The 252,811-nt window shown below is 29.6% G+C and overlaps 50 protein-coding genes, 4 long non-coding RNA genes and 1 other non-coding gene across 87 annotated transcripts; 31 read left to right on the forward strand and 24 right to left on the reverse strand.

The window, feature by feature from the left end:
• Window positions 1-5,370: 5,370 nt before the first annotated feature.
• LOC124497100 (uncharacterized) lies at window positions 5,371-6,646 on the reverse strand. The gene is made up of 3 exons (XM_047060708.2): window positions 6,301-6,646; window positions 6,098-6,175; window positions 5,371-6,046 (listed from the first exon to the last, which is right to left on the reverse strand). The coding sequence occupies exons 1-3, from the start codon at window positions 6,429-6,431 to the stop codon at window positions 5,686-5,688; spliced, it is 570 nt and encodes a 189-aa protein (XP_046916664.1). The 5' UTR covers window positions 6,432-6,646; the 3' UTR covers window positions 5,371-5,685.
• A 564-nt stretch (window positions 6,647-7,210) lies between these two features.
• On the reverse strand, window positions 7,211-8,807 carry LOC124497076 (collagenase-like). The gene has a single exon (XM_047060680.2). It carries the CDS (start codon window positions 8,590-8,592, stop codon window positions 7,486-7,488), a length of 1,107 nt encoding a protein of 368 aa, XP_046916636.2. The 5' UTR covers window positions 8,593-8,807; the 3' UTR covers window positions 7,211-7,485.
• A 259-nt stretch (window positions 8,808-9,066) lies between these two features.
• LOC124497075 (uncharacterized) lies at window positions 9,067-11,019 on the reverse strand. Of its 2 annotated transcripts, XM_047060679.2 has the most exons (4): window positions 10,793-11,019; window positions 9,676-10,729; window positions 9,293-9,577; window positions 9,067-9,204 (listed from the first exon to the last, which is right to left on the reverse strand). In XM_047060679.2, exons 1-2 carry the CDS (start codon window positions 10,984-10,986, stop codon window positions 9,814-9,816), a joined length of 1,110 nt encoding a protein of 369 aa, XP_046916635.2. In that variant the 5' UTR covers window positions 10,987-11,019; the 3' UTR covers window positions 9,067-9,204; window positions 9,293-9,577; window positions 9,676-9,813. The 2 variants fall into 2 exon arrangements, with proteins under 2 accessions (XP_046916635.2, XP_075589012.1); XM_075732897.1 differs by having other exon boundaries at window positions 9,293-10,729.
• Window positions 11,020-11,433: 414 nt separating this feature from the next.
• Window positions 11,434-12,497, reverse strand: LOC124497098 (uncharacterized). Of its 2 annotated transcripts, XM_047060706.2 has the most exons (3): window positions 12,287-12,497; window positions 11,940-12,209; window positions 11,587-11,879 (listed from the first exon to the last, which is right to left on the reverse strand). In XM_047060706.2, exons 1-3 carry the CDS (start codon window positions 12,384-12,386, stop codon window positions 11,587-11,589), a joined length of 663 nt encoding a protein of 220 aa, XP_046916662.1. In that variant the 5' UTR covers window positions 12,387-12,497. The 2 variants fall into 2 exon arrangements, with proteins under 2 accessions (XP_075589013.1, XP_046916662.1); XM_075732898.1 differs by having other exon boundaries at window positions 11,434-12,209.
• An 880-nt stretch (window positions 12,498-13,377) lies between these two features.
• On the forward strand, window positions 13,378-16,318 carry LOC124497039 (uncharacterized). The gene is made up of 3 exons (XM_047060626.2): window positions 13,378-14,684; window positions 14,766-16,092; window positions 16,183-16,318. Exons 1-3 carry the CDS (start codon window positions 13,495-13,497, stop codon window positions 16,294-16,296), a joined length of 2,631 nt encoding a protein of 876 aa, XP_046916582.1. The 5' UTR covers window positions 13,378-13,494; the 3' UTR covers window positions 16,297-16,318.
• Window positions 16,319-16,454: 136 nt separating this feature from the next.
• LOC124497053 (acetylcholinesterase-like) lies at window positions 16,455-18,401 on the forward strand. Its single transcript, XM_047060646.2, has 2 exons — window positions 16,455-17,755; window positions 17,828-18,401. The coding sequence occupies exons 1-2, from the start codon at window positions 16,527-16,529 to the stop codon at window positions 18,279-18,281; spliced, it is 1,683 nt and encodes a 560-aa protein (XP_046916602.2). The 5' UTR covers window positions 16,455-16,526; the 3' UTR covers window positions 18,282-18,401.
• Window positions 18,402-18,649: 248 nt separating this feature from the next.
• Window positions 18,650-20,719, forward strand: LOC142597701 (cytochrome P450 3A24-like). The gene is made up of 2 exons (XM_075732889.1): window positions 18,650-19,136; window positions 19,203-20,719. Exons 1-2 carry the CDS (start codon window positions 18,828-18,830, stop codon window positions 20,490-20,492), a joined length of 1,599 nt encoding a protein of 532 aa, XP_075589004.1. The 5' UTR covers window positions 18,650-18,827; the 3' UTR covers window positions 20,493-20,719.
• A 277-nt stretch (window positions 20,720-20,996) lies between these two features.
• Window positions 20,997-22,924, forward strand: LOC124497057 (cytochrome P450 3A24). Its single transcript, XM_047060651.2, has 2 exons — window positions 20,997-21,467; window positions 21,522-22,924. The coding sequence occupies exons 1-2, from the start codon at window positions 21,159-21,161 to the stop codon at window positions 22,809-22,811; spliced, it is 1,599 nt and encodes a 532-aa protein (XP_046916607.1). The 5' UTR covers window positions 20,997-21,158; the 3' UTR covers window positions 22,812-22,924.
• LOC124497109 (putative oxidoreductase MexAM1_META1p0182) lies at window positions 22,919-25,336 on the forward strand. Its single transcript, XM_047060717.2, has 6 exons — window positions 22,919-23,523; window positions 23,581-23,681; window positions 23,748-23,937; window positions 24,519-24,713; window positions 24,781-24,881; window positions 24,945-25,336. Exons 1-6 carry the CDS (start codon window positions 23,053-23,055, stop codon window positions 25,162-25,164), a joined length of 1,278 nt encoding a protein of 425 aa, XP_046916673.2. The 5' UTR covers window positions 22,919-23,052; the 3' UTR covers window positions 25,165-25,336.
• On the forward strand, window positions 25,136-27,166 carry LOC124497055 (cholinesterase). The gene is made up of 2 exons (XM_047060648.2): window positions 25,136-26,579; window positions 26,647-27,166. The coding sequence occupies exons 1-2, from the start codon at window positions 25,360-25,362 to the stop codon at window positions 27,101-27,103; spliced, it is 1,677 nt and encodes a 558-aa protein (XP_046916604.1). The 5' UTR covers window positions 25,136-25,359; the 3' UTR covers window positions 27,104-27,166.
• Window positions 27,167-27,271: 105 nt separating this feature from the next.
• On the forward strand, window positions 27,272-29,299 carry LOC124497056 (acetylcholinesterase). Its single transcript, XM_047060650.2, has 2 exons — window positions 27,272-28,707; window positions 28,778-29,299. Exons 1-2 carry the CDS (start codon window positions 27,503-27,505, stop codon window positions 29,235-29,237), a joined length of 1,665 nt encoding a protein of 554 aa, XP_046916606.2. The 5' UTR covers window positions 27,272-27,502; the 3' UTR covers window positions 29,238-29,299.
• A 62-nt stretch (window positions 29,300-29,361) lies between these two features.
• LOC124497059 (sedoheptulokinase) lies at window positions 29,362-31,768 on the forward strand. The gene is made up of 4 exons (XM_047060654.2): window positions 29,362-30,098; window positions 30,162-30,343; window positions 30,416-31,456; window positions 31,532-31,768. The coding sequence occupies exons 1-3, from the start codon at window positions 29,473-29,475 to the stop codon at window positions 31,183-31,185; spliced, it is 1,578 nt and encodes a 525-aa protein (XP_046916610.2). The 5' UTR covers window positions 29,362-29,472; the 3' UTR covers window positions 31,186-31,456; window positions 31,532-31,768.
• Window positions 31,769-31,931: 163 nt separating this feature from the next.
• Nurf-38 (Inorganic pyrophosphatase Nurf-38) lies at window positions 31,932-34,020 on the forward strand. 7 transcript variants are annotated; one of them, XM_075732900.1, is made up of 4 exons: window positions 32,032-32,138; window positions 32,289-32,472; window positions 32,612-33,020; window positions 33,111-34,020. In XM_075732900.1, the coding sequence occupies exons 3-4, from the start codon at window positions 32,633-32,635 to the stop codon at window positions 33,929-33,931; spliced, it is 1,209 nt and encodes a 402-aa protein (XP_075589015.1). In that variant the 5' UTR covers window positions 32,032-32,138; window positions 32,289-32,472; window positions 32,612-32,632; the 3' UTR covers window positions 33,932-34,020. The 7 variants fall into 7 exon arrangements, with proteins under 7 accessions (XP_075589014.1, XP_075589017.1, XP_046916627.2 ...); XM_075732899.1 differs by lacking the exon at window positions 32,289-32,472 and having other exon boundaries at window positions 31,932-32,142; window positions 32,653-33,020; XM_075732902.1 differs by lacking the exon at window positions 32,289-32,472 and having other exon boundaries at window positions 31,965-32,142; window positions 32,653-33,020; window positions 33,114-34,020.
• Window positions 34,021-34,314: 294 nt separating this feature from the next.
• Window positions 34,315-38,964, reverse strand: LOC124497091 (trans-aconitate 2-methyltransferase). Of its 2 annotated transcripts, XM_075732903.1 has the most exons (4): window positions 38,070-38,964; window positions 37,594-37,986; window positions 36,990-37,492; window positions 34,315-35,392 (listed from the first exon to the last, which is right to left on the reverse strand). In XM_075732903.1, the coding sequence occupies exons 1-2, from the start codon at window positions 38,722-38,724 to the stop codon at window positions 37,778-37,780; spliced, it is 864 nt and encodes a 287-aa protein (XP_075589018.1). In that variant the 5' UTR covers window positions 38,725-38,964; the 3' UTR covers window positions 34,315-35,392; window positions 36,990-37,492; window positions 37,594-37,777. The 2 variants fall into 2 exon arrangements, with proteins under 2 accessions (XP_075589018.1, XP_046916655.2); XM_047060699.2 differs by lacking the exons at window positions 36,990-37,492; window positions 37,594-37,986; window positions 38,070-38,964 and adding an exon at window positions 35,492-36,416.
• A 48-nt stretch (window positions 38,965-39,012) lies between these two features.
• On the forward strand, window positions 39,013-40,486 carry LOC124497092 (uncharacterized). Of its 2 annotated transcripts, XM_075732904.1 has the most exons (4): window positions 39,013-39,075; window positions 39,327-39,351; window positions 39,434-39,901; window positions 39,980-40,486. In XM_075732904.1, the coding sequence occupies exons 3-4, from the start codon at window positions 39,560-39,562 to the stop codon at window positions 40,367-40,369; spliced, it is 732 nt and encodes a 243-aa protein (XP_075589019.1). In that variant the 5' UTR covers window positions 39,013-39,075; window positions 39,327-39,351; window positions 39,434-39,559; the 3' UTR covers window positions 40,370-40,486. The 2 variants fall into 2 exon arrangements, with proteins under 2 accessions (XP_075589019.1, XP_046916657.1); XM_047060701.2 differs by lacking the exon at window positions 39,013-39,075 and having other exon boundaries at window positions 39,192-39,351.
• Window positions 40,487-40,889: 403 nt separating this feature from the next.
• TRNAG-UCC (transfer RNA glycine (anticodon UCC)) lies at window positions 40,890-41,025 on the reverse strand. The gene is made up of 2 exons: window positions 40,989-41,025; window positions 40,890-40,924 (listed from the first exon to the last, which is right to left on the reverse strand). It is a non-coding gene; the product is annotated as a tRNA-Gly (tRNA).
• Window positions 41,026-44,156: 3,131 nt separating this feature from the next.
• Window positions 44,157-45,476, forward strand: LOC124497095 (uncharacterized). Its single transcript, XM_047060704.2, has 2 exons — window positions 44,157-44,753; window positions 44,820-45,476. Exons 1-2 carry the CDS (start codon window positions 44,430-44,432, stop codon window positions 45,207-45,209), a joined length of 714 nt encoding a protein of 237 aa, XP_046916660.2. The 5' UTR covers window positions 44,157-44,429; the 3' UTR covers window positions 45,210-45,476.
• Window positions 45,477-45,924: 448 nt separating this feature from the next.
• LOC124497033 (chitin synthase chs-2) lies at window positions 45,925-52,637 on the reverse strand. 3 transcript variants are annotated; one of them, XM_075732906.1, is made up of 7 exons: window positions 52,440-52,637; window positions 52,237-52,362; window positions 50,956-52,152; window positions 50,457-50,898; window positions 46,888-50,382; window positions 46,509-46,832; window positions 45,925-46,427 (listed from the first exon to the last, which is right to left on the reverse strand). In XM_075732906.1, the coding sequence occupies exons 3-7, from the start codon at window positions 52,000-52,002 to the stop codon at window positions 46,042-46,044; spliced, it is 5,694 nt and encodes a 1,897-aa protein (XP_075589021.1). In that variant the 5' UTR covers window positions 52,003-52,152; window positions 52,237-52,362; window positions 52,440-52,637; the 3' UTR covers window positions 45,925-46,041. The 3 variants fall into 3 exon arrangements, with proteins under 3 accessions (XP_075589021.1, XP_046916576.2, XP_075589020.1); XM_047060620.2 differs by lacking the exon at window positions 52,440-52,637 and having other exon boundaries at window positions 50,956-52,156; XM_075732905.1 differs by lacking the exon at window positions 52,440-52,637 and having other exon boundaries at window positions 50,457-52,156; window positions 52,237-52,304.
• A 55-nt stretch (window positions 52,638-52,692) lies between these two features.
• Window positions 52,693-56,180, reverse strand: LOC124497037 (uncharacterized). Its single transcript, XM_047060625.2, has 2 exons — window positions 53,088-56,180; window positions 52,693-53,023 (listed from the first exon to the last, which is right to left on the reverse strand). Exons 1-2 carry the CDS (start codon window positions 55,846-55,848, stop codon window positions 52,800-52,802), a joined length of 2,985 nt encoding a protein of 994 aa, XP_046916581.2. The 5' UTR covers window positions 55,849-56,180; the 3' UTR covers window positions 52,693-52,799.
• Window positions 54,169-57,699, reverse strand: LOC124497073 (L-serine dehydratase/L-threonine deaminase-like). Its single transcript, XM_047060676.2, has 3 exons — window positions 57,137-57,699; window positions 56,805-57,076; window positions 54,169-56,743 (listed from the first exon to the last, which is right to left on the reverse strand). Exons 1-3 carry the CDS (start codon window positions 57,407-57,409, stop codon window positions 56,125-56,127), a joined length of 1,164 nt encoding a protein of 387 aa, XP_046916632.1. The 5' UTR covers window positions 57,410-57,699; the 3' UTR covers window positions 54,169-56,124.
• A 665-nt stretch (window positions 57,700-58,364) lies between these two features.
• On the reverse strand, window positions 58,365-59,642 carry LOC124497108 (uncharacterized). Its single transcript, XM_075732775.1, has 3 exons — window positions 59,253-59,642; window positions 58,768-59,168; window positions 58,365-58,700 (listed from the first exon to the last, which is right to left on the reverse strand). The coding sequence occupies exons 1-3, from the start codon at window positions 59,473-59,475 to the stop codon at window positions 58,635-58,637; spliced, it is 690 nt and encodes a 229-aa protein (XP_075588890.1). The 5' UTR covers window positions 59,476-59,642; the 3' UTR covers window positions 58,365-58,634.
• Window positions 59,643-60,078: 436 nt separating this feature from the next.
• Window positions 60,079-61,623, forward strand: LOC124497079 (di-N-acetylchitobiase). Its single transcript, XM_047060683.2, has 3 exons — window positions 60,079-60,421; window positions 60,495-60,743; window positions 60,813-61,623. The coding sequence occupies exons 1-3, from the start codon at window positions 60,151-60,153 to the stop codon at window positions 61,382-61,384; spliced, it is 1,092 nt and encodes a 363-aa protein (XP_046916639.2). The 5' UTR covers window positions 60,079-60,150; the 3' UTR covers window positions 61,385-61,623.
• LOC124497106 (uncharacterized) lies at window positions 61,382-62,031 on the reverse strand. Its single transcript, XM_047060715.2, has 2 exons — window positions 61,712-62,031; window positions 61,382-61,622 (listed from the first exon to the last, which is right to left on the reverse strand). The coding sequence occupies exons 1-2, from the start codon at window positions 61,935-61,937 to the stop codon at window positions 61,507-61,509; spliced, it is 342 nt and encodes a 113-aa protein (XP_046916671.1). The 5' UTR covers window positions 61,938-62,031; the 3' UTR covers window positions 61,382-61,506.
• Window positions 62,032-62,596: 565 nt separating this feature from the next.
• LOC124497049 (uncharacterized) lies at window positions 62,597-66,810 on the reverse strand. Of its 2 annotated transcripts, XM_075732980.1 has the most exons (4): window positions 66,700-66,810; window positions 65,916-66,410; window positions 63,666-65,820; window positions 62,597-63,604 (listed from the first exon to the last, which is right to left on the reverse strand). In XM_075732980.1, the coding sequence occupies exons 3-4, from the start codon at window positions 64,950-64,952 to the stop codon at window positions 62,864-62,866; spliced, it is 2,028 nt and encodes a 675-aa protein (XP_075589095.1). In that variant the 5' UTR covers window positions 64,953-65,820; window positions 65,916-66,410; window positions 66,700-66,810; the 3' UTR covers window positions 62,597-62,863. The 2 variants fall into 2 exon arrangements, with proteins under 2 accessions (XP_075589095.1, XP_046916597.2); XM_047060641.2 differs by having other exon boundaries at window positions 63,666-66,414; window positions 66,700-66,805.
• Window positions 66,811-68,386: 1,576 nt separating this feature from the next.
• Window positions 68,387-70,511, forward strand: LOC142597708 (uncharacterized). The gene is made up of 3 exons (XR_012832344.1): window positions 68,387-68,476; window positions 68,554-69,389; window positions 69,483-70,511. It is a non-coding gene; the product is annotated as an uncharacterized LOC142597708 (long non-coding RNA).
• Window positions 70,512-70,834: 323 nt separating this feature from the next.
• LOC142597702 (uncharacterized) lies at window positions 70,835-72,806 on the reverse strand. Its single transcript, XR_012832341.1, has 2 exons — window positions 72,524-72,806; window positions 70,835-71,999 (listed from the first exon to the last, which is right to left on the reverse strand). It is a non-coding gene; the product is annotated as an uncharacterized LOC142597702 (long non-coding RNA).
• A 5,194-nt stretch (window positions 72,807-78,000) lies between these two features.
• Window positions 78,001-82,925, reverse strand: Mtp (microsomal triacylglycerol transfer protein). Of its 2 annotated transcripts, none has more exons than XM_047060623.2 (6): window positions 82,765-82,925; window positions 82,174-82,706; window positions 81,071-81,501; window positions 79,869-81,011; window positions 78,552-79,795; window positions 78,001-78,454 (listed from the first exon to the last, which is right to left on the reverse strand). In XM_047060623.2, the coding sequence occupies exons 2-6, from the start codon at window positions 82,373-82,375 to the stop codon at window positions 78,250-78,252; spliced, it is 3,225 nt and encodes a 1,074-aa protein (XP_046916579.2). In that variant the 5' UTR covers window positions 82,376-82,706; window positions 82,765-82,925; the 3' UTR covers window positions 78,001-78,249. The 2 variants fall into 2 exon arrangements, with proteins under 2 accessions (XP_046916579.2, XP_046916580.2); XM_047060624.2 differs by having other exon boundaries at window positions 82,174-82,624; window positions 82,765-82,849.
• Window positions 82,926-82,961: 36 nt separating this feature from the next.
• LOC124497085 (putative enoyl-CoA hydratase echA8) lies at window positions 82,962-84,255 on the forward strand. The gene is made up of 2 exons (XM_047060692.2): window positions 82,962-83,394; window positions 83,457-84,255. The coding sequence occupies exons 1-2, from the start codon at window positions 83,032-83,034 to the stop codon at window positions 84,009-84,011; spliced, it is 918 nt and encodes a 305-aa protein (XP_046916648.1). The 5' UTR covers window positions 82,962-83,031; the 3' UTR covers window positions 84,012-84,255.
• On the forward strand, window positions 84,106-92,819 carry l(3)80Fj (lethal (3) 80Fj). The gene is made up of 5 exons (XM_047060618.2): window positions 84,106-84,397; window positions 84,451-90,575; window positions 90,647-90,790; window positions 90,877-92,244; window positions 92,304-92,819. The coding sequence occupies exons 1-5, from the start codon at window positions 84,280-84,282 to the stop codon at window positions 92,679-92,681; spliced, it is 8,133 nt and encodes a 2,710-aa protein (XP_046916574.2). The 5' UTR covers window positions 84,106-84,279; the 3' UTR covers window positions 92,682-92,819.
• Window positions 92,820-93,001: 182 nt separating this feature from the next.
• LOC124497081 (DNA mismatch repair protein Mlh1) lies at window positions 93,002-100,832 on the forward strand. Its single transcript, XM_047060685.2, has 6 exons — window positions 93,002-93,639; window positions 93,720-93,983; window positions 94,051-94,595; window positions 99,141-99,975; window positions 100,047-100,240; window positions 100,310-100,832. The coding sequence occupies exons 1-6, from the start codon at window positions 93,446-93,448 to the stop codon at window positions 100,765-100,767; spliced, it is 2,490 nt and encodes an 829-aa protein (XP_046916641.2). The 5' UTR covers window positions 93,002-93,445; the 3' UTR covers window positions 100,768-100,832.
• LOC124497060 (protein spinster homolog 1) lies at window positions 94,771-98,363 on the reverse strand. Of its 2 annotated transcripts, XM_047060656.2 has the most exons (4): window positions 96,419-98,363; window positions 95,979-96,339; window positions 95,705-95,906; window positions 94,771-95,239 (listed from the first exon to the last, which is right to left on the reverse strand). In XM_047060656.2, the coding sequence occupies exons 1-4, from the start codon at window positions 97,219-97,221 to the stop codon at window positions 95,124-95,126; spliced, it is 1,482 nt and encodes a 493-aa protein (XP_046916612.1). In that variant the 5' UTR covers window positions 97,222-98,363; the 3' UTR covers window positions 94,771-95,123. The 2 variants fall into 2 exon arrangements, with proteins under 2 accessions (XP_046916612.1, XP_046916611.1); XM_047060655.2 differs by lacking the exon at window positions 94,771-95,239 and having other exon boundaries at window positions 95,331-95,906.
• LOC124497096 (uncharacterized) lies at window positions 100,764-101,616 on the reverse strand. The gene has a single exon (XM_047060705.2). The coding sequence runs from the start codon at window positions 101,517-101,519 to the stop codon at window positions 100,806-100,808; it is 714 nt and encodes a 237-aa protein (XP_046916661.2). The 5' UTR covers window positions 101,520-101,616; the 3' UTR covers window positions 100,764-100,805.
• Window positions 101,617-101,665: 49 nt separating this feature from the next.
• Window positions 101,666-104,405, reverse strand: LOC124497051 (activin receptor type-1C). Its single transcript, XM_047060644.2, has 6 exons — window positions 104,012-104,405; window positions 103,727-103,911; window positions 103,417-103,655; window positions 102,319-103,314; window positions 102,055-102,253; window positions 101,666-101,980 (listed from the first exon to the last, which is right to left on the reverse strand). Exons 1-6 carry the CDS (start codon window positions 104,013-104,015, stop codon window positions 101,867-101,869), a joined length of 1,737 nt encoding a protein of 578 aa, XP_046916600.2. The 5' UTR covers window positions 104,016-104,405; the 3' UTR covers window positions 101,666-101,866.
• A 227-nt stretch (window positions 104,406-104,632) lies between these two features.
• On the forward strand, window positions 104,633-105,416 carry LOC124497110 (uncharacterized). Its single transcript, XR_006959385.2, has 4 exons — window positions 104,633-104,773; window positions 104,857-104,996; window positions 105,051-105,174; window positions 105,238-105,416. It is a non-coding gene; the product is annotated as an uncharacterized LOC124497110 (long non-coding RNA).
• A 593-nt stretch (window positions 105,417-106,009) lies between these two features.
• Window positions 106,010-108,506, forward strand: LOC124497112 (uncharacterized). The gene is made up of 4 exons (XR_006959389.2): window positions 106,010-107,454; window positions 107,510-107,547; window positions 107,609-108,252; window positions 108,308-108,506. It is a non-coding gene; the product is annotated as an uncharacterized LOC124497112 (long non-coding RNA).
• Etf-QO (electron transfer flavoprotein-ubiquinone oxidoreductase) lies at window positions 108,411-110,955 on the reverse strand. 2 transcript variants are annotated; one of them, XM_075732919.1, is made up of 3 exons: window positions 110,902-110,955; window positions 110,445-110,781; window positions 108,411-110,368 (listed from the first exon to the last, which is right to left on the reverse strand). In XM_075732919.1, the coding sequence occupies exons 2-3, from the start codon at window positions 110,610-110,612 to the stop codon at window positions 108,740-108,742; spliced, it is 1,797 nt and encodes a 598-aa protein (XP_075589034.1). In that variant the 5' UTR covers window positions 110,613-110,781; window positions 110,902-110,955; the 3' UTR covers window positions 108,411-108,739. The 2 variants fall into 2 exon arrangements, with proteins under 2 accessions (XP_075589034.1, XP_046916599.2); XM_047060643.2 differs by lacking the exon at window positions 110,902-110,955 and having other exon boundaries at window positions 110,421-110,551.
• Window positions 110,956-111,130: 175 nt separating this feature from the next.
• On the forward strand, window positions 111,131-115,336 carry LOC124497044 (epidermal growth factor receptor substrate 15-like 1). Of its 6 annotated transcripts, none has more exons than XM_075732913.1 (14): window positions 111,131-111,425; window positions 111,560-111,787; window positions 111,892-111,936; window positions 111,999-112,088; window positions 112,155-112,298; window positions 112,363-112,587; window positions 112,667-112,831; window positions 112,890-113,213; window positions 113,283-113,431; window positions 113,503-113,674; window positions 113,807-113,848; window positions 113,972-114,404; window positions 114,469-114,569; window positions 114,635-115,336. In XM_075732913.1, the coding sequence occupies exons 2-14, from the start codon at window positions 111,764-111,766 to the stop codon at window positions 114,986-114,988; spliced, it is 2,268 nt and encodes a 755-aa protein (XP_075589028.1). In that variant the 5' UTR covers window positions 111,131-111,425; window positions 111,560-111,763; the 3' UTR covers window positions 114,989-115,336. The 6 variants fall into 6 exon arrangements, with proteins under 6 accessions (XP_075589028.1, XP_075589027.1, XP_075589029.1 ...); XM_075732912.1 differs by having other exon boundaries at window positions 111,131-111,421; XM_075732914.1 differs by having other exon boundaries at window positions 111,131-111,421; window positions 111,707-111,787.
• Window positions 115,337-115,465: 129 nt separating this feature from the next.
• On the forward strand, window positions 115,466-116,901 carry LOC124496494 (UPF0462 protein C4orf33 homolog). Its single transcript, XM_047060012.2, has one exon. It carries the CDS (start codon window positions 115,949-115,951, stop codon window positions 116,717-116,719), a length of 771 nt encoding a protein of 256 aa, XP_046915968.2. The 5' UTR covers window positions 115,466-115,948; the 3' UTR covers window positions 116,720-116,901.
• Zasp52 (Z band alternatively spliced PDZ-motif protein 52) lies at window positions 116,755-122,683 on the reverse strand. 6 transcript variants are annotated; one of them, XM_047060741.2, is made up of 13 exons: window positions 121,807-122,683; window positions 120,127-120,278; window positions 119,773-119,899; window positions 119,539-119,702; window positions 119,374-119,465; window positions 119,163-119,316; window positions 118,771-119,089; window positions 118,599-118,700; window positions 118,436-118,529; window positions 118,246-118,320; window positions 117,626-118,109; window positions 117,372-117,558; window positions 116,755-117,300 (listed from the first exon to the last, which is right to left on the reverse strand). In XM_047060741.2, exons 1-13 carry the CDS (start codon window positions 121,918-121,920, stop codon window positions 116,986-116,988), a joined length of 2,379 nt encoding a protein of 792 aa, XP_046916697.2. In that variant the 5' UTR covers window positions 121,921-122,683; the 3' UTR covers window positions 116,755-116,985. The 6 variants fall into 6 exon arrangements, with proteins under 6 accessions (XP_046916697.2, XP_046916698.2, XP_046916699.2 ...); XM_047060742.2 differs by having other exon boundaries at window positions 117,626-117,938; window positions 121,807-122,645; XM_047060743.2 differs by lacking the exon at window positions 118,246-118,320 and having other exon boundaries at window positions 117,626-117,938; window positions 121,807-122,639.
• A 1,106-nt stretch (window positions 122,684-123,789) lies between these two features.
• On the reverse strand, window positions 123,790-126,487 carry LOC124497239 (uncharacterized). Its single transcript, XM_075732920.1, is given in 6 exon segments — window positions 123,790-124,399; window positions 124,460-125,248; window positions 125,367-125,501; window positions 125,504-125,598; window positions 125,665-125,816; window positions 125,893-126,487. Coding segments are annotated over 6 exon segments (1,620 nt in total). The 5' UTR covers window positions 126,010-126,487; the 3' UTR covers window positions 123,790-124,067.
• Window positions 126,488-127,428: 941 nt separating this feature from the next.
• LOC124497240 (lupus La protein homolog) lies at window positions 127,429-129,267 on the forward strand. The gene is made up of 3 exons (XM_047060871.2): window positions 127,429-127,630; window positions 127,710-128,853; window positions 128,917-129,267. Exons 1-3 carry the CDS (start codon window positions 127,562-127,564, stop codon window positions 129,000-129,002), a joined length of 1,299 nt encoding a protein of 432 aa, XP_046916827.1. The 5' UTR covers window positions 127,429-127,561; the 3' UTR covers window positions 129,003-129,267.
• LOC124497241 (beta-1,4-galactosyltransferase 1) lies at window positions 129,232-130,462 on the reverse strand. Its single transcript, XM_047060872.2, has 2 exons — window positions 130,129-130,462; window positions 129,232-130,058 (listed from the first exon to the last, which is right to left on the reverse strand). The coding sequence occupies exons 1-2, from the start codon at window positions 130,328-130,330 to the stop codon at window positions 129,298-129,300; spliced, it is 963 nt and encodes a 320-aa protein (XP_046916828.1). The 5' UTR covers window positions 130,331-130,462; the 3' UTR covers window positions 129,232-129,297.
• Window positions 130,463-130,636: 174 nt separating this feature from the next.
• On the forward strand, window positions 130,637-135,824 carry LOC124497237 (uncharacterized). Of its 3 annotated transcripts, none has more exons than XM_047060867.2 (9): window positions 130,637-132,416; window positions 132,477-132,599; window positions 132,685-132,807; window positions 132,870-133,080; window positions 133,185-133,261; window positions 133,329-133,584; window positions 133,653-133,804; window positions 133,877-133,972; window positions 134,030-135,824. In XM_047060867.2, the coding sequence occupies exons 1-9, from the start codon at window positions 132,399-132,401 to the stop codon at window positions 135,359-135,361; spliced, it is 2,388 nt and encodes a 795-aa protein (XP_046916823.2). In that variant the 5' UTR covers window positions 130,637-132,398; the 3' UTR covers window positions 135,362-135,824. The 3 variants fall into 3 exon arrangements, with proteins under 3 accessions (XP_046916823.2, XP_046916824.2, XP_046916825.2); XM_047060868.2 differs by having other exon boundaries at window positions 132,870-133,068; XM_047060869.2 differs by having other exon boundaries at window positions 132,870-132,999.
• Window positions 135,825-138,136: 2,312 nt separating this feature from the next.
• LOC124496804 (uncharacterized) lies at window positions 138,137-142,051 on the forward strand. Its single transcript, XM_047060366.2, has 5 exons — window positions 138,137-138,690; window positions 138,798-138,827; window positions 138,919-140,413; window positions 140,499-140,603; window positions 140,725-142,051. Exons 1-5 carry the CDS (start codon window positions 138,309-138,311, stop codon window positions 141,881-141,883), a joined length of 3,171 nt encoding a protein of 1,056 aa, XP_046916322.2. The 5' UTR covers window positions 138,137-138,308; the 3' UTR covers window positions 141,884-142,051.
• Window positions 142,052-150,569: 8,518 nt separating this feature from the next.
• On the forward strand, window positions 150,570-165,152 carry smog (G-protein coupled receptor 158 smog). 3 transcript variants are annotated; one of them, XM_075732923.1, is made up of 10 exons: window positions 150,570-153,339; window positions 153,430-155,344; window positions 159,303-159,411; window positions 160,322-160,610; window positions 161,679-161,923; window positions 162,108-162,176; window positions 162,549-162,936; window positions 163,252-163,505; window positions 163,649-163,816; window positions 163,892-165,152. In XM_075732923.1, exons 2-10 carry the CDS (start codon window positions 153,786-153,788, stop codon window positions 164,441-164,443), a joined length of 3,633 nt encoding a protein of 1,210 aa, XP_075589038.1. In that variant the 5' UTR covers window positions 150,570-153,339; window positions 153,430-153,785; the 3' UTR covers window positions 164,444-165,152. The 3 variants fall into 3 exon arrangements, with proteins under 3 accessions (XP_075589038.1, XP_075589039.1, XP_046916321.2); XM_075732924.1 differs by having other exon boundaries at window positions 150,570-152,613; window positions 152,758-155,344; XM_047060365.2 differs by having other exon boundaries at window positions 150,570-155,344.
• Window positions 165,153-166,770: 1,618 nt separating this feature from the next.
• Window positions 166,771-176,568, reverse strand: LOC124496945 (uncharacterized). Of its 2 annotated transcripts, XM_075732926.1 has the most exons (4): window positions 175,987-176,568; window positions 167,898-168,577; window positions 167,745-167,829; window positions 166,771-167,678 (listed from the first exon to the last, which is right to left on the reverse strand). In XM_075732926.1, the coding sequence occupies exons 2-4, from the start codon at window positions 168,519-168,521 to the stop codon at window positions 167,401-167,403; spliced, it is 987 nt and encodes a 328-aa protein (XP_075589041.1). In that variant the 5' UTR covers window positions 168,522-168,577; window positions 175,987-176,568; the 3' UTR covers window positions 166,771-167,400. The 2 variants fall into 2 exon arrangements, with proteins under 2 accessions (XP_075589041.1, XP_046916477.2); XM_047060521.2 differs by having other exon boundaries at window positions 166,771-167,829; window positions 175,987-176,562.
• LOC124496942 (DNA topoisomerase 2-alpha) lies at window positions 169,957-175,971 on the forward strand. Its single transcript, XM_047060518.2, has 5 exons — window positions 169,957-170,619; window positions 170,689-170,846; window positions 170,940-172,450; window positions 172,517-175,560; window positions 175,638-175,971. Exons 1-5 carry the CDS (start codon window positions 170,362-170,364, stop codon window positions 175,773-175,775), a joined length of 5,109 nt encoding a protein of 1,702 aa, XP_046916474.2. The 5' UTR covers window positions 169,957-170,361; the 3' UTR covers window positions 175,776-175,971.
• Window positions 176,569-176,619: 51 nt separating the features above from the next.
• On the forward strand, window positions 176,620-178,888 carry Atg12 (Autophagy-related 12). Its single transcript, XM_047060523.2, has 2 exons — window positions 176,620-176,826; window positions 176,895-178,888. Exons 1-2 carry the CDS (start codon window positions 176,733-176,735, stop codon window positions 177,152-177,154), a joined length of 354 nt encoding a protein of 117 aa, XP_046916479.1. The 5' UTR covers window positions 176,620-176,732; the 3' UTR covers window positions 177,155-178,888.
• On the forward strand, window positions 177,160-178,888 carry LOC124496943 (FERRY endosomal RAB5 effector complex subunit 3). The gene has a single exon (XM_047060519.2). The coding sequence runs from the start codon at window positions 177,160-177,162 to the stop codon at window positions 178,783-178,785; it is 1,626 nt and encodes a 541-aa protein (XP_046916475.1). The 3' UTR covers window positions 178,786-178,888.
• Window positions 178,776-179,742, reverse strand: Sod2 (superoxide dismutase 2). The gene is made up of 2 exons (XM_047060522.2): window positions 179,677-179,742; window positions 178,776-179,588 (listed from the first exon to the last, which is right to left on the reverse strand). The coding sequence occupies exon 2, from the start codon at window positions 179,558-179,560 to the stop codon at window positions 178,865-178,867; it is 696 nt and encodes a 231-aa protein (XP_046916478.1). The 5' UTR covers window positions 179,561-179,588; window positions 179,677-179,742; the 3' UTR covers window positions 178,776-178,864.
• Window positions 179,743-179,949: 207 nt separating this feature from the next.
• On the forward strand, window positions 179,950-183,311 carry Hel25E (ATP-dependent RNA helicase 25E). Its single transcript, XM_047060520.2, has 6 exons — window positions 179,950-180,392; window positions 180,454-180,863; window positions 180,935-181,053; window positions 182,199-182,327; window positions 182,531-182,933; window positions 183,002-183,311. The coding sequence occupies exons 1-6, from the start codon at window positions 180,175-180,177 to the stop codon at window positions 183,013-183,015; spliced, it is 1,293 nt and encodes a 430-aa protein (XP_046916476.1). The 5' UTR covers window positions 179,950-180,174; the 3' UTR covers window positions 183,016-183,311.
• Window positions 183,312-183,983: 672 nt separating this feature from the next.
• Window positions 183,984-185,399, forward strand: Hpd (4-hydroxyphenylpyruvate dioxygenase). The gene is made up of 2 exons (XM_047060071.2): window positions 183,984-184,878; window positions 184,950-185,399. The coding sequence occupies exons 1-2, from the start codon at window positions 184,047-184,049 to the stop codon at window positions 185,264-185,266; spliced, it is 1,149 nt and encodes a 382-aa protein (XP_046916027.1). The 5' UTR covers window positions 183,984-184,046; the 3' UTR covers window positions 185,267-185,399.
• Window positions 185,400-185,463: 64 nt separating this feature from the next.
• On the forward strand, window positions 185,464-188,140 carry Top3alpha (topoisomerase 3-alpha). Of its 2 annotated transcripts, XM_075733084.1 has the most exons (4): window positions 185,497-185,967; window positions 186,049-186,195; window positions 186,260-186,871; window positions 187,092-188,140. In XM_075733084.1, the coding sequence occupies exons 1-4, from the start codon at window positions 185,574-185,576 to the stop codon at window positions 187,781-187,783; spliced, it is 1,845 nt and encodes a 614-aa protein (XP_075589199.1). In that variant the 5' UTR covers window positions 185,497-185,573; the 3' UTR covers window positions 187,784-188,140. The 2 variants fall into 2 exon arrangements, with proteins under 2 accessions (XP_046916026.2, XP_075589199.1); XM_047060070.2 differs by having other exon boundaries at window positions 185,464-186,195.
• Window positions 188,141-193,142: 5,002 nt separating this feature from the next.
• stumps (DBB domain-containing protein stumps) lies at window positions 193,143-195,641 on the forward strand. The gene is made up of 2 exons (XM_047060364.2): window positions 193,143-193,762; window positions 193,817-195,641. Exons 1-2 carry the CDS (start codon window positions 193,660-193,662, stop codon window positions 195,511-195,513), a joined length of 1,800 nt encoding a protein of 599 aa, XP_046916320.2. The 5' UTR covers window positions 193,143-193,659; the 3' UTR covers window positions 195,514-195,641.
• A 9,303-nt stretch (window positions 195,642-204,944) lies between these two features.
• Window positions 204,945-223,080, reverse strand: LOC124497119 (uncharacterized). Its single transcript, XM_047060718.2, has 8 exons — window positions 221,083-223,080; window positions 220,039-220,238; window positions 211,480-211,637; window positions 210,872-210,929; window positions 207,060-207,210; window positions 206,751-206,789; window positions 206,387-206,544; window positions 204,945-206,241 (listed from the first exon to the last, which is right to left on the reverse strand). The coding sequence occupies exons 1-8, from the start codon at window positions 221,944-221,946 to the stop codon at window positions 205,683-205,685; spliced, it is 2,187 nt and encodes a 728-aa protein (XP_046916674.2). The 5' UTR covers window positions 221,947-223,080; the 3' UTR covers window positions 204,945-205,682.
• Window positions 223,081-252,811: the final 29,731 nt, after the last annotated feature.

The following is a 252,811-nucleotide window of genomic DNA, read 5'->3' on the forward strand; positions in this document are numbered from 1 at the left end:
TATCTTTCTATTATGGATGGGTAAGTATGTGTGTCCGGTTCTGTATATATATATATTCTGTATTAAAACAGTAACATCATCATCATCATCATCATTATCATTATTAGTTTCAAGTTTATGAATTGTGTGTCTGTATGTGACAGTGGCGCATGTGGCAACTTTTTTTTTTATTGTTTTTGTTTTGTTAATTTGACTATTATATCGTCTATATATATATATAGATATATATACAACATTGAAGAACCAGAATATTCAGGCGCAAAATCCTGGTTAGTTTCTCGAAATTGTTTGTGTGTTGTCGTATGATGATGGGAACAGAAAATGAAAAAAAAAACTTTTTTCTCTTTTTTTCTGTTCAGTTTTATCAACATTATCAAGACCGGAAAAAAATTACTCCTGTTCATGTGGATAGGATCTGATGATTCTGGTTCCATAATGGAAACCACCACCACCACCACCACCATCACCATTAATTTCAACTACAGAATTCTGTATATGTGGCAATGGCTATGACTTTGCTTTTGCTTTTTTTTTGTTACACCGTTCATATGGAACCTGTAGTTTTTTTTTGTCAACATTCGCACTATTGGTTTCTGGCTTTATATTTCTTTGGAATTAGAAATCCATTAATACAATCTGTATGTCTGCATGTTTTCTGTGAAGAAATGAAATGGAAAAAAATCTCAAATCAATTGTAGTGACAGTTTTTTCTTTTATCAGAATTTCCAAGTTTTTTTTCTGTTCAATGGATGATTCAGTACATGAATAAGAACGAAAAAAAAAGAAAATCGAGGCAAAAAAAAAAGTACAAAACTACAAAAAAAAAGAATCACATTCTGTTTATGGAATAGGAAAAAAAACAATTAATTTCATTGAATATTTGCTGAAATCTATTGGCTTCAGGCATTTGTTCAACCATATAACAAGAACCAGATTTTTTTCCTCTCTCTCTCTCACTCGTTATATTGCATTTAATTTTCGTACCATCATAATACACACACATGTGTATGATTTCACACCAATGAACGAATGATATACAAACACGAAATATTTGATTTGACAACAAAAACAACAACAACAACACCTGAATAAAGAATATCAGATGGTTTTTTTTGTTTGAATTTTTAATTTTCAGGATGCACCGAATTTTTTTTTTTTTTTTGTTCATTCAAGATTCACCAATAACATTGTCATTGATATGATATGTGAAACAAAAGTTTAATATCAACTTGTTGTAGGCGGATCGTATTTGGATTGGTTTTTTTTATTATATTCTATCGATGGCAAATGACAATAATGATGATGATGATGATGATGATGATGGTCGTTTATATAAACAATGTACGCCTATTTTTTTTGTTGATGCTTCAATAACTGACATTGAATGATAACTAGAAAAAAAGGCGTTTTATCCATCACAGCCATGATTTAAGTGTTGCTGTTGTTGTTTCTAAGAGAACTAAGGACAACTCGAAATTGAATAATTTATCATCATTCAAAACGGGAAAATAAAACAACGGCATTGATGAATTTTTGGAATTGTAAAAAAAAAATTCTGGGAAAACGCAACCACACACAGATGATCCATAAAGTTTATATATATCGCTATGGTTACATGACATATCATATATATAGAAAACTATGTGTCATTTGATGATGATGTAAAAAAAAATAAAAATTTAGTTCTTTCGAAAAACAAAACGAAATAGAAAAACAAACGGATCCTTCGTTCATCATCATCATCATCATAAAATATTGATACCCAAAAAATCCAAGGACGAAATACAAAAAAAAAAATTGGATATCATTATGATGATGAACTGGATAGCTGAATTTTTCTGCCTTTTTTTCTACTTTCAGCCAATACCAGATGCCAATATGAATTCAGGTTTTTATTATATGATGATGATGATCATACATTCATATTCTGTTCAACAAACAAACACAACAATTATCACTGGACAGGATCTATTCAGGAATCTTGTTTTGTTCATGGACAAACAGAATAAATATAATCTGGATTCCTAGCCATCATCATCATCTCTCAGGATTGATATTCCATTTTTTTTGTTGTGATTCTTATGAATTATTGTTGTATTTTTAATGATTGATGATTGACAAAATAAATATGTCCAAAGAGTGTGTGTGTGTGTGTGTGTGATTATGTGGAGGAAGATAGAGAATATCAAGCTGACCAGATATATCAAGCTGATTTATTCATTATTTACATGCATGATTGTATTGCAAATATTCAAATGTAACAATTTTGGATTTTTATCTCTTTTTTTGCGTGTGTGTGTGTGTGTGTGTTTAACAACCAAACCAAACCAATTTATTCAGTGTTGTCTGTGAATAGAATTTTAAATATTATCATCAATTCTATCGAGAAAAAAAATAATAATTGAATTTCGCTCCCACATACTTGTTAACCCTGAAGGAAATTTTTCTGAAATTTTTTTTTTTCGCTTACTATACATACATTCATCATCATTTTTATTTCTTATTTCTTGGCCCAATGTTTCATCATCATCATCATCATTGAAATGATTGAACAGCTACGCAAATACCCCCCCAATAAAAAAAAATAATAATGTTCTTCTCAAGGCCAAGACCTAGATTAATCCATTTTCGAATAAAATAGGTATGAAACGAAATAGAAACAACAAAAAAAAAATCCACGAAAAAAAAACCGGCCGCAATGACGTATTTGTGAGAAAAACAAAACAAAAAAAAAATTTCTTCTTGCTTCGACTCATTCTGAATTGGTGTGTTTCAGCAGCAACAAATACAAAATGAAAAAAAAATAGAATGCACACATTCGTATCTTATGTGGATGTCATGGATGACGTGTACTATAACCAAACACACACACACAAAAATCGAATTATGAACCAGAAAAAAAAATTACTTTATTCAAAATGCACACACACACACAAATTCACAAACAAACACGCACACGGCTGTGTTTATATGATGGAAAAATAAAGAAAAGAAAATTAAAAAATTGCCTTGGAACTTTTTTTTCTCTGTGTGTTTCAAATGAAAAAAGCTTCTGGTTTACGTTTGTTGTCGTTGTCGTTGCTGTCTTCAATGTCTATGTTCATCCGTTTACTGGATGGAATTAAATTTTTTTTTTTTTGTATTCTTGTCTCAATGTGAATGTGTGTTCCGGTTTTTTTTTCTTATTCTTCAAAACAGATTTTAATTGTAATATACAACTAAAATAAAATTTATATATAAATAAAATGTAAGCCGATTTTCTGTGAATTCTTCTTTTATGATGATATATAGAATATAGAATAATAATAATAATATCGTTCCATTTGGAATGTTTTTGTCATTTTCAATGATGAATCTTGAATCTGATGCTTGTACATTAAATATGAATAGAATACTAGATAGATGGGTGAATGGATGGATAGATGAATGGAACTTTTTTTTTATTCTTTTTTTCTCCATTTTAATTCTTTTTATTTTTTGTTGAATTCAATTATTAAGATTGTATATTGCTCCAGAGAGAGAGAGAGAGCAAGAAAATGATGTATTTGAATGAATGAATATATGAAAAAAAAGAATGAAAAGAATCATGAATCGGTGAACCTGGCTGGTGAATCATCATCATCATCATTATTATTATAGTGGCCATGTAAGTTCAGTTCTTAATTTATTTATCAGGTGAACAAGAAAAGAAAAATATGAAGATGAAAACGAGAGAGAATAAAAAAAAAAATTTTCTACCACGTTGTTTCCTATGATGTTGTGGTTTGAAACAAATATACCAAAAGACCCAAGAAATTAGTCAACCATATATTATTTTATTACATTATTTAAGATTATTATAGGGTTACCATATGTACGGATTTAGTGTGGACATGCCCGAAATTTCGGTAATCATTTTGTATTGATTGTCTGGACTTTTGTTGGCAAAAAAAAATATGGTAGCATGTAAGTATTCCAAAAAAAAACTTTTTTTTTCGTTTTTTTTTTGGTCCAATTATTCCAATGATGATGATGGTAACCTTGTGTAATTTTTTTTTTATTCCTGAATTTGTTAGAATTTATTCATTCATTCATTCATTTTTGATTATCACAAGAAATGAAAATAAATGGAAAAAATGAATTTTGAATATAATCTGATGGAATCCAGAATGTTCATCGACCATATGACTACAGTCAGTATTATTTTCAAACAAACAAACAAACAAACAGATACGATATTTGAATAAAACACAGTGGTAGTCCATATATGGGGACAACAACAACCGACAACCGACAACGAAGACAACGACAATACTGAATAAATAAACGTTTGCAAGATTTTTTTGTTGTTGTTGTTGTTGTCAGATTTAGCCGTTATTTAGACACTATTTATTTAAATATTAAATCCATTCAGTACAGAAAGAATTCTGTGATTTGTGTGTGTGTTTGTTGTTGGAAATTTGTTTGTAGAAAGAAAAAAAAACATTCTGTTCATTTTTATTATTATTATTATTTCCACTGGACATTCATTTTCATTAATGTTTCATGATGTGATGTTTCAATTCGGTCAAGTGTATTCGGTAAACGTCAAACCAGAATTTAATGCCGGTAAAATATGATGTTTTTGTATGTAAAAAGTTTTCATTTTTTCTTATGCCAATTTACATTATATTTTTGTTGTTGTTGTTGTTGTTGTTGTCCACGATGTCAAATGAAATGCTGATTTGAAAATGAAATTACGAATTTTTTTTTTACTAAACATAAAATTTCTTGTTGTTGTTGTTGTTGTTGGTTTGTGGTAACAATTCACGAAACTTGTGATAATGATGATGATGATGATGATGACGATGATCGTAATGGCAATGATGGTCAGCAACATTCTCCAGCAAAGAAATTCATTCAATGACAATGTTATAATTTAGTAGAAAAGTTGTTATTTCTATGTCATTGAATTCTTGTTTTTTTGTTGTTGTTGACACACACACATGTGGAGACTTGTGAAGAATAAACCAATTTACATTAAATGTTTGGACTATGAACGAAAAAAAAAACGGTGAAAGAAGAAAAAGAACAAGAATAAATGGATGAGAATGAAAAAGACCTTATGAGCCATTGTGTGTGTGTGTCTATTGCCATTCAGAGTGTGTAGCCAACCGACCAAATTGTTATAATAGATAGAATTCTTACTTTATTTGACCATCTGGTCGGTATATGTGTGTGTGTGGATGCCGAGATAAATATTAATGAGAATCAAACCATCAAAAAAAAAAAAAAAAAAAACATTGGAATGTGAATGTATTGTAGCCAGAATCAATCCCAACAGGCACATAGATACAATTTTTTTTTGTTGCAACAGAAGCAGATAACAACAAGAATATTCATTGAAATTCTTTTCTTATTTTATTATTATTATTATATGTGGACAAAAATAATAACGATGATGATGATAATGATAATAATGATGATTATAATGATAGTCATGTGTATAGAAAGAATTAAACGTGAAAAAAAAATAAAATTGAACTTTAGAAAACTAGAGACCCATTTTTTTTTGTAAATGAAATTAGAGATTTAACCGTAAAAATAATGATTATCGTTGATTTTTATCTGAAATATCGTTGAATAATAAATAATTTTCAAATACCATGGATTTTTATCGCCATCAAAGTGAATCAATCAATCAATCAATCCAAATCATTTTAATATTTAATAATAACCATATGGATGATGATAACCATTATATTGATTATAAACTGGATAATGATATGATCCATATGCTTGATATGGATCAACATCTGAATAGCTCATAGAATGGCTTCCACCGCCACCACCACTGTAAGAATCATGTCCACCACCACCACCACCACTGCCATAGGAGTTATGGCTTCCACCATAAGATTGATATCCACCACCACCACCACCACCATATGATGATCCATGACTATAACCACTATGAACAGGCATTACTGATACATGTTCTTCATGATGATATTTTTCTTCTTGATGTACTGGATAAAAATATGGTTTATATTCTTCTTTACATTTTTCATCATGTCCTAATATGAATCTTTAAGAAAAAAAAATTTAATTTTAAACCAAAAAATTCATTATAACTTACAGATTTTTTCCCTTTCTTTTTCCACTTGTTTTCAATATGGTTGGCATACCACATTTACTATGATTCGGAAACATGATTCTATGGATAAATAAGAAAAATAAAGCAAAAACCAAAAAATAAAAAAAAATTAACACCGAAAAAAGTGGTACCATCTTTGGATCATAATCTGAAATAAAGACAACAAAGAAAACAAAAAAACTTACGTTGAATCACCTTTTTTACCACCAGATTTAAAAATTAAACTTGGATTCGATTCTATTGGTTGAAACATTGAAAAAATTAAACAAACGGCTAAAATTGTCGTCCAAATCGATAGAATCGATTGTTTTGACATTTTGTTGATCAAGTCAAGTGTATATTTTTTTTCTAAATTCAAATTTCATTCAACAACAAACAACAAAACTCATTAAATGTGAAGAATGTAATTTGGAGACGACAACGCGAAAAAAAAATATCCCGTTGCTTTTATATATACTTTGGTGTGTTTTCATTTTTCTCATTTTCAGTTTCAGTTTTTTTTTTGTTCATTTGATGGTTCATCATTTTTAATGGTAATTATCATCATAGCTTAGTTAATATTTTTTTTATCATTAATGACAATAATTATTTTAATATATCAAATAGGCAAATGAAAAGAAACGGAAAAAAAACGGAAACGATTTTAGTTCCTTGAATGAAATGAAAATGGAATGTGGATATATAAATATTATATTGTCATTGCCAAGCCCACAAAATTCGAACAAAACAATACAACTTGAACTTTTTAACTACTATAACTTCATCTTGAAATTAAAAAGATTTTCATAAACGAATGGCAAAAAGAAAAAAAAAATTTTTTTTGTTAAATGTTCCATTTCTATTTTCCTTTTTCATTATGTCTCAAATATCGAAATGTTTTTCTCCATCATTAATTTATCATATATATAAATTGAACTTGTCAACACATATACACACACACACAAGGAAAACACACGAGCCCAGTTTCATCCATCCGTTGATACCATTTAGAATGGAATAAATGAATTATTCAATCTAATAGTATATTACAATGATTATGATCATTAATAGTAAACAAACAAAAAAAAAACGTGAAAACATCCATTCATCATAAAATTGTTAATTACATGATGATTATTATACTAATCATCAATTTTTATTATTATCAAAAAACAACACAATACAATGTACTGAATATAAATGCACTAATAATAATAATGATGATGATAATGATAATGTTTTCATTTATAATAATATTGCTCGGTGGTTTGATTTAAATTCAAATTGAAAAGAGAAAAAAAAATTGTCACATGTCACGTTGATCAAATTATTGTTGTTGTTGTTGTTGTTGTCATTGAGTCATTTTGGTTGATTATTATTATTATTATTATTTAAGAAAATAATAGATTTTGTTGTTCATCATGATTATCATGATGAACAACAAATCGTAACCATGAATTACATAACATTATCTTGTATTTGATCCATGGAATGAATATATTTGGCCAACAATCTTGTGATCTATCCATTGGTAGTGATGGTGGTGGTGGTGGTGATGGTGATGGTGGTCGAATAAAATTCTTTACATCATCATGATTATCATAATTTTCATTATCATTCGGAATATCATTAAAAATATCATCGTTTTGACGTTGTTGTTGTTGTTGCTGCTGCTGCTGTCGTTGTCCAGGATCATTACCAATCTTTTTGATAATCCAATTATAATAAAATGAAACATCTGTAAATAATGCAACATGATTTGGTTCACAACTGGCTGCTAATATTGAACTGGTTATGCCCACTAAATACGGTATAACATTATGTTCAATTATTAATCCACTTCCAGAATCACCATAACATGGTGAATGTGATTGTGATCTTGCACCAATAATATCACGAGATGAAAACATAAATACTGGTTGTAGATCAAAATATCCGGCTAGTAGACGTTGATTTCGTTGAATATTACGGCCAAATCCAGCCATTCTTGCTTCATATCCCATTATTGTTGTCCGCCGGTCTCGATTCATTCGTATCGGATGTGAACGTGATGTTATCTCCACAGGAAATGATAATTTTAATAATGCTAAATCGGCTGTTGTAAATAAATTTCGAGCTGGTTTATAGATTTCAATGACATTTCGTTTATTTAATATTGTTGCCATTGAAAGATGATCAAGACCAAAATATACAACTGGATTTATATCGACAATACAATGACCGGCTGTCAATACCCATTGTGTATCGATTAAAACTCCACCACAGCGACCTTTGTTGATAACAATAACTGTCCATGGAAATGATTCGATCGGTGTTGGTTCACCACCAACCACACGACGTACACGATGAATTTTTGTATCATTAGATTCAGAATCATTTTTCATTGGTTCATTTACTATGTGTTGTTGTTGTTGTTGTCTACCAATGACGATCAATAATGTTCCAATCAACATAAACAAAATAAATGTAACGAACGAAATCTTCATCATGTTCGACATGGTCACTTGATGATCAATAGAATATAATGACCATTTCTAGGTTCCAAATACACACTATTTATATCTACATTTTTTAAGATTGATCCACTACCATAATAACATTATCAAAATACTTTAGGCATGTGTGCGTGAGTACCTATTTGTAATTATTGCCTGTGCCACTTGCGATAACAACCCTTCTAATTTCAATAATTATCGGCCATGATAAGAACTCAATACGTTTCACTTATATCTGAACTTTGATCGAGCAGAACTTGAGCCATATTATCATCATATAATAGTTGCATTCGATTTTTAACAAACATAAATGCTTTACGTATAAATTCTGGATGTTCAATATTTAATTTCTGACTAAATTCTCTCAATACCGTTTCGAATGGTTCACAAATATCATCGAACCATGATTTTTGTATACCACGCATTAAATGTAAACGTATTAATTTACAAATCAATTCATCAATCATATCCATATCGTTTAGATTATCGAATAACATATTCAACATGTACATTACATTTATACCATGTGCACGAAGACGAGCTGTTTCATGATAATCAAATTCATCCCATGTGAATCCAAATAAACATAGATATTCTGGATGTAAATCTAATAACCTGTTGTAGATAGAAAAAAAAACATAAGTTAGTCAACAAGACAAATGGCCAACAACAATAAACAAAGATAAGATAAGATAAAAAAAACCTTAGAAATAATTTCAATCCAAAACATTCATGTCGATAATGGACAATCTTATCCCATTGTATTCGAAGTGATTGTAATTCTTCTTCATTGAATTCTTCAAAAGTATTATTCATCATCTGCATTTTTTTTTGTTGTTGTTGCTTGTTTGTTCTTACTTTTAGCAACGATTCAATATCGATTGTTGAATATGAACACATGAAAATGAAATGTATTATGTATACGAGATTTGATGATGATGATGATAATGAACAAAAACAATTCGTTGTGTATGTGACATTCGTCAATCTGAAAAAAAGAAATAAATTCGAGCCAAACAAATGTGACAACATGATTAAGCAATGACAAAAATTAATGTATAGAATATCACACACACACACACATACATGATTTGTTGCCAAAAATAGATCACATTTTTGTTGTCGAGTTAAAGTTCCATAACAATAAAATAATGAGGACAAACGTCAGACATTGAAGGAAATAACAATCAAAATAGAAAAATTCTTTGTAAAATCTTTGTAATGTTAGAATTTTTTTCTCAAATTTGCCAAAGTTTTCCATAGAAAATTTTTTGATTTATCATGTTTTTTCTTTGCTATAAAAGTATTTCGATTAATAGTATTCGTTGATGATGGTGGCAGAATTAATGCTGACTGTTTAACAGGTAAAAGAACTGATGGATGATTTGGTGATGCTGGAAAGGATTTTAATTGAATTTGGCTTGATGGCTGTTGTTGTTGTTGTTGTGAAGATGAGGATGGCGACGGTGGAGGTTGATAAAATACTGGTTGAATTATAGGTGAAGATTGTTGTTGATTAATAATAATTTTCGATTGATTATTAGTATTAGTATCATGCATGTTGATCGATGATTCATTAGACATTGGAGAATTCATCAATCGACTTGTTCGTAATGTTGAATTATATTGTTCATTACGTTTACGTAAACGTAATTGATAATCTAATAGACAATTACGACGATAATCTTGCATTAATTCATGTTTAGCATTATGATGTAATGAATTCAAACGATAATAACTTCCTGAACGTTCAAGATCGGATTCTAATAGTTTGAAATTTTTATCAATTTCTTTCAATAGATAACCAAATGCTTTACGCCAGGCAATCATTGTTTTTTTATTGAATAATTGCGGTCCAAGTGTAACAAGTAAATGTTCAAGTAATGTATCACGAAGCTGTTCGAATGCTTTCAAACTAACATGACGATGATAATGATTACGTGCTAAACGTTTCAACATTTGTCCCATCATATCTGGATTTTCTAGATTATCAACTAACATACCAATCGTATACATTACATATGTACCATGTGCCATTAATTTCTTATCAATACGTATCATACGATTTTGTTGAAAATTTATTGGAACATCTTTGAATGATTTGAATTTTTGTTGATAATCTGGATATTTGGTAAAATATCTGATTGTGGTGAAAAAAAAAAAATCTAACATCATCATTCAGTTATCTAAAAAACAGACTTACCGTATAAAAAGTTCTGCACCTAAAAATTTGAATCCAGCCAAATCATTACGTAACAATGTCCATGTTTCACGTACTAATTGAATTTCTTTTTCAGATAAATCTGGTTGATCATCGAATAATGAATCATTCGATCCTTGCAATATATTCGGTACAGTTAGATTTGTTGAGAATCGTCGTTTAAATTTTTGAAACATTTTTCACAATTTAAAAAAAAATATCACAGTTATGTGGCCATAAAGATTTTGAAAATTAAACATGTAAAAAATACAACAACAAACAACAGATGATGATGATGATGATAAAAAGTGTGTAAAACCTGCAGCAGAGAAATAAATGATTTCACTATATCGTACACAGAACCGAAAATATTATTTTTTTTCAATTCATTCGAAAAAATTTCTATTCTCCCGATTTTGTGATGATGATGATGATGATTCGTCGACATTGTTTTTGTCGTTGTTGTGGTTAATTATGGCTATATATGCTGCTTAAAGCATTCGTTTGTTTGTATGCTCCCAATTATACGTTGTGATGATTGTGATCTGGATATGTAGCTGTGTGTATGAAAATTCTTAACCGAATTGTATGATGACAACCACCAAACCAGAATGAATGACGCAATCAAATTGAAAAAGTGAATATTTTTTTTTCTTTTAATTTAATTATAATGTCGGGCAACAATTAATTATCCAAATTGATTATGGTTTTTTTTTCTCTATGTCAAAATTTATAATGAAAACAAAAACAAAAAAAATGAAAACGATCAAAATATGGTGGATGAAATATCACAATCATCATCGATATATAGAATTAATATTTGAATGTTTTTCAGCATCAAGTATTAGATTCTCAAAATCAATCATCGATATAAGTAAATGACGAACATGATCAGAAAATTCTTTTCCATCTAATTGATCCATTTTTTCTTTAATATTGATTAACATTTTTTCTATTCGTAAACTTTGATCAGAAATTTTATCCACATATTCACGATATCCATGTGAATTTAGATAGCCAACATCATTATTACTTCGATCAATTAATTGTTGTATGAATAATGTTAATGTAGGCATTGATTGATCATCACCTTGATCATATAACATCAATATCATTTCAAAATGATTAATCATTATCTCTAAATCATTACTTGTGTATTCAATTAATTTGGCCATAAATGGATTCTTGATACATGGCAGAAAAGATTCAGCACGTTTAATCATTAATTCTAAATAATCTAAATCCTGTACAACTATATGTTGATATTTATTCATTTTTACATCATCTTTATGTTTAAATAATTTATTATGAGCTGTTGTTGATAAATTCTGGCCACGTTCGATTAATTCTTTTAAATTTTGACTTTTTACATCACCATTATTTGTTGGTTTTGTATCAATTCTGGATGGTGGTTGGCCAACTATATAATAACGAAATAAAAGGATAAAATGATTCGGATTCAGATTTGAATTTCAAAAAAAATAAAATAAAATTTACCGAAATCATGAACAGCGTATAAAAATAATGAATATCCCATTGGGATAATGGTGATCAAATATATGATTAAGAAAATCTGTATCACTTTGAATACAAACATTATTGGATCCAAAAATAATTTTGATCTGTTGTTGTCCGGTGTGTGTTTGTTTGTTTGTTTTTTTTTTTGATAAATGAAAAAATGAGCATCTATTTTTCATTGGAAAAAAAATTGAACTTGAAAAATTAGCGAAACAAATGAAAAACTTTATTGAAATTTCATTATAGAGAAATATTCACAGAATACGTAAGAAGTAAGTGATGATTTTAGGAAATGTTTCGTAAACTTAATCTTTGGCTCAACAAACCACAACAAAAAAAATGTTGAATTGTGCAAAAATGTTGACATTTAACTTCCTTTTGGCAAAGAAATTGGCCAGGAAAAACCAGCAAACTGGCAAGATCCAACAGGGAAAAAAAACGTGGCCATGAGTCATGAACTTATTTTAATGGCTTATTTCTTCGAAATCACAACAATTCCCTGACATAGATAACTGAAAACCAAATTGATTCACATTTGCAAGATGCTAATCAGTTATCAGAATTGAAAATGAATCGCTTATTTGGATCGATAGCAACCATTTTTTTTTCGCTTGAGAAGCTGAGACCATTTGGCCATCAACAGGTATAAAAGAGCTGGACATTTGGACAATAAAACACACACTGGTTTTTCAACACAGATCACGACGGTCTCTATAGAAGTTTCTCAGATGACTACTGTTTCATCATCATTTTCCGTTCATTTGTGTTTCCATATATACTTTTTTATATTTTTATCTACTGTAAATCGCTTACTACTGTTTTGTTGGTTATATTAAATAAAATCTCTTCATTTTATTAACGTAAAGAATCTGTGTGTGTGTGTGTGTTTTATTGTTGCCGAAACAATATACAGAATATTTTCTGTGCGCATGCGTTTGCAACGCGATATATTCCATATATGAATGGTACAAAGTTTAAATTTTTTCTTTTCAGCCAATCAGAACGACGAGAAAAAAATTTCAACGGTTTTTTGAGCTCTACATACCACAAATTCGTATAGTAGTTATATTAATTCACATGTGCTTCTCTTTCAGCTCAAACGAAAATAGTCGTTATTTATTTTCTGGTGTTTTATCATCATCATCATCACTTAATTTTCAATAAAAAAATTTTCATTGTTCAAAAAAATGGCTTGTACATTTAATACAACATCGATGATGGAATCACAACAAGATTCTACTTATGATTCTTCATCTGAAAATATTATCCAAAAAAATCTTACATTTAATAAATGTGATTCATCGAATTCAATTGTTCATGATGAAACGTTTGATGAAAGTATTTGTAATGAACAAATAATTAAAACATTTCTTCGAATTCGATCCGATGTCGAAATTGATTCAAGATATAAAATAATTGACAATAATCTATCGATCGATAAGAATTTGAAAACAACCGATGAATATCGTTTTGATAAAATTTTCTATCAAGAATATAGCCAATATGATGTATTCAAAGTTTGTACCCTTCCATTGCTTAAGGAATTCATTGTTGGAAAAAATTCCTTAATATTCACTTTTGGTGTTACTTCATCCGGCAAAACATTCACAATGAAAGGCAATGTTAAAAATCCTGGCATCATTCCTTATTCATTAGTCATATTGTTTCAAATGTTTGCTGAAGCAATGGAAATAAAATTACCAACATATAAGCCAATTTGTTTTTCCGATCGTAAACGTTTAACGAAAAATGATCAAAATTATGAAGATGAAATACGTAAATATATTGTTCATGATTCGATGGGTAAAAATGATGGAAAAAACTTCCAAATAACTGAAAATTTAATCTACAACAATCATTTGGATTTGATAGAACAATTACAAAAAATGTTCAAATCGATGAGCAAAGAAAAGCAAGAAGTATGTATTTGGATTTCATATTTTGAAATCTATAATGATACAATCATCGATTTATTGAATGTACGTTACAAGGATGAAATGGAACCAAAAATAATGTTCATTAAAGATAATAAAGAACAATATTATGTTAACGGTATTCGACAAGTATTTGTCGAATCAGCCACCGATGCATACATGGTTTATTTGTTTGGTCAAAATAATTTGAAAAAACATATGGCACAAACAGCATTGAATCCAAGTTCAAGCCGATCACATTCAATATTTAAGATTACATTGATACGTATTGATCATTCGACTGCTGAAACATTTACATCTAATATCAATTTTTGTGATCTTGCCGGTGCCGAACGTATTGCAAAAACTGGCAATGTTGGCAATCGTGCTAAAGAAACTAATAAAATTAATCAATCATTGTGTCTGTTGAATCAATGTATTTCATCATTGACAGGAAAAAAAGAGTAAGTATTTGTTTTTGTTTTAATTTTAAATTTCGATTCTTTTTTTTAAAATTGTTTTTGCAAATTTTTTTTTATTCATAGTCATCAAAATATAATTTCATTTCGATCATCAAAATTGACACATGTATTACAACCATATCTATTTTCGAATGGTGGTTCATTCAGTACTATTATAAATTTGAATCCATCGACAAAATTATTTGATGAATCAATTTATTCATTAAATTTTTGTGATAATATTAAAGCTGTCCCCATCTCTCAAATGCCATCATATAAACGACGAATGACCATGGCATTTAGCCATAATCTTGAAGATGTTGATGAAGATTCTGAAAGTGAAGAGATGGAAGATGACGATGAAGAAAATGAAAGTGAAATCATCAACAACATAAAAAATCCATGTAATTGTGATAAATTAAAGAAAGAAAAACTATTATTGGCTAAAGAAATTGAAGAATGTCGCCAAGAATATAATGAACTAATTGATGAACTTCGAGATCAAATGAATGAACAAAATGAAAATCATGAAGATGATTTAAAACGTAATGATAAACTATGGTTGATGCGTATCGATTGTATTCAAGATAAATATCATACAGAGTTGGATACAAAAATAGCTAAAATCGAATTGCTTGAAAACCAATTATTTGATGTTCAATCTGAATTAGTTGAATCACAACAAATTCAGAGTGAATTAATCAAAGCAATCAAAAATTGTGAAGACCAATTTGATCGGAAAATGAAAAAAATTGATATTGAATTGAAACAATATGAACTGATTTATGGCCAAAAATTGGAAAAAATCAATGGCTATTTCAAATTATCAGTCAAAGAATCAGCCAAAACTCGACAAATAATTCAAGAATTACGTACAACCAATGAAGCAAATGAAAGTGAAAATAAAAGTCTACAAAAAGAAAATGAACTTTTAAAGAATAAATTACGTACAACCAATGAAGCAAATGAAAGTGAAAATAAAAGTCTACAAAAAGAAAATGAACTTTTAAAGAACAAATTACGTACAACCATTGAAGCAAATGAAAGTGAAAATAAAAGTCTACAAAAAGAAAATGAACTTTTAAAGAACAAATTAAGTAAAATTGTTAAAGCAAATGAAAGTGAAAATAAAAGTTTAATTACAATTTTTGATAAAAATGCAAGTTTAGAGTATAAATCAAGTACAATTGTTAAAGAACAGGAAAGTGAAAAAAAAATTCTACGGCAAGTAAATGAAAATTTAAATAATGAATCAGAATTGCTTAAAAAATCGTATGATGCTGGCACATTTTCTGACAAAAAGAAAAAAAGAGCAGCAATTCAGCAACAAATGTCATCTACAACTAAAAAATTAAAACTAACCAAACAGGATATTTCAAGTCCATCGGATTTAATTTCACCCGATACAATGGTAAATGTCTGCGATAATGTGTTTATTTATATTTATATTTCTAATTAAATTCTTTTTTTTTCTTTTGTTTCCATTCATCATTTTATATAGTTTTCCGAATTTAAATCCGAACAAAAATGCACACAATCGAATAATGCATATAATACTAGAAGCAAGAATAATGCATATAATACTAGAAACAAGAATCGACGAAAATTATTCTAATGCAAAACAATGATTTTGCATATGAAAATATCTTTTGTTAATCTATATCTAACATTTACTATCGAGGATCTATACGATAATGCAGTGTTTTTTTAAAATTATGATCCACTTGAAAAATTTTTATTGACAAATTTCGATGTATATATAAAGATTATGTCTTTATTAATTTGTGGAGATTATTTTAAAATCTTGAGTGAATAAAAAAAAAATTTATCTTTTATTCTTTGAAAATGCTGAATCATTTAATTTCCATTATTTTTTACATTACATTCATATTGTTATCTTTTTTCAATAACAACAACAACAACAAAATCGAATGCACATTGCAACAGCCACGTTATGCACCAATTATTAATCTCGAACATTATGGTCGTGTACGTGGCATCATTGAAAATGTACCGATAATCGATTCGAATGATCATAATAATGAAGATATTTATTTCTATCAAGCAATACGTTATGGTAAAGCTAAACGTTTTGAACGGCCAGAACGTGCTGATAGTTGGTCAAATGATGTTTATGATGCAATCAAACCACGTTATGCATGTCCACAAGTAGGTTATAATTCGAGTTCAATGAGTGAAGATTGTCTTTATGCCAATGTATGGACTTCAGTACGTGCATTAGCATCGATTGAAAAACCATTACCGGTTATGGTTTGGATTCATGGTGGTGCCTTTAAAGTTGGTAGCATTTTTCAAGATTTATATAATGGTGGAATTTTTGTCGCTAACGGTGATGTAGTTGTTGTTAGTATCGCTTATCGTCTTGGAGCTTTCGGATTTTTATATACTGGAGATGATCCCGAATTAGCACGTGGAAATCAAGGTCTTTACGATCAAATTCTTGGTTTACAATGGGTTCGTGATAATATTCACAATTTTGGTGGCGATCCAAATCAGGTGACAGTGTTTGGTGAATCAGCAGGATCGATGAGTGTAGGAAGTTTGATCATTTCTCCATTAGCTAATGGTCTATTTCAACGAGCTATTATGCAATCGGGTGCACCAAATCCAAATGTTTGTTCCAATTCGAAAGCTGATGAATTATCGAATGGATTGGCGTTGGCAAAAAAATTAAATTGTTATAATGATGAAAGCATGGAGAAAACTATGGAATGTTTACGAAATAAAACCATTGAAGAAATTTTAGCCACAGATTCACCTGATATGACAACTCCTTTTGTACCTATCTATGGTGATGATTTCATGCCATTGAATCCGGTGGAAGCATTGAAAAGTGGTCAAGGTTTAAATCAAGTAGATTTAATGTTTGGTGTTACACGAGATGAAGGTGAACTTTTTCTTCAAAAATTTTTACCTGATAATAAAAAAGCAACCATTCATCAGGTTCAGGACTATATGCGAATTATTTTCATTGGTAAACCTTTTGTTGAAGAAGTTATTGAATTCTATACAAAAAATTTGAATGAAAAAAATGTAACACTTGCTCAATTAAGGTTTGTATATCATTATGTCATTACAATTGAATGATCTATTTAGAATAATTTTCTAATTATCATCAATTTTAGGCATGCACTTTCGGATGTTTTTGGTGATTATAGTTTAATTTGTCCAACCATATTGTTTGGTGAAGAATATTTTCAACGATTTCATAATGTTGAATTTTATTCATATCGTTTGATGGCACCGATTAAATCGATACATTTTCTCAACGATACTTGGGGTGGTGTAGGTCATGCTGCCGATCTTTTCTACATGTTTGGCCAGCCATTTCAAATGAAAAATTTGAAATTTACACAACAAGAAAAAGATCTAAGCCGTGATATGATTAAAGCATGGATTCGATTCGCACAAAATGGGCATCCAGGACCGATTGGAAATGCAAACATCAAATGGAATGAAGCTTTCGCCGAATCATCATCAACAGAATTCATGGCATTGGATTCAGAAAATTATCATATGGTAAAAGATTATTTCAAACCAATTTGTGATGAATTTTGGAAACCGAAAATTTTTGTCTAATTTTAAGTAATAATAATTTAATCATGCGAAAAAAAAATTCAATTTATCCATTGACAATATGTTTTCATTTAACCATAAACCAAATTATTAATAATAAAAATCAATGAATTTGCAGATCAATCATTTGCTCAAAAAAATGATAACTGTTGATGGTATCAGTAGTTTTTTTTTACAAAAAAACACTTCTAATTATCGAACAAAAAAACATATTTCAATTAAAGTAATTGTAGTCATCATTCAATTGGTCATAAGTGATTGGTTGTTGTCCTTGAAAACTTATCACCACTTATATTGGTGCACAATCATCATTCGTCATATAACCAACATCAATTGAATTAACCAAACTTGGAAACCACAGCGATGCTCACTATGATTGCATTTAATGGGATAAGAAATAAACATTTGAAGAACGTATAAAGAAGATTTTGATTGTCATATAATAATCATCATCAGTAACCATAGAATGAATGTCAATTTTATTTTTGTTGATAAAAATTTTTTTTTCTTTGCAAATTCTGAATTTATTTTAGAAAATTGCAAATTAAAATGATTTTCACCGTAATCATAGCGACCATTGTATTGGTCATTTCATTGGGTTATCTTGTTTTTCAACGAAAAAAGAACCAATGCATTGCATCGTTAACAAGCCGAGGCATTCGTTATCAGCCACAATCATCATTTTTTAGAATCTTAATTTTTAAAGAACGTATTGAACTAGAATCATTAAAAAATGTAAAAAGTGTGGGAAAAATCTATGGCTTTATTATGTTTGGTGGCATCAATTTGGTTGTAGCCGAACCTGAATTAATTCAACTTGTATTGAGTAAAGAGTTTACCAATTTCCCAAATCGCAGGGTAATATTGATCATTTTTATATGAACATCCATTTCATTATATAAATCATTATATATCTGTAATTAGAAATTCAACACCGAAGATGATATTTTCGCCAATGTTTTATCAGCAGTCGATTTGGATCAATGGAAACGTTTACGAGCCATTGTAGCACCAACATTTGCTACAGGTAAACTTCGTCGTATGAAATTTCGAATGGATTCAATATGTCGAACCTTAATCCGTAATATCAATGCTAAATTGACAAAATCAAACGATCATGAATGTATATTGAATATTAAACGATTCGCCGGTGCTTTCACAATGGATACAATTCTACAAGTTGCATTCGGATGCCAAATTGATTCATTGATCGAACCAGATAATCCTATCATTAAAAACGCTAAAAAATCATTTGGCACTGATATGTCTATTAAAAACATTCTAATGTTCATCATAATGTTTACTATGCCTAGTTACATCACTAAAATATTTAAACTACGTCCTAATAATGAAGTCTTGAACTTTTTCCATGATTTTTCTCTAGATATTATTGAACGTAAAAGAAAAGAATTTGATGAAAAAGATTTTTCCAAAGCATCAACATTTATTGAATTTCTAATTGAAGCCGAACATGAATGGATTATTTCACAACAACAACAAAAAACTGATGATGGATCGGTAGAGAAAAAGCCAGTAAAATATATGACTAATACTGAGATGATTGCACAATGTGTATTATTCTTTTTGGCCGGTTATGATACGACGGCAACAACCATTACAATGGCTTTATATAATTTATCTTTAAATCCAGATAAACAAGAATTGGCCTATCAAGAAATCGAAAGAATTACACGAGAACAACAAGCGAATGATTGTGAAGATCCATTAGAATCATTGGCTTTGGAATCATATGGATCGAAATTCGAATACATAAATGGAATAGTTAATGAAACATTACGCATGACACCGCCTGGAACAGTTATTGAAAGACGTTGTGAGAATGATTTTGTTTTGAAAACCGAAGATGATCGTATTAAACTTCAAGTGAAAAAAGATGAAATCATCCAGATACCAGTTTGGGCATTACATTATAATGAAGAATTTTTTCCCGAACCAGAAAAATTTCGACCAGAACGATTTTGTAAAGAAACGGCCGAAAACTTTCCAAATTATGCCTATCTACCGTTTGGTTCTGGTCCAAGAGCTTGTGTTGCTAAAAGTTTGGCATTATTAGAAGCTAAAATGGCTTTAGTTTGGTTGATTAAGAATTTTCGATTCTCTAAATGTGGCAAAACTAAAATTCCCGTTGAATTTTATAATCAAGGTGGTTTTCTTTCACCAAAAGATATTTATCTTAGTGTTGAACGAAGATAAATAATGGCATTGTATTGGATTCGAAAAATTATCATATGGTAAAAGATTATTTCAAACCAATTTGTGATGAATTTTGGAAACCGAAAATTTTTGTCTAATTTTAAGTAATAATAATTTAATCATGTGAAAAAAAATTCAATTTATCCATTGACATTATGTTTATAATATTGTTAATAATAAAAATCAATGAATTTGCCGATCAATTATTTGCTCAAAAAAAATAAAAATAACTGTTGATGGTATCACAAACTTTTTTTACAAAAAAACACTTTTTATTATCGAACAAAAAAAATATGCAATTAAAGTAATTGTAGTCATCATTCAATTGGTCGTTGTCCTTGAAAACTTATCACCTCTTATTGGTGTACAATCATCATTTGTCATGTAACCAACATCAATTGAATTAGCCAAACTTGGAAACCACAGCGGTGCTTAATATGATTGCATTTATTGGGATAAGAAATAAACATTTGAAGAACGTATAAAGGAGATTTTGATTGTCATATAATAATCATCATCAGTAACCATAGAATGAATGTCAATTTTATTTTTGTTGATAAAAATTTTAGTTTTTTTCTTTAAAAATTTACCGTCTTTTGACGTGCGACGCATTTCGTTTTTTTTCTTTGCAAATTCTGAATTTATTTTAGAAAATTGCAAATTAGAATGATTTTCACCGTAATCATAGCGACCATTGTATTGGTCATTTCATTGGGATATCTATTTTTTCAGCGAAAAAATAAACAATATATTGCATCGTTAACAAGCCGAGGTATTCGTTATCAGCCACAATCATCATTGTTGGAAATCTTAATTTTTAAAAAACGTGTTGAACTAGAATCATTAAAAAATGTAAAAAGTGTAGGAAAAATCTATGGCTTTATTATGTTTGGTGGCATCAATTTGGTTGTAGCCGAACCTGAATTAATTCAACTTGTGTTGAGTAAAGAGTTTACCAATTTCCCAAATCGCCGGGTAAGATTGATCATTTTTATATGAACATCCATTTCATTATATATCTGTAATTAGAAATTCAACATCGAAGATGATATTTTCGCCAATGTTTTATCAGCAGTCGATTTGGATCAATGGAAACGTTTACGAGCCATTGTAGCACCAACATTTGCTACAGGTAAACTTCGTCGTATGAAATTTCGAATGGATTCAATCTGTCGAACCTTAATCCGTAATATCAATGCTGAATTAACAAAATCAAACGATAATGAATGTATATTGAATATTAAACGATTCGCCGGTGCTTTCACAATGGATACAATTCTACAAGTTGCATTCGGATGTCAAATTGATTCATTGATCGAACCGGATAATCCTATCATTAAAAACGCTAAAAAATCATTCAACACTGATATGTCTATCAAAAACATTCTAATGTTCATCATGATGTTTACTATGCCTAGTTACATCGCTAAAATATTTAAACTACGTCCTAATAATGAAGTCTTGAACTTTTTCCATGATTTTTCTCTGGATATTATTGAACGTAAAAGAAAAGAATTTGCTGAAAAAGATTTTTCCAAAGCATCAACATTTATTGAATTTCTAATTGAAGCCGAACATGAATGGATTATTTCACAACAACAACAAAAAACTGATGATGGATCGGTAGAGAAAAAGCCAGTAAAATATATGACTAATACTGAGATGATTGCACAATGTGTATTATTCTTTTTGGCCGGTTATGATACGACGGCAACAACCATTACAATGGCTTTATATAATTTATCTTTAAATCCAGATAAACAAGAATTGGCCTATCAAGAAATCGAAAGAATTACACGAGAACAACAAGCGAATGATTGTGAAGATCCATTAGAATCATTGGCTTTGGAATCATATGGATCGAAATTCGAATACATAAATGGAGTAGTTAATGAAACATTGCGTATGACACCGCCAGCAACGTTTATTGAAAGACGTTGTGAGAATGATTTTGTTTTGAAAACCGAAGATGATCGTATTAAACTTCAAGTAAAAAAAGATGAAATCATCCAGATACCAGTTTGGGCATTACATTATAATGAAGATTTTTTTTCCGAACCAGAAAAATTTCGACCAGAACGATTTTGTAAAGAAACGGCCGAAAACTTTCCAAATTATGCTTATATACCGTTTGGTTCTGGTCCAAGAGCTTGTGTTGCTAAAAGTTTGGCATTATTAGAAGCTAAAATGGCTTTAGTTTGGTTGATTAAGAATTTTCGATTCTCTAAATGTTCCAAAACCAAAATTCCCGTTGAATTTTATAATCAAGGCGGTTTTCTTTCACCAAAAGATATTTATCTTAGTGTTGAACGAAGATAAACAAAAAGCAAACTTTATTTGTTGTTTTTTTATTTCGTTGACACAAAATCAAAATATAAATGTTTGATTGCACTCTTTTTGCACTCACTAATAAACAAGTTTTTAAAAAGAAATTATTGTTTTCTTTCACTTTGATAATTGCTGATTTGATATCTCTTTCATGCATTGATTATCAATCAAATCAATGATGTATCTATAAAAAGTAGAGCATTTTTCATGCAACAACCAAACAAAAACGACGATGACATCGACAATTGGAAAAAAATACGATTTCACTGGTAAAGTTGCTTTGATTACCGGTTCAAGTTCGGGAATTGGTGCAGCAATAGCATTACAATTCGCTCAATATGGTGCTCAGGTAACAATTACTGGTCGTGATGCTGAAACATTGGCAAATGTTGGCAAAGAAATTGAAGAAAAATGTGGCCATTGTCCACTACAAATTATTGGCGATCTTATTGATCAATATTTACCTGAAAAATTAATCAATGAAACGATGACCAAATTCGGACGATTGGATTTTCTTGTAAATAATGCTGGTATTGGAACTACGGCCAAAAGTCTTGAAAACGAAAATTTTATGACCGAATTTGACAAAGTTTTTGCTATCAATGTTCGAGCTCCTGTTCAATTGATACAATTGGCCGTACCACATCTGGAAAAAACTAAAGGAAATATAATTAATATTTCCAGTATTGCATCGCTTACAGCTGTATGTGAAAAAAATTTCAATGACTTTTTTTTTAATTTTTTTTTTTTGACCTACTAGTTTTCTTTATTATATGGATCATCAAAAGCAGCATTAGATATGATAACGAAAACCTCAGCTCAAGAATTAGGACCAAAAGGAATAAGAGTCAATTCCATTAAGTATGTCAATTATCTAATTATTAAAATCTTATTTTTAGCTTTAACAATTCAATTTTATTTGCATAGTCCTGGACCAGTAGTGACCTCAATCTATCGTTCAATGGGTATAACTACCAAACCTATGAATATGAAAGAGGAAATGAAAAAACGTACATTATTGAATATGGCTGCCGAACCAATTGAGATTGCTAATTTAGCATCATTTCTAGCATCGAATGATGCGCGTAATATTACCGGTTCAATAGTTGTAAGCGATTCCGGTGCATTATTGATGCGAAAAAATTGATTGATTGCAAAATACTAATGAAAAATCTGTTTCCATTGATATTTTATTGAAATTCCTGTTGAATTCTATAATCAAGACGGTTTTCTTTCACCAAAAGATATTGATCTTTGTAACCAATAAATAAGTTTTTAAAAAGAAATTATAGTTGTTTTTTTTCACTTTGACAATTGCTGATAAGATATCTCTTTCATGCATTGATTATCAATCAAATCAAATCAATGATGTATCTATGAATAGTATAGCATTTCGCATGCACCCACCAAACAAAAACGACGATGACATCGACAAGTGGAAAAAAATACGATTTCAGTGGGAAAGTTGCTTTGATTACCGGTTCAAGTTCGGGAATTGGTGCAGCAATAGCATTTCAATTTGTTCAATATGGTGCTCAGGTAACAATTACTGGTCGAGATGCTGAAAAATTGACAAATGTTGGCAAAGAAATTGAAGAAAAATGCGGCCATCGTCCACTACAAATTATTGGCGATCTTATTGATCAATATTTACCCGAAAAATTAATCAATGAAACGATGACCAAATTCGGACGATTGGATTTTCTTGTAAATAATGCTGCTATTGGAACCACGGCCAAAAGTTTTGAAAATGAAAATCTTATGGCCGAATTTGATAAAATTTTTGCTGTCAATGTTCGAGCACCTGTTCAATTGATACAATTGGCCGTACCACATCTGGAGAAAACTAAAGGAAATATAATTAATATTTCCAGCATTGCATCACTTGAAGCGGTATGTGAATGAATTCTAACAAAAATTGAATGAATTGATGTTGATAAATGTTTTCTTGATCTAATAGTTTTCCTTAATATATGGACCATCAAAAGCAGCATTAGATATGATAACGAAAACCTCAGCTCAAGAACTAGGACCAAAAGGCATAAGAGTCAATTCCATTGTGTATGTCAATTATTTAAAATTTTATTTTTTAGCTTTAATAATAATTCAATTTAATTGTCATAGTCCTGGACCAGTAGTGACCTCAATCTATCGTTCATTTGGTATAGCTACCAAACGCATGTATATAGAAGAGGAAGTAAAAAAACGTTCATTATTGAATATGATTCCCGAACCAATTGAGATTGCTAATTTAGCATCATTTCTAGTGTCTGATGATGCTCGTAATATTACCGGATCAATAGTTTTAAGCGATACCGGTGCATTATTGATGCAAAAAAATTGATTAATTGTGAAATACAAAAAAAACCAATGAAAAATCTGTTTCCATTGATATTTTATTTGATTATAAACCACTCAAAATGATAAAATAATAATTGAAGTAGCGCTGCTTATTAACAATTTATCAACCAGCATTAAATGTATCGAATATATTTTTATTAAAGCTGTTCAAAGTATCAATAATCTGTAATACAAAACAATGATGATGATTCGTACATTCATAATAAATGCAGTGCTCATCTGGTTGACCGGCTATTCCGAATGTGCCGATAAAAAATATGCACCGATTATTCAACTTGGAAATTATGGAAAAATACGTGGAATTGTTCAAAATGAAGCGATGGTAAATTTTTCAACAATCGGAATGAACATTTATCTTTATCAAGGTATTCGTTATGGTAAAGCCAGAAGATTTGATCGACCCAAACGTGTTGATTCTTGGTCCGATATTTATGATGCTATCGAATATCGTGAAGCTTGTCCACAATCTGGACTTGAGTCTGATAGTATTTATCGAGATATTTTAGACCAAACAAAAAAGATGGGTGAAGATTGTCTATTTTTGAATGTTTGGACAACTGAAAGAGCAATGGAACTGGTTGACAAACCAGGCCAACGACGACCAGTAATGGTTTTCATACATGGCGGTGCTTATAAATCGGGAACCATTTTCAGTAAAATCTATGATGGTGGAATATTTGCCGCTAATGGTAATATGGTCGTTGTTAGCATTGCATATAGACTTGGACCTTTCGGCTTTCTTTATACGGGAGATGAATCAGAACAGGCAAATGGTAATCAAGGTTTATACGATCAAATTCTTGCCTTACAATGGATTCAGGAGAATATTCATTATTTTGGTGGCGATCCTAATCAAGTAACCGTTTTCGGACAATCTGCCGGTTCGTTTAGTGTTTCTCATCTGATATTATCACCATTAGCAAATGGTTTTTTCCATCGAGCGATTCTACAATCAGGTTCATCCATTTCGGATACAGCATGCGCAAGTAAATCCCATGAACAATCGAAAGCCAAGACAATTGCTAAAAAATTGAATTGTAATGATAATATGACTACAATAACCGAATGTTTACGTGAAAAATCCATCGAAGAATTATTATCCATTCGTCTTGATCAACAATTAATGGCAATTTATGGAGACGAATTTCTTCCACTTCGGCCGGTTGAAGCATTGAAAAATGATCATTATAACATCAATAAAGTAGATCTCATGTTTGGGGTTACTCGTGATGAAGGTGATTTCTATGTACAAAATTCATTCAATGGTCACCATGAAGTGAGCTTAAATTTGGTACAGGAAAAGATTCGAAAACGTTTTACTGATCATCCATATGTTGAAGATGTTGTACATTTTTATACGAAAAATTTGAATGATTCGTCAACACTTGACGAAAAAAGGTGAGTTAATTAAAAAAAATTTCAAGTTAAATTAAATTAATGAATCGATACCATTATTTTATTGTAGGACTGCCTTATCACATGCATATGGTGATTACCACATAATTTGTCCAACAATTTTATTTGGTAAAGAATATCATCGTCGATTTTCACAAGTAAAACAATATTCATATCGTTTGATGGCACCGGTTAAATCGATATTTTTTGGTGACAAATGGAATGGCGTCGGTCATGCACAAGATATTTTCTATATGTTTGGCATTCCATATCGTTTCACGCAGAATAAATCATATACACAACAAGAACGTGATCTAAGTCGTGATATGATCAAAGCATGGATTAAATTTGCACAGGACGGTATTCAAACAACAATTGGAAATACAAACATTGAATGGACTAAAGCTCTCGATGGATCATCATCATCGGTTCATTTCATGGCTTTAAATTCGGAAAATTACCGAATGATTAGCGATTATTTCGAACCAATATGTGATGACTTTTGGCGTTCGAAAGTTTTTGTTTAAACTATGGAAATTATTTGTAATTAAATTAAATTTTCTCATTTATTCAATAAAAAAGAAATCGAACTATAAATAATGTAACGATATTTATGTTTTGTTTGGCACATCTGTGAGACCATTTTCCAAAATAATCATGAAATTTCATTCGATGAAACATTTTTTATTTACATTAAACATTTTATATAATTGTGTACGTGGTGATGGTGATCATCGATTTTGTTTTGAATAACAAAATGTTGTCACAGTGTTTTTGATATTTGTTTTGATTATTTTACAATGACCTAATCATGATAAATTTATTATGATGATGATTAGATATCAAAATATGAAAAAATTTTTCATATAAAATATCCACTATTTTCATTATTAGAACTCTCTCAAAATACCATTAACATAACAAAGATGTTTTGTCATTCAATAATAAATGCATTGCTCATCTGGTTGACCGGTCATTCTGTATGTTTCGAAAAATATGCACCGATTATTCAGTTGGGTACATATGGAAAAATACGTGGAATTGTTCAAAATGAACCGCTGGTAAATGGTCAAACAAATGGAATGAATGTTTACTTCTATCAAGGAATTCGTTATGGTAAAGCCAGAAGATTTGATCGACCAGAACGTGCTGATTCTTGGTCAGATATTTATGATGCTATTGAATATCGTGATGCTTGCCCACAATCTGGACTTGAATCTGGTGGTGTTTTTCGAGATATTTTAAATCAGACAAAAAAAATGAGCGAAGATTGTTTATTTTTAAACGTTTGGACAACTAAAAAAGTAATGAAACTTGTACCTGGAAAACGAAGTCCTGTAATGGTTTTTATACATGGTGGATTCTTTAAAATTGGTACCATTTTCAATAACATTTATGATGGTGGAGTTTTGGCCGCTAATGGTCAAATGGTTGTTGTCAGCATTGCATATAGGCTTGGACCATTTGGTTTTCTTTATACCGGCGATGAACCAGGACAATCTCATGGCAATCAAGGACTTTATGATCAAATTCTTGCCTTACAATGGATTCAGGAGAATATTCATTATTTTGGTGGCGATCCTACTCAAGTGACTGTTTTCGGACAATCTTCCGGTTCGTTTAGTGTTTCTCATCTGATATTATCGCCATTAGCCAATGGTCTTTTTTATCGAGCGATTCTACAATCTGGTTCATGTATTTCGTATGCAGCATATTCAAGTAAATCTCGTGAACAATCAAAAGCCAAAAAGATTGCTAAAAAATTGAATTGTATGGGCAATATGACAGAAATAACTGAATGTTTACGTGAAAAATCCTTCCAAGAATTATTATCAGTATCTTTTGAAGAAGATTTAACTTCTATTTATGAAAGCGAATTCTCTCCTTTACGGCCTGTTGATGCATTGAAAAATGACCATTATAACATTAATCAAGTTGATATAATGTTTGGGGTAACTCGTGATGAAGGTGATACCTATATACAAAATTCATTCACTGACCATGAAGAAGTGACTGTAGATTTAGTACGAGAAAAGATTCGACAACGTGTTACAAATCAATCAATTGTTGAAGATGTTGTAAGTTTCTACACAAAAAATTTGTCAGATTCTTCAACACTTGATGAAAAGATGTGAGTAATTTTTCATACAATTTTTAAATTTGTTGATTAATGAATCGATGTCATCATTTTTATTATATAGAAATTCTTTATCACGTGCATATGGTGATTATCGTATAGTTTGTCCGACAATTTTGTTTGGTAAAGAATATCACCGTCGATTCTCGCATACAAAACAATATTCATATCGTTTGATGGTACCGGTTAAATCGATATACTTTGGTAACAAATGGAATGGTGTCGGACATATGCAAGATCTTTTCTATATGTTTGGTATTCCTTATCGTTTCTCATCGAATATATCATTCACACAACAAGAACGTGATCTAAGTCGTGATATGATCGATGCATGGATTCGATTTGCACAAGACGGTATTCAAACAACAATTGGAACTACAAACATTGAATGGACTAAAGCTTTTGATGGATCATCATCATCATCGGTTCATTTCATGGCTTTAAATTCTGAAAATTACCGAATGATTAGCGATTATTTCGAACCAATATGTGATGGCTTTTGGCGTTCGAAAATTTTTGTTTAAATTATGGAAATTATTTGAAAATGAATTTTTCAATAAAGTTTCTGCCACTTGTCGAAGATTAATATAGTCTTTGAAGTTTGTTTTTAACAACTTATTTATTATTGAATTGAATATCAAACCTTGAAGATGCATTGCCACTACTTGTTGAATCTAGCTCATCGAATCAAAATAGAAAAATGGTGATAAATTGAGCTTGTTTATCATTTTAAGGATTTTCATTCACTGACAATACAAAATGGAAAAAAATATTTTGAGTATAGATATTGGAACTTCGAGTGTTAAAATTTCCATAGTTGCCATTCATAATGACCGATCAAATTCTTTTGAAATTAAATCACAATCAAAATGTTATTATGATACTAAACGCATACGTGCCAATAATCTACCATCGAATCATTCACAACAAAATGTTCAAGTAATCTTTGAAACAATTGATGATGCATTAAAATGCATGGAATTTAATGTCCGAATCGATTCGATTACCGTTTGTGGCCAAATGCATAGTTGCGTTCTATGGAATCATCGTTTATTTGTCGATCCATTTGATCCGAATAATCTAAGATTCGATATGATTAGCGACAATTATGATTGGACAGACGGCAGATGTGATGAAAATTTTTTGAAAACATTACCAACACCGATTAGTTTTGCCGATAAAGTTAGCTCTGGATTTGGCTGTGCTTCATTGTTTTGGTTGAAACGTTTTCAACCACATTATATTGATCAATTTGATCGATGTGGTACGATTATGGATTGGTTTGTATGTCTTTTATGTCGTTTGGATATTGTTCCAATTAGCATTCAGAATGCTCATGCATGGGCATATTTTGATCCAATCAAACCTGGCTGGAATTTAGACATGTAAGTCTTATGAAAAATTACCAATTCAATTAGAATAATTTTTTCATTTTGTTTTTAAAAAAGTTTGAAACAAGCTGAATTTCCAATTCATCTATTACCGAAACCATTTGAATCGAATGTCATTGTTGGACAAACACAATTTCAATGGCATTCAATTATTGAACCAGGTATTCCAGTTTATATTGCAATCGGTGATTTACAAGCAATGATGCATTTGGCACTTAAAGATAATCCAAATGCAATTGGTATGTTGAACATAATGTGGAGAAAATTATTTATTTTTGATTTCTTTTTTTGCAAATAACTTATGCCGAAAGTGCTGAACATGGGAACATCAGCACAGATATGTCGATTACTTGTCGATAAAGATGGTACTTTGCGAATACCTCGAAAATCACAACTACCCGTTCAATCATATGATTATTATCCATTTAAAAACAATGAATATCTATTGGTTGCACCAAGTCTTAATGGTGGAAATGTATTACAATCATTTATGGGTTTTCTTCAATCGACTGTTAAATGTTTAACAAATAATGAATTGACCAGAGAAGAAATCTGGGATAAGATTTTTCATAAATCTCCTGAAGAATTTTCTAATCATGATGATAATGATGATAATGATCAATCAGATGAACGTTTCATATCGATTAAACCAACATTGTTTGGTGAAAGACATGATTTAAGTAGTGTTTTCTCTGTAAATATAACCGGAGCAAAACAGCCATCATTATTCAACGTAATCAATTGTTTATGTATTGAATTAATTCAAAATGTATTCAATATGATGCCAAATGTTTGTGAAACGATTCGTAATAATTTCAATCAAAAAATATCGACAAAAATAATTTGTACTGGTAGTGTAATGGCTAACAATCCAATTCTTCAACGATCACTGTTGATAGTGATGAAACGAATTTTATTGAATGAAAATAAAAGTGAAAACAAAAACAATGATGAAATAACAAACCTGTTGACATCATCACCATTAATCGATATCGAATATGTTGACAAGTGTGATGCTGATGTTGGTTGTGCATTGTTTTTAATATCACAATCAACAAATGATACCGGTATAAATAAATAAAATAAAAATAAAAACAACCACATTGTCGTTGGAATTATAACACCATGTTCATATTGTTTTCACAGCTGTCTAAAAATATTTTTGTTTGTGATAAATGTCTGTTTAAATAATGAAATTCAAATGAATGGCTCAATATAAATTCAATGTTCCATGTGAAGAATTTGTCCAAAATCAGAAATTTTTTTTTTTTGATGATCGTTAACAACATTGTGTATGATGAATTTGATGTTATTTCTTAAAATTTTATTTCTCACTTTTATACTGACCAAAGGTATGTATTTATGTATGTTTCTTTTAAACTAAATTTTGTAACTTTTTTTACGGTTGCCCATCTTTAATTGTTAAGGTGCCATGATACGACGAATGGATGTGGATAGAAATCTTATGCTCTTCATAAATGGTCGTCCTTTACCTGCATCAAGTTCAATCACTTTATCCACCATTCAAATTCGTAATCGAATGAATGGCCAACAAATACCATTACGAATTATGGCTAGACGTGTTGGTTGATTCATGAATTTTTTTTTTAATATAAAATACACTAAAAAAATAGAATAAAATTTAAATAAAATTTTGAAAAAAATCTATCCTACTGCCATCTATTATTCAATCATTGATTTAAAAAATCAAAATTCAAATGATGCCATCATGTGGCCATGGACAGAAAATTTTCAACCGGCATGGATAGAAAATCCACAATTGTGTTGTGTATGCGTGGTGGTAGTGGATGATGATAACGTGAAACACAATATTAATTGGACGGCATACATTTGTAGCCAAATCATCATTTTACGTCTGATTATCGAATGTATTTAAGCTCACAATTTGATTTTCGACTATTGATTGGTTAATTCCATTTTTTTCATTTTTATTTGATCAAATCATCATAATACATGTTTACATAGTTTAGCAACAGTTCATCTTTATTAAATCGATTGATTGATTGATTATCTGTAGGTAAGCCATTTTCGATATCTTATCATTGTCATTGTCCCAGAAAACTGTTTTTTTCTCACTTTTTTTTTCTCAATCTCTTGACACTTTTTTCTTTTGATTTAATTTTCTGTTTATTTACAATGATACTAATTGCATTGATCAATTAGAATCAGCTGTTGTTAAAAAATATATAAAATCTAATCTTGAAAATCTGTTTCATTTTATGATCAATAATGATATACTATACTAGATCAACGTCAATGACAAATTAAATCTATAGAACAGGATGATCAATTAATTAATTATTGCATCAGACATTTTTATCCGGTTCTTTTGCAAATTTGTCAATTCGTTAGTTGAGATTAAAATTACTAATAAAAAAATTAATTTTTGTTTTTCTCTGTCAAAATTTCCTAAAAAATCTTTTTTCTTATATTGAATATACAATAAATATTTCCTTTTGCACAAACAAAAATAATCCTCTTTAAAGAAATATATTCCTTTTAATAATATGGAAAAAATGTCTATTAGATCGATACAATTATTGCTACCATCATTATTGACCAGAAAGCTGACAACAGGATCAGTAGTACCGATAATTGGTTTTAATATTCATAACAACAACTACATTTACGCATCCTTCAAACATCAATATCATCACTTGTCGTCATCATCATCAGCATCATCATCGTTCTCATTATCGATAAATCAATTTTCAATCACAAAAAGCATTTATTATAAACGGCAACCGTATTTTATTGGAAACAAAGTTCATTTTGTTCAAAATCATCGATTAAGGACGTTGGTAACAAATAAATCCAATTATAAAATGTCTACTACAAATTATTCTGTTGATCATCGTGGTTCCTTTAATTCTCTTGATTATCGTATTTATTTCAGTAAGTATTTCAATCAATTATTCTGGTTAATAGCTCATTTTTTATTTGTTTGTTTTTGTTTTTATTTTGATGAATCGATCCAATCTCCAGAAGATAATAGCAATGGAAAGATAATTAGTCCTTGGCACGATATCCCATTGTTTGTCGATAAATCGGCCAAACATTACAATATGGTTGTTGAAATTCCACGCTGGACTAATGAAAAAATGGAAATTGCTACTGCCGAACCAATGTCACCAATTAAACAAGACATAAAAAAAGGTGCATTACGTTATGTGAAAAATGTTTTCCCTCATAAAGGTTACATATGGAATTATGGTGCATTTCCACAAACATGGGAAAATCCGAATCATATTGATCAAGACACTAAAACAAAAGGCGATAATGATCCAATTGATGTGATTGAAATTGGATCACGTGTTGCTAAACGTGGTGATGTCGTACCGGTAAAAATACTCGGAACAATTGCATTGATCGATGAAGGTGAAACTGATTGGAAAATCATCGCTATTGATACACGTGATGAATTGGCCTCCCAAATGAATAATGTTGATGATGTTGAAAAATTATTACCCGGCTTACTTCGAGCTACAGTTGAATGGTTTAAAATTTATAAAATACCTGATGGTAAACCGGCAAATAAATTTGCCTTTAATGGTGAAGCTAAAGATCGTGAATTTGCTGAAAAAATCGTTGAAGAAACACATCAATATTGGCAAGAAATGATGGAAAACAAATCCGGTGAACATAAATTGGATTTGAAAAATGTAACTTTGGGTAATTCATTTTCGATCAATGATGAACAAGCAAAACAATTTTTGGAAACACGACCATCTAGTGATGCTGTTGAACCAACACCAATTGCTGATCAAGTGGCCATCGATAAATGGCATCATGTTAAATTGATCTAATAAGCCAATTTTTTTTGTCTTCATTAGAGAATATTAGAAATTGATGAAACAAATTTTTCTGATAATAAAAAATGGAAAAAGAATTACGATAATTGTTTGGTTGTATGGAAAAAAAAAATTTTATTTTACAAAATTAAGTTATGGAAAAAAAATGTCAAGTCGAGAAAAAATGATGTATTCATTATAAATGGGGCTTGTGTGTATTGATCGATTATTTTGTGCAGTATTTTCCGATGTGAAAGCTCACTGTTTATGATGGCTGTGATTGATTGATAGTATGATCATGATGATGATGAAAATTGTTATGTAATCAAAATGTAAAAAAAAATATTTAAAAAAAAGATGATGAGATTCCATTTATGTGTTGCTATATTGTTGAATGATTTTTTTTTTTTTGGAAATTTTATTTTATTTATTGATATTGTATGTGTTATTATTGTTCATGATTGTTTTGATTCAAATAATTCAGTATATGATGGTGGTGGTGTATGATTCAATTGTGGATAACCGACATGATCATACAATGGAGGCTGTAAATTATTAGAACTATCATAACCAGTTGTTGTCGTTGTTATAGTTGGATCCGGTGGTTGTGATTCATTGAATGATGGAGCCGATGGCATAACATTGATTACACGACCAGCTGGATCATCTAATAGATCAACAGTTATTGATGATGAACGAGTATTAGGGATAGTTGTTGTTCCAGTAGTTGTTGAACTACTTCGACTTTGACGGCTAACATTACGACCTGAACCGGAACCACCGGTTATAATCGATGTTGGAATTTGATGTCGTAATTGTCGACGTTTTTTCTTATGACGTACATATTTTAATGCTAGTACGAACCACATTGCATAGATGGCTGTTATGGCATGTATGGCGAATATAATATCAATTTGACGTGAAATCAATAATATTAACACCAAAAATAAGCTATAAGTACAGGTTAAGGCAATCTTTTCCTTACAAGCCGACAATAGTCCACTGATACGGAATAAAAAGCCCAAAAAGATGCCCATAAAATGGGCAAATTGATTATGATTAAAAAATGATTCCATATCACGTACATTCGCCAAATAAAACCATATGTAGTGAATATGGATGGCTAGTACAATAAATGTCAATATGACATAGATGAATTTGAATAGGCCAAACAGGCAACCAGAACAGGTCATTTTTGTTACAAAATGTTGAGTTTATCGATAGGAAAAATTATCTTGATTAATATGTAGAAATTATGCTTTTCTCAAAGTTTTTCAAGCCAAATTATTGAGATAAATTATTATATTATTGTTGAGATCAATTGTATTTTTTTTTTTTTCATCAAATATATGAACCAGAATGAATGAATGGCAATGACAAAAGAAAAATCACATCATTTATATAGCTATGTAAATTTTAAGTACGAGAAATTTCCATATTACAGCATCATTAATGAAGGCGGTCATTCGACGTTATCTATTTTGTTTGAGATAAAAATAAAATACAAATGAATAAAATTAGTAAATGTTATCAAAATGAATCAATTTGGCATATGATTATTGTTTTTGAAATTACCAATCAAATTGTACATTATTATTATTATCATTTAATCATCATAGGGTTGTCATTGATGATTACAAATGATCTAACAGGAAATAGTTTAACAAATTCTAGGCCAAACAATTTTATATTCCACACATTTAATTAAAAAACAAATACAAACACACACACAAAGACAATGACAGGAAGAAACACAAACAGAAAAAAAACACTGAAATGCAATGATCAAATTCAAGGCTTTTGTTGCATTTTCAGTGACAGCGATCGAGGTTTCGTGGCAAACACAAATCGATCATTTTTTCATGTAATGAATGGATGGATTAACCAGATATTATTTGTTCATTATGCTGTGAGAAATTGTTCATATCTCAATGGGTTTGAAAAATTGATTTTCATAATGAAAATTTATTGATAGTAGTGATTTCTTTGGTATTTTCTCACCATCATCATCATAATCATAATCATAGTTAGTAAGAAAAATTTGCAAACAACTTCTTTATGAAGATAAAATTTGTTGTTTTTGGAATAAAATAATGATATGTAGTTAATATGATGATGAAATCATTTAATGATAATGAAAAAGAACGCAAAATTCATCATTAATTTCGAAAACCATTGATGATGAATGTGAATGAAAGAATCATTTATTAAATGTACATTTATGAGGTAATGAAATTATAATGATCCTCGTGATAATGAAAAATGGTAGCCAATAATTGATAAAAAAAAAGAAAAACAGAAAATAACAACTAAAAATTAACTGGAAAATAAAAAGATTCAATTCAAAGGGCAGTGTTGATGATTGATATTTAAACAACAGCAACAACAACAACAAAAATGATTATGTATACATCAACTGAGGTTTATATGGTTATTGAAACTATGCTCACACACACATATGACAATTCTGGCACAAACATCGATTTTAGTAGTTGATGAATGAATAATGAGAAATTCTTTGACTAAATAAAATAACACAAAGGAGACATCATCATCATCATCATCATAAGAATGATTATGTTGACGAAGACAACACAAACAAACAAGCATACGATAGATATGAGTAAATAATAAAAAGAGAAACAAAAACAAAATGAGGAAAAACATGAGAAGCCAAATAAAAGAGTTCATTATCCTCATCAGGCGTCAAGAGGATACACAGACACACACACACACACGCACACACTTCAAGTGTATAAGACTACTATATTATGTCATCATAAAAACGATTAAATCATTTTGATCTAGATTTTTTTTTCTCCAATTCCGGAGACAAAATATTTAAATGCACTAGAGGAAATGGACATTGGATTTAAATCAATGATGACAATATATTGTGTTTGATGTTATCAAATATTGTTCCGGGAAAAAAAAGGAATACAATCAATGGACATGATGATTATGAATATATATAAAAAAAAAATTTATGTCCACCGACAATATATAATAAATAACAAGATGAAAATAGGGGATGAATGATTAGGGGGGAAAAAAAGTAGAAAGAATCACGAACCTTTTTGTTTGTTTTTTTATCTTTTTCGTTCAATTTATTTTAATAAATAATGATGAAAATATTCAATTTTTGATTAAAAAAAATTGATGACATTTTAATTATTTTACAATTTCCTGGTTTTTTTTCTGACAAAAAAAAATGATGATGATATTTGTTCTTCAGTTTTTCTATTATTATAACTATAAACACGAACAAAGTAATATTCTCGATTAGATCAGCAAATGTGTTGAAAGAATATCATACTATATTGCCATGGATAAATTTGAGAATAATAATAATGAAAAAAAAACGACGACAAAAAAAATGTTTTTTCTGTTATTGTCGTCGTTGTCGTGTCGTATAATTTTATATTTCACAATCGAAATTGGTTTATCATTGTCTGTATGTGTATGTGTGCAATATCTTCATGCATCGATAATAAAAAACAGGCTGCATATATTAGAAAAATCGCGATTCAGTCAAGAAAGCAGCTGTTTTAGGGCGAGATCCAAAAAAAAAAAAATCTGTTTTCGATTAGTTAGAGTTAGACAAAAGAATGTAACATACGCATGTACATGTTAACGACAACAAATCAACATCAACTGACAGGTGTACTACTACTTACCAGTGGCGATAAACCGTATATATCATTCCATGCATCCATTCAAATGTGTTTGTTCAAGATACAATACCGCTACAATTTTTTTTTTATTTACATCAAATTTATTAACACTAACGACATCTATTGTTTGAAAATTGTAATGGATTTTATTCTTTTTTTTCAAATTTTTAATTATCAATCAACTTTATCAATTTTTAATTGCCTTAAAAATATAAAGCTGTTGTCGAAGATCAATCTGTTCAACTGATGATATTGTATCAGTGGCTGGAATCACTTTACAGATTCGTTGTTTCAATATTAAACGTTTTAATGTTTCATTAAGATGGCCAATTTCTTCATCATTCATTGATCGTTTTAGAAATTTTCTATACCATTTCAATGGAATTTCGATGAATGCTATTTTTTTTTATTTACCCACAAAAAATCAATTCAAATGAATTAATGGATCAATATTCAATATCAAACTATTGAATACTTACATTCGGTATAGAATTTTCTTCCAAAACGTGATACAGGTTCCTGATATTCCATATTGATTGAATGAAAATTTCCACAAGATCGTAAAGACCAGAAAAATTTTGATACAAATTCCATTTCCGTTGGATAAGCAAGTGATTCATCGAGCAATGTTTTATCTAGATGATCATCGCTATCATCTACAGATTGAAGCCAACCACAATATAAAAGATTTCCGGTAAACATTCCTGTTGGTCGTAATAATTGTCGAATTGTATTGGCAAACGAATCAGTATCATCTATCCAATGTAATGCATAATTAGCGAAAATAATGTCCACTTTATTTTCGTATGTTGAACGAAAATTTTCTGGCCATTGTGACCACGGTTTTTCAATATTTTGTACAAAAAATTTATGTTCCGGATGTTTGGTTTGAGCAAATCGAATCATTTCAGGATCAATATCAATACCAACAATTTTTGCACCAATAAAATGATTTGCTAACAATTCAGCTGTATTACCTGGTCCACAACCAAGATCAACAATTGTCAATGAATCATATGTAGATTTATCGCCATATTTTTCACGAACATAATATTGAATCAATCGAATTAATTGTCGTGCTGGTTGTTGTGCATCAGCAGCACCTGTATCATATTTTTCAGCATCATAATCCATTTGTTTTGAAATTAATAATAATTCTGATGACTGACTGATGATTAATCAGAAGATAACATGTAAAGGTAAGAAAAACAAAAAAAAAAACAAAACTAAAAAAAAGAAAAAAAAACAGCAAAAACAAAACTTGGGTACAAAATATTTTATTCAAAATGATAAGTACAACAAAAAAAATTTTTTACGTTGCAATATGATTTACATAATCATCATTCTGATGTATATGTGTGTGTGTGTGTTGTTATGGCCAGTTTATCATCATATATTTTATATATATGATGATAAACGATCAAACTACAGGATGTATGAGCAGCAAGCAACAACAACAACAACAATATATATTGTTTGTAAATGGTTAATATTTTTTTTTTTATTTTTATTGATTCAATCTATTGATATGTTGTTGTTATATACACTTGTTTTGAGTGTGTGTGTGTGTTTGTACATAACATACCTGAACAAACACACACAAACACAAAACAGCAGGTAATCAATGATTGTTGATGATTTAATTTTGATAATAATGAAAAAAAACTACAGTATTTTATTAAAGGAAATTGATCATTAATTTTTTTTTGTTGTGTATTAATTTGTGATCAATAAAGTTGTTGATTAGTTCGAAATGAAAAGGTAAAAAAAATTGGATAAGATTGGAATAAAATTGAGAATTTCATTTTTTTTCCGTTTTCCTATTATCATGTCAATCTACTAGATATGTATCATTTATTCGAGGTTTTTTTTCCCATATAAAAACCATAACATTCTGGTTGGTTGGCAAGTCATTTTTCTTCGATTAAACATTTTTTTTTTTGTTACAATTCATTTCAAACAAACAAAAATGGTCAAGTTTCAAATTTTCATATTATTCGTCCTGATGATGATGATGATGATGTTGGTAACAACGAATGGTCAATATACAAAATCAAAAAATTGTTCCATCAATAATTTTGATCAAAGTTTTGCCCGTGCATATGGCCATTTTGGTATCGATAAACTTCGATTACCAACTACGGCTACAGAATTGAAAAAATATTGTAAAGATATTTCGGCAAACAAAATTTATTCAAAAGATTTTGGTGAACGTTGTCTGATTGGTACATCACAAACATTATTAAATCTACAGGTTTATAATGTTGATCGTGTTAATAAACCATATTGTGCTAAAAATGGAAAGAAAAAGGTAATTTTATCCGGTTTTTTTTATGATTTGTTTTTTTTGTTTGTTTAATTATTCACACATTTTATTCATTTATAACAGGATGCATTCATTCGTTGGTCAAAATGTGGTAATGCAGCGAAAAAAGAGACAAAAAAATGTTGGAATATAATGAATGAAGGTATGCATCAAGCACGTAAAGTGGAGAATACTAAATCACGTATACCGATTGTTTGCTGTAAATATTATGCATGGATCAAATGTAATGCAGCATCATGGCGTAAAATAAAAGAATGTGATAAAGAATCCATACAAGGCTATGAAGATCTTATTCATCGATCAACTGTTGATTCAATGAATCTTATCTGTAATCGTTTTGAAGATGATGAATCAAAATGTGCTCATTATTATGAAGAAATGCCCAAAACAAAAGCTAAAAATGTTCGTGATGTAGCCATTACTTATATTTTCGATATATTTGAATCATTATAAATAACGTATAATCATATTTGTAATGGCCAAACAGAATATATTTGTCAATCGAACAATAACAACTTTGAAAAATAAATAAATAAATAACAAATGTAATTCCTTTATTTAGTTTAAAAATTTCATTCGAATTAATAATAATAAAAAAAATTCAAAATTTAAACTTGAAAAAAAAATTTGCACCATGAAATGAATAGGAAAAAAACCCTCATCATTTGTCCTTGAATGGTGTGTGTGTGTGTGTGTGTGTGTGTGTGTGTGTGTGTGTGTGTGTTGTACTGCTTTGCTATAAAAAGGTGCAAGAATTTGCACTTTGAAGTTCATTCAAGCTCATTTGAAGAATATCAAAACAGTCATCATTTATTTATCAGTGATCACTGTAATTCAAATGATCATCTTCAAAAAAAAAAAATTTATTTATTCTCAAGGAAATTGATGCATTTTTTTACACAATTTGATCCTTGAGATGAAAATTTAATTCAAAATTTCACAGTAATGATATTAAAAAAAATGAAAAAATAAATGCGCTGGCCGGGAATCGAACCCGGATCAATTGCTCACTTCAATTAGTTTGTTTTTCGAATATATTTTTTTTTTTAATATCCGAAATTTACACTAAATATGGAAGGCAACTATAATAACCATTATACCACCAGCGCCACTATCAAATTTTGTGATTGCGTTTTTTGACCACCACGCAAACAAGATACATAAGAACCTTCTACCAAGGCCTTTATAGAAACTAGGTCCAGTAATTCCAGTATCAAAAATGAATGAAAAAATAGTCCAATGAAAGTCAAAAGGGGAAATTCATTGAATAGATCAACAGATGGCGTTACAAAATAAGTTGAATGTATTCAAAGAATTTTTTTCAACATAAAAAATGATCCTTGAAATTCGCCAATTTTTTTTTCTTGTTTTTGTTGTTGTTGTTGTTGTTGTTGTAAATAACAAAGTAAAGGTAAAATTCTTTCATCATATTTGTTCACTTAACTGATGAATTCTAATTTAGGATGTTTATATTTATAAAATATTCATGCATGACAACAACTTTTCTTTGACGGCCGACAAACCATTTGCCAAGAATAAATTTCGAATGCCGGTAACATATGCATGAAATGGGTGACAAACAAATCTTTATCATTCGTCGCTTGTCTGATGATTGTGATTGAAAATACGATTCTGTGATATATATGAACATAATATATTACAATTGTTGAAAAAAATGAATTCAAATCCATCGCCATCGGAATCATCTACGACCTATTATTTCATATTGAAACCATTTATATGGACATTGACCTTATTACAGTTCACCTATTTCTTTATATCATCATTAATCCTATGGATCATACGACCATTAGCTAGCCGTTGTCAAACATTTCGGCTAGCTCGTGAACTTGATAAGATCAATGAAAAAATGCGAAAACTACGTAGTGATTATGAAAAGGCCACCAGACAATATCATGAACAATGTCAACACATCGATCAGAAACGTCGTGAATTAAATGAACATAAAGATCGTTTGGTACTACAATTGGCCGCAATTGATCAATGGTCAAAACAAGTAAAGCCAAAAGAACCGATGACAACGATAAAAACTTCAACAAGTGATATGAAAACAATTTCAACCTATATTAAAGATTATGAATCGATTGCAAAAAATGTTGATACAAAATCCATGGCTAAATGGTTTGATCGTCAATTTAGTTGTGGTGCACAATCAAACACGGTGATCAAAACATCGCCATTGTCTTCACCATTGTTGAGGTCACCTTCACGAACAAGTAATGCTAAAAAATCAGAAAAAATTTTGACAAAAAGTTTATCATTAGATCCAAAATCTTCTGCATCATCATCGGAGATAAAATTGATGAAATTGAAAAATCAATCAAAATTTGTAGATAGTAATGGCAATGGCAATCAAAGTGAGCAATCACATCCAGACAAAATGCAAAAATCTGATGATGATAAAGTACTAGATCAAATGGTAATAACGACATTGAATGAATTTCGTTCGAATGAAACCAATTCTGAATTGAATCAAACAATACGAGAACTGTATAATGATCCTGAATGGAAACCAATGATTGATCAGCTTCGAAATCAATATCAATTATTCTCTTTTATATAAAAAAAAGAGAATAAAAAAACGAATAATTCTTCTCAACCTAAATATGATTCTCGTAATTTTTCCTGTGATAATAAATTTTAATGTTAAAACGCTCAATGTCAATTTGAACACACACACACACACACACCGTAATTCAGTGAAGATGATGATGGTCATACATATTCAGTAACCATTTGGATTTCACGGAAAAAAAACGAAACCTACTTCAAAATAATTTCATTTTACCTGTAAATGTTCATTTCACCTGACAAATACTATTTATCTTTCAATGTCAAATGATAAATTGATTGATTGATGGATAAAATAAAATAAATTTAAATTTCTAAACAAAATTCGAATAAAGATGTGAATTGATCGGTGAGCAAAAAAAAAAAAAAATCGCAACAATAAATATTCCATGGACAAATAAAAACGAATTTGAATTTGTTTTTCTTCAATCGAAAAATCATTTACAAATTGTGAACGTTTTTTTTTATCAAGTTGTCGATAACGATCGAATGTAAACAAAACAAAAAAAAAATCCATCTATCTATCCTTCGACTACAATTTCGAATAATGTACCTCTATGACCATCCATCCTATTTAAGTTAAGTTTCATTGCATTGAACGATTCCATTCATTTCAAATGATTTTTTCTTCACTCATTTTAATCGTTTTTTTTATGGATTTTGTTTATTGTTTTTCAAACAATCAATCTTTTTTTTTTTGCCCGATGATATCGAATTTCGAAATTTCCCATATCTACAAATTCAATTGATTAGGCATTGTGTTCATATCTGCTCAAACCCGGTTTACATTATGCTATTACAAAGGTCAACCTAAATTTTAACCAAAAAATAAACAGCTATATGGCTAATTGCTATATGAATAATTATGAGATATTCGATTGGATCGACAAACAAGAAATAAACCAAACAAATGGATTGTAGAATAATTCAATCGAATCGATGATTGTTCAGATAAAACTAGGCCAGAATTTTTAGTAGCTTGCCATCGTCATCATTAGTATCTAGTCTAGTATATAGGTGATCATCATCATCATGAAATCAAAGTACAGTGCCAGAAATATCTCCTCTTATTTTTCATTTCTTATGTGATTTTCATTGAATACTTTTCAAAAAAAAACATTTGACAAATGTTCAGATACAATCACAAAAAAAACGCTTATGTTGTATTTGATACCAATAAGAAAATAAGAAAACTTGTTGCAGCAAACTTGTTGTTTGTCTAGATTTTATGTGTGATTCCATACAGCTACAACGATTGAAATGATGATATGATCACAACGATCCTGATTTTTTTTTTATTTATTATCCAAAGATCATCATCATCATCAAATTCAACAGGTTTTTTTTGCAATGTTGTTTTTTTCAGAAATAAGAAAAAATCGAAATCAAGTATTTTCAAAAAAAAAAAAAAAAAAAAATGTGAATAGTGAGAGTTTCAAATGAAATGGAAATGGTTGTTGTTGTTGTTATTGATGATGGTGAGGTGATAAAATCATACCACATACACATATACACATTTTAAACTAACCGCATATACAAATGATACAATATTTGCCACGCCGATATCCACCAGGTGACAAGGTTCGACAAAGAACAAATTATGTACAATTTAGAGACACACACACACACATATTTATATATACAATTTATCCAGTACGAAACTTGTAAAGACAACAACTACATTTTCATTTGTGCAGATTTGACGATTTGATTTTTCTGTTTATCGTGTGTCCGTAGCTGCAATTTTTTTTTTCTTATATAAAAACCAATCGAACCATTCGACATCATTCGCTTATCAACATTATCATAGTCGTCAAATTTTTTTGTTGTTGTTGTTGTTGTATTGGAATTTATTTCGTTTCATCGTCTTTTTTTTTAGTCGGATCAATTAAAGAAAATATTCAACCAAACAAAAAAAAAAATGATTCGATTTGCTATTGTGGCATTAATATGTGCAGCCACTGTTGTTAATGGTCAATATACTAAAGCTAAAAATTGTTCCGTCGATGTTTTCGATGAAAGTTTTGCTAAAGCATATGGTCATTTTGGTCTTGAATATTTGGAATTGCCTAAAACACAGGCTAAATTGAAAGAATATTGTCGAGATATTGCCAATAATAAAGTTTTCTCCAAAGATTTCGGTGAACGTTGTTTGACCGGTACATCACAAACATTATTAAATCTCCAAGTTTACAATGTTGATCGTGTGAATAAACCATATTGTGCTAAAAATGGAAAGAAACGAGTAAGTTTTTTTTAAAATTTAAATTTTTAAATTTTAAGTTTAAAAAATTTTCATTTGATAATATAGGAAGCATTCGTTCGATGGTCAAAATGTGGTAATGCTGCAAAACCGGAAACGAAAAAATGTTGGGATGTAATGAATGAAGGCATGAATTTGGCTCGTAAAGTTGCCAATAATAAATCACGTATACCAATTGTTTGCTGTAAATATTATGCCTGGATCAAATGTAATAGTAATGCATGGAAAAAAACTGCCGATTGTGATCAAGAATCAATCGATGGTTATGAACAATTGATCCATAAAGCAACTGTTGATTCAATGAATTTAATCTGTAATCGTTATGAAGATGATGATGTTAAATGTTCGAAATTATTTGAAGAAATACCTAAAAAGAAAGCTAAAAATCTTCGACCATCACCAATTACTTATATTTTCGATATTTTTGAATCATTGTAAATTGTGAACATCATTTTTGTGACCATAATGATCAAATATTTGAAACATAATTGATAAAAATATTGAAAACAATCAAACCAAAATGAATTTGCATAATCTCATAATTGTAAACCAAATAACTAACAAATAATTTTTTTTTTGGCAAAAAAAATGTCTTTTAGACATTCATGGTGATGATGATGATGATGATGATGATGATGATGATGATGATGATTAATAATAATAAAAATTGATTTAAAATTGTAAAACAAAACAAAAAACAATAAATGATTCAATTCATAACGTTTCAATTGTTTGTCGCTGAAGGATTTACGAACGACCAAAAAAACATTCATTTTTAAATGATCTCCAAGGATTAAGGAAATTGTCGATTAGGCTGGAAAAAAAAATTATACAACAACTTTTGCTTACAATGAATGTCATTCGTTGATTATAATTATATCAGGTATATGTGTGAAAATGAATTTCGAAATATCATAATTTTGAATATAAGTGAATTATGAATTATCACCAATAAAGAAAAACAAAAATTTATCATCCAAAAAAAAAAATATGTCCCAATGTATTCATGGTCAATGTGTTTGTGTGTTATGTGATGCTGCAAATTGATGTAAAATCCTTGTTTGCACTTAGTCAACTAAAAATCTTACATATATACGTTGTTTAAATCCATTTCCGAAAACATTCAGAAAAAGGTCGATCTCATTTTGTTGATACTTTTTTTTGGAAAATATTTATTCATTTTTCTATAGAAATTCAAACTAATATAGGGAAAATAATGATTAAACAAAACAAAAAACAAAAAATTTCGGAAAATTTTCTTTCTTTTTTTTTATAGTTGACTGATTTCTTCATCACTAGTTAATGTATCCGTTCGATTACGTATATTAGTAGGAGAATTCATTGTCATTGTTCCATTCGTTTGATTGGTAGAAAATGTGGTCATAGGTCGATTATTTGTCCATTGTGATGGCTGTTCAATGACTGTCTGTTGTGACATAGCCGATTGATTTGAATTCGTATGAAACAAACGTCGATGATGGGCATAAGAGCTAGCATTGCTTGAATCTCGTTCTAATCCAAAAGCCGATATTGCCGAATGTATTGAATCACGATGAATTTTATTTTGCATTTGTTGTAAATGTTGTTCATGTTTTCTGATTGCATGTTTAGTATTTTTACGTATCATTTTTGGAATTTTTTCAATTCGTGATTGATCTAATCAGTCAATGTAAAATCAATTATCAAATTAGACTTTAAAATCCTATATATATGATTGATTAAACAATATATACTTACCAGATTTAAGATTTTGCATCACTTCACCAAAAACATTACCATATTCACTGGGTTTGACATCATCAGTATCACTTGATTTCATTGAACCTTTACCATCATCATCGGTTTTATATTTCTCATCATCGGTGGTCAAATTAGAATCGGATATTCTATCCTTTACTTTGTTTAAATAATGTCTTCGACGTCTTCTTCGTCCATTTCTTCGGCTTTTTTCTCTGATTAATTGTGCAACCAATGAAGAATAATCAATTTGTTTTTTCTTTTCTCGAATTTCCGTATATGCCAATAGATGTGCCAAAGTTCCAAAACGGTGTATAAACATACCTGATGAATATAATTGACATATGAAAAAAAAATTAAACATTATCGATTGACTTACCAATACATTGAATGATCAGAATAGCACCGAAAAAGATAACCAAAGTCAAATTGATTGGATCCATTCGAGTGTAAACAATATTATTAACATGTTCAATACGATCTTCATCTTCGTTACGAATTTCCGTAGTTCCATTCGTTCCAACTGGTACATCGATACCGAATACATCTTTATGGATTTGTAACATGAATACAAACAAAATGAAAATTATATTGACAAATGAGAAAGCAAAAACAAATTTATTACGAAGATCGGCCAATTCTGAACTGATACGATCTTTTTCCTTTAGATCTTCATCCAATGGATAAAGATATTTAGCGATCATTTTCTTCCAAAATTCTTCCTCACGTCCAGGTATATTTCGAATAGGCCATGAATTTAGTCGAGAATTACTTCGTACCCATCGAGGTTTTTGAAAACTTCCAATTCGAGTTGTTGGCGGCGATCGTCTACATATATGTTCACCAGATGAATTTTTATTCGCATCGCCTTGTCGTTTATCATTGTTATCCGATTTTTGTTGCTGTTGTTGGTTATGTTGTTCGCCTTCACTATTTTTATTTTCATTTTCCGCATTAGTATTTTGATCATTACCATCCCTTTCTGAATTATGATCTGATTTGGATTCTTTACTGATCAATTTAGCCATTTCTTTCATATGTAATTTTATATCTTTTATATCGACACCCATTGTTTCATCGACGGATGATTCATTCGTACCGGAACAACACATACATGTGAATAGGCCATTCTTGCTGGATCCAAATGTATCTAAATTCAAAAAATTGCCTTTCTTTTTAGCTGCAGCAGCAGCTTTTGCTCGGGCTTCTTCTTCTTCTTTTTGTTTAGCCAATTCTTTTGCTGATAATTTTGATTTCACTTCACGTGTACCCCACGAAACGACATTCATATTGGTTATAGAATAGATGGTCAACAACATGTACATGCTCGGTATGAATAGCATATAAATAGGTAAAGGAATGACGCAAGCAAATTCTTGTGGATGTAATACAGCAGCCACAATAAAACTTCCCATCATAGCTGAGAAGAAAAGTGAATTTGGCGAGAAAAAACCTTTCGTGTACATATCGATTCCAGTGCCAACCAAAACAGCTAACATTAACAATGCATAGATCACCGATAATACCGTTGCAAATGAAATCTTGATATTATTGTCTTCGAATTGAAGACAAACAAACAAAAATAATAACAATGGTATCATATTGTAAATGAGTGACATTTCGGTTGTTAATCCCATTACAGTATTCATAGCTGAAACAACCATTAAGAAAATTGTACCAGGTGATATTATCGTACCGAGCATCAAAAATGCCTGATATATAATATACAAATATGAAATGTTATCATTTGCTTTGACCGTTTGTTTATAATCGCCTAGTAGATCGAGAATATTGGCCATAGTTGATGGACCCCATCGACGACGTTGTGTATAGAATTCAGCAAAACCTTCCGGTGCATGAGTATATGAATCGGAAGCAGCACAATATTCAATACGCCAACCACGTTGTAACAATAGAGTACAAAGCCATCGATCTTCACCTTGATCATATTGGACATAATGTTGAGCTTGTGTTGGTTTAGTTGTATATTTATTCATGATAGATTTATCCATCAATGCACGAGCACGAAATAATGAAAAACAACCAGGAGAACATAGAACACAACCGATTACATGTTCGGTAGCTTTTTGCAACCAATGGCCCATAGCATATTCGAATTTTTGATACCAAACAATTGGACCTGATCCGATCGGATGAATTCTTCCACAAGCTGCACCAAGATTATCATTCTTTTTCATTAGATCAACAACCAGATCAACAGCTGCTGGTCGAAAATTAATATCACCATCCAAAGCCAAAACAAAAGTATTGTTCATTATGGTTTTTCTTCGTTTTATATCCAAATCTTTTCGAGCAGCCAAACGATAACCCAATAGATAATACATGTACATGCACTGGCTCCAACGTTTTCGGTGACGAATTAAATCCTTATCTTTTATATGTGCTATCAATCGATTGGTTCCCATTGGCATTTTCCAAATCAACTTTCCACCATACGGTGTCGGCACAATAGTAGGTGGTTCAAGATCCAAATTCTTACCAAAAACTTGATTGGCAGATCCACCGATCGTATCGATTAATTGTTCAACAAAACGATTGATGACTCGATCATCTACATCATCACCTTTACCTTGTTCGAATGCATCATCGAAGAAAATGTTCACCTCCATCTCGTAGATTGTTTTCTTAACGGCATCACCAAATTCTTTTTTGGCTATTCGTCGCAATCCTTGTTCATAATCCAAACGCATAACAGCTTTCAACATTTGAAACATTTCATTTTCATCTTCATGCCACATAGTTGCACAGATATAAATTCTAATCGTTTCATCGTCAGCTGGATCTGTTTTGGCATCAATCGAATCTTCTTCAACGCCCATAATCTCACAAACACGGCGCCAATCCTTAGTCCAATCATCTTCGATATTGTTTTCTGATGATTTTGATTGATTCATCATACCATCTACATGATTATTCCAATCATACATCGGATTATATGATGTACGAGGTAATTCTCCATCCAATTTATTTTCTAGATTTACTTGCGGTTTCAATGGATCTTTTGTATCGATCTTAGATTGTTGTTGTTCAACATCTTTGTTTGTTGTTGATTCTTCACCACGATCTTCATCTTCTGGTGCATATATTAATTTTAAACATCGACGATTCATTAAAAGTGATTGATCAATCATTACAGTATTGTACATTGGACTAACAAACAATTGTTCTGTTGATGCTAATCGTTCACTTGTTTCTTTCCAGATATGTAAAGTATTCAACACTTGATTAATAAAACTTATCATCCATATAAATGCAACGATAGCATTGTACCAATTAAATTTGAATACATGTGTTTCTTCTTCATTAAAGAAAATATATTGAAATGGTTTAAATATCGATACTAATTGACATTTATCTTGAAGTGCAATACTATTCAATGCCCATAATACGGATACGGTACATGGTACAGTAAGACAAAGCGGAACAGCAAAACTGATTGATTGGAAACAAACTTTGCATGTAAATTTGGCAAATGCATATGCTAAATATGTTATGAAAACATGTGCCACAAGAATCCAAACGGGCCATAATGCTGTATCAACATGTAGTTCATGTTGATCGGTATCCAATATAACATGTCCACCAAAATTTGTTTTATCACGAATAATCGAAACAATATCCGATTGAAAAGAATCGGTAAAATTTTTAAATATCATACGTGTTGTATCCGAACCATTACCATAATGTTCATTCATTATCATCAATGCAAATATAAATAAAATTTTCCATGGTGAAATTACGGCGAAAACAAAATATCGACTTTTGGTTAAATCATTTTTAGCATTGCTTAAAAACATTGAAAATTTTTTCATTGCATCCGGTACAACATAATTTTCCCACCATTCAAACGAAACTAAATATTATGGATATGGATATATTTGTATTAGTTGTGAATTTGGAATATAAAACGTTTTGTATACACATTACCCAGAATCATAGCAATCGGAATGAGATAAAAATGTTCACATTCATTATATTTATAATTATCATAAGCACTGATTGCTGTCCAGCAGATTATAAGCAATGTTTGTAAAGAAAAATTGATCCATGCTAACCATCGATTATAGGCTAATTTTAAATGTTCAAATTTTGATTTAGCTCGGCCAGTTGAATCTTCAAATTCATCGCTAAATGAATCCTCAAAAATACTTGATCCATCTGTCGATTGAAATGATTGCCGTATATCAAGACTAAAAGGTAAATCCAGTTGTTTTGGTGGCGGTGGTGGATCCACCAACAAACGTATAACACTCGGAAGGAAACAAACACTATTCATGATCATTGCACCACGTATAACATCCATTTCAGGTAGCAATATAAACAAAAATATTGACAATCCAATACAATGAAGAGTTTCGGCGACAAATACCTGGTGTAAAGAAAAAAAATCATAACCTCTCCTCATTGAGCCATCCATTAAACTTACCGTTAACATGGTCTGAATTTTTGGAAATTTAAACTTTTTAAAATAAGTAATACGAACACTTCGACCAAATGCAAAAAAATATGGTGAAATTGCAGCAAAATATAATGACCATACCCAAGCAATTCTTGTGATTGAATCCCTATGATAAACTACATTATATGGTTTATCATGATCCAATGGTGGGTCAATTTCAAAATGATCATCATTATTACAAATAGTGACTGTATGATTGACGTTTATCATCGATGTCATCAAAAGTATCAATGTTTTCGAACAGACAGACAATAATAATACCATGATGAATGTAAAGAAATATGCAAATAATTTTAACCATCGAATAGCCACTTCAACCCATTCACTTTTTTGTGTTTCATCTTCATCCGGTGGTGGTTCCGTTATGAAACGATCCCATTCAGGCGGTTTTTCTTTTGTTTCTTGTTTATTGTTCGATTGATTATTGTTTCCATCTTTATCTGAACCCGATTTTATTGAATCATTTGAATTTGTTTTTTTGACTTTCGTTCGATCTGAAAATGGTTGGCTAATTTTCGATTGATTTTTATGATTTGGTGTTTCCGGATCGAACGATACTTGTCGTGCCATACGTTTTGCATTATTGTTAGCATACATGGGTTGATGACGTTGTTGTTGTTGTTGTTGTAGTTCATTGATAGTTGTTTCATCGTAACTGTCACTTTCATCTGTATCACCGTAATTATCATATGCTGGATTCGTAAAACCTTTTCCATTCTGATCAAGATTATTGGTTGAATTTGGAACAACAATTGAACGGCCATTACCGATCATTTTCGAAGTACCGCTTTTGATTGATTGTTGAAGATTTAAATATTGTCCAGATGGTATTGTTGGTGATGATTTATTTGAACCATTTTCTTCATTGATTGGTTGAAGTTGAGTTGAATAACGACGATGATTGGAATCACTACCAAAAGAATTGATAGAACCATCATCATTGTGAATAATTGTTGGATTTTGATCAACTATAATTGGTGTTGGTGAAAATGAACCGAATTTTTTTCGATTCATCGTTTTTTGATTTATAAAAAAAAACAAAGTAACAAAGTTTATTCGTTATCTTGATTATTGGCACACAAAAATTTTTTTTTGTTCGCTCAAAATACTGGTATTGATGATTAATTGAAAATGTCCGATCAGAAACACAAGAATCAATCACATCTATCTATATGATGTTTAATGACAATAAATAAAACCAGTGTAATACCAGTAGTTTGTGGCTGCTGTCATCAACAATAATCATACCTAAATCCTGGTGACATTAACATTGATCAACATTAATCGAATCAGATGTCGATTGATTGACAAAATCGATAATCCAAAGTTTGCAAGATTTAGATTCTCTGGTTACCAGGTACGGAAAAAAAAGACCTATAGTGTTGTTGTTGTGACGAGAACAAAATAATCAAATTCCCAGAGAAATAAATTTCGTTCAGGATTTCACATACATTTTTTTTTGTTCTATTTATCATCTGCATATCTTAATCCAATTATAATGTTTATGTTATATTACTGATTTAAATTGATCAATATAGAAAATAATTTCAAAAAATGAACATCATCACATTATTGACAATTTGTTGATTTTCCTTCTTTTGACAATTATTATTATTATTATCTTTATTGAATCCTGGTGGAATTATCATTTCATTTGAAATCACATTTGTATATTGTTGTAGGGTAATAATGAATGATCGATGATTTTTTTTTTTTTTTGCAAAAAGATAAGCAATATTTTTTTTATTTATTTGTTTTTGTTTTCTCGAAATCAATTATATCAAAATCGATATATCTTATATCGATAGATTTTACATATTAGTTTTGTTTTTATAATTACTACTACTACTACTGCTACTATTATCATTGTTGATAATTTGGCCAACACCACCAACACCAACACCACCACCACCGTGTGCAATCGCCACTGCCGTTTTAATAGCTGTCGTATTCACAGGTGATGAAATGATTATCATAGTTTTTGATGGAATGTTTTTAAGTTCCGGCAATGCAGATTTCATTGTTGTTGATGGACCTAAAAATAAATTTATGATCATTATTTTAACAATGAATTATGGACCACACACACACACACTTACTTTGTTTGATGATTGCAATCGGTTTTGATCGAATCAATATTCCACCACTGTTGACATTAGCTACATTTTCATTCTTCGTTGATGTTGATGATGATGATGATGATGATGATGTCGTCAAATCGATCAATGCTTGTTGAATGGTAGTATCTTTTAACCAAAAATCATCAGCTATTGGTTGATAGAATTTAATTGGCTGTAATAAAATCATCGAATCTAATTGTCTATTAATTACAACCGTATCCAAATTGATATCATATTTTTTCATAAAATTTTCATGATTATTCAAAACAAAATGTATACACATTTGTTGAAAACGTTCATCCAGTGTTGTCGAAAATCGATCAAATTGATTATCATCCATAATCCATGGATAAATAGTTTGATTTTCAACAAGTTGTTTACGAAAATATCTCAATAATGCTAAAGATTTTTGTAAAGCGGCTACTGTACGTTCACCAGATTTAGGAAACATTTCGCTTAAATAGAAATATCCCAATGATTTATATAGATAGGATTTCATCTGACAATAATGTCGCCAATAAATCTTTTCCGTACATTCTGGACGATTAGTATTGATCATTATAGTTGAATCATTTAAATCTTCACTGATTGCCCAATATAATTGTAATATTCGTATAGTAATTTTCAATTGTATCCAACTTATATTTGATAAACGAAATAATAGTTCTTGTGCTTCAGCTAAACAATGATTTCGATATGATCGTAGAACCGGTTCAAGAAAATCACAATCATTTTCACCAAAATATTTATTGGATTTTGTTCTGTCCAATATATATTGAAACATACCGGCCGATTCACGTAATGTTTGTATTAAAAATTCATAATCACTATTTTTCCATACATCTTCTTTCTTGTTTGAATCTTTACTGTTTTCAGTTGACATCAATAATTCACATACAGATTTCATTTGCCAAATGGCTAAAATGTAAATAGTTGAACAGATTTCAAATTCAATATCATATACTATACAACGAACATTTGTATCAATGGAACTTGTCCAACAAAATCCAAACAATTGTCTTGATTGATTGTTGGCCATTAGACCGGCCGTCCATGATAAATAACTATTGAATTGATCAATTAATTTTGATTTGAAATCGATAAAATTTTCAATCTTTGTCACATCAATTTGTTCATGGAATAATTTCTGTAAATCATTTCGTAAGTTTCTTAATTTTAGACAACAATTTCGAAATTCAGGACATTGTCCATCTAATGATTGATCGAAATTTTCCAAATCTTTGTTCGTCTTTTTTAATGCTGTAAAACGTCGTGACCATATTGGCACTAGATTGTTGACATTTGCAATTTTTAAATTTGTTGCAGCAAATGGATCGTAATTTGGAATGAATATTTCGACACCAAATTCAAGGCATACATTTACTGTCCAATAGTCATGTAATTTGGGTAAATGAAATACAATTGGTCTAATAAATTTATCCAATAAATTAGTCGAACTAATCGTTTTGTTCATTGTTGGATTATTTGATACTAAAGCTAAAGTTCGAATCCTTATATCTTCACGGACAATATCCATATGACTTTGAAGATTTTTAATAAATTTTTTCGCATCAATCACACGATTTGTCCATGATTTTGGATCATTTTTGGCAAATTCTTGTCCATATTTATTGTATTTGATGCTTAAAACATTGATACTTCGTAAACATTCATCAATTTTATGCCAGAAAATTTTCTCATCATCCATGGTCATTGGTGTGAAATCAAAATCGATTATCGGTTGTGGTTGTTTACGTTCCTGTAGTAACAGCAGATATTCCCAGGCTTCGAATAGAATTTTTTTCATAAGTAAATAGCAATGCCATTTTTTCAATCTACGTTCCAATGATGTTGCAATCGATTCAGATGATTGCCGAAATTGATCACGTGTTGTACGAGCTAAACGTATCATATCCATCATTGATCGTTGTCGTTTATTGCCGTTTGTTTTCCATGATGCTGATGATGAAGATTTTTTTTGATTACTTCCATTTTTAGTACTAGTTATTTTTGATGATTTTGATGCTTCCTTCTTCACTTGTTTTTGTTTACTTCCCATCATTGAAAGAAAAAGAAATTCTCTTGCTTCACCATTACATTGTAATTCATAAGCACGAATAACATCTGGATCTAAATCGGTACCGAAAATGGTATCTTGTTCACTTTGTATTAAATATCGACCTAAATTCTCACGTATAAAACGAAACAATCCAGCTGCTTGTAAAAGTGATGAAATTGGTGTTTGTTGTCTACGATTTGCACTTGGATTCAAACTAATCATTGAAGATGATTTCGAAGATGAATTGAATGATGTACACCATTTCATTAGCCATAGAGCATAATTGAAAAGTATTGAAGCCAATTCTACAAACGAATCGCCAATGATCATTAATTGTTTTTCACCAATCGAATCTGTCCATTCGAATCCATACATTCGACGTAAAGGTGATGGATGAAATTGTGAGAAAAATTTTTCTGAAACACCACCCAAATCATGTAATGGTGAGATTGCGAATCCACGAAACAGTGCAACATAATTAATGATTGATTGATGTAATTCTTCCAATATACGCTGTATTCGATTTCGATTTGATTCCTGTAATAATTTCAATACTTTTTCACGTTCCAGATGAAGTTGAAGAAGAAGATCTTTAGATGATTTAGATAGATCAGATTTGAATAACATAAAAGCTTGTTTTTGTGTTGATTTCATTGCGTTTCGATGAAAATAGCACATCATATTGACTGAATGTTCAATGGAACCACCGTTTCGACCGTTTTCAATCACAATAACATTATGATGCTAGTTAGACGTATTTTAACTATTTCGGCAAAAATATGATTCGAATTATTGGAAAATAAAATTTTCCAATTATTCTTGTTTGTTGTAAATGGAAGAATTTTTTTTCTTTGTTTATTTGATGATGATTTCATTTCGATATGTATAATGGTTAAAATTAATTAATAATAAAAAAAAGAACTATGAGGTCAATTTGTTGTTGGCGATTTTTGTCATTCAAACATCAATGTTCCATAATTTGCGATAGAAATCCATTTGACTCATGGAAATCTCTGCACCACCACAAACAATGACCACTATTGGACCACCATTGTCATATTCATCGATTCGATTACCATTTAAATCTAATTTAACTTTATCCAATTCTTTATCTTTTGGATCTTCAGTATCGGTAATCATACGTTCAACCAGTCCTTTATATAATGCAGCTAAACATGTACCACATGCTAATCCAACTAATACACGATGATCATCTGCAAATTTTAAACAAGCTTCAGCAGCATCACAATCTTCAACTAAACGTGATAAAATTGGTGGTTCAGCTTTATGATATTCATCAAGAATTTCTTGGCAAACTTCATCAACCGATAAACATACTACTCTTGATGTCATTTTTTCCAATCGTAAACGTTTACCATTATTTTTGAGAGATACATTGAATGAATGGCAACCAATCGATTCCATGGATAGAATTTTGGCCGTTTTCCAGCCATAACGTCTACAGCCACGTACTAAACCGTTGATTAATCCACCACCACCACAACATGTGACAATAATTGATGGTTCTTCACCAAGTTCTTCAGCTATTTCATCAATCATACTTGAATGTCCATCCCTTAATGAAAATGAATCGATTAGATATAAAATATTCGATTCATAGTACAATTAGCACTTACCAAATAGCTTTATGATCGAATGGATGAACTAGGAACAATTTTGGATCTTCTTCAGCTAATTGTTTTGCTCGTACAACCGATTCATTAACTGAATTACCATATATTTCAACTGATGCACCAAATGCTGCAATTGTTTCTCTTGTACTTTCTGGTGTCTGTTTGTTGACTACAATATGACATGGCATACCAAGTTTACGAGCTGAATATGCTGTTGCCATACCAGCATTACCACCGGATGGACAAACGAATCGTTCATATCCATTTGCTTTTGCCTATAAAATTGGATTTACCATTATTGAAATTAATTCATTCCAAAGACAAACATCACTTACATATTGGCATAAATTTGAAAGACCACGTAATTTGAAACTACCGGATGGTTGACAATTTTCCATTTTCAAATAAACAGGTCTATTGGCGGCATATTTTTTCAGAATAACGCTTTCAATCAATGGTGTTTTGATGAAAATTTCTGGTCCAGATTCAAGATTGGCTTTTTGACTGGAAAAGGTGGATGTTAAATTTTTTGACTTGTGACCATTAACATTATTATGGTGATGGTCACAAGTATCGGCTGGTTGTAATTCAGCTTTAATGAATGTCATGATGATCGCGATGTCTATTCGATACCAATAAAATGATATACCAATGATGATGAATTTCCGGAATTTAACGATAAAATTTCCTGAGATCGTATTCGTATTTCAAAATCAAATTTGAAATGTGAACTGGATTGGTTAATAATCGTCCAGTCCATTAGTTTTTATATATAAATTTTTTAGATGTTATGTACGGATTTTTTTTTATTCATCAATATCCACACAAGAACAAGAAGAAGGAGGTGATGGTTGGCGCCCATGATCAATAAAAGTTCACATGACCAACACGATGACGACCATATTAGTAAAAATTCGAATCTGGATCTAACCGCCGATTGAATAAATAAAAAAAAATGATTGTAATTCGATACGTCTACAATTCAATGATTTAGTGAGTTAGTGTTTGATTAATTAATCAATTATCATCGATCATTGATTTCGATATTTTTTTTTTATATGAATGGGGAAAATTTGAAAATTATTAATTACAAACATAAATCAATTTTATTTTATGATTGATTAATCAGATTTTTTTTTTATATATTCAAACCAAATTAGGTATTAATCAGTTCGTTTGTTGATAGTACATTGATTTAAAATGTGAATCCGGATCATTGTCACCGATGATGATGATGATGATGATGATGATCAATATCGAGTACCAAATAGGGAGAGAGAGAGTTGGCTGCTGAATCTGTGAAAATAAGAACAAACCCACAAGACATATAATACTTATAATCAAAAAATGTACGCAAATACATCCAGCACGAATAAAACCCAGATTGGGTTGATTATGGTGGTGGCTGCAACAATCTAATCGTTGAATGAAGAAGAAAAAAGAAGAAGAAAAAAAATTCAAAAAGGCCAACTTTTTTTAAGCTAATTTTTTTCCAATAATTGATCACAAGGTCATCATGTGTACATATTGAAACCAAGAACAACAACAAAAAAAAAAAATAAATAGAAATTATAAGTAGAAAATTTTTTTGTTACATTCAAAAACATTACATCTTAAATATCCAAAGTCAATGATACAACTTTGGATACTACAAAATACGGTAATTAAGAAAGATTTTTTTTATTCTTTTGAAAAAATAGTACATGTGTCATAAGAAAAGATTCACATTATTTCTCACAAAATTGTTTGTATATTAAAGCAAAAAAAAGTAAAAAATGAAACATAAAAATATTTTCCAAAAAAAAAAAACAAAAAATAATACTACGGTGTATTCTATTTTGCTTGTTGAATCGAATCGATATATTCAACAAGTAATCTCATAGCAATAGAAACGTTTACCTAGATTTGTTAAAAAATTGGATTTATAAAAATTTTAAAAATAAAATACAATAATATATTCATTTACCTGTTCACCGATAATATAGAATTCACAAGGAACACAATATGGCTTAGGTGATACAATGCGTACATCTGATGCCCATTGAATTTGAAGTATTTTGATTGCATTTTTTCGAAGTATCAATGGCACCAATTTAGATGGTACAGGCAATTGGCATGAAATTTCACCATTTTTCGGTGTGATCAAATCTCGAAATCGTTGCAGAAAATACATGCCAGTTGCAATGATCAACATGCTAGAATATCTGATACGAAATGAATTTCGTGAAATGATCAAAAATGATTCCCGCGAACATTGTGGCGGTCGACGAGTATTATTAGTCATCCATTGATTTAGATGATATTGTGGCGAAATGATTTCAGTTCCGGTAATTTGTCGAATCAAACGGATAACTTGACCATTTCGGCCTAATTTAATATAATAATAATCATTTTAATTAGATTAAAATATATACTTCCTGTTTTTAAGATCAATATCAAATGATGACATACCGACAACACGTGCAGCCAGATATGGATTATTGAATTTAATCCCAAAATAGATCAATTGATCATCATTGTACAGACAATCATTGGAATGAGAATACAATTCGAAAAAGTCTATCAATTCGTAATAATCATTGACATATCGAAAAATCCAATTTTGCAATCGACGAATAGATTCATCGAGACCATAAAATTTGGCTTCATCAAAAATTTCTTGTAAAAATTCCATTTTTTGAGATCGCCAAGTATGAATTATTGAAGCAAAAACAAAAGCAAATAAATTTTCAATTGGATTGGTTTCAATGTTTTAATATTAAAAAAAATGGATTGACCGATGAAACGTTAAGGACAAAAAAAAAAAATTTCTTTTCTTCAGAAACATAAAACACGAAATACTGTTAATACACTGTGTGAACGAGACTTTTCATCCAATAGTCCCGACAGTCTGGCGCCAGCCAATTTCTATTGAATTTTTCATCTACAGATTTTGTTGCGCATGATAATTTTTCTGTATACCGCGTAATATAATTTTTTGACAAAATTAAAATATGACAAGCAGTGTCACCTGTCGCAAAAAACATTTCTAATTTATTATGGTATTTTTTTTGATAATGTTGTTATGGTTATATAAATTATTTTTAAAATTTATAATTCAATTCAATTCAATTCAATTTGATCCAATCGAATTGATTATAATCATTGTTTTTGATTGATTTTTGATTTGTTTTTTCATTCATTTTTTTTTTATTTGTATGATCATCATTTACAAAGCACGTGATAACATTGTTAATTAGAAGCTTAATTAATAAGTCTGTAATGAAAATTTTATTTATAGAAAAAAATCTATATCCAATAAATTAACACCAGTTTGATTTTCAATTCATGTGTAAATGTGGAAATTAAAATGCAAAAATTATTATTGTTAATCGCTTTAATCGTATGTATTGTTGATGCCGATCAACAACCAAAATGTCCATGCGATGATCAAAATGATTGTAACCGAATAATGACCAATTGGAAGACCAATCAAACGATTGGTTATGTTTTGGAATCTGATTCAAATATTTGGTCCACATTCAAATGGAACAAATTGACAATGATTGCTCTAATTGATTTTCATCAACCAAAATTAATGTGTTTGGCTCATCATAACAAGATTCGAATTATGGCATTCGGTTTGTATTATATTATCATTATATTTTTTTTAACCACTATAAAGTAAATACTGGCTCATTCTAAAATATATAGGCAATTTTACACTGAATGATTTATCCAGTTCTGATAAGATGCATGAATGGATCGAAAATCGAATAAAAGAAGCACAAAATAATTTCTACGATGGTATCAATCTGTTTATTGATGATCCTGTTGAGCCTAATTCAACATTTAGTCAACGAATTACTGATTTTGTTAGTTTGACCACTAAACATTTTCATGAAAAATTACCTGGATCAATCGTTTTATTTAATGCACCGTTTAGTCCGAAAAATGAAAAAGGTTAGTGATAAAGATATATGAATATTTAATAATAATTATAAATCTCTCTTTTAATTGTAATGACAATAGGCAAAGCTGTTGATGGAAAAAACTATGATTATGTTGCAATTTCTAAATCAGTTGATTTGATGATTGCAATGGATTTTGATCAACGTAGTCAATCATTTGATGAACCTAAATGTTTAGCTGGTGCTCCTGAATCGCTTTACATTACTATTGGTAGTCTGATGGCATATAAAAATATTGGAGTTGATCTTAATCGAATGATACTAACATTAGGTTTCTATGTTGATGAATATCTATGTATTGAATATCATCAAAATTATCGTTGTATTATTCAACCATATAATTATCGTGGTGCAAATTGTAGTTCTAAAATTGCCAATCGTATACCGTGGAATGTTTATAAAACAATGATTGGACAATGTTGGATTCAAGTTTGGGATGAACATTCTAATCATGATATCTATACATATCTGGATAATTCAATTTATGGTCAAATTAAACAATATTGGAGCGATTATCCTGCCATTTTTAAAAAAATGATTTTAATAGATGAAAATCAAATGTCCGGTATTGGTGTTTGGATGTTGAATTATTTGGATGACAAAATCTGGTCACAATTACCCGAAAGACAATAACATGTTTGATGATTTTTATTTTAATTCAAACAGTTTGATGATAAAAATTTTCATCGTCATCATTATTTTATAAATTAAAATAATTTTTTTTTCATTTTAACAAAAAATTGAATTTTTTTTTCTTATACACATTTAAGTGTTGTTCCATCACAACGTGTGCCTTGTTCACATTCACTACGTAAAGAAGTACCAGCCATTCGTGGTTGAATCAATGTTTGGCTACAATCTTCTCCTTTAGCTTTTATTAGTAAATGATAAATAAATTTGTAATAATGATAATCAATCAATGCTTTAGAAAGTAAAATATAATAATTGAATTTTACATACCAAAAACTCGTACACAAAATGGACAGCAGCCACAAGTACCACCATTTTGTACAAAACGATAACGGCCATCCGATTTATTCTGACAATCTTGTGGTGTTAATGATGGACATTCTACACCTTTACAGAAATCTTCTGTACAAAAAATGGCTTCAGTAATTGGTGTCATTTCGTTCACCACCAAAATGATCATCACCATTGTGGTCAATGAAAATAGAAATTTATTCATTTTGAATATATATATAATTATTAATTGTTGTTAAGGCGCTCGCTATTGTTGTTCAATCTATTTGTATCGTGTAAATGAAGACCATAACCATTATTAATCAACATTTTATATTCATCCACAATCCATTGCAATAATATATATATGGTTGTCGATTCCAACATCAGAAAAAAAGTGAAATATCGTTATTTTGTTAAAATCAACCATCACGGTGATAATATTCGGCAATAAAGATTACATTCATTTTACACATGAAAAATTGTTTGGCTTCTCTTAACAACAACGAAAATAACAATATTGAATTCACGACATAAACGAATGATGATTGGTGAAATGCATCGAAAATTTTCGTTAGATTCGATAAAATAGGAAAAAAAACTCCGTCAGTTGAATTTTTATCACTACCCAAAAAAGGGAATATCATTATTTATCATTCGATGGTATTTCAATAATAATAATAATACTAGATTTACGATTATTGGACAAAAAAAAAACATCCAGTCGTTTTCATCTGTGATTTTATGATTTTATTTTGTTTGTTTTTTTTTCACGTCATTCTTGTATGTATTTGTCAAAACAAAACAATAAATGTTGACATTGAAATTGCAATGAGGAAAACCAAAATCCTTTTTTTCTGATCATAATAATCATGTTCAAGTGTCCGTGTGTAATTTATTGATTTTTATTATCATTTATTGTCTAACAATGGTTAGACGATTTAAAGAATTTCAATGAAAATTATTCCCTGTTATACGATTGACATACAATTGTTCGATGAAAATGGAATGTAATCTCAAAATAAGGAAACAAAACAAAACAAAACAAAAAAATCAAGATCAAGAAAATTCTGAATGAATAAGTTTTTCAATAATCGATTAACAAAATTTCAATTTTAATTTTTTTTTTTTTTAGTTTTTTGTTTGTTGTTTTCAAATATTTTCACCAGCTGATAGACCATCGGCAATATTATTTAATTCATCCAAAACTTTTTGTGTCAATTCCCATTTGATTAATACCAATTTTCTATAAAAATGATAAGCAAAAAATATTAATGCCAATAATACTGGTATTAATATCAATGATGCAACAATGGCAACAAATTTTCCATCAGTAAGCCATCTATCGTTATTATAATTATTATTATTATCACCGGCAATTAATTCATGTTCATCACTATCATCTAAATCAGAACCACGATTATGATCCCAGAATTTTACCCATACAATTGCAACTAATTCAAGCATGAATAAAAATATACCAATAACAGTGGAAAAAAACCATGCAATTGAAATATAACGACTCATTTTTTGATGCGGTGTTGAACCATAATAAATTGATGCATCTTGCATTAATTGTTCTGCTACGGTTGTTTCTTTGACAGGCGCTACAAAAGTTGCCGTTGTTGTTGATGGATGATTATCATTCATTAATGGTGTTGTTACCATCATTGGATCATTATGATCATTCATTATTTGATCATCATTCGTGCCTAATGTTAATACTAAATCTTGCATTGCATTCATTGATTCGATATGCGGTAATATACAGGTAGAAATCATCAATGCAATCATATGAACCGATACAAGCATTGTTGTAACTGTGATAAAAAACATTAACACCGGTAATGGTATCGTTGATGGTGTTGTAATGTCCATTTCAACCATAGCAACCTATTATGAATTACATGAGAATGTAATAATAATCAATATAAAAAATTTAAAATAAACATACCAAAGCGAAACCAGAAAGTAATGCTGATACCTGTGATGATTGTTTCAATTTTGCTCGGCTTAATGCACGTGTACGTGTAATTTCAATCAATGGATGTTTTCGGAAAGCTGATTTTTTTGGTGCTAAAAATGGTTTATTAGCAGCATTCAGAATACCATTAGAATGTTCTATTGTTTCCTGATATGATCTTGACATTGGACTCGATCGATAATGTGGCATTGTTGATGATGCCGCCGATGGTAATGCTAATAATGATGGTGTACTAAATAATGTTGACATTCCAATTGCAACGGTTGTTGAATTCATACGTTCATTCATTCTATCATTACTATTATTGACATTTTTTCCATTATTAATTTTTGGATGATTCTGATGATAAGCTAAAAATGTTTGTGACTGTGTCATATAAGAATGATTTTGATTATTATTATTGCTACTAGTATTACTGAATGTTGTTTCTTGTTCAGGATACCAACGATTATTTGTAAAATTTGCTAATCTATTAACCGATATTGGTAATGTATTGGCTGGATTATAATAACCTTTACTGCTTTTTGGATCCAAATCAATACCATTTTTTACTAATGATACATTTGATGTTGATGAAGATGATGATGATGACGATGATGATGATGATGATGATGATGATGATGATCGTGATGATCGTGGTGTTGGTGGTGGTGATGATGATGATGTTTGTGACATTTTTATGTTAGGAAAATAATCACAATTTTTTTGTCCAGTATGACCATCAACTGTTGACACTAAATTATTATCAATAATAATAATATTATCGTTTGTCTGTGAACTAGATTCTCGACGATGTCTTAATCGATGATCATTATCATTTTTTCGTTGTTGTTGTTGTTGTTGTTGATGATGATGACGTTTTTCCTCTTCCTGTTTTCCTAACGTTGATTTCGAACACGACACTGCTGTTTGTGTTACTTGTGAATGCTGTATGGATTGTGGCCATGTCGTTGATGGTTTTTCCAAATTTTGTTGTTGTTGTTGCTGTTGCTGTTGGTGAATTTTTGGCATCAATAATTGAGCTGGCCGTTGATTATTATGATGTCGAGACAGTGATGACATCGAACCAAGTAATGTTGAACGTAATAATAATTTTGATGTTAAATTTTTAGCATTTTGTGCCGTTGTTGAATGCGTTGATGAAGTCGACGACGACGGTGGTTGTGGTGGTGGCAGTGCCAATGTTTTATTATCATTAGAACCACCATCATTACCATTATTTTTAACATTATTATCAGCCATATTTGTATTTAACATAATAATTTTTTATTTTTTTTTGTTTCTTTTCTTTTACAGAAAAAAAAGTTATAAACCAAAAAAATATTTGTAGATAATAACAATTTGAATCATAAAAATCAAATCCAGATTGGAAAAAATGCTGATAATTACGTGGTGAAAAAGGTAATTGAAAAATGAAAATAAATACACCCACCACAAAAACAAATCGCTAATTAACTTGATGAATTTTCTTTAAATAAAAAAAAACACAAAAATCAATATAGAATTGTCATTTCAAAACAATTCATTGAGAATGGTTTGGATTCTTATTTTTGTCTCTTACCATTCATTTCGATTCATTCATAACAATATTATTTGGGTGGTTATAAAGAAAATTAACATTAAATAACGTGTGTGTGTGTGTGTGTGTGTGGAAATATTAATCAAATAATAAACATAATTATAAATGAAAGACAACTAAAAGATTAAAGATGACAATGGCATTGATGATGATGATGATGGTCAGATTACAATTTATAACTGCATATATTATCAAGGACGATTAATACCGAAATTACAATTACAATTTGGTTTTGGTTTATGATTACCAAGAAAAAAAACCATCAACAACCACAAAGAAAAAAAACAAACATACATCAATGATGGTGATACATGATTGTGAATTATTAGGTTACCATTTACGATTGTAATTGTAATACAATATTATATTTTCTACTACTAGATTCATAGGTTGATGCTGTGTTAATTAGATTGTAAAATTGAAATTTGAGCAAGAAAAAAAAGTCAACGATAATAGAAAAACGTTAAAAAAAAGAAAATCGAATGGATATATAGAAAACTTTAAGAACAAAAAAAAAAAAAAATGCCAACATTGATTGAGTATTACCTCGAGCATTTGTACAAAAAAAAAGAAAAAAATTTTTTTGATCGATTATCAACCCGTCAACGTAGACATCAGAATTACAATGCTAACATACGCACATGCATGTAATATTGGCGAATTGACGTTATAGCCACGATCCTGTAAATCATCATATACAAATAAACAAAAGCCAAAATATCCTCTCCTCACCACCACCACCACCAACAACAACAACAATACCAATTATATCCTGTTGTCGTAGTAATCATTTCATCATCATCATCATCATCATCATCACCATCATTACCACTTTTGTTGTTTGTATGATTGATAATTTGAAAAAAAAAAATTATTAAATTCAACCATCATTATCAATATTGATTCAGAGATGGAGCCAAATTCGATGCATCGAAATTGTTGTTTATTTTTTTTTCTTCAATATTTCGAATTGTTTTGATCTGATATTCAATGATGATCCAACCAATCATGCATATCGATTTTTTTTTGCCCAAAAACTTGAATCCAAAATTTCGATAAAAGAATAGAAAACAATTTTCGATGATGATTATGGTAAGGTCAATCATATTTTGTTGAAATTGTTTGTTTGTTCATGTCTTTCTTATACAATAATCATATTGATGATGATAATGATGATGATCATCATTGATTGAATGATCGTGTCCAGGGTGATGATTGTAAATAAATGTGATCAATAATAATAATAATATATAAATGAATCCAAAAAATGCATTCAATCATCAATTGAAAATTTCATGACAACAACGATAATCAATCGAATGTGATGTAATGATTTTTTCGTTTTCATTGTAAAATACGAAAACAAAGAAAAGAACGGAATTTACTTCATCTTCCTATATATATGATATAATCGTATATACTTACTTGTTATTGGCAAATCTAAGATGTACTCAACATCGACTATCAATTTAGAACGATTCATGCATGTCATGACATGGCAATTGCAATAACCATCATCATCATCATCGTCATCATAAACTCATCAAAACAAACAAGAAGAAAAAAAGAAAATTATACCAAAGCATTATTAGAATGAATGTCATCGTCATCATCAATAATGGACATGAGTCATAACAAAATACCATGGCCCTAATCGACAATCATGGCAACAAAACATTGAAAATGAAGAAACAAAACAAAACAAAAAAATGAATCAATGATCGGATGTTTTGGGCCCATATTCGAACATAATGTTTTTATATGTTGTTCAATAGAATGTGATTTGATTATAAATTTAATTTTTTTTTCTTAAAATCTCTAATTTCATTTCAAATCAATGATGATTATGATAATCATAATTATGCTCGAAGGCAATAGCAAAATATTTGTTCTACAGAAAAATTTAAAACACACACACACACATATCAAAGCCAAAACGTTTATGAATCCATCCAAAAGGATTATTATCATGATCATTATAATCATTCGAATAGATAAGATAGTACCAGTTAAAAAATTTGGCAATAATACCGGCTTTAATTTTGCCTGTAATCTAAAATCTTATTTATAGGTAATATAATTGATGAAACAAATTAACCAGTCTTTTCTAATAAATTCATTTCAATCTATTTTCAGATACATAATGTTAATACAAATCAATGAAGTAAAAAAAACAAAAATCAATCAAACAGGATAAATGATGACAGTGTGATTATAGTAATAATCATTAACGGTTTTCTTCGCATGACATAAAAAGTCAAATTTAAAAAAAAAAAGAAAAAAATGAATGAATTTATTAATCCTACAAGAAATAAAAACACATCGAATGTTCATAATCCATTGGAAGAAAATCCCCATTACCTGTCATAAAATGTTGTTGGTCATCATCATTTATATACGATATTTGTATATGTTTGAATAGAAAATCAAACAACAACAACAGCGAAAAAAAAATCATTTGCCACATACACACTCATATATATTGGGGACAATTAACGGTATAATTTACTCATAAATATCAACAATTTGAATGAATAATGAAAATGAAAAATTCAATGGTTGAATATTTCTACTTGTTTTCATTGAATTTCATATGGTATGTATGTTTTTCTTTTCTTCCTCTCAACCATGATTATGATTATGATCATGATGATGATAATATGATAATAATAATAATAAATGGTAAGCCATTATCACCACATTAGAATCGCATGCACACACACACACACATACATACACATTTCATATATTTTGAATCCTTTTTAATGAAACAAATGTAAATTAGCTTTAAGCAAGATTTTCTTTTTTCTATTCATAAAAATAGTGAAAAGTAAAAAAAAACAACAACAACAATGGGCAATCAATCTCTTTTACCTGCTTTGTATGTGTAAGTTATTTCATAATTCAATTTAAATAACGGTCCTGACCATACTTTTTATATTGATGAAAAAAAAAGAAATTATTTTCAACCGAAACGAAAATTTTCTTTTTACAGCAATAAAAAAAATGAGAAACTACCGGAATCATAAACTAAAATTTTCACATAAGATTAACAACAACAACAACAACAACAACAAGTAGGATGTCAAATAGATTTTTTTATTATTATTCAATTTGTGATTACGACTCAATCATCATCATCGTTGTTGTTGTTGTCCATCATCATCGTCATCATCATTATCATCATGATGGAATTGCTAATGTAAGTTTCTTATTTATATGTATATATGGAATGATTGAATACAAATTTTTCTTTTTATTTTATTTTTTTTTGTTTAGTTTTTTTATCTGAAACTGACTGATTAATACACTCATACATATCACACCTTTGTTATTGTGTATTCATTTTATCGTAGTCTTGTTGTTGTTTTGGCTACTTGAATTTTTTTTCCTATCATTTTATACTTAATCCATTCAACAACAACAACAACAGTAGTAGTAGTGGACACAATTGAAACGAATGATCCAATGATTAATGCGGTTGTTATTCAATGATTTTTGTTATCATCCACACACACACACACACACACGAATGTGATTTGAGAAGAAAAAGTTTTTGAATACCAAACGCGAATGACGCGATATGACCGTATATGTTTTTATTTTTATTTTTTTCTTATTTTTCAATCATCAATGGGCAATAATCACATTACACATCAATACATTGTAACCTTGATGGTATAAGGGATTATCTTCTATCAAAACAACAACAACAACAACAATAACAACAACAAAAACAAACGAAATGAATTAATGAATGAATCGAATCTATCTTTGTGTACATTTCAACAATTCATTTCATTTTTTTTATATCTTTAAAAAAAATGATGATGATTGTTGTAAATTTAATGCCCACTTCACCATTTTTTTTACGACTATAAAAAACATATATATACATACACACACAGAACCATGATCACACGACCATCAAACAAGTATCCATTTGATGATGATGATGATGATAATGAGTGGATAGAATTCGAATTGAAATGATTCGAATATTATCTTATTATTTACCACCACATTTCAATTACAAATACTATCAGTAACGAGTTTTCAATGCGACAAGAACTTGAATGTGAATCCAATTTGCTATTATTAGAAACAAAAAAAAAGTATTTTTCTTGCAAAAAAAAAACATTTAAAAATTTTTTTTTCCAATAACTGCCATTTTATTTTTCTTTTTTAATTGGAAAAAATTTTTTTAGATTTTGCCTTTACTTTCAAATTCAAAATTTCAAATCGAATCGAATCCAATCATCATAATCAAAAATGATGGCTCATATTTCGTTTGATCAGATAACATCAACCGTGATGATGATGATGATGATGATATAAACTTGTTCACATAGCTCCATAATAATGTTTGATGATGGTTTTCATTGGAAGAAGAAGAAGAAGAAAAAAAATCTGATAAGGATATTACTACTACAGTGTGCAGTTTTGGAATGATGATGATTATTGCAATTAAGATCAGAAAAAAAAACCAAAAAATGTGGCAAAAAAAATGAATTCCAAACTATAAACTAATCCAGGACAAGTCATTTAAAATATAATGAATGAATGAATTGATGAAAAAGTTGAATTCATTCATTCATTCATTTTCATTTTTTATTCACTCTAATTGAAAAATCCATCCAACAATCGGTTGTCATTTATTCTTGATTTTCATCATCTTTAGCCTTTTTTTTCCTGTCTACATATATCTTGATATAATAGATGATGATATACCATACCATATACTCTAATTATCATTCTAAAATGATAACGGCAAATAATATGCCCGAAGAAATAAAACTTGAAAAAAAATGATCATCATCAGACAAGTTTAAATTTAGAACATTTATTGTCGAAAAAAACTTGTCTAAAAGAATTTCTAGATGATTTTAAATACGGGAAGAAAAAATGAAGCAAAGAAAAAAAAAATTCAAATGAAATGAATCGAAACCAAGTTTTACGTGAAAAGTATACATAGGAAAAATTCAGCCTTGAAGAATCAATTTGTCAATTTCTTTAATTTTTTTTTTTTTTTGACAATCGCAAGTCTGCCAAACAACTCTAACTAGAATTTTGTATTCTATTTCCTTGAGTAAAAAAAAAAAATTCTTGAAATCAAAAAAAAAAATAAATGAAAACTATCTGTCTTCACTCTATATACTAATTGACTATTGAGAGAGGTAAACTAGAAATGTAATCCACTCGAAATGCAGAGCCGCCACCGCCACCGTCACCACCACCACCACCACCACCAACACTGCTTAGCAGATAATGATGTGTCATTTTATTGATTTTAGTCAGTTAAATGAATGTTGTTGTTTTCTTGAGATTTTGAAATGCTAAAATTTTTCTTATGATCATCATCATCATCATCATCATCAAAGAGACAAGACATCATCTTCGTCAAGGAAAACTGATATCTCACACGCACCACCTATGCACACACGGATAGCAAAAAAAAACTGCTTCTTAGAGATGATAAATGAACAAATTTTGATTTCAATGAATTCCATTACCATGATGAATATATATGTCATCATACTTGAAGATCGGGAAAAAGAGATGGAAAAAAAATTATTTATTGAATTAATGGATGCAAAATGATAAAAAAAATTTAAAAATTCAAGAAATGAGATTTAATAAATAAATAAAATTAAAACGAAAAAAAAAAATCACTTATCATTATTTACAATCATCATCATCATCATCATCATCATCATCATCATCAGAATTTTTATTTTCTTCGCTTCAATTGAATTTTATTTTCTGGTCTCTTATCTATATATGGTTGTCGAGATGATGATGATGATGATGATGTTTGTTTTCATCGTCATCATGTTGTTGTTGTTGTTGTTGTTGTTGTTGCTTGTTCACATATCCACCCTACCATTTATTTCATGAATTTGTTCATTTTTAATTCATTATAAACGAATATATTAATTAATTCACAGCAATCTGATGAAAGAAAATCTTGAAATGGCCATCACATTCATTCATGATGATGATGATGATGATAATGTGTTGTTGTTGTTGACGTTGATCATTTTTATTCATCATAATTCGAAAATGTCATCATCATCATCAAACGATGACAAACATTTGAGAATTTGCTTCAATGTCTATTGGAAATTTTTCGTTCTTCTTTCCACATCCACAGGTATCAGTCAGATATATATATATTTTTTTTTGGATATTTACAAGTTTGAAAAGTAAATTGGATTTCACTTCTTTTTTCTTCTTCATAATCAACATCACCATCATCGTTGACCATAGCAATAAGTAGAGAAAAAAAGCCAAAAGGTCAATATTGACGATGAAGACAGGTAATGAAGAAAAAAAAATAAATAAATAAAAATAAAATAAAAAAAAACAAGTAACATTTTGCAAAAAAAAAAGTTGAAATGCAAAAAATTCACTTGTTGCTGCTATACACACATTACGGGCGGCCACGTATGTGTCTAGCTGTTGAGAAAAAAAATTAAAATCAATCAAGATAGAAGTAGAAGTGAATATATGAGATATAGGAAATGGAGAATTAGAGATAAAAATAGGAAAAGAAATCTCTTTTTTTTCAACCATAGAATTACCCTGAAAGTGATCATCAATTGAGGGCCATAAATCTTGTCAACCACCACACCATCAATGCTGTTTTTTTTTCCTTTTCGAAAGGAATTTATTTATGTAGAAAAAAAAACTTTTTTCGGCTAATTTTTTTTAGAAAAAAAAAGCTAGAAACGAATGAAATAAATAAAGAGATCGTCGGTATTGATAGAGGAAAAAAAATTTTTTTCCAAAGTAAAAAAAAAAATTCGATGAATATTTCCACATTTTGAATCGATTCAGTCGGACTTTGATATAAAATTGGTTATCAATTTTTTTTTGACATTTAAATGATTTAACCATTGAAAAATGTGTATACGTGTATGAGCGTGCATGTATGAACGGATTGAGATGATATGTTTTCTGGTCACAAAAAAAAACAAAATGGAACCAGGTAAACAAAAATCACAACAAAAACGTTTGGCATACACACACACACACACACAAAAACATACACATCATTTTTCCGGTAAAAAAAATTTATATTCAAAGCACAACTGAATGAGTCATAATGGGTGATTGAATTTGAAAATTGAGATGCAAAGTTGATATCGATGATCATGATGGATGGATATTTTTTTTACTGTAGTTTTTTGAAAATTTTCAAAAGAAACAAATTCATAAAAAAAATTGCAAAATTAACCAAACTTACCCGAGCTTACAATTGGGTGGATATAGATTCGAATCGTCGAATATTATTCATCGATGATGATGATGATGATGATGAACATTTACACAATGTTATTGGCAATGGTTTTCTACTACACTGTTTTTTAATCATCATCGATCATCATTAATTTTTTTTTTTGTTAAACGCCAACACCATCATCATCATCAGCAGCAGCATTAACTAACCAACCAATCAACCACAAACCGACACCAACACCAAATATAAAATGATTATATTATAATCGTCACCATCCATTGGATCTTCAAATATACAATCTATAACCAAATAGAGAAAAAAAAGAAACAACAAAATATATCATCATCATCATATAATATAATATAAAAACAGAAGCAAAGTAAAAGGAAACAACAACAACAACAAAAAAATCATCGAAAAGTAACAGGCAAAGTAAAAAAAAAATTGTATATGATTGAGTCTGATTAATTATATATATAGCTAAATTTGTATATATAATGCCGGCGTCAACGTCGGCAGCAATAGTGATGATGATGGTGAATGTTTTAATAATTTTTTTTTGTTCTATCCACAAAGCACACACACCATAACTCTGTAAAAAAAAAGTTTCGAGGATAAATAAATACTGAATATAATATTGAGAATTATAAAAAGAGACCAAAAAAAAAAAGAGATCTGGATGTTGTGATTCGATTGGATACAAAAATAAAAATAAAAAAAGGGGAAAAAAAACATTGAACATAGAGAAAAGCAACAAATTCAACCTAGAAAAAAAAGAGGATATGAAAACGGGAAAAAAAAGCCAGTGAATAAAGGAAATTTTGATCATTCTCTTTCTTCGATATTAAATTTTTTGTTGAGATTTTATCATCATCAAGAAAAAAAAATATCATCATTGATTTGATGACGAGAAATAAAAAAACAAAACAAATGTGACGTTACCACGTCACCACAAATGTATTTTTTTTAGCAACAAAAAAAAATTTCATGATGATCGATAAAGGTAAATTTTATACATACTAATTTTTCAGGTCGACATTTTACATGATTCGGAAATTTTGGATCGAAAGAAAAACTCCAGGATCACCTCTCTCTCTCTCTCTTTGTCTCTCACTATCATCGATGAATTCTAGTAAAATAAAAAAAAGAGAATAGAAAATCTGCTATGAAAACATTCTGTTGTTGTTGTTGTTGTTGTATTCATTAGTTGTGTTTGAAAAAGTTGATTTTTTTGTTTGTATATATGATCAACACAGGATGATGATGATGATGATGATGAAAAATATGGAAACGTGTTCGATTCGATTCGAAATCACATCATCGAATGTTTGTCGATGTGTTTATGTGTGTGTATGGATATCTTTTGAAAGATGAAACAGAAAAAAAATGGTTACTTCGACTGTGTGTTGGCTGTTGTTGTTTACCACCACATCATCATCATCATCATCAACAAAATGTAGAAACATACTGAATTTCTATCTCTCTCTCTCTCTCTCTCTCTCTCTTCAAAAAAAAAATTTCGAAAAAAAACCTTCCATTGATGTGAATCTGTGTATATAATAAATGTACTTGATGATGGTATATAGTGAATGTTCAACAATTTCAATGTTGAATATATTAATCTTCTGTATGTACAACAGCAACAACAACAACAACAACACATGCAAACATATACACAACACATATAGTGAAAAAAAATAAAAAAGCAGACATACCAATATCAACAGAGGACTACCAAGTCAGCAAATATCATCATCATCATCATCATTGCCGACAACAACGATGAAGACCACGACCACGATGACGACGACGACAACAACAACAACGTCGAAATCTCTCGTGAAAAAAAAATAAAATTTCGAACCGAAACGCGAAATTTTTTCTTCTTTTTTTCTATTGAAACAACAACAACACACAGAGAGAGAACAAAATTTAACAAATGAATAAATTAAATGAATAATATATTTGGCAAATGAGGAGGAAGGAAAAAAAAGATTCCGTTTTTTTTAAAGAAAAAAAAACATATTTCCAACATATTAACAATATATATATATAAATATGTTTGGTAATGGCTACAATTAATGTAATTTTGTTTACATTTTATGATAGTAGCAATTTTTTTTCTTTTTTTTTGAACAATAAACCTAAACTAGAAAAAATGATAGCAGCATTAGTAACAGTGAATAATAATGTGAATGCAACAAGTATACAAACAAAAAAAAAAATGTGTATGAATTTTACATTCAGACTACAACCAAATCGAATCGATCGGTATAGTCATGCTTTTAACATATATTATAACAAATATATATATATACAGGAAACGAATGATTCGAATTTGACCAAAAAAAAAAAAAAAAAAAGAAAAAAAAACACCAAAATGAACGTGTTGGTGTTTTCTTCTATCAACAAAAAAAAAATTAACCATAAAAGCATTTATTATATTGTATAGAATCAACATTCATGATGATGATGATGACAAAATGTCATTGTCAATGGTAAATTCTATCGTCAAATGAACCTACATGTTGATTTGATAAACGGAAATCGAATCAAACAAACAAACAAAAACATAACATACAGACACATGGACACAAAAAAACAAATGGAAAAAAGATGGCTAAATTTAATAATTGCAAGCAGAATGAGTTCTGTTGATTCGCGAATCAATTTATTTGCCAAAATGTTCGATTTGATGGAAATGATTTTTTTTTCATTTAAAATGTTGATGTATAAATGATTATTCGAATTCAAATTTGATGATGATGATGAGGAAGAAGAAAAATGAAAATAATTTTTTTTCACCTTGATTATCAAGTGCAAGGTATTTTCAAACGATTTGATCTGGTATCATCGTCATTTGGATTTGTATTTTTTTTCTTATTAATAATTCGAATTAGCCTATGGCTACAAGAAGAAGAAGAAATTCACCATGACCAATATCATTGATGATGATCGTTGATGATGATAACACAGACACAAACACACACATAAACATGTATAATAATTCAAATAGTACGTATATCGTATTCGAAGATAAATAAATTTTAAATGAATTTTCAAGTATTTGAAGCATCATCATCATCAGAAAAAATAAATTCAAGACAAGTTTGTTGTAGATGATTGGCAATGATCATCAGTGTCATCATTGCCAATAAATATACTCAATATATTGTATCATCAATATGATGATGATGATGATATTTGGCTGACTGATTCTTTTTTTTCAAAATTCTTGAGAAATGATTCGAATTTTATCATCAGAGTAAGACGTATGTAGAAATTTCAAGTGTGTGTGTGTGTGTGTGTGTATGCGGTGTGTTCATAATCATCATAGGGTACTTATGGAAAAAAAACTCACCTGGAGATTTTTTTTTTGTTTTCATAATCTCGTCAGCAACAACACAAGTCGAATGATAGTATACTGAGTGGTAAAGTGGAGAGAGAGAGAAAGAAAAAAATAGAGGACATTATTTTAAATCAGCAAAATCACTTTTTTTTTCGAAAAAAAAAATTGACGAAAAAAAAAACCAACCATCAACAAACTCACTTGATCGGCGTAAAAATTCATTTTCAAGTCGTAAAACATGTTTATTTTGCTCCCCACCACCACCACCACCATTATCATCCCTCTTTGCATTTAAAAAAAAATTACAAATTGACATTTTCAAAAAAAACACGCACGCTGGACATTTTTTTTTTGTTTCGTCGTTTCAGGTCATCAACATTGGATATTCGAAGCACAAAAAAAAAGATTTCGTCGGTTCGAAATCGAAATTAATCAATCAATTTTAATTTGATTTTGGAACACGATCCACAAAATTAAAACAAAAATTTACAATTTACATTCAAATCGATTATTTCTTGATTGTCTGTTAAATGGAAATAACCCAATATGATATGATGAATGTTGGAGAATAGAAAAGATATAATGATTATAAAAAAAAATAAAATCAATCAATCAATCGATATCGATGAACTTTGATTTTAATACACTCGATTTTTTTTATCACCGATAATGTCATATGAGTGATGGCATCATTTTTTTCGATTATAATATGATGATGATGATGATGATATGATATGATAATAATGCAAACATTGAAAAGATATAAACGACGTCGGCTATAATAATTTCAAGTACATCTTCAATTTGTTTTTTTTTGTTGTTGATTTTATTAATTTGATTGAATTGGACCAGAAAAAAAGGAGAAGAAGAAATTGTTTGTAATTGAATATTAGTTGGGATTAGCGAATTATCAAACGTTTTTTTTTATTGATTTGACAGGTTTGAACCGAAAAAAAACGATTTCATATATATTTAATGATGACAATTATTAGTGATGATCATGGCCATCATTATCATCATCATCATCATTATTATGAAATTATCATCCATAAATCAGATTTTCATAGCCATTTTTTTGAAATGTTTTAGAAAATTCTTGCTGCCAAATACCACTACTAATAAATATGAGTTGATTGAACAATCAATAAAACAACAAGTGAAAAAATTGATTCAAGCAACACAACAGGTTGGTTAATTTCCATTACATAAACACATTTGTTGTTGTTGCTGTTGCAAAACACATTTATTCTCATCATCTTTATGTGTCTTTTAGCGAAAGAAAGAAAAAAAATCTTAAATAACCACTTGTTGTTTAAGAATAGCTGAATGGATAAGCAACAACATCAGCAGGAGGGGATGGATTGGTCGAATAATAATAATATTTAATTAATCACTATAAGCCAAGTCAATCGTTTTTTTTTCTTCTTTCAGTTGAATTTTCAGATTTCCAGGAAAAAAATTAGTTTTTTTTTCTATTTTGCTGATGTAGCTCATGATGTATAATCAGGCTATTATTGCTATGATTTACCATTACCATTGCATATGGATGGCAAAAAAAAAATCGATGATGAGCCCACAAGAAAGAGAGAGATTAATCTTTGAGATATTATGATGATGATGATGATGCGGCAAGAAAATAAATAGCCGAAATCAGAAAATATTCAAAGAAAAAAGAAATCTAAAAGAAGAATTCGAATGAAACAAATCCTGCCAATTATGATCGGATTTAATGGTGAATCATCAAGAACCATATAAATGAAAAAAAACGGGAAAAATAATTCTCATCGATCAAGTTTTTTTCACATTCTAATTTCTTTGAAAAAAAATTCGTCATCATTATCGATGAACATATTCTGGTACATTGTCCATACACACATGGTAAATTATTATCCACATCAGCATCATCATCATCATAGAGGTGAGAAAATCCTCACATCAAATTGATGTTCTACGTTGCTATTAGAACAAAAAAAAACGAATTTTTTTTTTATTATTTGCTTGTGACACCTATCTGTGACAATCGATGATGATGATGAAATATAAAAGAAAGGACATATATAGAAGCACATAAATTCGTCGATATGACCCGTATGACATTTTCAGTGATCATATGATGATTACTGAATTTCATAAATTGAAAACACAACATTTTTTTATTATTATTATTATTTTAGATTAGAAATTCATACACACAAACACAAACATAGACACAATTTTCACCCGTAGGCGAGAACACATATTATAATATTAATATTATGTAAAAAAAATATAATTTATAATAAAAAAATAAAAATAAAATCAATCAGGATCAAGGTCGAGAATGTTGATGTTTAGTTTAGAGTTCAATTCAGTTCATTTCAGCACAATTTGACAAAACGGTGAATTAATCAAAACTGAAAAAATTATCTTCTTGTCCACCATTACCACCATTAATACCACCATTATTATCGTTTCCGTTCATTATAGCACACATTTCACTATTATCACGATTTAACATATATGATTTGGCCGGAATCTTGTATGAACGTCGATGTATACGACGATGTAAATGATCAGAATGAACTTGTTCATATTTTCTTGTATTATGTCTGTAATTTGAGAAATAAAAATTATAATAATAATATATTTGTTAACAACAACAACAACAACAACAACAAAAATGGAAAATCTATTTTTTTTACAAACCTGAAAATAAATTCCGGCTGCGTAATCTGTATGCATATTCGATATGGTGATGAATAGAAATCAAAATCTGTAATAAAATTCAGCTGTGCTTCAGCACCGAATGAAAACATTTTTTTCGCTGATGTTTTTGTTCGATCGGTTGCTGCATAAATTTCCTGAGATCCTTGAAACAATATGGCACCTTTTGTCTGAACATTTGAATGAGAATTTCGATTCCATATAGAGATCTGTATTTCGCCATTAAGATCAATGGAAAATACACCTTTCAATGTTTGTTCAACAAGAAATCCATTGATCAATGGTTTAACATCCAAATAATCGGCTAGCAATAGATTGGCACGAAAAACGCTTGTCGGTTCTGATCCAGTACCTGACCAAACATGTCCCATTAATTCAGAAGTCGAACGAAAAAATATTAATGGCCGTAATTGTTGACCCAATACATGTAACGTCATTCCGGCCATTGTTGATTCTTCGTCATCAGATGATGATTTAGCAGAAAGTTCATCATCTTCATCGCCATCATCCGATTCACCAGCAAATGATTGTAAACCTCGTGCAAACAAACCGACATTAATGATGTCTTGATACATTTGATTATCACGGCTAATGTCCACGTTGAATGATGTTTCTTTCGGTAGTTTTCCTTTCAATAGTTCAAGAAAAACTCCATAAGAAGCATTAGCATAACCAGTACCACCCATTACATATCTAAATGATGCAGAAGATCCAGATAAAATTTTTGAATGTAGATGCCAATTTTCGGATTTAACACCGGGTAAACGATTTTGGCGGCGTTTCAACAATACATTTTGTACGGCTCGTTTCCAGATCATTGTTGCCAATTCTGATGGAAATTTATCCAAATGTTTTATCAATTCAATGGTTATATCACCGTCTCGATCGACAACGTTGGCTAACAATTCCGATGCAATTAATCGTGTGGTTGTTTCCAAATTTGAATCATACAGAATACGGACCAATAATTGCCGTAGACGTATTGATAATTTTTCATTCATATCGAAGGCATTTGATTCAAATTCTGTTTCTACACAATCACGCATTGCACGCATTGCGGCTACCGATTCTCGTTTTCCACCATTGATCACATATCGTTTCAATGTATTCAGCATTCCAAATTTCGAAATAATACGAGTATTGCCTAATGCATGTAAATAAACAATTCGACATTCGACATCTTTACAGCTATCTAAATCACGTTGTAATTGTTTGATGATTTTTTCCTTGATGACCATTTTTAAAAAAAACATCATTATTATTGATTGATTTAGTGAGTAAATATTAAATTTTTCTTACCGATATTTGCAACAATTTTTGTTGATGATGTCGACGATCATGGTTTTGAGATTTTAAATCAGGTTTATCATCTTTTGCGTTTGATTCAGGTGAAACATCGACAAATTGTGTTGGACTAGAATGATGACGTAATGTCATACGACTAGATTCATATGGTATATGATCGGCAATGATTGATTGATTGTTAAAATTATCGTGTGATAAAGTTTTCACATATGTTCGATATGAATGCAATAATGTGGCAACGGTCATCGCAAATGAATTTCGAACACGGTGATCTGCCCATGATCCATTACTCAATAATGGAACAAATAAATCCAATAATTGTTCGACACTTAAGCTATGTTCAGCCACATAAGATGAGCCCATATTTGCAACGGTTGATCCGGAAATAGCTGTTACGACTAGAAATCGTTCACAATCACCAACACGATCATCACCTTGGCATTTAGGCAGATTAAGATGATCCAAAGCTGCAAGCATAGCATCACCATGACGGCTAGCGGCAATCGTATCCATCAATGTACTCCAAATATTGTCATCATTACGACGTGATTTTTCCAATTGTTGTAATAATTTAGCTACATCTTTACGGCTGATTTTGTGGGAATTTATACGAATATAATTCAAAAGACGAAGAAAAGCTACTGACATAGAGTTTGTAGCCAATGAATGATCTTCAGCTAATGAACGTTTATATTCCTGGATAAATTCAGACAATGATTGACAAAAATGTGGTTGACATGGTTTACGTTCGGCTTGAAAATGACTCGGGCCAAGTGAAGCCATCGATTTCGAACGTACATGATGTCCAAACAGATATACGGCTTGTGAAATGCTTTGAGCTTTTGATAATGTCGAAACGATTGCCGAAGAATGCTGGCTGATTAATTTCAATTCAAAATTGACAAACAATTTCGAATGTGCATTTGGATATATTTTCGATTCTAGGGTAACATTTTGCCATCCCTTTACATGTTCAGAGATGTCATGATCGATGGCCAACTCAGATTCAATTTCCCAATTATCCGTAATCAATGGTGCCAATAATGAATATTTACCAAAATCTTCCATTAATTCAGATTGGACCGATTTACGTCGAATTAAATGTCGTCCTTGTAGTTCCCATTCATATGGCAGTATCTGTATTCATGATAAATAAAATTTAAATTTATATTCTGCTGGTACAAAAAAAAACAAACCTGATTATCCGATTTTTGATCACGACGATTACGAAGTGCATTCATAATTGAAACAATCAAATTTAATTGTGTTGGTTCAATCAGATGATGGTGATTATCATGAGATTTTTCAACGAATAAATTCTGTAGATGACCATCATGGCCATTGATATGTACTAAAACTGGTGGCCAATTATGATCGACATTTTCAGCATTGGTATCAAAAAATCTTGTCGACGATGATGATTCACGAGGTTCAAATTTAAATTGACGCAATTCAATCAGAGCCAAATAGCTTCGTTTATCTTGCCAAACATTTTCCAATATGACTTGTCCTTTGACACGAAATCCGGCCGGTTCCAAATTATCATTATTATTCAGAATAATATTCGAATGATATTCATATTGATATTGGATACCAGGCAATGATCCATGACATAGACTCGATGGAGCTGGATGTAAATTAACATTAGTAATTAATAATGTAAATGGATAAATCAAAATCAATAATAATGTCCACATAATGGAACTTTGTCGAAACATCGTATGATTCAACTTGATTTTGTCTTTGTTTTTCTTAAAATCAAATCAACAAATTAATATATAGTCTGATAATAATGAAAAAAAAAAATTGAATTCACAGCAACAGTCTTGACGGTTTAAATAACAATCGTATTTTTGAACTGGAAAAAAATGACATTTCTCAAGTTGTGTTTTGTCATTGAAAAGACAAAAATTTTTTTTTGTCTTTTTGAAAATGACTAATCAACCTAGTATCAAAGACCACCATCAGATGATCGATATGGCTATGATGATGAACACCCTTTTTTCCTTTTTTTTTGAAGGTATTTTTTGAAGATCATTATCATGAATATAAATGAACGAGCCGATGGTCAAGTCAGGTCATGTCACATTAAACTATATAAATTCACATGAGACAACTTTTTCACAGACACACCTTCTATTCTGAATACCAATAAAATACCAAACCTGTCCCATTATTGCAAACTGATTGATTGGTTTTTGTTTTATTTTGACTTTGTCCTTGATCTTTGATTCACTTTCTTTCTCAATTTTGTTTTTTTGAATGAGGAATTTTTTTTTTATAAACAACAACAACTTACCTTTCAGTATCAAAGCAATAACAATGGTGATGAGAATGAAAAATTTTGACAAAAACAGTGTTGATCGACGACAATGATAAATATTAGATTTGAATGACGATGAAGAATCAAAGACAAATAAATGTTTTTGTTTATGATGATGATGATGATCATCATCACAATGATTATTAATTGGTGAATGGTTTTTTATTGGTATTTTCATGACTACGATAATTGTTGCATATATATAGAGTTATTATTAATTATTCTACAAGTAACAATAACAATAAACTGGCTGAGTAGATATGTACTTTTCAAATGATTCTTTTTTTTCGACTGGTTTTTATTTTTTATTTTTTGGCGAATCAATATATTCAGGTATGTTACTGTTGTGGGGATATTAATGAACGGCATGAATGATGATGATCATGAACACGGTGGTGGTTAGAATTGTTGCATGACAACCTTGTGACTTTTTGGTTACAAAATAATAGAAAAAAAATCATTCATTCGGTCATCAACATTCAGAAAGTGAGTGTGAGTTTAAAATGTTTCTTTGAATAAAAAATCAATTTATTTACTTTTTTGTATTATTACAAATAATTTACATACCCAAAATTATTCAATGACGTGGAATTTGTCAAGCATTTTTTTTCATCATCAATAATAATCATCATCATGATGATGATGATTAAGTTTTCAATGATAACAATGCTTGGTGCATGCATGAAAAAAAATTGATATCGAATCAATATCATCAAAAGATTCATTTTATAAATATGAGGAAACTAATTCCTTGGCCAATAGATGACAGTGTTGATGTATTGTTCATAAAATTGTCTTTGACCAGCTGATGCGTCATTTGAATTTGTTTCCATAATGCTGATTCCATTGGGAAGAATAGTTACAACAAATCTTGTAAAGAATAAAAATAGAATAAAAAATTTTTCAATCCGATTTCTATCATCAACGACATCAAAAACTGAAGATACAATAATAGTGGAAAATCGAACATCATATGTTCGATTAATAGGCATTAATAGACCGCAAAAACGAAATGCAATCAATCGTGAAACTGCTGCAAAACTACGACAAGCATTCGAAGATTTTGATAATGATCCAGAATATCGTGTAGCTGTATTGCATGGTTTTGGTGGAACATTCTGTGCTGGATATGATCTTGAAGAATTGTCAAGTGTTGATGAAATTTCAATTGAAAATATAGTCACTCCTGCTCCGATGGTCTGTATGTTGTAAAAAGATGTTTTAAGTTTTTTTTAAAACTATTTTTTTCGGTTGATTAGGGTCCAACATGGATGTTGACATCGAAACCAGTTATTGCCGCAATCGATGGCTATGCAGTGGCAGGAGGATTTGAGCTAGCCATGTGGTGTGATCTTCGTGTAGTAGAAACGACTGCCATAATGGGCGTATATTGTCGCCGATTTGGTGTTCCGTTGCTGGATGGTGGAACGGTTCGATTAAGTAGAATGATCGGGCATTCCAGGGCGATGGATTTGATTTTGACTGGTCGAGGAATCAACGGTAAAGAAGCATTTGATTTTGGCATTGCTAATCGTCTAGTACCGGTCGGAACGGCTTTAGGACAGGCATTTAATCTGGCACAATCTTTGGTAAAATTTCCAAATGAATGTCTACGTGCAGATCGTCGTTCAGCATATTATGCTACATTTGATTCTACTTCATTAGACGATGCTCTTCAGAAAGAATTTGAGATATCCAAATCCATTGTGGCCAAAGAAGCCATTCATGGAGCTAAACGTTTTAAAGAAGGTATAGGCAAACATGGTAAATTTGTACTTGATAAAATTGGTTACGATGTAGATGTTACTGTTTGAAAAAAAAATCGCTGTTAATTTTTTTTACATAAAAATTTTGAATTCTGTTAAAAAAAACCTCATTTATGAATGAACATTCTTATTGCTCTTTCACACACATGTGTCTGTTGGCCGGAATTTGAAGCCGAAATCTGCTCTGTTTTATAGACAACTCATAGCTTTTAAAATTTAAATTTTTCATCTTGGATCTTGGTTTTTTCCTTCTCATAACATCATTCTAAAAGAATAAAACTATTGCCTAACATCAGTAAAGTGTCAACTTCATAAAATGGACGGTGATATTGTTGAAAAACTCGATGATATTCTAGATGGAATCTATTTAGCACCGAATTTGCAATCAAATCATATAGTTTCATTAATCAACTATCTGAATAAACACGAATTAGGTTAGATTTGTCATTTTTGATTGATTATTCTATCTAAAATATTTTTTTTGCAGATGAAAATTTTTATCGACAAACGATAAATTTTTTATTGTCCATGTTTGATTCAAGAACTGATTCTAAATTTCGTAAAAATCTTTCCGAAGCTCTATTTCTTATCGCCAACGAAAATGGAAACCAATTCATTCAGGCATTATTTGCTGTGTTAATTCAACATATTAATAGAGTAAAAAATTTGGTTCCAACCAAAACCGTATCGGCAAAAGTCAATTTTTTCGCCAAACTTTTGATCTTGTTTGAATGGGAAAAATTGAATGAAAATCAACGAAAATTGTTGATTGAAAGTCACTCAATCATTTGTGGTTATTATGGAAGATTTAAAAACAGAATTTTTAATGATTTAAATTACAAGTGCCTTAAAAAATATATTTCATTAATGAAAGAAACTTCGTTGAACATGTACTTGACCATCATGAAAGAAATCAGTTCTTCATCATCTAATGTAAATTATTCGATTCTTTGGGACAATCTGTTTCGATTCTTGATCAATACGAATCAAATGTATTTGATCAATTCATATAAACAAACGACGTTAGATTTGTTGGTCAAAAACATAATTTTTTCCAAAACCAAATTAACCGATCAATATGATTCATCATGTATTCAGTATACATTGTCACAAATTAGTCGAGATGAATTTCAATCAATTCTTCTACCATCATTACAGAAAGCCATTTTAAGGAATCCAGAAATTTCTCTTATTCTCATGGTTCATATTATTGAATATCTAAATATGGATTTGTCTGATTTCACACTAGATATCTGTAAAATATTGGGTGCTCATCTTCATTCGAAAAATGAACTTCTTCAAGAAGAATCTCTAGAAGCAGTGAAAATTATGTCCCAAAAATGCACAGAATACAATGCAATCGAATTTGCCATAATTTATTTCGTCAAAATCTACAATGGCAGTGAAGGCAAATTGACCGTTCTTGGTCATCGACATACAATGATCAAATCGATTGGTCATTTATCATTCGCAAACGTAAATGACCCAAGTGGCAAGAAAAAATTATTGCATATTTCGATTGAAGAATTGATAAAAATGTTGAAACAAGAAACCTTAGAATCATCTTTTGTTTTATTATTTCAACAAATCAAGCTTTGGATTCGACAATTATCATCGAATCCATTACCGGATTCATTTTGGAAATTTATCAAAGAATTTGCCAAATCAAAATCTGCTTCACCACCAACATTAGCTGCATTGTATGAATGTTTGATTGTTGCATTTGAATCTAACCTAAATGATCATATTGCCAAAATTGATGATTCCATTTTGACATTCATTTTGAATTCAGCAAAAAATGTTTCAACAGCATTGACCAAATTACCAATGGTGATTGAAAGTTTAAATGCTTCGATTGTATTGCTCAAGATTTATCATCATAAAAATGATTTCGCTGAAAAGATGAAAAATTTCCTTACATCAATGCATAATCTGGTATCCATTACATTTTTGACCGATAAATTTATTGCACAAGTTTCTATTGAAAATCTTGTCAATTTAATTGATTTCATTTTCAATCTTATGCGTGATGTAAAAACTTTGGATACAGATAATCGAAAATATCTTTACAAAGCTATTGTTTTATTAATGTGTCATTATTCACGAGAAATACGTGACAATGCTATCGGAAAATTCAATGATTATTGTCAAGAAAATGAATCATTTCAAATGGAAATTATTGAAAAATTCAATGATCTTTATCAAGAAAATCGACAAACGGAATTAGAACGACAACCTAATAATTACAGTGTTTTACGATGTGCACAAGCATTGTTAAATAGTTGTAATCAATATGATGAAGATAAAATGTTGAATTCAATCATTCATCTTTGTCATCATTCAATTGTATTTCAACAGAATTCTAATCTTTTCATCAAAGAATATCTTCGTAAACATTTTTCTGAAACAATCAAAATTAATGAATTTATTGATAGAAATTTTAAACAATTAACACAAGCCATATTCGAAATACGTTTTGGTCGTTCAACAACATTGAATTTATCACGAACATTGATGAAATGGAATCCACATCGTTTTGCCGAACATTTTGTTCTGACCATTCACGATGATATCATTAAACATCTAACTGAATTCAAATCAATCACTAAAGATGATTTTGAAATTTTTAAAACACCAGAAGACCATCTTTATAATCGTGCAGCAGTTATTGAAGCCGGTGGTGTTCACGAAGACAAGAATCTTAAACGTGAAAGTAAACTATATTCACATAAGGAACAGTTGGCCGAAATTCAACTTCGTAAAGAATTGGAAGCGAAACGAAAAAATCAAGAACCAGAATTTGATCCATCAAAATTTTCAAAGAAACAGAAAGAAATTTACATACAAGAAATGGCAAAAGAGAAAAAAATTCGTGATCACTTACAAAATCTTTATGAAAATTTTTTATTCAAAACTGATCTTTTATCAGCCATAATGGATACGAATCCGATCGTTGCATCTATCCATTTCAAAGATGTTCTGTTTACCTATGTAAATCTATTCGCTTCACGTTTAACCTTTGAAAAAGCTGTTGAATTTTTCAAATCAATCAGCTCAAAAATGATGATTTCACCAATAATCAAAGTTGATGGTGATTATTCTTCATACATTCAAATTATCACCAACACCATAATCAATCTGTATAGTTTAAAAGAAAATTCTAAAGATGATATTGATTTAGTGGAGAAAATTATCGATTATATCTACAAAAGAACCTGTCCAAATATGGAAAATTATGATGAAAAATTGGTTAAAAAAACTGAACAAAATCGGTTGACAACACCTGCTTTTACATTCATATTTCCAATTTTTCGTTTTGTTTTACTCGATATGATTGAATTGGAATCAGAACATTATGAGAAAATTGTCGAAAAATGTTTAATAATCATTAATGAACATGCAAAAATGCGTTGCTACACTGAAAAAGAAGATGACAATCTGAAAAATCCTGGAAATTTACCAATAAAATTAATACTAGAGACATTATTTTCATTCATGGAAAATGAAGATGCCGATACTGGTTGTGATGAATTGGTAGCAAATACATTGATCGAAGTGGTCACCAGTGTTAATAATGAAATTGGTTGTGGCACAGCAAATCCTCGTGATATACTTGTATTGCTTAGCTATACATCACATCAAGATGATCTTATTCGTCTTACATGTTTCGAATCATTATTCATACTTACCGAACAAGTATTGATTTTTATGGACAATGAATATTGTCGTCAAAAATTAGCTCATCGTTGTTTTATTGGACAATTTGATATCTTGCCCGATTGTCAAGCATATTCGAATCAAATTTTCAAACTATGTCATTTCATAACTAATCGATTGTTTTTGAATGTTATACTGGATGAAGATTTGGATTCAATTAACTTGAAAATGACGCAGCCAGTTTCTGAAGCATTTAAAAATTTAGTGGAAGAATTTTCTGATGATCTACCCGAATATTATGGAAAATTGATAAAATTTTATCAAATAAAAGCCGCAGCTGCTAAACCAGTGCTTGATAATTTTGGTCGTCCAATGACCAAAAATCATATTGATCAATATGAACCACGATTGACTATTGCATATATTTTGGAAAAAATTGTTCATCTTTTTGATGATAATCTTTTTGAATCATTCATTAATTTTCTTATACCCGAAGCATTGGGCGATCAAAATGAATTGGTACGACGAGCAATGCTAGATGCTGGTAGACGTTGTATTAATGTTCATGGTGAACAAAATATCTCCTATCTTCTTAGATCATTCGAAACATTCTTAGATTCAGCACCGGATGATCATGAGACCGATATTGTTCGTGAAAGTCTTATCATTTTAATGGGCACATTAGCTCGACACATTGAAAGTGATAATCCGAAATTGAAACCAATTTTAAGCAAACTTGTTGAAGCTTTATCAACACCATCGAAAATCGTACAAGAAGCTGTAGCTAATTGTTTACAATATTTAATTCCAAAATTCAAAGATGATGCTCCAGCTTTACTTCAAAAATTATTAGCATTCCTATTTCATTCAGATTCGTATGGTGAACGTAAAGGAGCAGCTTATGGGATTGCAGGCATTGTCAAAGGACTGGGAATATTGTCACTCAATAAAATGGGAATCATGGATGCATTGACTCAGGCCATACAAGCTAAAGATAAATCAAATAATCGTGAAGGTGCTTTGTTTGCCTTTGAAATGTTATCACGAATGTTGGGCAGATTGTTTGAACCATACATTGTACATATTTTACCTCACCTGTTGGATTGTTTCGGTGATAGTAGTACACGTGTCCGTAAAGCTGCTGATGATACGGCCAAAGTAATTATGTCGAATTTGACTGCCTATGGAGTAACATTAATTTATCCAGCTATTCTGATTGCTCTTGAAGATGATTCATGGCGTAAAAAAACAAGTTCGATTGAATTACTTGGATCGATGGCTTTCTGCGCCCCTAAACAATTGTCACAATGTTTACCGAAAATCGTACCAAAATTGATGGATGTATTGAATGATTCACATCCAAAAGTTCAACGATCAGCAGGCGAAGCATTGAAACAAATTGGTTCAGTTATTAAAAATCCAGAAATTCAAGAGATTGTTCCTGTTCTTCTGAATGCTTTACAGGATCCGGCCAATAAAACTAACGAATGTTTGAATGTTATGATGAAAATGAAATTTGTTCATATTATTGATCCACCATCGTTGGCTTTGATTATGCCAGTGATCGAAAGAGCTTTTCAGAATCGATCAACTGAAACTAGAAAAATGGCCTCACAAATCGTTGGAAATATGTATGCTTTGGCTAAGAGCAAAGATCTTTCGCCATATTTATCGTCAATCATTCCGGGCTTAAAGAATTCATTGTTAGATCCAGTGCCTGAAGTTCGAACGGCTACTGCACGAGCATTGGGCGCTATGGTTCGTAGTCTTGGAAATGAAATACTTGATGATTTACGACCATGGTTAGAACGAATGCTTATCTCCGAACAAAGTTCTGTCGATCGTTCTGGTGCAGCTCAAGGTTTGGCCGAAGTTCTTGGTGGTTTAGGCAAAGAACATCTAGACAAATATATGCCCAAAATATTGGAAGTTACAGAAAATCCAGATGTACCAGCTTATGTCAAAGATGGTTTCATCATGCTTTACATTTATTTGCCATCAGTCTTTACTCAACATTTTGCCTCTTACATTAGTCGAGTTATCACACCCATATTGAAAGCATTGGCTGATGAAAATGAATTTGTTCGTGAAACTTCATTGCGCGCCGGTCAACGAATTGTCAACATGTATGCCGAAACAGCCATTCAATTATTGTTACCTGAATTGGAACGAGGATTGTTTAATGAAAATTGGCGAATCCGTTATAGTTCGGTTCAACTTCTTGGTGATCTTTTATTCAAAATTACTGGTCTATCGGGCAAGATGACCACCGAATCACAAAGTGAAGATGACAATTTTGGTACCGATCAATCACATCAAGCCTTGTTCGATGCATTGGGAGAAGAAAGACGAAATCGTGTTCTTTCTGGTTTATATATGGGTCGTTCAGATGTCTCACTACAAGTTCGACAAGCATCCCTTCATGTTTGGAAAGTTATTGTTCCAAATACTCCAAGAACATTACGTGAAATATTGCCAGTTTTATTCACATTATTATTGGAATGTTTGGCCAGTAATTCTCATGATCGACAACAAATTGGAGCTCGAACATTGGGCGATTTGGTACGAAAACTTGGTGAACGTATTCTACCAGAAATTATACCTATTCTTGAAGATGGTCTAAAATCAGATCGACCAGATCAACGACAAGGTGTTTGCATTGGTCTAAGTGAAATAATCGTTTCTACCAGTCGAGAAATGGTTCAAGTTTTTGCCGATAATTTTATTGCCACAGTACGAAAAGCATTGTTTGATTCATTACCCGAAGTACGACTAGCAGCTGCACAAAGTTTTGATCATTTACATACAGCAATTGGTGAAAAATGTTTAGGCGATATACTCAATCATTTGTTGAATCATATTGATGATCCTAAATATGGTGAACGTGTTCTCGATAGTTTGAAAGCAATAATTTCATATAAAAGTCGAGTAGTTCTACCTAATCTCATTCCAAAGGTAATTATCTATATATCTGTTTTATTCATCCAATTTTTTTACTTACTTTTTACTTCTGAAAAACAAAACAGTTGACGACTAAACCGGTGAATACTCGAGCTTTGTCCATCATTGCCTCTGTGGCTGGTGAATCTTTTTCGAAACATTTACATCTTGTCATACCACCTTTGTTATCATCATTGAGCGAATCGTTTGATAATCCGAATTTTGATGAGGTATTGTTTTTTAATTTTTATACAAAAAAAAGTTTAATTGAAAAACTATTATTATCTATTTATTTTTTTCCAATCAAAAATCATAGCAATTGGAATATTGTCAAAATGTAATTGTTTCAATCGCAGATGAAGATGGTGCACGCGCTGTTATTCTAACATTGTTGGATGCAAGTAAATCTAATAATTTAAATAAAAAACGAGCAGCAATTATGTTATTATCATATTATTGTACACAATCTAAGCCCGGAACTACGGCACAATTTAATTCAACAATATTGACAAATTTGATCGATTTTTTTGCTTCCAATGATGAATGTATTTTGTCTAAAGCAAGTGAAGCAATGGCTGCAATCATAAAAAATCTTGATAAATGGCAACAGGTTGACGTAATACCTGAAGTTTATCGAAAACTGTACAGTACATTGAATGAAAGATTACCGGATAATTATCGTCGAATGGGTGTTTTCACCTATTCATATTCACCATTAACAAGCAATTATCAATATGTTGATCATCCTGATTTTTATTTTCCTGGATTTTTTTTCAACAAAACCATCCAATCATTATTGAATCTTTTTAACAAAGCTATTACTGGAAATAATTTCGAGATTCGTGTTATTGGTTGTAATGCTTATCGTATGATTGTCATACATTCTAGTCCTGAAGCACTAAAACCATCATCTATGATTCTTTGTGGTTCTATGTTACGATTACTTTGTGATCATCCAAAAGAAGATGTAAAAATCATTGTCATAGATGTTCTTTCATTATTGTTGATGAAGATGAGTGTTTTTCTCAAGCCATTCTATCCTCAAATTCAAATGATATTTTTAAGATCATTATTTGAACCGGTAAAATCGCTTCGATTACAAGCGGCTACTTGTATTAGTCGATTTGCTCCATTTCATCCGAAACCAGATGCTTTTCTTAGCGAATTATTGACTTTAAACAAAAATTGTCCAATTGAACCACCTTATTTGAAAGAAACAGGATTTTTTGCAATCAGATTGGCTATTGTCACTGCTGGTGAGCGATTTTCTTCTGCTGTACATCGTCAAGTTTATGAATATGCCACTAACTATAAAGAGGACATGACGAATGAAATTCAACAAACAGCCGCATCGGTCATTGGATCATTATGTCGAGTTGTTGATGATGAATTATTTGATGAAATTGGCCATCAATTTTTATTGCAGGATGAAGTTAATTTCGTTCAACATGCAAGAAAATTTCGATCTATTGTTTTAGGAATTGCATTGAAAGATGCTGCACACAGAACTATTGGGCGAAACAATGATTGGTCAGCGATGATACATCAAAATGTTTTAAGCTTGATTAGTTCATCCATCACTTATCTTGCCGTTCATGGTATCAAATGTGCAGCTTATATTATTCATTATTCATTAAAAAATGATTTGGTTATCGATAAAAATCTTCTTCATGCTTTTGCCAAGGTTTGTTTTATTTATTTCTTTCTAGTTAATGTTTTAATTTCCTATTTGACCATTTATAGGCAATGAACCATCAACGGAATGAAGTTAAACAAGCCATGAATCAAGGTACAATATTCTGGGCAAATCGATTTCCTAGCAACAAAAACATACCGGATCAGATTTTACTTTTAATGGTACCACAATTGGTTAACGGTACAAAAGAAAAGAATTCTTCAGTACGAGCATTTGCTGAACAAGCATTAATATCATTATTGAAATTACGTGAAGAAAACTCATCTATTCTGGAAAAATGTTTAAAAATAATGGGTTCTGGAGCCGTTGAATCATTACAAGAATGTGTAGCAAAAATCAAGAAAAGTGTACTTAAAAATGAATTCAAGGAAGAAGAATTTGATGAAACATTAATTTTCCAAATAATAGCTTCAGAAGAGATTTGAATAATAATTTCTTTTTATTTGTAAATTCTTCTTTCATTTTTTCACTGTTTATCGTTCTAAGATTTGTTTTTTTTTTCAAAAAAAATATGATGTTAATTTGCATAAAAATAAAAGACAAATTTACAATTTTTTATTTATTCATTTTATATCGATTTATTATTTGATTGATTGACTGATTGATTGATTGATTAATATACATCATGATGGCGCGACCTAATAGGAAATTTTCGTGATAATTTTTTTATAGTTTCCGATTTTGCCTAAAAAAAAATTCCCAGAAAAATTATTGCCGCATGTGCAATGAATAAGCTCAACATCATTGTTGATTGGTGAATGGATAAATAAATGAATGAATATAAATATTTTTTTATCTGACATGGTCGATGATTTGCAAACAAACCGACAAAAATCACACACATCAACGTGTTTATGTTAAATAACAGCCCCATAATCATTTCATTTGTATATCATCATCATCATTATCATCTTCATCATTAGTAAAATTCGGTACATTCGACCATAATTTTTTAATATATTTGTTGTTATGCTCAGCTCTTATATACATTGTACCTGAATCCGATGATGATTCGCTAATATATTTAATATTTTCATTAACAAAATGATCAATTAATTCATTATATTGTCATTCTTTTGATCCATCTTAAACATTCGAATATTATATAGCTGCGTTATATTTGGATAAAATTCCAAAGAATATAGATTTCGTTGTGTTCGATCAGAGAAAAATATCAATAATAATAATAATGGATCTGCCTGAAATATTGAAATCAAGTGCCGATGAATTAGATGTATTGGATTCTGAATTTCAACGTCTTGATTATGCTAATCGTGCCTATTTTAAAAGTTTAAATGAAATGTTAAAAAATCAGAATGATTGTTTCAAAGAGATTAAACATCAAAAGTATCGTCTTTCACAGATTAATGATCAATTGAAAAGGTATGATTTATATTTTATGAATTAATTAATTAGCATCATAAAAATAAAACGCCCTTTTTTATGTTTCATATTTTTTTCAGATATAAATCATATGCCAATGATAATGAAAAATTGTCCAAAATATTCAATCGTATTGAACAAAAATCCAATCAAGTCAAAGAGATTGAAGATACATTGCCAAAATCTAACGGTTTCTATTTGAATCTTGTTCTTGGTTCAATCAATGTTAATCTATTAGATCGTCGACAACAATTTGATTATAAAGAACAATATGAACGTTTTAAATTATCTGTCACATCGGTGCTACTGATCACAAGTTTCATAAACATTTTTGCTGAATTTAGGTTTGTTTGTTTTTTGTCATGAAATTTTTTTTTAAATTTTATTTCAATGTAAAATTTAATTCAAAAGAGCTCTAGATTCGATTTTGCATTTCATGTTGGTCTGGTATCATTGTACATTAACTATTCGTGAAAGCATTTTGGTTGTGAATGGTTCCCGTATCAAAGGCTGGTGGCGTGTTATACATTTCCTCACATCGATAACAACTGGTGTTTTGGTTGTATGGCCTGATGGATACAGTTATAAAAAATTTCGTCTTCAATTTTTAACATACATTTGTTATACTAGTTTTCTTCAATTTTTACAATATTATTATCAATATGGTTGTCTTTATAGACTTCGAGCATTAGGTGAACGTTATTCAATGGATATTACTATACAAGGATTTCATTCATGGATGTGGAAAGGTCTTAGTTTTCTATTACCATTCTTATTCATTGGTTATTGTCTTCAATTCTATATTTTCTATACATTATATCATATGTTTATGTATGATCCTGAAAGTATTGAATGGCAAGTACCTGTCGTATGTTTTATGTATCTGGTCATTTCATTGGGCAATCTGGCCACAACCGGTCTAGTTGTTTATCAGAAAATCAAAAACAAAAATCTAATCACACCAATCAAACAAATTACCAGAAAAATTAGCCGGGCTGTACTAACAAAAGAGCAATAATATATCTACAAAACAAAAAAAAATAAAATAATCATATCCAACCATTGATAATAATTTCCATATACAATCAAAAACAATGAAAGTGAAACAAACAAAAAAATTCGATTGAGACATTTTCTATTTTTTTTACTTCATTGTAACAATATAATTTATAATGAGATTATGATGATGATGATGATTTTATATTATCAAAATTGTTTTTTAAAAATTGATTTTTTTTTGTCTTCTTCATCAAATACTTTCGAGTATTTATGTGTGTGTGTGTGTGTTGTGTTTGTGTGTAAAAGTTTTTTTTTTATTGTGGACACTAGAAAAAATATATCCAAGTTATAAATGGAAAAAAAATCGATGATTTTGAATTATAAATGAAATGAAATAAAATAAATTGATGATGTTCAATTTGGATTTTTTTTTTGATTGATTTTTTGAAAAATAATGACGGATAAATGGATGAAATCGTTCGACATTATGGCATTGAACGTTGATGTAAACTGGTATTGGTCACATTATTATGTATAAGATTGTGACTGGATTCACTTTGTAAGAATGGTACACGTCTTTCATCTTGATGATTTGCTGTATCTAATACATTCATCATCAATAGTCATCAATGACAATTTGATAATGAAGTTGTCAATGACGAATGAAATAGGAAAAAAAAACAATAAAAAAAATGAATTAGTAAAAAATTTTTATTCAAATTTGAAAAAAAAATTTAGTTTTTTCTTTCTTTTGTTCTTTCGACTTTCACTTTTGGTTTAATATAAGCTCAATATAGATAGATAGATATATAGATAAAATGGGTTATTTTGAATAATAATAATAAAAATTCTCTATGAATCATAAACTATTCATCATCATTATCATTATTATATTGATAAAGATTGTTGATGAAACCAATATCCACTTGATTTTGTCTGGTTCCTATATCTGTTTGTTGATTATTTGGAAATTTCATTATATTATCATTATCATCAACAAAGCTATTAGTAGTGGTAGTAGTGTTCGATATTGTTGTATGTTTATTATTATGAACAAGATCAATACCATCTGAATTACTGTCTGAATTGGTGGAACTTTCAGCTGAACCATTTGAGATCATTTGTTTACATCGATGTTCATCTTTTAATATAAATCGTGCACTAAGCCCGAAAAATAAAACACCAAATACAAGTACGAGTGGTGTTAAGTAGAGCGCATACGAAAGACTATGAAATTTATCAAAATCGCTGGAAAATGCATCAGATATCTATTGTAAACGAAATAAACAAAAAAAAATTATATGAAAATGATAAAAATAGAATAAGATGAAAATAGTTACCGCTCCGATGATGAATGGACTGGAAGCATCGCCAAGAATATGTGAGGTAAGAATCTGAAGTGATTGAGCAGTCGAACGTCGTTGTGGTATAATCACATACAATAGAATGTCAACAACTACCGACCAATTAGTCGATAAGAAAGTGACAGCCAAAAAAATGGCCAACCAAGAAATGGTAGGTGATTGATTTGCAAAAGCAATACTCAACACAGTACATGGAATTGAGATGGCAACACCGATAGCACAGACCCATGAATCAGCGGCAGGAAATTTGGAACGGAAATAGCGTGAGCATGAATAACCGATGAGAACACCAGATAATCCACCTAAGCAAGCAATGACGCCGAATATCAAACCGATTCTAAATGGAATTATAAAAGAAAATAAACAATTTAGAAATTATTTCATCATAATTGAGAAGTAAATAGAGCATAAAATACTTTTCTTTTGCCGTATCAGGATTGGCATTCTGCATAAAAGTGGGTGCCCACCATGAAACGGCACCGACAGAGAAACAAACACAAGTAAAGCCCAATGTTGTAAGCAGATATGTTGGTATCGATGTTAAATAGCGAACATCTTTGGTTAAACTTTCGATAATTAAACGGAATGAACGTGTTGTATTATCATTATTTGAATCTAGTTCAGAACGTCGAAGATTAGCTTGTTCAATAGCACCACGGGCAGGTTCGGTTACGAAAAGAAAACCAAAAACGGAAATTATTCCAAAAATAGGTGTAAAACGTAGAGCCCATGTCCAATGGCCAAACATTTGTGACATTAGGATACCAACAATATATCCAAGTCCGGAACCAACGGGTATTGCAAAATAGAAAACGGCCAACATTGTCGAACGTTTACCACCGATAAATAGATCGGCAATTAACGTTGGAGCAACAGTTGCATAGCTGGCTTCACCAATGCCAACCAAGGCACGAAACATGAAAAATAAATAAGTATGATGTGGTTGCACAAAAGATGATAAAAAAGTCATTGTTGACCAAAATGATACACCGAATAGAATTATATATTTTCGTGAATATCTATCACCAAGATAGCCGAATAGTGGTGAAAATATCATATAGGAAACAATGAATGATGTCTGTAATAGGCCACCGGTAGCATCATTGATATCGAAATATGTTTGAATATCATTCAATACACCGGCTATGGTGAATCGATCCATATAATTGATCAAATTAATGACGACCAAAAGGGTCACAATAAGATAGGCGTTCAACATTTTGGATGATGATAATGATGTTTGATAACGAATGATGGATTCGATGGTAAATATAATTTCTATATATTTGCGTTTTGCTAATCAAGCAAAAGTAAATAATAATGATCACGGATCAATATGATGAATGGTTGATTGATTGATGGTGATGAAAATGATAATTAAAAAAAAACGCTCTATCAGATTGATGTGTTTGTGTGCATATATGCCAATGGTTTAATGATGATTTATTATTTTTTTTCATGAATAAATGATGACGATGACTGTTTAAATTCAATATATAATTGAAGAAAATATAAAAACCATTGATAATGATGATGATGATGATGATGACGACGTAAACTCAACAGCGACACAATAAATAAAGTTGTAAGATGATAACAACAACAAGATGTTGACGACCGATTATAAAATTTAATAATAAAAATATGCACACATCGAATAATGTCAATGATTTTGATGACAATGAATACATATCATCATGATGATGTTGATAAAAAGATGGCATAAATGCATTTGAAAATTTCTTCTTTCAAATGTTTGCAGAATATTCGATTGATGTATATAAAAGGATTTCAATAAGAAAACGACTATTAATCAAGGTATGTTTAAAAAAAAATAATCAAATTTGAAATTCTCAAATAAATTATCTTCAAGCACTACTGTTTGATAATGTTTAAATCAATAATATCGATGAAAGATTTATATGTTTACAAAAAATTTCATTGTTGATATGCATCAATGATCATTGGATATGATGAATTTTTTTTCCAACTAAAATCGATAATGGTTTTATGATAGTTACGAGGATGAAGATATATAATTATTAAAACATATACATGGATTGATGATGATGATGATTTAGTAGAAAATATTATTCGATAAATTGATTTGTCAGGATATTATCCAATTTCATAAATTTATTCATTTTTTCATCGAAAATGTCGTCGTTTTCAAATTTTCAATAAATCATTTGAGAAAATAAAAACGAAATATTTCTTTTCGATTATTCAATGTTGATTTCGCATATAATTTTGATTGATAATCTGATAAGATTACTTCAAAAATTTTGTTTTCGTAGTTGTTATGATTTCGTGTGATATAAACAAGAACGAAAAAAAAAAATTTCATGCTAAACAACTATGTGGTCTGAGAAATTTGACGGTAAAAGCCGATTTATCCAGGCGGAAAAGTTTTCTCGTAAATTTGAGAATAGTTCGACAAATGATTCGAATTTTTCGTTAAAATTGCGCTAAAATGATGGCCGATCAAAAATCATCTCTTCGTATGATCAACAAATTAGATAATGATCTTGTCAAGAAAATATGTGCTGGTGAAGCTATTCACAGACCATTGAATGTTGTAAAAGAATTGATTGAAAATAGTCTAGATGCTGGCTCCACAATGATAACAGTTACATTGAAAGATGGTGGATTGGATCGAATACAAATTCAAGATAATGGTTGTGGTATTAATGTAAGTGATTTGTGTTTTGAAACTGTTCTGAAAATTCCAAAAAATACTATCTTTTTCATAGAAAGAAGACCTTAAGATTGTTTGTGATCGATTTACGACATCAAAACTCAAAAGTCTTGATGATTTCAATTCTTTATCCACTTTCGGATTTCGTGGTGAAGCACTAGCTTCGATTGCTGTTGCTGCTCAAGTTACCATTATAAGCAAAACAGCCGAATCAATTTGTGCATACAAAGCCGAATATGTTGATGGTCATCTGAAAAATTCATCAGCCCCCATTGTTCCAATTGCAGCCAATGATGGTACAATGATTCAAGTGGATAACCTGTTCTACAATATGCCAACTAGAAAAGCTGCACTTTCATCAGAAAATCAAGAATATAATTTCGTACAAGATTTAATTGTCAGATATTCACTAATATTTTCTGGTAAATGTGGATTCATTTTTAAAAAATATAATGAAAACAGCCATGTTGTCAATACAAAATCATCGGCCACTCTTTTTCAAAATATTGACCAAATATTTGGAAAGAAAATTTCCTCAAATCTCCTGTCGTTTGATATTGAAAATGAAAAACTTGAGTTCAAAATCCATGGTTATTTTACCAAACAAAGTATCAGTCTAAAACAATTCACATTTATTTTGGCCATCAACTCAAGATTAGTTGAATGTGAAACGTTGAAAAAATCGATTAAAGATTTGTACAAAGAATTTTTAATGACCGATGGCCATCCATTTGTGATTATATGGATTGAAATCAATCCGAAAAATATTGATGTCAATATACATCCGAACAAAAATGTAGTCTGTTTTCTTCATGATGATGAAATTATTTCGAAAATTATCGAATTTATTCGTGAAAAACTGGAAAATAAACAAGATAATGATATGATCAAGAATACATCGAGTACAAATATGGACATTTCATTTATAAGAAATCAGACCAATGATAAGAAACCAATAGACAATGAAAATTCGGCTGGTACTTCGAAAATTTCCACTTTGACACTCAAATTATCTGATGCAGCAAAAAAGACAAATTCTCCATCACAAACGATCAATAATTACCAAAAATCCTCCCAAACGCTACCAGTCGATGAAAAATGCGAAGATGTCCCAGTAAAAGAAATCGAAACACTACCACGACCGGCATCAAAACCAAAATCATCCAATCCAAACCGAATATGTCGAATTGATTCTACGATTCAGCGTATTCAAAGTTATTTACAACAAGAAGTTTCAGAACAAGGCCCACGACGACGACGACGAATCGAACTAACGTAATTTTTAACTTAAACATAACAGAGATATTTAAAAATTAAAAAACAAACACTATTATTTCTATTTTTAGGAGCCTAGACAAATTGATGAAGGATCTAAGCTCGACGATCGATCTGAATCTAGTCGAAATGTTAAACGAATCGATATATGTTGGTTGTCTTGACGAAAATTTCTTACTTATTCAACATGAACTCGATTTGATAATGTTGAATATGCCAAAATTGAATCGTGAATTATTCTATCAAATTTATTTGATGGGATTCGGTAATTTTGATTATTTTCGTTTTAAACAACCTTTATCAATTCGAACATTGTTATCAACATATTTCGAAGTGAATGCACCTGACATGGACCCCGATGTTTCTAAAGCCACCATTGAAACAATGGTAAAAACAATCGTTTGTAAAAAAGAAATGCTCGATGATTATTTCTCAATAAGAATCAACAAGGATGATGTCACCATTGAATCATTGCCCGTAATGATTGCGAAATATGAGCCAAATTATATCTACTTACCGGAATTTATTCATGGGTTGGCTACGAATATCGATTGGAATCATGAAAAAAAATGCTTCGGAACATTAGGCCAGGAATTGGCTAAATTCTATAGTTATGCTCCATCCATATCAGATACAAATGATGCTGAATTTCGTGTATGGTCTGATCTTGTCGAAACTCAAATCTATCCTAGATATAAAAAATTACTATCGCCAACTAATCAATTATCTGACGGTGCAATTTATGTCATAGCCAATGTCACTGAACTTTATAAAGTTTTCGAACGATGTTGAAATAATAACAAGATTTATTTATTTATTCATTTATTTGATTAAAATATGATTATATCGAGAAAAAATGCTATGAATTCCAACAGAATATTCAAAATGGTACGAGTAAAACTATCAAATTTATCATCATCGTTATCATCACCAATGTTGTAATTGTTGTTGTCATCATCATCAAAACGATCATTATCACTGTTGAACTGTTTACGATCATTTTGATTGGATATTTCTATACCGTCATTTGTAAAATCTTCAAAACGATTCAAATATGGCATTGAATTATTCAATTGTTCATAGCCAATCACTTCTAATTGATAACGGCAAACTTCATGAGTAAAATGAGCATAGATTCCTATGCAAAATGGGCGACGAATATGACTATCAACATAAACTGAATCCTGTCCACAGGTAGCACTATGTATATCATAGCTATAAATATCAAAAATATTCGGTTTTTTGGGCGCTTGATTCGACGATGATGATTGACTCACATAAAGATCACAATCACCAACAATAGAGATTAGATTGAGCAATATATCATGTTCACTATCCATAAAATAATATGTAAAATTTTCTTTTTCCACTAAACCGGTAATCGTTTCTTTGAATACAATATTTCGATCTTCGAATCGGAATGCTGTTAATGAAGATGAAAAACAATTGACGAAAATCATCGATGATTGATGAAGACATTGTTTTGCAACAAAAATGAGAATAATGTTGAAAATAAAATAATGTAGAATCCGATAAACATACATATGATCGATTTGAATTTAATAAGAGGATAATAAATTTACGATTACGATATATAAATGAATCCAAAGAAATTATTGACATCAAACAGATTGGAAAACATCACATGATAATTTAGCCACATTAGATCAAAAGATGGCGGTATAAATGATTTTTTTCAATTATAGTAAAAAAAAACTTTATTCAAAATTTATATAATTAGAATTAGAAATAATAATAAAAATCGCGATTATGTGGAAAAAAAATACATTATGAATGAACGCATAAAAATATCTATATATAAAAGAAATTCGTGGTTTAAATTTCAGTCGATTTTAAATACAGTGTTCGGTAATCATAATCATCATTGTTATTAAATGTCACGTTGAAGATCAATAATGGTCTTTTTTAAACGCAATGATGTTAGACGTGCAAAACGATTTTCAGTCCAACATTCTTGGATTAGATTAATTATTTTAAAGAGAATCTGTGTGGAGAAAACAAGAAAACATGATCATAAATTTGATGATTTAAATTATATAATAATAAAACTCAATTTACCAGATTTTCATTGGCCATCAATTGATGATTATGGCTAATAGTAGGTCGATGTTTATCAATGCACACAGTTTGGCATATATCATGAAATGTAGGTTCATCCGATACATATTCTTGATATGGCTTGCTATAACAATGAGCACTTCCATCATTCAATTGAAGACGATTGAGAATTTCCCAGTAAACCAATCCAAGTGAATAACTGTTAAAAATAAATGGAACGATTTACGAATACGATCACTAAAAAGGATCATGATGGATACTTACATGTCAGTATATAAAAATTCTTCAATTCGATCCATATTGATTGTATTGTTTAGAATTTCTGGGGCCATGTAACGAACAGTTCCAAAACATGGAATATCATATCCGGACAAAATTTTTGCATCATTTAATGCTTTAGTTGTGGCGGAAGCAAAATCCGAAATACAACAAGAATAATCTGATTTCATTAGGATATTTTTCGATTTAATATCTCGATGTGCAATACGTGGTTTTCCTTGTGTTCCGATTACTTCAAGATGTAAGTGTGATAAACCAAAAATAATCGAACGCATTATGCTAATCATTTGCGGTACGTTTTTGATTGGATTTCGATTCAAATAATCGAATAATGAACCAAGCTCATGATATTCGGTTACCAACCATAATTGTGTGCAACCATTATTAGAAATAATATCAGCAGCCAAAAATGTGACAATATTTTCATGTCGCATAATTATACCTTGATAGATGTCAACTTCACGTCGCCAAGAAGATTCATGTATTGAAAAGAATATCTTAACAGCATAATGTTCACAATGTCGAACACCATGATAAACACGTCCAAATCGTCCTTCACCAATCATTCGTTTTAGATCAATCTGTTTGGCAATAGTTGATTGAACCATACGTGGTACTCCTGAACCGGAACCTGAAGTTATTGAATCTTCACTAACCGGTGGCAATGGACTGGATATTTTTTGTGATGATAAAACCGTTTGTTGAGTATTTTCACTCATAAACGATGATGTTGTATTTGATGCTACCGATGAAAGGCAATGATATGATGGAACATTTGATTCCATCGTATAATTACTGATATTTTGGCTTGTATTGATTGATGGATATTTGACATATATACCGCTACTTCCGCCACTATAATCACTAACATTGCTACTGATATTCAAATATGTTGGCGATGAATGAGCTGTAGTAACTTGTGATATCAAAAGTTTATGTGAAAATGAATCATTTTTTTGAAATTCTCTTGCTTTCTTCTCTCTGTGATATATTATTATTATAATGAGAATTTTGTTTTTTTTGAAATAAAAGAATTAATATTTGATTAATTAAAAACATTATTATCAGAAAATTATTACTTACAAATATTTTCGATATTTATAATTGATAAATATGGCCATTACCATTAATAACAAAATAGTGACCAATAAAAAAGCAGCCATATAGATCCATGGACCAATTGTTTCGAAAAGAGGAAATTTCTCTTCATATACAATTTCACCATCATTAATTTGTGTTAATAGATGATCATTACAATAATCATGTGAATTACAACAAGAAATGTTTTTCAATACATCATGATATGATAAATATCCTTTACACTATAATCAATCAGAAAAAAAATCACAATTAAAAAATTATTAATTCAGAAACACTAGAAACTAAAACGAACCTGTAATAAAGTTCCCTCACCCGGTGAAAAACAACCGAATCGTTTTTCAATCGAACGTGTATGGCCACCTACATCGATAATTTCTTCAAAAAATGTATAACAATATCCTCCCGGTTTCAAATGACATGTACCAAAATCCGAATCATCCGGACATTCATTATAACGGCAACGACATTTTGTGGCAACTATTTAATTTTGAATTGAATACAACAACAAAAAATAGTTTGTCGCAAATCATCATGATGAATCAACAATCATAAAACAAAAAAAAAACGAAAGGCTTACCCATTTTCGAAATTATCAAACCTAAATTAATTAGATTTCATTATCAGCAAAATATCATCATTATCATCATATATATTGAAATTCATTAATCTAATTCTTTTTTTTAGTCGTCAAAACATAAACAATTTTTTTTTTATTTTGATTAATTTTATTGATGATCCAGAAAATAAAAACAACACATACACACAAAAAAAAATACAACACTTGGCTCGTTATCAATTTTATCACTTGTTAGATAAATACAAAAACTTTTGGCTCAGTATACACAATTGTTGTTGTGTTGTTGGAACATAAAAAAAAACACTTGAAAAGTTTAATTTGGGGAGGGGTAAACATGCGTGATATTATGTGTGAATGTTGTGTGTGTGTTATAAGCACTTCCCAGTCCTAGAATAAGGAATAAGGGTGGCCATTTTTTTAAGAAACGCATGCGTTGTTTTCATGAAGAAATTTTTCATTTTCATTTTATTTGGATATATACAAGCCAAGCCTGTTGCGCGACTTGTAATTGACCTTTAGGGAAAAAAACTTGCTTGACTTGGTTATACCCTCTCTCTCACAGTACACAGAGAGGAAAGTGAGCAGGGTAAACTGCAAGATTGAGTGCTAAAAAGCCTCCATATTTGCAGTTTACTATCCATGCTCACAGGCTACGCTTCTTATTATGAGGTTACGCTGCTTCGTTGCAATGTAAACTCCATACTTGGAGGTTATTTAGCAGGCTAAACTGCCAAGTTACATATTAACCTCCATCAAAGAATGGTAAACACGCTTTCTTATTGGAGGTTAACCTCCGATTTTGAATTTCATTCAGTTTTTTCGATATTATTCTTCATTTTTTTCAGGCTTTTAGTCAAAACTCTGAAGATGTAAAATTATCATCACGAAATTCAAAGGCATGTTTTGAACTTGGTCTTTTTTGAACGTTTTGATTCAATGATGCTACTTTTCGGGACAGAGATGAACACAACATTCTGGATGAATGGTAAATGATTGAATTTTCATCAACTCATATTCTAATTACCATTCCTTTTGTTAGACATTAACAAGTGCACGATCGCCGAATGATCAATCAGTAAAAGTCAATCTGGCCATCTCAACTTTTCGTCATCATCATCATTTACGAGAATATGGATAACCGAGTAAAGACCCTTGAAATAAATGTAAATTATTCAATTTGTATCAATTATTTATCAATTTTTACTAATTATCTTTCCCATTCACAGGCATCCATTGGATTATCCAAATTCTCTGGCTTTATTTTATAATTTATCTCAAAAATTCGACCGTTTCATCAATTTGTGGCTTTTAATTTGAATTTGAATTTGTATTTTTTATTTTATCTTATAATAATTTTTTAATTTCTGGATTTATTCAGAAAATCAATAAAACAATCAAAAAAAAATCTGGATACTATCGATTGTCATGATACTCACGTGATTTGTTTAAACTAAAAACAATCGAAAAAAATCGGGATACTATCGAATAAATCGTTCACCACCCGATTTTTGCTACAGCTCATGGTTCATTTCTATGCTTCCAACATTGTTACTTTGGTTGTACAAATTTTCTCTCATTTTTTTCGTAACTATTTTCTATGCTTTTAACATTGTTACTTTGGCTGTACAAATTTTTCTCATTTTTTCGTAACTATTTTCTATGCTTCTTCTTCACTCCTCACTTCTGAGAGTGTTTACAGTATTTACAATATTTACAGTAAAACCCCGCTTAACGCGGGGTTAAGTTCCAAAAATATTGAGCGTAAAGTGAAACAACAGCGCAAAGCGGGATTATTTTTGCATAATTTACATAATGCATTTTTACTCTTCATATACATTGTAAAAATGTATTGCAATGTAATGTAATTGCACAGCGTTATATCGATACAGCGCTAATCGTGGCAGCGTTAAGCGGAGTATTTCTGTAGATATCGTAAAATATGAATGTTATATACGACCATAATTACGTTCTATATTATGGGGGAGGATAATGGTTTGGGGGAAAATTACCCAATCATTTATAAATTTGCCTCCCCCCATTTACACACATTAACACATATACACACATATACACATTCGACGTCGGTTCAAATCCCATCGCGGCCGCCTTGGTTAATATAAAAAATAGTCAGTGTTGGGGGTGGATAGTGGTTTGCGCACAATCACTTATAAATTTGCCTCCCCCTCGCTTATAAAACCTATTTGTTGGGGAGGATAGTGATTGCCGATCACTTATAAATTTGCCCCCCAATTATTTATATACACATTTACACATTACATATAAATTAATTTAAAAAATAGTCAGTGTTGGGGGTGGATAGTGGACAATCACTTATAAATTTGCCTCCCCCTCGCTTATAAAACCTATTTGTTGGGGAGGATAGTGATTGCCGATCACTTATAAATTTGCCCCCCAATTATCAAATACACATTTACACATACACATAAATTAATTTAAAAAATAGTCAGTGTTGGGGGTGGATAGTGGACAATCACTTATAAATTGGCCTCCCCCTTGCTTATAAAATCTATTTGTTGGGGAGGATAGTGATTCGGAGCGCAATTGTCCGATCATTTATAAAGTTGCCCCCCAATTATCACATTACACATTTACACTTGCGCATAAATTAATTTAAAAAATAGTCAGTGTTGGGGGTGGATAGTGGTCAATCACTTATAAATTGGCCTCCCCCTTGCTTATAAAATCTATTTGTTGGGGAGGATAGTGATTCGGAGCGCAATTGTCCGATCATTTATAAATTTGCCCCCCAATTATTTATTAAACAAATTAATCTCGAGTATCAAAATATGACTTTATTGATCGAACGACAAAAACGAATTTAAAATTACAACTATCATTTAAATCACGCAACACTTCATGTGTTGACTTTTTCTACTCGCTGTCTTTGTGCAAAAATGCTCGTTTTTTCTCAAGTTTCGTCACTCGTCTTGTTCATTTTTGATGAAATGATCATGAAATTCTCAATTTTATCGGGTTATAATGATTATTTGGTACTCATCACAAATGTTAAACAATATTTCGGGTTTGTCTCATTTTATGATATTTCACTAACTTTCAATTTCTAGTTTTACTGATTTCTCATTGACATGAGAAAAATCCATAGCTATTTGGTAAGTTTGGATATTGTATACTTGATAACGCTTTGTTTTTTTCCAGATTTATTTCTGAAATTCGATTTTTCATCATGTTCGTTATTGATTTGGCGGTTTCTGTCTTCAGTGGCATCAGATTCAAGAAATGATCGGTAATGTTCAACTTTAAGTTAGGAATAGGATAGGATAGGCTAGGTTTAGGAACATGATCTGAGCTTTTTCCTATTGGATTTGATGCTAGTTGAAGTTTTGAAACCAATGAAGCAATTTACAAACATGATTAATTTTCGAAGATTCACGAAATGAAACACATAGTTGAAACTGATAATGGTAAGCAAATGAATGAATTGATTGAACGAAAAAACTAATATTTATTTTTATTTAGGATCACCGGCGAACATTTTGGAAATTGAATTGATCATGGTATGTAAATTGCTCAATTGATTACCCAAACTAACAACTAATTTCTTGACTCGTTTTCTAGATTCATTTTGGAAAAGGAAAACTGAATGCCCATTACGATAGATTTTTATTTTCGATCGAATAGCCATACTTTTTTTCGTAGTTTACGCTTCATTTGCAACACTTCACCAATTGTTGCATCATCATTTTCATCATCAGATTCATATTGTTCAACTGTAAAATATTGAGACGAAGATTTCTTTAAACGTTTCATTGTAGTTTCAAATGTTCGAATAAACAAAAAACAAAATAAAATACGCCAGCCAGCCAGCAAACGATCAGCAAGAAAATAAAGTATAGTTGATGACATGAAAGTCATGATTCGAAAATGAACTTTATTTTTTATCAAAAAATAAAAACAACCACGTTCATAAAAAACGTTACCAAAGGCAATCACTTTTTTGTGAAACTGACAATATTCAACTGATTTACTGATATTATTTACTGACCAATTTAATTAAATTACTGATAAAAGCTTTTAAAAACTGACAATTCCTTTTAATTACTGACCCTACATTATTTATTGCTAACTGATCAAAAAAAAACTGACCAACCCCATATAATACTGACCACACTCATAAAAAACTGATCAAAATTAAATTTAAAAAACTGATCATTTCCCTTAAAATACTAACCAATTAAATATATCTCATTTTTATTTACATGGTATGTGATTCTTGATGGAAATGATTGAAATAACTAACGAATTTCTTTATTTAAGATCGACAACTAGTCTTGGATCATAAAGATTGGATTGGCGGACATATGCTCATGGTCATTGGTTAATTTATAAATGGATCACTATGGACAAGACAAAAATTGGATCATGTTTAATTTGTTTTTTTAATTATTGTCATTGCTTTATTAATTTACTATTGCGTTAATTAATATTAATTTTGAATAACATTTTTTAATCCTAATATGGGGGTCAAATTAATGAAGTGGATGGGGGGCAAAATGAATTCAAGTTTGCAGGATAAACTGCAAAATTGAATTTTTTGAAACCCTGCAGTGTACACCGCAGACTTTCGTCTCTGTGTACTCATGGAGAAATTAAATGAAAAAAAAACTTTTTCGGGAATTTTTTTTCAAAATTTTATTTTTTGTTTTTTTTTCCAATCTATTATTTACACATTAGCCATTCGTCAAGCGTTTACATTCCATTATAAGCTGGACCACCGGCACCTTCCGGTGTAACCCAGTTAATATTCTGAGATGGATCTTTAATATCACAAGTTTTACAATGAATACAATTCTGTGCATTAATCTGTAATCGATCATCACCAGAATCGGTTTTAATATATTCATAAACACCAGCTGGACAGAATCGTTGTTCAGGTCCATCAAATATTTTTAGATTTCTTTCAACTGGTATATTATCATCTTTCAATGTTAGATGAGCTGGCTGATCGGCTTCATGATTCGTATTTGTTAATGCAACCGATGACAAAAGATCGAATGTAATCTGATTATCAGGTTTTGGATATTCAATTGGTTGACATTCTTTCGATGGTTTTAAATGTTTCGAATCTAATGATCCATGTTTCAATGTCCATGGTTCCATTCCACGAAGTCCAACATAGAATAATCCAGTATAGGCCATACCACCATAAAATCCTAATGGTGTATTGAATGATGGCCGTACATTTCTTGCAGCTTTCATCTCTTTCCAAACCCAACTATTCTTCAATAATGTTTCATATTCAACAGGTTCAAAACCGTGTTCTAGTTCATTACGTTCAAATGCCTGATAAATAGCATCGGCAGCTAACATTCCACTTTTCATTGCATTATGAGTTCCTTTGATTTTTGGTGTATTTAAAAATCCTGGACTACAACCAATCATACATCCACCAGGAAATGTTAGTTTGGGAATTGATTGGAAACCACCTTCATTCAAAGCTCGAGCACCATATGCAATACGTTTGCCTGATTCAAAATATTTTCGGACAGATGGATGTAATTTGAATCGTTGAAATTCTTTAAATGGTGATAGGTATGGATTTTCATAATCAAGTCCAACGACAAAACCAACAGCTATCAATGGTGAATCATCAGCTAAATGGTAAAGAAATGAGCCACCATATGTTTTATAATTTAATGGCCATCCAACAGTATGTTCAATACGTCCGGGTCGATGTAAAGCAGGATCGATTTCCCAAAGTTCTTTCAATCCAATTCCATACGTTTGATGTTGAGCACTTTTACGTAGATCATATTTTGCGATAAGTTGTTTGGCCAAATGACCATGACAACCTTCGGAAATAATTGTACATTTAGCACGTAGTTCCATGCCACGTTCGAATGAATCTTTTGGTGAACCATCTTTAGCGATACCAACATCATTCGTAGCAATACCACAAACTTTATCATCATCATAAAGAATTTCAGCAGCAGCGTAACCAGGATATATTTCAACACCCAATTCTTCAGCTTGTGCTCCTAGCCATTCAACTACATGGCCTAATCGAACTACATAATTTCCATGATTATGTAATGGCATTCCTTTAAATATCGGAACCGGTATACGACCAGTTTTTGTAAGAATTGCAAATGCATCTTCAGTGACAGGAGTTTTTAATGGTGCATCTTTTTCTTTCCAATCTGGAATTAATTCATCTAAGGCACGTGTTTCAATACAGGCACCGGATAATGTATGCATTCCAATTTGAGCACCTTTTTCCACTAATGTTACTTTCAATTCTTTATCATTAGCAATGGCATGTTTTCGCAATTGAATCGCTGCACTAAGACCAGCCGGACCGCCACCAACGATGACGACCTTTATAATAAGAAATTCAATTAAAATTTATACTTGGTAAAAAAATTATTACATTGATTTTTTGTTACACACATACATCCGTTTCATCAGCGACACGTTCCATATCAATTTCTTTCCATCTTGGATCCTGTTCACGTGGATATATCGTAAAATGTGTAGTAATTTTCGGTTGTGTCGATAAAAATCTTAATCCATTAAATGATGATCGATATAATAATGTAGTCGATGATAGAAATCGATTCATGTTTTTCTACTTCTTCTTTTAGATGATTGTCGTTATAGAATAAAATATTGTCACAAAGTTTCAACAATTTCCGATTACTATTACTTTAACAAGTGAATTAACGGGTACATTCGCCACACATGCACAGAATAATCGTTTTTTTCAATGATTAATTCATACCATCGATGACCTTCACATACATAAACAAATTGACGTAAAAAAAATATGTCAAATCAATTGAATTTAGATTGTAAAATAAATGGAAAAGTAATACTAAAAAGTAGTTAAATTGAAGGAGAAAAAATTTTACCAATGTTATTGATAATGATCATAATCAAATGTGTGTACATTCGAAATATACAACTTTGAATACGACAACAAAATCATCATCATCATCATAATACAAATTCTTAACCGCCATCTTTTGATTATAAATCGAATTAAACACAATACATGATGTCGATGATGATTATATCCACATAAAGCTCAATGACCAAATTATGAAAAAAAGAAATAGAATTTATATAGGCAGCGCATGTGGGTCCCTCATAATAATTATATTTTCAATGATTATCATCACCATCATCATCATCGTACTGTGATGTTTTACGACATAGGCGACGGATTTTGATGCATCTGCAAATATATTGAATTACACAAGCGCAGCCGCTGTCATCGTAAAAAAGGAAAAGAAAAGAAAAAAAGATTTCTGGATACACTATATTCACGGAACACCTTCGATTGGCCTATTCGGGTAAAAAAGCTACGATTGTAGTATTTTGGTTTGAGATATATCTTCTTATAGTATGTTATAACTGTACTTGTGTGTTGTGAGTATGTTTATTTTTTTTTTAAATATATAAACCAGAAAGGCCAAAGATTCTCTTTCTATGTAGCTCTTGTACTATGTATATTAGATCTATAGTACAGTAGATTGTTTTACATTGCTCTATGTCATTTACTCGCAGAAGAAGATCCAACGAGTTTCTCCTGAAAAGAAAATTTTTTTTTTCGTTCTGGCTCAAATACGATCCACGAGTTTTTTTCCTTTTTACTTTTTCACAAGTTTCTTCACGTTCCAAGAAAAATTTTATCTTCTTCATTTCATATTCTAGTCTTAACATCTCTAAAGTATAAAGTGTTGAATTGTTCATCATCATCATATAACCATCATGGATTCGGTCACTACACATGAGGTTTGTTTGTTTTTTTTTCTTGCAAATTATTGCAACATTTTTTCCGGTTATAATTAAAATCGGTTTTTCCCAATATAATTTTACCCATATTTGTCCAATTTCAGATTGCCGGTGATCATCTGCAATTATATGAAAAATTCTATCAGCAGGTAATTCATTTTTGTTGCCACATACATTTTTCACTCAAACAACTTTTTTTTATTTGATTCAGATAAATCCGACCAATTCTGATATTATCAATGCAATGGATGCGGCAAATTTTCTACGTAAATCCGGTCTCAATCAAATGACATTGAAAATTGTAATGGCAAAATTTTTTTAATATCTAAATTTTTAAAATCTAAATTATTGCTAATCATCATGATAGATTTGGGATTTAAGCGATCCAAATGGTCTTGGTTATCTGGACAAGAAATCATTTTTCGTTTCACTCAAATTGATTGCCATGGTTCAGAATGGCCGTGAACCAAATCATTCTGATTTAAAAGCAACGTTACCACCACCTAGAATTGTGAGTCAATTTTTTTTAAAGTGAATGTTATAATAATAGAAACTTTTATTCTTGATTTTTATAGAATGATGATTTTTTCAAATCAATCGATTGGAATATATCAACGGAAAATGCTCAAAAATTTGCCACTGTATTCAATTCGATGGGTCCAGTTGAAGGAAAATTAGCTGGAACAAAAGTTAAACCATATTTAATTAGTTCTAAATTACCGGTGGAAACATTAACAAAAATCTGGGATCTAAGCGATATCGATCAAGATGGATTTCTAAATCTAAAAGAATTCATTGTGGTATGTATCGATTATTCGTAATTGATTATGTGTCATTCATCTGGATAATCTCATTCAAAAAAAAAAAAATTCTTTTTAGTGTTGTCAATTGATAGCACGAGCCAGTCAAGGTTTTATATTGCCAGCCGTATTGCCCAATGAATTATTAAACTTTAATCCAGCTGATCCATCTGCTCGTTCATTTTCACGAACATCATCAGTATCGTCACAATCATGTGTATCACCACATTTGAATCTGAATGAAGTGAGTTTGTTTTGATACAATTTTTACCATCAATTAATCGTTTTTTGTTCATTATAAGGCCACAAAATCAACTTCATCAAATCAATGGATTGTAACAAATGAAGAGAAAATAAAATCTGATGAATTATTCATCAAATTAGATAAAGATAATGATGGTTTAGTTAGCGGTTTAGATGTTAAAGATACATTGCTTGAAAGCGGTCTTCCACAACCGGTACTTGCTCATATATGGAATTTATGCGATATGAAAGAGACCGGAAAATTGAATGCCGAACAATTTGCATTGGCACGGTATTTTATTCAACAAAAACAGAATGGTATAGAACTACCAATGAAATTATTGCCGAATATAATACCACCGACGTTTAGGCCTAAACCTTTGGTAACGATTATAACGACGATGTTTATTTGATTAGATTTTATTTTCAATTTTTTTGTTTCTCCTATATAGGAATCTATAAGTAACGAAAATATCAATGGTTCAATGAATTTATTACAGCAACAACAACAACAAATGGGAACATCACCTACATCTTCAACATCATCAACTGGTAATCGAGAATTGGATCTTTTACAAGAAGATATCAAAAAGATTCAATTGTAAGTGAGAATTATTTTGATTTATATTTATATTAATTCTTTGTTGTTGTTGTGGTTGTCATTTTATAAAGAGAAAAAACCAAATATGAATCGGAAGTAATTGCACAAGAACAATCACTTCGATTAAAACAGAGCGAAGTAAAATCCATACATAATGAGATCGAAGCATTGTCACAAATGTTGAAACAATTGGAAAATCAAAAGAATGATGCCAAAAAACGTATCGATGATCTCAATACACAGGTTGGCCAAAAAAAAAATTTCTTAAAAATTTAAATTTCATGATTTTTTTTTAATTTCAATTCACCATTTACTAACCCATTTGTTTTTTTAAATTTTCAAATTATGATTTTGGCATGGTTTCATTATTTTCAGTTAAAATATTTAGAAAATAATTTGCATGATATTTCAGTTAAAGTAAGCATGTGATCAGTTAATGCATGTAGTTGTTGCAAAAAGATTTTATCATCATTTTTCATATTCTCTTTTGATTGGATTTAAATTTTTGTTTATGTAATTTTTTTAAAATTAATTTTCTAGGTTGAAAATTTAAATAAACAATATAATGAACAAAAAAAGAATATCGATGATCAAGAATCGGATTTAAATTCAAAAAAACAAGAATTTGAACAATTAAAATCTGAAGAAACGGTATTGGAAACAAAAATTGAATCGGCCAAAAAAGAATTAGAACGAACAACAAAATTAGCTGCCGATACACAGCTGGAAATTAGCCAAATCAAAGCAAATACTGTGGAATTAGATGAATATGAAAGACGGTTTAATGAAACAATTTATGATTATGATAATGCTATTTCGAATGCCGATTATGCTAATATCACTTCATTGTTATCGAGATCAATTACTCCTCCTGTATTATTGACCGAAGAGCAGCATGGCAAAGCGTTGGATTCAACTTTAGATGAAGATCAATTCAATTCGGATCCATTTGCCGGTGAAGATCCATTCAAAGGTTTGTCAGAATCATCTATTTTATTTTTGTATGTAATTGACAGCTTGATTTGAAACAAACATAGATGATCCATTTGGTTCTAACAAAACGGCTAATGACGCTTTTGGTTCGGATAATTTTGCAAATTTCGATGCATTTGGCACAAGCAATACTGCAAACAATAAGGTAATTTTTAAAATTTTCAGCATTTCTGTAAATTTAAATATAAAAAATCATCATTCTAATTTCAGGGCGATCCATTCGGATTCTCACCATTTGATTCGAACCAATCAGCCAATGATCAATTTCGATCGGAAAGTCCAACACCAGCATTGCCGCCCAAAAAAAGCAAAGCTCCACCACCACGGCCAGCCCCTCCCAGTAAATCTTCGGCAACCAACAAAACACCATTACGAGCGGCACCACCACCACCATCATCATCAAAAGATAAACCAGAAAGACCACCACCATTGTATGCAAATGCATCATCTAATTTTGATCCATTCACTGATCAGAATCGTGACCCATTTGGTTCTGATTCAGGCTTTTCATCCTCTAATACACAGAATTTCGCAAATTTTGCCGATTTCGATAAGGCACAGTGATTCATTTTGAGAAAAAAAACAAAAAAAAAAATAATTCTTGTCTTTATCATCACTTTTTATTGTCTTGTTGCTGTGTTTTTGATTCCTAGCGTTTTTTTTCCATACACTTGAACACACATACCGACATTTGTGTTTTTCCCATTTATTCTTTGGTGATTTTAATTCTATAGTCATTCCGTTTCATTATCGTTATCATTCCTATTTTTTTTTAATTTTTAACATCAACACTTATTATCACACATGTTCATGATTCTTAGCAATATCAACATACACACACATACAAACAAAATATATAAATCATGATTCATTACAATCATAATATATACCTGGAAATACGAGTATTGCCTTAATTTTATTCTGTGTTTTTTCTTTTCTTCATTCATTCATTCGTTTGTTTTTTTTTCATTGTTGATCTTGTTATAATAATAATGATAATTGTTTTGTAAATAGTATCAAACACTCACACATACACCCCCCCCACACACACACACAAAAGATATTTGCACTCGATTTCTTGGATCATTATCATCATCATCATCATCAACATCATCATCGTCAACAACAAGAGCATCCTATTTATTAATTAATTAACTAATTATAATTGAATACATTGATCATCCAAAACCTTCTATACAGTGAAAACAAAACAGTCAAAAGTTTGATGTTCAATAGTAACGTGAATCTAAAAGACTCGTAAATTTTCTTATTATAGTAAGCAATACATTTTCAAATATACACACACACACACACATAAATCTATCGGCAAAAACAAAAACAAAAAATCTCATTTCTTGTCTCTTTATTATCAACACACACACACAAAAAAATCTCCTTATTTTCATCAAAGTGTTTTTGACTCTTATCGTGATTGATGTAATGCGAGTGTTTTTTCTTTGTTTTTTCTTGATTCTTTTCATATATATCATCATTATATAAATAATAAATGCAACAGATTGAATTATGATTAGTCAAAAAAAAAAATCCAACTATAGTCTGTTCTCATTTTTTTTCAACACAATTTTTTCATTGATTTTTTTATTTACAATCTGTGAGAAGAAATTTGATAAAGAAAAAATGTTCGGTTTTCATCGATTTTCAACGTTGTTTTTTGTTGTCGTTGTTTTCATATCCATTTTTCAACTCCATCTATTCGAAACAATGACAATGTCGTCAACATATTCGACAAGAATTAAAACCACATGGAATAATGAATCTATTGCCGCCGAACAATTTATATCAATTTCTATGCATTATTCAGGTGAAGATTTAATCATATTGATTCATGCTCCATTCTACAATGATCCAGTATTACCAGATTGGTCAAAAAAACCTGGAACATTTGATAAACTTTATGAATATGAAGTTGTTGAATTGTTTCTATTGAATTCACAAAATGAACATTATCTAGAAATTGAACTTGCTCCTCGTGGTCAATATTTATTACTGGAATTGAATGGCTATCGTAATGTAACACGAACACCGATTTCATTGAAATCATATGATGTAAAAATTCAGCATGACAAACATTGGTCAGGTCGAGCAATTGTTTCAAATGATGATCTTCCTTATGGTATTGATAAATTTAATGCATACGCTATTCATGGTTCCGGTTCGAACCGGACATATTTATCATTGTTTCCGGCTCCTCATAATAATCCAAACTATAGTGAACCGGATTTTCATCGACTTGAACTTTTTAAACCAATTTCCTTGTTCCGTCCTTATCATTAACATTCATAGGTTCGAAAGGTTCATTGATTCATTGATTTTGCGACTAAATTTTATTTTATTTTATCTGATTTTTTTTTTGTTAAATTGTTGTTGTTGTTGTTGTTATTATTATTAGTAGTAGTAATGCAAAACAATCAATTATAAATCGCAAACAAATAAATAAAACATTACAATCATTTAAATCATTCAAATGAATTAATTGAATGGCTCTCTATTGATTTTTTTTTTCATTTAATGTTTTCTATTCCTACCATAATTGGATTCATTTATCTGGCATGTGCTTTGCAATATGGTCGTCCACCTTTAGCAAAGAAACTTTGTCCTTCCAGATTATTATGACAAACAGTACAACGGAAACAATTTGAATGATAATTTTGATTTAATGCTTCTACCCAACGATCACCAGCAGCAATTGGATAACCACAGCCAACACATTTTGTAGTGAATAAATCATTCCAATCTTTTTCACAATATGGAAACGAATCTTCTAGATAGAATTCTGAATTACCAAATGGTTTACGGCAATGAGTACAGGTAAAACATTCTGGATGCCATTTCTTTCCCAATGCATTCAAACAATCCTAGATTTTCAACAAAATAATTTCGATATATAAGATATGATGAGAAATTTAAAAAAAAAAACAAAATTTACCCCTTTGATCCTTTGAAAGCATTTAGCACAGCTAGGAGCAAAATGTGTTTCATAACAATTTTCGCAATATAAACGATCCTGTTCTTCAACGAAACCATTTTGTTCTAATGAACGTTTGCAAAGATTATTGGCACAGATAAAATGATTTGGACACCATGTTTTATTCAATGCCATAATGTATTGACCACTGTTAATGGAAAATGATTTGCTGAAATTGTTTTTTTTCTTAAACAAACAAACAAACAATAACATACCGAATCGGTTGTGAACAATAACCACAGAATGGAATCACACCACCGGTAAGTTGATTCTGTAGCATACCTTTACCACGTTTTGGTGCCATACGATTCATATCGGTAGTCGATGTTTGTTTATTACCGAATGATGTTGTTGTTGATGATGAATTCACCGCTGTTGTTGTTTGACGTTGTTGTTGTGTAGCATTATAGTTGGGAACATTTTTTGCTGAATAAGCCGACGGAAGCGTTGTCATCGGTTGGGTACCAGCTGGACCTGCCGAACCAATCGGTGTCGAATAAGTTGTCGTTTGGCTAGAAGCATACGTAGCTGTTTTTGGATAAGGCAAATTATTTGGATTAACACCACATGGGCTACCAGGAAATTTAGTAGTTGCTGTACGTGTTTCATAAGTATTAGTTGTTACTGAATAATTGCCTTGTGTTTGTGGTAAGCTTGAATAGCATGATTTTGGCCGATTCATTTGTTTAGCTAACGATGCTAATTATGATTAATTAAATTAATTTTTTGTTTTTGTTTTCGTTTTAAATGCGTGGGTGTAAAGTATTGGAGAAAAGATCACGATAACACGAGATCAAATCATTCAACTCAGAATCGTACATGCACATACACTTACATGATAAATAATCAGCGGCCGGATTGGATGGTGCCATTGATGGCTGTATTATCGGTTGGTTAAGATTTCTTTGCACTGAATGGAGCAAGTGTAAATTGCAAAACAAACAAAAAAAAAATAAAACCATGCAAAAAAAACCAAGGAAAAAATTGTAAGCAAGAATCATGAAGAAGACAAAAAGTCAACCTACCAGTTGAATGAGTTTCTGTTGTATAATTATACGATGATGGTGATTGCGATGCCATCGATCCATACATTGAATTACGATTTGTTTGACTTGGTGACTAATTATTTTATTTAGAAAAGAAATTTTCAGGTTGTTTCCATAATTCCTTAATTATTTACAAACTTACAAAATTTGGTTTTGGTGGTGCAATCGGTGAAAATTTTTTTGGCATCGTATTGAAATTTGGTGACGATGATTGAAATCCGTTCTGTGTTTGTAAATTAGTAGACTAATTGTTTTTTTTTTTTTGGTTTGATTTATTGATGAAAATTCGAAATGTTTAAAATTCTATCACTTACCTGATATGATTGTACGGGTATTGAAATCTCTCTTGGTTGTGGAACTGTTTGTGGTGATTGAGATAATGGTGAAATATGTTGTCGTTGTTGTTGTTGTTGTTGTGAGAATCCTAATGGTGCCGGTTTAACATCCGGTGCACTTGGAAAACCTTGACCACCGGTTTCACCTAATACGGCACGCATTTGTCTAGCATGAATATCGCAATATAATTTATCATTGATATTAAAATAGCCAACATTTTTCAATGAAGTTCCACATGTAGCACAAACAAAACAATCAGCATGTAATGATTTATTATTGATTCTAACAAATACGCCTCTGGTTTGTTTATGGATGAAAATTTGAATTGAATTTATTCATCAGTAAGAAAAATCAAAGCTATAATACATACACAATCAATCGTTCACAATGTGCACAAACATTACGATTTCGTTCATCAATTTGTTTTTGTGGACACGGTCCACTTGGAGCTGTTACATGACGTATTGGACCATCAATAGATGATGGATCATGAAAGCCATTTTTTTCAGGTGAATCTGATAAACCTATTATATTCGGATAAGAAAATTGATTGAAAATTAAATTGATTATATTATTCAAACCTTTAGATTTACGCATCTCTTCTTCTTCTTGAACTAATCGATATACAGCCGAATCTTTATTTACCGGTTGTTCCGGTTTTATGAAATTTATTCTATATGATATCAAAAACAATATTTTGTTTGATGATTTATTTATTCTGGATCAATATTCTGGAACACACTTACCCAGTAGCACCGGTTGCCAATACTTGTGAATGTGCATTCAATGTTTCTTCCAATGCTTTATCAGAATATAAATTGATTGGCGAATTAAATTGTTTATGCACCAATTTTGGCCCATTAAATGGTTGGGCTGTTGAATTGTGGCCACTTCCGATTCCGGCATATTCCTATATATCAATTGATTCAAATTAATGGAACATTAAAAAAAATTATTGATTAAAGAAAGAAAAAAAATACCTCAGGATTTTTAGCCAATGATGTTTTAGTATAAATTTGTGGCTCCATTGATTGTGCTTTATTATTTTGACTGATATCGAATGAACCGACAGGTGTAACTGTTGGTTTCCAAGTGTTCATAGGACCTCTTTGATTATAACAACAACAGCCGAAGCAACACAGCAATATGATAATGATAGGATAAACAGACAATGGTAATAAATCATTTGAAATTTGTCAACTACATTATTATTCATTATATGATATACGGATGTGTGATTTTTGGGGCGGGACAATTATTGGTAGGTGTGTGTGTGTTTGTGTGTGTGTATCTGTTTGTATTTGTTTATAAAAAGGATTATTACATTACATTACCTTTCTAAATACAATTCAAGATAATTGCCAGCATTCAATATTTGATCCTGTGCATCTTTATGACGCATTTGATCACATTCTTTTCCATTTATCTTTAGTATAATATCGCCTAAACATACACCAGATTGTTCAGCTAAACTTCCTTCCGATACCTATTTAGAGAGTTAGTTAATGAAAAACAAGAATCAAATAAGCCACAATAAAACATTAATGATGATGGAGGTCATGGGCGAAAAATTTAGCCAAGAAAAATAAGAAAAAGAATTTGTGTTTTAAATTTCATGATTAAAATGATTAATTTTTTTTCTTTATTTTTTTTTCTATAGAATTTATGTTTTTCCGATGAATTGTAACAAACATTGGTTGTTGATGTTTGTTTGTGTTTGTGCGTGTGTGTGTGTATATATGTTTCTAAATGAAATGCCATCATGGTAAAGAGTTATTTTTGGCCGAAAAGAAAAATTCTTTAACCAAATAGAAAAAAAAACATTCCATTCCATCAGAAATGAAATATATAATGAGAATCTTAGCCAAGAAAAAAAATCACACAGTAAGAATCACAGACATTTATTGGTGCAAGGGCGCCAAAATCAGATTGAGTGTTTCCTATTATTATTTTCCATGATTATGAGAATGAACGAAAAAAAAATTTGGGAAACACTTGTACGATAATGCTGACTAGGCGTGTGTTTAAGCCATCAAACACTAGAATATTCTTTAAATGAATAAAAATGTTGGCAACGAATCCCTTAGAAAAAACAAATAATTTGGACATGTCAAACGCCATCACTGAATTGAATGGATTTGCTCCAAATCTAAAACTATTTAGCTAAAGCTCATCCATTACATTTATCATGGATGAATTTATCATCGAATTTTTTTTCGGGTTGTCTATGCGTTCCATGAAAATTGTTTTTTGATGAACTGTCACAACACACATCGTAATCATATTGAAAGAGTAAAGAAGATAAAATAATACGGAAATAGATAATGAATATTGACAAAAAAAATCTGGCTTCATATAATAAGCTATTCATCGAACAAACGACACTAATATTGATGATGATAATGATAATGGCTAGATGCATCAAAAATAAATAGAGAAAAAGATTGATGTACATGAATCAAACATTGGCATCATTCAAAGAATCATGCCAACATTATGATTTAAAAAAAAATTTGAATAATGTAGTTCACTCTTTCTCTCTCTCTCTAGTTGATGTCGTTTGCCTCATGAATTGCAATTGGCTAGAATTTTATTCATTCCATTGTTTCTTACACAAGTATTATGGCCAAGAATAGGCCTGAATTCGGGTCATCGATCACATACTATTGATAGTAGCAGTAGGATGGTGTGTTGATGATGATGAATATATGTGGCTGGCAATCAACATAGAGATTCGATTGTAAAAAAAAAACATTTTCATCAAAATAAAACATAAAAATGTGTTTAAACAACCGAAAATAACAACAATTTTTATATGTTTTTTTTTCTCTCTCTGTTTCTCTCTATTCATCGTGATGGATATATCACATATTGGAAATTTATAGCAGATCAAAATGGTTTATTTCGTTTGTTTAAATATTGAATATAAGTAAACACAAAAATTTATTCGATTCATTGATAGCCAATTTTGGAGAACAAGAATTCTAGCCTATAATAATGACAAATGTGCTTACCTTGGCCATAGATAATGGCATCTGAAATTCTTGTCCACCTTGAAGACGAAAACCCCATGGTGTTGATTGATCAGATCGCATTAATTTTGCTGTTATAAATGTTCCTGTAGCCATCGTTGTTTGTTTGTCGTATCGTTGCTAATAAATTCTCAGATTTCAAATTGTATTTTTTGTTGTTGTTGTAGATCACTGTAGTAGTGGGCGTATTCCAGGAATAGAATAACTTCAGAATCAATCTATTAATAAATCGATTTATAAATCAACAGACATCGAAGCTAGTGGATTCGTGCGCAACAAACAACAAATTTTCAAATGGAGAATCGTATAGATTGATTGAAATTTTTTTTTTACTAATGGAATAATCAATTATGATTCTCGTATCATTCAATATTCGAATCCGTAGTCACTGTTTATGAATATGAAAATAATGATGATGATGATGATGTTGATGGCAATGAAGATTCGAGACGTTAACGAGACAGAATAAGTTTATCACAGACACACACACACACACACACATGTACACATTCAATTGAAGAAACTGGATCAAATCAAAAAAAATGAACTGATGAACTTTATCAATGTTGCACAATGTAAGCTATAATCAAGAATGGCATCTTGAATAAAACGATTCTACATTCAACGGCATCATCATCATCATCATCATAATGACGTCGACTTCATTATTCATTGTTGATGATTGAAAATCAAGACATCAAACGAAAGAATTTGAAAGAGTTGCAAAAAAAAATTAAAGAATTCGCGAATATTCGCGCATGAATAATGAAGAAATGAACAATCAAGGAATCACCACCACCACCATCATCATCATCCAAATTGTTGCGCTTACACACGATTTCGAACAATAATGTTGACTAAATGTGATAAATATATACGAAGCGACACTGTTGCAAACTTTCAAAAAAAAAAAAAAAAAAAAATGAAAAAAAACCATTCGAATCCTCACATTGCCTCAATCCAACAGATATGAAATGAATAAAAAATTGTAAACCCAAAAAAAGCCTTGTTATATGTTGGATGCTATTGAAGAGAGAGAGAGAGAGAGAACGAACGAAAATGAACAACAACAACAACAACAACAAAAAAGAGGAAACATACAGACACACACGATTACCAGACAATATTTCTGGTTTATAAATTTGAATATATTATGAATCTGATTCGGCGTCATTTAATTCATATACAAAGATTTTTAATGTCGATTAAAATTTTTATTATTATTAATATATATATAGATCCTAATGGCATGATTTCATCGATATCTATGTTGATATTGTTGATTCATTTTGATGAATATATAACTGTAAACTGATTCTTTCTTTTTTTCACTCTTTCTCTCTCTCTATTGAATGAATAATTGCAATTCAATGAGAATATACATGATGCCAATATGGTAATATTTGCACCATGAACCAGATCCATATTCCATCATATAACACACACACAGACACCATTTATAACCATTTGAAAACAATTCAATTCAATTGTTTATTTCAAACTCTTTTTATTTCTTCTTTGGCTGGTTATATATTATTGTGTTTAATGTAAATGTATGTATGTAACTATCGTGGCTTTTCTTTAATTCATTCGATTTTTGTTTTTTTTCGCACATCATTTTTTTTTCTTCTTCTTCCAGATTCACAATTCCGACAATAAAAACAATTTGTTGTTGTTGTTGTCGTCGTTGTTGTTGTTTGATTCTTATCATAGACATGGAAAATGAAGAAAAATCTCAAATATGATGTCAAGGGTGAATGGTGAGATGAGCTAGATGGAATGAACTAGATTTTTTTTTGTTTTGTTTTGAATTTCTAATCTAGTTTCTATAGAAATAAAAAAAACAGATATCTTAAGATTTTGATCATGATCATGATCATCAATGAAACAAGATTCCAATGAAACGTGACATTATCCAATGGATCAACAACAATCCCTTGTAATATATAAAATCTCATTTGATAATTTTTTGAACATTTTTATTTCATTTCATTTTTTTTTTATTATCAACATCAACATCGTTGATTTTTCTTGTTATATTATCAATATAATCATAATCAGAATCGATTGTTAATTTCTTATTTTGTGTGTTGATGATGAATATTGTAGGATAAAGTTGAAATGGGCAAAACAAAAAAAAGGTGGTGGTGGTTGTGATTAATTGTGTGTGTGTGTGTGTATGTGTGGAAAAGATAAGTAGATATTGGATCTAAAATTTTGTTTTTAGTTTAGAATTTTTATGATTAAAAATCCTTTATCAATTCTGTTTGGGCAATATATTGTGTTCCAGGTGGTGTACGATAAGTAATAGGCACATGTGAACTAATCCAACCGGGTGCTGGACTTGATTCACGGCTTGGATTATATGCATAATTTATATCATCATTTTCATCCGGTATAAAACCAGATCTACCGGCTGGTGTTGAATTACTTGGTGGTGGCCAAATACGTGTTGATGATCGTACACGACCATAATTAACGAATGGTGAATTAGGTCGATCACCATAACCAAAATCACGATCAACTGATTGTGCACGACTTGGTGGCCATGCATATTCTTGATTATGTGGTGAATCTAAATAAAAAAAAATTGAATTGAATTATTCAAAAAAAAATCGATTATAATATTGCTTACCTCGACCTTCAACATATGCACCTTTATGTACATTTGGTACTGGTGGTGGCCATACAGGACGAATTTTTCTACGTTCAATACCAGATAATGATGGCCGTAAATTTTTAATTGTTGGCGGCGTTTGATTAATATATGTTTGCATCTGTCGTGTTTGTGATGGTAATAATTGATCAACATTAGGAATATTAACAATAGGTAATGGATCTTTCCAATCACGATCCGAACTAATTGAATTAAATCTTTGACGATGATTGACACCGAAATATTTTTTCTCATTATTCACCGGTTGTATACCATGATTACCAATTGGTACAATTGATTTGACCATTATACGATTTGTATTGGGCAATCCGAATATTTTTTTATTTGGATCAACACGAATAGGATTGTTATTGGAATCATTAAAATCAAAATTACTGCCAATTGTAGGTGTTGATGGTGTTGATTGTGAGACTTGCCGTGATTGTTGTTGCATTGGTTGTTGTTGTTGTTGTGTTTGTTGAGGAAAAGCCGGTGATGATGGTGTTGTCAATGAAATCGAATGATTCAATTGCAATCGATTCGGAGATTTCGATGGCGAACGTGGATTCAGGCCAAAAACACGCACATCTTTTCGTGGTTGTCCTGGTTGTGTGGCTTCTGGACGTAAAAGTTGTTGTTGTTGTTGTTCATCAGATCTAAATATTGTATTGTTGTTGTTTGGTTCAGGACTATGTATTGGTTTGAATTGTCCAATTGAAGAATCAGGTGAACGACTATTAAATGATTGTGGTGAATGAATGGCTAAATAAAATGTATTGTAAATTCGAAAAAGATCATCACAAAATCATCTATTCCATACCTTGGTTTCCATTTTGCATTGTTGGTGGTGCCATCATTTGCATTTGTACCTGTGTTGATCTAATGACATTTTGATTATCTCGTGACATTATTTGATTTGGCTGCTGCTGCTGTTGCTGTTGTAATTGTTGTTGTTGTTGTTGCTGATGTTGTTGTTGTTGGTGTTGATGTGAATAAATAGGTGGTTTAAATGGAACTGGTGGAAATGAGCCGGACGTTCCATATACGGGACATCTGATCTTTCAGAAATTATTTCCGTGTTTCGTTCGATTCGTGGTTCAACATCTCGGCCATCATCACTTTTTAGACAAAAAAAAATCTGTATGATCAAATGATCAAACCAATAACGAAAAAAAATGGCTCACCGAAGAATAAATAGATCAATACAATGTGTACATCGGAGAATAATTTGTTGAACTTCGTCATGTGTTAGGCCACGTAAAGAGATGTTTCCGATACGAACTAATTCATCACCTTCAGAAAGGCCACCCAAATATGCTAAACTATCTGGTGTAACCTAATCAAAAGAGAAAAAATGGACAAATTTAACATCAATTTTTCCAAAAAAAAACAAAAACAAAACATCAACCTACTTTTTGTATCTGAAATGGTTGACCTATTTCAGCACCACCACCTAAACGAAAACCCCATGCTTGGCTTGGATTCTGGCGGCGTAATGTCACCAAAGTTGGTTTTTTAAAAGGTGGCATATTCTTGTTTACACACAAATACACACACACACACACACAACGATTTATGGCTCTCTTCACAAATTAGATTATTGAATCAATCAAATTTGATGAAATTGAGAATATTAAAAAAAAAAATTCACAATAATTAAACCATACATATAATAAATAATAAATTATATGAAAGACAAATTCGTTCGACGTTCAAGTTATTTTGTCTGTCTTGGAAAAGACCTACAGGAAAAGAATCAATATTCTGTATATCGTAAATGGTAAAAATGTTTTCTCCTTTTTCGTATAAATTGCAATAATAATAAAGCCAATCGTTGTTATTGTCGATGATGACGATGATGATGTTGATATTTTATTTTTCACTCAAGTCGAGCAATTCTTTACAGTAGTAGAAGAATTTCAATTTTTAAATTTAGAATCAACAACGATGATGTTGATGTTGATGTTGATGATGATGATGATGATGAAACTGTGTTGACGTGTATGATGATGTTTCTTACATTTGTCACCGACACCGATTTCTTTTTGATTATCATACTTGATTTGAAGAATAAAAAATTTTTCTTACACTTTCGACCGTCATCATCATCATCATCAAATAACCATGATTTGAATTGAAAGAATTTTTTCTCATAACAACTGCCACTACTACTACTACTACTTTTTCAAATTCTTTCAGCTATTATTGTTTTTAATCTTGAAAATATTTTTTTTCCAATTTGTAAATACCGATTCTGATTCTTATAAACATTCTTTTCTTTTCATTGATCTACACATGTAAATTAATATTTTTTTTCAAAAAAAAAAATGTACCGAATCTGGGCAAAAAACAAGTAAGCCTACATACATTACATTTGTAGAAAGAGAATTCTTGAATCAACTGAATAAAGTAGAATGTGAAAACGATTCTAAACGATTCTAATATGTTGTTGTTGTTGTGTTGCCAAATTTGTGGGCAACATCCCTAAACAATTTTTTAACGTTTTTTTTTGATGATGATGATGATTATTAGATGGATCTTTTTTTATTTCAAATATTACCGCTGTGCATACATCTTATTTTGGTTTCCGCACATCGTATTGTCATTTATATTTAAGAAAACAAAAAATCTGTAATTGGCCCAATTCCAGATTTATGGTTTTTTTTTGTTTCATTGATGATGTTGATGTTTATTGAATTCAAATCGATTCCAGATCAGCCAATAAAATTATCGAAGGTCGATTTTTTGTTTAGGAACAAGGTTATAATGATCATGATAATTTTTAATGTTAAAGTCTGGATGGAAAAAAAATATTGGATTTGTGGCTAGTGAAAAATTTTTGAATTTGAAAAAATTTTTCAATTTTGTAACTCGTTCTTATAATAAAAGATGGCAGCACAGATGTTGAATGATTTGAAGTTCTTTTTTTCCAGTTACAGCATTGATGAACGCAAGCCACGTGTTTTCACATATATTGCATATATTTCGCGTCAAGACGAGCATAATTCGCAGGTGATTGATTTTCAATTATTTCGAAAACAATTCAATTTTGATAAATAAAATTCTACTATATATTTCAAAATGGTCACTGCTGAAGCGGAAAAAGTTGACATCACCGATAGTGAAAAGAAAATCATTGATCAAATCGAGGTAATAAATTCATCTATTGTGACTGAATGTATTTTTTTTTGTATTAGAAAAATTAATCTTGATGATTCTTTATTCTTAGTATTATTTTAGTGACATTAATCTGCGTCATGATAAATTTATGAAATATCAATTGAGAGAAAATGATGGCTGGTTTCCATTGGATAAATTGATGACATTCAATAAGTTGAAAACATTGTCTACTGATAAAAATGTCATCATAGATGCATTGAAAAAATCATCAAATGGTCTAATTGAATTGAGTGAATGTGAAACAAAATTGCGAAGAATTAAACCATTACCAGAATATACACCTGAATATTTTAAACAATTGAATCTTCGTACACTACATTTGAAAGGATTTCCTAAAGATTCTACATTTGAACAATTGAAAATTTTTTGCAGCCAATATGGTGAAATTGATTCAATCGAAATGCGTAGACGTGATGGTAATTTTAAAGGCTGTATTATGGCTGTATTTAAGAATCAAGAAATTGCCGATAAAATTCTTGCAACTGATGGTCTTAAATATAATGATATGGAATTATTGAAAGAGAATAAGGAACGATATTTTGAGCGTAAAAAAAATTTTCTCGAATCAATTCGTAATAAAAAAAAGAATAAAAAATCTCATGAAGAAGTAGCAATCAAAACTGAAGGAGCAATCATGAAAATTACTGATTTGTCTGCCGAAACCAAATATATTCAAATTAAAACAGAATTGACTAAACATTCCAAAGTTGCATTCGTAACGGCTATTGGTGAATCACGACAATGTATGGTTCGATTTGATGAAAAAAATGGCGCAATACAAGCATTGAAAGCTTTGCGTGACCAATCTACCAAAAAAGATGAAGATAAAACCAATGATGGCGAAAAAAAAGATGGTGATGATGCTAAAGTTGAGGATAAAAAAGATGGTGATGATTCTAAAGTTGAAGATAAAAAAGATGGTGATGATGCTAAAGTTGAAGATAAAAAAGATGATGACGATGCTAAAGTTGAGGATAAAAAAGAAGTTGGCAATGAAAAGGATTCCAATGTTGAAGAGAAAAATGTAAAGAATGACGATGAAGATTTGACAAACGAATTTATCGTTAAACTTTGTGGACAAAATGTCAAGGTTTCATTAGTTAGCGGTGAAGAGGAGAAAAAGTATTGGGTCGATTTCAACCAAAGCCGACAACAATCCAATATTGGACGATCAAAAAAGAATAAATGGCAAAGTAAGTTAATTTTCTATTTAAAAAAAAATAAATTTCTTATAATCAAATAAAAATTTTTCACAGAAGGTAAAAAACGTCATTTTGACAATAAAGATAACGACAATGGCAATCAAGAGCCAAAGAAAAAGTTGGCAAAAGTGGAAGGATAATAACTAATCCACAACGTCCATACATCATCAAATCTTTTACCAGAATATTTTGTCAATAATTTGAAAATTTAAATGGCACGAAGTCCGAAGACTCTTGTACCGATGATGAAATGAAAAAATAATTGCATGAAAGAATATTTTGTCAACAGAATTTCAAATAATTGTTTCTTTCACTATAATTTCATTCTATATTTAGCATATAATATAACTGCATTATTATTCTAAAATATTTGCAAATAAAGACAAAATACTTCAAGTTTTATTATATGATAGTCATGATTATTTGTTTTTATTATTATTCATTAAGTATGGCTTGAATTTTTGTATATAATGGATAAAATTCAATTGATTTTCGTACATATGTGGTATTCAATGTGGATAGGCCATCAGTAGATATTCGATCTAAAACATTAGCCAATAATTTTTGTCTTTCAACATTTGATTGTCCTTCATGACCATGTTTGATCATCGTACATCGAGCAACATTCTGTGGATATCGTTCAATAAGACCAAAATTATGTTTAATTCGTTGATAGAAATCATCATCTTCGCCGCCCCATCCACTATACAGATTTGAATAACCGTTTACATGACGAAATTGTTCCTTGCTTATTGTAATAACACCACCAAACAATGTTGGATAAATTAGAACGAAACGAAATTTATCCAAATATGAGCACAAATGTTTGGGCAATTTTGTACAGGAATATGTTTGCTCAATATTCAAAGGCAATATATCAACATCATGAAATATGAAACAATCAATTTCATGTTCAAGACCAAGAGATTCTTGAAAACCAATGTTTAATAAATTGGCTCTATTAAATGGTTTATCATCAGCTTGTTCAATAATAAAAATCTGATAATCAATTTGATTCTGTTTGATAAGAAAACTGTGCATATGTTGTAGGAATATTGTTAAATGCTCGGTTCGATTACGAAAAGGCACAATAATTGCAACTCGTTGTTTACGATTCGAATCACAGTGTTTATTATGATATCGGCCACCATAATCAACAGTGGCTAATTGTTCAGAATTGTTAAAATATCCATTAGCTATAAAGATAAAACAGAATGAATGTGACAGAAATATATTAACAATAAATTAACAATCACTGAATCATACCATTTCTATACAAATTAAATTGTTTGTGCGGACATAATAATTTTGGTGGACGAATTTCAATATAACCAAAATGATAAGAATTCGGTAAAGTAAGTGGAAATAAAAAGGCGACTAGAAGTGCAAATATGATGAATTTTTCAATAAAATTTAAACGATCATTCCATTTTCTTAATATTATTCGTAAATTGGTCCATATGGACATTTTATCAGTATATCAAAAAAAAAAAAAAAAATCAAAAACAAATTCCACACTGAAACATTTTCTAAATGGAAAAATTTTCTGAATACAAAATTAATTTGCGAGCATATTATTATTACCATTCATAAATTCAATGATGATGATTGAACTAAACGAATGATTATAACGGATTCAATTAGAATATATAATAATCATTGATTTTTTCAATCGATTTTTTTTTGTTTTGTTTTGTTTTGATATTCTCCTATGATTTTATCATTCCAGAATCATGTTTGTTATAATGTTCAACATTCCATTCGAAACTATATCCAGTTTAAATTCAAACGAACAAACAAAAAAAAATAAATAGTAAAAGAATCCAATAGATTTGACAATCTCATAAATGTTACGAATACACGCGTATGCGTGTTAAAATATTCTTGAATTGGAAAAAAAAAATTTTTCCCTTTTTCTTCTGTAAATATAACTGTCATCATCATCGATAAGAATATGATGATGATGACAGAGACATGGAATTTTCATTCCGAATCATGATGATGATACATGAATCAGCAACAAGAGTATGGCAAAAAAAAAAGAAGTGAGTATATGAATGTGAGGAAAGAAAAAATATGTACTGAACACACACACACATACAAATCGAGTTTGAGAACTGAAATACAAAAAAAAAATACTTTCTATACTGTGGTCTATAATAATGATGATGATGATAATTGTGTCGAAAAAAAACCGATTCAAAAACCAATGGAACCCGAACAAAAAAAAACACACACACACACAAAACGAGAAAATGAGTGAGAGTGACACACATTTAGGTTCGGTACAAAAAAAAATCTTCTGACTCCCAAAACCATACACACACACACACACACACAACATACGGGTGGAATGCTGTTCCATTTACCGCTACTTTTGTTATATACTATTTTTTTCGGATATCCATTTATTCGATCCAACATTATATAAAGTGGAAAGTAAAACTATCTAGAAGAGCATGGCGAATGATCGTCAACCAAACAGCGACAATGATAATGTCGGTCGGTCGGTCGGTTGGTCGGTTGGTTGGTTGGTTGGTTGATGGTTCCAAAATTTGTACCGCTGCCTACCATCATCAATAGTTATGGTTTTTGTTGTTGTTATTATTATTATTATTATTTTTATTGTTGTTCATTGATGATGCGCATTTTTCCAACAGTGGTCCACTGATCCATTAGTTTTGGTTCGTCACCTAATTTCTAAAATGTTCCAAAATATGTATGTGTGAGTATTCTCTCTCATACAAAAAAAAAAATTCAATGTGAATTGTAGTGCGTGTGTGTGTGTATGTATGTATTATATAATCAAGATAATTGTTACAAGTGGAAAAATTTCACAATACTAAGCTACGGGATCATCATCATCATCATAATTATCAATTTTTGATCTCTAAAAAATTCTTAATTTCAATAAATTTCGATTCTATATACGTTTTGTATATTCATCTCTTGTTGTTGTTGTTGTTGTCGCTGTGTTTTTTTCTTTTTCTTAGCTTTAGTTTTTTGCTAAATGCCTTGGTCCATTTGATTGTGATTTATTATCTCTTCTTTTCTCTCTCTCTCTCTCTATATTCATCAAAAAAGTTAACATTCGATTTTGTGGATAAATTTTTTGTTGTTGTTGTTGTTGTTTTGCTACACACACACACACTCCTACACGCTACTACGAAAATAGAACGTGCCCGCGTTGTTTTTAAAATCTGCCATTGTATTCTTCTTCTTGATGAACATAAAGTTTGCTATAGAATCATCAATTCATCAATACAATATTTCGATTTTTTTTTATTGTCCACCGAACCAATAATATAAAAAAAGACATGTAGTGTGTTAACGAAAATTAAAACAAAAACGTGTTATAAAAAAAATTATTAGTTTTCAAAAATTTAGATCACTAAAAATAGTTTGTAAAAAAAAATATCTGCATCGTTACAAACAAAAAAATCTTTAGCCTGATCCGATAATATATTCGCATTTGCATTTGCATAAATCAATCAAATGAATCCATTATCCAAATAGGAGATATTCGTTATCCACACATGGATTGGATTCAAGCGGTATGTTATTTTGTGGAAAAAGTTTTTTTGGCTCACCCATTTATTCTAATTTAAAAAAAGGATTGCAACGATTCAAATTACAGTTTTAGCGAACCATTATCAGATACTGATTATATTGATGAAAAGAATTTGTCCAAACGTGAAGCTGAAAAACAAGCCTTAATACAATTAGAGAAAGCACAAGTAATGTTCAAATATTGAGATTTCTAAAAAAAAACAAATTCAAATATCTAATGTATCAATCAATCTATTCTGTCTGTCTGTTTAGATAAAGCCTGTAGCGTTCGCTGTACGCACCAATGTTTCATTTGATTCAACAATTGAAGATACTTGTCCTGCACCCGGTTATGGCCTTTCATTCAACGCAAATGAATATCTCCATATTAAAGAGGTAAGTTATCGATTAGCATTTTGATTCATTTTGACTGGATCATTTTTTTTATCGAACCATAGAAATACAGTAATGATTGGTGGATTGGCCGTGTGGTCAAAGAAGGAACGAGAATCGGTTTTATACCCAGTCCAGTTAAATTGGAATTATTACGTTCACAGCAACAATCACATCAACATCATCCACACAAAGGTCGTTCATTACTTTTACATCGATTTAATTCTTCATCAAAAATGGATGAACATTCACGATCTTCGGGAGGTTCGACTCCAGGTCTCATAGAATTTAGATTCTTTTTTTCGAAAATGAAAAAAAAAATATTCTTATTGATTGATTTCTAATATTGATGATCTTTTTTTTATGATTTCAATTTTTAGATGACGATTCCAGAGGTAATAAATCAGCTGTTTCAACACCAACAACACGTGAAAGAAGAAAAACTTTTTTCAAAAAGGTTTGTATTCAATTATTAATTGGAAACGGAAATTTTTGACAATTTTTTTTTGGTTTGTTGATAATAGGCCGAAAATATTCCACCTTATGATGTAGTGCCTTCGATGCGTCCAGTTGTATTGATTGGTCCATCGTTAAAAGGCTATGAAGTGACCGATATGATGCAAAAAGCATTATTTGATTTTATTAAACATCGTTTTGAATCACGAATCATTATAACACGTGTGAGTGCCGATATTTCACTTGCCAAACGTCCGTTAGTTAATTCAAATAAAAAAGCATTATTGGATCATGGTCGAATCAATTCAAGAGCATCGACCATATGTATGTGAAACAATAAATAAAATAAAATGTTTTAATTCTTAAACTTTCATTTTATCCTCCGGAAATAGCCGATGTCCAAGCCGAAATAGAGAGGATATTTGAATTAGCTCGAACTATGCAATTAGTTGTACTTGATTGTGATACTATAAACCATCCTTCGCAATTGTTGAAAACTTCATTAGCTCCAATCAATGTTTATTTGAAAATTTCTTCAACCAAGGTATTAAACTTAATTTCATCAGCGAACGTGATCCAATCATTAATAAATTCTCATCATATTCAATGTATGTAGGTCCTACAACGTTTGATTAAATCTCGGGGAAAATCTCAAAGTAGAAGTCTTAATGTACAAATTGTTGCTTCCGAAAAATTAGCTCAATGTCCACCGGTAATAATCTACTGATTCTTTTTCTAAAATTCTAATCATTGTTTATGATTTATTTAGGAAATGTTTGATCTAGTATTAGATGATAATCAATTGGATGATGTTTGTGAACGATTGGCGGAATATCTAGAATCCTATTGGCGTGCCACACATCCACCAATCGTAGCATCATCAGCTTCAACTAAACGTGATACAAGTATAGCAACTACAAGTGGAAAACGATCAATGAAACCCGGTGGAAGTACTAAAAATCAACAACAACAACAACGAGGAAATCATTTAAGTGACAATGTAAATGCTCATCAAACTAATCCGATGAATATTATACCACAAAGATATCCACAAGATGAAACTAATCTAGAAGAAGATATTTTAAATAATCAGATTCCGCCACAACAATCACAACAACAACATTCTCATCATCATACACATCCACAACAACAACAACAAAAACAACAACAGCGTTTCGGTGATCACGCACATGTGATGTATAATAATTATGAACAACAACAACAACAACAACAACAATTATATAATTATGATGATAATATTCAAGATATTGATCCATATAGACAACAACATGGTCATCTATATGATCCAAGTGTTGCTTCAACACATCAAATCATACATTCACGCACATCGCGAGATTATCATCATCCATCGGCATCATCAAATACAACAAGAACATATAATGTTAATGCAACACCACCACATTCATCTCGAACACCATACACGAATTCTTATGGTAATAATCAAACATCAACGAATCCATATTATACAGATGAAGTTTCCGGTTCTAGTCCTCATCATATTGCCAGTTCATCATATCCACCAATTGATCATCAACATCATCCATACAATTATTCATTAGATGCATATGCCGGAATCGGAAATGGTCCCGATGATATTGATCCAAATGGTTCCGGTAATAATATAGTTTTGGATAGCCGTTTAGAAAAAGAATATCGTGATCGTAGTGAATGGCTAGCTAGCGGTGTCGGTGTAATGTCCGGTGCAGCTAATTCTTCGAATTATCGTCGACAACCATTACCACCACAAACATCACAAAGTTATACGGATAAATCAAGTTTTCATCAATACTATAGACCATATTTAAATTACAATCAAGGTGTTTCATATAGTTTTGATGAATCTGATTATAGTGGATTTGGTGGTGGTGGTGGTGGTGTTAGACGGCCAAATAAAAGTGATAATAATGGTCAACAACAACAACAATTATATGGTGGTTATCGTGCAAATACAATCGAATCAATGTCATACGGCAATTCTGGTGGTAATGTTGTCTGTAATAACCGACAATCATCCACAACTGATAATGATACACAAAAAGCAACAGCATCAATGGCCAATTATAATAGCTATCATTATTGATTTGATTCGATAAAATTTTTTGTTTTTTTTTTTTTTTTTTTTTTTTGAATGAATTTTTCTAACAAAAAAAAATTGTTTAAAATGTTATATATACACAAATTTCCCGAAAAAAAATGATTTATTAAAATGCCGCATTCACACCCACACTGACACATCCATCTGATGATACAAGATTTTTTTCCATTTTGTGTTTCCAAAAAGAAAAAACACTCAAAAAAAGAATCTAAATTCTTCCCAATTAATTACCCCCCCCCCACACACACACATTATATATGATCATAATTCTTGTTCAAACGAAAGAAAACAAAACAAAACAAAACAAAAAAAATTCAATCAATTTCTCTCTTCCCCTTTTATGTTGTTTATTATGTTTATCGCTTGTTTTTTTGTGTTTTCCCAAATGTGCATATTATATATTGTTGATAATTAATAAATGTCTTTTCTTTGCGGTTTTTTTTTTAGATTGAACAAACGATTGTGATCGTACAAATATAAATATTCACAACACACAAAAAAAAAATAGACCGCCCATCCAAAATCATTCCTAGGCACATCCACCCACCCACTGCATTCATCATTTTCTCTCTCTCTCTCTCTCTCTTGCCATCATCCATTAATTCATCCAATATTCTGGTCCACCATTGACATTTGTGAGAAAAAAAAACAAATTTAAAAAAAAATTATTTATTAAATTGATTGATTGATTGATTGATTTAAAATCAATCATGACAATGTTATTGTTGACATTTCATATTCAACATTTTATTGATATATATAATGATTTAATACTGAGCAATTGAAAATGATAATAATAAATTCTATATATACAAAAAAAGTGACTAAATGACTTGAGATTTTAATTAATTAACAATTCTATAGAATAATAATTCTGTTGTTTGTATTTGGTCGATTGATTGGAATTGATTTTGGTTTTGTTGCTGATTCTTATTTTTTTCCTCACCAAAAAAAAATTCGTGATGGCGATTTTCTTTATTGTCTTTTTTTCCGTTTCTCAAATTCCGACCGTGGACATTCTCGAATCTCATTTTATCATTCTTCATACTCAACATTCACAATTGAATTTATGACAAAAAATTGGATTTGAATTCAATTTATTATTTATACATTCAATTTAAAAATGTTTACAAATAAAATTTGAATTTTTTTCTTCCATCATGAAATCATGTAATTCTATTATGATGACGATGATATTTATGTGGTGACATTTGTAAGATTTGATTTCTCCTTCCTTTTTTTTCATATGGATGATGATTGTGAAAACTTGTGTCCAGGCAGAAAAAAAAATCATTCACATGGCTAAAAGAAGGAAATCAATAGATTGATAGTTTGATTTTCTGATTTTTTTTTTTTTTTTTTTGAATTATTATAATGATTTCAACAACAGCAACAACAACAGAAAATTTTTTTTTCAAATTCCCATGAAATTTAAATCTTGGTGATGATGTAATACAAATAATAAAAATTCATTATGAATTCCATTGTGTGATTCAACAAGCTCGATGATGATCGGCATATAAATTTTATTTTTTTTTTTTTTTTTTTTGGAAACATTATCATAAATCACATCCAAGTAATACAAATCAAATGGATTTTTTTTTCGCAACCCAATCTATTTATTTACGAAACTTGTTGTTCAAATTACAAATTTCAAATTCCAATTTTGAATGAATCAATGAATGAATATTGTGATTTATTCATTCAGTAAGTTAGAAGGAATTTATTATTTCAGGTTTTGATATCCACACAAATGCTATTGTGAAAAAAAAACCGTTACACTTGGTTTGTTTTTCTGGGCAAATAGAGTGTTAATAGTTATCAACAACAACAACAACAACAACAACAACAACTACAACAACAACAACAACAACAGCAGTATTGTTATTATTACTACGATCTTCATCATTTTTTTCAACATTATGACGTCAAATAGTGACAATGGTATTGTTATGTTGTTGATGATTATGATGGCCAATTATTATTATGCATAATTTGACGAATATATTTCTCTTTATGTTCAAAGACCAAAATCCATCTTTCTTTCTTTCTTTTCTTTTCTCTCTTTCTTTCTCTTGGTTGATTTTTTCTTTTTTACATATCTGGATTGCTGAAAAGAAGAAAAGTTGTTTCTTTTTTGTTGTTGTTGTTGTTGTTATTGTCGTTCAAAATAAATAACAACAACATGTTCCGCTCTTATGAATCCAGGATGGTTTTTGTTTGAATTTTGATCAGTTTTGGTCAATATATTTTATATATTTCTTTGGGTTGCATAATACAAGCAAATGACGAAAAAAAAAATACTGAACTGGAAAAAAAAGGTATCGTGGTTGAAAGATCCAGAAACTAACCAAACAAAAAAACGGATGAGAGAGAGAGAAAAGAAAAGAGAAAATGGGCGAAAGAAATAATGAATGAAAAGTAAGAAATGGAAACACGATCATCATAATCTTTCATGTGTAACGACATTCGATTTGTTTTTTTTTGTACATAAAATATGAATTCATGAATCGTTTATTGTCTTATTGCTGTTTTTATTATTATTTTGAATCTTTTGGTGAAACCAATTTTTTCTTTGAGTCAAATAACACTTTTTCTTGTTTCATTAATAATTGTTAATAGTTCAAACGATTTATAAATAGCTCATTGATAAGTGATGATTCATAGACAGCGTAATTCATCATCATTGAATTTAATTGTGATCATCATGAATTCATTGTTATGGTCTTAGTTTTTTTTATAATAATGAAATATGTCACCACCACCAACAACAACAACAACAACAACAAACGATCATTCAACAATCGAACGTTCACGTCGTAATCGAAATCGTTCGAAAAAAAATGGCATCAACATTAATAATGTTAGTAATGGTCATATTTATACGGTAACACCGATTCCACCAACATCATCATCATCATCATCATTTTTGATGATTAATTCACAACCGATACCACCTCCACATATTCATCATCTTCAACAACAACAATATCAATCTACAGATTTGACAGGAACGATGACGCCCATGTTTCAACAACAACAACAACAACAGCAGCCAACGATACAACAACAACAGCAATCAATTGATATGAATAGTATAATAACGGTTGGTGATCCAAATAATAGTTTAATCATCCCACAACAGCAACAACAACAACAATCGTTACAGGATTTTAATCCCATCGAATTCATTGAACAACATGGACACATACGTTGGCCTAAGAATGAATTCTGTACACCATGTAATTGTATGTGTTTTTTCATTGCATTCATCTTTCTTGTTACGGCATTAATGTCTGGAATCTATTATAATCGTAAGTTTAATTAAATCATAAGATTTAGAAAATTCATTTTAGGTCCAAATATTTTATGATTTACTTTGTTCCTTATTTTTTTTGTTGTTTTGTTCTTGATAATATAGTGAACTTTTTCGATGGCAAACATTTAAGAGGTTTGTATGAGAGAATTAATTATGATTATTATTATTATAACAATGAAAACATTTCTTTTTTTTTTTTTTTTTTTTTTTTTTTTTTGGTTAGAACGTGTATTTAAAGCAAAATTTGTTGTACGTAATCAGGATTTTCTTCAAAACGAACTGGAAAATGTTGATTCAAATGAATTTCGTCAATTCTCCAATATGTTACGGAAACGAATCGATAGTTTATTTCAACAAAGTATGATTAGTGGATCTTTTGTAAAGACTGAAATAATTGCATTTGAACGAAAACGGAATTCACCATCCGAAACAATTATACATTTAAATGTACATGTTGCTTCCGATAAATCTTCAAATGTTGAAACATCGGATATTTATTTAATACTTGCTGAAGAAATTATCAATAATCGTTTGAAGATTTTTGACAATTTAATGGTCGATCATAATTCGATTGATGTTCAAGAACGACGTTGGCATCCATTTCATCGGATTGGTGGATCCAACATCGTAGGTGTTGGTGGTGTTGGTGGCGGTGGTGCTGAAAAATATTCAATGGATTTATCGGCTTCTGTTTCAGGAAATCCATGGCATCATAAATCAATGTTTCCTGGTATGCTTGAAGGTCTACAAATGGAACCAACACCACCACCACGTAAATGTGGCCGTATCAATCTTCAATATTGTCGTTTTTTGCCATATAATCAAACATCATATCCAAATTTTTTCCATCATTGGAATCTTAGTTCAATTGAAGAAGAATTTATACAATTCAAAGAATTGATCGATTCAGAATGTTATTCATTGTCGAAACAATTTCTATGTAATCTATTACAACCAGAATGTCAAAATAATAATGAAGATATAATTATATTACCATGTAGAAATTTTTGTCAAGAATTCTTTGATTCTTGTCACAGATGGTTACCAGAAAAATTGATGAAAAAAATTTCATGTTCTACATTTCCTGCTGCTGCTGTTGTTGTTGACGATGATGAAGAAAGACAAAATGATTTTGGTATATGGAATCAACAACGTCGTCAACGTAGAAAAATATGTCATAATAAACCGGATTGTGCTACACAGCTTCGTTTACAATCACAACATTATAAAATCTGTGATGGTATATTCGATTGTTTAGATGAAACGGATGAATCAAATTGTACATATTGTTCCATTAGTAATGGTGGTGGTGGTGGTGGTAGTAGTACAGCCCATTTCCATTGTGGTGATCGACAATGTATATTATTGAATCAAACCTGTGACAATATAAGAGATTGTAGAAATGGTGCCGATGAAATTAATTGTCTTCGATTAATGGTTATGGTACCGCCAAAATTATCTCATACAACAACAACAACAACAACAACAACGACAACAACCAGAACAAAATTGATTAAAATGACAACATTGTCCATAATGAATGAAGGATATTTGGACGCCATAACGAGGGGTAAACATTCATTGGTATGCAATGATCATTCATCAACATATAATACGAATCAAACACAAAATAACAATGGTGCCAATGGTGGTTATTATAATTATGATAATCATACACCAATATTGGGACATAATATTTGTGAGGAAAATTATTTTGAGTAAGTTTCCAACCTCCACCCCAAATCCGAAAATAACCTGATAATATTTTCGATTTTTTTGTTGTTGTTTTGTTTTGTTTGAAAGAAAATTAATACAAATTGAGAGCAGATATTTCGCTTCCGGTATTGTTTCAGATGCATCATCAATTGGTTTCACGCGATTCGTTCCAGGAACAACATTACCATCACCGTAAGTTAGTTGATTATGGCACATATTATTTGGTTTTTATTTTTATTTTTTTTTCTCCATTTTTCATACATCCAATTTCATCATATATGACATTCATTGGTCGACGAAATAAAAAAAAAAGTTATCCAATACAATGTAAAAGTAAACAAGTTTATTATATGCAATGTTCGGATATAAAATGTGGCATCAATCATATACCAATGGATTCTTTAATATTCGATGAAGATGTTGCTATTATTGGTGGAACTACTATTAATAATGATTATGATAATAATAATAATGATGATGATGATGGACAAAAATCCTATCCAGGATATTGGCCTTGGTATGCTAAAATCAACATTAATGGACATTATTATTGTGATGGTACATTGATCACATTGGATACGATCATTGCACAAACAACATGTTTCAATGTTGGACAAATTGATCCAAAATCAATGATGGCCAATAATAATAATATAACTGTAATACTTGGTTCTGTTCGTCTAAGTAAAGATAATATCGAGTCAAATGAATTTCGTGTTGGTTCAATTAAACAACAAATCATTGATGATCCAAAAAGAAAACAACAACAACAACAGCGACAACGATTAACATTATTGAAATTAGAACAACGTATACAGACGGATAAATTGAATCTAATCAGACCGATTTGTTCACCAAAACAATCGACTACTACTACTACTACTACTAGTACAAGTAGTTGGACTAGTTCACATAAATGTGTCATTGTTAATTTAAATTATGAACAAGATATGTTAAATCATCGACCCGTTAAGATTATAAATGTGGAACAATGTCGACGGCATTTAACAATCCCATCATTTAATCATAACATTAATAATCATTATCAAGTTCGTTTAAACGAATCCATACAATTATTATCAAACCATTCTCAATATTCATCATCAACAATTTCAATGAATTTTGAGAATGAAATAAATTATGATGATAAACTATGCGTCAAATTGCGGCAGAAAAAACGACGACAACGACAACAACAACAACAACAACAATCATCATTGAATAGTAATTCTCATTTTAATAATAATAATGATGAAAATTTTATGCTGATGAATATAGAATTACAACAACAACAACAACAGAATTTTCCAAATCATCATGGTCGTCATTTATATTGTTTGACTAAACAGCAATGGAATCTATTGGCATTTGAATATTATACAATTCAGTCATCATCATTGTTGTCGGAACAACGAACAAATGAATATGAAAATTTAATATTATTCCAAATAATACCAATCAGAATAGTATAATATGAGTTTTCATTCTGTTGATGACACTTTTTTTTTGAATCTACGAATATATGTTACACACACACCATTCAACATCAACGAAATGTTGTTTGTTTGTTTGTTATTTTTTTTTTACTCATTTTTTTTATCTGGTTGCCAAATTAATAATAAAATAATTAATATCATTAATTATTTTTGTTTTTCTCAATGCTGCCGATGATGATGATGATAAAGTCGTCATTTTTTTATAGCTGAAATTTGGATAAAATCTTTATCTTTAAATGAAATGTATGTATTGAGTAAATTGGATTATATATAATCGTTATTATTCTTTTTCAAACACAGAGAAACACCATTCGAAGTAGAAATAGATTCGAATGATTTCATTTATAAATACGGCGGTAATGCCAAACATAAAGTTTTTGGTGATGATCAAGTTATAATAATAATAATAATAATAAGAACAAAAATGGAATGAAAATATTGAAAAAAAACGAATAGCCGGATAAAAATCGAATAAAAACTTTGATCAACTTGGTTATGATGATGATGATGATGATTATTGAGAAAGTTGATGGCCTAAATAACAGAAATAAAAACTTTTACATCATCATCATATATATATATATATAAAAACCAAATGAAGAAGAGAGAAAAAAAAATGGCCAAAAAAAATTTTTTTTTTTCCAGCCAATTCACACACACAACTATTGTTGTTGAGAATTCATTTTTACATCATCTTCATCATCATCATGATTATAATAATAAACTCTCTAGAACTTTTACATGGAATTTTTTTCTATTCTGGATAAAAATTAACCAAAAAAAAAAAAGAAAACCTTTCGTTTTATTTCACAGAGGATTCTATTTTTATTTTCGAAAAAAATTCTATTTCCATGACCGTTTCGTTTATTGACAAAAACAACAACAACAAACAAAAAAAAATGAAAACACAAGTGAGCTCAAACACACACACACACACACTCAAGAATCCAAATACAAATACAAACAACAAGATGATTTCTTGGGGTCACATGAATGATGATTGTTACAAAAACATTTGTTGTTATTCAATTTTGTCGTAGAATAGAAATGGTAAACATAAAAACAAACAAACAATAACAACAAAGTCAATGTATGTGTGTGTGTGTGACTGAATGATGATGATGATGATGATGATAAACAACAACAATTTTGGAATTTAACAACTCATGATGACTTTGCGATTGAAAATGATTCAATTCTAAGGAATTGGTGTGTTCCAGAATTTTTTCATTTATCCAACGAAATGATGAGATAATTGATCTAAACGCAACACACACACACACACAAACACACAAACCACCTCCCACACATACACACACATCATGGATGACAAAATTTTTCTTACGAATAAATTGCTTAAAGAAAAAACCGAAAGAGTGAAAAATTCATTTTCTTAAATTTTGCATATTTGCATTCAAATGAAAAGGTTGCAAAAATTTGCATTTTTTTAAACAAAAAAAAAACAAAACAAAAAAGTTGGTTTTGTCTAAATTTGCTGTAAAATCACGTATATGATGAAAGTTAAGAAAACAAACATTTTTTTTACACTGTTTTGTTCCATAAATGTTCCAGAAAATTTAAAACACCACGATACACGCACACCAAACACATTTGGAGAAAAAATATTGTCTACTGTAAAGAAAACTATAACAAAAATGACGAAAAACAAAATCTGACTTTTATTGATAAAAATGAAACACGTCTATGTGTTAGTGCGTTTAGGGTTTGGTGGTGAACCAAAAAAAAAAAAAAAAAAAAATAGAGAAAAAAAATTCATCAACCCATATACCCATATGGTCTGTGTTCAGTGTGTGTGTAAAAAATGATCCAAGTATCCAAATTCTTAATATTATTACATTGCTACGAAATCATCAGCTAAAGTCGGTCATGTTGAGTAATCGAGAAACAAAACAAAACAAAAAACAATATATATGGTTCCAGATATAAATTCTATAATTCACCCATTTTGCAGAATCTGTTGTCATCAAGTTGTGTTTGTTGTTATTGTATGAAGTTTTTTTTTTTGAATTTTTCTTATGAAACGACAAACCCAGATCATCAACAACATCATCATTATAAACGTAATATGTGTTCAACAAACAGTGAAATGAAATGAAAATGTTAACGAAAAATCAGAAAAAATTTGGATTTTTTCATTCATTTTTCCTCGCTTTCAGTTCTCTCATAGATAGATAGATTCCGTTTATCGATGTCATTATCGTTGATTTTTGTTGTATATAGTTTTACAATCAATTTTGTTTGATTGATTGTAATTACCTGAATGAATTTTTGAATATTCTGGAATCAATCATTTTATATTCTGCTGTTTATGATTAACGATGCATGACTAAACAATGGAGCATTAATATTCATATAATGGATCTGAAATTGATTTGAAGACAATCGACTTATTTACTAAATACATGCGATGTGTAACGCAAATGGCCACTGTGTAATGGTTAATGCATTTGGAAGATCACAAATTTTTTTTTCTTTCTCCTTTGACAAACAACATGTTCCAGAAGTAAACAAAAATCCCTCAATAAAAACCATAATCATATTTTGAAAAATTTCTTACGGTAGTAGGAAAACAAAATTGCGAATAAATATTCATTCATATTGAATAATAAGATTTGGTTCGATGAAAAAAAAAAAAAAAATTTTCATGTTTCATTTACGAACGGTGGAAAATGTTTCGTTTGGATTCCAAAAATAGAAATATTTTAAATGAAAATGGAAAATTCTAGCATTATGTTAAACTTTATTTTTAACATTTTTTTTCCCGGTGATTCGTGATTCTATACTTGAATACAAATATATCCGAGAAAAAAAAACTGAGGCCGGAAATTCAAACATTTATTCTATAAATTCAAATAAAACGCCCATTAATTCTTATTCACAATGTTAACAAAAAAAAAATGTCGAATGTGACAATGAAAAATGAATATAAAAAAAGATATAGAATAAATTTCATGCTGAGAATATATTTGATTTCAATGATCATTTGATTCAATAATGCCTGTCTGTGTTTGTAATAATAAATTCAATATAAATGAATGAAAATCATTTTTTTTTTGTGTGTGTGTGTGTGTGTACATATTCTCTGTGTTTACAGAATATTTTTGATGCGTTTGCATCATATGATAATGATGATGATGATGATGATGTGCAACATTAACGAAAAAAAAAATGAATCTGCCAATCATGACATCAATATTTATAATTCTCATCATCATCATCATCAAACATTTCATCACAATTCTTCTTTCATGAAAATATCTGTATTGTAAACATTCAATAATACTGTATACAGTATAAACAATATAATAATTTCTAAATATTACGAATTTTCAATTCGTTTTTTTCCATCATCATCATCAACATTGAGATCATTGATCAATATTAACATTGGTGGATAGAAAACAAAAAAATCGGTGATCATTCTGTCGATCATCATCATCATCATCATCGTTATTATTATAATTCGAAATTATTAGAATATGAGTTTTTTCTTTTTCAACATCATCATCATCATTCTGTCCTGAATTTCATTTCCATCATTTCCCTCGAACGGAATATTCCTGATTCAATAATCATGTATTTGCTGATGATATAGTCGAATTATCACATATTAATAGTATAATGATATATTAAATGATTATTATTTGCTCTTTGAAATGTTCTTTATTATTATTATTATTATTTGGTACTCGAAATTTTTTTTTGCCCAGATTTTATCATCATCAACAAAATTGATAATAATGTATGTGCTACGAAATCAAGTGGATGATTTCAGTGATTATGACGAAGATGATGATGATGGATTCGAATAGGAAATTTTTTCAAGTATTCTGTTCATCAATAATTGAGGTCATATATCATATCACATGTGGATTCTGATTCAGAATCGAAATCATTGATAATGAAAATGATAATGACACATATTTTGTGAAAGTTTTCAAATGAATTTCATCAAATATTTTGCCAAAAACAAAATTCCTTTAACCAGATCTATACACCGACATTATGAGGTTTGCTTACACACACACACACACACACAAACGAACGTTGGATTCAAAAGAATCGTAATCGTTAGCCTTTTTCAATTGTTATTTCATCCATTTATTCTTGTTTCGAAATAAAAGTCAGCAAAAATAAAAACGAAAAAAAAATCAATCGAATCTTTGCATCGATTGTTGTTACGATATTATTGCCTTATTTACCAGACACACACACTTTTTTTGTTTTTGTTTTCCATTTCAATTTTCTTCATAACATCATCAGCATCTTTTTTTTCTTTCTTTCTTATTTCTTACTTTTTTTCTGCTCAATTTTCTTTCATTTGTGTGCTAAATTGTTCATGTATTATACTGAATTGCTGTTGCTTGGTCATTGTTTGTAGATTGGGCGGTGAGTCTTATTAAAGGAAAAAATTTTCTCGATTGTTGTTGTTGTTGTTGTTGTGTGGCCACACACACTGAACAATAAGTAAAACAAGAAAGGGAAAAAATAACGAATTTAGCCAATCATTTTTATATATAAATGTCGGCGGTCCAAGTAAATATCAATCAACCATTTCAATAATTCTTTCGTTCATTTTTTACATTTGTTTTACCCAGATGAAACCATCACTGTTTCTAGTAATGAAGCCCGTTTTTTTTTAGTTGGTTGGTCGGTCGGTCGGTTGTTCCTCGATTCATTTGATACACACACACACACACAAACATTCGTCAAGTAAAAGAAATATGAACGTTCCAACATTATGTGTCCGTATGTTCATAACTCTCTATTAGATTGTGCCGGCCATTTTGCAAACACAAATAATGTGAAAACAAAACAAAAAAAAGGCGAATAGAACCCATAATTGAATGAACCGATGACGATATCAATTTCATATTTTTTTTTTCGTTTTCATCATTTCTTCATCTTTTTTTTTGTTTTTCTCATTTATTCACCGTGGTGCAGCGCGGTATATTTTTCTTTACTCAGATGTTTTTTTGTTGTTGTTGTTGAAATTATTTTTTATTTATGGCTTTGGCATTTTTTTTCTATTAAATGTAATGAAATAGCAAAAAAAAAACAATCAAACAAACATTCTCTCGAAATTTGAGCCATAGTTTTAATTTCTTTTCTCGTTTTCTTCGTCTTATTTTTTTTTTCTTTCAAGTTCAAATGATAATGATATATATAATATTTAATTCATTTAGCCAATGTAATACTATAAATCAAAAAAAAAGGAATAGAAAACCGAAAAGAAGAAGAAAAAAGAATCTTTCCAAAGAAACTGGAAAAAAATGATAAAAATCCATTGATTGTCTAAATAAAATGATGGCTTCACAGCAGCAATGACACAAAAAAGAGATTAGAACTATAAGAATTGAATGAGAGAGAGAGAGAGAGAAAGAGAGAAAAGCCAATTTGTCTTCGATCTACGAACTGAACATATTATAACATGAATAATAAATTCTTTGTGTTCCGATGAACGTTGTTCACTGTCTGTATATTGTAGGGTTCAGGTTCCGTAAAAAAAAATAAAGAATGTGTCTCTGTGTGTTTAGTGATCAATAATGATGGACAAAAAAAATAAGAAGAAATGGTCTCGAAAAATATGATGAATTCAGTATATCTACGATATATTTGAACTCATCATCATCATCATCATCATTTGTTTTCATGAAAAAGAAAAGAAAAAAAAGGATAATAAAGATGTTCGATTCACAACCGATTCGCTGATTCGATAAGTTTTTCTACATCATCATTATTATGACCAGTTTTTTCTTTAGTTGAGTTGATTAGAGTTTTTTTTTCTTGTTGCTCTAAATCATTTTCTTTTGTTTTTTTTTCAATTATATTCCAACAAAAAACGATAAATTCGACGAATTGTTTTTTTTCGGGGATTGTCATGGATTGTGGATCAAAACAAATTCTGTTCGATGAAACAAAAAAACACATGACATTAATGATTGAAATTCTTCAATGTCATTATGAAAATGTGTGTGTGTGTGTATCGTATCTGATAATCATTTTGGGAAGAAGAAAACATTATCGGATATATGAAATGAACAGAGAAAAAAAAATTCATCGAATCAGGCGAAAACAACTAGCTAATCAAATGAGTGAATAACTGGAAGAAAAGAAAAAACGACAATAATAAAATCATAGAATCATAATTTTTAAACACGAAAAGAATGAAATACGATTCGATTTAATTTTGTTTTTCATATTGTTTGAATTTTTTTTTTGTTTTGTTTCTTCACTCCGTTTCATTGTAAATCCCTTAAGAATTTGGTTCATTTTGATTCTTCACTTTTTTTTCTTGCTGTTGTTGTTGTTATGTTACAATGAATTTTGATTTGTAAGCTTTTTTTCTATTTCCGATTAAAAAAAAAATCAATCTTTTTTCTAATCATTTGCAAATGGTCTTTGTTTTTTGTTTTTAATTACAATTTGGATTCTTAAACTGTTTTTTCACAGTGTCACAACATCCACCATTTATCCAACAAACACACACACAACACGTGTTTCTTCATTATTAAAGTTCCTGCTTTATATATGACCTTTTTGGAATGAAATTTAAGAAAAAACAAATTCTTAGGGATTCTCATCTGTGTAAAGCATATATATTGATGTATTTTTTTCACGATAAACTTTTGAAAGTAAATTTTGTTTCCGATGTCGTTCAGAATCATAATCATAATCATCATCATCATCATATCTCTAGGGAAATTTTCTGTGAAAAAAAAATTTCAAACGAATATCAAGAATTTTTTTTTCGTTATCAGAAAATATTATTCTATGATCATCATCATCATGGGATGGTGACAAACACACACATACACACTAAAGACTACTTTGACAGAAAAAAAAGTTTTTTGTTTCTAAAATTTTAAAGATCCAGGTTCACAATTTTTTTTGTCGACTTGAAATTCCAATTCAGAAAATTTGAAAAAAAACCATCAACATGTCTTTCAGGGTGAGATTTTTCTGATTTACCAGAATATTTAAAATCAAAAATATCGATTGATTTGGGTGACAAAAAAATTTTTTTTTCTGTTTTTCCTCGGTTTCAATTTTCAATTATAAATTTTGAATTATTTTAAAATTTTTAAATTGTTTTCAAATACCAGAAAAAAAACGATACAAATACAGTTATTCTTGTCAGATTCTGAATGACTGATTCTGAATTGTTCGAGCATACACACACACACACATCGAGAACAACCGAAGGAAAAAAACCGGACAAACAATTCGTATGACAAAGTGGACAACAACAACAACAACAACAACAACAACATTACATTAACGGAAAAAGAAATGAAGCCAAAAGAAACTATTAGAAAAAAAAGAAAAGAAAAACATTTTGTTCAAAATGGATCAGAAAGAAAGAAAAAATTTCCCGCTACCATTTGTGTGTGTGTGTACGTGTATGCAAATACTTTTTTTTGTGATTCGGTCCAATTCATTCAAGAATCAAATGGTGAAAACAATTTTTTTTCTTCTTATTCTTGTTCATTTTTTTTGTTTCCATTTTGAATTCGTTTCAAAATACAAATATTCACCATTTTCATACTTACCAACGTGTTGTTGATGTCCAGATTATTTGTAGTGTCTGGACAAACAAAAAAAAAAACTTGCGCCCATCACCACTACCATCACATCATTATTAATGGCTTTTATTATAAGTACAAGTAGCACACACACACACCCAAATATTGAAACATCTTTCTTACATTTCTTACATCATCTAAAAGGGGTGTACCCTCACTTGTCTTTATTCTTATTTCACCAAATGTTCTATTTATCTAATGTTGGTTTTTTGAGGAAGGGGATCTCCACCATCATGGTGACCACTCATTCTATACTACAATGTAGAAATTCACATATCATACATACACACACAATAATGTTCCATTATCAATTCTATATATAGAATCTAACAATCAAAAACTATGACTGTTAGGTACGCCAATTTCATTATATTACTTTGGAATGTATTTGGCGCCCAAAAAAAACAACAACAACAACAATAACAAACGACGATGTGTATATATGTGTCAAATAGTACCATGATCCATTTAATAATGATGGTTATTTCTATATAGAAATAATAAATGGAAAACAAAACAAAACAAAAAAAATCCAATCCAATGATTTAAAATGGGGAAAACAAAAGTAAATGAGATGTCGGTAGAAGTGGTATGGTTGAAACACTGATTCATTAGAGAGAGAGAGAGAAAGAGAGACTGAGAGTAAAAGAATTTTTAAAAAGAGAAAAAAAATCCCAAAAAAAAATCGAGGTGGTGGTTGATAATAAAAATGATAACGGCACATATACATTTGCACTTACAGCAAACAAACATACACATTCACATTCTGTTAACCGTTGCGTTTAAGCTATTATTCTTGTTTTGAAGAATAACAACAACAACAACAACAAATTGGGCGTGCGCCATTCATATATTGTCTCAAAACCAAAAAAAACAATTCACCAGTACCAGAATACGGACTGATACCAAGTTGGTTAGCAAGAGAGTGCGAATCTCAGTGGAAAAAAAAACCTTGTATTCGTGTAAGCCAAATCGAGCCGAACATTTTGCCGATTCACATCATACACACAGAATTACATTAGCCATGACATCGACCCAAACATCATCACCATCCGTTTTATGGATCCATGCGTGTGTGTATTTTAAATGATTCTACACAGAAGTAGAAAATGAAAATCATTTCAACAACAACAAATTCTTTTCTTCCTCTCTCTCTTATATATCATCTTTATCCTACTTCTACATTTTTTTCAGGGTCTATTATTTATTTTTGATAGAATTTGAGGTTCCCACAAACAAAAAAAAAGCCAAAGTTTGATATCAAATACCGACTAATTTTGATGCTACTGCCCATATATATGTTTTGAATAGTTACTACTCTTCATCTATTAGTATTCTGTTCGGAATACAGCCGACAACAACGACGACGACGACGACGACGACAAAGATCAACTTCCAAGTTCCAGAAATGATCCAGTAAAATAGTCTCTCTCTGCGTGTGTGTGTGTGCGTGTGTGTTTTTATTTGTTCGACAGAGCGAAAGATTGATAGAGAGAGAGAGAGAGAAAAAAAAAGTCAAAGCCAACGAAAATGATTTCAAACTGATTTTTTTTTCTTCATTTTATTTCACCGAAATTATCTTACAGTTTTTTTTTGGATGTTTTTTTGTTTTCATTTGATCAATAACAAAACAATTGTGTTGTTCGATATTTGATCGGTTAAACATTACAGCACAGAACCAACGGTAGCGGTATCAAGTTCTCAAGTCAACAGAAAAAAAAGATCAGAATATTTTTTTTTCTCAATTCAATAGAACAAATGGCCATTATATCATTAACATGAACAACAACAATTCCGATGAAGAAGAAGAAGAAGAGGAAGAGAATAAAGAAAAAACGAATAAGAAATCATTATGTTCATTATTCTGTTCTTCTTCATTATGTTTGTTTCTACAGTTCATTTGTTTTTATTTTTATTATTATTATTTCTCGGCTGCTGCTGCTGCTGTTGAAATATAATTCATTTAAAATTTATTGTGTGTAAGTGTGTGCCAGTTTTCAATTTATTTTACAATTGATCACGATAATAATGAGAAACACCTTTTTTTCTATAATAATTGTTTTTATGAACACAATAAAAAAAAAATATGAAAGAAAAACAGCAACAGAAGAAAAAAAAAAGAATTGACAAATCAATTCAATCGACAAATTCGTTTCTTCACCACAGACCATAAACAACTGTGTGATTTAATGGAATTTTTTTTTTGCTTCTTATTCCACTGAAATCATGAATTTTTGAATTTGTTCCTTTTTTTTCTCTCACTGTGAAAGAATTACGATCATTCAACATTAATGTCCGATCGACCGAAAATTTTTTTTTTTTTGTTCACTCACTCTCACTTTTTGTCTTCATCTTCAACTTCCTTATACATCTGAATCTGTTCAATCAACCGGATATAATTCAAGCAAAGAAAAAGAAGAAGAATTCATGGAAAAAAAACCAACTTAAAAAGAACACATCATTCTATCGTTCATTTTTTTTCCATTCTTTTTTATATTCTGCTGTTGTTTAGAGCTTTTTGTTTGTTGTTTTTTTGTCATTCGCATGTTTCAAACAACAACAACAACAGTAAACAGAATTCTGTGTGTGTATTCTATATCATCCTACAACCCTTCTACAATATTGTAAATGTGTTTTAATGAATTCAATAGTGATGGTTGTGCTGATGATGATGATGATGATGAATTCTGTGGATTTGAATAGAATTTATTTTCTTGATTGTTGTCGTAGTTGTTTTTTTCCATTTTGATTTTCTCGCTATACGAATCGAACGGATATCGATATAATGAAATGTGTGAAATGAATTTATATATAACAGCACAGCCAATCAACAATATAATATGTGCATATAAAAATAGAATGAATCCCAATGACGATGACAACAGTGATTAGAATGTCAACAAAAACAACAACAACAACAACAACGACAACAACAACAACGAAATATTTTCTTAAGGCGACATGGCAAATGAAAAGTGTCGAAAAAATCCCTATATTTCATTTGTTATTGGTTTGAATAAAAAAATCTGAAAATACAAAACGAATCAATTTGGACTCTGTTTGATGTGGTTTTCTAATTCGATCATTCAATTATTCATTGTGAGATTCTGTTTCGATGACCATCTATCTTTTTTTTTTTTTTTTTTTTGGTCACACGGGATTTAGATTCTGTGGTTTTCCATGATTATTGCTATAAAAATTTATCGTGGATCTTTTTTTTCTATTTTAATGATTAAAAAACAGCAGCAGCCATGGATCAACTAAGATGTGTGCATGTGTCGTGATCCAAAAAAAAAGAAAGAAAAAAAATTCGAATTGAACCGATTAATTTCGTGACATCGATAACACGGTTAGATCGATCGATCGATCGATCCATCAATTGATTGATTATCTTTTTTTTCTTCTAATCTATGATTGTGAATCGATAATGATTTTATTTTATCATTTATTTTTTTCCCCATCAAATAATGATCATCTGGAGTTAAGTGAAAAAAAAAAATTATTACATTTGCTATCACATTATTGTCTGTATATGTTTGTGTTGTCAGTATATATATATATGTAGTCATTCAATCTTACTTTTATCCGGAATTATTTTTTTTTTCATCAATGTGATTGTAAACAGACAACCGACCGACACATACACAGATAAATGATGATGATGATGGGATTAATGATGAATGGATGTATTCCCAAATGTGAATTCCGTGTATATTATTCTTTTTCTGTTCATTTTTGAAATCAAAGTTAAAGTTATCATCATCATCATCATTCTTTAAAGTTTAAATCTATTTGTGTGAAAAATATGATTCCAACATTCCAACGGTAATGATGACATTATTATTTTTCTATTGTTTGTTTGATGATTGAATAATTAATTTTCCGTTAAATTAATCATACTATCACCATCATCAGTGTAATAATCATCATCATTACCATTAATCACGCATTCACAATCAATGAAAAATTTAGCTTAAAAAATATATCAAAGGTCAAATTTCCGGTCACGTTTCACCATCATCATTATTCTCGATTATCATTCATCCATTATATAAATCTGGAATAAATTAATTGATTGAAAAAACAAAACAAAACAAAACAAAAAAAAATTCAAAATCCACAAAAGCAACGACAACAACTATTTAGTCAGAATTTCCTATTATTCCGATTGATTTTTTTTTCTGAATTCAAAATTGATTTGTCCAAAAAACAAAAATGGATAATGATGATCTATCTAACTACGATGAAGATTATTATTATAATAAAAATAAATGATGTTGATGACAATGACAATGACAACTAGTATGATGAAAAATTATCTAAAAATGGATATACTTGTACATAATACAATCGTCGATTATAATATAAATATTGGTTGTCATCAATATAGACAACAACAACAACAACAACAAAATCAACAACGATCAAATAATCATAATAAACATTGTCGTTTAGGATCATATTCCACTATATTTGATTCAAAAGCAATGTTTAATAATGATGATGACAATGGCGATAACAAACAATGTTCATCATCATCATCATCATCGACATCAATATCGACAAATAGCCGATTAAGATATTATTCAATCATTTATATAATAATCATTATATTATTATCGCGAATTAATCATAATGATTGTTTAACAACAACAACAACGACAACAACAACAATATCGGCTATTATTACAGCAACTATATCTGTATCTGTTTTACAGATACAAACAACAGCGGCAATGATGAAAGCATCTTCGACAACAACAACAACAACAACAACATCATCGCAAACAACACAAATGCAATCATATCCGGATACATTCAAAACGTATGATGAATTATTTGATTGGTCATCATCACCATCATCGATGTTGACAATGGCAACGGCAACCGTAACAACAAAATCAAACGATGATAATGAATTTGATAATAATCGTTTTAATCAAGATATAAAAACATTGAATCAATTACAAAAACTGCATAATATTAGCGCTATATTAAAATTTATTGATTCAACAAATAATTTTACTGCCAAAGATTTAATGTATTGTCGTCGTGTTTCATTGAATCAATTGAATTTTACCATTCAAACAAATAATAATCAGAATCGAAAACCATCATCGACGACCACTACGACAACAACAACAACAACAAATGTTTATAATCGTTTTGATCAACAAGCCGACATTGCTATACGTACATCACATTTTTTATCAAATTTATTTAGTTTTAAAAATTTACATGAAAATATTTCATTACATTATTTGATTACAAATAAAGATTTTTATTGGTCATTATTATTAGCAAATCTACAGAGTGATGATAAAATATTTGGCGCTGGTCTTTCATTTTCCAATCAATTTCTTGATGAAATATTACCAAATTTTAAACATTTTACACCATTCATTTATCGTGATCAACATTCAAAACGATTAAATAATACTATTCGTATGAATCTATTTAATCATAATCATCAACATCTACATCAACATGAACAACAACAACAACAACAATATTCATCATCATCATCATCATCTGAAAGGGAATATTTTCAATCAGAATGGTATTGGAAATTTGCCTATACTAATTATAGACAAGAAATTGTTGATCAATGGAGATCATTACCATCATCATCATTATCGTCAATGACGCATCATTATTTGATTCAACAACAACAACAACAACAATCGAACAATAAAAACAATATAAATATTCTTTACAATGGAATGGGTGTATGGTCCAGTCCGTATCTTGACTGTGGTATAACGAAAACATGGCTCATTAGCTACATAGTGCCTTTTTATGGAATCATTGATGATTCACCTATTTTAATGTAAGTTTTTTTTGTTTTTGATAAATAATGATTAATAATTTTAAAAAAACAACTAAACACACACACACACACAAACATTGGACCAATAATAATTGAATCCAATAAAAAAAAAATTTACACCTATCTACATGGAATGTGAAAGTATAGAATTTTCTCACATTCTAGTCATTAAGAAGCAAACACGATTCTCTCTCTTTCACACGCACACACACGGACATGAATCTCGAATTTGCTTCTTCTCCATTATTGTATTGTTGTCTGTGTGTGTATGCGTTATCTAGTCGTTGTGTTTAGTTTTAGGCTCTTTTGCTTTTTTTTTCCTGAAAATCGATTCTTTGACAGCTAATATAATAATGAAATAACTGATAGAAATAACTAATGGCGTTATTATTATAAATAAATATATATTACATAACGTCAATGTTTTGAAATTCGAATTGATTAATTTCCATTTGGAAATATGTGTTTTTCTCTCTTTTTTTCTGATGTGTTTTGCTGTTGACCATTTGCACAAACAAATAAACAAAAGCCTGTGTGTGTGTGTGATATCCAGATTCAAGTGTCACAATGAATTTATACAATGTTTCCAAAGGAAATGAATTTTTCTTTCCAATCATATACACACACACACAAATATAATAAATTAGAATTTCACTGGCTTGAATTCCAGTGGAAAATTTAATTTTAGAAATGAAATTCATCTTTTTTTTTCTTTCTAATGAATAGATTCAATGAATTCATTTTTCGCCATTTAATTTCTACACTTTTTTTCAAAAAAAAAAAAAAATCATTTCATTCCATAAACCATGATGGCTGTTCTATGACATCTTCCTAAGAATTTTTGTTCCAAAAAATTTTTTCGAATCATTATTTTAAAGAATATGATGATGGTAGGAAAAAAATGCACTCAGACAAAAGAACAAATAATTTATGGTGTGTGTATGCGTGAGCGAATTCAATTTTGTTAAGTTCTTTAACACTACATTCTTTAATTCAAAAATTTTGTTGTTGTTGTTGGTCTATGTTCAATCCGGTATTTGTAAATAACTTTGTTGTTTATGTCAAAGTCAAAAAAAAAAAAAAAAAAGAAATAAAATACACCTGCCATACTTGCCCCAATTGGATTATTATTATTATTGAATACAAAAAATTACTGGATAAAAAAGAAAAAAAAGATTCATAGATCCAGGATCAGATTATCAAAATTATTATTATTATTTTTGCTTAATATTTTGGGCCGGTTTTTTTTCGTCGTAGTCGTTGTCGTCGTCTTATCATTGAATTTTTTTTCCTGGTCCATATTCCGTCCAAACAAACACACACACACACACCACATAAAACCTATATATTTCTATTTTGTTTGAATAATAATAATGTGTATATGTTTGTTAGTTCCCTACCACGCCCATTATTGAACAATAAAAAAAACAAAAAACAAAAACGGCCATTATTAGTTTCAGTATTGAATTGTGAATGTTTATATTCCATTCCATTGTATGTTTATTATCATTTTTTGTTTCTTTCGATTCCATTCCATTCGATTCCATCCATTCATTCATCCATCCATCCAATGGAATCATTCATCGATTTGATTATGACGAAAAAAAAACAATGAAGAATAAAAATAAATAAATAAATAAAAACTCATTCGATTACTATATACCGGAAATGATAATGATGATGATATCAATCATATTCGATAATGTGTAAAACTTTTTTTTTTAGAATGATGACTGAAAAAAAAACAAAAAACATAATCAAGATAACTGGAATCATCTCAAACACACACACATGCATACATCTATATATTCTCTGGAGATATTTTCATTTTTTTTTCTCTATTTTGAGAATACATCATTATAGAATAGATTTCATTCATTCATTCAAAAAAAAATCCATTTAATTGTAATGCCAATCACTGAATTTATCTAATATTTGTTTGTATCATTTCAACGGTTCATTGATTATCATGATCATGATAACAATGGATAATGGTGTTGATCTGATTCAACTGAACAAAACTCCATTTTATTTTCACTATATTTCACCAAATGATGATGAATGATCAGTAATAAAAATGATATGTTTAGCGATAATTCAAATTCCATCATCACCAAAGGTTAAGCTTCGACTATGTTATGTTGTTGTTGTTGTTGTTGTTGTTTTTTATATATATTATCGATGGATAATGTTTTGTTTCAATGTGATACATTCACATCACATGGGGCCATGTTTTTTTTTTTTTTGGTTTAATAATGATGAAGAGAGAAAAAATAAAATAAAAGTACATTTCTCATATAACTTGAAACAACTTGAAACCATTAGTATAGTAGCATAAATCAAATTGATTAGAATTGTATGAATTCTGTGGATTCTTTGCACTGTTCCATACCAGATTCGTTTTCTTTATTCGAGTTGAATATAATAAATTGTATTCATTCATGAATTCATTTGAGAGATACACGTGAGTGAAACAAAATAAGAAGAATAATACTGAAAGAGAAGAAAAAACAAGAGCAAATCCATTTGAACAAGAATTTTGAACCTGAAGAATAAAAACGAAAGAAAAGAAGAAATTTTTTTCCATTAACATTTCGTTCGGAGACTGAATTACAGAATTCGACCCTATGTTGTTTTTTTTTCATTTTTTTTCACATTTCCAGCATGGTTTTGATCATCATCATCGTCGTCGTCGTGGTCGTCTTTTCGTACACACCAAGTGCTAAAGTGCTCTATATATATAATATCATAGAGAATCAATTATTTAAAAATTATTATATGAATTCTGTTCAATGAAACATAATACATCAATAAGAATTTCGAAAAAAACGAACATTTTTTATTCTGTGTAAGGTTTTTCTTTCTTTTTTTTGTGTGTGTGTATGTTTCCAAATCTTGCTTGCCATTTAAAACATGTTCTTCTTCTTCGTGAATTTCAAAGAAATAACTGGAGAAAAAAAAACATGAAAAAAAGAGAGAGAGAGAAAACCCAATAAATACTGAATAGAACAAGATAGTCGAAACCAATTAAACTTGAACCAAAAAAAAAAAAAAGAATAAAAACAAAATTACATGAACGAGAAACAAAAAAAAATTCATTCTATAATAAGAATTTGTACCAAAAATGAAGAACAGGAATAAAGTGTAAAGATAATGGAGAGAAGAAAAAAAAATTCATTAAACAAAGACTTGATGCTGCTCAACAACAACAGCAACAACAACGAACAAACAAACGAACAAACGAACGAACGAATGGTGTGTATGTGTTATGTATTTTTTTTTCCGAGAACAAATGAAATGAAATGAAAAACAAAACAAAAAATTGCCATCAAATTAAAAATAGAATGATGAATCCACACCACCCATACGAGAATAAATGAGACAACTGAATTTGAAATGATGTTCATCATCATGATACAGAAACAAAAAAAAAAGAAAAAAGAACAATTTTCTATATGTATTCATGTCTGTTTGTGGTTGTTCCATTTTTCCAGAAAGAAAGAACAAAAGTACTGACTACATATTTTGACACAAAAAAATAATAATTCTAGATGTGTGAACAATGGAAGAATAACTGAAGAATTTTTAAAAAAAACACCTTGTTTTCTCAACACTTGAAAAATTCAATTACATTTTGTTGAAATTTTTTCCATTCACAATTTACAATTCATAATTAATCACAAACTACTAACCAAATAATGTTGTCAACTAGACAAAAATAACTTGAATTGCATTTTGACTTGAATTTTGTTGAATATTTGACAAAAAAAATGATAATTTTAAATGCTAATCATTTTAATGTTTGTTTTTCTTTCATTTTCATCATCTGCATTCTGGAACAACTTGAATCATTGTGTAATCATCATCATCATTCAATTTGATGGCTCTTGTTCCGTTCATTCATTGCATCATTTTTATTATACGAATACAATCATCAACAAATTCAATCCACTCATAGTGGTTTGGTATTTGTCAGCATAAATTTAAAACAAATCGATATGGATCAATGTTCCAATTCAAATTCATTCTTTTCCGATACGCACAAGTGCCATACACCATCTACTCAGGTTTGTTTTGTATTTTTTTTTTGAATTCAATTTCAGACATATGAAAAAAAAAATTCTCAAACACTTCCGGCTTCAAGTAACATTTTTATTGATTTCGTTTCGTTTCGTTTTTTTTTTTTTTTGGTTCTCACTTTTAATTTTTTCCCAGAATCCTAATTCTTCATTCGCATTTGATTCTTTTCACTTTTCTTTCCTTCCTTTTTCATGTTTGTTTTCTTTCTCACTCTCTCTCTCTCTCTCTCTCTCTCACTTTTTTTTCTTGCCAATTCATTTTCTTTATTTTGTTTGGCCCTATTATTTGTCTTTTTTTTCTCTCTTTCATCATTCTTTATTATCATAGTTTGATTCATTTGATTTTTAATTCCGATTCCGAACCAAAAAAAAAAATCGATCCCAAAGAAAAATTCTGTTCTGTTCTTTTGTTCAGTTTTATTCGCGGTTCAGTTGATTTCAATGGCCATATCGAACGACGAACCAAGAGTATAGATATAGATATAGATTTCATATTGTCACTTTTTCACTTTTTTCACTTTATGAATAGATTTCTTTGCACACACACACACACACACACATTGATTTCTTTGGTCAATATTGATTTAATAATTTTTCTGTTTTTTTTTTCTTCTTTTCCACCCAAAAAAAAAACACACACACAAATCTATTATTTCTTCAAATTTTCATCATATCAATCATTTATTCATGGAATCAATAATAATTTGAAATGAAAATGAAAATCAAATCAAATCAAATCATATGTATTTTTTTTCTGGACAACAAAATCAACAAAACATTGATCATGATGGATTGAATATGTTTCATTGTTGACATAAACATTTTGTGTGTGTGTGTGTCCACGTGAATGAATTGAATATTCGAATCAATCAAATAAATACAAATAAATCAATTCTAGTGCCAAACTATTTCAGGTCTTGGATTCCGTAGCGGTTCTTATATATGTAAATGTCGTCAAGGATATTATTATCCAAATTCAAGTAATTTTGGCATTTCATCATCATCATCATCATCATCATCAACATTATCATCATCAATAACATTATTATCATCATCAATGAGAAATATTTCTGGCCAATTAATGTCATCAACATCGGTGTTTGGTGTCGATCAAACTGGTAATGGTTTGATTCATCATTATCATCAACATAATAGCAATAATCATCAATTGATTAATTTTTTTAGTGGTAAGTTTTTATAGGGTTTTTTCCCATTCATTATATCAATGGAACTCCAAATTCCAAATACTTGAAATGAAATTGCCTTTGCAACAAAAAAAAAAAAATAAAAATAAAAATAAAAAATAAATAAAAAAAAGTTCATCATAATTGTCCATTGGTACCAACTTCACATACACAAGTAGTGAGATACCACACACACTAGCATTACTTTCTCGCAAATAAAAGTAAAAAAAAAAAATAATTCGTGCTTAGAATTTGTCACCAACAATTGTTCAATAGAGAGAAAGAGAGAGAGTCTGTAAATTTACTCATAATAAAGTGTTTATATGACGAGAAAAAAGATGAAAAAAAAATTTGGACAAAAAAAAAACACTCACACAAAAACTTGAACCTACATCACAAGATGGAAAAGAAGAAAAAAAAGAAATATAAAATGCCCAACAATGAATTGTATTTTTATTTTTTTATTTTTTTTTCCATATATGAGAATTGTCGCATCACAATTCTTTCTTTTTTTTTCTTTTAATGACAACAATATGTCGTATATGAAAGTTTGCCGTCGTCGTTGTTGTTGTTGTTGTTGTCACATCTATATCCATTTGGAGTAAACAAATCAAGAACAACAACAAAAAAAAAGAAAGAAAAAGAAAATGGTTACCAAACAACAACAATACAGAATTGTCGACAGATTCTGTTTTATATTTGGGTGCTACATTCAAAAATTGATGAAGATTCACGTATTCTTCATTCTGTGTGTGTGTGTGTGTGTGGTTGTGGAACTCTTTTTTTTTTATTCTTCTTTCATAATAAATAATGTCTACTATCAATTTTGATATCTTGTTTTTTTTTATTTTATTTTATTTTTAGTATATGGTTGGCTCATAGAGTTTGTATATATTGAAAAAAAGAAAATAGATTTCATTTTTTTTTAAACTTTAAACACACAAATTGATGTGTGTACGTGTACGTGTGCGCGCGTCGTCGTACGTGCTTGTGTGAATGTCAAAAATAAAATGCATCTTTTTCACAATTTTTTTTTCTTTCTTTTTTTTGTTATGGAAAAAAAATGAATAGGCCGCGATATTGAACAGGCATTCATTGAAACAATCATCGGTCCAATTGATGATCGACAATATTTTTATCCACATAATTTTATTTGTTTACCATGTGAACCTGGTTGCCGTGATTGTGATGATGATCAACCATGTTTCATTAAATTTGATCAAACATTTCGTATAATTGTTCTTATCATACAATTATTCTGTATTATAATTGCCATATTGATTGCGTTACTTACATTTCGTCTACGTTATACAAAGGTATGTATTGTCATCGAATCATCATCATCATAATCATTTGATTGAATTTGATTATAAATGAATTTTTTATTCTTTTCATTTTTCTTTCTGGTTTTTTTCTCATTGGTTCCACACACACGCACAAACAAACGGGAAAAAAATTCTTTATTCCACTCATCATCATCAATCTTCATTTCAACCAAAGAGAGTTGCTAGCTCTCGCTGGGTAATGTTGGAAACATTATTGCTTGGAGCCATATTATTATATCTAACGGTAAATTTTGTATTATTTCTAATAATCGATATATATATATGTGAATGAATGATGATGATCAATGTTCAAGATGATTATTCAACTTGCATCAACTTAATGAATCGAATTTGGATTCAGAATTTGAATAAGAAAAAATTCATCTTTTTTTTCTTTCTACATTCATTCATATCACACTCTTCATTTTGCGATCATGGTTGCATGAAAATTACCGAAATTCAAAAGACAATATTGTTTTCGGTTTTTTCCTTATTGTTCTCAACAAAAAAAAAAATTTCTTCTTTTTTCTTTCTTTTTTCCAATACTTTTTTTTGCATTTATTAATATCGATATTATTGATTATTGATTATTATTATTATTTTCTATTATATATAGGTCATAATACGTTATCATGAATCAAGTACAATTACTTGTTTCCTTGAACCATGGTTCCGTGAGATTGGTTTCGCTTTTTGTTATGGTTCAATTGTTATTAAAGTATATAGAATTTATGCAGAATTTCAAACAAGAAAAGCACATCGTGTATGCGTACAGGATAAAGATTTATTAAAATATTTATTTGGCATCATATTGATCGTTTTTGGTTATATGTCTGCATGGACAGCATTGGTTATTGATGGTATTGAAAATTTTCGTAGCTTCAATCTATTTGGTAATTCATTTAATTTTACTTCAAGAAATATTCTTGATGAAAAATATGCCAACAATGGGCTAAAATTTTATGTTTGTCGAAAATTGGCCTGGGATTATGTTACAGAAATAGGTATGTTATACTCACACATATACACACGCACACAAACCATAAATATTCCAAAACAACAAAAAAAAACAGAAAAAAAAGAAAACCACCAAGTGATGTGCTCAAGTCTAAATAGATATAAAAATACTTTATCGCCCAAAAGAAAAAAAAATTACCTTTGGCTTTGATGATTTCACTCATTCATTATAAATTATTAATGATGATGATGATGATTGTTTCACCACCACATTCTTTCATCATGAATTTTTTTTTTGTGTGTGTGTGTGTTTGTTTTTGTTTTCTATTTTAATATTCAAATATATTCTCTCTTTTTTTCAGGTGAAATTCTTTTTCTATTGAGTGGCGTATATCTTACCTATCGGATAAGAAATGCTAAAAAAGAAATTTATAAAGAGAAACTTACCCTTACTATTTCAATTTTATTGGAAACAATTGTATCATTTTTTACCTATGTTATTAAACATGCATTTTGGTCACATCCAAGCCTACATCCTGATCATCTATTATTATTATATGCTATTAGATGTCAAATAACAATAACAACAACGATCATAATGTTATTCATGCCTAAAGTAAGTTGATTAGATAAACATCATCAATCTAATTAATTCAAATTTGAAATTTATTTTCTTTTTCTTTCACTTGTTTCAATCGATTAATCATCATCATCATCATCATTATTATTATTATTGTGGTTAAAAAATGAATTGGATAGTTTTTCTATAAGAAACCTAAACGTAATCCACATCATAGATCTCGTTATTTATCATCGGCTGAAGTATCGGATATGATGCCCGATTCATTACATTCAGCCATTTTATCCAATGGTGAGATTGATATCGGTGAAATTAACCTGTCTGATATGGATCCTGAAGATATTCGTGTAAGTGTATTGATTTGATGTTTCTTTTTTTTCTATTGTTGCTAAATTAATGAAAAACAAAATTATTCATTCTAGGCTGAATTACGTCGAGTATATACACAGCTTCAGGTACTTAAAAATAAATCAATACGAAAAGATAATCCACATATTAGTAAACGTCGTGGTGGCCGTAAATCACATCGTCGTTTTTCATTACAACCATTCCATCATAAACATAAACATGATCAAGAAGTAACTGAAATATCAAAAACACCAGAAGAATCTACAGCATCAATCGATGGTAATACATCTTGTATGCCGGATGGACCATCAGTTGGTGGTGTATGCGGTGCTGGTTGTGTTTCTACAAGAAATATTTCAAGTGGAACCGGATGCCAAATTAGTGGAAATAGTAGTAATAATAGTAATGCTAATAACAATAAAAATCATGATCATCATCATCATCATCCTCATCAACAACAACAACAACAACAACATTATTCTCATCATCATTCTCATCGTTGCGATATTGTTGGTGATCATGGTGGTGTTACTAATAGCTGTGCAACAGCAGCAGCAGCTACAGCATCATCATCATCAACAACAACAACAACAATGAATAAATCTTATTCGCACAGACATTCATAATTTATAATTTGACAACAACAACAAAAACAACAACAACAACAAAAAAACATATTTATCCACTGTGTTTATCATTATAATTCTCTCTCTCTCTCTCTCTCTCTCTCTCTCTCTCTCTCAATTGTGATATATAAAATGTATGATGTAAAACATTCTATTCTATTTCATATATATATACAAACAAGAAACACAAAAACAACGAAAAAAAAACTAAATGACCAAACGGAAATACTCCCTTATTTTTACTCATCATTATTGTTTCCTTGACATAATGATTTTTAAGTGGCCAATTTTCCTGCCAAAAAAAAAAAAAAATTTCCACTCCTTTCAACCATCGTCAAATCAGATCCGGAATTATCCAAATTTTTTTTTTGTTTCTCACACACACACACTTACTCACAAACACGACAAGCATATGATATTTTTTCTCTTTCTCTTTCTGACCTAGAATGAGATTTATGTTATGTAATTGATTTCTATTGATTAATTCCAATTAACCAGTTCATTGTTGTTGAGTTTTTTTTTCATTCTGTAAACTTTTTTTTTAATCTGATTTGTTTTCCATTTTATGTCTGGATCATTCGATCGATCGATCGATCGATTCGATGAATGAATGCAGAATATTTCGTATCAAAACAATTATCATCATGAAAAAATGTTTATGACTATCAGGATTTTTTTTAAAATCCGAATTAAATTAGAACTTAATCCGTCATGTGTGTGTGTGGTATAGACAAATTCTTTTTCTATCATAAAATTTATGATTTTTTTCTATCGAATCCAAAAACTGAAAAATTCACTAAATTCGTGAGTAAAATAAATAATTCATAATAGTCAATTGTGGTTATAAGAAAATTCTACAAATCTGATTGACGCCTACGTTTTGGATATTTTCAAATCAAGTCAAATCGTTTACGGAATTTTTCAAATCACACAGAAAGATGACAAAGGATTTTGTCATTCAAATCCTGCCAAAAAGAGAGGAACAGATTTGAAATTTAATCACTTCATCGTCTTCATTTTTTTTTCTTGAATCAAATGTACGGTTCCTGATTCTCTCCCATCTTGTGTGATTCTATTCATTTATTTCTGTTGTATATGTATGTCGAATGTGCGTATTGAAACGTGCACACCGCACAACACACACACTCGAATGATCAGAAACAAAAGTCAAATCCTAACACTCATAATGAATTCTACGGAACTAATAGAATCACTTCAATTCTTCTTCGCTTTTATTTTATTTCACTTTATTCCGTTAATTCTTTTTATTCTTTGAATGTTGTTGTTGTTGTTGGCCAATATTGGACATTCATTTGTGATTTTCAACTTTTTCTTTCTTCATTCTTCATTCAAAAAAATCATCATAATTGAAATCGTATCGAACACACACACACATAAAAAAATAATAATTATGATTCCATTTTGGAATGTTAAATATAAACAAATTAGATAATAGGATAAACATTTGCATCCGCAGACAAAAAAAAATTCCCATTTTTTTCTCGCCATTCTTTATTATCAACATGTTCATCTTTTTAACGACAATATACATGTGTATGGTAAAATTTTTTTTTTTACAGGCTCATTTGTGTGTTGTTTCAAATTTGATTTTTGTGACATTTGTGTGTATGGCGTGTGTGTGTGTGTATTGCATTCCATTTGGATTCTTGATATTTCCATTGGGAAAAAAAGTGCACAAAACTAAGGCCAATATATAATGAAATTAGTTTATTATTATATTCTGTTCTTGATTCTGTTTTTATTATCTTTTTTTTATATTTATATAATTGAATGATTTGCCAATGTTGTTGTTGTTGTTGTTGTTTGCTTGTTTGTTATCATATGACACAAAAAAGAAAAGGTATGGTAATTTGAATCAGAAAAAAAGAAGAAGAAAACATCCATATAAAAAACAACCGTGTAAAAATGAAAAATTTCCAAAAAAAAAACAAACTAATTACACATTAAAATTTGAAAGAATGGTGATACAAAAACAAAAACAACAACAACAAACAAGATATCGATTGGCGACAACAGACAACAAGAGAGAGAGAGAGAGAAAAAAACATTCAAATATAACAAATGCAGAATGGAATAAAAAAAAAACAAAAACGTGAAAAGAAGAAAAAAAATTCAGTAAAGTAGCGACAGTCTATAAACAGAAAAACCATGAATGAATGAATGAATTTCAGCCATAAAAACAACACAGAATATATATAGGAGACATTTTAAATTCGTTTGTTGTTGTTGTTGTTTTTTTCATCTAATAAAGAATGTAAAGTAAAAAAAAAATTCAGTCATATTCTGTGATATATTGTGCATTTTGAATCCGAATATATTACATACAGTGTGTTTATTTTTTTTTTTAGTGGTGGGTGTTTATTTAAAAAAAAATATTTCTTGAATAAAAACAAAAACTTTAAACTTTAAAAGAATAATATAATATAATAAAAGTGGTGGCGCTGTTATTCTGCTATTCATTTTCTTTGATATTGACTACCACCACTTACTTTATCACATATTTTAAAATAAAAGTTTGTTTTGTTTTGTTTTGTTTTTTACACAGAATTGAACTATGATGATTACATTGAATTGAATATGCTATACATTGATTTGTATTATTTGTGTCAATATAGAATAGAATAATAAGAATATATAGTGTGGTAGTGGAATATACAACAGAATCAGGTAATGTTTTTTTTTTAAATTTTTTTTTTCATTCATTTTTCAAAAAAAAAAAAAAAACAAACAAATAAATGCACCACCATGCAAATAGATAGATAGAATTACGAAAAAAAAATGTCCCAATCTGATAAAATTCTTACAAGTTGAATAATATGATCCTAAACAAAATGTAATAATAATTATGTAGATAACATTGTGTGTGTGTGTGTGTGTAATACATTTTTTCATTTTGTCAGTGTAGATGTGGGTGTGTAGGTGTGTTGAATTGTTTTTCACCAATGAAATCTATATGTCACTTTAAATTTACTCATTTCATGTGGTATAAATGCAATTGAACCATTTTTGATCAATATCCTTAAACTGGATTTACATTTTGAATCAATTTCTAATAATATTTCAATGATACGATTTTTATATTGTAATGTTGCAATCAATAATGAACCAGGTATTGTTGATGGATTTGTACTATAAACAAAATCAGAACCATCTAAACATTGTGTTATGATTGTTGGACGTGATGGATGAAGAAAACGTTCATATAATGGATTATTACCATCATCATTACCACAACCAACATGATTATCACTGGAATCATCATTATTATTATTATTCGTTTGTTCACTAAATACATTGATTGAATCATGTGATGTACGAATATGTAGATAATGTTCATCTAAACGTTGATCATTTTCGACTGAATTCTAAATGAATAAAAAAAAATTTTTTTTCATTAAATAAAACAACAGGAAAACATAAGTATGAAACTTACCAAATTGAAAAAGAATGGATTTATCAACAATGATCGCAAGTTTTGTAGCCGTCTAATATCACTACCTTCAATGATGAATTCATTATTCTTGGTCAAACAATATGTTAATGTTTGTTTAGGACCAAATAACATTGAATCAAGACGATGATTTAATAATACCGTATCTGAACCAAATACATGTGAATCCCAACAAACATTTTGCAATGGATTCTGTCCATTATTATTATTATTATTATTATTATTATTATTCATATTACGATCAATTATGATTGGAATATCATCCATTGCTGTTATCATGGTCGTTGTGATTCGATTATCATCATCTGATTGTTCTAAATTATTGCTTGTTGAATGATGATGATAAAAATCATTATTACGATTGCCACCATTATCACCAATATTATTATCACCGTTACTGTTACTACCACCACCACCAGCACCAACGATAATCTGATGTTCGTTGAGCATACAGGACATGACTCTTGCACCAAGTGTATAAATACAAATTTTTAGATCAGAATTACGATTAAATAAAATAAATTGCCTTAATGGACGTTCACGACAATTTTGTGGAGGTTTGACTAGAATTTCTTCAATAGAAATCAATTGATTATTGTGCAACATGATGATCAATGATTGTCAATACAGAATGATGATGATTTTGATGATGAATTTCGTTGCTGTCGGAAAAGTGTAGTGAATTTTGAAATTATTAGTAACAGAAAAAAAGAATTAACCATGAACAACAATAAATAAATGAATCGTCAATTGACGGACAATAATAATAATAATAACAATTCATTTAATGTATCCACCGGAATCATTTTTTTTTTTTTTGCACAGCAATCAAGATCATTTAATCGGTGATCCAATCACCGTTAAATCATTTACAGCATTTTTTTTCAATAACGAAAGAAAAAAAAATTCTTTGAATTGCCAAGGGGGAGAAAATTTTTTTTTTTTTGACAATATTTCGAAATCGATTGGCTAATAGCATAAACAACAACAACGACGACAACGATGATAAATATACACAGCCACCACCAAACACGAGGAACACAATTAAATAGAAATAATAAATAAAGAGATAAATGGCTGTCGAAAGAATATTTGATGTTGATGTTATATTTATTTCTTTAAATGATGAAAATTTTCATCATCCGTTTTTCAATTCAGTTGCTGTTTTCATAATAACAGTTTTTTTCTCTCTTTTTCTTTATATTTGATTGAAAATTTTATTCAAGTTTCATTGTTGTTGTTGTTGTTGTTTTGCGACGAAACATTTCTTCTTTTTCTTTGATTAAACATCAAACAAACAAACAAAATGAAAGAAAAAAATTTTCCCAAACGAGACTTTCTCTCTTAAATCATCAACGAGATTTGTTTTTAATTTTTTTTTTTGTTGAGTTTCAAATTGGCATCAGCCTGAAGAAAATCTGATCCATCAGCATCAGCAGCAGCAGCGACAGCGACAGCAAAAACAACAACAAACGAACGAAACGAAACGAAAAACGTATACAGTATACAGTGTATATTGATGTGCAAAAAAAAAGCCAATAACCCAAGATTCAATTTCGGATCTATTCAGATAGGACGAATCTGGATCATTTTTTCTTTTCATTGGATCCGATGATCATTTTATGAATTAATCAACAACCAAAAAAAAACGAGTGATTCCTGTATCTTCATACATGAAACATGTTTTCCACTGTTGGATATACAGTGTTTATGCCGTACAAATTCAAAAACCGAATAAATCTTTGATCAATAGATCTATAATTCAGATAAAATGATGAATGATTTTTCTGGTTTTTTTTGGGGGAATATTAGGATTTCAAGAAATCAAATTTTTTTTTTATTTTGGAAATTTTTTCCAAATATGAAAATTGTTGGCCGGTTGTTCGTCTTTGATTCATTACAATATATATATATGTATATTGTAAGCGCGCGCTCAGAATATATGATCCAATGAAGCTTTTGTCTGTCTGTGTATCTGTGTGTGTGTTGTTTGTGTAAGTCAATTCAATATATTCTCCGGCCATTGTGTGTGTGTGTGTGTGCATTTGAGCTAAAGTAGCCGTGTATAACTCACATTCATACATAATAAAACCCCGACATACACACACACACACACAAAAACATACAACTTGTTTTTTTTTTGTTCTTGGTCCTCACACACACAAAAATTGTCTGAATTGAAATAAAAAAAAAAAAAATATTCAATGATTGGCCGATTGACCGACCAAAAACCATTGACTATAGCGACCATTTTGGCCATTTAATATCATCATCTATTCTATCTATCTATCTATATCTCTATTCTCATCACCAGCCGCCCGGCCAAAAAAAAAAAGAAAAGAAAAACATTGAGTACATTGTTCTGTGGTAGTAGTGATTGATTCTTTTTTTTTAAATTTTGTTTAATGTTTTATATACAAAAAAATTTATCATCATAATCAACAAAATGTCATCAATGTCGAATGAATCGGATTTTATTGATGATGAATCCGATTTTGAGGATGAAACATTCGGTGTTGGTGGTGGTAGTAAAACAAATAAATCAAAAGCTACAACTAGTAAAAAACAACAACAACAACAACAAAATGGTAAACAACAAAAGAAACGTCCAAGTATTGAACGTATATATCAGAAAAAAACACAATTGGAACATATTCTATTAAGACCGGATACATATATTGGTTCTGTTGAAAAAGAGACAAAGGTTAGTGTTGTTGATTACTTCTATTAATATTTTTTGATATTCGAATTTTTTTTATTTTACATTTGATAGCAAATGTGGATCTGGGATAAAGATGAAGATAAAATGGTATTTCGTGAAATTACATATGTTCCAGGATTGTATAAAATATTTGATGAAATACTTGTCAATGCTGCTGATAATAAACAAAGAGATAAATCAATGAATTGCATAAGAATCGATATTGATGTGTAAGTGTATTATATATGATTATATGTCATGTAATATTGATTGATTTAAATTGATTTTGTTTGTTTGTTTTTTTTTGCTGTATACTACGGTAGCGATGGCAACGAGATAACCATTTATAATAATGGTAAAGGAATTCCTGTTATTGAACATAAAACAGAAAAATGTTATGTACCAACATTAATATTTGGTCATTTATTGACATCATCAAATTATAATGATGAAGAGAAAAAAGTGGTCGGTGGCCGTAATGGTTTTGGCGCCAAATTATGTAACATTTTTAGTACAAAATTCAAAGTAGAAACCTCATGTAAAGAATATCATAAGTCATTTTTACAAATTTGGAATGATAATATGAAGGACACAAAGGATCCTAAAATCAGTACAAATGCAACAGAAGATTTCACTCGCATAACATTTCAACCGGATTTGTCTAAATTTAAAATGAATTGTCTTGATAAAGATATTGTTGCATTATTCTCACGACGAGCATACGATGTTGCCGGTTCAACACGTGGTGTAAAAGTATTTCTTAATGGAAAAAAATTACCAATCAGTGGTTTTAAAGAATATGTTGAACTTTTTGTCAAAGATCGTCAAGATGAAATTGGTAATAATATCAAAGTTGTCCATGAAAATGTCAATGATCGATGGGAGATTGCTGCCACCGTTAGTAATAATGGCTTTCAACAAATCAGTTTTGTCAATAGTATTGCAACAACTCGTGGTGGTAAACATGTTGATCATGTTTCCGATCAAATTGTCAATAAAGTGACCGAAGTTATTAAAAAGAAAAATAAAGTTGGCATCGCTGTTAAACCATTTCAAATTCGTAACCATCTTTGGGTGTTTGTCAATTGTTTGATTGAAAATCCTACATTTGATTCGCAAACCAAAGAAACAATGACATTACAGGTGAAAAGTTTCGGTTCAACCTGTTCACCAGCGGATAAATTTTTCAATAATGTATTTAAAGTTGGTATCGTTGAAGCTGTTTTATCATGGGCCAAATTCAAAGCTCAGACTGAGCTATCAAAAAAATGTCATTCAAAGAAATATGCCAAATTGACTGGCATTCCTAAACTAGAAGATGCAAACGATGCTGGCACAAAAAATTCAATCGATTGTACACTAATTCTAACTGAAGGTGATTCTGCCAAATCTCTTGTTGTTGCTGGATTAGGTGTAGTTGGTCGTGATAAATATGGTGTATTCCCTCTTCGAGGTAAAATGCTCAATGTACGTGAAGCATCTCATAAACAGATTCTGGAAAATGCCGAAATAAATAACATCATCAAAATTGTTGGTCTTCAATATAAGAAACAATATCAATCAATCGATGATCTCAAAACACTTCGTTATGGTAAATTAATGATTATGACCGATCAAGATCAAGATGGCTCACACATTAAAGGATTGTTGATTAATTTCATACACCATAATTGGCCATCATTACTGAAATTAAACTTTCTAGAACAGTTCATTACACCAATTGTAAAAGCATCAAAGGGTAATGAGGTTCATTCATTTTATAGTTTACCAGAATTTGAAGAATGGAAAAAATCCAATCCAAATTGGCTTCACTACAAGATAAAGTATTATAAAGGTAATATTTTTTTTCTGGATTCATTATCGAAACAAACAATCAATTTTTTTTTCTTCCATCTTCTAGGTTTGGGTACTTCGACTTCGGCTGAAGCAAAAGAATATTTTACTGAAATGGAAAGACATCGTATAAAATTTCATTATTCTGGTCATGATGATGATCATTTTGTTCAATTAGCTTTCAGTAAAAAAATGGTTGAACAACGTAAAGAATGGCTTACAAATTCGTTAGAAGAACGAAAACGTCGAAGAGAATTAGGCTTACCGGAAATGTATCTATATGAAAAGAATACTCGAAACATTACATACAAAGATTTTGTTAACAAAGAATTGATCCTGTTCAGTAATATGGATAATGAACGTTCGATTCCATCATTGGTGGATGGATTGAAACCAGGCCAACGTAAAGTGCTTTACACTTGTTTTAAACGAAACGATAAACGTGAAGTTAAAGTAGCTCAATTAGCCGGTTCAGTAGGTGAACATAGTGCTTACCATCATGGTGAAGTATCGCTTATGTCGACAATCATAAATTTGGCTCAGAATTTCGTCGGTAGTAATAATATTAATTTATTGCAACCTCTTGGTCAATTTGGTACACGACTTCAAGGCGGTAAAGATGCAGCCAGTCCTCGATACATATTCACCATGCTCAGTACGTTAGCAAGGAAATTATTTCCACAGCTAGATGATCCATTGTTAAATTATCTTTATGATGATAATCTAAAAATTGAGCCAGAATACTATGTTCCTATTATTCCTACTGTTCTGGTTAATGGAGCCGAAGGTATCGGTACTGGTTGGAGTACTAAAATTCCCAATTATAATCCACGTGAAATTGTTGACAATATTCGACGTTTAATGCATGGACGAGAAATTCGATCGATGAAACCATGGTTTAAAGGATTTAATGGAACAATTGAACAAATTGACACGCAACGATTTGTGATAAATGGTGAGGCAGCTATATTGGATAATGGCAAATCATTTGAAATCACTGAACTACCGATTCGTGTTTGGACTCAAACATATAAAGAAACAGTATTAGAACCAATGTTGAATGGTACAGAAAAATCACCACCATTCATACAGGATTATAAAGAATATCATACGGATGCGACTGTTAAATTCGTCATTACATTGTCTGAAGAAAATCTACAGAAAGCATTGAACAGTGGTTTACATAAAACATTCAAAATTCAAACATCAATGTCTACAACAACTATGGTGCTATTTGATCATCTTGGTTGTTTAAAAAAATATGAAACACCAGAAGAAATTCTGCAAGAATTCTATCCGGTTCGTCTTGAATATTATGCAAAACGTAAAGCCTATTATGAAGGTATTTTAGAAGCTGAAACGTTGAAACTTGAAAATCAAGCTAGATTTATTTTGGAAAAAAATGATCGCATTTTAATTATGGAAAATATTAAAAAGAAAGATTTCATTACAACACTTGTCAAAAGAAATTATGATTCCGATCCAGTAAAAGCATGGAAGAAAAAGAATTCCGATAAAGATGAAGAATCTGATAAAGAATCCGATGATGGTGATGAATATCCAGATAAACGATATAATTTTGATTATCTTATTGATATGAGTATGCGTAGTATGTTACGTGAAAAAGTGGACGAATTATTAAAACAACGTGATCATAAGAAACAAGAATTGGAAAAACTTCGACTTTCAACATTAGAAGATCTTTGGGAAGAAGATTTAAGACAATTTCTTGATGAATTAGATCATGTTGAACAATTTGAACGTGAACAGCTTGAATCAGGTAATAAGTTGAAGTTGAAAATGAAACATTCATCAAAAGTATCATCACGTCCGGTCAAAAAACAAGCATTTAATGGTGCCCTAAATGATTATAAACCATCACCGGATGGTGAACGTATTGTGCCCAAAATTGATTCCGAATTGTTAAGAAAAACAAATCTAATTATGAATAAAAAACAACAATCATTATTAGCTAATAATAATAATGTTGAAAAATTATCCAACTCGGATAAACCAGTAAATAGTGTTGAAATGGCTTCAACAAACAACAATGTCATTGCTATCGATTCTGATAGTGAAAATGAATACATTCCATTGGCACAACGTATTGGTATATCACCAGAATTGGTTGATAAGAAAAAAGCATTGACAAGTAAACGTAGGGATGAAAATGATCCGCCAACAATAACGACGACGACAACAACAATAACAACTTTGCCAAAATCAAAAAAATCAAATAATAAAAAAACCAAAGAAAATGGTGATGCATCAAAGTCGTCAGCTAAATCAACTAAAACAAAATCGAATAAAAAGAAAAGTCGAAATCCATGGTCAGATGATGATCTATCCGAAGATAATGATGATGAAATGGAATTAGATCTTGATGATGATGACGATGATGATTTTGAATTAAATGTTCGACATGTACAGCCAAAAACAAAAAAATCAAAATCAGAAATCACTACCAAAAACAGTATTGAAACAATGCCCGTAGCCACTCAACCTCCAGTTACTCAACAACAACCACCACCACCACAACGAACATTTGCCGATAGTGATGAAGATGATGAACTACTTAAACCACCTAAACAACAGGAACAGAAAAAAACAAGTGAAGAATTATTTGATTCGATATTTACATCATCATTTACATCGTCAACATCGAATGAACCACCGAAATCTACCAATGGAACGATAAAATCTGCCACAATGGAATCAAATAATAATAAAAATGATGATCGACTTTTCGATGACGATGATGATGATGATATTTTTCAAAATGATAAACGAGATGATTTCGTTAATGCAGTAGCAACGGCGGAAACAATCAAAACGACTAAAAAAGTCAAGAAAACGACAAAGAAACAAAAATTACATAGTGAAGATGATGATGATGATGATGATGATGACAAGGAAGATGATTCAAACAGTTCAGATTTTGTTATATCAGCTGCTTCGAAAAAAACTAAATCGAAAAAAGCAACAACTGCTGGTGGAAATAAAACAACAGCATCTAAAAAGACGGCAGCCAAAACTAAGAAGAAAAAACGAATTTTAGATTCTGAATCGGATGATTTTGATGACGATGATGATTTCAAAACATCGAAAAAGGTTTGTTTTTTATTTTTACAAATTCTGTTGATTGTTGAAAACTTATTTTTTGTTTTATTTATTTATTTTTTTTATAGAAAACCAAAAAGAATAAATTAATAGTAATCGATGAATCATTTAATGATGAAATTCCACCAGAATTTCGTACGAAAACTGGTCGCATTCGACAACCGGTCAACTATAATTATGATAATTCATCAGATGAAGAATATTGAACCAATTATATTATCGATCCTAATCATCATATTCTCTCAATTCACGCAGATTCGATACAACTTATTTGATTAATATAAAATTTTAAAATTTTTTATTTATTATGACATACTGTCTAATTTTTCATCGTTTTTTTCTATCCTTTTCTTTTCATTTTGTCTACTTTTTTTCCAATAATAATAATTTTGAATCTTTGAATAAAATTCTACTTACATTACATAATAATCGATTGTTTTATTCGATAGTGGATTAGAATTTCGAACGTTTTAATGATTTAATGATTATTTTTTTCACAAGTTGTTCTCGTCGATAGTATTCCAAGATGAAAATTATTAATACTAATAATAACAATAATTGTGATCAAGAACAAAAAAATTTACAATCAAAACCAATCAATGATTTAATGGTTGAATCAGAATGTCAAGAATTATCGGCAAATCATGATCGATTAATAGAATCATTCAATGATCCATTGAAACGTTTAGAATGTTTAGAACAATCTGTTCAGATAGCTTGTAATAATTTGGAAGAAATGTCAAAATTAGTCGTAATAAAAACACATATCATCCAACAAAAATTGATGAGAATGAAAGTGGCACTTGAAACCATTGATAAATATGATAATAATGGTGATGATAACCACAACAATCGATCTAATGACATACGAAAATTATTTAAAACTAAATATCAATTTCAAGTTCAAAAATTTTCATCAAACTCAAACTCACAGCAATGATTGTCAAAAATCATCAACATCATAATAAAATATGAATCATTTTAAAATTTTTCAAATTACCCGGAAATTTTCTCTATAAAAGTTATATCGTTTTTCATTTATCAAAAAGATTTTTTGTTTATTGTTTCACTATTTCTTTATATCAATATATCATCGTATATCATCAATCATTATAAAATTAATCCATAGCAAAATTTATTGATTATCATCATGGTCAAAAATAATGGAAAATAAAGACAAAGTTGAACAAGTTCCACAAAAAACGTGTCCTGAAGAACCGATCCAACAAGAGCAACCAAAAGAAAAAAACAATAAAGGTAAAGTATGGGTGTATATTTCATTCTGTAATTAACAAATCATTTCGATCTTCATAACTTTTTTCTAGTTCCTTTATTATTAATACCGACTGGCAATACACCGATATTGAAAAAGAAAAATTTTAAAGTTGATTCAAATTTTACCATTGGCCAATTAAAAGTGTTGATCAAAAAATTTTTAAACTTAGAATCAAACGAAGCCTTATTTGTATATGTGAATCAAATTTTTGCACCATCATTAGAGCAAACAGTACAGAATCTTTTTGATTGTTTTGGCTGTGATGGAAAATTAATACTCTATTATTCAAAAGCACAAGCCTGGGGTTAATAATAATGGATAGCCTAAATTGTTTAACACAAGAATTTCAATTCAAATATCAAACATCTTCTGATGAATCCGTATTTCAACATTCAATCCGACTTCCATTGGATACGCATGTAACTCCACGTGAATATGGATTCCTTTTAATGAAACAATATAATGTTCCCGAATACTTTGAAGATGATCTTATGGAAAAATTGCAATCATTCATCGATGAAAATATTGATAAGATTCAATGTAATCACATTGAACATGTGTTACAAAATCAGCAAAAACTTGCCAGTAAATCACTTCAGTTTATTGAAAAGCTAAAAATCTGTCCAACATTGCCTGATTCGAAATTACAAAATCAGAATCTACAAAAACCAAAAGACAATATTTCCGAAGAAAAGTTCTATCTGATGTATCATAAGATCATCCATTCAGGTAAATTAACACAACAGCTGATTCAATTAGAAAATCATAATTCCGATGTTATCAGATCTTTGATAAATCAAAAAGAGGAATTTCTTCGAGGTTTATCCCAGGAACAAAATAAAAAAATCGAAGATATTCTTCTCAGTGGCAAATACAGTGAAAAAGAGATAAACATGCTGACAAAGAGAAATATTTCATTAGCTGAAAAAACTCGTAACGAATGGTTAGAAAAAATTCGTAATGTTCGTTGTGATCAGAAACGAGAATTTTATACCTGGATCAAAAACACATACGAAGATCTTATGAAAGATTCCTGTAAACATGCCAAGTCAAATTCGCTTGATCTGAAACATGATTCTACATCTAATGTATTGACTGAAGATAAAGAAAATTCATTCTCAGATTTTGTCGATATTTCCGATGAACTTGAAATGCAAGAAAGCTATACAATTAATCTTGGATCACAACTAAAAACTACACACAATTTGCGATTAATCGCAGCCAATATGCTCAAATTTTGTAGCAACGTTTCGACACCTCATCGAATTCAGACTGCCATGTCATTATATTCAAATTCATTATCTGCAGTTGTTTTGTTGGCTGATGAATCATTGACAAGTTCTGTAACGACCAAATCCGATTTTGCTAAAATGATTATGAACACTTCGGAGAATCATTTTCCTGGATTGGATTCTCAATTTGATTTGATCAAAGCCGATTTAAATCGTTTAAAACCAGTAAATGAACAGAAACAAAAGAATGGGCAAAATTATCGTCTTAAAACGGGTGATGTTTATATCACTCGTCATTCGAACCTTTCGGAAGCACATGTAGTTTTTCATATTGTCACCGATGATTCGATACGTCATTCCGAAATAAATTCTCGTCATCCTGTCATTTTAGGTTTACGTAACATTTTGAAAATTGCCTACATTTATGACATTGCTAACATTTATCTACCATTGTTGCTATTGGATCAAATGTATGAAGATATCACTATTCAATGGTGTTTGAAACGTGCTGAATTAATATTAAAATGTGTAAAAGGATTCATGATTGAAATGTCATCATTACTATCGATTAGTGATAGTGAAAACAAAACCATTCAATTTGTTGTACCGAAAGGAATATCGCAAGAACTTTTTACAGCTTTATCATCAATTTTTCCAACGGTATTTCGTTTATCAAATCCATTGTTTCTGACTAAAAATGATATCTAAAATGATTATTTTTTATTATTATTATTATTACTGTATCACTGGTGATTAATAAAGTTTAAACAATAAAAACATAATTCATTCATTTTGGTTTAGCAGCCATAAATCGTTGTTCGATATCATTCCAATTGGCTACTTTCCAAATGGCATTAACATAATCTGGTCGAACATTTTTATATTGCAAATAATAGGCATGTTCCCAGACATCAATGCCAAATAATGGAATCAAACCGGTTGTCGGTTCTAATGGATCTTGATTGGGACAGGCAACTGCACGAAGTTGTCCACTTTTCGGACAACGACCAAGCCATGCCCATCCGGAACCTTGTACACCAATAGCCAATTGACTAACACGAGCTTTCATATTATCGATCGATCCAAAACATGAATTAATCGCTTGTAATAATTCGCCTTTCGGTTCACCACCATTTCCAACTGGTGCTAGATTATGCCAGAAAATTGAATGATTGATATGGCCACCACCATTAAATCGTAAGGCTGGTTCCAATTCGATAATTGTTTTGACATCATTTTTTGACTTGGCTTCTTCCATTTTTTCTAATGCAACATTCAAATTGTTAACATAAGCTTGATGATGTTTACTGTGATGTAATTGCATAATTTCAGTAGAAATTACTGGTTCCAAAGCATTGTAATCATATGGAAGATCGGGTAAAGTAGCCTTTGTACATTGTTGTTGTGTCGAAGGTACATTCAATGTTCTAGCCAAAATTGAAGGACATCGTATCATTGACGAAGTTCTAATTAAAGAAAGCATTTTGTATTAGTGACAGTCAGTGAAGAATCTATGAAATTAAATGATAGTTATTACAGTGTTTTCAAAAATTCAATTTTAATTAAATTTAATCAAAAAAAAAATCATCAAAACAATACCAATCAACAAAAAAAAGTTCGCGAAGGAATGAAAAAAAAATTATCCAAAAAAAACTCCAATTAAACTTCATAGGTTCAATCGGTGTAAATAGTTGCTATAAAAAAATTGGTCACAATACAGATACGTTTCATGGTAGAGGTATGAAAATCCATAGAATACCATTTGAAATAGTAGTCGAATTTTGTATACGACTAACAAAAGTGTTGTTTCGTATTTCGGGCTATCATGACCACTACGAAAAGAGAGCATGTAATCGGTGCTCATTTTGATTGTAATTCAATTGCCACCATCTTAGCTTTTTCTTTTCTTTCTCTTGCTTTCATTATCACGGACCACACCGATTTCAAAAGGATAAAAATTTTGATTTTTTTCATTTTCAATTATCTTGAAACAATTAAAATATTTTCATCCACATCAACATTTTAATCTTTTTTTCAATCCTTAAAATTTGTTTAATAATTTAGTTTAATTAATCGTTCATCAACTTTTAAATAATAATGGCTGATAATGATAATGATTTGTTAGATTATGAGGAAGATGAAGAACAGGCACCGATTGGTGGTGATCTTTCCAATAATCAAACAAACAATAATGGTACAGTCAATGACACGAAAAAAGCTGGTTATGTTTCCATTCATTCTAGTGGTTTTCGTGATTTCCTATTGAAACCCGAATTATTACGTGCTATCGTTGATTGTGGTTTTGAACATCCCAGGTATGTTTATTAAATTTTTTTGTCTAATACTGAAACCATTAAATCATCATCATCATTTCAGTGAGGTCCAACATGAATGTATTCCACAAGCTATCCTTGGTATGGATATTCTTTGTCAGGCAAAATCTGGTATGGGTAAAACGGCCGTTTTTGTTTTGGCCACATTACAACAATTGGATCCAGTCGATGGACAAATATCCGTATTGGTCATGTGTCATACACGTGAATTGGCGTTTCAAATATCCAAAGAATATGAACGTTTCTCCAAATATATGCCTAGCATACGTGTGGCAGTTTTCTTCGGCGGTCTCACCATTACCAATGATGAAAAAGTTCTACGAATGAATCCACCACATATCGTTGTTGGTACACCTGGTCGAATTTTGGCATTGATTCGTAACAAAAAGTTGAATCTAAAAAATATCAAACATTTTATTCTAGATGAATGCGATAAAATGCTTGAACAACTTGGTAAGTTTTTCTTTGAAAAATTAATAAAGGTTTTGCTCATTTTATATTTTCAAACATTTTAATTTAATTAGATATGCGACGAGATGTTCAAGAAATCTTCAAAGCTACACCTCATGAGAAACAAGTCATGATGTTTAGTGCTACATTGTCAAAGGAAATTCGACCAGTTTGCAAAAAATTTATGCAAGATGTAAGCATGATGTCAATTGAACCATATATTCACGATTCATACATTCAGAAGCGATTACATACATTACTGCCTGTTGGTTGTTGTTGAAAATCGTTGAAAAACAACAAATCGACAAATTCTTGGTGAACCTGAATGCAACCTTAAATCAAAAATGCTACAAGGCTGCCAAATGAATGAATGCCCATAGATATATATAATTGGCATACAAATTTGTTTATGTCGTTTCGTTTTTCATTTTTTTTTTTTTTTGCTCATCTCATCTGTTACGATGATTTCAAATGGACCACGTTGTTTGTTACAAACATTGTTCGCCCGTTCAAATGATGTGGCTTTTTTTTGTTTGCGCAGATCAATCAATATTTAGCAGCTAATCCCATAAAACATAGAAAATTTTCAGAAATTGAAAAGCCATTACCCAGTGATGAAAGAAAGAAAGATGATTCAACTTTTTCTATTGGAATACGAAAGAAAGTGAAACTACTAAAAAAAAATGCATGTAGAAGATTAGTGACAACGATTTTGAAATCAACGGAAAAAATAATTCATAAAATGTTATGTTAGGGTTTTATCAATCACTATCGGTTGAATTTCAATTTAATCGAAAACATGTTAAATATTAAATCAACTCAATTCATTATTCAACTCTACGACCACAACAATGAAACAATACATGGCGAACTAAATCAAATGAATTCATTTCAATTATCTGTTCACAAAGCAACAATTCCATGATTGCATATTACTACGGCTCGATTGCAACAAATTATAAATCATTCAATCTTTATGTTGATTTGGTGTGGTATTTTTGATTCCAAATACCGGCGTTATCCACATTATCCCTAATTGATTGAAATATATATGGATAAAGATTGGAGATTGAATTTTTTTTCTTTACGATGCAACTTATGCCGCTGTGTTGCTGCTATTGCTGTCGATATGAATTTTTTATTCCACAATTAATTGGTGGTCGATATCATCGAAGAATGTTCTATAATAGATGATGATGATGATGATGAGAAAAAACGAGAAGAATATGGCAGAAACAACACGATCGCTACAGTATCCATTTTAATTTTAAATTTGATATTTTTTGGTACTAATCAACCATTTTTCTCTACCGTTCTACTTCAAAATTTTTTTTGCAGCCTATGGAAGTATACGTGGATGAAACAAAACTTACATTGCATGGCCTACAACAATATTACGTCAAACTTAAAGATTCGGAAAAGAATCGAAAATTGTTTCAAATTCTTGATGATTTAGAATTCAATCAGGTATGTTTTCAAAAAAAATTTTCAATCATTGTTTTTATGCCGAAGCTTAGAGTCACTTGTGTCAGTGTAAATCAATCATTCATGAGTGCTAAAGTATTCGGAAATTAAGTTTTGTTTGCTAGATAGATTTAGTTTTGAATTTTAAATACTCATTTCATTTGCTAACCATTTCTGGTTTTTCAAACATTATTCTGAAATTTTAGGTGGTAATTTTCGTCAAAAGTGTACAACGATGTGTTGCTTTGGCGAATTTATTGGTCGAACAGAATTTCCCAGCTATTGCCATTCACCGTGCTATGACACAAGAGGAACGTTTATCCCGTTATCAACAATTTAAAGATTTCCAAAAACGTATATTGGTCGCCACAAATTTATTTGGTCGTGGTATGGATATTGAACGTGTCAATATCGTATTCAATTACGATATGCCCGAAGATAGTGACACTTATCTACATCGTGTTGCACGTGCCGGTCGTTTTGGAACTAAAGGTTTAGCTATAACGTTTGTGAGCGACGAAAGCGATGCCAAAGTGTTGAATAGTGTTCAAGATCGTTTTGATGTTTCAATTCCAGAAATGCCTGCCGATATTGACGTTTCTACTTATTGTAAGTTTTATTCAAATTTATCAAAATAATTTAAATTGATTTCTAATTTATTTTTAAATTTTCTATAGTCGAAGACAAATGAACAAAAATTCTGATTGATTCGATATACCAACATTTTGCACATCATCACCATATGAACTTTATCTTTACATTATTTTTATTGGTTTAAAAAAATCATCACTCAAACACAATTGTCCTTTTTTTTGTAATTCAAACACAAAATAGTTCTGTAGGTTTCGATTTGTAATTCATCATAATTCATTTCTAATCTAATCGAAAGAAAGAAAGAAAAAATTATTCGCAAAAAAAACTCTTGATAATCGATAACAAAGTAAAAAAAAAACATTTTTCGAATAAATTTATCATTACATCATTCAATTTGTTTTTTATAAACGAATTTATTCAAGCTGAAAATAATTTTATATAAAGAATTGCACCTGGCGAATGTGTGTGTGTGTGTGTGTGTTTTGAATCGAATGATGTTTACCTTGGAAACAAGAAAATCCCTGCAATTTTTTTTTTAATAAAAAAAAAATGCCGCTGGGATTTTTTTTTCTGTTTTTCGTTTATTCAGTTATATTATCATTCATTGTATTTTTTTTTCATCATCAATGTTAATTTATTCCTGATTATGTTCATCATTATCATGAAAAGAATTTTTTTTTTTTTGCTTAAAACTTGTTGATTCGAATTTTTTTTTTGATTTTATATTTCTTGTCACATGTTGCTACGCGATTGTTTGATCATCATTGAATTGAACACACACACATTAAGTTAAAAATCACAAACCATCAACATGAATGGATGGCTATGATCAAAGTGGCTAGACCAGTTTTTTCAGATTTTTTTTTTATATTTTGTTTGTTCATAACGTTTGATTTTTTTTTGTTTAATGGATATTATATTAGCAAAATTATGACTGAAAAATTTTTTTTTGGAGAGATTCGATTGATTGATAACGGCTAGCGTGTTGTACAAATTCCTAAATTTTATTGAAGGTCAAATTCTCATCATACGAAAGGTATATAAATGAGAATTTCTATTTCAATTTTCAAATTTGTTTTTATATTTCACAGAAAAAAAAATTTATAAATTCTTCAAAATTCAACAACAATGACATCCTATACGGACAAAGGACCACGACCTGAACGTGGTCGTTTCATTCAATTCGATCATGTTACCTATATCGTTGGTAATGCTAAACAAGCAGCAACATATTATTGTGTACATATGGGTTTCAAACCATTGGCATATAAAGGTTTGGAAACCGGTAGCCGTGACATTGTCAGTCATGTGGTTAAACAGAATAAAATTATATTTGAATTTCAATCACAATTGAATCCGGCACATACGGATATGAGTGAACATTTAATTCGTCATGGTGATGGTGTAAAAGTGGTGGCATTCGATGTAGAAGATATTGAATATATTGTCGAAACGGCACGAAAACGTGGTGGAAAAATTGTTCAAGAAATTCGTGAAGATCGTGATGATTTTGGTTCGGTTAAAACGGCTTCTATTCAAACGTATGGTGATACGGTTCATAAATTGGTCGATCGTCGTAATTACAGTGGAACATTTTTACCTGGTTATAAAAAACCAGAATTAGAAATCGATGATTTTCTTGCTAAATTACCCAATATTGGTTTGCTTCATATCGATCATGTTGTAGGTAATCAACCGGATAATCAGATGGAAAAGGTTGCTCAATGGTATGAAAAAGTATTGCAATTTCATCGATTCTGGTCGGTCGATGATAAACAGATGCATACTGAATATTCTGCATTAAGATCAATTGTCATGGCCAATTATGAGGAAACAATCAAGATGCCAATCAATGAACCGGCTCCAGCTAAACGAAAAAGTCAGATTCAAGAATATGTTGATTATTATGGCAGTGCTGGTGTTCAACATATTGCCTTACGTACAGAGGATATTATTTCTGGTAAGAAACATTAAAAATAATAATAAAATATACTAGTTTTTAAACACGATATATATTTATTATTCTCATAGCTATCAGTAATCTTCGTGCACGAGGTATGGAATTCTTGAAGGCACCGAAAACATACTATGAAATGATTCGTGAGAAACTTAAAAACAGTCCTACCAAAGTGGCCGAAGACATGGCTATGTTAGAAAAATTGAGCATCCTTATCGATTATGATGACAATGGATATTTGTTGCAGATTTTCACCAAACCAATGCAAGATCGACCCACTCTATTTTTGGAGGTCATTCAACGACGTAATCATCAAGGATTTGGTGCTGGAAATTTCAAAACCTTATTCGAATCGATCGAATTAGAACAGGAACGACGAGGCAATTTATAAATCGGAAAATTGGTGGTTTGATTAATTGATTTTGAATTGATTTTTTTTTGTTTCTTTCACATAACTGGATAATTCATGTCAATGTATTTTTTCGGGGAATAAAATAAAATTTTTTTTTTTTAAAAATGAAAAATGTTTTTTTTCAAATTTACATCATAAGCCAAATACCATTGATGTGGAAATAGTTAAAATCGATCATCATCGTTGTTTTTGTTGCACGCATTGTCAATTCTGTCGTCATTATTGTTTTGAGTAAAATGTTTGATTTGATTTTGGCGCCAATAATTTAAGAATTGATAATTTCGTAATGTTTTCATTGATTAAACATTCATTAGTTGTAGATGTATCGGTTTTATCTAAAAAAATATCTAATTGTTGCCGAAATTTCGCTACTGCCAAAAAGATCATCGAAATGGTCAAAGTTTTGAATGTTGCCGAAAAAAATGATGTGGCTAAAAATGTTGCTAATATTCTGAGTCGAGGTACGTCAAGACGCCGTGAAGGCTATTCAAAATTCAACAAAATATATGAATTTCAAATGCAATTGCCTGCCCTAAGAAATCAACAATGTCAGATGATTATGACATCAGTTTCGGGCCATTTACTCAACTATGACTTTATTGGTGATTATAGTAGATGGAATGGATGTGATCCAAGAGTACTATTTTCAGCACCGATCACTACTACTTGTTCAGATCAATGTAAGTTAATCAAACGTACCATTGAACGTGAAGTTCGTGTCTCTTCATTATTGATTATTTGGACCGATTGTGATCGTGAAGGTGAAAATATTGGTTTTGAAATCGTGAAAATTTGTCAAGCAATAAAGCCCGATATTCGTGTATTACGTGCACATTTTTCTGAAATTACTAGTGCTGCCATATATCGAGCCATTAATTCATTGACTGAACCAGATAAAAAAATTTCAGGTATTTGTAAAGGCTATTTCATAATAACAATCAATTTATATTTATGAAAATTTCTTTTTTTCAGATGCTGTCGATATTCGACAACAATTGGATCTACGTATTGGTGCTTCTTTTACACGATTTCTGACCCTAGGATTACAACAACTTGTGCCTAATTTAAATAAATGTATTATTAGTTATGGGAGCTGTCAGTTTCCTACTCTAGGATTCGTTGTTGAACGTTGGAAAGAACGTGAAGAATTTGTACCACAGCCATTTTGGTTTATTGAAGTTAATGTAGAACGTGATAATATTAAATGTACATTCACCTGGGACAGAAAACGTTTATTTGATCAACGAGCTTGTGCAGCCATAATGACGAAAATAATGGAAAATCCACAAGCAAAAGTGTTAAGGGTGAATAATCGTCGTACATCTAAATATCGTCCACAACCAATGGATACGGTTACATTTGAACGTTTAGCATCATCAAAATTAAAAATAAACGCCAAACGTGCAATGATGGCTGCCGAACGTCTTTACAATCTAGGTTTTATTAGTTATCCACGAACGGAGACAAATAAATTTCCACCCGAAATCAAATTGAATGATTTAATTCAAGCACAATGTAATAATAGACAATGGGGACAATATGCAAATCGGATTCTGGAACTGGGCGGTGCCAATCCACGAAATGGTAATTTTGTTCATTGAAAAATTTCTTTTATCATCATCATTATTATTCATTTTATATCGCTTTTGACAATGGAGCTTTTTTTTAAAAAATTATAGTCGATCAATCCTTTTTTTCATTTTTTTTCACTATTTTGCACGTTCACTAATGATGTCTATGTCTTTTTTTTTGTTTTTCATTATCATATCATTGCTTTACGGTTGGTTTGTTCGATATTCAAAAGGAAACAAATCGGATCAAGCGCATCCACCCATTCATCCGACAAAGCCGGCAACAAATCTGACCGATGAAGAACAACGTAAAGTATATGAATTAATAACAAGACATTTTTTGGCCTGTTGTTGGGCTGATGCAATCGGTGCAGAAGAAACGGTCGATATTGAAATCAATGAGGAAAAATTTCATGCAAAAGGATTGCGTATAATTGAAAAAAATTATTTAGAAGTATATAAATATGATTCTTGGAGCGAGAAACAGTTACCACAATTTGTACAAGATGAATGTTTTCATCCTAATTCTATCCTGATGAAAGATGGCCATACTACAGCCCCGGAGCTATTAACCGAATCGGATTTGATTGCATTGATGGAAAAATATGGTATCGGTACGGACGCCACTCATGCTGAACATATAGAAAAAATTAAAGATCGTAAATATATTAGCCAAATGGAAGATCGTCGATTGAAACCAGAAGGTTTAGGTATTGGACTTTATGAAGCATATATGGAAATTGAACAAGAAATGACTCAACCATTTTTACGTGCACAATTAGAAATAGAATTACAACAAATTTGTAATGGTGATAAAAATCCTGAACAAGTACTCAATAATCAATTGATATTATATGAAAAAGTATATCATGAATCATTTCGAAATCGTAATCGATTATTTCAAAAAGTAATTGAATTCGTTTGAATGATATCAAATTATCATCATCATCATGACCATTTTGCAAATGGAAGCAATGAAATGATAAAAATTTGGCATTTAAACGCCAGAATATCCACTCAATCATCATAGAAATTTTTTTTTCTGTATATTTTTTATTTATTTCATTTGTTGAATTTTTTTTCTCATTCATTTTATTTGTAATTATTGTACTAAATTCTTGATATCTTTGGATGTCCATTCATCATCATCATCATCATCATCATTGTTTTTGTTGTAGTTTTCATCTATGTTTGCAAAATCTATTATTATACAGAATTTTAGACTTTCAATCGACCAAAAAACTAGTGAAAAATAAATATTTTCTTTCATAATAAAAAAAAACCGTTTATTCTGGTCGTTCTGGTTTTTTTTATATAATTCAATTTTCAGTCAATTTTTGAATGTCGGCCACTTACAGTCCAGTTTTTGTTTGTTTATTTGTGTTTGATGTGAAAAAAAATTGACTAAACCCGTATGGTACCTGAATGGTTTTTATTTGTTTGCAATGACCAATAGTATCCAGTATACCAGGGTTTTCGTAGATGTTTTTTTTTCCACCTGACGTTTACGTAAATGTTTGGTTTTCAAATTTTTTTTTCTGTGATGGCCTATGTATGCATGAAGAATTTTTGTGGAAGAAAAAACAAATGAATTCTATAAAAACAAACAAATAATTGAAAAACCTAATTCTGAAAACTATGTTTACATAAAAAAAAAGAATTCAATTCAAGTGCAATTTTTTCGTCATCATCAATGTCCAAAAATCTCATGGATTTTCATTTATCCATACGACAGTTGTTGTTGGTGGTGCTGCGGCTACTGTTGCTGCTAATTTTTGAATTATCGAAATTTTTCATTTAATGATAAAACACGGAATTATAATCAAAATCGATTTACCCAACACACACAAATACAGAAACACAAATGTACATGTCATAAGGTACATTTGTATGTTGATTAAATTCCAATCTAATAACATTAGATTATTAGATCTTATAATAAGACAAGAAATGTTCTTGTTTCTTTTCATTGTATTGATGATTAATTGATTTTTTCAAGAACAAAAAATATGAAAAAGAACAACAACTACAACATCAGTTTAGTATTTCATTGAAAGAATAAATCGATCCATTATTATGATGATTTCTTATGGATTCTTTTTCATCTTTTTTTATATTTAAATGAAGAAAGAAATGATGTGGTGATGGTATTCAATGATGAATGTATGATATCTAGTTCTTTTTTTGTTGTTGTTGGAGGAGGAATTAGATAAATCCCTAATGATCATCATCGACGATGATCATGATGATAATGATATTAATTTGGTCATTTACGTGATTCAGTTTTTTTTTGCCCATTTCTTGTATAGAATTGACCATAATATTTGTTTTTATGGATTGAGCAACCAAAAAAATTCATTTCATCATCATCTATTGATTCTAGGAGGGTACGAATTCATCCAATAAAAAAAATTCTTTTGCGATAAAAATTTTAATTACAAATTTTTCACAGTTACTCATCAGAAGTTGATTTCAGAACAAAAAACACGATGATGCCAATAATAATAATAATCTATTAATCGAATTTCGTTCGATCTATCTATCTATGTGTTCATTAATTTTAATTTTTTTTCCATCCACTAATGATACATTATTCTGATTGTCTGTAATACAGTAGTTGTTGTATAATGATGTTCACTTTGTGTAATTACTCTGGAACACTCTAGATATGATAATGATGATGATGATGTGTCCAAGAATTTTTTCTTCAATCAATTCATATATACATTAAAAACATAAAGTAATGAAATGAAATGTATGCAACAGATGTATTGAATTATGAAAAAAAATGTGCATTGCAAGATATTTGACCATTATTATTATTATGAAATGAAATGAAATGAAATCGAATAAAAATTAATTGTTTTTTTCCCTATTTCTTCAAGAATATTCTCGTTTGTCAATACAATCGGTTTGTGTGTTGTGTATGGAAAATTTTCATTTTTTTTTCGTCAATCTTTTTGGTTTTTTTTTTATTATTTCGTAAATGACGAAAAAAAAATTCTATAGAATATATAAGTGAAATGAAATTTTTTTTTCTTCTTCTTCTTCTTATCTTCATTTTACCAGTATTATATGTTTTTTTTCTCATCTGGTTACAGGCTGGTACACACACACACACACACACACACAAATGAACAGACTTCCAAATAACATAATCAAATAAAAAACACATTTAGATCCAGAAAAGCGCGATATATATAGAATTAGCCAAACAAAAGCAAAATGTGAAGAAAAAAAAATTAAAGACATTTTTTTTGCTTTTTTTTTCTTCGTTTTCGTTTTCCCCATTATGATTGAATCCTGACGATGATAATGATGATGATGAACCTATGCATACACACACACATACACACACACACATCTTTTTTTTACGAAGAAACCAACAGGAACCATATACACTTTGGAGAAATATGATTCGAACTATTCAATCGTGAAGATCCTAGGGCCGTATTTTAATTGTCACACACACACACACACATGCAAACACAAACACAAAAACAGATGCAGATGAACGGTATACCCCATTTAATGATGATGATGATGATGATGACATTTATTCAATGCCACATGTGGTGACCTGCTTATAGATATATAGTGGTAAATGTGTGTTTGGATGATGACAATGATCACGATGGTCAAAGACTGGCCATATGTAAATCGTTATTTTTTTTAAAAAAAGAAATTGTATTTTAGCAATTCAAAATGTGTGTTGTTCATTCAGTAAATTTTTTTTGTGTATTTGTATTTCAATGTCAAAGTTCAAGCACTGATTTTGGTTATTATCATCATCATCCATAGTTGTATCCGGCAAAACGAATGACCAAATACAATGACGACAATTATATGAATGTTGATTGTCTTGAAAATCATTGGATAGTGTTGACCTTTGATCCGATTGAGCAAAGCAATAGATTTCATTCTTATTTTTTAAGATTTTTATTCATGATTTTTTTGTTGAATCGTTCATTTGATTAAAGATAGTGAAATCGACGGGATCTATTTTTCCAGTTAGTTTTTTTCCCTACTTTCAGAAATATCATGAAACGAGAATCAGAAAATTTTAAAATATTTGATCATTTCATTTCTTCATTAATTAAATTGAAACATTGGAATAAACAATTTTTTATGAGAATAACAAAAAATGTAGATTCTCATCAAGACAAGACTTTATCAACAGACCAGAATCCTATTAGTTATTGTGAAAATGGAAGTCACAACCATTCAAACATGATCGATGGACACCATGATTCAACAATTCCGAAGAAAATGGTGATTATTTTTTATGCTAATGATCATCCAGATTGGTTTGTTCCACAGCAATTCACTGATATTGAACATCATCATCATCATCATGATGACAATGATCACTATGGTGAAGTTCTAAAATATCAAAAGTCAAAATTATTATTAGATTTTCTCGACAACAACAACAACAACAACAACAAAAACAACGAAATGAATAATGAAAAAATCAAACATTTTGATTATTGTGGCCAAAATATCATCGATGACGCCAATGGAGAATCAACGATTAATGAAATGATGATGTTTCGAACAAAATTGATCAATGTAGATGATTGTGACAACCATAATGATAATGGTAATGGTGATAATAATATTGATGGCATCTATTATCATCGAAAAAAACAAACAACAACATCGAATATATTGACAACGTTGTCTAAATTATACAATGAATTTTATAATGACAGCTACCATGATCATGATGATGATGATGGTGTCATAGTAGGCGGAGGTAATGAAAACCAAACTACAAATCGTAACCATGCAAATGTAAATATCGATCAATATCGAAATAATGGTCATCGTCATTACAATTCATATCATCAAAATAGTCATTATAATCATCATCATCATCATCATCATCATCATCAACGCTGTCAATGTCAACAATTATCGAATAATAATATTCTTTTTTGTGTAATAATAAGTGCAAGAATGGTTCAATACATTAATGATGACATGTTTGATTTGGAACAATGTTTGAATTTTTTACATTATTGCCAGAATAATAATAATAAAAATATCATTATACACAACCGGCTTCCAAAGAATAATAATAACATATCTCCATTGAATAATCAAATAAATGAAGAAAATGATGGCCAACATCATGGTCTAATAATAGAACCTGTGAACGAAATTTCCGGAATGACTAATAATCGAATCGATAACAATAACAACAACAACAACAACAACAATAACATTAACAATGATGTACCGAAGAATAAACGAACCAAAAAAAACAAAAGAAAAATGGTAAAGAAAAAATCAAAGATGAATGATAATCATAAAACCAACAATACCATCAACGACCAAAACACTACAATCAAACGAAATAGAATTAAAGAATTCATTCATGAAGAAAAAAATGAACATCAACAACAACAACAGCAGCAGCGTGAAGAATGGCCATCGATGGCAAAAATCATTACATATGCATTATATGATGAATTCAATGAGATTAATAAGTTTCGAATTAAATACAAACTATATCGTTTTGGTTGTTCATTTATTCCTGTCGCCAACAATATTAATATCAAGAAAAATAATGAAATGAAGAATGAAAATGACACCAAGAATATCAACAACAATAATAACAACAACAACAATACCAACAGTTACCAGATAAAATATCAAATAGAAAAAAGAAAATCATGCATTGATATTGTTATTGACAATGCTATATGTTTATCAAATGAAAATTTATTCATCCAATGGCAGCTGCAGTATGAAGAGAAAAAACATAAAAAGATTCAACAGCAACAAAAATGTCATCATTCGAATGATAATGATCATCATGATAATAATGATGATGATGACGATGATGATGATGAAATTTTATACGAATCATCAGCATCGTTACTGGAATATCGATGGCCATTGTTTAGAATTTTTCCAGATAAGATTAATGAGGTAAATAGTATACAACAACAATATGTTTTTTTTTATCTATACGAATTTGATTATCATTATTATTAGTTTCAGTTTCATATCATTTTTTATTCTGGAGCACATAGAAGCATGATAGTATACAATTTGAATAATTTTTTTTTTAACAATAAATCCAAAATCATATAGAGAGAATATTCCGATGATACTCATAAAATTAAAACAGATGTATACACACAAAACAACATTTGTGTCGAAATGGTTTTTTTTTTATATTTTCATTCAAAACATATCTAAATCACACACACACACGCCCATATATTCAGGGTTCTGGTTTTTTTTTTTTTTTTTTTTGTTGATAATTTCTATGAAAAATGACTGTGTCAGTACCAGAATACTCTTTGATGACTTTGTCGATGAATTTGATAAAATTCTACCAGTTATAGAACTATACATTAAAAAAAAATTCAAGATGCCAAGAGATAATTCTGAAGCAAAATTTGCTTGAAATCAAAAGAGAAAAAAAATTTCATTTCCCTTTATCCAGAAAAATGGGGAATGAAAAAAAAATTTGCATTTGTACTTCAGTCATTTTTTTCCATTTCGTGATAATGAAAACATTTGAATTTACAGAAACGAAGAATAGATTTGTACCGACGATGAACTGAATTTTTTGTTTGTTCAAAAGATTTATTTTTTAATTTTCTTTATTTCTTTTGATTTTTTTTATAAAAAAAAAAATTTATTCCCCTAATACCATGTTTATTTTTGCCTGATGATTATTATTAGTTAAATGAAAAAATTCTCATCATTTTTGATGAGAAAATTTCTTGGAAACATTATGGAATATCATCATCATCATCATCATCATATTTGCCGTTTTCAATGAATCCTAATCATATTGATGTTCTAATCAATGGACAAAGTACAATCAATTGGCTTTGCAAGCAATGGATTAATAATAATATTCTTGTCGTACAGATTCCTGGTAATGTTTATTATAATCATGATTTTATTAAACTAAAAAATCTATAAATTTTAGATAAATTTTTCGATTATCGATCACGGAATTCTTTTCCATTAAATATGGCCATCATTTTAAATGGACAACATATTCTAGGCAGTCAAATGATTCATTATGGGAATCAGATTCGAACCACATCGACAAGAATGAGTGATGCAGAAATGGCAACAATTAAAATCAAGTCTTTGAAACCAAACGAATTGTTATGTCATACATTTGGTGTCGATTCTATCGATCAAGTTGATCATTATCTATCATCTTTATTCGATGTAGCTATTCGAAATAGTACAACATCAACATCAAATACACAATGGCCAACATGGTTTCATTTTTGTGCCGTATATGGATTAGAAAAACTATGTTTGAAATTGTTGAAAAAATCAACTCAACAACAACAATTAAATCAAGCATTATTAATTCGTAATTGTTCAGGTTTGACACCGATTGATTTAGCTCATCAATATGAACATCGAAAAATTGTCGAAATGTTCAATGAAATTATGAATAGAATCGAACAAAAATCTTTGTCCAATACAAATTTAATGTTCTTGAATTCCGGTAATGAATTGATGGCGAAACAATGTTCTGATGATGATGACAATGGCAATAACAATGGTAATAATCAATTTCAGCAGCAAACATTTTCAATGGTTGATGGCAATGAACAAAATGAAAAAGTGACTGCAATAACAAACAAAAATGACTTTATTGACCAAAATTTTTATCATCATCATCAAAGAATTGATGATGATCCAATTAAATCGACCGTCAATTGTTTATCGTTCAACTATGGAACAGTATCAGAGATGGATAAAAAACAATTTATCGAATCAAATGTAAAAGGAAATGAAATATCATCATCATCATCATCATTCACATTGCAGCAATCTATAATCGAACAAGAAAATGAAATTGAAAATATTTCAAAACAATATAATCATCAATTTAAGCTCGATAGATTCGATCATCATCATCATTATAATCATAATGTTGGCCATTATAAAAAATTGATGGCTAACCCGATCAAATCCGGTACTTATACCATTGATGTCATGCCCAAATCTAATAATGAAATTATGATTGAAAAAACGACAAATTTGAATCCTTATGATCACATCAAAAACAAATTGGAAATTGCAAATGATCAAACTACAAAAATGCCACAACGACAACAGAAATGTAGTAATCAATTCGAAATAATCGACAACAACAACAACAAAAACAATAACAACAATCGTAATGAAAAAATAATGTCATCCAAATATGAACTATTATTACTTATTGAACAATTTAAACAAGGAATTTCGATCGAAATGTTTGGACAATTATTCAATGAATGGGAAAAAAAATATTTAGATGTACTTGAAGGACAAATGACGAACGAATTTCTTTATTCATTCAATGAGATTAAAAAGTTATGTACCAATATTGATTATGATGATGGTGATGGTGATGTCGATGTCGATGTCGATGATGATGACGTCGATAATGTTGATGGTGATGATCAAATTCAATTTGAAATTGATGCAAAGAAAAAAGAGTATATTAACTATAATCATTGGAAAAATTATAATCATCATCATCATCATCAGACGCCGATCGAAATGGAAATGGACAATAAATCATTTCGACAACGATCTTTATCCGGACAAATGAACAGTAATATTAAGATGATCACGGCAATATCTTCAAACATTCAGATCGATTTAGTGTAAAATTGATGACAATTTTTGTATTTTTGTTGTTGTTGTTGTTCATATTGAGTGTTAAATTTCATTAGACGAAATTTTTTTGTTTCTTTTTCTTTCATTTCTAGCATTGAAAATAAAGAATTCATGGTGGTTTTGTTGTTGTTGTTGTTGTTGTTATTGTTATTGTTCCAGGATCAAAAATCTTGAACTATTGTCATATTTTTGCATTAATATTGTTATTAGTACCGGAAACATTTTACGGATTCATATTACACATCTTAAAATTTTTAATATTTGAATTTTATTCATTTTTTTTTTGTCTCTTCACACGAATCAACTCAAATCAACTGCTGTTCTTTATTCTTTTGGCTAATTTTTGATAAAATTTTCTGTTTTGTACCATTTTGTCATTCTTGCATTGATTCTCTTTCCTGTTTTTTTTTTTTTTTTTTTTTTTTTTTTGATATCAAGTGACAGATTTTTCAAAAAAAACAAACAAAAATTTCCACTCATTTGATGTAGATGCGAAAGAATTTTAATTTTTCTTTTCCTCTAAAATGAAAAATAAAGATAAAAAAATTTTTTTTTCTGCCGCTTCTGGTTACCATTGGGTTATCATCATTTGGAAAAAAAAATTCAATTCAATGTTGTGAAATGAAAACAACAACAACAAAAAAAAAATTATAAATTAAATTCGAATGTACATTCGAATCCATTTGATGAATGTAATATTTTTTTTCAGATTCTTTTTGGAAAATGGAAAACAAAAATTCGCCATCACTACACAAGCATTATGTGATGTATCCATGTGATAAAAGTATTTGTTTTTCAAAAAAAAAAACATCAACAACAACAACAAAATAATCTTCTTTTTTTTTGTTTGTTTGTTGCACTAAAACACACTTGTGATTGATCTTTTTCTTGTGATTTTTTTGCACTCATTTTTTTCATTCTTGAATCAATTTTTTTTTTTTTTGATTTCCTGTTGTCGAGACGCATAACATAACAACGAAATTGAATCCAGTAATCAGTTGTTGCTGTTGCTGTTGTCGTGTCGTGTTTTATTTTCTTGTCGCAATGATAATGACAAGTGTAATGATGGTGATGTGATGAGTAAAAAAAATTGAAAGAGAAAGAAAAAAAAGTCAATTTTCAATAATCGAAACCATGGAAAAGTTTTAGAAACGATTTTTGTTTTTTCTTTTTTGTTTCGATAAAAAAAAAATTTATTGATGACGTTATCCACACACACACACACACACGCACAAATAATCAAACGTCATTGGAATCATCAGTTTCTTTATATTTGACTTTTTTGAACAGAAAAAAAAAGTTTTCAGCTTTGTGTGTGTCTTATCTCGTCACAATGTCATTTGGTTTTGTTGTTGTTGTTGTTGCTGTTATTGTTGATTCGTTCATTATTATTCTTGACCAATGGTGATTAAATAGCAAAAAAAAAATTTATCAATATCAATAGAATTTTAAAGTTTTTTTTTCTCGTAATTCGATGCTGAACTTTATTTTTTTTCTGATTTTTATTATTCAGTTTTTTACTTTTTTTGATTGTGGTTTTTTTTCTGTCTTACACATTATATATAAAACGATACTGCTGCCACTATCATATGTTGTTGATATTTTTGCACCGAAATCCAGAAAAAAAAATTCTTTTACACTTTAAAAATGCAGTATATATATGAGTTTGGAACTTTTCTACTTTTTTTTTGTTTTCTTCTTCAACGTAAAATGAAAAGTGAGAAAATACAATTCATCAATATTGATAATGTTTTTAAAAAAAATTCTCTCTCTTTCTCTCTATAGGCATTCATTGTTCAAAGAATTTCGAATCCAATGAACTGGAACTTTACAAAATATATTCTTTTGTGATAATGAGTGTTTTGTTTAGTTATTTATTTAGTGGCCGTATCCAAAAAAAAAGATTCATTTGTATTTGACTACACAAGAAGAAAAAAAATGAAATAACGAATCCTATGAGAACTAAATGAATTTTTTTTTCTGTTGAAAATTTTGGTTTGTAAAGTTGAATTTTTAAATATTTTTTTTTTCGCTTATTTTACCCATTTTTTCGACAATTTTTTTTTACACCAACCGTTCGGTTATTATTGTTGTTGTAGAGTTCCAAAAAATTATTCATCGGTCATTCAAAATTCTGAAAATTCCTGCTAATCATATTGTTTTTGTTTTTTTTTTTCAATCATTTCATTGAACATTGATGACAGACAGTTTTTTTTTTTTGCCCACTAAACCACAATTTGTTTGTGACCAAGATTCATTTTTCTTTTCTTCTTTTTTCTTCTTCTTTTTCAATGAAACGATGCGTATAAACGTTAAATGGAGATGAAAAAAATATTATGATGAGAGTCCTGAAGAAAAGAAAAAACTTGTATAAATAAATCCAGAATATATACACAAATTACACAAAACTGGTATATATATAAATGATTATGATGTTAATGATATGGATATATGAAAGAATGAAAAAAAAAATACGAAATCGAGAACAAAGTTTGTCTTTTCAGAGCTTTTTTGTTTTTCATATCCATAAGACACACACACACACACACACACACATATACAAGAAGAAGCAAAACCAAGCTTGAACAAATTACTACGAAACAACAAACAGAATATTGTAGTGATATACGAATAAAAAGTCCAATCTCTCCGTCTCTCTCTCTCTCTCTCTCTCTCTCTCTATCTCTCTGGCTCTCTATCCTGGAACACTCAAATCCTTATTTCATTTCATTTCTTATTATTATTATTATATTCCTATTTCCGAAACACAATGAATGTATATTGAGAGAATGTGAATGAATGATAAAAAAAACAAAACAAAACAAAAACGAAAAAAAAAATATTTGATGTATAAACCCAAAGGCTCATGATAATAAAAAAAAAGCTGATCCAAAACGGAACAAATCCGAAGACAAGCACAAATTTTTTTTTCCTTTAGACTATCACAGAGGATGATGATGATGATGATGATGATGACAACAATCAACAATAATAAAAAAAAGGGCGAAGATTTTTTTTTTTGTTCTTTCTTATTTGTCTGGCTGTTTGCCTTTTTTCGAATGGTATGTGGTTGGAATGGAAATGAGAGAATCGAGAGCTAAAGAAAGAGAGAGAGAGATAGAGAGAGTTGAGATAAAGAAAGATGGAAATACTACTCGAATATATTCAATATTGAAAATTAGATATCTGCAGAAAAAAAAAGAGTGAGATATATTGACAATCAAATGAGCAAACATTTTCAAGTATAATAAAATGTGTGCGTGTTTGTGTGTGTGTGTGTGTGTCTAGTCGTTGCAATAATAATCTAAAAAAATAGAACATAAGAAATGATGAAAAAAAATTTTTTATATTCTCTAGTTGCCAGAATTTTGTTGTTGTTGTTGTTGTTCATTTTTTTTTTTTTTTTTTTTTTGGTACAGATAAATATTTCATACTGAAAATATTGCCCGTGTTTACCATCATCACACACATAACATAGAAAGTGTGAAACATTGATGATGATGATGATGATAATCATAGAGTAAAATGATAATGTCCACGTAAAGCCTATTTAAAGTTAACTTTCAAAAAAAAAGAAGAAGAAAAAGTTTTTACTTGAATCTGAAAAAATCCTGAAAATTTTTTTTTTTTTTGTTCTATGTGACCATTTTGGTTCTTTGATGTGTAGAATATTTTTATTTATTTTTATTTTTTTTTTAGCGGAGATGATGATGATAAAAATAATCGATAAATATATCATAAATACATTATGGAGCCATCAAGATAGATCATCATCATCGTCGTCGTCATCGACAACAGTAAGAAAAAGTTTAAAAAGTTATCAAATTTTTGGATATTGTTTCTAACTTTATAAACAACAACATATCCAACACGATGTTTTTTTGTTTAGTGAAGAAAGAAAAATTTAATCTAGTAACATCATTCTTGATGAACATTGGCTTGTTGTTGTTTATTATACGTTTGAATATACCATCATTATTATTATTATTATTATGTTCTGTTCTGTTCCAAGAATATCGTTATAATTTAAAGAATTGCCAGAAAATAAATAAGAATTTAGAAGCTTGCCAATTTGTTCTGTATATCGTGTGTGTGTGTGTGTGTGTGTTTATCGATTGAAAAGATCATAGGATACGTAAACCAAATTCAAATATAATAGGCATTTTGTTTCCAAATGAAAAAAATGAAATGTGACAGTTTTTGGCATACCAAACATATGAATAGTTTGGCCAAATATCCATATTTGTGTGTGTGTGTGTGTGTGCAAAGAATTTCAAATTTACATTATTATTCTTGTATTGGTCAGCCTCCGGGTAAAGAATAGTGGTCATGTTTTTTTTTCTTTAATGTAACAAATGTATGAAATATTAACAAACAAAAAACAAACAAGCAAACAGGTCAAAGAATAAAAGAAAAAAAAACCTGAATCAAAAGTGATTTTTCTTTTCATCAAAAAAAAAAAAAAAAATCTCATTTTTCTCATCACAACAAATAATGGTTATTTTTTTTTTTGTTTTTGCAATAAATTATGAATGAATAGAATCAAGAATCATTCTCATCATCATAATAATGTATTTGTTTTCTTTTCATTTCATTCGTCATTCAATGTCTTGTAATGATAAAAAAAAATACAGAAATTTTTCTATGAATAAAAAAAAATTATATATATCGTATTTTATCGATCAAATCATTCGATTGGTGCGCCGCTATCAGCCATTTTGTCATCATTATCAGATGGATGACATATGATGAAAATACGTATATTTTATCACAATGAAATATGATCCATGATGATGATGTTGAGCAACAATGAATTATGAATTATGATTTTTTTTTCACACACACACTTTCATCATCATTCTGGTTAATTAATTATGGAATCACTCACAAGAAAAAAAAATCCTTAAAAAAATCATTGTTCATCATCATCATCATCATCACTTAGTGAATCAAATTGCAAAAAAAAAAAAAGTTTACGTTGCACATCTATCGATAAAGATTTATCATAATTGAATTTGTATCCATCAGCCAGTCAGCCAGTAGGACAGAGCAAAAAAAAAAAATAATAACAACAACGACAACAAAATGGAACAAGATTAGAATCCAAAAATTTAGTTTTCATTTCATTTCACATTCTTTCACTCAGTGTATGGGTGTGTGTGTGTATGTTTCTATTGTCTCAAAATGATGGCTAATAATAATGATAGAAACCAGTGAAATTTTATTGTTCTCTGCACACCATTACGTCATTGTGTGTGTGTGTGTGTGTTTTTTTTCATTTTCCATTCATTCGGTTACAAATTCATTAAATCATTAGCCAATAATTTATATATATTGACAAAAATACAATTGAAAATGGCTTAAAAATCCTGATCAAATCGTTTAATAAAAATAAAAAAATTAACGCGTGATGATTTTGTGTTGGAAAATATTGTCCATATATCGATTATTATTATTATCAATGAATGATAATCACCATCAATTCTGATATACAATACAAATGTGGTTGCCAAGCACACAAATCTAAATGATAATGATAAATTATGGAATTCAATGTTATCAAAATACAAATTGTCGCATTCATGTATTTCATCTGTATTTTTTTTTTTTTTTTGTATTCTTTATTTCATTCATTTTTACTGGTGACAATCATTGTAACACCAACACACACGAACACACGAGAAAAAATAAAGGATTTTTTCCATTTTTTCCTTCAGTAAATTCTTTTGAAATTTCAAAACAACAATATGAGAAAATAACATTGGGTATAGAGAAAAAAAAATGAACATTCAAACAAAGGCACAGGGCAAATGAGAAAAAAAATGAGGATGAACATGAAACAAAAAAAATTTCAAATTTTCATTCTCAAATAATTCATTTTTTTTTTCTACAATTCGACTTTAAAATCAGAGAGAAAAAGAATAAAAATAGAACTGACTCAATTCTTGAAACGATGTTGATGATGATGATGATGATGATGGGATTTCGACGTCAAGATTTTATTTTATTTTTATTTTCTCTCTCTAGGTTGTTTTTATTCATTTCACTCAAAAAAAAGGCTTGAAAATACTTTTTTCGTGCAGTGAAAAAAAAAAATTTTATCCAGATAATAATAAGCTGGATGAATGAATGAAAAAAAAATGGAAGAAAATTAACTCTGAAAATGTTCAAGGTGAATAATATGGAATAATAATAACAACAGAACGAATGAACGAACGGAAAAAAAATCTCTGAACTTTTTTGCAAAATATTCTGGTTCGTAGTCCAGCACGAATATTCACTATTTCAAAATTTTTTTTTGTATAATAAGCTTGTAAGAATTATATTAACATTGATGCAATACAAAAAAAAAAAGTTTTTTTTTCCAATCTCAGTCATCATACTTTTGGATTATCCACCCACTTATTCTTATTCTTATTTTTTTTTGGGGTTTCATTCTTACTACATAGAGTCACTTAATGATAGATTTATTTCAGAATTTTTTACAGAAAAAAAAATAAATTAAATTTTGAATTTGAAATCATTTTTCTTGCAGATTTCGTAATCTAAAAATGAAGAATGAATGAATGAATAGAAAAAAATATATTCTGGACCGGTTATTATTGTTATCACTAATACTACCACTCCAATGTACGCAATATTGACCATTATGTATCATAATCGTAAAGAATTTATAGTTTTTTTTCTGCTATCTAAGCAGATTTTCTATTTTCTATTTTTTTTTTTTTTTGTTCTTTGTTTATCTAAATAATAATGGAATTAACGAATTGAATTCCGTTTTCTGTTTTTCTTATGGATAATGGAAATTGATATTTTGATTTACGGTCACTGAGAGATGAAAAAAAAATAACCGGCTTGAAAAAATAGAAAAAGAAAATTGTCAAACAAACTATTTGTCATTTTTTTTTGCAAGAAAAAAAAGTACATCGAAAATCAATACAAAAACAATGATAACGATAAGAGAAAAAAAATAAGAAATGAAAATAAAAAATCATGGTCAATGTGGACAAATATTCGATATTTTGTCGTTTTTGTTTGTTTGTTTGATATCCGGGTTATTGATGGTGATGATATCAACGCACACACACGCACGTAAGTGTGTGTGTGTGTGTGTGTGTGTAGGAGGAGGAAAAGGAATTTACTTGATTTCAATTTATACCCCCAAGAGTACCATATGTTAAAATTATATTTTCCATTATACCGATTTTGTTTGATAATGTTCGTCTGATGTGCATGTGTTTTATGTGTGTGTGTTCCAGAAATACATTAAATAAATTTTTTTTTTTGCCAGTGTCCAATGTTTAAAAACAGAATATTATTGACGATCTTAAATACAGAATGAAAAATAAAATCATTCAAAATCTTTGACCATCGGTCAAATTCAAACATGAATTCATTGTGCGTGTGTGTATGTGTGTGTGTGTGTGCACACATAATTAGCAACAATAATGATTGTGAGTAAGAAAAATATAAAAAAAAACAGCATTATCACCATTTTGATAATGGATTTTTACACAACGTAATGTTAATTATCAAATTGTTGTTGAAGAATGACGAATAAAAAAAGACAAAATAAAAACAATGTTACACCGTAATTGGACAACATACATTGACAATGATATATGTCGTTGAAATGTATTTTATTCAATCTATGCTCATTCTTCATTCCGGTCATCCGGTTTTGAGATCAAATGAAATTAAATAGCAATATCAAACAATGTTTCGATTGTATTTTGATTCAATCAATTCATTTATCCTTAAAACAATCGTTTTTTTTGTCATTATCGATTTATTGTTTTCGATTAAGTAGTAATCGATAAAAATTAGACTAACCACTGGAAAGGAAACTGAAACTGAAACTGAAACTAAAACTAAAAATTTCAATCAATTGATATTCATTCTCATGGACCAAGATACTGGTGAAGATAAGATTCTGGTTTTTTCTTCCGATCAGAATCAGAATCAAGAAACAAGACTTGAATCAAGTAATATCAGAAAAGGAAAGCAGAAAAAATTGATTTTTTTTTTCATTCTTGACAATTTTTTTTCTTCATTGTAAGAGCAGCAGTAAAGACAACAACAACAACATTTAATCAAGTTTGTTACCAGTTTTTTTTTGTTTGTTTCATAAGACATTTTTCACTGTCACAAACCAGTTGAAAGAGAGAGAAAGAGAGAGAGAGGGAGAGAGAAACTCACAAATTCACAATCAGAATTGATAGTTTTTTTTACATCCGATGACAATATGAAAGATATAGTGGAAGAGCAAGAAAAAAAGTGTAAAAATTTAAAATTGAAAAATTGAAAATCTTGAATTTCATATCGGTTCAATTCATATGGATATGGTATGATGATCCAAAACTCTGGAAAACAAACAAACAAACAAACCAACTGAACAAACACACAAATTTTTTTTCCCTTTCATTCAATACCTTTCAAGTAAAGACGGAAATTATTTCATGAAGGAATAATAGGCTTCTGATGAAATTCTTTTGTATGCTCATTATGTATACATGGTTCGGTATTTTTTTGTTGTAAATGGCAGCATCACTACCGGAATTTATAAAACAAAAAAAAATTTCAATATTGTGGATGAGCGAGTAACAAAACCGGCCAAAAAAAAAAAACAAATGAACCGAATATAGTTATGAAATATGACTAGAAAAGAAGAGTGTTTAATCATTTTTTTGGAAATATTATTTGGGTGTGCATCTAATGGATTCGTTAATTTTTTTTTTTTTGGTCTCGTTAGTTTTTCAATTACGTATACGTGTCTGTGTGACAATATTTTTTGCACATAAATATTGATGTGTGTGTGTGTATGCATACTGCATTTGATGTTGCTGGTCAATTCATTCATTCATTCATTCTCTGTTGAATAATGATAATGTAATTTGTTGCAAATTTTTTTTTTGGATCGGCAACAAAAAGCACTCATTATCTCCATACAGCAGCAATATAAATAATTTTCAATGATCAAATTTTACAGATATAGATGAAAATGATGATCATGTGATAATGAATCAAATTCTCAACGAATTTGGTTTGAATTTCAACAACAAACAACAACATCGACAATTCAATTTTATTCGTTTTTTATTTTATTTTCGTAAACAAAAAAAAAAATAAAAATAATTCATTTTACTAGCTTTTTATTTATTTATTTATTATTGAAAAAAAAAATTTTCATTCATTCATTTTATTTTCTTTCAATATACCAAAATGAGTTGTGCGTTTGTCATTGATATTTGAATGATGATATGTGGTTAACGTATGCAAAAAAATTTCAGATTCAATTTCTTTTATGCCACACTGACACACACACACACAAGCATCGAAATAGAGGCCATTTAGTTTTTCATCCGTTTTTTTTTCTCTCTCTCTTGGGTATGTGAAAGAATGAAAAAAAGAAAAAATTTCCATAGAGCAACATGAAAAGCAAAAAAAAAAAAAATTCAAGCTTTATTCCATATATACTCAGAGATGTACCGATCAAATTTTTTTTTTCCATATTTTTATTTATAAAATACATACATTACAATACAATATATAGAAAGAGAGAGAGAGATGGAGATTCTAAAAAGAAGCGCCGGTATTTGAAAATTTTTTCTCTGTGTGTGTGTGTGTGTATGTGTGCGTATGTCAAATGAGTGATGGTTTTTTTTTTAGTGTCCATTATTGATTATGTGTATGGTTTGTATGTATTAAAGCGATTCAATTGAATAATAATAATAAATAATGTAAAAATGGTTTTATTTTGTTTAGTTAGAAGAAGAAGAAGAGGCATTGATGAAAAAGATATGAAAAAGTTATCAATGATCAATGAAATAAAGAATGATGATCATGATGATGATGATGATGATGGTGGTGGAGAAACTTTGGAAAGCTCAAATATAGAATAGAATTATATTATTATATATGATGAATATTAAGCGTAAAAATTAAATGTAATGTAATTGAACAAAGAGGGGTGTGGATGGGGGGAATAAATGCATTTTTTTCTTTTTTTTTTGCTTTTCAATTTTACCATTTCCTTTTTTCCCCTTGAGATAGCCTCAATGTAAAGAATATTCTATTTTTAGTTTGGCGTTTTTAATTCTTTTTCTTACTAAAGTATCTTATTCTGTTGTTGTTGTTGTTGTTGTTGTTGTGGTTGAATATCATAACATTTCACGTGATGAAAATTGAATATTTGATTGTTGCTGTAATGGACTGTTGCTGTTATTCGGATTCTGATGATGGCTAGTGATCATTGTTGTTGTTGTTGTTGTTGCTGTTGTTGTTGTTGTTGTTATTGTTGTTGCCGCTGCTGCTGCTGCTGCTGCTGAGCCAATATCAATACAACTACTACTATCATCAACCAATACATTTGCAGTTGTAGATGATAAACAACTATGATGTAAACTATTATTTGGTCTATCATCATCATCATTATCATCCATTATAGTTGTTGTTATATCCATTATTGTTGTCGGTTGTAATGTAATATTTCCATTACCATTAAAACGTACACGTGTATCGGTGGTTATACATGCTTCAGATGCACAACTATAACGAGTTTGACCATGATAACGATCTTGTAATGTATTAAAATCCGGATTATTATTATTATTATTATGATGACGATGACGATTATAATAATGATGAAAACGTTGACCTGATTTTCCATTCTTTTGAAAACATGTACAACAAAATACATTTCGAAATCCTTGTCGAAATCTGTATTTTTGTTATAATGTGGGAGCAAAGTGGGGGGGGGGTTGGTGGTGGAAAGGGAGAAAAAACAATCAGAATTAAAAAAATATATAATTCAAACAAGTAATCAATGAATAGTGAATGTTTGTTAAAATTTTGAAATTATTACCTTGAATTCATCCAACAATAAACAAATGGATTATATACACTATTGGACATTGCTAACCAATAAATAGTTAAATATGTATGTTGTACATATTTTGCATTAATGATTTGTGGATAATGATGAGCAAGTAGAAAATAAATGTGATATGGTGCCCAACAAACCTATACGAAACAAAAAAAAATCGGGAATTAATTATTAACCACAAAATTCAAATAAACAATGTTTGGCAAGTGGAAAAAAAACAACAACAACAACAACAAACAATACTCAAATAATTTATGTACGACTAAACTGGTCAGCCGGAAAACAAAACATAACCAAGTAAAATAATGCTAATATGAAAAAAAACAACTTATAATCCAATTACCCCAAATATGGCAACGACGATCATCATCATTTTGACAATCTATAATCATATATATATATGTATTTGTCATTGAATTCCGGCCGTTTTTTTTGTTGTCATCAGTATTGTGGTTGATGCATTTTGCCATTAATAAAGTTGACACAAATAAACCATAAACATGGATAACAAGATTTTTTTTTTTTTTTTTTTTTGATGATAAAATAAATGGAAAAAAAAGAATAAAAAAAAGTGGTAATAATAATCGTATTAAAAAAACAGCAAAATATGACAAATACACAGAATGAAACAAACAAACAAACGAACACATACTTTACGTTTTGATTTGATACTTTCCATTTGTTTGGCTGTACATTCACCAATACTTTGGCTGCCCCATAATTCACGGCCAACACGAAAATATGTATAAGACATTGATGCAATTGGCAGAATATAAGTGACCAATGTTATAATCACATTGTATCTGGATTAAAATTTGTTTGTTTGTTTGTTTGTTTGTTTCATTTGAAACAATGATAAAAATAAGGGGAAAATGGAAAGAAAAATCGGATTATAATAATAATTACAATTTAAAATTGATCAAGTGTAATTGAATTTTTAAAATGAAAAAAAAATTGAATGACAAACACTGGCACACGCGAACGCATTAACAGTTTTTATTTTGTACAAATTTTTTTTTTTTTTTATACAATGATATAATATTTCATATGGTGGATCAAATTTCTAACATATAATCATTATTTTAAATGATCAAATCTTCGATGAATTTTGATGTTTACATTTTTAAAATTTAAGCCAGCAAAAAAAACACTTTTTCTCTAATATTTCCACGAAATGTCATTGCCCATTGATTTATTCTGTTTATCTGGAATTTTTTCCTTACTAATTCCAATCAAAAGTTCAAAGTTCTGAATTCTGTTACCAAGAATTCACAGCATAAATATTGCATAATAAGATAAGAATTTATCAGAATCGGAAATTTCGCTTACTTAATTTTTTTGTCGTCAAAGTAAAAAAAAATGGCCCAAAAACTTTAAATAAAAAAAAAGGAAAAAAGAAAAAAAAATGTGCACCGATTATCTTTGGACCGGAACTAACTAGTTTATTCTATCATGAATTTTTTTTTCTCTTTTTGCTATATTTAGTTCAAAAGCTATTATGATGACTGAAGAAGATGTTACGTAAAACAAAAAATGAATGAAAAAAGAACGAATTGGTAACGTAATCAAGTGTGATCAATCTTGGCAAACTGGTCACACACACATACTTTGCAGAATTATCACAACTAAAACTACTTATGTTATCGTGTTGAATACAAAAAGTCCTTACACACACACACACACACACTTCATTTGGATTCTGGTGAATGTGTCAAAATAATATATCCGAAACATCAAATCAGGCATCAACAGCCGTTACAAATAACAACAACAACAATAACAGCAGCAGCATTGACCGTAAGATTAAGAAAACTTATGACCACAGAGTGGAAACGAAAAAAAAAATATAATAATAATGATGATAGCTATGGGGAAAAAAACAAAGAAAGAAAAAAAAATGACCAAAGACATGATTGAAATGAACAGAAAAAAAGAGAAAAAGCAGAAACAACAACAACAAAAAAAAATCCATTCCATCTTTCATCGAATCAAAATGATGATGTCCGATGGATAATATTACGAACAAAACTTTTTCATCATCATCGTCATCACACACACACACACACAAAATCAAAAGCCATACACTTGATGATGATGTAATAACACACACACACACACGCATACATTGATCAAGTAAAAAAAAAAATTCAAACACAAAAAAAACAGCCGCTACTCAAAAAAAAAGTGAAAGGCGTGAAGAAAAAAAAAATTTACCAGAACAACACTCTCTCTCTCTCTGTGTGGGTGTGATTCAGTCATCATGATACATACCAGAATAACATAACGCCTTTCATGGTTTAATCACGAAAAAAAAACAGCAACAACAACAACAACATAAAATAACAAACATTCAAGTGAAAAAAAAGGACCAAAAAACTGTGGATTAATTTACATTGAACAACAACAACAAAAAAAAGAAAAGCTTCAATATAATTTAATCTATGATGATGATGATGATGATGATGATGATGATGATGATGATGATGATGATGATGATGATGATGATTCTTTTGGATAAGTTCCGGGCCAAAACAAAGCAAAATTAAAAAAAAACCATTCACACACACACACACACATATGGTTCGAATTGTCCATTTTTTTTCTCTTGTTTCTTATTTATTTATTTATTTATTTATTTTTTGTTTTGGATTTTTGATGCACACACACATGCACATTCATTATCTAATATCTGGGATCTATTTTTAGGTTAACTATATTCAGCCAGTCAGCCAGGCAATTTTTTCATTGTTTTATTCATTTATTCATTTTCTATTTTTTTTTTCTCTCCATTCTGAGCCCAATTTATGTGTGTGTGTGTGTGCACTGTGCTTCAATGATTCATGATATGTTGATTACTGATACTTTTTTTGTTTTGTTTTGTTTCTGGAAAACATTTCATCATGTATTAATATAAGTACTTTATATGGCGGCTGCTGCTGCTGCAACATCCGGCACACAAGAATTTTTTTTTTTTTGAATAACTGATTTTACTATTTTTTTTCTAATTCTCTCTCAGTCTCGGTGTGTGTGTGTGTTATGGTATTAAAATAGATTTCAATATGAATACCGTGATGATAATGAAAGGAAACTATTCATTTTTGTTTTTGTTTTTGTTTTTTTATTCATGATAAAAACAAAAATTTATGAAACAATGAATTCCATCATCATTTGGTTGTTTGTTTGATCACAAGTTGCTAAAATAAAGTTAAAGTCAGAAAAATCTGTGCTTATTATTTAGCCTGTTGCTGTTTATTGTTGTTTTTGGTGGTATAGATTTTTTTTTCGTCCTTCAAGCATCATTTTCTTGAATCCTAATTATGATGATGATGATGATGGATACGATGCAATAAGAAATTTTCAATTACAATTGTAATTAGAGAACAAAAAAAAGTTTCAAAGTTTTCAAATGTTTCAAAAATCGTGTGTTCTTTTTGCAGAATGATCGATACATATAAATAGATAAACCGACAATTTCGGGTAAATTTTTCCGATAACAATCGAAACTTTTTTTTGCCTCCCCAAAAAAAACGAGTAAAGATAAAAATCAAACAAAACAATTGACGTATTTTTCTATCGTAGCCAATCATCATCTATTTTTTTTCTTTGGCCACAAATAGAATCATCAGTAATTCTTTCTTACGTTCGATACGAAACACAACTAATGAAGATCTTTTTGGCAACTAAACTTGAACATCAACACACACACACACACACACACACATTACAGAAAATTGCTTCTCGTTTTGTATTTATTTTGCATTTTTGTTTTCATTCTTTGGAAAATTTTAAACTTTTTTTTCAAGAAAAATAAATGTGAAGAAATAACCTAAAAATCTATCCACTAAAAACACTTGAAACTCTCTCTTACAGCCATTATTCTAGTATTTAAACACAAAGAATTTATGATTGATAAATGAATGAAATTGTTGAAAGAATTTACAGTTAGTTGTCAACAAACAAAAACAAATAAAAAAAATTACGATCACGCTAAAAGAATAAACATCATAAATATTGGCTGAACATGAAAATTCTGTGTTTGTTTTGGGCATAATACAAACAGATCATCATGATGATCATGATGGTCAAAATTAATCATCATGAATCGTGTAAAACACAAAAAGAAAAAGTAAAAAAAATGAATGAAATAAAAATGAAATTCAGGATTCCTTTTCTTTTTGCTATTTCTATTTCTTGATCTTGTTAATTTCGATTCTAAATCCTTTTTCATTTCATTCATGTTAAAACCTATACATCGAAACGAAACGAACAGAAAAAAAATGAGAATTTTAAATCTCTTTAAAACTCTCACTGAATATAATGCCTTTTTTATTAGATTCTTGGAAAATATTTTCATGAAAAGAGCACAAAGAAAAATAGGATCAAAAAAAAACAGGAAATAAGAACAAAAAAAACAGCATTCGTGTGTTTGTCTTTAGGATTCTTTATGATTTATTCAATACTTACATATATTCGATACGAGATTTTGTTGAAACACCATCATACCATTCAAGATAGCATACAACTTTTGAGGTTAAAGTTGATTATTTTCATTCATTTGATCGTTTATTTGTTTTAGTCCAGGTTTCATTGATGATGATGATGATGATGATATAAAAATTTACAATTCAAGTATAATAATATATATATATGGTCGATGGTAATCAGCCATTGCCCGAATGAAAAAAAAACGACGTGAATATCATCATCATACATAATTAAAATTAATTTAGTAATTGAATTAGTATTATTATTGTGTTGAAAAATGTGATTATTTAATGTGTCTGCGTGTGTGTGTGTGTGTGCGTCTGGGTGTAAATGAGTATAAAAAAACGTTGAAATGGAATAATTAGTAATTTAAAACTTTTATACTAAATACTAACTAAAGTTTTAGTTTGATTTATTATTGTGATACACATTAGATGCGTCTGTGTGTGTGTGTGTGTGTGTGAATCTCGTTTTTTTAGACTCATAATAAATCATTATGCTAAGACTAGAAATTTGTGGTGTAAATTGTAAGTAGTCATCATCATCATCATCATCATTATTATTTTATTTTATTATATTTCATTTACCTCTAGTATCACCATTTTTAAATTCTTCAACAATTGTTTTTGAACAAATAATATTTGGTAATGATAGAAAACTGCTTGCAATCCATATGATGACGATAATAATAACGGTTGCTGTACGAGACATACGTGGTCGTAATGGATGTACGATGGCTAGATATCTATTTTTTTTTTTTTTTTTAATAAGAAAATAAACAAAAGAAAGCAAAAAAAAATAAGATTAAAAAACTGAATTTCATTTCATAATCAACCACACATAACCACACCCACACCCACATTCATGATTCATCATGGTTAATGATAATGATGATGATGATGACTTACATTATTTATAAATGAATACCAAAACCAAGAAGAATAAAAAAAAAAGAATTAATCCAATAAACAAAAAATGTCACGAATATCATATTATTATGTGTGTTTGTGTGTAAATAACTTTGATGAATGTGGATCATCGCACTGTTTGTGTGTGTGTGTGTGTTTAAATTCCAACACTTGGTTTCATATTTCAAACACATCTATCCATCATATCAAAACCAAAAAAAAAAAAAAAAAAATATAGATGGATGAAAAAGTGGAAAAAAAACAATCCCAAAAGTCTTTGGATTGTTTTTTTTTCTATCCGCTCACAAGATGAACATCATCATCATCATTATTATCATTAGGGAATAATAACACAAACGATATAGCTGTTAATTTAATTAAATCTTGTTATATATCCATTTCACTGTATGTATGTAGAATGAGAATCTTCACTAATAATCATTTGTATAGTGTGATATCACTATAAATTTTCATATAAATAAAAACATAGCTAAAATAGATGTGAAAACTGACTAGAAAAAAATACACACGGTAGTCATTATTATATTTTTTATTATTATTATCTAAAACTATCTAAAAGTATATTCAATTTGGAAAATAAACAAACAAAGTAGTATCCCAGCTGCCAGGCCAACGGACATCATAATAATAATAATAATAATGGACAGAACACAAACACCAATGATGATAAAATGAAAATCATTTGATTGATAACAAAAAGCCCGTAGGGTAAAAGAATTTTCCATTTTTTTGATGAATCAAAATTTTCTATTGAAAATAATTAATAATAAAACTTTTTCAATGAAAATGAAAATGAAAAATGTTGACCAAAGCGTTTTGACTATACACTATATAGTAAAGATGATGATCAATTTTTTATTGGAATATTTTTTCCATTTCCATTCAAATTATCATCATCATCGTCATTTTTTTTTTTTTTTTTTGGTTGTCATCAAAAAATCACTGACCCAACCAATCGAAGAATATTATTATGATTTCAATAAACATTCAAACATTCTTGATTATTTATTTTTGATTCTTTATTGTAAACAAGCCACCAAAAAAAAAAAAAGAAAAATTTTTCCAATCAATCCATTTCCAATTTTCATTTTATAATTCATTTCGAATTCAAGTGTTTTTTTTTCACTTCATTGATTAAATATTCGTCGTTTTTTGATTTTCATCTATTTTTTCCATTTTATTCCCCAATTTATCATTAATGTAATTCAAATCTTCTCTTTAGAATTGCATTCCCTCATTCTCTCTCTCTTTTTTTGCCATACACGCTGACTCATGCATTATTCTTGTTTCGTTTGTTGTTATTTTCATTTTTTTTTCTCATTAGATTTCTCTTCTTCTTCTTTTTTTTGGAAAGTTTAATCAAAGTTCATTTGGCATCCTGATTGCTATTTTCATGGAATAAAATTATCACAAAAAAACAAAAGTTGAATACGACTCAAATGTTTATCATCACCATCATCATCATAATTTTGGCGATGAAAATTTGCACCAAATAACCAAACTGCACACACACACCATTGTCATTTTGTATGTGTGAATGTTTGCGAGTGAGAGCAAAAAGAAAATGAACAAACCAGTTGTTTGAAATTTACATTTTTTATTATTCTTGTTTCACCTTAATTAGTAGTGTGGTCCAAAATTTCTTTTATTTTTTCTCGAAATGAGTTTTTTTTCTCGTATTTTTCAACGAGAAACTGAAAATCATGATTCTTTTTTTGTCTATTTTTTTTTGTTCTTTTTGTTTTTGCATTCCATTGGAACTTTGATCTGTTAATTGCTTTTTGATTTACTCATTTTTATCGGTGAACACAAATTTTAGCTTTACAAGGTAATAATTCGAATTTCATCATTATACCGAGAATATGATGGAAAAAAAAATTTTCGTTTCTTCTTGAATGTAAATCTATAGATCACGTCATACGTTTTTAGAATGGAGCATGGTTTTCGATGATGATTGATTGGGGTTTTATGATATCTACACTAGCGCACACACACACACATACATACTCAACACACATTAAAATAGAATTTTTATGATTATTTTTTTCTACTGATGATCATATCAATGTGAAAAAAATAATGTATAGCCAGGTGCTACAGTTTTTTTTTCATCATTTTCACATTGGTTATGTAATATGTTCGTGTGTGTGTGTGTGTGTGTGTGTGTGTATGATAGACTATGAAACAAAGAAAAAAAAAATGAACAGAAAAAAAATTCAACCTGCTTATGGATATGAACCTGCTGTCATATTTGTTCTGAATTCATATTGTTTGAGTCATACAGCGGTGCTGGTAGTATCGGTGGATCAAAACAGACAAAAAAAATCCAAGTTGTTTTCCCGAATCAAATCATTCTTATGAATGATGAAATTTTACCGATTCAAAATTCTTAATAAAATCGGGAAAAAGAAATCATCATAGTAACCAAAAAAAAAAAAAACATGAATTTTGTGTTTATCAATGGTGGAAATATGGAAATTTTGAAAATCAAATCAAGCATTTATTTACATCATCATATGATCAAGGGAACAGAAAAAAAATATTCAGAATCAGCAACACAAAAAAGCTGTTGCGATCCATTCAACTGGAATTTTGAGTATGAAAACAACAACAACAACAACAGAAACAATCAACCATATGAAATTTTTTTTTATTCATTTCTTTCAAGTGTCATATACTGTCAAATCATTGAATTGAATTTAAGATGCGATTTATTTTTGCAAATTTTGAATTTCATAAATTTTTCCATCATTCTGCAAAGAAAAAAAAAACATTCATCAATGAATCAAGAATAATCGAGACACTTGGATAATTTATTTTGTGATCGAAAAAAAAATTGTCATAACAATAACAAAATAAACGTAAACATATATGAATCAAAATGATGATGAACAGAAAATTCATTGGAATTAGCAATCCTCATACTCATTGAATGGCCATTGAGTAATAATAATAATATTCATTATCATTATAAAGTTTAATGGTAAAAAAAATTCTCGCTCAGATTCTTATTATTTTTTCTGTTGTTTTTTTTTTTTTTTTGGCCATCAAGAATCAAATGTAATTTATAGTTTTTTTTTCATTTCATTATTAATATTAATATATATAATTCCATTATATTCATAAAGATGATGATGATGATGATGATGAATCATGATGACCAATAATAATAATAATAATAATCAAGATGGTATCAAAGTAGAATCAATAAATAAATATTCTGATTGAATGAGAATACAAATAATTTTTTTGTTGTTTTTTCTTGCAATCCAAAAGAATATCATATAAATGAATGGAATTGAAATTATGAAAACATGAATGTAGTGAATGAATTTCAAATATTTTTCCATTCTCTCTCTCTTTCTCTTTTTCTCATTCTTTTATCGTGACTATGACGTGAATATTAATAATGACGATGATGATAATAATAATAATGATAAAAATGGAATGAAAAAAAAAACAAATAAACATCAAGCTAGAATTTGGATCCATTTTCATTTCTCATTTTGGTATTTGTTGTTGTTGTTTTTTAATAATAATAATAAGAATCATCATCACATTTTTTTTCACAAAGATCGAATCTAATAATAATGATAATATAATAGATTTCAATTGAATGAATATTTCTCGATTTTCGGTTCATTTGTTTTTTAGATGATGGTCCAAGTTTGGATTCCTTTTATTTTACTTGTTTTTCATTCCATTATTTTTTTTTTATTTCTCTCGAAACTTGAAATTTCAGTTGAACGATAAATATGAAATCAATCTACAAATACGCTTGGATCAGCAAACAAACAAACAAACAAACAAACAACGTACAATCGAATTGAAGAATCTCAAATTCTAGTGAACATTAGAAAAAAAACAGAATTTTTTTTATTATACAGAATTGTGTAATGTTTAATTTTTGAATAATAATAATTTTTTTTTCTTGATTTTGATAAATTCCACAATTTTCATTTGATTCTTTTCTTGATGAAACTTGAATTTAATTTATCATCAAGATCGGGAAGATAGAAAAAAAAGTGCGGAATTGAAGTTCTGATGTTTTCACGATTCTCTTTCTCTATCTCTCTCTCAAAAAATAAATAAATAAACTTTTACAAACGATGAATTAAGCAAATTGGATAAGAAAATCAAACAAACTTGTCTTTGAATGAGCTACGATTCGATTCAAACGAATATATCAAAAGTGTTCAATACATACTTGTGTCACTATATATATATATAGTTGAAGAGACTATTATCTGGAAAGCTTAAAAACGATTTTTTTCAACAGAAAAAAAAACGAAAATTTTCAGTTTCAACTTTTTCTTTCTCCACTCATATACAGTTGTGTTTTCTATCAGACAAAAACATTCTGCTAGAAAAAAAAATCATCAACAACAACAACAACAAGATTTCAGTGAACATCAATGGAGATTTTTTTTTATATATTCATCAGAAATTTTGTATTTATATCCATTCCAGCAAAATTGTGTAATAGCATTAATTTGATTCATCATCATCATCATCATCATTCACGTTTTTTACCAAAAACAAAAAAAAACAAACGGCAACCAAACAAACCACACAAATGTTGACCAGATTTTGTTTGTTTGTTTGTTTGTTTGATAATAGAGAAAAAAAATCGAAAATAAATCTGAAATGAAAACGGGTATCACATCAGATTAAATTGAATCATCATTGCCAATTACTGTTGAAAAAAACAAAATAATAAGCTTAATAAAAGCTTCATTCATTGTTGAAAACAACAAACATAATAATAAAATCGGTAAAACAAAAAAAACAACAACAAGAAATAAATAGAATGTTGACTGTATTTATGTGTGGCCCGTGTTAATAAATGGCCAATGGTCATTTTTTTTGCGAATTTCAACAACTTTGATGAATCATATCGATGAAATGAAAGAGTCGAAATAGTGATTTTGTGAATTGAAAACAAAACAAAGATAATAATACTGGACAACATAATATAATTTTGGATGTTAAATTGTTTTTTTTTTGTTAAATCACATGATGGGTTAAAATTCTATGGTCAAATTGTTTTTGGATTGTTTTTTTTTTTTTTGCTTGGTGCAACTAAAACACACAAAAAACTGACTTTGTTACATGCTTTGTCTGTTTTTTGGATAATTATTGGCTAATGACCGTAATCGTCATCGTCATCATCATCATCATCATCGCAAGTATCCATCATTGCGATGATCATCTTGACTTATCTTTCACAAGTGTTATTTACTTTCACAATAGAAAATGGCTTCCAAATTGGTTGCACTTGAGAACACCAGAATCTCTCCACCTCCAACAAAAAAAAAAACAAAAAAAATTTAAAAAACAAAAGAAAGAAACTTAAATCGTTTATAATCGAAAATAACAACAACAACAACAACAACAAATGAAATTACTTTTTGTTTCAAAATGAACATTAAACGAAAAAGAAAGTAAAACCAACAACAACAACAACAACAAAATGATTAGTTTGGCACTGAAATTCATTGTACAATGAATTCTGTTATAGAATAAAAAAAACTGATTGACAACAAGACTGAAACATAATTGGAACAAATATATAAATATATATAGAAACAAAAAACAAGCAGAAACATCTGCAATACTGTTGTGTATAGGGTTCAATTTAAAGATCGATCAATCATTCAATGTAATGAAATGTTAGTTAGTTAGTTAGTTAGTTAGTATGGTAGTGTGATCGTCATAGAATAATAACGATCAAAAAAAAACAAAAAAATTTAGGTAACTGACTCTCAATTCAATTCATATGGCCGATAAAACTTTCAAATGAATCAAATTAACTTGGTTAATAGAAGTTAAAAAAAGCTTTCAATATTTTTTTCCCCCCTTCTTCATCATTCATTCATTTATTTATTCTCAATAAAATCGGGATCGAAAGTTTACATGTTTACCAAAGTCGTATTGCATTTTAATGTCAAGATTAAATTCATTCATTTTTTTATATATATATCGAATATCGTAACAAAGATAAATGATAAAATAGTAGTGGTGGTGGTGGTGATGGTGGTGTTTGTGTACCAAAATGAAAATGAAAAAAAAAACAACAACAGTCCACCAGGAAAAAAAAGTATATAAATAAAACATGGAATCAGTAGACCAAAAAGGGATAATCAGGAAAAAAAAGTGATTTCGATAAACAACAACAACAACAACAAAAAAAAAGTTTGTTCAAATTAACTTAACAAAAGTTTTTGGTTTTTTTTCCATACAAACTATCAATGTAAAGTATAGAAGTGGTCCCCAAAGAGTTAAAAACAGCTCAATGTTTTTTTTTGTTCTATGTATACGAATGGATTTGAAGTGAAAGGGAAAAGTTAGATGAAAATTCAAAATTCTTCATTCATTGATAGAAGATTCAGCAGAATTCATGATGATGATTTTCATTGGAATAAAAAAAAAAATTTTTATTAGTGTGTTTCTTTGCCACACTTTTTTTTGTTTTGTTTTACCACCAAACGACAATATGATGTAATCAAAATTATATATGATAAATTTATGCCTACTAAGCAAAAATGAAAAAAAAAAATTCCAGAATTCCAATTACTCAATCAATGGCTTTTTTCTTGCTAATCAACGGCAAATCATTCATTAGTTCATCATCATCATCATCATCCATATGAAAAAATAAAACAAAAATACAGCCAATTTGACCTTTCCAGGTGGATACATTGTTGATAAATTGTAAACAGAGAAAAAAAACTTTTTTTTTGTTTTGTTTCTAATTCCAAATTAAAAAATGATGATGATGATGATGACTATGTTTATGATGATTATGATGAAAAAGTTTTCGTTAACAATGATGATGATGATGATTGAGTTGAAAACAATTGAAAAACATAAAGGTCATGATGATTTTTCATTCTGTTGAATTATCATTTTTATTAGCATTTACATAATAATACTGAAAGTATTAAAAAAGTTTATACCAAGAGAAAAATAGAAATTAAATATTAACGACATTCAGGTCATAAAAAGAATGAAATTCAAGAATTTCTTCATGTGTATACATTGCATGAAACTAAATATATCTGTTGCTCGATGGCAGCGGATTTTAATTTAAAAAAAAAATGATGATGATGATGATAAAAAATTCATATGAATTTGTTCATCGAAAAAAAATATCCTACTTGCACAAAATTACAGAATTGATCATAGATGAATGGAGAAAAGATTTTTACTTTGACTTTTAATTTGAAATATAATATAATTATTATATAACCTGTCAAATGCCAAATTAAATGTCAATGTGAATCATAATAAATCATAGAAAAGAAGCAATAAAAATTCAGAATCAAGAATTCTTCGTGATTTTCACTAATTCACTCATAACGATGATGATGATGATGATGGAAGAAATAATTGCAAGATAGAGATATATAACACCTGCATTCTGATAAAAAAATCATAACGAAAAAAAAGAAATATTAAATGAAACCTAAAAATAGTTAATGATTATCGATTACACTCAATTTTGTATGTGTGTGTGTGTGTCTGTGTTAATTAAATGCAACATAATCTTTGTTGAGAATAAAATGAAAAACAACCAAATTCTTGAAAGAAAATTGACAAGAATCAATGATTTGCCACATCATCATGTGATATGATATGTATATGATATAAAAAATGGTAAGATAAAAAGATATGCTCTTTTTTATGTTAGATAATGGTGATTATTATAGCGATAATATCATTTCTTTTCATCCATTGAATGCATAAATATTATAATTTGGTTTACATTTATTGTGAATATTTCTGAAGAATTTTTCTGTTTGATGATGATGTTTTTACTTGGAATATAAATGATAATAATCATTTGGTAATTACGATGATGTTATGTTACAAACATGAAATAACTCTCTGGTTGTCCATTTGTTTTTTTTTCTATCAATTTATTCATTTATCAATACATTTTGATCGATTTAGTGATGGTGGTCGGCAGCTTAATCACAACATTATTACATAATTGAATGCATAATCATCATCAACATTATGGATTATTTACTTTAGATCAAGAAATTCATTTGTTTGTTTGTTTGTTTTTTTTTCTTCTGATTTCTAACAAAATAAACAATTGGTTAGTGGATAGAGATGATGGTTTCGTAATTTCGATTAATAGTAAATAATATTTATTATTCATCAATTAGTGGTAAATAAATAAATAAAAAAAAAAAATTCGATACTTACCGATCTATTGATATTGCCATCAATGTGAAAACGCTTGCAGCCACCGATAATATAGCAATGAAATTCGATACTTTACAGAATAATTCTCCAAAAGGCCAATTTGAATTTAACATGTAAATAAAATTAAAAATGACATTCAATGTCGAAACCATTATATCGGCAACGCTTAAATTGACAAGAAAATAATTTGTTACTGTACGCTAAATGTATGGTGTGTAAGAATGGATAATTGGACCAAAAAAAAAACCACAACAGAAAAACAAAAGATTACAAAAAAAAAATTAAAAATTACAAAAAAAAAATGATGAAATTAATGAAAAAATATTGCGTGATAAATTCCAGAAACCAGAACACACAGAATGGTTTCACAAACACAAACACAAAACAAAACAAAATTTTATGGGCTGTCCATAATGGACATCATCATTATCATTTGATTTTTTTTTTGTTACAAGCAAAGCAAAGCAAAGCAAAAAAAAAATTTCTATTTTTGGGCTAATAATAATTTCATTTCATTTCATATAATACAACTCTTTATTATTCCTGTTAATTCTTTAATGATTTTTCCGGAAATAAAAAAAAAATGATCGGTATATGAATGTCAGTTGTAGTGAACACTCTATTCGGTTGTATCATTCATTAGAGAAAAAAAAACGTCATATACAAACAAATGATAACGGGAAAAAAATGAAATGAAAATGAAAATTTCAACTCAATTACTGTTGCTATATAATATTTTTCGTTTGGATATGAAAAAAAAATGTAAAACTTTTCGACCACAAAATTCTGTTAAAATTCTGCTATCCATTTTGGGTTTCCTTTTTCCATTTCGATTAACTTTTTATAATAAATAAATTCTATTCGTCATATACAATTGCATTTAATGGACATCATTTTCAAATGATGATAACAACATTTGTGATTCAAATCGATTACATTTGAATTTCCGTTTGTTAATCGTTCTTACTGCGTATATATACTGTGTTATACTGTGATTGAATTACAAAAAAAAAAATAGTTAATGAAATTGAACATTGGATTTACCATTCTTTTATTGGTCAATACAATCCATATCACAATAATATTACCGCCAGCGGCAACAAATACCATTGTGCCAAATATGAAACTCCATAAAATTTGTTGATATAAAGGCATTATATAAATATTACGTTCCATTTGTTCTTCATCTGATAATAATGAATAATTTCCAGTTGTTTCTTCTGTCATATCTAACAGTGTATTTTTATTATAATTAGTCACTGTAATTGTTTCCCATATTGATGACATTGTTGAATTTGTCATCATCATTAATGATAATGTTGATGGTGTATTTATAAATTGTTGTTGTGGATTTAATTGTGAATAAAATGATGATGATGATGACGATGATGATGGTAATGATGATCCAAAAAATGTTGGTGATGCAAAATCCGATGAAGATGATGTTAGAGAAGAAGAAGATGATGATGATAATATCGATGGTGGTGTTGCCTGTATTATTGATGATGTAAATGATGGCCATATTGATGATGATGTTTGATGAAATAATGTTGATGATGATGATGATGGTGATCTCATCATATCAATATCAGTTCCACTTGTTTCATAGAATAGTGTACTACTACTACTACCACCATTACTACCATCACCAATACCTAAAGATGATTCAAAACTTTCATCTGAATAATAATTTGATATACCATTAACTAATTTATCCAAAAATGGTGATTCTGTGATTGGTGGTTGTCGTATGTGTGTCATCGATGATGATGATGATGATGATGATGGTGATGAATCAAGAGATGTGGCTGATGATTCGAATAAACGAAGTGATGATGTTGATAAAAATGATGATGACCTTTCACCGTCAACATCATTATCATTGTTGGATAAATGAATATTAGACATTTTTATTTTTTGAATATCGATATCATTGAATTTGAATTGAAAAAATGAAAAAATCTATATATAACATGAATATGGATGAAAAACATTATTATTTTAATGGATTTTGTTTCATTTATTCGTTTCATTCAATTCATATTGTTAGTATTGATTTATGATTCATGTGAATAAGATGCCGGTATGATGATGACGATGTAGAAAACATTGGAAAAAATCTATTATTATCGATTATGATGATGATGATGATAATGTTATCAATGTCGATCTATATGACAAAAATAGAAATAACAAAGCAATCGGAAGATAAATAATTTAGGAGACACACACAGACACACAGAACGAATGTAACAAACACAAAATGATTTCTAACAAAATCTCCTATAGGAAATTTTTCTACTGTTTTTTTTTTTTTTTTTGACAATTATCTGTACAAAATTCTGGAAAACATAAAAATAATAAAATCAAAGAAAATGAATTAAATTTATTCGATTAGTTCTTTTGTTCCGGAATTTTGTTTAGATGTACACATATCACACAAAATTACACAATCGTTTTGTGTTGTTTTGTAACAATAATGATAATTATGGTAATCACCGCGTGTTTGTGAGTGCTTGTGTGTGTGTAGGATTTTTCTTTGACTTGCCACAATTTGATTATAGGATGAATACAATCACACCAACCAACAACATCATCATCGTCAAACAACTATGATCGTCATTGTATAATGATTGAGCAGGAAAAAAATATGGAGGAACCAATGGAAAAAGTTAATGGCACAAACACATTAAACTCGAATCAAAACAAAACATAAATTATGATATACCAAGCCAGAATATTGAAAAAAAAATCTGGATCAAAACGAAAAAAAAAAATCGAACACGAAAATTAAATGAATAAATGTTGTTTACACACCAACACACCAACACACACGAAGACCACCACCGACGGGGAAAAAAATGAAAAAAATTTCTTCTAATCATCCAGGATCACTGAATGTATTCATATCGTCGAAACACACACACACCCATTCACAATTAGTAGACGCCACAGACGCCAAAAATTTTTTCTCCAAAAAAAAAATCTTTTTGTTTTCGTTTCACAAATGTTTTATGTTAGAATTTCAGAAACAAAAAAAAAACGAACATTCACCAGCAAGAAAAAAAAAGTTTTAAATGTGAACATTAAAAAAATTATAATGTCTTTTTTGTTTCTTTGATTCTTTTTCGGAATTCTGAATGAATGAATGAAATTTATTCTCATTTCATATGATTGGATGAAAAATTTTTGAACAAATAAACCGCAACAACAACAAAGAGAAAAAAAACAATTTGATTCATACACACATATCACACATTAATACAAAGTTGAAAAATATATTTTTAAATTGAACCCTGTAGTGATTGATTACAAACAAAAATGGAATCGATTGTTTCAAATGAATGAATGAATGAATGAATGAATGAATTGGAAGGATTTATAGCATCAATTTTTGTATATATCACAAAGTTGAATGAAAATGAAAAACATTTTTTTTTTGTTTTTCTCAATCAATGAAAATATAAATAGCAATAGATTATTTGGAAACAAACAACAAAAAAAAATTTCATCAAATGCAATGTGTGTATGTAGTGTGTGCGCACGAATTACAAATGAAATAATAAAACATAAAAATGATGCCGATGATCGTCATTTTTATACCGAAAAGTTTCCAAAGATTGTAGATTGTAAAAATGGGCAAACGATGTGCAAAATACAACCACAGATACATACACACACACACACACAGAGAGAGATACCGATACTGGAACCATCATGTACACGCATGTGTGTGTGTGTGTGTATAGATTCAAAGAATTTTTTTTTTTTTTTTGAAACGAAATTTGTTGAATCAAAATAATGGTGAAAAAAAATAAAATCTGAAAAAAATTCAATTTTTTTTATTGTTGTTCATATGTGTTTTGTTTAATTGTGTAAATTGTAATGCGTCATAAACACATGTGTGTGTAATAATCATGATGATGATGATGATGATGATGATGATTGGATCATTCACTGTCAGAATCAATCATAACTGTATTTCTTTGGCTGTTGAATCCATCATTTAGAATGATTTTTTTTTCGTTGATGCGCATCATTGTTTTTTTTATCGATTGGTTAATTTTAAATTTAAACCCGAATAATTACAAATTGTTCTTATTTCGTTTGTTCCATTTGGAAATGGATTTCATTTTATTATTATTGTCCATTATCATCATCATCATCGACAATAATAATCATTGTCCAATTTTGATCCATTTTATCTAAAATTACAAAACAAGAATTAAATTAATTAAACGTTAATAAAATAATATAACCATTTTCAAATTCAAACTATCGATTGTTTGAATGATCGATATATATCGATCCATCAATCGATATATATCTATTTTTGTTTTATAAAATAGAAATAGAAATAATAAAATAAAAAAAAAGTGTTTACGATTACGATGATGATGATGATGAATAATAAAAACAAAATTCCCATTTTCCAGTATGACCAGATTGAAATTGATCCATTGAATGAATGAATGTCATGATCATCATCATCAAATCAAACTTATTGTGCAAGACGGTGATCAATGTAGAAATGTTGTAACAATTTGTTTGTTTTTTGTTTTGGTCCGCTTCAAAGATGCCATTGTCATTGTTATCCATCCAAAATTTTTTTTTCACATAAAAACAAATTATGATTATAAAGGATTGTGTTGTAAAGAGAAAAACATTGAGAAAACAATTTTTGTTTGTCTCAAATAATAGAAAAATCGATTCGAAATTCTTTTTTTTCCATTTGAAATTCAATCTTTTTTTTTCTTTCTCTGTTCCATGTTTGAGTGATGATTAAAACCGGCCGGCCAACTAATCGAATGATCATCATCATCATCATCATCAGCACGTATGTGAAATGAAAATAAATGGCAGAAAATGAAAGAAGAACAAAATTTCGATAAAAAATTGACATTCCATTTGATTGTAGAATATAAAAAAAAGAGAGAAGAAAAATAATTGAAAATTTCCAACCAATAACAACAATGGATTCGTTTTTAGATTCAATTGTATTTGGAATTATTTATATTCTTTTCTGAACACAAACACCTTTCTACTAACGAGATTGATTCGCAGAAAATGAAACAGAATTTGATTTGTTTAATGTTAAAAAGGAATCCAGATGAGAAACATGAATATTCTTTTCGTGAATCCCATGAGACAAAGAATGAACAGAATCAAGTTTTTTGTTCTATTTTTTTTTTTTTTTTTTGATTACGTCAATTACCATTTTAAATGTGGCTAATAGGTTTTCCACCTTTCATTGTGTACATGATTCGCGATCGGTCGGGTGTAGGTTCCGTTTTTGTGTTTTTTTTTTGTTTTGTTTTTCGGTTTCTCATTCTTCATCTGTGTTAGATTCATTTCATTCAGAATTTCTATTCCTGTTCTGGTTCAATTTATAAGGTCAATTGAGTTTAGTCATTTTATTTCTGTTTTCAGATTCAATTCAATTCCGTATCATTCATGAATTTTGTTTGTTTAAAGTTGTAAAAAGTTTTTATTGAAAATTATGATCACCACCATCATCAAGAAATAAAATTGAAGAATTTTTAATTGCAATTTAAACAAGAGAAAAATTCTGTCATATTTTTTTTCGCTCATATTTAATTTTAAATTTCAAAATTCAAAATAGCGAAAAAATTTTCCCACTTCATCATCTGTTTTTTTCAAACGTGACAATCATTTTTTTTCTCATTCTTTTCATTGAACAATTCAATTTTAATTTCAAAATGAATATAACAACACAGAATAATAATAGTTTGACCAAGTGGAAAGGTTTCATTCATTTTGTTTGAATTATTTTTTTTTTGATTTCTTTCAATTTCTGGTTTTTTTTCTGTTAATAAACCGTATTTTTCTCCACCATTTTCATTTTCTCATTTTGATTTGGTTGAGAATCTGATCAAATATCCAAAAAAAAACCAAATGTTCGTGAAAGTCTGTTGGGACTGGTGTTTTTTTTTCTTGTTGGAACATTTGGCCTCATTCTCGGTTTGATGGTACAATGGTAGATACAAGAGAAAAAAAAGCAAACAAAAAAAATTAAATCAAATTGAAATGAATATACTATACATTCCAATTCAGTTTGGATTGATTTGTTTGTTTGTTTTTTTTGGTTGGCCATCAAAAAAGGCAAAAAACCAAATAAAAAAAAACAAACAAACAAACAATGTACCGAAGAATCTAGTGGTTGACATTTCAATTGGAATGATTCAGAATGAAATTTATCACAGAATCTGTCGACCATTGTAAAACGATTGCTATATATGATCATTATTAATATTTGAAAAAATGATAATAATTCAAAAAAAAAATTCCTCGTCAATTTAATTCCAAAAAAACACCAGCATTTTATTAAGCCTCAAACGGAAAAAAAACATCAAACGAAAATTTCAAAATAAGGAGAAGAAGAAGAAAAATACATAAGTGAATTAAAAATAACTATACACGAATGCAGAATATTCTAAATAAATCATTAAACCATAAATAATGGAAACAAATGACAATTCTAGTGACGACGATGATGCTAATAATTTTGGTTATTTAAATGATAAATCTTTTTTGCCGAATCACAAGATAAAGAGTTCCAGAATAAGGACCACCAGAATAATGACAAGTAAATCATGATTTTTTTGTTGCTTAAAAAAATTAATTTTTTTTTTGTTGGGGGCGAGGGGAAGTAAAATTTTTGAATTTGTTAGTTTGATTTTGATTTGCAACAAGAAAAAATATTTGATTCTTTCGTTCCATTGAATATTAATGAATAAAGGAATTTTTCAATGGAAAAACATTTTTAATTTGAAACAAAAAAAAATGATTCGTTATTCAATATTCAATTCGATCCTATTATTATCCGATTATAATGATTTTTATGAATATGATTGCCAAATTTGTACCGAAACAGAAATTAAAAAAAAATTGATTTACGATTTTATCTGGCCAATTTATTGCGTATCATCTATTTTATTCCATTTTTTCATGCAAAAAAAAATATGTATTCTACACACACAAACACAATGATTACATATGAAGATTTTTAAATTCATAACGCCCATGTCATTGTCATATAGTCATTAATAGTTATTTTTGGTTGTTTTTTTTTCTTGTTGTTCTTATTGTACTATTGCATAACACACACACACACAAAGACAAAGACAAAGACAGTATTGGTAATAAGATTTGTGTGATTTGCTGTAACATTTCATAATGATTACCAATTCAAAAACAATTTACTTGCTTTTGAACAAAATGTAAAGTAATGGTACCTTTTATCATTGTCATTAGGTTTTTTTTTTTTTTTGGTCTGTTTATAATGTTCAATTAATGTTTGTAGAAATGGAAAAAAAGCATTATGGATTATGAAAGAGTTGATGATAGATGATTCATTGGAAATGAATGAAATAATTACTGTCTATGTGTGTCTGTCTGTCGAAAAAATGTATTGCCCTCCAGTGTAATTTTGAAAATAAGATGAAATGAAATGAAGAGAAAACGACAACAACAACAACAACAACGACAAATGAATCAAAATTTTGTGTTTTTTGGTCATATTCAATTCAAACGTTGATTGTTGTTTCTTATAGCAATGATGATGTAAATTGAAAATGACAAATAATAACTATGAAGATTTTTTTTTTTGTATTCATAAGTATATGAAACGAGAAGAATTCAAAGTACAGCCATTGGTTTGTTTTTTTTCGTTTTGTTCCTATTCCTGTGAATAGTGAATACATATTTTTTTCTCAACTGTTTCCTTATGATCATGTTTTTGACAATACTATAATGATGATGAAATGGAATGAATATTCCATGATGATGTTTTCATTTTAAAAAAATGTGTGTGTGCGTGTGATTATAATGACGCTAATATAGCACACACACACACACACAAATTTTTGGCCAAATCAAATGGTAAGAAAAACAGAATTCATCTAAATTGAACAATAATAACATAATTCATATTGATGAATATAACCTATTTATATTCATATATATATATTTTGATGGTAGTGAACGAATATTTTCTTATTTTTTGTTCAATTTTGATAAATCGATTCGATTATAACAACAATTTGCTTCTGGCAAATTGATTAATATCATTCAAATAATAAAATTGTCGATGATACATTGATATATGTGAAACATTTGTTGTTGTTGTTGTTGCTGTTGTTGAAGAAGAAATGTATGAATTTCAGAATCAATTTCCATTCGAAACAGCCATATGCAAGAATTTTTCTTTACTCAAAAGAATCGAAAAAAATTGGGTGTGTTTGTTTTTCATATTTTTTTTTCTCTCCCAATTCTCATATTACACACCATTCAAAACAAGTTTTTTTTTTTGCTTTTTATGACCTTATCTCACTTCAACACTATATTCCACCACAGAGAAATTGTATATTCTGTTTTGAACAACAACAACAACAACAAAATCCAATTTCAATGTTCTTGTCACTTGAGATTTGTAGATCGTAAACATTGAGAATTTTCATCATCATCATCATCATCATCATCATCATCATCATCATCATCATCATCATCATCATCATTGTTACAAATGATCGAAAAATATTTTTTCGAAAATAATAAAATTCCGATTAATGTAATAACAATTTTTTTTGATTTATATTATTTTCCGGGTCATCAACTTTAAATTTAAAAAAAAAAATTTTTTTCTTTTCACTCTTTTAAAATCAATTGAGAATTTTTTTTTATTTTCAATTCTTGATGAACTCAATGGCGCCATCAACCGGGTAAAATTCAAATCATTAAATAGTTTTCGACGTTACTCCTTAGATGGCAGAATCAAATGGATTTTTTTTTTTTTTGAAAATAACGCACAAAAAATATGAAAAAAAAAATTTTGAAAATAAAAAAAAAAACGAAGAAATTAATGTCGAAACGCAAGGATAACCAATAATTGGAAACAAACAAACAAACACAGCACACACACACATGAATGTTATGTGGATGTGTTTTTTTTTTTTTTTTTGTATATATGGTTCCAACAGATAATTTTGAAGGATAATTTTTTTCTAATATTACTGAATGTAATGTTTAAAGGGTTAACCTTGTCGTTTCATTAGCACATTTTCTCATCATCATCATCATCATCAATAACATTATCATCAAATTTTCGAAAAATAAAAAAAAATGTTCAACACTCATTATGGACATATTGATGGCGAAAAAAGCATTCATGATGATGACGATGATGATGAAATTTTATTTCATAGGACAATTTTCTGGAACAGTAAATAAAATGAATGAATGAATGCAAAATGTCCATTGTGAATCAATCAATGGAAATAACAACAACTGTGTAATACAGTAATAAAAGTAAAAAAACATTGGAAGTAGCAAATTAAGGTGCAATGACATAATTTTTTTTTCTATAATTTACTTCACTTCACTTTGCCATTGTCTTTTTTTTCACTATATTGAATGCCATGAAATATGATAATGATTGTCCATTGCATTGTTATTTATTATATTATATTAAGTTCCTAAATTCCTAAATTGATTCAATTCAATTGCAAGAGAGAAACAAATGGAAAAAAATTCATCATTTCTAAAAATGATGAAATTTTTTCCATTTGTTTTGAATTCTAAATGAATTGTATGCGAAATATAATGGAATGAAAATCTACATTTTTTTCGTTTGAATACAGAATTCCGTATTGGATAGAGAATGAATTATAAAAGTGAAGTTTAACTGTAGATTTCTGTTTTGTGTGTGTGACCTTACTGTACTATTTCAAAAGCATCAGCAAACTATAGTTTCAAGAATAAAAAAAAAGTTCTAGAATCTCTTTTGTGTTAAAAATAAAAAAAAATGGCGCCATGATATGAATGTATTATATGTTACTACTACTAGCACCTACTATTTTTTTTAGCAGCAGGGTTCCAAAATTATGATGATAGAAGTGTCTTGTGTGTCTGTGTCTGTGTGTGTTGCCAACACTACTGCCATTTTGTAACCATCATAATCATCATCATCATGATGATCATCATTTTCGACAACAACAACAACAACCTAGAATAGGGAGAAATGAATGAATGAATGGAGAAAAAAAATTTGAACAAAAACCACCATCATCATCAATGTGTTTGTGATACAGTAGTGAAGAAAAAAAAATCATACGACAACGAATAAACGAAATTACACACACACACACACACACACACACACACACACACACACACACACACACACACACACACACACACACACACACACACACACACACACACACACAAACAGACATTTTTCATTTTATTTTTTTTTATTCTTGAATATTCTTGTTGTCGTTGTTATTCTCTGGAACCACAAAAAACACACACACACACAAAGAGATAAAAATATGTGGCCTACCATATATGTAATAGTAAAGTTTGATATTCATTTTTTTTTTTTTTTGGTTTGTTTGTTGCTTGTTACCGAATATATAATCCATTTATTCATTCATCTATCCATCTATATCTATTCTTGATGATGATGATGATGATGATGTCCCATTGGTTTCACTTTATATTTTTTTTTTCATTCGATGCTGTGTGTTGGATAGTTTAGCCGTTTGGCCTATTAGAATTCTGTATATGTGTGTGTGTATGGAATATTCGTGAAAGTGTGTGTGTGTGTGTGTGTGTTGTGTTTGTGTTTGTTTTTTTTTTGTCGTAGGTTGATGGAAAAAGAATAAAACATTTGTATGTGAAAAATATTCTTTACATGCATGTAACAAAAGAAAATAGAATTGGGGTGAGAGAAAAAAAAAACACTTTAGCTATAGAGAGAGAGAGAGAAAAAAAAAGAGATGAATAAAAATAAAAAAGTTTCAGGGTGAGAAATATGTGAGGGGTGTATGAGAGATAGAGAGAGAGAGAGAGAGAGAGAGAGAGAGAGAGAGAGAGAGAGAGAGAGAGAGAGAGAGAGAGAGAGAGAGAGAGAGAGAGAGAGAGAGAGAGAGAGAGAGAGAGAGAGAGAGAGAGAAGAAGCAAACCCTAAGAGACTTTGATCATCATTATCATCATCATCATCATCATCATCGTTCCAATACCAATAAATAACAACGAAACAACAAACAGAAAAAAAGTGTGATCCATCCGAGTTAGAGAGAGAGAGAGAGAGAGAGAAAAAAAAACAAAATTTAATGTCTGTGTGTATTGCAAACCAATCTTCTGGGTTGTTGTTGTTGTTGTTGTCGTTGTTGTTGTTAATGTTTTCATCATTCATATAGTTCCATATTTTTTTATTATTATAATATTGAATCATGGATTCATTTTCATTCCATCATCATCATCATCATCATCATTATCACATATCTAGACTATCTCTTTTCATCATTAGATTTTCAATGAATTTTTTTTTACTTGTTCACAATATTTGTTGTTTGTGTGTTTATGGATGGGAGAGGGGGGTAATATGATGATGACGACGAGAATTTTTGTTTTTTTTTTATTTTTGATTTTTATTCTTGGGTTAATAATAATATTCTGTCAGTGTGTGTGTGTGTGTGTGTATGTTTGGGTGTGTAGGTGTTTATTTAGAAATCAATTATTTTTTTTTCTGACGAAAGTAATATATTCATTTCCGGTTAATTTGTGTGCGAGTTTGTGTGTGTGTGTGTGTGTGTGTTCGAAAAATCAAATTCAATTCTGATTTACAAACGAATTTTGTTTTGTAGGCAAATCTGAATTTATTTTTTGTTCATTAAATTAAATTCTGTAATTGATCCCATTCCTATTGGTGGTATTATGATCATTATTATTATCATGCTGTGTGTGTATGTGTGTGTGCACCAGATTTGTAATCACCAGAAACAATGGAATCAGGAATTGGGAAATTTTTTTATTATTATTTCGTAAACAATGGAAAAACCAAAAAAAAACAAAAAAAGATTTTTTAGGTTTTGGACGGGACAAAAAGAACAACAACAACAACAACAACAAAAAATCTGGTAGAGAAAAAAAAGCCAATTATCATTTGACCAATTTTGATTGACATTCTATATTTCAAGAGATTTTTTTTCATTTCATTCTGTAGTTTAGATATTTGATTGCAAACAACAATTCCTACCGATTGGATCGATTTCATTTTGTTTTCATGTCGGAATCGTTGTTGTTGTTGTTTTTGTTGTTTTTTTCATTTGAAAGTTTCCATTACAATTTTGATCAAATATTCAAAGCAGGAAATTGGCAGTGGTATTATTTAATGAATAAACATAACACAAAGAACAGACGATTAATAAAGTGTAGGGCATGTGTGGAATATAGTGGAAACAACAACAACAACAACAACAAAAGCAGAAAATCCCAAAAAAAAATAAAATAAAATAGAATTTCCTATCTATAGCATTATAATGCTAATCTATTTTTTCCAAAATGTCCAATAATAATCACATTTTTTTCTCTCTCTCTGTTGTGGTTCATTGTTATAACGGTATAACAGTGAGCGCATGACTTTTGGTCTTGTTTTGTTTTTTTCCCCTTCTTTAACAAGATCACATTCTGTTTACGGGTTTTTTCATTGATAATGATGATGATCGGTTTAGTCAAACCGCTACCGCTACTGCCGTATTCTGTAGAGGTGAACGTTGTCAATTATTATTATTATTATTTGTGTTCCATTGAAATGGGGAAAAGAAATGGTGAATCTTATGATCAGCCATCGTGTAAATATTGTTGTTGTTTAGGTTTCTGGTTTGTGTGTATGGTTGATACACAATCACATATAGGCTGTATATTCTGTAATATTGAGATTTTGGTGTCTATTCTGCGGCTGTTATGGAACAAACCGATTCTATGATATCTGTGCGTGTGTATGTGTGTGGTCTATGATCACTTTGGTTCCGCAAATTGAACCCGAAGAAATATATGGATGAAAATAAATAAATAAAAAAAAAAGAATAACCTGAATCAATGATATACTGGATTCTTGTGACTACTACCGCTACCGCTACTACCACTACTACTATTTACCAAAGATGTTGTTATTCTTGTTGTTGATATTTGCCATAGGCGTTAGCGATTTTTGAAGAAACCGAAAAAAATATCAGACCATAGATCCAAAATAAAAAAAAACTGATGGACTTAACTAATACATAGGGAATAGTGTACGTGTGTGGACCAAAAAAAAAAAAAAAAAAAATCGGTGTACACCGAACATAGAATTTCGTCACAATGGAAAATGTCTATGTCTATTTTGTTGTTGTTGTTGAATAAATGATTTTCATTGTGTTTAATAATTTTTTTACCGTGTTGATGATGAGTTCCAAGATCAGAATCGAATCAATACACGCAAGCGTATTTGAAATGAACGTCAAATAAATTAATAAATACATTGGACTTGTTTTTTTTTTTTTTTTTTGATGACCACACTTCCTATCCAAGATTCTCTAAATAAACGACAAACAATAGTTGTTGTTGTTGTTGATGATGTTATTCTTCACGATTCTTTGTTCACCATTTCACTTTGGAACGATTATTATCACAATGCAGATTGTCTAGATTCTTAAGGAATTTTTTTTGTTACAATTTTGAACAAAGAAAAAAAAACAAGCAAATTGCAAATAACCAGCTCAATGTAGGCGTTTTTGTTTTCAAGAATAAATGAATAATACCGAAACAATCATTCCAGAATCGTATAGAAGCAAAAAAAAAACGTAACAAAAGAGAAAAAAATTGACATTCACTGTACGGAAAAAAAGGTATTAGAAACAGGTAATCAATTATTAAATTGTGCAACATTTATAGGTGCACAAAGTGAAAAAAACAACAACTAAAGAATGACAAACAAACAAACAAGGTAGCAAAAAAAACGAAAGACAACAAAAGCTTTTTTGCTTGTGTGTTTGTGTATGGCACATTTGAAGACAGAACAGTCAAAATGACTAGAATTTTTTTCCCCTTCTTCCTTGTATAATAAAAAAACAATTGAAGATGAGAAAAAAAAACAGGAATCCAGACAAAATAATAATAAATTATCAGTTTATATAATCAAAATAAAGTTGACAGAAACTAGAATTTTCAATGGAAAAAAAAAAGAAAATTCTCATTTGATATATTATTATGAAATAGATCTGCAATGTGTGAGATAAGTTTTTTTTTCTTCTTCTTGAAAAAAAATTCAGTGCAAGTTTTTCACCAAGAATTACCTATTTAGTGACATTGATATTATTAAATGTTGTTGTTGTTGTTTTGGTTTTTGTTTTTGTTTTTTTTTGTAATTAAAGTTCATAAACACAATTAAAAATTGGTGATCATTATCATGGGTGTGTGTGTGTGTGTGTGAAACAAACAGACCAAAAATTGCATTGAACATTTAATTAGCCTTTGGTCACATTAGCGCCGATTTTGCCCAAACCAAAAAATAAAAAAGAAATGGCCATTTGGTAGGATTTAGCCAGTTTGATCCAGTTAGACTGTAGCTGTAATGTGGCCAAAGAATTGAAATTCTAGAATATACTCTTTTTATATGGAATAACAAACAAAATTTATCAAAACACACAAAATGCCCATTATCAATTCTTTTCTCAGTTTTCTATTGCTTTTTTTTCTTCGTTTTGTTGTTGTTATTAATAATTTTTAGTTTTTTTAGATCGATTTCCATTAGCTTTGTGATATTTTTGTAGACGAAATTCATTCATTCCTATTTTCATGTAGTAGATTATTAATTTCTTATAATTTTATTTCACTATTTGAATATTGATTGATACATCATCAATGAGTTGTAGTAGATTGATGCGTGTTTATTATAAATTGATTTTGATCTATGATATATATATATGGTGATTATCAATGGATAATTTCTTGTTAACAAGTTAACAAATTATATATTCATAATAATAATCGATGTAAACACGAATAATCATAATCAAATATATATATCGAAATAATCTCCAAATACATAGCCATAGGGTTATTTAAACATTTTGAATAACAAAAAAAAAAAATTGGCTAAATTGCTAAAAACACCAAATACAAATGCATCATGCGATATACCGCAAATCGTGATTATTGGCCAATCATTATCGATTGATTATCAACATTATAATGTGGCAAGATGCTATAGCAGTAGTTTGTTTATTTGTTTGTTAGCAAATATAATAGTAACAACAAACCACAACACACACAAGCTCACAAATCGACACCTTGATTTGAATTCCAGTTTTTTATATTTTCAAACATTATCCTCAACATCATTATCATCACCATCATCATCATGGCAATAGACATAATTGAAAAATAACGTCTATAACAATGATTGGATAAAATAGAGAGAGAGACAGCAACAGGTAAAAATTTTTTTGTTTGTGATGTTGTTGGTGTATAGTATAGTATATACTGATGATGATAAATGACGAATAAACGAAATGAAACAAAACGAAACTTGAAACTTGAAATTTTCTTTTTATGATTTCTTTGTAGGAAAAAAAAACTTGAAATATTCATTGAAAAAAAAACCAAAAAAAAAAAAAAGAAAGAAACAAAAAAAGTTCATTGACGTAACCTGTACATGTGTGTGTGTGTGTGTCTCAGTGTTATATAAGAAGAAGAAACCGCGCCAACATTTGAAAATTGTTTTCAAATCATCATCATCATCATCAACATCCACATTGATTGAAATATGAAATTTTAAATTTAAAAAAAAATTTTCCACAAATTTTTTTTTCTGAGCAAAGAAAGAAAAAAAATATTTTTCTTTATCTTTATCTTTGCCATTTATTATTATTACGAAATTCCTATGGCAACAGTTTGAAATAAGAAAAAAAAGAGGAAAAAAAATGACCGAATGACAATGACAGAATCCGGTTTTTTTTCACGATGGAAAACAAAAATCATTGAAATTTTTTTTTCTTTTATAAAATGAAATAAACAAAACAAAACAAAACAAAATGGACAGACTTCAGTGGCCACAATGACAACAACAACAACAAAGATGACATCCTTGCACAAACTATTTTCTATGAATAAAAAATTTTATTACTGTTACTGTTACTATTAGCAGTGGTCCGCAGCCTAAAAAAAAAAAAGTTTGGAAAACGCTGATATTGGCAAATGTGAATTCATTTACCAATAGAATTCATTGGCGTCTGTGTGTGTGTGTGTGTGTGGAATGTGTGTGTGTGTGTGAAATTCATCTTTTGGCTGCTGGAATTTTTTTGATCATCATTTTTTTTTCTCACACACTAACAAACACACTAAGGTCATCCAACCAGAGAGAGAGAAAAAAAAATTCATCTGTCTGAATCTAAAAAAAAATGATATTTCATTCAGACAAAACAAAAGCAAAAAATAAAAATAAAATCAAAATTTAAATGCTAATTGTCGCTGTCGTTAAAGTGAATATAATTAAGTAATGTGAATTGAATGTAAAAAAACAAAACAAAACAAAACTCATTTTAAACTTGTTCGCCTACTGCTATTTTGGGTATCACTACTACTACTACTAGCTTGGAAAGCAAAAAAAAAAATGAAATGAAATGATGAAATTCCCTTCTCATATAAAATTGAGATTTTGCAGAAACTGAAAAATTGAAAAATAAAAAAAACAGAATTATCCATGGCCGATTAGCCTGATTGATTGATTGATTGATTGATTGATTATAATCTATTATTTTATCTCGATAAAAAATATTCTAATTGAAAATTTTTTTTTTGGTCCGATTATTATTCATTCAAAATCCAATGTAGATCATTTGTTGTTGTTGTTGTTGTTGTTTGTTTCTAGATATTTTCAACTTTTTTTTCGCTTCAAACTTTATTAGAATAGAATGAGAAAAAAAACAAGTTTTTTTCACTCAAATATTTCAACAACAACAACAACAACAAAAAAACTTTGTTCATCTATTTTAATCAAAAGGTGGAATAGTTGAAAATAGAAATAGAAAACAACAACAACAACAACAACAACAACAACAACAAGAACAACGAGATCATCATCATCATCTTTTATGATCTTTATTCAAAGAGTATCGTGTACACACACACACACACACACACACACACATTGGAGATTCAAAATAGTGACCAATTATATCCTCTTTTGCTTGTTGAAATGAACAAAACTTTGAAATGTTTAAAGAAAAAAAAGAGGAGTATAAAAAAAATGATATGCCAAAAAAAAGGATCTGAACACTCAGATTCTGAGCATTGATTTGTTTAAATGAAAATGTTTTTTTTTCTGGTTAAGAAACACATGATGATGATGATGATGAACATCATCGAATCATCATCATAATCTAAATATATACACAATGGTCAATATCTTGCGCGACAAGATTTGTTCAAGATGCCGATGTCGATGTCTTTCTCCTCCCTTCATCATCATCATCATCGTTCTATCTAATCTTCATTGATCATCTAATAGAGCTCGATGATGATGATGATGTGCAATGTTGATTATTTCCTGTGTGTGTGTGTGTGTGTGTGTGTGTGTCTGTGTATGCTTGTGTGTATTGATCGGTCAGGTTAGGTTAAGTTAGGACTAAATTTGTATCATCTTTTGTTGTTGTTGTTGTTATTATTATTATTATTAGCTTGAAATGGAATAATTCATTTCAAATTGGCCAACAACAGAAATAAAAAAAAAACTCATTCGGCTTTTTCGCTTGTTGTTGTTCATTTTTCACCGTTGTAAACACACACACACACACACACACACACACAAAACTATTATATAATAAACAGAGAGAAAAAAAAAGTCATGGCATTTTTTTTTTTTTTTTGACACCCAACATCATCATCATCATCATCATAGACAAACAATTTCTTTTTCTGTTTTTTTTTTGTTTTGTAGCCGGCCCCATTTTGAGCTATGTCACGAAATGACCTCTGTGAATGAAAGAAAAAAAAATAGTTATCTTTATATATTATTTCATCGCAACAACGAAAAAAAAAATTTCATTCATTCATTCATTTTTTATTTTAACTTTTATTCAATCATCCAACGCACACACATACACACACAAACGAAGCAGTTTTTTTTCACAGAGCATACCTAGTAGTAGTTGTTGTAGCAGCATTGATGAATGACAAATGATCCAATATTTTTTTTTATCCAGAAAAAATATAGATTATTATTTGTGTTAAAAATCCGTTATTTTTATCATAGTTTAACCCGTTTTCATCAATTATATGATGATCATAATTCATTTTGGATATCGTTTTTTTCAAATGTATCATTTGAAATAGGTTTGTTATTGTTGTTTTTTGTTTTTTTTTTTGTTTTTTGGCGCCAATAAATTGTAAAATTAAATCTGAATAGTTTGTCGTTTATCTACCAGGTGGCGTTTGTTGGTTGTTTTTTTTTATTTTATTGAAAAATGATTTTTTTTTCGCGCTTTTTGTTATATATATAATAAACCGGGATTGTTCATTTTTTTTTTTTTTTTGGTTAGACCTTCGGGATTTTTTTTTCTTGTTATTCTTGTGTGTGTGTGTATATGGTCTGTATTTTTATTCTCTAATGATGAATTTATGAACAATATTCGATTGAAAAACGAATTGGACGAATCGAATGTTTGTAAAAATAAAAAAAAATTCGTTTGACAATTCCGTAGAGAGAGAGAGATAGAGGGACAGAATGATGCAAATGACTTCGATCGACCGACCGACAGACCGCTACTGTTTCGACAAACCAAAAATGTTGACACCAACAATAACTAACAGTGAAAAAAACGCTAACAACAACAACGACGACGACAATAACATCTCAATCAATTGTTTGTTTGTATGGACAGATGAAAAAAAATGATTAGTTTTTTTTCATGTTCTGGTAAAGTTGTCGACTTGATTCGACTCGACCTCCGATCCGATCAGATCAGATCAGACAACAACAACAACAACAATGAACAACCAGAACCATAAAGTGGCCTAATCGGTCAAATGAGATAATATTCGGGTACTTTTATTCTATTATTTCATACACATACTCTGTGTATATGGCCAATCTGAATCGCTTGGGAACTAACGAACCAAAAAGCGACACTAAAGACAGCGAATGAAAGGGAGAGAGAGAAAGATTTAAACTTATACTGACAAACGTGCGCATAGTGTTTCAATTTAATGGCTTTTCAAGTGTGTGTGTTCTGTATGTATAGTTTCCCGAATTTGGTTTAGCTTTTCGGGTTTTTTCCCTCTCTCTCACTCTCTTTTTTCGAAAATACGTGGTAGGTATAGTGACGATATTCATCCATCTCCCATCATCATCGTCATCATGTTAACCAATTCCCGTTTTTTTTCAATATCTCTTTATCTATGAATAGAATGGAACACTAATAATAACGAATCTGAAATTGAATGAATTCAAAATGTCAAACACGTGTTTATATTGAGGGTTATTCTGTTATTTATTGTTTTTATTTTATGTTCTGTTTTATTGTATGTTTAAGGTTTTATTCCATTGAATTCAATGAATCTTTCGAAATTCCAGTATTGAATAAAATCATTCTTGTTTGCCTAGTAAGCTTATCAAGTACAATTCTGATTCATTACGATGATTTTGTTCGTTATTATTGGCAACCAATATTTTTGTATGGAATTATTATTATTATTATTATTTTTGTTGCTCGTTTTCAAAATCAAACAAGGAAAAGGAAAAAACAATCAATTTGGATTTTTTTTGTTCGTTTCATTTTCAGTTGATTTTTTTTTCGATCGTTGTCTCTCAAATTCTGTGTTTGAATTGTTTTTTTTTTGGCCAAAATGTTTAAATGTTCGTAGGAGGTTGACTATAGAATGTTCATCATATGATGATGATGATGATGATGACTACAGACATTCATTGATAGAGAATATAAAAATGTAGAGAATAAATGTATGATGATACTATTGGTGTGTGATTCTGTGTGTGTGTATTCTGTGTCAATTGTCAATTTTCAATTTAGTCACACACACACACACATACATATAATGCATTCATTCACTTGAATTCATCGTATGTTCACTATCTGTGTGTGTGTGTGTGTGTGTGTAGAGCGTACCGGGTTTTTTTTCGATGCATTGTTGTTTTTTTTTATCAAAAAAGAATCAGTCCTTCACTGTAGTCAATCAACCAACCGATCATCTGACTTGGAAAAAAAACGATCCATAAGAACAAGTTCTGTGTAGCTAGAATGAAATTGAAAACGAATGATTTTGGATCATATTTTTTTTGGGGGGGGGGTTATACATAATGCTCGAAAATAAAACAAATTGGAATATCGAATATCTCGAATCTTTGTATGGACGTTGTTGTTGTTCATCTGTTTAAATTCAATTTTTTTTTCTTGAAATGGATGCAATTGGCAACAACAGAATAAAAAAAAAACATAGACTATAAAGTTTATATCATTGTGATTCCGGTTTTTTTTATGACTGGATAATATTTGAATAAGAAAAAAAAATTCCAGAAATCCTGTAGATAGAATAACATAGCAATAAAATCAGATTCACTAAAATTCTAAAAGTAGAAATTTTAAATGGTAAATCGTCCAACAAACAAATTATGACCGACCGACCGACCGATTGTCCGACAAACAAGCAAACAAACAAACATTGAATATATATGAAAACGTATGAAAAACAGACATACAAGTATAGTAAGAATCTCATTCATGACAATCCAGAATTGTGTGTATTATATATATATTTTAATATTTGTGAACACATGAAATTCTTGTGTGTGTGTGATCCTGGAACGAAATTTTTTTTCTTCTTCTTTCCATCATTATACATATACATTCTATGTATGAATGTGTGGATACGACTACGATGATGACGATGACTATATTCGTCCCTAGATGGATACTATACTAGAATCTAACTAACTTTATCAGTCATCATCATCATCATCATCCAGAAACCTAATAATAATATTGAGAGAAACATTTAGCCTTATGGAAGCTCATCATCATCATCATCAATGAAATAGAAATTGTATCTGCGTTTTGAGGAAGCGCAGTAAAATAATACCGAAATACAATACACACACACACAACAGACAAAACGTAAATGTGTATGGCAGAATACAGAACCATACCATCAAACTTGATGGCACTAGTGAAAAAAAAAATAACGAAAGAATCAAAATAGAGTCAGAGCACAAGGAAAAAAAATAGAAAAGAATAAAAGATGAAAAAAAAATTCCGAATCAAACTTTTGGATCACTGGTTTGCCTCTATTTCACTCTCTTTGGCACTCATTGGTCCAAAAAAAAAACGAGAAAGAGAATGTGTATGTGTAAAAACCTAATATGTATTGTATATGTATGTGTGACACAATTGTTGTTGTTGTTGGAATTTTATCTTTCTGGAACACACACACACACACACACATTTTATACACACTGCAAGAACGACAGGATTCTTCTTTTTTTTTCTTTCTTCTTTACGTTCAATTCGATTCTATAGGGAGTGTGCCAGAGAAAGTAGTCGAAAAAAAATTCAAATTTGAATTCAAGAATCACAATGATATTAAAGAATCAGCCATAGACCATAAAAAAATAGTGGGACCCAGCTAGAAAAAAAGGAGCCAAACAGTCATTCATCGGGTTTTTACTTTCTTTTCTTTCTTTTTTTTTTATTTGGTTCATCGCAATGTTTCTTGGTCCATGATTCTTTTGAATTCCATTCACTTACATTGGGTGCTTTTTTTTCTTCTTTCTTTCTTTCATTTTTTTAGGGTTCTAAGATTCTTTGGAACATATAGAGCTGGTTCATTTTGTGTTTTTTTTTTACTACAATTCTGTCATTCATTCTGTTTTTCCCCCACACCCCCACAAATACTTTTTTTTTGGATCTTATACTGTTGTGTGTCGAGGTTGCTATCGTCGATTTTTTTTTGCTGTATTGCCTAAGCATGTTATTGGTTGTCGCTGTCGTCGTAGAAAGTTTTAACTGTGCTAACTTAATGTTGATATATTGTATTGGATCGATGAAAATTCACATTGAATAGAACTGAATTACACTGTGTAAGTAGGCTTCAACACTCCACACATACACACACGAAAAAAGATGAAAATGATGAAATCTGGAACGGTTTTTCATAAAAATGAATGAATGTGAGAAAATTTCTTTGAGACGGGGAAGAAAAGACAGGGCAAACAACAAACATAGAGTGAGAGAAAAAAAATAAAAACGTAGATACTCCAAAATAGTTTTATACACAGACAAATAGTTATATACACGGGAAAAAATAGGCCCGGGAATTATTGTGTGTGTGTGTGTGTGTGTGTGTATGTATTCTCCTTGGCCTCATCACCCAATGTCCAAACAAAAAGCCCAGGCCATATATATCCTTGCATTTTGAACAAGGCAAAAGAAGAAGAAAAAATTTGACGCCATCCGTTACTGACTGGATCAGTCAGTCAGTCAGCCAGCCAACCAGCCAGCCATCAAAGAATTTTCAACGTCGTGGAATATATACAGCAGCAGCAACAACAACAACATTCTGTGTGTGTGTGTGTGCATGTGTATGCGCGCGTACTACACTATGATACAAATGATCAAAAAAAAAGAAAGTAAGTGAAAATAGAATAGATTGACTAGAATCAATGAATGGATGAAAACGACAACATCAACAACAACAATAACAACAACAACAACAACGACGGTATAATGAATATTGAAACCATAGTGAACCAGAATATAAAAAACAACAACAACAACCAACAATGAAACGAAACGAAAAAAACAATGATACAGAAAAAAATGCTAACATTACGTAAAAGTGCAAGTGTGTGATTCCGACAACACCAACGACAAACCAAAAGAGCCAGAGAGAATGAATAAACGATGAATCTTTTCTTTGGTCTCACCATCTTTTTCTATTTTCTGTATTTTGTTCAGTATTTTTTTTCTTGTTGTTCTTCAACATGATTCTATATTAAAGGTTTTTTTTTCGTTTGGTTCTTGTTAAACGAAACAGATTCACAATTTCAAGTCAGAATGGGTATATATTATGATATGAAGAAATAAGAAGATGAACGATGAGGAGGTGTATGTAGTATGTAGCGGGAAAAAAAGATGCTCTTTAGATCTCATCATCATCATCATGTTTTGCCATAGCCATCGACCATACATTGTCAAATCGAGGCCAGATATATAAATGAATCCAAATAGAAAAAAGTTTCTCATCAGTTATAAAATAGTCAGTCACAGTTTTACAATGACATTCATTCTGAATCGGTTTTTTTTAAGAGAAAAAAACCCATTCCTTTATACAGGATACAGAATACAGAATTAATTGTTGATAATAGATTCTGTTTTTTAGATTCGTTGAAAAATTGTGTCTGTGTGTGTGTTGAAACAGGAACAACAAAAACAACAACAAGGAAAGGGAAAAAAAGGAACAAGTGAAAATAAACACCAAATAGTATAGAAACAGCTGGCAGCTAGCTTGATCTGAATGCAGAATTTCAGTGAACAAATGAATTATTATTATTTTTTTTTTTTTTTTGGAGAAGAAACAAGAAAAAATAGGGAGAGAGAAAGAGTAGAAACATGGAAACACTTTTGGAACTCTTGTAATCATCATCATCATCATAACATCATTGTTGTTGATATCTGAAAAAAATGCAATTGAGAATTATGGCTTAAAACATAACAGAATATATGTTTTTCTCTCTCTCTTTCTCTGCCGGTTAATACAATAGGACCCGGCGGCATTTGGCCATAGCCACAACGTAATTATACATTGAATTATGGCATCATCATTGATGGTGGATGGATGAATGGATGGATGAATAAAAAAAATGGGGGAATAAACCAAATGAACTACACACACACATACACACACACATACGTACATGTTATACATACATAATTTTTTTGTTTTGTTTTTATTATTATTGTTTCTATAGATGAAAATTCTGGCCTATCTAGAATCTATAGTCACCGAAAAAAATATTATTCTATACAGTATTGTATGGATTCTACATTGATGAATGAACAATAGCAATATATATATGGCAATAGTTTGTTCGATGTGTTATTCATTTTTTATTTTCTATTTACAAAACGTTATTTCTTTGTCATTTACCCAACACCCCCCACCCACCTCGCTCACACACACACACAAAAATACTCACTCGAAAGAGAGAAAAAAAACCCGAATCTGAACCGTGTTGTGTGTGTGTGTGTGTGTGTGTATGTTAATGCTGAATAATAATGATTGTGACGATATGGATAGATATATGGAGTGAACTAAAAAAAAAACTGAATTAACTAAAATATACTAGAATTTCATTGAAAAACTAGAATTTTCACAATTCATTCCCATTATTGTACTGTACTGTATTGTAGTCAGTGCACTACCATTTCTGATCACTCTGTTTTTTGTTTTTTTTTTTTTTGGTTACATTTCAGCTTTGGATGGCAAAATGACGCCAACATGATGATGATGACGATGATTTAATAGTGAATCAAATACACGGTGAATGAACGAATGAATGAATGAATGAATGAATAATAACCATACGATTAAATTTGTTTTTTTTTATTTCATTTCATTTCATTTATTTTATTCTGAAACTTTTCTGAGTTTTTTTTTGCTGGAATAAAATTCTAATTCGTATGTATCAACTACCATAATTCATTACCTTTCATTCGTTTTTTTTTTTTTTTTTTTTTTGGTTGACAATTATCATCGACGAAAAAAAAAACGAAATTTGGTGGTAAAAATTATTGAAAATATGATTCTGACAAACTTTTTTTTTTGTTCTTCATCAAATAAAAAGCTTTTCTGTTTTATTTTTTTTTCACAAGAATCGCTGAGTACATCCGGTTTGAATGAATTTTTTTTCCGGAAAAAAATTCTCAATTTCAAATGAATATTCTAATCATAGGATGATGGTGACCTCTCTCTCTCTCTCAAAGTTTAATGAGATTTTTTTTTCTTTTTTTTTTTTGGCCAACATATATGATCATCTGATCCATTAATATTATATCCATCATCATCATCATCATCATCATTATTTCTTAGTGTAAACAAATTGTAGATATTGATATAAGAAATGTAATGAGAAAAAAAAAGAAACAAACAAAATTTATCAAAAGTGAAAAGATAGACAAAAAAAAAATTATTTCCACTAGATGTGTGTGTGCGAATGTTTTTCATATATCATAAAAAAAATGATTAACACATAAAGAACAACAACAACAACGAAAAAAAAATTCATATCAATTGTTCCTGGATCATGGAACAACTATCGGTCAACTACTAGATATATAGAATGTATGTGTGTGTGTGTGTATGTGTGACAGTAATGCATGAAAAATTAAGTGAAACAAAAAAAAAATACAATACAGTAAGGATATCTATATTCAAATGGATCAGCAACAAAACAAAGAAACACAAAAAAAACAGGTCGACTTTAAGTTTGACTATATTTTTCTTTCCGTTAGTTTGTTAATGTCAATAAAATGATGATGATGAAAATTTGAATTTTTTCCATGTCCAAACAATCGTATGCGTACAAATGTCAATATGTCTCTTTTATGAATGTTATTCGTTGGTGGTGGTGGTGGTGGTGGTCAGTTTCTCAAGCCTACGAAAATGGTGTAAAATGGCACGCGTTTGCTTATTATTTGAAATACTTTGATTATACAAGATTTATTATCAAATAAATGATGATAGTGGCGGTGGTGGTGGTGATGGTTATCCTCTTCGTATAGACGCAAGATAGTTTTATCGGTTTTTTTTAGGCAACGACGACGACATGTGAGAACATTATTATGATGATGATGATGATGATGATGGAGACAATCCTGACCTCGAATAAAAGAAAAATATATTATGATGATGGACATAAAAAGGTGAACATGGAAAGAACTTGAAATATGATGATAAAGAGAAAAAAAACATGAGAGAAAAATGGAAACAAAAAAAAATCTTGAATTGAAAATTGTTGTTGTTGACACGATACATTACGATTTGAAAATTTGAACAACAACAACAACAATGTATTGAATCACGAAAGCTTTGGCCAATGAAACAAAAACAAAAAAAAATCATGGTCCAACATATTTACAAATCGCCATTTGTTGTTTATTCATTTGTCAATCAAAGAACGATAATTGCTGCTGTTGTTGTTTTTCGACAATAAACAATATTCAGATTCAGATTTTGATGATGATGACGATGATGATGATGATGAAATATTTTGGACATTGGCAAACAAATTTTTTTATGATTCTTTTGCAAAAGCGTTTTTTTTTCTGTTTCATTTTGTTCCGCAAATCATATTGTCGTCGTGTAATTATTACAAAGTGATGACTATATATGCAATTTTTTTAATCAACTTCAATCCACCCCCCCCCCCCAATAAAATGATTGTCGCTCTGTAGGAAATGAAAAAAATTTATGCAAAACAAAATCATTTTAATTTGATTCAATACTTTCAAAAAAAAAATTTTTTTTTTTGATTAAAATTACCTGAATTTTATATTCTCATAGGAACCACTAATACAAAACACTAAAATAATAATTGCTGTTGTTGTTGTTTCCAGAATTTTCCTGAATAAAAATATTTTTTTTTTGTTTACCGAAATTTTCACATACATTATTTATGAACAAGACTCGAATTCTTTGCTCAATTTGTCTGTGTGTGTGTGTGTATGTTCATTTTTGATACGATTCATTGGAAAAAATCGAACATTTTTTGGCGAGCAAAATCAATGGCAACATGGAAAACCGATACCAACCAAAAGGAAAAAAAACTAGGCCGAAATCATTTTCATTTGATAATCATCTTTATCGTTATACGACGACGACCTTTCAACCATCGTCAACCTTTTTTTTTCTTTTTCCCCCTCCACAATATGTTCATTATTTTCCGATAAATTTGATTGCGGATGTTACCTGTGTTTTTTTTGTTTTGTTTGTTTGTTTATTTGTTTGTTTGTTCTATCCATTCATTCATTTATTTATTCGTTTTTCTTTCCGCCCCAAAGTTCATTTCAAATCATTCGATTATCATTATCATTATATATCGTCGATTGTGAATACATATACGAATTTCAAAGTCATCATCATCGATGTTATTGATGATGTTCATTGACCACGAAAAAAAAAGAAACAACAACAGCAATAGTAATAGTAATAATAATAATGATGACAAAAAAAAGAACGAAAGAAAAAGAAAAAAAAACTTGATGTCCAAATCGAAGTCAACAACAAAAACAACAACAGCGAAAAAAAAACAACGAATAAAGACGGCGACGACTATGATGATGATGATGATGTCGACGACAACAAGAAGAAGATGGCCAAGAATGTGGTCACAAGTTGTTTTATTTTATTTTATAATCTTGTTTTGACCATTGCTATCTTCTCATCATCATCATCATCATCATCTTTTGCCTTCGTTTATCAATAACAACAACAGTAACAATCAATATTAAGTAATATAAAGGGGATACCAATGATGATGGTATGCATACTGCTTCATAGATCTGCATCTTTTTTTTCGTCATCTTATATAATAATTTTTTTTTTAAAGAAAGAGACAAACTGACTCCGGTTTTTATTTTGGCCATCATCATCATCATCCTTATTGGCTATCATTGACTCTTGGCCGACAATGCCCGAGTTCATCTTGATGATGATGAAGATCATGAAAAAAAAATGATGCGGCTTTTTGTCCTCATACTTTTTTTTCATAGTGAAGATTCGATGAATTGTACGTTTCTTTTTTATTTATACACTAAGTATATGAACAGTACGATTGATATTTATTGATTGATTGATTGAAGCTTTATGAATTTTTACCGTTCAACATCGATCAATCTATTTGATGATCCATATGTATACAAAGGTGAATTTTTTTTTCTACAAATCCAAATTCCATACTGAATTCAAACTATGGTTTACGGTTTTCAATTCCAGCTACATACACATAAAAATTTTTGTCCTTGAATGTAGGGATTAGATTCATTCATACGGATTTTGATTTGGTCGCCCAGATTACCTTGAATAATTTGCTCTCTTTTTTTTTTGCTATCCACATGGATAGATGGTGGGAATCGTTGTCGTGTTTGTATTAGAAGAAAAAAAAATATTCAATTACTATTGTTATTTTTATCATCAGAATAGATGACTGATAATAAGTGATTTTGTTGCTCTTCTTCTTCTTCTTCTTCTTTTGACAACAACGAAATCACAACAACAATAATAATAATATAACAACCCCATAGTAACGGTTGTGTAGTATAAAATGTTGTTATAAATAAACTATGTATGTATATTTTTGGGCTGCCGGTTTACCGGTCAATGCTGTTGTGATGATGATGATGATGATGAATAATTTTCTCTGGTTAAAATCTGGTTATGAACAATTTTTGTCTCTTTTGTTATTTACCACCATATATATACTTTTATTATTATTATATCTTTTTATAGATAACTGACAATTGTTGTTGTTGTTGTTGTTGTTGTTGTTAATTTCATCATCATCATCATCATTATGACCATACTCAATTAATCAATCTATTTCTCAATTTGAAAAAAACAAAAAAAAGCAAAAAAAAAATTCAAATTGAATATGCAATATGCTACCTGAAATGTTTTTTTTTCTGATTAAAAAAAAATTTTTTTTTCTCCACCATTCATTACATGTATTCAACATTGATCTTTATCAAAACTTTGTTTGTTTGTCTAAATTTCATGGTAATAATCATGGTCAATCAAACACACAAAAAAAATCAATACCAAAAATAACGATGATGAAGAAAAAAAAAGACAGAAAATCAATCAAAACAGATTGATTATTTGAAAGTAAATAAATTTTTCATATGATGAATTTTAATTTCTTTTTTTTCCCATCATCATTATTGATAAATCGATAAACAGGTAGCCGAATTTGAAGATTGAATTTTTTTTCTCTCACTCTGTTTCTCGTATTCTTCATACAAACACAATAAGATTGCTATTTCTGGTTAATTGGCCGGATTTTTTTTTATTTATCCCAGATAACATCATCACATGAACAGAAGTGAAAAAAAACAAAACGGCAACATAATGATGATATTGATCAACAAAATGGTCAAAATCAACACTGAAGTGATTGAATTCATCCATTTTTTTCAAAGTTTTGGAATAAATTTTTTGTATTGAGAGTATGGACAACAACGCCATAGATTTTATTGAAAATGGCCACACACACACACATATTTGATGATTATAATCTTCTTGTTCTCTTCAAGTTCTGCTGCTGCTTTTTCAATCAATGAACAACAACGAGAAAAAAGAAGAGAAAAAAATTTTTGTCTGTTGACCAGCACCATCATCATCATCATCATTGGTATTTAACATTTTTTTTTCAAGAAATTGAAAAAAAAACCGACAACAACAAGCTGAATGTTGAAGATGATCAATGAATAAATTCCATTACATCATGTAGGTTAAATAGATCAAAAGCCAAAGATAAGAAACGATTAATGAGAAAATTTTTTTTCTTTCTGTCCAATTAATCCACTTGGATTAACCGTTAAACATGTGGCAATAGCTTTATATTGGCCAGATTTTTATTGTGAAGAAAAGAAACGAAAAAAATTCTTTATAGAAAACATAATAATAATAATGACATCAATCATAATCGAAATGAAAAAAAAAATTTCAATTCAAATAACAGGTAAAAACTTAATTAGAAAAATGAATTTATTTACCGTTTTTTACCTAGTTCAAACTAACTAAAACTATGTATTCAACAATTCGATACGTTTATTGAACGTTTGTCCATTAGTTTTTTTTTTTTTTGGTCATTTTGTTCATAATTAATTTGTTTCAATTAGTGATGGTCATTTTTCTTCTTAATGAATATGTTTTAAAATTGATACGGTCCACTGATGAATCAATATCAAAAAAAAAAAAAAAACAAACAAACAAAACGAAAAAAAAAAATTCTCGCGCCATAAAATTGGATTTAATTTTTCTCAACTTATGCTGTTTTGTCGATAGATGGCAGTGATTCATAAATTTCAAATTTGATTAAAATTTTTTTTTTAAATTGAAATCTTAAAAACGATGAAAAATTGTGAGAATTTGTTTTTCATGAAATTATTATGATTTCTATTTCGGCTACTACTTTTTTTCTCTCTAATAGTAAAAAAATCATCATTGCAACTGTTAACAGTTTAAAATAGATTAACAGTAACGACGAAACAAAAAAATCGGAGACGAATGGTCCATATTTTTAAATCATGTGGGCGTTTTCACAATTGTGAAATCAAAAAAAAAAATGAAGCAGTGGTTCCAAATGGAACTATTCATTGTTGTTGTTGATGATTATGTTATATATGTTATTATTATTGTTGTAAGAAATGTTTTCATTATCCTTATCGTGATTACTTTTACAGTTTGGAAATAATAATAATAATAATAATAATAACAACAACAACAACAACAACAATGGTTTCAATATCAAATAGAATGCTAGTTTTCCAGTTTATAATTCGTCATCATCGTATTTTATTTTCACATTGAAAATTTTGTGGAATGCTTGGAATTGGTCAATACACACACACACACACACACACACAATAACATACAATAAACGGCATCATGGCAATTTCACATTTAAAATAGTTTGGTAAAATAAAAAATATTGCTTCACATTCAGTTCCAAATGGATCATGATGATGATGATACTATAATTTTGTTCGTCATTTTGCTTATATTCGCTGTCGTCTTGATTAATTTTAATTTACTTAAGTGCTTTTGGTGAATTTCGTTTTCTTAGTTCTTGTTGAATCATTTCATTTACTTTTTTTCTTTTCTCTCCAAGTGTTATGCCCTGTTTTTTTCCAGTATTTTTTTTATTTATTTTATTTTTATTTTTTTTTTTTGATACGAACACAAAAATGTCCAAATTCTTTTTTTTATTTTAGTTCATTTTGCCTTTTTTTCTACTTTTGAATTCAGTATGAATTCGGTATATTTACCATACTGTTTATAGATGTGTGTGTGTGTGTGTGTGTGTGTGTGTGTGTGTGTGTGTATAGGTTCCTTAAAAGTTTGGTCCTCGAATAATCACCAAACATTTGTCCCCGGCATTTTGGGCAATCAAGGATTTTCTTTTCCCTTTTTTTCATCCCTCATTTCTTATTTTCTCTCATTTTCCCTCATCTAATTCCCTCTATTAATAAATAACTTTTTATTATCATTCACAATGTTCGATGATGATGTGGCATTCATTTGATCATTCATTTCTTTTTTTTTTTCTTCAACAATTCCTATTCTTCTAAATGTCAATGTTTTTCTTTTTCATTTTGTATTTTTTTTTCTCGTATTCAATTAGTGATGAATTATTCTATTTTGGTCACTATGTCCAAAGAACAAAAAAAAATTGATCAAGATCTTTTACTGATACATATGTGTTTGTAACCGTATCTGTATGATGAATGAATTGGTGTGGATAAAATGAAATTCATTAATTCCACTATAGTTAACAGTGGTAGTGAATTAGAATTTTCCAAGAATATTTAAGAATTTTCATACATAATTCAAATCATATTAATGATGATGATTGTGGTCATTTATGTATTTGATCAAATAATTGAAAAAAAAACAACACAAGAAGAAGAAGAAGAAGAAGAGAAAATGAAAATGAATACAAACGTCATTGAACCGTTTGAATACTATAACAATAATAAATACAATGTAAGACACACATGCATACAGAGAGAGAGAGGGACAAAACATTTTTTCTTTAAGTCATCTCTACGATTCTTATTAGATTCTAACACGAATACTTTATTTGGCATTTACAAATAAAACAAAACAAAAAAAAAACAATCATTCGATACAAACACACACACACACACACAACATGCACAATATATACGGACAAATGATATGATACTATGAATGAATGTCGTCCGCCTTTTATTTTTTTTTAGTTTATTTTATTTTCTATCTTCGAAGGTTTTCCTTGACGTCAAACAAATAAACACGACAACATTACAAAATAAAATACAACAAGGTCCTGATGATGATGATGACGGATAAATAAATATATACAGGCACATATGGGAAATTAAAAAAAAACACTAAAGAACTGTAGAAAAATTACATATAAATTCATATAATCAACGAAGAAAAAAAAACTTTATTGTATTGTATTATGTGTGTGTGTGTTTTGTGTTGTTTTTTTTGTTGTATTAAAAGAATTTGAAATAATAATAAAATATTCGACCTTTCTCAAAATTCTTGAAATTCAAATTCATATAGTTGAACTTTTTTTTTAGTGGGGGAGGGGTGGATTCAAGAATAATATTTTTTTGTGGTGGTGGTCCATTTACTAAATTGTATGAATGCCGTGTTTGTTCCCGGAAATTTTTTTTTTTACCTTTTTGATATTTTGATGATGGAAAATTGTTTTTGTTGTTGTTGTCATTCATTCATTTATTTTTAAAATTTTGATTTTAATTTTGTTTGTTTGCCATCAAATCAGATCACACACATACACACAGACAGAACCAAATACACATTTGTTTTTGTTTTTCCTGTACGATAATTTCATTTTCATTCCGTTCATCATTGGAATTCTAACATAGTACGTGTGCGCGTCCTAGGTCTGTTGTTATTATTATTGTTTTTTTTCTGTTATCGGTGTTATATTCAATGACTGTGTTTTATGTGTTCGGTCGGTGCCTAAGTGGCGAACGAAAATTGAACACATACACACACACACACACACACACATAGTGTAGCCACATAACTGGTGAACATATTCAAGAAGCGAATCTAAAAAGCAGTTAGTGTAAAAGAAAAAAAAACGAGAGAAAACAGAACAAAAACAAAACCAGAA

The sequence above is a fragment of the Dermatophagoides farinae genome, chromosome 7, assembly GCF_024713945.1.
Source record: "Dermatophagoides farinae isolate YC_2012a chromosome 7, ASM2471394v1, whole genome shotgun sequence".
Classification (NCBI taxonomy): Eukaryota; Metazoa; Arthropoda; class Arachnida; order Sarcoptiformes; family Pyroglyphidae; genus Dermatophagoides; species Dermatophagoides farinae.

What these genes read in the sequence shown, in the direction of transcription:
- LOC124497100 (XM_047060708.2), bottom strand. Translation starts at nt 6,431, where the DNA reads ATGTCAAAACAATCGATTCTATCGATTTGGACGACAATTTTAGCCGTT. An exon ending in GGTAAAAAAGGTGATTCAAC is followed by an intron (nt 6,176 to 6,300) that starts GTAAGTTTTTTT and finishes ATTTATCCATAG; the next exon opens with AATCATGTTTCCGAATCATA. An exon ending in AAAAGAAAGGGAAAAAATCT is followed by an intron (nt 6,047 to 6,097) that starts GTAAGTTATAAT and finishes TTTTTCTTAAAG; the next exon opens with ATTCATATTAGGACATGATG.
- LOC124497076 (XM_047060680.2), bottom strand. Translation starts at nt 8,592, where the DNA reads ATGTCGAACATGATGAAGATTTCGTTCGTTACATTTATTTTGTTTATG.
- LOC124497075 (XM_047060679.2), bottom strand. Translation starts at nt 10,986, where the DNA reads ATGTTTCAAAAATTTAAACGACGATTCTCAACAAATCTAACTGTACCG. An exon ending in GGTGCAGAACTTTTTATACG is followed by an intron (nt 10,730 to 10,792) that starts GTAAGTCTGTTT and finishes CACCACAATCAG; the next exon opens with ATATTTTACCAAATATCCAG.
- LOC124497098 (XM_075732898.1), bottom strand. Translation starts at nt 12,386, where the DNA reads ATGTTTGTATTCAAAGTGATACAGATTTTCTTAATCATATATTTGATC. An exon ending in ATACGCTGTTCATGATTTCG is followed by an intron (nt 12,210 to 12,286) that starts GTAAATTTTATT and finishes GTTATTATATAG; the next exon opens with TTGGCCAACCACCATCCAGA.
- LOC124497039 (XM_047060626.2), top strand. Translation starts at nt 13,495, where the DNA reads ATGGCTTGTACATTTAATACAACATCGATGATGGAATCACAACAAGAT. An exon ending in TCATTGACAGGAAAAAAAGA is followed by an intron (nt 14,685 to 14,765) that starts GTAAGTATTTGT and finishes TTTTATTCATAG; the next exon opens with TCATCAAAATATAATTTCAT. An exon ending in TAATTTCACCCGATACAATG is followed by an intron (nt 16,093 to 16,182) that starts GTAAATGTCTGC and finishes CATTTTATATAG; the next exon opens with TTTTCCGAATTTAAATCCGA.
- LOC124497053 (XM_047060646.2), top strand. Translation starts at nt 16,527, where the DNA reads ATGCTGAATCATTTAATTTCCATTATTTTTTACATTACATTCATATTG. An exon ending in GTAACACTTGCTCAATTAAG is followed by an intron (nt 17,756 to 17,827) that starts GTTTGTATATCA and finishes CATCAATTTTAG; the next exon opens with GCATGCACTTTCGGATGTTT.
- LOC142597701 (XM_075732889.1), top strand. Translation starts at nt 18,828, where the DNA reads ATGATTTTCACCGTAATCATAGCGACCATTGTATTGGTCATTTCATTG. An exon ending in CCAATTTCCCAAATCGCAGG is followed by an intron (nt 19,137 to 19,202) that starts GTAATATTGATC and finishes ATCTGTAATTAG; the next exon opens with AAATTCAACACCGAAGATGA.
- LOC124497057 (XM_047060651.2), top strand. Translation starts at nt 21,159, where the DNA reads ATGATTTTCACCGTAATCATAGCGACCATTGTATTGGTCATTTCATTG. An exon ending in CCAATTTCCCAAATCGCCGG is followed by an intron (nt 21,468 to 21,521) that starts GTAAGATTGATC and finishes ATCTGTAATTAG; the next exon opens with AAATTCAACATCGAAGATGA.
- LOC124497109 (XM_047060717.2), top strand. Translation starts at nt 23,053, where the DNA reads ATGACATCGACAATTGGAAAAAAATACGATTTCACTGGTAAAGTTGCT. An exon ending in GTATTGCATCGCTTACAGCT is followed by an intron (nt 23,524 to 23,580) that starts GTATGTGAAAAA and finishes TTGACCTACTAG; the next exon opens with TTTTCTTTATTATATGGATC. An exon ending in GCATTGCATCACTTGAAGCG is followed by an intron (nt 24,714 to 24,780) that starts GTATGTGAATGA and finishes TTGATCTAATAG; the next exon opens with TTTTCCTTAATATATGGACC.
- LOC124497055 (XM_047060648.2), top strand. Translation starts at nt 25,360, where the DNA reads ATGATGATGATTCGTACATTCATAATAAATGCAGTGCTCATCTGGTTG. An exon ending in TCAACACTTGACGAAAAAAG is followed by an intron (nt 26,580 to 26,646) that starts GTGAGTTAATTA and finishes ATTTTATTGTAG; the next exon opens with GACTGCCTTATCACATGCAT.
- LOC124497056 (XM_047060650.2), top strand. Translation starts at nt 27,503, where the DNA reads ATGTTTTGTCATTCAATAATAAATGCATTGCTCATCTGGTTGACCGGT. An exon ending in TCAACACTTGATGAAAAGAT is followed by an intron (nt 28,708 to 28,777) that starts GTGAGTAATTTT and finishes TTTATTATATAG; the next exon opens with AAATTCTTTATCACGTGCAT.
- LOC124497059 (XM_047060654.2), top strand. Translation starts at nt 29,473, where the DNA reads ATGGAAAAAAATATTTTGAGTATAGATATTGGAACTTCGAGTGTTAAA. An exon ending in CCTGGCTGGAATTTAGACAT is followed by an intron (nt 30,099 to 30,161) that starts GTAAGTCTTATG and finishes TTTTTAAAAAAG; the next exon opens with TTTGAAACAAGCTGAATTTC. An exon ending in AGATAATCCAAATGCAATTG is followed by an intron (nt 30,344 to 30,415) that starts GTATGTTGAACA and finishes TTATGCCGAAAG; the next exon opens with TGCTGAACATGGGAACATCA.
- Nurf-38 (XM_047060671.2), top strand. Translation starts at nt 32,633, where the DNA reads ATGGAAAAAATGTCTATTAGATCGATACAATTATTGCTACCATCATTA. An exon ending in TGATTATCGTATTTATTTCA is followed by an intron (nt 33,021 to 33,110) that starts GTAAGTATTTCA and finishes TCCAATCTCCAG; the next exon opens with AAGATAATAGCAATGGAAAG.
- LOC124497091 (XM_075732903.1), bottom strand. Translation starts at nt 38,724, where the DNA reads ATGGATTATGATGCTGAAAAATATGATACAGGTGCTGCTGATGCACAA. An exon ending in AAGAAAATTCTATACCGAAT is followed by an intron (nt 37,987 to 38,069) that starts GTAAGTATTCAA and finishes AAAAAAAAATAG; the next exon opens with CATTCATCGAAATTCCATTG.
- LOC124497092 (XM_075732904.1), top strand. Translation starts at nt 39,560, where the DNA reads ATGGTCAAGTTTCAAATTTTCATATTATTCGTCCTGATGATGATGATG. An exon ending in CTAAAAATGGAAAGAAAAAG is followed by an intron (nt 39,902 to 39,979) that starts GTAATTTTATCC and finishes CATTTATAACAG; the next exon opens with GATGCATTCATTCGTTGGTC.
- LOC124497095 (XM_047060704.2), top strand. Translation starts at nt 44,430, where the DNA reads ATGATTCGATTTGCTATTGTGGCATTAATATGTGCAGCCACTGTTGTT. An exon ending in CTAAAAATGGAAAGAAACGA is followed by an intron (nt 44,754 to 44,819) that starts GTAAGTTTTTTT and finishes TTGATAATATAG; the next exon opens with GAAGCATTCGTTCGATGGTC.
- LOC124497033 (XM_075732905.1), bottom strand. Translation starts at nt 52,002, where the DNA reads ATGAATCGAAAAAAATTCGGTTCATTTTCACCAACACCAATTATAGTT. An exon ending in TCCGATTGCTATGATTCTGG is followed by an intron (nt 50,383 to 50,456) that starts GTAATGTGTATA and finishes CATAATATTTAG; the next exon opens with TTTCGTTTGAATGGTGGGAA. An exon ending in TCTGATCATTCAATGTATTG is followed by an intron (nt 46,833 to 46,887) that starts GTAAGTCAATCG and finishes TATATTCATCAG; the next exon opens with GTATGTTTATACACCGTTTT.
- LOC124497037 (XM_047060625.2), bottom strand. Translation starts at nt 55,848, where the DNA reads ATGATGTGCTATTTTCATCGAAACGCAATGAAATCAACACAAAAACAA. An exon ending in GATTGCAATCATCAAACAAA is followed by an intron (nt 53,024 to 53,087) that starts GTAAGTGTGTGT and finishes ATTTATTTTTAG; the next exon opens with GTCCATCAACAACAATGAAA.
- LOC124497073 (XM_047060676.2), bottom strand. Translation starts at nt 57,409, where the DNA reads ATGACATTCATTAAAGCTGAATTACAACCAGCCGATACTTGTGACCAT. An exon ending in TTTCAAATTTATGCCAATAT is followed by an intron (nt 57,077 to 57,136) that starts GTAAGTGATGTT and finishes CCAATTTTATAG; the next exon opens with GCAAAAGCAAATGGATATGA. An exon ending in TTCGATCATAAAGCTATTTG is followed by an intron (nt 56,744 to 56,804) that starts GTAAGTGCTAAT and finishes ATTTTCATTAAG; the next exon opens with GGATGGACATTCAAGTATGA.
- LOC124497108 (XM_075732775.1), bottom strand. Translation starts at nt 59,475, where the DNA reads ATGGAATTTTTACAAGAAATTTTTGATGAAGCCAAATTTTATGGTCTC. An exon ending in TCTGGCTGCACGTGTTGTCG is followed by an intron (nt 59,169 to 59,252) that starts GTATGTCATCAT and finishes ATATTAAATTAG; the next exon opens with GCCGAAATGGTCAAGTTATC. An exon ending in TCTATATTATCGGTGAACAG is followed by an intron (nt 58,701 to 58,767) that starts GTAAATGAATAT and finishes TAACAAATCTAG; the next exon opens with GTAAACGTTTCTATTGCTAT.
- LOC124497079 (XM_047060683.2), top strand. Translation starts at nt 60,151, where the DNA reads ATGCAAAAATTATTATTGTTAATCGCTTTAATCGTATGTATTGTTGAT. An exon ending in GATTCGAATTATGGCATTCG is followed by an intron (nt 60,422 to 60,494) that starts GTTTGTATTATA and finishes TAAAATATATAG; the next exon opens with GCAATTTTACACTGAATGAT. An exon ending in TAGTCCGAAAAATGAAAAAG is followed by an intron (nt 60,744 to 60,812) that starts GTTAGTGATAAA and finishes TAATGACAATAG; the next exon opens with GCAAAGCTGTTGATGGAAAA.
- LOC124497106 (XM_047060715.2), bottom strand. Translation starts at nt 61,937, where the DNA reads ATGAATAAATTTCTATTTTCATTGACCACAATGGTGATGATCATTTTG. An exon ending in ATTTTGTGTACGAGTTTTTG is followed by an intron (nt 61,623 to 61,711) that starts GTATGTAAAATT and finishes TACTAATAAAAG; the next exon opens with CTAAAGGAGAAGATTGTAGC.
- LOC124497049 (XM_075732980.1), bottom strand. Translation starts at nt 64,952, where the DNA reads ATGTTAAATACAAATATGGCTGATAATAATGTTAAAAATAATGGTAAT. An exon ending in TACTTTCTGGTTTCGCTTTG is followed by an intron (nt 63,605 to 63,665) that starts GTATGTTTATTT and finishes AATTCATAATAG; the next exon opens with GTTGCTATGGTTGAAATGGA.
- Mtp (XM_047060623.2), bottom strand. Translation starts at nt 82,375, where the DNA reads ATGAAAATACCAATAAAAAACCATTCACCAATTAATAATCATTGTGAT. An exon ending in ATCAAAAATCGGATAATCAG is followed by an intron (nt 81,012 to 81,070) that starts GTTTGTTTTTTT and finishes TCATGAATACAG; the next exon opens with ATACTGCCATATGAATGGGA. An exon ending in AAAAATTGTTGCAAATATCG is followed by an intron (nt 79,796 to 79,868) that starts GTAAGAAAAATT and finishes ATGGTCATCAAG; the next exon opens with GAAAAAATCATCAAACAATT.
- LOC124497085 (XM_047060692.2), top strand. Translation starts at nt 83,032, where the DNA reads ATGCTGATTCCATTGGGAAGAATAGTTACAACAAATCTTGTAAAGAAT. An exon ending in TAGTCACTCCTGCTCCGATG is followed by an intron (nt 83,395 to 83,456) that starts GTCTGTATGTTG and finishes TCGGTTGATTAG; the next exon opens with GGTCCAACATGGATGTTGAC.
- LOC124497081 (XM_047060685.2), top strand. Translation starts at nt 93,446, where the DNA reads ATGGATCTGCCTGAAATATTGAAATCAAGTGCCGATGAATTAGATGTA. An exon ending in AACATTTTTGCTGAATTTAG is followed by an intron (nt 93,984 to 94,050) that starts GTTTGTTTGTTT and finishes TTAATTCAAAAG; the next exon opens with AGCTCTAGATTCGATTTTGC. An exon ending in AATCAAAAACAAAAATCTAA is followed by an intron (nt 94,596 to 99,140) that starts TCACACCAATCA and finishes GTGGATTCATTT; the next exon opens with TTAAAAAATATAATGAAAAC.
- LOC124497060 (XM_047060655.2), bottom strand. Translation starts at nt 97,221, where the DNA reads ATGTTGAACGCCTATCTTATTGTGACCCTTTTGGTCGTCATTAATTTG. An exon ending in CCTGATACGGCAAAAGAAAA is followed by an intron (nt 96,340 to 96,418) that starts GTATTTTATGCT and finishes AATTCCATTTAG; the next exon opens with AATCGGTTTGATATTCGGCG. An exon ending in GTCCATTCATCATCGGAGCG is followed by an intron (nt 95,907 to 95,978) that starts GTAACTATTTTC and finishes CGTTTACAATAG; the next exon opens with ATATCTGATGCATTTTCCAG.
- LOC124497096 (XM_047060705.2), bottom strand. Translation starts at nt 101,519, where the DNA reads ATGTATGTTTATCGGATTCTACATTATTTTATTTTCAACATTATTCTC.
- LOC124497051 (XM_047060644.2), bottom strand. An exon ending in GTGAGGGAACTTTATTACAG is followed by an intron (nt 103,656 to 103,726) that starts GTTCGTTTTAGT and finishes GATTGATTATAG; the next exon opens with TGTAAAGGATATTTATCATA. An exon ending in TGATGGCCAATGAAAATCTG is followed by an intron (nt 101,981 to 102,054) that starts GTAAATTGAGTT and finishes TTCTCCACACAG; the next exon opens with ATTCTCTTTAAAATAATTAA.
- Etf-QO (XM_075732919.1), bottom strand. Translation starts at nt 110,612, where the DNA reads ATGAATCGATTTCTATCATCGACTACATTATTATATCGATCATCATTT. An exon ending in GTGTCGCTGATGAAACGGAT is followed by an intron (nt 110,369 to 110,444) that starts GTATGTGTGTAA and finishes CTTATTATAAAG; the next exon opens with GTCGTCATCGTTGGTGGCGG.
- LOC124497044 (XM_075732913.1), top strand. Translation starts at nt 111,764, where the DNA reads ATGGATTCGGTCACTACACATGAG. An exon ending in CGGTGAAGATCCATTCAAAG is followed by an intron (nt 114,405 to 114,468) that starts GTTTGTCAGAAT and finishes AAACAAACATAG; the next exon opens with ATGATCCATTTGGTTCTAAC. An exon ending in GCAATACTGCAAACAATAAG is followed by an intron (nt 114,570 to 114,634) that starts GTAATTTTTAAA and finishes TTCTAATTTCAG; the next exon opens with GGCGATCCATTCGGATTCTC.
- LOC124496494 (XM_047060012.2), top strand. Translation starts at nt 115,949, where the DNA reads ATGATTAGTCAAAAAAAAAAATCCAACTATAGTCTGTTCTCATTTTTT.
- Zasp52 (XM_075732908.1), bottom strand. Translation starts at nt 121,920, where the DNA reads ATGGCTACAGGAACATTTATAACAGCAAAATTAATGCGATCTGATCAA. An exon ending in CATTGGCTAAAAATCCTGAG is followed by an intron (nt 119,703 to 119,772) that starts GTATTTTTTTTC and finishes ATTGATATATAG; the next exon opens with GAATATGCCGGAATCGGAAG. An exon ending in AACAGAAACTCATTCAACTG is followed by an intron (nt 118,321 to 118,435) that starts GTAGGTTGACTT and finishes TGCTCCATTCAG; the next exon opens with TGCAAAGAAATCTTAACCAA.
- LOC124497240 (XM_047060871.2), top strand. Translation starts at nt 127,562, where the DNA reads ATGGTCACTGCTGAAGCGGAAAAAGTTGACATCACCGATAGTGAAAAG. An exon ending in AAATCATTGATCAAATCGAG is followed by an intron (nt 127,631 to 127,709) that starts GTAATAAATTCA and finishes CTTTATTCTTAG; the next exon opens with TATTATTTTAGTGACATTAA. An exon ending in AAAAAAGAATAAATGGCAAA is followed by an intron (nt 128,854 to 128,916) that starts GTAAGTTAATTT and finishes AATTTTTCACAG; the next exon opens with AAGGTAAAAAACGTCATTTT.
- LOC124497241 (XM_047060872.2), bottom strand. Translation starts at nt 130,330, where the DNA reads ATGTCCATATGGACCAATTTACGAATAATATTAAGAAAATGGAATGAT. An exon ending in ATTTAATTTGTATAGAAATG is followed by an intron (nt 130,059 to 130,128) that starts GTATGATTCAGT and finishes TTATCTTTATAG; the next exon opens with CTAATGGATATTTTAACAAT.
- LOC124497237 (XM_047060867.2), top strand. An exon ending in TTCGGGAGGTTCGACTCCAG is followed by an intron (nt 133,081 to 133,184) that starts GTCTCATAGAAT and finishes TTCAATTTTTAG; the next exon opens with ATGACGATTCCAGAGGTAAT. An exon ending in GAAAAACTTTTTTCAAAAAG is followed by an intron (nt 133,262 to 133,328) that starts GTTTGTATTCAA and finishes TGTTGATAATAG; the next exon opens with GCCGAAAATATTCCACCTTA.
- LOC124496804 (XM_047060366.2), top strand. Translation starts at nt 138,309, where the DNA reads ATGATTAATTCACAACCGATACCACCTCCACATATTCATCATCTTCAA. An exon ending in GTCTGGAATCTATTATAATC is followed by an intron (nt 138,691 to 138,797) that starts GTAAGTTTAATT and finishes TTGATAATATAG; the next exon opens with TGAACTTTTTCGATGGCAAA. An exon ending in GGAACAACATTACCATCACC is followed by an intron (nt 140,604 to 140,724) that starts GTAAGTTAGTTG and finishes TAAAAAAAAAAG; the next exon opens with TTATCCAATACAATGTAAAA.
- smog (XM_047060365.2), top strand. Translation starts at nt 153,786, where the DNA reads ATGATGTTGATGACAATGACAATGACAACTAGTATGATGAAAAATTAT. An exon ending in ATTGATTAATTTTTTTAGTG is followed by an intron (nt 160,611 to 161,678) that starts GTAAGTTTTTAT and finishes AAAAATGAATAG; the next exon opens with GCCGCGATATTGAACAGGCA. An exon ending in TGGATCCTGAAGATATTCGT is followed by an intron (nt 163,817 to 163,891) that starts GTAAGTGTATTG and finishes TATTCATTCTAG; the next exon opens with GCTGAATTACGTCGAGTATA.
- LOC124496945 (XM_047060521.2), bottom strand. Translation starts at nt 168,521, where the DNA reads ATGTTGCACAATAATCAATTGATTTCTATTGAAGAAATTCTAGTCAAA. An exon ending in ATCCATTCTTTTTCAATTTG is followed by an intron (nt 167,830 to 167,897) that starts GTAAGTTTCATA and finishes TTATTCATTTAG; the next exon opens with AATTCAGTCGAAAATGATCA.
- LOC124496942 (XM_047060518.2), top strand. Translation starts at nt 170,362, where the DNA reads ATGTCATCAATGTCGAATGAATCGGATTTTATTGATGATGAATCCGAT. An exon ending in ATAAGAATCGATATTGATGT is followed by an intron (nt 170,847 to 170,939) that starts GTAAGTGTATTA and finishes ATACTACGGTAG; the next exon opens with CGATGGCAACGAGATAACCA. An exon ending in CAAGATAAAGTATTATAAAG is followed by an intron (nt 172,451 to 172,516) that starts GTAATATTTTTT and finishes TCCATCTTCTAG; the next exon opens with GTTTGGGTACTTCGACTTCG.
- Atg12 (XM_047060523.2), top strand. Translation starts at nt 176,733, where the DNA reads ATGGAAAATAAAGACAAAGTTGAACAAGTTCCACAAAAAACGTGTCCT. An exon ending in AAAAGAAAAAAACAATAAAG is followed by an intron (nt 176,827 to 176,894) that starts GTAAAGTATGGG and finishes ACTTTTTTCTAG; the next exon opens with TTCCTTTATTATTAATACCG.
- LOC124496943 (XM_047060519.2), top strand. Translation starts at nt 177,160, where the DNA reads ATGGATAGCCTAAATTGTTTAACACAAGAATTTCAATTCAAATATCAA.
- Sod2 (XM_047060522.2), bottom strand. Translation starts at nt 179,560, where the DNA reads ATGCTTTCTTTAATTAGAACTTCGTCAATGATACGATGTCCTTCAATT.
- Hel25E (XM_047060520.2), top strand. Translation starts at nt 180,175, where the DNA reads ATGGCTGATAATGATAATGATTTGTTAGATTATGAGGAAGATGAAGAA. An exon ending in GCAAAAAATTTATGCAAGAT is followed by an intron (nt 181,054 to 182,198) that starts GTAAGCATGATG and finishes TTTTTTTTGCAG; the next exon opens with CCTATGGAAGTATACGTGGA. An exon ending in ATGATTTAGAATTCAATCAG is followed by an intron (nt 182,328 to 182,530) that starts GTATGTTTTCAA and finishes CTGAAATTTTAG; the next exon opens with GTGGTAATTTTCGTCAAAAG.
- Hpd (XM_047060071.2), top strand. Translation starts at nt 184,047, where the DNA reads ATGACATCCTATACGGACAAAGGACCACGACCTGAACGTGGTCGTTTC. An exon ending in TACAGAGGATATTATTTCTG is followed by an intron (nt 184,879 to 184,949) that starts GTAAGAAACATT and finishes TTATTCTCATAG; the next exon opens with CTATCAGTAATCTTCGTGCA.
- Top3alpha (XM_047060070.2), top strand. Translation starts at nt 185,574, where the DNA reads ATGTTTTCATTGATTAAACATTCATTAGTTGTAGATGTATCGGTTTTA. An exon ending in ACCAGATAAAAAAATTTCAG is followed by an intron (nt 186,196 to 186,259) that starts GTATTTGTAAAG and finishes TCTTTTTTTCAG; the next exon opens with ATGCTGTCGATATTCGACAA. An exon ending in CGGTGCCAATCCACGAAATG is followed by an intron (nt 186,872 to 187,091) that starts GTAATTTTGTTC and finishes GATATTCAAAAG; the next exon opens with GAAACAAATCGGATCAAGCG.
- stumps (XM_047060364.2), top strand. Translation starts at nt 193,660, where the DNA reads ATGAATCCTAATCATATTGATGTTCTAATCAATGGACAAAGTACAATC. An exon ending in TCTTGTCGTACAGATTCCTG is followed by an intron (nt 193,763 to 193,816) that starts GTAATGTTTATT and finishes TATAAATTTTAG; the next exon opens with ATAAATTTTTCGATTATCGA.
- LOC124497119 (XM_047060718.2), bottom strand. Translation starts at nt 221,946, where the DNA reads ATGTCTAATATTCATTTATCCAACAATGATAATGATGTTGACGGTGAA. An exon ending in TATTGACCAATAAAAGAATG is followed by an intron (nt 220,239 to 221,082) that starts GTAAATCCAATG and finishes CCATACATTTAG; the next exon opens with CGTACAGTAACAAATTATTT. An exon ending in GTATCAAATCAAAACGTAAA is followed by an intron (nt 206,790 to 207,059) that starts GTATGTGTTCGT and finishes ATATGATTATAG; the next exon opens with ATTGTCAAAATGATGATGAT.